This window comes from Cygnus atratus, chromosome 17, assembly GCF_013377495.2.
Source record: "Cygnus atratus isolate AKBS03 ecotype Queensland, Australia chromosome 17, CAtr_DNAZoo_HiC_assembly, whole genome shotgun sequence".
Classification (NCBI taxonomy): Eukaryota; Metazoa; Chordata; class Aves; order Anseriformes; family Anatidae; genus Cygnus; species Cygnus atratus.
Genome location: NC_066378.1, coordinates 6,144,128 through 6,422,912, shown reverse-complemented (window position 1 = coordinate 6,422,912; position 278,785 = coordinate 6,144,128). Strand labels below are relative to the sequence as shown.

Genomic DNA, 278,785 nt, shown 5'->3' with positions numbered 1-278,785 from the left:
TCTGGGTGCCCCTACTGGAGCAGCGGTTGGACCAGATAGACCCAAAGGTCCCTGCCACCCTCAGCCCTTCTGTGCCACTAGCTACCTTTTTTTTATTTTTTTTATATATTTTTATTTATACAGCCCATCGGCGAGCAGAGCCGCCTGCCGGCGCCAGGAACGCCCCGCAGCCCCGGCAGCTCCCCGCTAGGGAGCAGTGGCGGCGCGGGCAGGCGGCGCCCGGCGGGGCCCGCGGGCGGGACGGCGGCGGTGGCTGCGCCAGGCCGGGGCCGCGCGGGTCCAGGCCCCGGGCCCGCACCTCAGCCGCGCCGCGTCCCCGCTCCCCGTGCCCGGCTCTCCTCAGGCCTGCCCGCTGCTCATTCAGGCTCCCGTCTGGAAGCGCGGAAGGCCGTGTATGCTGCTCTGCGGCCGCGTGGATGGGGGCAAAATTAAATATATTTATATTAAATAAAGCCAGGAGACTCTTCTGTGGTTTTCTCAGAGAAGAGCAAGTTTTGTTTCTAGGTTTAAAGCAGCAGTTAGATTTTGTTTTATGCTGACTTGATAAGCATCTTTAACCAAGGATGCTACAATGCTGGGAAAGCATCTGTACGCTGGTGCTGCTGGTTGTAGAGCCCCAAGTTTTTCACACCTGGGTTATTTCAGGGTACAGTTATTTAAGCAGCTAAAGCAGGGATGTTCGACAGATCTGTATTTGTAAGAGCAAGATAGGAAAACCTACAGAAATACAAATGATTGTGCAGGGAGTGTGATCATTCCTATTCCGCTTCCTTGGGTTCATTCTTGACCCTTGAGTAACTTTTTCCTGTTTGTTTCCAAACACACTTGAAAAGATAGCCATGAAATTAATAAGTATTGACAGGAGGGTCAGGCAGGCAGAAACACATCTGGAAGGATGCCACAGACTTTAGAAATGATGAAAATGCAAGTCGAATTATTAAAATAGTTTTTCTTGCCTTCTGAAACTAAGCAAGAACTATGAGGCCACAAAAATGTGCCTGAAATCATGACTACAGATCTGGGCTCCAGATACTTCAGTGCTGGGAAGCAGGAGATAGAGTCGATCGCATACAGAGAAATAACAGCACTCAGTATTTTGTGCTGGAGTTCAAGTCATGCTTGTGCTCCTTATAAGGCACTAAAAATAAATATATTTGAATAACAGAAGGGACAGAAGAATGTGAATGCTGACTGAAATAGGATATTATTAGTTGCTGGTGTTGGGGACACACATGACATACCATACAATCTTGGCTTTAATTTTCCCCTTAGGTAGCAGCCCTTTAATCAAAGAGAAATCGAAAAGTTACAGATAACCAAAGCTCTCTATCAGAAAATATCCAGGCTTCAGCCCCATATATATCCAATATACATCTGCCAATCCGTGCAGTACTGGTTAGGGACAAAGGCTCACCTACTAAAATGGTAGGGAAAAAACACCAGAGTAAAGAGACTGTGGAGCTAAAAGTGCCCATTTATCATTTGCAGCACTTCTTCTCACTTTAAGGCTTTCTTAAAATTGATGAAGGGTTTGCAGAAGGGATCAGTGTGAATGGGAATTGATCCACAGGGACAGAACAAGAGAATCCAAACACATATTGTGTTCAGGTTTGGTCTTGTACCAGCCACTGTATAACCCAGCCCAGTTTTGGCATGGACAACAATTCACAGTCCAGGTAGGCTAACACGGCTCCTCTCCAAATGCAGTCTGCAATAACAGAACAAAACAGCATGGAAAAAAAAAAAAAAGCAACATGATGCTGACCATCTGAAACCTGTGCCCCACACGCATGTAATTGTACTGCAGGCCTGAGGGTATGGCTGGAGGAGAACAGACCCCAGCTGCTTTCACGGGGTTACTTGCAAATTAACAGCAACCCACCCGTGGCCACACAAGGCCCCAGTCTCCAAGCAAGTAGCTGAGATCTGGGTAGTGCAGCCCATGTGGGAGCCTATCTGAACAGAAAGATCTGCATAAGTTGCAATCTCACCGCTTTGGTATAGACATGCCCTAAGATCACCAACCATCAGCAGACTCAGCATGCTTCAGCATCCCTGGAAAGCTTGTCCTCCCAGGGAGGTAATGCTGTCTTCACACCATGTCAGGGAAATCACTGCCACAGGGACGCTGATGTGCAAGTTTTCTGAGAGCTGAGCTAGCTCCCCAACTCCTGCACATTTTTTCCAGCTGTGGTTGAACTTCACCTGAGAGACCTGGCTTTGCTCTTGCCCTGCACTGTGTCCTGCTTCTCATTTTCCACTCTGAGGACTTGCTACTGCTGCCCACCCTCCCATAAACTGTCTCAAGTGGTGCTGGCACCAAGACCAAGCTCATAAATGCCCAGATGAGCTAGATCACGTGGAGGCACTCATGGAGTCTCTGCTCCACATCCCCCACCTATACATACACTATTCTCCCAACTATAATATGGCAACACAGAGACGTGCAAGCTGGCCTGTCAGAAACCCAACAATGTTCTGGCAGAACAGGCTGACATACACCCTGACCATGCCTACACTGGGTATTGGTTATAATTGACTATGTTTGCAGTTTTTAAATTCTTGTTCAAATCATACATAGATAATAAAAGAACGTGGGGGAAAAAATGCTAAAATTGATACCTGGATGTGAGGAAATATGTGTATTATTCAGAACCATACAGGCATGTTTAGACAGTCTTGTGAAGTTTACTGTATACCTAATTACTCATGTCTGCTTTCCAAGTGTCTGAGCTGTGTAAATTAGGGGTGAGGTAAATTCTTTGCTGTCACTTTGCAGAAATCTCAGCTGGTTGTTGAATCAGTTTTTACCGGGTTTGGAAATTGGGATTTCTGCTCTGAGTTGGGTTTAACCCTCACTGCCAAGAGCTCTGCCAGCTGATCCCCTATGGAACCAGCCAAAAGCTCATCTTTGCCTGAATTTCACATCTCACTCAAACCAGGATGGGGCCGAATTCAGGACCTTGAACGCTTAATTGCATTTTTATGTTCTATCCTTTCTTATAGCTTCTCTCTGTTCCACATCTCTGAAGTTAAAATGACCTAAAGAACCATGGCTGGGCTGCTCTTTGCTCAGGGACAACCTCCTATCTCCCCTCAAGTCTAGGACCTTGATGAGATTGAAGCAGCTGTGGAAAGCAGAAGAATGAACCTTGGAAAAAAATGAAGACACCTTATAACCAGAAAGTTCTCAGAACTTAGTTCAGAATTACTGTGTTCTTAAAATTACACTTCGATGAGCCTCTTCCTTGCTCTGCCTGTGTCCATCACCTACCCTAATAACAAATTTTTGCCTTTGAGTTGTGGGGTTGCTATTTCACTGGTTGTGGCCCTGGCCTTTGAGCCATGAGTCAATTTTGTTATATATTTGGAGCTAACACCCACGCTTGTGCCGAAGTCCACATTTGCCTTGCATCTCTGCTGTTTGGAAGTTGCTTTGGCTCTGGACCCACACCACAGCTCCCTCGCCGCAAGCTCCATAGACCGTCCTGCCAGCGCCGGGCATACACAGAGACCGGGGAAAGGAGCCCCATGTCTCAGCTGACTCGCTTGCTCTGGGCATTATAAGACCCTTTCCCTCTCTCCTCCAGGAGACCAGCACTTCCCTCACTCTTTACAATTACAGGTGAAAGAACAAACAAAAAGATGCAATAAGGCAGAAACGTGCTAGAGAAGAAGTCTGACAGCATTAGTTACCAACTCGCCAGCTCTGTGGCTCCGAACAGCCCAGCGGAGCCTACATTGGTACAAACTGGCTTCAAAGTCCTACCAGATGCAGCCTAGAGAGCAGCGTACACCCTTCCTGATGGGTTAGCCGTGATACACACTGAGAGCCCTGAGAACGAGACCCCAGATTTTGCTTTTGTCTGTTAAAGCTTGAGCTCATGCCTGTACAGCTTCCCCACCTGCCCTGGGCTTTCTGTAGGCCTTTGCCTGGTCCCAGTGCAGCTTCACCGTTCTCGTGTCTTTTCTCCCCACTTCACATCTGCTGCACGGTGGAGAAACTAAATGTGGAGAGCTCTCCCACTGAAACCTTTCAGGATTTGATTAACAGAACTGCTGCGCGGTGGCTCTCACTTGCAGCAGAGTTAGCATCGTTGTGAAACAGGTCCCATTAAGACCATTACTACAACAATGAAAATCTTTTACTTGGGTTTTATTCTCCAGCTGCAACTACCTAACCCCACCTGGATAGTAAGAGCCATACAACCTCCATTCAGAGTACCTTCAATGAGTTTGTTAGCCCAGAAATAACATCAATCAGCAATTGTTTTTGAGGTAGGGAAGTAACTTGACAGATTCTTTCAAAGGAGAATTAGGTTCCTAATTATCTGTGACCTTGCGTGTTTCAGAATCATTACCGCCATTACAGGACATCACTTGTCTTTACTTTGACTGTTCCTGCTTCCTTTGCATTCCTCGACATTTTCCTATTGATTTTCAAAGAAACTGATGGGGTCATGCTGTGGCCCTCAGCGGAGGAGATGAATCCTCAGTACCTCCAGCAGCTCATAATCAGAGCGTGGAATGAAAAGCCATATATTGCAGGATTGGTTAAACTCTGAGCCCTGTGCTGCTGGCTGGGAGATTGAGACAGAAGCAACATCCACGCTGCGTCAGGGTGGGCTTGCCAGTTAGGGCAATAGCCTGAAAAATGGGCTTGGACCCTGCTGGGATAATTCAGCCTTCCTGGGACCCTCCTGACTGTGCTGCAGATAAACCAATGTCCTGGAAAGCGACAGTCGGGCACAGAGCCTGTATTTGCTGGATTTCCCAATTTCTCATTGCAGGCACTTGGCGGGAGTATAACTGCAGCTCTTACAAGGAAACCCGAACAAAGCAGAGAGCTTTACATGGTGACGGGGTGGTGCGACTGTTTCTGTCTGAGTATTTTGAAATTGCATTCCTCTTTGCAATTTGATAGCTCTGGAGGTATTTTAATGCACAGCCTGCTGCCATCATTGTATCACCTGAAGTTGATGGGAGAGAGGCTGGATGAGCCAGTGGCAACATGGTATTTTAGACATATATTAACTATGAGCTGGAGCTGAAATCAAAGAACAGCCAGCTGTCGAGAACGTTTCCATGGGAGGTGCCTGAGGTCATTTTTCCATCGTTTTCAAAATAACTCTTAACATCTCTGCAGAATTGCCTGGAAGACACTGCCGAGGACACTCACTCTCCATTTTGAGCCTCCATGGGTGGAGTGATGGAAAGGGTTAACCGGGCAAGAGGATCGTGAATCCTGGAGACATTTTCAGATACCTGGGGTACCTTCGGCTCCACAGTGTTGACCTCTGACTCTCGAAGTTTATCAGCACGTTCACTAATCAGGGGTGTTTAATGGAACAGCCACACGGATTCCTGGCATTCTTGAAACGTTATGACCCTGTCAGTTGTATGAAGACTAAAAGTCTCTCGCTTTTGAACTCGCTAGAGTTTGCACTGTCTTAGAAGCCTTTGATAAATACTTGCTGGATTTCTTACCTAGCTGCTGTAATCTGCCCAAGGTCATCATTCCAGGAAAAAAAAAAAAAAAAAAGGTTTTATTCTGTGGGCATTCATCACTTAAATGGATCAAATCAATGTTTTCTCAAATTGTGGAGTGGAAAAAAGCATTGTGTGCCTTGTTTATGAAAGCCAACAGATAAAAGATTTATTTTCATGTTGCATGTGGGTTTTTTTGTGTTCAATACCAGTCTCTAAAGACCAGTAAAAAACAAATGTCAAATACGTTTTTCCACAAAAAAGAAGAAAAGAAAAGAAAAAACTAACATTACTTAATTATCTCACACAAGTACCCAAAGGTTTTATCAACAGAGTCCACGTGGGTGTTCTTCCTTCACAGTTCACACTGGAGAGCTTCAGTACAAAGGTCTGGATTCAGTTACAATCAGGGATCCAAGCCTGGCTGGAGGAATGTATGATCCAAACCTTGCTCAGAATTTAAACGGACCTGAATTCAAATGGGTCAAAGTGCCCACAAGTGAGGTGCCCAAGTCGCTTTCAAAAATTAAACCAGTACTTGGCAGTATTTTAGGACACTTTTTAAAATTTACTTCAAGTCCAACATACAAATATAGGACATCAACCTTCAGGTAAAAGAGCTTCAATTTTGAGCAAGAAATATTTTTGTCAAATTTCTTGTGAATAAGCTCCACAGAGAGCAAGCCTTGCTGGCACAGATCGCATGGGGAACCAGGCTTAACTCATCAGTGTAAGAAAGCCTTGTAATCAGGGTACGGGCACAGCAGGCAAAGAAAAGAGGCTGGAAACATTGGGAGTTAACAGGTGACTTGATATAGATGGCTGTCTCTGCTACAAAGCTTTTAAAAGCAAACAGCTCACATAATTTATGAATGGTTTCATAGGAAGGCTCACATTTATCCTAAAAGGCCATGCCTCAGCATAGCAGACCTCCCAAGAGACTTTTCGGGTGACTCTTCCTTTATAAACTTCATTTTATTACTCCTAGTTCTATTCTTCTGCCATTTCTCCTAAAACAGCCTCGATATTTTTAAACCCTTCACCTACTGGCAGATTATCATTAGATTACATTGTTTGGCTGAGCTCTGTACCTCTATTTCAGGACAACAGCAAGAGCTGACCCTTCACGGGGCAGGGGAAAAGTGTCCAAAAAGAACTGAGGAGGTCAAATACTGCACACGGGGGAAGCTGAGATGCTGCTGCTAAGCTGAGCGCTGAGCAAAACCATGTCTTTTGTGGGTGAATCTAATGCTCACCTATCGCTTCACAGACATCATCCTCCACCTCTCAGCTTTTACCCAATGCTGTGAGGAGCCAAGGAATGGGGACACAGCGAACAAGGCACTTCCCCAGAGCTCGACACCACCGGCACCCAGGTGGTGCAGCAGATACCTTGTGTCCCGCTGAGCCTCACAGAGGGGGGCTCAAAGCCCAGGAGGAATTCCGTAGTGATCCTTGGAACATCTTGCTCTCCTCATTACCTCTCCTGACCTAGCAAATGGTGGGATCTTTGTATCTAGGTCATATCTTAATCTTTTTTTCCCTTTACTACAGAATCACTCCCTCCTGTTTCCTCTCAGCTCTTTTTAGGGTTTGCCTTTCAACTGCTGGTCAAAAACTTGTCTGTCATTCTTTCCTCCTGCCCTCTTCAGCCCCAGGTAGAATCATCTGTACTGAACACGATGGCATTTCTCTTCATTTTCGCCCACTTTTCTTCCCCCCTCCCTTCTGCTCTACCCCCACATCTGACTGATGTAATACAACACGATATTTAAAACCACAGAAACTATTGCAGAAGTGCCCACGCAAACCAGATTCCTTTTTGTTCCCCGCTTACCTACTGGCAGAGCAGAAGTCAGCTGAGGACCCACTGGTGTAAAAGTGGGATAAAACCCCCTGTACCAGTGAGACTTACTTATCTGACCCCAGCCTCACGTTCCTCTGGTCCATGAGGCCACGCAGCAGATACAACCACTCTATCTGCAATCCAGCAACCACCTCACCCAGCATACAAAGCCATGGAGGGGGATCAGGCAGGTCACCCAGTGCCCTTCACTTACAGCCCAAGGGACACAGTGCCTTTCCCTCCATACCGTTCTGATGTTGGGCATACCTCTGCTGCCAGACCATTTATCCTGCTCAGAACTGCATCACCCTGAACACATTTACAGCTGCCCTTTCAAGGTGACTTAGTCCTGAGTTTACCGCACCTCTGTGCTCCAGGTCCTTGAAACACACGCTGCCACCTTCAGACTCAACATGCCCAAAGACATAGCGTCTCTCTTGGAATCAATTCAAGGGCAAAACAAACCATCAAAAACCCAACCAAACCTCAAGGCCCGTAGTCACAAACACATCCTGTGAAGTGAAATCCCAAGCCTTGGTGTATGCTCTAAAAGCTGCAAACACCATCAAAATGCAACAGAAGTTGCAGAAAGGAAGGCCTATGCAGAGGCTGCCCTGCAGGCAGCCCGGTTGTATGTCAAATCCCAGGGCTGGCTAGCAGATGCATTTCATGCGATGTCCTTCTCTAAGAGACCTTCACACTCTGTCCTCGAATACCTTGGTTTTTACCTTGCAGTGACTCCAAAGATACCCATGAGACAAATACTTTCCGCACAGTCACCAGCTCTAGCTCCTCTGTGTGAGGATGTTCTTCCTCTCCAACGGGGAGCTGAGTGTGCAGAACCAAGCAGGTAACTCTGGTCTAAGATCCAGCGTAACTGCTCTGCCGCAGCCTACGAGTCTAGTCCTTATTAACATTCTTGTCTACATCTTCTGCGTCTCCAAACCAGATCAGCTTCATTAGCATCATACAGAAGGAATCACATAATTCATTTTGGTCTAGAGTTTGCACTTATGGTTGTTGCCTGAAACAACACCAAAAGCCAGCCCACGGCTGCACTGGCCCCATATGCACAGCCCTTTGCAAACTGCCTTGCAGCCCTGAGTTTCCCTGGAGCAAGTGACAGTCAGATGAGGAAACATTGCTAACACAACCCTGGCACGCACTGCACAAGGCTTTGAGTAGAACAAAATATCATCACTGATTTAACAAGTACCAAAATAAAACTCAAAAATTACCACAGTATAGGGAACTGCAGAGCAATGGCACCACAAGAGAAAAGCAGAAGAGTACCACGAAGGCCTCGAAAGGCAGCAGCAACCATGCTGAGCACAGTGCTCATCCCAACCCCACCCTCCTTGCAGAGGCAAGAAAGCAAGCCAGGGCCGAGTCTGCAGCTCCTCACCCATCCTAGGTGCTAACAGAGATGTTGATTTAACCAACTAGCTACAAGTAAAGCTTTTGAAAGGAATATCAAATAAACCATGGAAGCCCCATGTATAAGAGCAGGCAGCATGGCAGTACAGCTCCGCACAGGCCAGCTGTGACCTGTGCTAACCCAGCCAGGATCTGGCACTTGAGAAATACCAGTGGGACGAGTTTTGGAGGCGACTGCTGATTTGTACAAGAACCGCTGCTATGATTGCCCTCTTCTACCTACTCCTGTCAGGCTGGAAGGGGCTGGACCAGCAGTCCCAGCTGCTTTGCTTCTCCTTTTCTTCTCCCATCAAGCCTGTGGACTCTGATCTGCAGCAGGGCCAGGCTGTGGGCACTCGCCCACTTCCAGCCAGCAGCGTTGTGCTGAGAGGCAGCTCTCCTGGTTTGCCCTCACTTCTCATCTCCGCAGCCTCCTCCTGCCTTTTAGAGATTATTGCTGTCTGAGAGCTGAGCATCTTCTGTGTTAAGAGCAGCTGAGTTAGTTTAAAGCAGCAGAGCATTGCCAAGCTGACCTGGCTCACCTAATTCAGGCTGTGCCATGAAGGGAACCTCAACTCCTGCAAAGGGAAGGACGGCCAGGAGCTCAGTCCCGGGGAAAGCTGGAAGAGAAACTGGAGGGGGGGTGCAGCTACAGGTACAACAGCTAACAGCCCTGGCTGTCAGACGCCAACTCTTCAATCAGCAGAGACAAGTAGGTACCACATTTTGGCCATGTACTTGTTTATTTGCTGTTGCAGCTACTTTGGCCACGCACAGGGATGTGTCCATGGCTGGAGGGTCAGCTTGGACATCAGCCCATCTCTCAAGGAACCCATCTCTCAAGAACAGAGCAGGAAACTGAAACAGGACAGCAGCTCCTGGCTGACACCTATCCCCACCCCATCCCTCTCAGCTCTTCCACTAAGAGTGAGTCCTGCTCCCTGGTAGAGGCTGCGCATTGCATGCTCAGTAATGCTGGGGATGTACTGGGTTTTATTCCTCTACATCTGTTCTTTCCTCCCCTATTCTTCCTTTTAGGGTAAGGGGTAAGAAAGCAAACTCTAGAAAGCGTTTGAAACCCGCCAGCCCCTTGGAGGCTGGAACATTTTCCACTCACAAGAATGTTAATGGTTTAAGGCTATATGGCAAATTGCTCATTTAAAGCGAAGCTCGTGAAACGTTAATGTGTCCGTATCCCTGCTAGGGCTACAGGATACTTTGGCTGCTGGTGAAAGTTTAATCATCCAAGCTAAAGTGAACAATTTAGCTGAACAGTTGGTTTCATGCTTCACTTACTGAGCTGCTCCGAGCCGCGAGGCTCCCCGTTAGCTGTGCTGGACACTGCTTGCTCTCCACGCGTGCCACTTGTGCCTGCTGCTCAGATTCCTGTGTGCGCTGTTAAATCGGCACTGCGAGGGACGAAGGTGGACAAGCCGACAGCTGGGAACTTCAGTCACTGCCCCAGCAGCTGGCACTCACGGGAAGCGCCACGATCTCTGCGGGTTGCCAGCAGAGGTGGCTCCGCTGAGGGCTGCTCGCTGGGGCTGGCTGGAGGCTCCCGCGCGGCTCCGTCACTCGCACAGCTCTCCCATTTTTGCTCCTTGGATGAGAAGTTATTTTTGGCTCTGTTTTGCTATATTAAATATTAGCTCTAGGCTTTCCCCTATGTGCTGCGTAATCCTGTTCTGTATGGGTTTTTATATATTGTTCTTTTGACATTATCACTATTGCGTATTAATAAATTAAACTTTCAATTCACGCTACTCTTATGGGCCAACGTATATTGCTAGGGGGTGAAAAGAAGGGATTATACTGGCTTAAGGTGTTCTGCTCTTATATCACGTTACAGCAGATACGTAAGAAGGATCAGGGAGTTTTCTTGGCTCCGAATCATTATATTAATAGCAGAATTGCAGGGTCATAATTTTTATTACACTCTTTTAATAAGCTATTGATGTAGACACTTTTTACACCTATGGGGAATATATAATTATGCTGGAATTGTAACACTGGATGTTCTTAGTGGAATATCACAAGGTATTAGGAGGAGAACAAGCCTTCACATTACATTAAATGAAGTTTTAGCAAGCCTAGGGGGAAGCAAAGGTTTGAGATAGAAGAAGGAATAAAAATGTCTGAATGTCACTGTGTCTGGGCTTTGCAAGTTAGCATAGCATAGGTTGCAATTAGCATAGCAATCAGGGAGCTGGTGCCATAGGCTGACCTCCTTAACAGGAGCACATGCAGGTAGGTGCCTGATGTGATGCTGCATATAGTCAACAAGATCCAGTAAGAAGAATGCACAGGAGAACAGCCCCCTGGTAGCATGTAGCTTATGTACGGGCTTCGAGGCGTATGTTGCATCTCTGCCTTATGAAATGCAGGGCTGAGTTGTGCAAAGGTGAGGTGCGGAGTAAGGCAATGTCAGATGCAAGTGCCCCATCAGCCTGCTCCAAAACAAGGGAAAGGCTAGAGGCGACTGATTTTCTTTGAGATGGAGTTTGAGTTAAAAGAGATTAAGCACTACAAAAATCCCTAAGAAAAAGCAGAATTATAGGATTGAAAGCTGGAGTCAGAGAGGCAGAAAGCTCGCTCCGAGGCGGGCAGCTGCTCTGTGTTAACTCCGGCACACGTCCAGCCATGCTGCAAGCGCAGCCCTGGCTGAGCCACCTCCACTTCTGCACTAAAAAACCATCAGCTGAAGCCATGTGCTTCCCCCAGAAAAACCCATGCCGTGTCAGGCTCTTGCAGGGCATCTGCTATAGCAGGCACCTCATTCTGAACACATCTGGCAGCTCTTACAGCCAGCCTTACTGCCAGTTTGTTTCTTGCTCCGGCAGCCAACACCGCAAGCCCTGCATCTGCACTGTCAAACACATTGTCTGTGGCTTAAAAACTGTCCCCAGATCAGATGTTCCTGTAGCCTCAGAATCATATGATGTCTGAGATATTTACAGTGTCATAAGGGGCTTTTAGGTGGACAAATTCAACTCACATTTCCTATGCCTATTATTACAATTATTTTGTATCCTGCAGCACTCCAGATGTGACAGGCTCTTTACAAACATTACAGGAAGTCGGTTCCTCACTCTGAAAATCTCACCGAGAAGAACAAAAACCTGTTGCCTTAACTGTTTTGTTGTTGTTTAGCACTTGGCACCAGCCGCCAGCTGACATGCACCCATGTTCTGCAGAGACCTTTGCATTTGAGTCCCAAATGGTGACTCCTGGGTTATGATTCCTGCTTGAAGCCCTGTCAAACGTATCTTAATTTGTTAACGGTTTTGCTCCATTAGGCTGACTTTGCTAAAAGGCTATAAAAAGTAATAGTCCATTTGTGAGTTTACTGCTATTAGCTACAAGTGTTAATTCATGCGCAAAAAACTGTACAGCTATATACGTCCAGCCAGTAATGAAGTAGAGGAGATTACATAGTGGGTGAGGAAATTATTCCCATTGTAGATTTGGTGCATATTCATCTGTAAACACCCACCGCTCCTACTTCAAGGAAAAAAAAAAGTAATAACTTCTTGGTTTTAATCACACACTGTCAGTTCTAATTGCTTCACAAACAACATCACATGGGTGGGTAATTGGCTCCTCAGCTTCTCCATCGTAACGGTGTGACTACTCAGGAGAGGGAAACATCCTCATCCAGTCCAAAAGCTAAAATACACCGGTAAGAAGTGCATGGAAAACGAGCCTTCTAATTTCTGTGCGAGTCATGACATACCTGTGCAAGGCAACACCTGCATGCTAATGCTTAATTAGCAAGTGAGAACAGGGGTTCCCCCCAGTGAGCCACTTGAAGTGCAGACACAAAACTATTCCATTCAGAACAGTGCAGGCTTGAGCCCATCACCTACTTGCACAGCAGTGTGAAGGAAGATAAGCTCTTTGCCACCTTTCCCTGTCCTGTTTGCCAGTGCTTATCCTTTCCCCAGCACATGCAGAGAGGAAAGCGAAGCCTGGCCCTGTACTTCTCTGCAGGTTCCCTTCTCCTCCTGGGGCACCAGCCTGGCCCCGGTGCTGCTGCCAGTGCTGGGCAGAGCCGGGACCAAAGCGAGCAAAGTGCTTTTGGAGAAAACTTGCAGGAGCATCAGGTCTTTCAACTAAACCCCCAGCAGGTTGGCATCACCAAGCAGTTCTCCTCTCAAGTGCTCCCTAACTGAGCACTAAATATTGAGGATAATTTTTATTTTTACTAGCTGAAACAAAATTCTGCAAAACTAAAATCCAGCAGATACCAACAGAAAACAGTATTCCCTAGTCTTGGAGATAAAAGAATTGTAGTCTTCCAAGACAGTTCCTAATTGTGTTGTTTTTCAGGAGGCCACAGAATGAGGAAGGGCTGATAGCTCAGCATCCCCTTGCCACAGCTAACTAATTGCTCAAACACATTGCAAAACAGCACCAAGGAAAGGCCCCAGCCCAGCAAATGTACATGCAGCTTCACTTCTACCTAAGCCAAGTGACTTGGGACTCTTGAGAAGAATTTTCTGGCTTTCTACATCAGCTCTGTAGCACTAAGAAATTTTTGCCTGTCTTTAGCAAAATAAACATGGTTGTGAAGATAAGATGAATAGGAAAACAAAAGAACTTATCATAGCTAAACCGAGCCTCAAGTGAGACCACATGGAATGAGACAACAGGGAAGCTGAGAAAAGAAAAATATTAGAAAAATGCGGGTTGTATTTAATGAAACAAGATCGTGAAAGTCAGTGCAAAGCCATAGTGGAGAAAGGGGAACTACTCAGAGAAATTAAATGTTTTCTCAAGAGCTGCATGTGCGGCACATCCACATATGAATAAAAGGCTCCAGTAGAAACTGTGCACAGAGACTTGGGATCAATGCTGATCAACGTTGCAGACTTGCTCAGAGTAGGAAGCTACAGGAACAAATACAGTTTGATAATTTCAAGCCATTAACCAAGTGATATTTCTCTCCCTAAAGCTTCCCATGGAGCAGCTGGTTTCCCTGGCAGATGCGAGAGAGGAGCAGGGAAGGACCATTGCCCTCTGCAAGTCCATGTAAAGCTCCTTGGCATTTTCATCAGGGCCAGGGAGACCAAATTCACTCGCTTATCTTTATTCCAGGCCAGGTAGGCACATTCTGCCTGCTCAAGGCGATACTGCAATGTCTGTGCTGCCTGCGGTGTCTGAACGCTCAAGGAACAATGCTACAGAGCGTTAGGTCGCTCCTGCTCTCTGCCAGGCAGATGGGTGAATTCAGGGTGGGTGATATAATCGACTGAAAACGTGAAAATGTTTGCAAAGCAGTGCCAGTTCCTCTGGGATACTAAGTACAAAAACCTGCCAGAATTTGTTATGCTGTGTTAAAAAATTATAAAGTTTCTAATTGATTTATACTGATTAAATGGCATGTCACTGTAGAAAGGTCTCTGGAAGAAGATAAAACAGGTTGTGACTGAGGGCCAAAAAAACAAAAAAAATATTATGTATGCAAGAATCTCGTGCTATATTGTGCAGAGCAGAGAAAGCTCAGGAGAACTTAACATTACTTTGACTGCCCCATATGTAGAAGCAGGAGACACTAAATCTGACTGTAGCATTTACCTGGAGAAACGTTTCTAAGCCCCAAGGAAGTTCTTCTCACTGCACCCTATGAGAATGGTGAAAACAGGACATGTTTTGTGATTCATCAGCAGCACGTAGCCACCCATTGCCTGCCCACAACAGCCTGTGTTATGGTCATATGCACACAAACGCTATGGCACCTTCCACCATATCAGGTCTGCCCTGGTTAAAACTGGTCTGGGAATATTCCAGAATATATGCTTAGTTCCTGAGGGGGAAATAAAAGAAAACAACAACTAAAAAAAAACAAACACGCCACCGTTTGCTTGGTCCAAACTTCTTGCTCACTCTTGTTTGAATGAGTTTTAAGAGGGTAACTTTTAATGATGTTTTCATTGAGTTCCGCCTTGTTTGCATTACGTCACACAAAAATGCACTACAGAAAGGTTCTTCATAATGCCATTATGCTATTAGCGACAGTGGGAGAAATTGCTATATTTGAGTATCAACAGAAATAGCTTCATTGCCTTTCAGAAGAAATGGAAGAGGAAAGAGAAAAAGGGACAATCAGCTGATATGTCAAACATCCATATACAAATGATGATTCAGAGAGGGGTTATAATAGTACCAAGGCTAATGAGACACTACAGATAAAATAAGAGACACAAAATTGAGTTCACTTTACAATCTGAGTGTATTATAGAGCTAATCAAGAGGAAGGAGGAAAACAAATCATTTCTTGGAGAAGTGGAGATGGGGGAAAAAATAGTCAGATGACTCAGTGCTTCTGGGTCATTGCGGTTTCAGCTGTCCATCAACCTGCCTGGAGAAGTTTGAAGAGCACTTTTAGGAATGTTTTTAGAAACACTTTCTTGACTGATAAGGCAAAATGAGGACAAGGAAGTGGGATATGTTTCTAGATCTGACATTTACAGGTAGGGAAGAAGCAGAGCAGAAGAGGGAATCTTGACAATAGCTAATTAGAGAAATAGTTATGCTTGCTACAGGGAAGCATGCATTCATTATATCACCTGATATTGCTCCATTGATCAAACTTTCACAAAAGTGTTTTACATATACTAGTCTTTTAATAACAAGTCTTTTGGTTTTAAGTTTTAGATTTGCATCTCTTTCATTGCTTTCCCTGTACAGGAGGGAACATGATGCTTTTACACGCTACCTGCTAGCCAAACCTATGAACAAGACAAACATCCAGCAGTCAGTAGTTTGACAGATCTGAGAATCACACAGCCAGGATTCACATCTGGACACTGGAAATGAAAGGGAGACGGACTCAAGGTGCAAACTCACTACCTCTGGGAACAGAGCTCAGTACAGTGAAAACCTGACATTTCTCATTGCCTGTCTGGGTCCTGAGCTTCCCTGAAAACTTGCCCTTGATTGGGAGCACTGAGATAGAAATGTTTCATGCTATGCTTTCCAAATTTCACAGAAGCAAAGAGACCATTTTGCAACTTCTCTAATGAAGTATCTGATGCATTCTGTTTACACTGGGTATCAGTGCTGCTGGGAGACTTGGGGTTTAGGTTCTTCAGACAAAACTTCTTGAAAGCTTATGTAACTGGATCCAGTTCATCTTTGATCCAGTTTAAGAGAAATTCACTAGTCTATGCCCATTACCAGCCTTTTGTAGACGATGCACTATATTAGCCCGTATGTCTTGTCATAATATATTCTAAGTGATATGTGATGACGGCAAATCTGTTATCCATTAAAAAGGTGCTGAAGACCAGCTTGTCGGAAGACTTTTTTTCCAGTTTTGCTCCTCATTAGTTTTTGAAGCCTGGAAGTTATAGAACAAAGTTCATGTTAAAGGCTACTACTAATATTATCATGCTGCTTTAATGCTGAAGTAATCAAATATGTGAAAACTATATTCCCAATTCCTAGCACCACATTTTTATTCTAAACATTAGAAGAGCACACACATCCTGGAGAGAAAAATGTTTGCAGCTGACTGATATTTATCTGAAAAGTGTGATTTCCTCAAAAGCAGCTTGATGCAGCTTCCTGCCTGCATGTCTCGCACCGCTGGGGCTCTCATTCAATACTTGCATGCTCTGCAAGTGGACACTAAGGGGTGTAAATTCATTAACCTCTACTGAGTTTCTTCATACTCACATGCTGTTATAAAGTGAAGTCAGAATAAGACTCCAGGCTTCATTTAGCAGTATAATTATTTTTTCATGACCATGGAAAGGTAGTTTGTTTGTTTGTTTCCCCCCCTCAATAACAACGGAGAGGTAGAATTAGTTTTATTCTCTAAACAAATCCTAGTGGCTATGACTATTTTTCAAGGAGGAATTGATTTAGCTTTAGGCATCAGGCACTTCCCTCTCATTGAACTGAACCTAATGCTTTCCACCACAACCTTCGCACACAAGCTTAGGAACTAAATTTTAGTTTTCCTCTTATATCAGCCAGCAAAACATCTCAGACATATCCACTCCATCCTTACTCAAGGAATTCAAGATAGATGAGAAAAGATTTTGCACATCCATCATTTGGAAGCAAATGCCTCTATGCCAAAATTTTCCAATCATCCTCACATGTTGCTTCAATGCCTTAATACACTTCAAAAGTCTATTATAGACTTTTGTAGGAACTATTTGGAGAGGTTTCAATACCATATATCAGAATTTGTGATGACTTGGAGCTATTTTATAAATCAGACTAAGTTTGGCAAAGACATGAGCATATCTCGGTGTGATCTTGTTCTGACTGATGCGACAAGAGAAACTTCACATCGGAGCACAACGTGGAAACAGGCACTTGTGGAATTCAGGGGTCCCCAACAAAACCACAGTTCTGGGCTGTGCAGGGGGCAGAATGGAGAACACTGCATATCTGGTAGAGAACACAATGAATCTTGAAGGGCCCCAAGTGGTCTCTTCCAAGTACTTGGACAATCAATAAGTTTTTTTCAAATAAGACATGCAGATTTTGTTTGATGCAAGTAACATTTCCTCAAAAAAAAAATAATTCTAGAAAGTATGTTATTAAGCACTCAATCAGCATTATCAGACTTCTCACCACCAGAGATACTCAGGTGCACAACAAAGAACCGGAGCCTGTAGCTGTAACAGCAAGAGTGAGGTCTATCACAGTAACAGAAGTGGTTCTCAGAGCATTATCTGCTCTTGTGAAAACAGCAAGCCTTGGAAGGGACCCTCAGAAAGCTTCCCTGGCCACATACATCTCTTCTTCACTCCTCAAAAACTGCTCTTCTAAGACGACATCTCTTTGTAAGGACAACCCTGCATCAGCACATGGCAGCTTTCCAGCATTAACATTCTTTCCCTAAAGGTAAAAACAATGATCTTTATCAAGAGGTTGGGCTTTCCTGACCCCTTAAATGATCACTTGAAAATCCCTCCAGGTATTTTTAAAGGTTTATAAGGAGGTCTCTTTCAAAGAAAGAAGCACAACAGCAGAAGCTCTCTCCGTGGCAGAGAATTCCAGAAAGATTTTGCACTTCTGTTCCTCAGTAGTCACCTTCAGCCTTACTCTTGTCTACAAAGTGTTGGAGCCCTTCGTTAATATCTCTGAGTATGAGGAAGTTCCAGCATAATTGTAAAGGGTGGGAGCTGACAGCAGGCACCACCTACAGATAGGACTGTTTATGCTGACGCAGGATAAATGGATGGAGATCTCCATTAACTGTAACCACTGGGGTAAACCTGGAAGTGCTTTCTTGCACAGAGAGATAGCACTGCCAGCAAGGAGTGCAATGGGAGCTGCACTATAGCTGCAAGGGGTTCTTCGCAAGGAGGGTTCCTACTATTAATATTGTCACTATCATACCAGATAATACAGTAAAAAGCAGCAGCTTGCAGAAAGGCTTAGGCTAGAGTAAACTGAGGAGTACTCTTGTGATTACAGTGTGGGGTAAAGTCCACGGGGTGTTCTCATATCTCTGCAGGCTAAACATTCATTGCACACCGGGACAGCCCTGCTGTGTGTATTGCAGTAACACCTAACACAGGAACCCGGAGCAGGGCTGCCTGCTAGGTGCTGTGCACAGCAGTGAGTGTCAGGCCTGCGCCACAGCACGGGGACAAGATAAAGGCTGGGAAGTGTGAAAGCCCTGCTGCCCATCACTGCATGCTGATGGGCAGGGAAGGCAGTTGTCCTGCTCAGCCATACCTACAGATAGGGTCCCAGCCAAAGGTACTCCGGTCTGAAGCCAACAGCTGTCCTGGTCACCCCAACTGTCCCAGAGGTTCCCCTGGCTGGGAGCAAACACACAGAGATGAACAGAGAGCAAGCCTGGGAGAGCAAACATCCCTGGTTCTGGCTCCTGACCACATGCTGATAGAGCCGTACAGGACAAGCGGTATGTCACTGGAGCACCCCGATCTGCCATGGGAGGCAGATGAGAGCAAAGCTGCTTGGGGCCAGTCCCACCCACTCCCAGCAGGGCTCTCCGTGGCAGACACATATTGCTCGCATCCAAAAAGAGCTCCAGCACAAAGCTTTGAGTCTCTGGCAGAGGTGCAGCTCTTCTTTCCATGCACCAAGTATTTCCTGATCTACTTTCAGTTCCCTCCTGCACAGCATCACTGTGCAACATGCAAGTCAGGGGTGGAGAACACCCCCCTTCCTGAAACCTTTGGAAATGGCTATTTTACCACAACAGGGAGAGAAAGAAAGGACACTGAAACATGGCCCAGCCTGGGCCTCGGAGCCATCTCAGGTTTGGGAGGGAAGGAAAGCACAAATAGCTCAGAGACCCCCCAGTCTGGCTTTCTGCAGGACCTCTACATATCAAATTGAAATGGGCCTCTTTTTGCCCCTGGCTGTTCCTATAGTTTAAATGCTTTAACCTTTAAAGGTAGCATTCAGGAACCATGGTACTTAAGTGTTAAAACTAACTTGGAGTGTATTTTTGCAAAGAGGAAGGAGTTTTTCGGGGGCTTTTACCTCCCAGACGTGCATTTCATTTCAGCACAGGTCATGTGCAGTGCTGGCTCTGCCTGTAACCTGCCCACGGTCCTCCATCTCCCCAATTTCCTCAGCCTTGTCCTGAGAGGATCAACAGATTAGGTACAGAGGATTTAAGGCTTCTTTAACAGTGGTGCTGAGCCCCCGCTGCTCCAGGCAGTAGGAAGGGTGCTGCCAGCATTGCTCTTCGCCCTGGTCTTCGAAGATGTTTTGAGACACTGGACAAGAAAGGAAGAAAAACTCTTCCCTATCAAAAACCATCAAAAAATCTCCAATTTTCATAACGCCAAGTTCCCTACCATAGCCCCTGCTTATCCCCAGAACAGGCTCTGCACAGTCTGTCTTCCTCTTGAACTTCTTTCTTGTTCTGCCATTTAAGCTCCCCGAATGTCAAAGTCCCACTTCTCTACTCACGTAGCTGCTCATCCAACCCTCTGCTCCTCATTCCTGATCTCTGTCCTCTCATTCTACCTCCACTGTTACTTCCTACTACTTTTGTTTGCTGTCATGTCTACAGATCTTGGAAAAGGCTTTTGCTTGACATAATCAGCTTTGTGCCTCCTCCTCCCTGTTGTTTTCTAAGCTTTGCTATTCTTCCATGTTAAGTGCCTTCTCCTCCATCCTCTGCATGCAGCTACAACCATCTCCCTCCCAAAGCACTCTTCTGGTCGGGGTACCAGCAGCCCCCTTACAACCAGGCCAAAAGGGGGACCTTTTTCTTCTTGCACCTGAAGATCACATCTTCCTTGGGCCAGTGGGTCAGTGTTCCTTCTTTCCAGACTTCCTCAACTACTAATTCCCCCTTTCCCTGTCTGAAGCTCAGGCTTCAAGTAATTTTTATTTTTCTGTCCTGCAGGCATGCTGGCCCTCCATAGAGTTCTGTCCATCTGCTATGCTCTACAATACATTTTTCTCTGTATATTTTAACTACCAACAACTACCTCTGCAGGTGAGTCCCAGCTCATCTGGCAGTGAGAACAGAGCTTGTTTTCCAGGACAATTCACCCCTCACAGTTTGTTTGCTGAGATCACCCACAATAGCATTGAAAGGATAAATTTTTTGTGAGGATACCTCTACATTAAGAACAAGAAGCAATCAGTTCTTTTCATGCTCTGATTGCCATTAAAGTAGTTAGGTTTGGGGTTTGCAAGTAATTACCTGCATTCCTTGTATAACATGAATATAGCAAAATTTCAGCTGCAATCTCCCTAGGACTGAGTAGCCACCAGACAAAAGGCAGCTGCATCTCGGCCTGCCTTGCATTTGAAAGCAGGGCAGAAAGGTGAACATTTCTATATGCCATTACAAAACCAAGCTTCCAACCTAGCGCAGCAGCCAACAGCTTTTCAGTGTGTCCATGGCTGTCTATCACAGAGCAGGTACTGGAGCATGTATACGGGGCAACCAAACCCACTCACAAGAGACCCAATTTCTGTAAAGCCTCCAAGAGCAAATACATTTCAGGTTTCTGGCCAATTCTTCTCTAAAACTGGAGAAGAGCAGGTGATATCTCCACCTAACAAGGTAAAACAAGTCAAATCTACTGCCACCAACACTTCACCTCCTAACTTCTGCCATACCCACATAATTTTCCCATTTTATTAGTCACCTCTCTAGGCAGAGGCAAGACAAAGCAGCAGATTACCTTGATTAGAAGCCAAAGCAAGAATTAGGTTTTGGGTTTAATGGCACATGGACACAGCCTGCAGTCAGGTCCCAGAAAAAAGACGACATTAAGAGAGGGGGAGAGCAGAACCTGCAGTTCTACCTCGTCCTCCAAAATGCAGGAGGTAAGACATAAGCAAACCACTTCAGGGTCGGGGGGATCACAAAATATCCTTATAAAAGAGCAGCCAAGCTGAGTTCCAGCCCCCAGTACTCACCAGATGCCTCAAAACAATCTTCAAGCAACTGTGCTCTAAAGAAATAGCAGAGGCTGAAGGAACTCAGCACTGTTGAATGACTCCAGTGCTTGGGACAACAGCAAGTCCCCGCCTGTGGCATCCCAAGAAGGTACAGCATGAGGGACACATGGAATGAAGAAATAGCTAGCCAGAAAGCAAAGCCCCCTTAAAGCGTGTTTACTGCCTGTGGATCTGCACTAGGTTGCTACTAACAAGCTTAAATGGGTTTCCAAGTCAAAGGTGGTTATTCTCTTGAATGCATTTTTTCCTTGTTTTTCCTTTTATTTTCTTTAAGTAGCTTTTTACTAAATAATCTTCATCTTTCCTAAATTGTCATTTCCCTCTTTCTTTCTTATTGGTTAAATCTGGGCTGAGGTTTGATTGCTGTAGGACAGAGGTATGTTAGGAAATTTGATGCAAAGGACAAGAAAACAAAAATCAGAGGTATTTGGTCTGAAAAGAGGCTTTGTCCAAGGCATAATTCTTGTGTGTTTAAGGACAGAGTAATAGATTTGGAAGGATAAGTCATATATCTTAGGATTTTCTTCCCTGCCCCCTTTGATTGATTAATTCCAGTCTCTTCAGATCTTTGCCTGTTCCCACAAACCTGGAATCTCAGGATTGTTTGATTAAGTCATGGTTACCATGACAATAAAAGTGCCTCTGGCCAGTTTGACCTTTGACTGGATTCAATTCACTGAGAGAAATGGACAGAGACTATAGAAAAAGCTTCGGCTTCACGTCCACTCCTGCATAAAGCGGGCTCCGCGCGCTTTCAGGGAGTGAGCTGGTTGCCCTTTTCAAAAATATAAAGCAGAAAGGCTCTGGAAAGCTTTTCTGAGGTTTTGGTAACCAACCTCATGGTTAATATCACTTCAGATATAAAACGCACACAATCACAAGGTGGGAGACTTATTGGAAAATGTGGCATTTATCACAAGAAAAACAAAAGCTGGGATCATGTTTCACGTGTCTGACACCCAACTTAAAACCACGCCGTATACACATGCACCAGATATTTTGTAGGTACTTACGAACACCTACCCCTGTAAACACGTAGGCACACAGAAAAGCAGATTTCAGACTTAAAGACTCGTTTCTTCCCCTTTCCCTCCAGCCCCACCCCCATCCTGCAGGCATTGTGCTGCTGTTGCTCATATAGATAATTATTCCTTTTCAAATACTTTCATTGTAAATCCATTTCAGCAAAAATAAGGGGGGGGGGGGTGAGGTGGTGGGGAGAGATTTCAAAATTAAACCTGTTATGCGATTTGTAAATGGGCCTGACAGAATGACAGCCGAGTGGCCGTTGCAAGGCAATTCATGCATGCAAGATTGCCAGATCCCTGGTGGGAGAGTACGCCGTGCCCAGGCGGGGGCTCCCCTTGCACCATGCTCCTGGCTGCTTGGCGCACTGCAGCCCCCTCTCTTTTATTGCTTTTTCTCCATGAAGAAGAGAAATCTTTTCTTTTGCCTAGGTCAGAGCAATGATAAAAGGCAGCTAACAAGGAGGCTTGTTTCTGAAGCCACTGGCTCCTCAAAATGCCATGGATCAACGTGGTGGCAGACAGAGTCAATGGTGGAAGCCATTTGGGAAGAGCGGGCTTGGCTGCTCATGGACGTCGCGCACACCTCCGGTGAAGCGAGGGACGGCCCTTCCTCAGTACGCTCGCCCAAGGTGAACGTTAGCCAATGAAATGGCACAGAGCCAAATAAAGGGAAGAAAAATAAACCCAGGCACTGTAAAAACAGAGTGAAAGAGGATGTCTGGGCTGAGGCAATAGCTGCGTTGACCTTACTTGGGTAATAGACACCGCTAGCTTAAAAGACAGACCGGAGTGGGCAAGCGGGAACTTAGAAATTCATTTTCCCAGTATAAGTCCAGTTTTGGACCTTGATTTGCTGCTTATTTACTGTCAGGAAGCTCTTCCTCTTCTCACCTAGTTACCTTGAATGCTGAAGCCATAGCAAACTGAAGGGGATTATTTGAGCCCTCACACAGGCTTTTTGAACACAGAATCCTCCCGCTTTCTGTGCCAGCTGTCAGGACCATAGTCCGTCAAGGGGCACATTTTCAACAAGTTCAATAGAGAGCTACCATTTAGAGCATTTTGGTTCAGAGAGCAAGTATTGGAAGAGATATTTGTTTGGGAAGGGATAGGGAATAGAGGACTTTGGCTATTTTTATTTATTTTTAAGATGAATGATAACAAGGAAAACGTCAAGAGAAGCGTACAGGAAAACAATCATTTCCAGAAGAAATTCTGTCCCCAGTGGAAAAGCATTTTTGCTTCCAAGAGAAATCAAAGAAAATTTTCAAAAGCACCTACCCGACTTTCAAGGAAAATAAATTCCTAGAGAGTCTCTGACTTTGGCAAAAACATATCTGAATCCTTCTACTTCCACAGTTCCTAAGTGAAACTGTTTGAATCAGATGACGATTTCGCCTCTGAAGAAATAGCAGGCATCTACCTCACTGGCTCATTCACCATCCTTTGCAGCACGACAGGAAAACATTATTAATGTTGCATTTGCCTGTTCCATCTCGGCCTTTCCCTCCCCTCATTCTTTTGATGCTGAGTGCTTCCAGTTGTGCCAGTCTGTAAACTCTCAGCAGTATTTTGTATTTTCCTTCAGTCTCTCTCTCCTTCTCTGTAAGATTTCACCAGCCTATTAGTGTTAGAATGTGAGTGTTTATTAAATCCAGATATCTATTTATCTATTGGTCTATCTTTATGCAATTCATATACATGCATGTCTGCTGAAGCACGGTCCTGGGTATAATGTTCCATTAGAGTGAAATGTTTACATAAAGGAAACTGAGGAGTTTAGCTATTATAAACCTGGACACTGTCAGTTTACTTACAAGAATGTCATATACAGTCCATGGCCAGCCTTAAATTGAGACTCTATCACATCTCTCCTTTCATATCTGTCCCTTTTTGTCTTCACATGTGGCTTATCACAGACATAGCATGGATTACTTCAGATGCAACAAGAATCTCAATATTAGCGAGTAGTATGATTACTAGCAAAACAGTGTCTGTGCATGGTGACTATCAGGCAGTTTCTTTTTGTCCAAGAGGATGTCTATCCCTATAACTTCAGGAAAATCACACAGACTGGTAAATGTGTCTCTTCCTCAGGAATAAATCTATGTGCAGCCACTAGTTTATTTCTTTACTGAATCAAAACCCACATGTCAAGCACCTGGTGCCCAAGGTAATCGGTGATTTGAGAAGGGAAGCAAGGGTCACGGGATGAGCCAGGGATAGCCGCCACCAGGAGAGCAGCTTGGAAATACCTGCCACTTGGTACAGGCAGATATTCTGCTCTGGGAAAACATGCCTTATTTTTAGATCCAGTCAATAACAGGATGTTAGGTGATCACCGAAGACAGCTACTGCTGCATTTAAAACCCTGCCAGCTAGCTGTACTCATCTCCAGAGTAACCCTTAGCATAATCACAAACAACTGGTGTGATTTTAAACAAAAGTGGCTGCCCGTGGCTCACAGTGCCATTAGCTGAGCAGAGCCCTGTCCCTTTCCCCCGCCAGCCACGTTGCCGGAGCCTGCTGGTCACACAGCAGCTCTCGCTGCCGCTGCCTGTCCGCTGCCTCCTGCCTCACCCTGAAAGGCAGCTGAGCTCTAATGACCTCCCATGCACTTACATCTAACAGATACGTTTCTGAAAACAGAATCAGACCTCACACATCTACGACCACTTTAAAAGGCTTCCCACCGCACCGCACCTTCTGCTCTCTGTTCTCTGCACTTGAGCGGAAGAATTGCACAAGTCTCCCCCTCCCTCCCACCCTTTCCACCTAAGCTCTTCCCGACAGCAAGAAAAACGTAGACCAGCAAAAGGAAAGCCAAAGAAACAACCCTGGGGCCTGCCTGCTCAGGGAACAATTTCCATATCTGGCTTTCACTGCTGCTGGAGGGCTGGGTGCAGCCGTGCTGCAACTTCTCTCCCTCTGTGCCCTCTGCTTTCCACGGCTCCACGTGGGGAAGGATTTCATTCGCCGAGTCAAACCAGTCAGTGGGAGAACCCTTCCATCAACACATCCCCAGAACTGTCCCTCCTTTCCCTCTGATGCCCACCCAGTCAGGAAAAAGGGGAAAAAGAGATAACAAAAGCAGTCTTGGTTCTCCTCTTCTCCCCTCACAGCTGTGATTCCCAGCTGCCAGGTTTACAGAGCACCTCTTGCTGATGGCCATGGGCTGAGGCACACGAGGACAACCTCATGGGGCACATCCAAGCCACGTGCCACAGCCAGGGTGCGAGCAGGGGCTGAAGACAAACAGGCATCGCTGACACAGTGCCAGGACTCATTCACCAGACGGATACTCAGAGCTGCGCAGCAGCATAATGGGCGACTTCTCCACACCAAAGCACATAACACTGTGGTATGGGGTCACAGTACCACACCATAGCTGGCACAACCTCATAACAGCTCTGCGACAGAACCGAGATGACGTGATGTGCCACTACACACACAAACCAGTAGCGGGGCCCAAAGGTCCTTCAACAAGTCAATAATACAGTGAAACTATGAGGTTTTAGGCACTGGTTCACAAAAGACACAGGCAGACAAAAAAGATGGCTTTGATACTAACTCAACCCACCAATTTTTCACTGAAAGCAGATCAGTAGGGCAGCCTTGTTCCGAGGTTTCGTACTGGAGCAGGTCTCACCTGCCTGTGCCATTCCCTCGGGCTGTGCCAGTCGTTGCACCACAAAGCCGGCACAGATCCTGTCAGGTGCTCTGGGCAGTTCAGCAGGACCACAACCACACGGCCATGGTTTGGATTACCAAACTTTTGGATCACTGGGCTACCAGGGGTTTGGCAGGCACAATCCCATATCAGAGAATAGCACAATTCTGTTCAGTGGCTTAAATCTAAAGGACCAAGTCTCTTCTCCTGTACAACCCAAAAAAATTTCCTGCCAACTGCAAGGGACTTCCAGCCATGTCTTTTTTAAAGATTAGTACCAGAGAGGATAGTTTGTGTGCAAGGTTTGTGATACCTGTATATCAAAGGCTCTCTAAAATACAAATTAGCGCTAGCAATGGGCTGTCAGATTTTTACTTTAAGAGATAATAGCTCTTGTCATACAAATGTATGTATAATTTCTAATCCCACCTACATTTTAAATTAGCATAAGAGAATCTTGACATAAACTGTTTTCTGAAGAAATAAAGCAAATACCAATAACAATTTAAAATAAATTAAAATTTGGGAGAGGAAAAAATCCCCCCAAAATCTTGACAGCTTCAACTCTCAGACTGAGACGCCATCTGGCCCACCTTCCTTTACTAGTTCTAGTTGTGATTTCTTTAACTAAATAGTTGTAATAAGCTATTTTGCAGAAGTAGACCAAGAAGGTGGCTGCAACCCCTTTAGCAAAGCACAACACACACACACACACACCTTCCTCCACGTCCCCCTCTGCTGTGCTACATTCACCTCCTTTTGGGCACCCACCTCTGGGGCTCTCTGTTCAGTGCATCTTGAGCCCAAAGTGCTTCTAGGGCAATGGTTTAACCTCCCCAGACGAAGACCCACTGCTCTTTTGAGTTTTTATCTCTCCCACTAATTATCCCCCTCCACTTTAACAGTCACGTTGCCTGCCCTTTGCTATGGTTGTCATCTCTTCCCTCATGCCTCTTCGGTGACTGGAAGACAGAAGGAAAAGCAGTGACTCGTACCAAGTAAACGGGGTTTGAACTTCCTTCGGGTCTGCATTTCTTCTGAAATGGAGCTGGGGAAGCTCTGCCAGCCCAACACAAACCCTCCTCAACCAGCGCTCCCCCTCACTGCCACCCTGGCCTTACCCCCATTTCGGGGGAGTGAGGATGTTCACTGTTGAGAACCAGCTGAGGTGAGGAGCTGGCTGTTCTTCTGAGGCCAAGGATGCGAGATGGCGAATTTAATTATCCTCTCTTAACTGCTTCTTCACTAAATCTACGCTGCCTGCTAATCTCCTGCATCCCTATAGAAAAGTCACGACTGAAGACTCAAGTTGTCAAAACATCACATGTCTTTTCCACCAACGCTGGTGGAAGCATGGCTGTGCTCAGCTGGAGCGGAGTTGAGCGAGCTTTTAGAGGGTCCCTGTTTCCAATTTAGCACAGCTCCCAGGAGGTATTACATTTCCTGGTGCAGAGCAGAAAACGCTTTGAGATCCTCAAGCACAAAGCCCTGTTGTTTTATTCATTTGTACTGCTGAGCAAATTCTCTTTTCAAGGCTTCCAGTGGGGAAACGTCCTCCAGTTTCTTCATAGCGAAGTCCAGATTAAAGCTACCTTCACCCTTCTAATGTCTAGAAAGCACAATTCCTTCAAAGACCAGCTTTATTTCCTGTATTCCTGGAAGATCTTTTTAATTGCAAGAACTACGCCGTTCCTAATTACAAAAGCATTTAAGCTCATCCTCTATTCTGTTGTGTTGTTGGCAAAGCCCCTGGAAGAGCTCTCCAACCTGAAACTTCCAAGGAATCTATTCGGAAACCCATTGCAGCTTCCAGATAATGCCCTGCCAGCGTTATTAAAAGAGCAATGCACGAGCAGGCTCATACTCGCATTGCAGTCATTCTTGGCACTCCCGCGGGCTCCTCCATCCAAGAATCCTGCGCAGCTCATTCCAACAGCTGCCGCTTCCTACCGGCCCCATGACTAACGCGCGCGAGCACCTTCCACAATCACCTGAAGCTCACGCGTTTTACGGCACTTCATGAATTACACTTTACAAAGACCCTCTGGTGTCATCCCTGCTTCTCCCACGAGAGAAACTGACGCATGGAGCTGATCAGAAGCAGCTGCAGAGGTCCTCGCACCAGCGGCCGAGGGCAGGCTGGCTGTCTCGGGAATTCGGGACAGGCTCTCTGATGTTTAACATGGTGAACACTGCTGTCCCCAAGCACTCATGCTGTGCTACCGGCAGCCAACCAGATCCCAGCATTTTTTCTTGAATTTTCCCCAGATTACAACCAGGGCAAGTTTGCTGCTGCTTCAAAACAATGTTTCTCTGATTACAACCTAGGCTGACAATTATAGTGATTTAAAACCAAACTAATTGTGAAGTACTTTGATCATGCTTAGCACAACTTGTGGTTTGTAGGCTGAAAATAGTTAAAAGGAACCCTTGGGTTCACAATTTCCTTGCATATAAATTTTATTTTGATACATAAGGTATGATTTTAATATTAAAATTAACCTTGTGCCTGTGTTTTCCCCTGATCCCATTTCTTCTTTGAATATTATTGCTGGTATAATTTTCTCTCCCTTACCTTAATATTTACCACACAATTTGTTTTAGCTTAAACTTAGCTTTCCTTATTTATTGGCTTTTATTAAGATGAGTTTCCTGAAGTATATCTTGATTTTGGTCTCAGTTGCTTCTTTTCTTTTGTTAAAAGAAAAAGGGTTGGCAATGCAAATCGCTTTCCTGCGGGGGCAGAGAGAGGGGCACCCGAGCAGCAGACCTGGGGTACCACAAGGATCTCTGCTGATATTACAGAAGCCCTAGCAGCAATCTGCACTGCGTTCATTCAGCCCATGCACAGTTTTTGTTAACATAGTATGGGCAATAAATCCTTCCGTTTCCCCATCCTTCCTTCTCCTTGTTGAGAGTACAGGACCTTTGCTTTTGCAGCGCTGACAAGCCGCATCGGTTGGCTGCAGCTGAAGCTTCTGGCCAATGCAGACCCCTATTTCGAACCACATTTATTTGTGGCACAGCTACCCAGGTAGCACAGATACGTGCCCTGTGTTTGGAGGACCCTCACGGCTCCCCTCCTTCCATCCCACTGCTTCTGCCCTTTCCTGCAGCAAGCCTCCACCCGGGGCTGCCCCGGACTTTTCCTGCCTCCGGCCCAGCGCGTGCTCGTTTTCGGCGTGATTTCAGGTACAAGGGGCTGCTTCAAAGGGAGGTGCACATGTTGGTCCCATCCCCGAACTGGCGCCTCTCTGCCTGGGAAACCTGAGAGTTTCTGTCCCTGCTTATGAACCGTGACATCTGCGCATTCCTCGGGCACTGACCCCCGGGGGCCACAGGTCACCCCCAGGTCAAGCAGTTTCCTCTTTCACCACCAATAGAGACCTTGACTAGAGGTAAATTATGTTGCAGTTTAAGGAAATAATTTGAAACACTCTTGTAATTATAATAAATTTTGCTGTTTACATTTTAATCTTCAACCCTTTCACCCTCTGGTTCTCTTGTTTAAGGAAAAAAAAAAGTGGGGAATTATATATTTAGCAGAAAAACTCCTGCCATGGTGGACAGTTGGGTAAATAACTTGAGTCCCAGTAACGCAACAGCTCCAAGGTCTTTGTCTGCCTTCAGCATGAGCATGCACTTTTGTAAGAGCAAGATCTACTTAATCTTCAGATAAGTACACTTGTGCAGTGCGGCTGGAAACATAATCCAGTGTCAGGAATGCCACGTGATAACCAGTCCTCGCGGCGAGGAACTGTAAAGTTACTTGAAGCAAAATCTTGAGCACCTTACTCAGGCAAAATTCCAGTCGGCTCCAATGAAATCTTGCAGTAAACCAGACTTTGACTCATGGCTATAGAAAGAGCAGCTGTTTTACTGAGCATACGTTGTCATCTGATCATTTTCGCTTGCTGCTCACGAGTGCTGATAGGGTTGGAAAAGTCTTTCATTCGAAGGAAAGCATTCAAATAACCAAAATAAAATCCTGCTAGCTTTCAGCTGGGTACCATCACTCCATTTGATATTTTACTACAAGACCCTGCACACGTACAACCATTCCCCACTCACCCAATACACACCATCATCCAAAAACTGAATTTGGGGCAAAGAAGCAGCAGAATGACTACAGTAGAAAGGTAACATCAAGTGTTGCAAGAATGAACGCTCAAGGAAAGTGAAGAAAACAACAAAGCTACTTGCTACCAAACCCGAATTCTCAGGACTAAAGAATAGCACTTTTTTTACAGGAAAGGTCAAGCTTGGTGCCCATCACCACTTTGAATGAACAAGAACTAGAGCCCCCCACCTGCGGGTGTCAGGGTTTTGCCATCCCACATCACCCTGCTTGAGTGCTATGCAGTGTCAGCACAACACTGTGAGGCCAGGGGAGCAAACAGAGCAAGTGCAACTGGTATCAGCACACTCCGATCTTTGTTCTGGTGCAGACTAGTTGTGTGTCCTAGGGCAGGCAGCGTAACTCCACTCTGCTTTAGCAACGGCACTTGCAAAGCAGGTACAACAATCACCTTCATAAAATGCCGTCAGATTTACAACTGCAAGCTGCTACTCATAGCAATATTGGATCTATGTTAGGTATTATTACAGAACGTCACGCACTTCAAGAGCTTTGGATAGCAATAGCTTACACAGAGAGAAACATTGCCTTCAAAACCAAAACAAAAAACCCCAACAACAACAAAAACCCGCACAGACTAGCACAGGCTAAAGGTACTCACTCACCAGCAGCCACAGAGCAACCTCCTGCAAAGCACAGTCACTCTCAGAATTACCCCTATAAGGCTGAAGTAGCTGGACCTGTCAAACTTAAAGCCTAGCCCTGCATGCAGCGGTGCTCTCTGGGAAGGGAGTCCCTGTAACAGCGGGCTTGGTGCAGCTGGGTAAGCGCTAAGTGGTTTGCTTGCTGTAATGAATAGCTCACTGACACCAGGTGGTCCTAAAGCGTGGGCAAGATAAGCCCCAACACTGATTACTGGAAAGAGAAAGGGGAATATAAGGAATCACTGACCAGTCCGTTTTCTGGATCTTCCTGTTCTTGTTTCTGGGCTGCCTTGTAGGGGCAGTCTGTCCAGGGAACTGCTGCCTGCCTCTGGGTGCTGCCTGTGCATGGGGGAGACAAGGGGCAACCTCGGCTCCTTTCTTCCCCAATTGCAGCCCTATTTGGGGCAGCACAGCTCCAGCTACCCACTGCTGACCTCTTCCCACCCTTCACTGTGTCAGTTATGTACCTGACAGAAGCACAGGATGTCCTCAGCTGAAATAATGCTGTTCTGCTCTAGAGGGAGGGTGGTAGCAGGGAGTAAGAGTGGACAACTTCCTCTGCGGGACCAAGGGGAGGGAGGTGTCTCTTCTCTGCTTGAGAGCACAGGGAACAGCGAGACACTGGGCAGAAATGCGGCAAGAGTCTGTAGCTGGAAACCACTGCATTCCTGTTGGCAGAGCATGATCTAAGCCTCTTTATCCTTTTTTCCTTCCTGGGGATCCTTTCCCTAGCCAGCTGGAATAGTGTACCAGTATCTTGGTCTCCTGTCATGGAACGTGAAACTAATCCTGTTGTCGCAAGCTCTGATGACAGCGTCCTGCACCTTTGAATATGTACTGTCCCTTGAGACATGCGCGCACAGCCTCCAGCGGAGCCAATGAAAGCCGCACGCCTGTGTCCAGAAGCAGTTTCAGTCCTCACACTGATCCACTTCAATGATTTCAGCAGAAGATGCTGTTGGCTGGTTAGGGACTGGAAGCTCTCCAGACCTCAGTTCTGGGCTGCAGTGGAAAGTCTGTTTCTTTAGCACTCTGGTGCACTTGTCGTCCTGCACCGACACAGCCTAATAGTGTAATTCTACCTGCATTCAAAGCCAGCAGCACAGTCCCACTGCTTTCAGATGGAAACTGTTCCAAGCCCTTAATCTTCAATTAAGTGGCCAAATTAGAAATGAATAAGCGCCTTCCACGTTCAAAGGGTTGAAAACAGTGATACTCTATGTCTTCCTAAAACACAACAAACGAACCATTTCCAAACAGTGTAACAAAGCAGGACTGCACAGAAAAGCACGGAACTGGGTAGTAAAACAGACACTGCTTTACACTGAGCGTCCCCCCAAACCTGGTCAGCTCCCACATGGGACCTTTTCCACACTCTGCACGGACCACGGGAAATGATCTCAGCTTCTGCAGTGCTTGCTTTTCACCCATCTGCTGCTGAGGGATTTCTTAAAAGCAATCTCTCTCTCAGTGCAGAAGTCCTACCAGGAATAGCTGGGCTAACAGAGCTTTCCCCATCTCTAGTTTCTGAATGCATTAAATTAGATCGGCATCTTGTTTTGGGACAAACCTAGGTAGATTGCTCTTTTGATCTACTAGGGCCATGCCTGTGTTCCTCTGACAACAGGATATCACAGAAATCTCGCAGGAGTTTCCATGGATCCTCCCAAGGAGCAGCAGGTATCTATCATTCCTATCAGCACTACTCAGAGCCATGGCAGCAGTGCTGATGGAGCCACAGTACACAGGTGTACAGAAGTGAAGACGAGACAGTGCTAGATCCTACATCACAATGAAACGTCTTATTGTCTGACTTCTCTGAGGTTTCAGGAAACAATGGAAAGCAAGAGAAGGCAAGTGAGAATCTGTCAGTAAATAGGCTGGTCCACATTTTTGTCCAGCCCTAGTTTCTATGAGAACTCCTCAGTTGCTTTCCCCAGAGTCAGTGTCTCAGTGGGACAAACCAGTCAAATCCTAGAGACGGGTTTCTCTGGGAATTCAACCACAGGACTGCTGCCCAGCCTTCGCTAAGGCTAAAACTAAAATCCAAGAAGTGTGAACTAAGGACACATCAGGTTATGAAAGCAATCAAGAGATACTGTGATCATTAGCAATCTCAGTGGCCTGTGCTAAGAATATTTATTCAAGCAGATCTGTATTCTGAGTCCTCTAATATATTTTCCTATTGACCCATAGACAGTTTACAATGTTCATGCTCAAAACTTCAGCTCCCTCTCCCATTTTCTCTCCAGAGTGGAGAGCTGCATGCCCTCCCCCTCCCTCCCCCCCCAGTCTAACCTGACACATGGGTTTGGAGGAGTAGAGATCAAGATATTTGCTTTGCCCCACAATCTGTAAGTACGGGAGGGATCAGGGTAAGACCTCCCGTGATTTCATCCTCTGAGAAGCAAGCAGATGCCCTAGTGACAAACCCACAGGAATCCAGAATTACTCAGAGCATTTTCTCCTCTTGTATCCAAACATGGATTATGATGCACGATCAAGTTGTAGTCATCTTGCAAGAGGGATGTTCTACCACTGGGGAGTTTTGATTCTCTTCTTACAATTTATTACTCTCTCTCTGACTTTCATTTTCATTTAGTTATTAAAGTTCTGACAGAGAGGTTTTTGCCCCACAGGGTTAGAGACTTGATCCAATTTATTGTAGCTACTTTTTCTTTCTTGGAATAGCAAAGTTAGCTGTTAAAATATTTTGGTAGATATTCAGCAAACCCCAAACTCAGCTGGTGCTTAGGTAATCCCGTGGACCACAGGAGAGCATCGTGGGGAAGCAAATGGAGAGGGTAGCTGATTCATTTTCCACACCTGCACATTTCTAAGTATCTGGTACTCAGATGAAAAATGAAACACGCTGCCTGCTGTCCATATGCTGGGCAGTCCCTGGTCACCTGTAAAGCAAAAACTGCTTGTGTTGGGATAAACACCTTGTCTGAGCCTTAAAGCAGTGCCAGGGGAGGGGACGGTTGGTCCCAGTGGACAAATGAAAGAAAAGCAGAGTGCAGGGTGTGCACCCTGCCACAGAGGAGAAGAGCTGGGATACCTCATTCTCCAGTCCAACTCCAAATGGACAGTGCTGTATTGCTGAGGGTTCTTGCAACAATAAAAAGGGCTCTAACACCTGTGGTGTGTGTGCAGTATAAACCTTGCCACTCTCTCCTGCTCTTTGGGCTCTGACATTTCTCTCACTTAGTCTTCCCTCAAGCTGCACAGTTCAGGAACACACTTCTGCTTCTGTTCAGGCAGTGCAGATTACTCACATCTCTGCTGCCTGACTTAACCCTTTTTACCTCCTCTATCTCCACTGAACGCAGAGCTTTTGTTTGTTGCGTATATCAGTGCTGTCAGGAACCAGCGTCTCCTGATGCACTTGACACCTTAAGAAGGAGGGAACCACAGATTTGCACTGGAACTGAAGAAACCACAGTAGTGAAAAAAAAAAAAAAAGGGATTTTGGTTGTGTCTCCCCTACAAGGGTTCCCTTACAGTGAGCACCTGGCACCAGAAGCCCCTGCCTCAGCTGCTGCTGGGAGGCACAGTGGCAGCAGTAACAGCAGAAATCTCACCAGGACAGATTTTTATGTGAGCGACCTGCTCCCAGTGAAATCACTTTGAACAACAAGACAGCTTTCTTCAGTCTGAAGAAATTGGTACGCTCACCCCAGCCACTATTTATTTTATAAGTGTCCTGCGTGTAATGAAAGGAACAATCTTTCTTACCATCTGCCTTACTGAGAAGCACATTTTGTGTGTCGACCAGTTTCTGAGAGCTAATGGCAAAGTGCACATTACTAGCCCAGCAGTGAAAGCATTTGTAAACATCATCATCATCAAAGAGGCCTAGAGCTGCAAAGGCTGTTTTTTGCCTTGTGAGTTTATGTCTGTAAATGACTAATTGGTAAAGTTTTATCTGCAGAAGGTGGTTGGTGGTGGAAGATATTTACAAGAAAGAAAAGCAGGAAATAATTCATCTTGAGAAGCTGAATCTAATCTGAGATGCTCGCAAATTAAAATGGGCTTTAAAAATGGGTTTATTTTCTTTGAAAACATGTCAAAAAATACAATTCTAGTTTCTATGAATGAGGAATGGAAATGGGCAGTCAGAGGGTGCAAAAAACTGGAAAACAGGTGAGCAGGAGACTGCGTCATGGGCTGCTGGAGCCGGGATCACTGTGGAGGAGTTTCGGGATGGAGGAGCTGAGCACTTGCACCCACTTGCTGCACTTGCCATTAATTTACTGAAAACAAACAAGATACCGGATTTTGAATGACACAATGGCTCAACTGTGGAAAATAACCACTTGTGTTTTACTGCTTTATTTTATGCAACCCTCCAAAAATTCTTCTTCTTTGAAATAAAACCAAAAAGGAAAAAAAAAAAAAAAACTGGTATTGTAGGCTAGAGAGCAGGATTTTCCTCTAGGCCATGAAGTTGTTAAAATCATTTCAAATGAGGTTGGTGTTTAGTCTTCGCTGCAGGAAACATTGCTCTACCTGTCTGAAATAGCTCTTATCAGGAAAATAACGCTCGCTACCTCTGCCGAAAAATCAAGGGGTGACTCTTTAAAACAGTTATATGACCTTTAAAAAGTACACAAAATAAAGGAACAACAAGGATGTTGGGATCCCCATTAGTTAAATGGCCTCCTAGGCTTTCATTGGGTCATGGATGTATTTAACTAATAGAAAACATCGCCCAGTCTGATTCCTGTCTTAGAAGGAAAATAGGGATAATTTAGTATCAGGAGTGATTAATGTCATTTACTTACCCATTTTGTTATAGCTGTTACTGAATTTAAAATGCTACTCACAAATTAAATATTTTACAACCATTTTGCTCCTAATTGGTTGCAGATCACAGATTTCCTTTAAACATAACGGCTGTTTAGGTGGTGGGGTTTGCAATGCACATTGTTTTTTTACAATCACGTTTGACATTTTGAGAATTTGTTTAATTTTGATTATTTTCAGTTAAATGAGATGAGAGCATTCTAAGCAGACTATTCTCTGGAACAGTCTGTTGTTTCAAAGTGTGGTTTAAGTGCACAACACCCTTTACCATATTAATTTGCACTCTTTGCCATATACATTTTGGTCTTTAAGACTCTGAATTAATGTAGCTTAAAGAGATGCTATCTTGATTGTTACTTGAGTCAGGATAGTTTAACAAACTCGTACTAAAAATACCCCATCACATAGTGAATCTAAAGGTTTTAGAGATTTCTTTTGATGTTATCTTTTAATGTACCACTGAATTCAAATCCAAAGGAGCAGTAATGAAGCACAGAGTGTGCATCCTCTACATGAGCAGTGGAGGAAAGCTGGTTACTTTTTACAGGAGGCTGACAAATAGCAAGTTTTGGTGTGCCAGGGACTTCTGAAAGTTGTGCTGAAACCAAGATAAGGTCTGCCAAGAGCCAGCGAAGAGCAGTAAATAAACTTTACACTGCATCCAAGTCAACTCCTGTTAGACAAAGCTTACATGCATACCTGGAAGAAACCCTAATAGTCTGTTTTAAATATTATCAAGGTATTCTTACTGTGGGTTGGTTTCTTTGTGTGTGTGTGTGGTTTGTTTAATCACAGTCAGAGTACACCTCTCCTCTCTTAAATTTTTACACTGGAAAGAGAAAAACTGTCTGAGCTGAAACGTAACGATGCTTGAAGTTTCCACTGTCAGGTCTTAGGAGAGCAATTTTTCTCTTAAATTCTTAAATTTTTAAAGGATTTTGATGGTGTTTACAGCACCAAAGTAGCTTCATTCTAAGTTGAGGTCCAAAAAACTGCTCTCTCTGGTTTCTGCCACAAAGCATAAGTCTTCCTCTTCACTTGTAATATTAAATCAAGTACTTGGAAGAACTGGTGAACTGCTGCTGCCCTCACTTGCCCTTTTCTCTAGTTCTCTGTCACTACTGTCCAGGCAAAACCCAAGCCTTCCTTGATGGCACTGTAATTCCCCCCAAATGTTCTCTACCCAGAGGAGCTGCCCAAGGACAGAACCCCTGCCTTGCCTCCCCACTGCAGCTCTGCCATGTCACAGCATTTGCCCACTTTGAAATGCATGCGACATGCTGCAGCAACCACGCACGGGCTGTATTTGCCCCTTCCTTTCCCAATTCAAACATTTGCTCCCTGATCATCCAAATATTGATTTAAACACTCTTTGATGTCATTTGGGGAAATGCATTTGAACGTTTTAAATGTGGACTCAGTCCACTACAAGGAATACTCGGAGGATTGAGACAAACAGGGACCTTTTGCATTCCGTTAGCTAATGTCATATTCCCTCCAGCATTTGCTAAAATCATTTAGTCAGAAAGATAACATTGTGGATAAGGAATATTTTTAAATGTTTTGAAAAGCTCCTGTTATCTGTTTGATCTTAACAGATGACTTCTGCAATCTAAATTCCACCTTCACAGATAGAGAAAGCTACTATTCTGTAAGAGAGTGTTTATAGTAAACCCTATCTGAATTTGTCCTGGGTTTGGTCACAGGCTCCTAACAGGTTTGAGCTCTCACTGAAGAATTAGTTCTCCTTGTGGGTTGTTATTTTCCAGGTACAGATCTCAATTAGTGTGAAAAAGCTCTAGTTCTCACAGAACTGCTCCCAGCTACAGGCTGCTGCATTTAAGCAGGACTTCCCAGTTTCTAGGTGTATAAACACCCAAATTTCATTGCTATTTTTTCCCCATTGACATGAAAGGTATACATAAACATGTTCAAGAGCTAGCAGTGTTGACTGAAATATTTCTAAAGGCTCTTTTACACCTTAAGCACCCACCACTTTCCTGTGGTTAAATGCACAATGTGTGTGAGATATTAACCAAAGAAACTCTGTAATTGCAAAGATTATTTTTCAAGGCTTGTTAATTCATTTATTTTCATTTTCCACTTGTGCCAACAAAGCCTTGCTTAACTAGTTCAGCATCTTTCATTACAACTGATGAGGAATGCGGGGTTATGATTTAAGGTAGGTGCTCTGCTCAATTAACCAGAGGGATCTGAATTCTGAATGTGAACTAACAAGTGATATTTTAAATATAACTGAAGCACTGATCCCTGATGGACTTGAATAATTGGTATACAGCTTGCAAGAAAATAATTTAACAAAATGCTAATATTAATTGTTTGGGATTTGTGAGAAGAGCAAACCACACAAGTTTGAAGGTAATGGGAAATTAATCTTGAAACAAAGTTTTAATAAAGGTTATTTCAAATGAAGCCTTGCTGGTGCTGCTGAACAATACAAAGGTTAGATTTAACTTTGGAAGCATCCACCAAGGCTGCAGGTTTAAAACAGAGTTATATTGGTTAACAGCTAAAAGCACTGGAAATGAGTTTTCAATTCATTTCTAGGACGTAATTCAGCAGCCATGCCAAGCAAAACTGCAAACACTTCTTTCTGCAGTTTTCTGTTTCATTCTGAAGGACAGTTTATGAGCTAGTCAAACTGAGAGCACAGAGCCACAGGTCACCCCCCACGCCCCCCAAATTTAGGCTGAAGATTCACAAGTTTTGTGAACTAAAGCATTGGTTTGATAATCAAACCATAACTTCATCACTCCATCTGTGCAGGTCAGTTACTTTTGCACACACAAAGTGCATCTGCACAAGTGTTTGCTGGTGGGATTTTGTAGTTAAAAAAGGAAAGGCTGCTCCCAGCATTAATCAGAGAAACAAATACCTCTGCTCACACCGCACAGAGACAGGCTGCGGTTGCACCTCAACAAACACACAACTATCCTCGTGTTTGGCACATATTTTACAGATAACCTAAGGCAGAGAAAACCTCTATACTGATTTATTTTCATATTAAATTCTTAACTCAGAAGTGAGATGTGACCCTCAGATAAATCTCCCACAATACCCTGCTGATTCCTCCCGTTTGGTCAGGGCTAACAGATTCGGATTAATTGGCAACTCTGCTGGGGGGGGTAAGGAGGGAGGTTTGTTCTTCAGTTACTTTTCTTGAATGTCAAGCAGATTAGTGCACTAAAATGCCTGGGAGATAAATATGCTGCAGATTTCAAACAAATGAAATTCCAAAATTGTTTGTTGAGATTAATTCAGTGAATGAAGGAAATCACTCTCCTTTTTTCATGCTCTCTGAACTGTGGGTTATACAGTTGATTTTGTTTTGTTCGTAAAAACAAAAAACATTTAAACTATTTAAAAAACAGCCACTAGATTTGGAAAGAAGGAAAAAACTTAACCTCAGGTTTGGCTTCTAATTAAATTTAGTGGATTTTTTTTTTTTTAATAACCAAAATGTTCTTCTTGACACTAAAAGAAAGAGTGAGATCCTGAAATACTTTCAAGTGTGTGTTTTGTTGCTGCAGTGCACTCCTAAAAAAATGCTTCCAGTCTTTCACAGCACAGCTCCCTGGCTAGCTGGAAGCACATTTTAATTGTTCGATTCAGCAAAACGACCTTTTTACTTTTGTTACAAACAGAGGTTTAAGTACATATTCACAGAATTATGAAGATAAGCTCATCCTAAGTATTTTAGGAAGGGTTTTTTATTTGTAAATATTTTATTTTAAAATGTACATACAATGGTGAAAGGATGAGCTTCCTGAAATTAGCTAACCCTGAAAAAGCTTCTTTCTATTTAAAACTATATTTGTTACTGAGAAACCCAGGGTTCTCTAAAAGTAATATGCCCGGGAAAGCTTCCTAAGGCATATTCTGAACAAGATAGAAATAACTGTTGCATATTTGTCTGAATTAATACAAAATGTTTGGGACAATTTTGTCTAAATAAAAATCATTAAATAAAAATGGGAAGCATTTGAACTGTGATTTGAATACAACTTTACACTAAACAATCTATCAAAAAAAATATTTACTTTTAGTTATATAGGAAAAAATAAAATACTTTTTGTTTTTTCCTCGTATAGCTCCATTTAAATTATCTTTCTCAAAGTCGTGCACTTTTGAACCAGTAAACTCATTCCTCAGTTAGTGTTACACTGATAAACTAATTTCAAACAAATGTAGCCCGGTGCCAACACACAATTTCAACAAGTAGAATTACACCAACAAATATCAAACAAACTATTTGACTGTTTGAGCCTGTGTGAAATCTGAGAAAGGCAGATTTCTCAAACAATTGTTACAGGAACTTGGGGTTGTTTGCTGCTTTGGAGCTTTTTTCTGTTAGATGCAGCCACATTACGTTGTACTGATGAAACACTTTCAGGCTGCTTTTTGCTTTTAGATTTTACATTGAAATGAAGCTTCCAGACACAGCTATGAATTTTCTTTTAAATGATGATTAAGAACTACTTGCTTTCTAAGGAGAGAACGTAGCTATTCACTTTTAGACCCATGCCAAACCTCTGCAGTATTTCTTTGAGCTAACCTTTATCCCCTTTCTGGACTTGCCTTGGTCTCTGCTAGAGAGCAAGTCAGCTGTAATTACTTACAGGTGAGTTATTCCATACTAATGAAATAGCTCTATGAAAACGATGTTATTGAATTGAAACGTAGATGGCAGAAACACATTGATTTATTTTGCATGGATTTTTAAACGCTTAACAATCCCCCCCTCTCCCCTCGGTGCTAAAGAAATTAAGACCCAGCAGCGAAGGGGAAGTTCCCTCCTAAGCGAGCCCCGCACCACTTTTGCACGGGCTGGGGGCAGAACGAAAAACCGGCTCGCTTTAAATGCTTCCTGGCAAAACCTCTCCTTGCTGACTTCCAAAAGCCCGGTGCTGGACACAGCGAGGCACAGCACCCTCGCCTAGCTCGTGGCACTCTCCGCCAAATGAATTTGTTTACCCCGTTGTGCTTTTTTTTTTTTTTTTTAAAGCGTGGGTAACTCCACCCATAACTCTGCAACTTCCCACTCTCCCCGTCCTTTTTAACCTGTTAGGCACTGTTCCTGACCTCCAGCCATCCTCCCCGCCGCTCCGGCCAGCAGGCGCTTTGCAGCCCAGCCCCGGCCGCTGCAATGGAGCAGGAGCAGCCCGGAGCCCGCAGCCCCTCGCAAAGAGCCCCCAGCAGCTGCCAAAACAGCACCGGGGGGGCCCTGCCCTGCGCCCGGCTGCGGGGTGGGAGCTGCTCGGGGCTCCTCTCCCCCCATCCCTCCGGAGTTATTGTTATGATTATTATTAGCGTTATTATTATTTTTTCCCTCTTTTTTTTATATTTTTTTGGCGGGGGAGGGACAGGGGGGTTGTTTTGTCTTTACAGCAGCCATGCAGAGCCCCGGCTATTGATTTTCGGGCAGATGAAAGGGATTTTTACAGGCCTTCCCTGTGGAAGGGAGCAGCAGTAAAAGGTGATACCACCCACTCCGAAGGAATGCTGTGCATGCAATTAGGAGCGAGCTCCCAGCCGGGGGGTTCCAATTCAAAGCAAGGCGAAGGCTCCCCGCCCCCCCCCAGCCCCCAAATCCCTTCAAACTACCGAAGCCATCAATACGGATCGATGCCGCCCGCGCCCCTTAACCCCTTCCTGCCCGCTCCCCGCCGCCGCCGGCCATGGGGTCGGGGGGTCGCGGAGGGCGGGGGAAGCGGCCACCGCCGGCTCCCTCCGCTCCCCGGGCACACCGGGGGCACGGTGGCCATCCCGGGGGGGTGTCCCCACTGCCGGGGGGGGCTCCCCGGGAGCGGCAGCGCCCGGCCGGGGCAGCAGCGAAGCGGTTAATCAATAGCGGGGCTGCGGGCAGGGGAGGGGCGGGCTGGAGGGGGGATAAAAAATGCAGAAAGGAAGGAAATGGAGGGAGTGAGAATTAGAGTCGCTATAAAACCTCCCCGGCCTGCCTTACAAAAGCGGGAGGGGGGCGGGGGGGAGCCCGGCCGGGCCCCGAGCCCCCCGCCCCAGCAGCGGCCGTGCGGGGCTGCGGCTGCCGGCCCGACCCGCACAAATCGCGGCGGGGCACAAAGCGGCGGAATTCACCCGGCTTGGGGCAGAGGCTGCGTCTCCCCTCTCTCTCTCCTTTTTTTTTTTTCTTTCTTCCCTCCCTCCCATCCAATCCCTCATTCATAACTTGCATTTAGCGACTGTTTTTCTCATTCATGTTCCCTTCCCTCTCGGACACTGTCAAAGCGAGCACAAGAGCCTGCTTTGTAGGGGTTTGATCAGCAGAGATTTGAGATCTTGGGGCTGGCTGCGTTTGGGTTACATTCATTCACTTTTGAAGCTATCGATTGGATATGTTTATGGAAACACGAAAGGTATTTCTGGCCATCCGCTAGCTAGGAAATGATTGAGATTATTTATTTTTATCGAAAGGAACGAGGAGGTTTCTCTGGCTCTCTTATTTTCAATCCTGCAGACAGGAAAATGCCATTAAGAAAATATTGCATTTGTATCACGTTAAAACGATTGTTCAACCTAAATAAAGACGTGTTTGGGGGGGTGGGCGCGGGTGCATTTTAAACTTTTAAAAATCGTTTCTGACAGCTTCTCAATTACTAAAACGTTTCCGAGGGTGGCTTTTTGTCGTGAATAGTTCTTTTGTTTATATTTTTCATTTAAAAATCCTTTAAGCAGCTGCATTTGTTGAAAAACTCTAAGAATGAAAAAAGGAAAGAACAATTTGAATTTCACTGGTGTGTAGCCTCATATATGTGAATAGAGATATACACTCACAGAGCAATTTTAAACTGTTTTATTCTCCTGTGCCTGAATCAAAGCCCATTCAAATAAAACTTTTCTGTAAACTACTTGGCTAAAAATACGAGCATGGTGAAATCTCACCTATTTTACTGGCAACTTTAAGAATCATTCAAATCGGTGCTTAAAGAAAGGGTCCACTTCATACTGAAGTCTGTGTGTTAAAAAAGAAAAGTTGAGGTAGCTGTGCAAAATGAGGTTTAGGATTTTAGACGAGCCCAGAGGTGACTGATTCCCAGACTACATGCAGGGGCTTTCTGAGGTTGAGACAAACCAAAAGTCCAATCTGTTCAAGTTTAAACATTACTAGTCAATGCTGCCCCGTGAACATTTTACGAATCTATTTGTTCCTGTCTCCTATGGAGTTTTATCAATTCGTTTTGAATCCAGCCTTACAGTTTTATCCACAGGAGCAAATGTTTGCAGGTAGTGAGCTGGGAAGGAAAGAGAAAACACAAAAATCAAATCTATTCTTCCTAAATGTATCAATCTTCCACAAAGATGGACTTTAAAGTTAATTTATAACAGCCTCTGTAAATATCATTGGAAACTTCTATGAAATTTTCCTTGCCCTCCTCTTTTCCCTTTGTTCCTGCCTGTCACCCACATTCACAAAGCATATGTATGTTCAAGACCTAATTAGGAAGGTTTTATATGGGTTTGTACATGTGTTTTCACACAGACGCTAACGGTGGAGCGTGTTACTGTGCCGCTCGGGTGGGACTATGGGAACCTTGCAGACGGGAAGAGTGTTATTAAAGAAATCGTAATTAATAGCATTAAGAAGCTGATTAAAATAAAAAACGCGTTATTGCAGCAGGGGTCTCATTAAGAAATAGTCATGCCTGTCTGCCACAGATTTAAGAACTTTCAGCCACAAGGCCTTGAACCGAGGCAGCCCCAGTTGAAGGAACGCAGCGCAGACTCCTCCCCCGGTGACATCAGATTGAGTTACACTGCAAAACCACCCCAGGACCAGGGGAAAAAAATTCTGCTTTTCTCCCTCCCCTCCCTGATGTTTAAAAATGATAAAAACGCCATTCTTCTCCAGCACTGGACGTTTGCAAGGAGCCCTTCTTTAAAGCAACCTAACATCACAACAAATGTCTTTCATCCGCCTTCCTTTCCAAAGGGAGGGAAGAGCACAACTGCCCGTTTGCAGCAAAGCACCACCAGAAAAATACAAGGAATTCCCCAATGTCCCCCAGCCCTGAAACACAAAAACCCAGCCGGTCGGCCCGGCGTTGCAGCAGAGTAATGCTCCTTTCGTAGCGCAGGAGGAGCCCAGTGGGAAGAGCTGCGCGAAGAGGCGGTGGATCCGGGGCTGGCGAGCAGAGCTGCTGATGGGGAACTTCCATTAACTTTATTTACAGTTGGGCCAAAATTGAACTGACAAAGCCGTTCGGAGCTTGCTGTAAAGTTACACATTTTTCATGTAAACATCCAAGGCAGTTGCCTTTCTCTAGGATGTGTCATTTCCTGTGTGGCTGCAATAATATATTAAGTAAAGGGATTGCAATAGATTTGCATATTTGTGCACGTATAGACGCTGGGCGTAGGAAAGCTAGCAGGATGTTGTATATATACAACAGCAGAAATCGGCAGAAAGCATTTTGTTCAAAAGTTTGACCACTCTGCAGTGAGAAATATGCTTCAGATACTGTTGGCATTCAGGACAAGGCTGGCAATGAAAGATTTGTGGATGAGACAGTGTGGGACAGGAAAGCCTCTATGTTTAAAGACTGGGGGAGGAGGATGTCATACTCAGGACACAGGTCACCAAAACGAGCTACAAAACCAACTTACTTCTTACTGGCTCCCTTGCTCGTTATTTACTGTGCCTCATTCAGTGCTAAACATTTAGCAAGACAGTTGTGAAGAGACACTGGCGACCGATCGCAAGCTGAAGGAATTAACTGCAGGGATATAGGGGCTCACCTTTGCTCCAGGAAGGACATCTTTCTGGTTTTGCTGTAAGATATCTACTTTTTTTTCTTTTTTTTTTTTTTTTTTTTTTTTTTTTTCCCAGCAGTAAAGTGTCAAACCCACAAAGGAAGCGATATAATTAGTGCTGGTACCTACTACAGACCCGGATCTCTGAAGAGACCAGCGCAGCTTTTCAAACGTCTACCATTTTGAAATCAGAAAAACATTTTCTAACAGACAGAAGAATCCCTCTTGAATCCCCCCTGGCCCTTTTGAATTCACGCCCTGCCTTACATCAAACGCTTTTTTGCTGATTAACTGCACAATCAGGTCCCTGCAGATCAGGGGAAGAATGGAGAAGAGAAAAGCAACCTCTTTTCCAGAGAACAATACCATTATTTCAGCTCCATTGGACAGGAATGTGTGATTTCACAGCCCACTGCCCTTCTCTCCCATCTCCAAAAACACTGCCAGAGATCCACTGTCCCAAGTCCCCACCCATTCGGCCCCAGACCCAGCGGTTACAACTCGGGTTCAGTGTCTGTGCGTGGGGGCTACACTCACACGAACATACTTATATGGAGAAAATATCCAAATGGGAACCGACTCCCAAGCCCAGGAATAGATACAAAGGAAGTTTAGTTTATTTTTGAAAATAGCTAATATCCTTTTTCTTGTATAACGTAAAATTCTAGTTCACGTGTACACGAGATAGATTTTGGGGTTGGGCTGTGTTTGAAGGTAGTTAACAAATGGAATGAAAGGAGATTTTGAAACAAAAATCATTCATCACTTTAGGGAGAAATGTTTTTCAAATACTGATTACTTAAAAAAATGCTAGCAAATACAATAGAAAAAAAATCATAACTTTTTTATGTACAGAAGCGTATCGCTTTCTTAAAACTTGTTCAGTTCATTTGCTGTTAGGTTGGTCTCGTTTGAGTGTTAAAATACTTTCATTTTAAAAAGCATCTGTTGAAAACAATTGTTGAATAGCTGATTCCACAGGAGGAGCTATTTATTTCAGAGGTGAAAGCAACTGCACAAACGTGAGTTTGTTGGTTAACAACGTGGCAGAAATCTTTTCGAACAAGAACCACCAGCACATGCCCGTGTTACAGAGACCGTGCCTCATTGCTCTCCCGGTCCCCGTTTATCCATTTTTTCAACAAATCCCGCGTTGTGCGGCTCGCAGGGTGGGAGCCATACCACGCAGCCTCCCTCCCTACCCCCAGACTCGGCGATAACGCGATGTGAGGTCAGCAGCGATGCCCGGGGGGAGCAGCCCCTGGTGTCACGCCGTGCCCCCCGCTGGCCCCCGGCTCTCGGTGCCTGCCCAGCGGAGCCCAGCCCTGCCCGGCCCGTACCGAGCGCGGCTCCGGCACCGAGCGGACCCGGGGGAGCCGGGCCCGGGGCTCGCACACGCGGGGTGCCCCGGCTCGAGCAGCGCTGCCTCTTCTGCTTTGCCCAGCTCGGCGATTTGTTTTGCCAAGGCAGGGCTTGCTTTTCTACTCGGGTCGAGCTTAGAGAAGGCAATATGCACGGAATAGCTGCAATCTCTCGGGCAGAGCAGAGAAACACCGACCACACCTCTCAGATAAGGGACCGCTGGGGCTCGGGTTTGTTCCCCCAACACCAGCAGCACCGAACAAAAGAGAGAAAGAGGGAGAAAATAATATTTGCTCAGGTCCCCCCTCTGCTCGCCTTTGATTTATCTGTTTACAACCGGGACCCCCTCAGTTGAAACAAAAAAATCAATGAAAATGTAGTTGGAGAAAAGGCGGGCAAACTACTGAAAAAAAAAATTTGTGAATGGAAGAATGTGTTTGTGCATTCATTGTTAAAATAAAGAGCAGCCCGTGACGTCGGCCGCGGCGGGCCAATGGGCGGCGGGCTAATATTTTTAAATATCCTCCCCGGCGGCCAATGGGCGAGGCGGTGGCAGAGACTAGCGCAGGGTTTGGCCAATGGCGGGGCGGTATGCTAATGAGGACTTGGTCAGGCAGGAGCTGAATGTCAACTAGTCAAAGATGGAGGCCGGAGCGGGGAGGCCATGAGGTTCGTACCGGAGGGCTTTGCCCCGAGCGCCGGCGCTCGGGGAGCGGCGCCCGAGCCCGTCCGGCGCGGGGCCGGGGGCCTGGGGGGGATCGGGGGAGGACCCGGGGGGTCCTGGGGGGCAGCGCGGGGCCGGTCCCGTCCCGTCCCGTCCCCGCTTTTGCGCCTCTTTTGGGAAGTTTCGCCTCCCCGCCCCGCGGAGCCCGGCTCGCCGCAGCCGGGGGGCTCCGGGGCTCCGCCGTAGCCTCCCCGGGGGTCGCAGCCTGGGGGGACGGGGAGGAAACGGCGGGAGAGGGAGGGCCCTGGAGGGGAGCGGGGGGCCGGCGGGGAGCGGCCCCGCTGTTGCCGTGCCCGTGGGGGCCCCGCGGGGCTCGGGGCAGCGGCGGGGGCGGCCCCCCCGGGCGGGGAGCGGGGCGAGGCGGGGGCACCGCGGTATCCCGGAGCCCCGCTCTCCCGGAGCGCTTTCCCCGTGGGGCGGGCGAGCCCGTCCTGCCCTCCTTCTCTGCCTCCATCCGTCCTTGCCTCCATCCATCCCTGCCTCCTTCCCTCCGGAACGGCTCCGGCGGCGAAGTTGCTGCCGGTGCCCCGGCGGGGGCCGCGGAAGGCGGCGGCGGGGCCGGGGAGCGGCGGGGGCGGCCGGGGGCCCGGTGCGGAGGGGAGAGGCGGGGATGCGCGGGAGGCGGCTGCGGGCGGGCTCGGCTGAAAACGCTCTGGCTAGGGCCGAGCCGGCTGCGCCTCTTCTTTCCCTTTTCCTCCCCCTCCCCTCGGTCCCTTCACCTATGCAAAAAGCTTCGGAGAAACCGAGCGCGGTCCCGCGCCTCGCGCTCCGTTCGCCGCAGCCGAGCCGGCCCCGCGGCGAGCTTTGTGCGGCTCGGCACGGCACGGCTCGGTTAGCGCTGCCCCCGGCTCCCGGCAGAGCCACGCTGCTCTCCCTGCACACAAGGCGTAGCTCTCTTTTCTCTAAGAGGTCCCGATCTCCCCCCCACTGCTCTTTTTGTGTCTCTTAAAACCCCCAAAGAGCGAGGCACTAAGTCACATGCTATCTCCAGCAGTATTTATATTGGCTTAATATTTAAATCTCGTAAAAGTAATGCTTTGCTTAAATAGTCCAGAGTTTTTGCAATAAACCAGGGTGCGCAGCCCAAAGTGTTTCTTTGGCATTCTTGCACTTTGCCCCAATTCCACTCCGTTTCCCTCCAGTGTGTGGTCTTCGAGTTGTGTAAGGAAGGCTCGTACCCTCGAACACAAACTGGGGCTCGGGAATTTAAAAAAAAAAAAAAAAAAAAACTTCCCGAAGTTTAAAGCACATTCTTTCTTCTGGCTCTCTCTCTCTTTCTCTCTCTCTCTTTTCTTCCCCCACCCCCTTCTCTCTTTCTTTCCTCTTTTAAACATCTCCAAACTAGCCTAGGTTTCTGGGTTAGGGAGAAATTCTTGTCCAAAAAAAAGGAGAAAAAAATAAAATTAAATCAGCAAATAACAACGATACAGTTTAAGATTCTAATTGGTTGGGACACTTCCAAATCAACTGGCTTTTTGTTAATACTACTCTATAAATTTGACAACCAGAATTCATTTAGTGCATTTTCTCACTCAGCCCAAACTCCCCCAGACTCGAATCAGTTTAATTCATTGTAGGATTTGGTACGATTTTTACTCGTCTGTACAGTTTATGGAAAATTGTTTTCAAGTTTGGATTTCTTTGCCTAGAATTTCTTTGCATTGTTTGAAGCTTGAAATCAAAGTATTTTGTAATTTCTCCAGTGATTCTTATTTAACAAGTAGTTATGTTTTCCAGCTTTAAGTTTGAAATTGTTTAAAGAAACAAATGGTAAACAGTTTGAAACCTAAAAACTAACAAGTTGACTTTTAAATGTTACTTATTGCTAAAATTATTTGGAATGCCTGATTTGTAATGATTAACTGATGTTTTCTCCTTACTACCCCTATACTCTTTCTGAAAAAAAGAAAGAAAAGAATTCAATAGTGATGTTTTCACGATGCAAACAGATGACTTTTAAAGGTCTCTCCCCTCCTGGCTGGCAGTTGTTTTGAAAGCTTGTTTAGATGCTTGCAAAAAATAGCAAAACTTCCTCAGCACTTAAAAATAAATAGAAGCAATTTAAACTACTAGCAGGCATGTATATAATAAATACCAAATATTTTAGCAGATGATTCAGATGAAAGCAACAGAAAGAATATGAACTTCTCCTGCATTGTGTCTTTGGGATAATGTTTAATCTAATTCATTACACACCTACTTTTGTAACGTGCTGGGTCCTGAAATGCAAGGAGGACAATCCAATTCTGGTCTTTGCTTTCACATGCTCTAATGCAGTACATTTATCGTGGAAAAAAAAAGTCCCTAAAACAACCTTTTCTAAATTCTTGCTGAAGTTAATTTTAAGATGCAGTTGTGAAATATTAAAATCTGACTTTAAAGAATAACATTGAATCAATGCGGTTGTCGAAGAAACTCCTTTTTTTTGAATGTAACAAATCTGTTTTAGAGTAAATCATGCACAGAAGGCCATCACTTGGAGAAGTTTCTAACTGATTTATCACTTATATTGGAAAGTCTCTGAAGTATGCTGTTGTCCAGAGCCCTTTTTCTGTTGTACTACTGGCAATTATGATGAGCAGTGCAATATTAAAAGGGCATTGGCTGGCAGAAACATGACCCCCTTTAGCAGCCCACCCTCTTCAGAGTGGGCAAACAACCCTAAAATAGATGCCTCCTCCAGTGTATTTATGCACGTGTGTGAAATAAGGTTTTATACATGTGGGAGTGGTTTTAAATAAGGAGAGAGATCTTGGGTTATAGATTTTATTTGTCCTTATATATGAAAGGGCTGGAATAGTTTAAACACATACCATTTAAAACAAGCTCTAAACATTTCTGGGAGCTTTCAAGGCATCATGTTACCTGCTTTGTTTACCAATATCCTGTGAGTAATTCATTATTAAATTTCTACACACTTCCATGCAATATCTACAATGAAATTTTATAGTGATTTCTTCATAGTTTTTCCCCCTTAGAAACTCTTCCCTGTATGTTTAAGGTGGTCTCTACCGATGTCTGTAGGGATTTAATGCTGTTGATTTGATTCTATGAATCTGTTGTGTTTATGCTGTGATTTTTGAGTGGTGACACAGAGATACGCTTGAGATTGAAGCACAGACACTATGTATTTTTGTATACAAGTCCCATCATTTCTGTAACGTTTTCCTCCACAGCAAATCAAAGCACTGTGTAGTTATACCAGTCTATCTGTACACACACACACACACATCAGGCTTTTTGGTCTGTACTGGTCAACCACTAGAAAACACACAGCACAATTAAGAAAACTTCTGAAGGCACAGGAAGGGGCTGCCACTTTCTGTGATTTATTTAAATCGTGTAGTTCAGATTCATTGACTGACCAATTTAGTTTTTATGGAAACACATAAGTTTGGGAATGCTGAATTAAGCCCCTTGTTCTTTTTTATTCTCCATTACTATAGCAAAATATTTGATTGTATAAAACCTTCATAACGTACCGTGCCTAGATATACTGGGCATGTAGCAAAAGCCTGAATGGTTTGTTTAACAAGCCATACTAACAGTGCTCTTTCTCTCTCTCTCTCTCTCTCTTTCTTTCTCTCTCCCTCTCATTTTTTAACTAACTTTTTGTTGTTTTTTTTTTTTTTTTACCTTGTCTAATTACGATTGCAAATAAACTTTGTCATGCAGAGTTTTATTGGGGCTAAACATAAAAACGTTATTGTGGTTAACGCTGTAATGTAACAGTCCCTTACAAAAGGATGCAGGGCAGCTGTGCAGAACGTGACAGTGGCTGCTGGTATCGCTGGCTCTGACAATGTTGCACTACTGTCTGCACAAATAAAGCAGTGCAATAATATTGTCAAAGCATTTGGTTCCAGTCCTAATACATCCTTATGATCAGTTACTGTTGCACACCCATCCCCTGACATTATGGGATTCTGTAGTTATTTAATGCATTTTAGCAGGCAACCATCCCCCTACTCTGATTTCTCCTCTCCGCCCTGCCACAAAGGCTCGAGCGAGTGTTAAAATGTCAAGATCGTGTAGAAATTGCCTAAAAAATCCCTGGCCTCATGTTTGTTTGTTTATTTTGTGTTTAGTTTGAGTGGTCTGTATGGAAATTCCTTGGGTTTTGTTCCCCATTTTGACTGCTTCAGTGTACAAAATGGATTGCCCTTTCTGCCACTAGCGTGGGTTTGTGTGTCCAAGTTGTAAAATAAAACGCTGGCCTATTCACATTTTAAAGCCCTCTTGTCCTCCTTTAGAGCAATCACCACCTTTAAAAATATCCTGACCAAGTCTGAATATTTTCTTGCTTCTGCTTTAAAAATTAGTCTTAGGAACCTCAGGATGTTGTTATTGTGTATAGAATTCAGTGACTTTAATGTATACACGTGTATTCACAGGCAATTTAATTTTTGCTTTCTATTGATGTATTTTCCAAGTTCCATCGTATTTCACTTTTAGAGGAATTACTGTTAAGACTAAAGCAATATTGATACCTTCATTTTCATTAAACAAAAAAAAAAGAATAGAAGGCGCGTAAATAATAATCAATAGATTTTGAAAGACAATCTTTCTCTGCAGTTCTCAATAGCAAGCGTGGAGCGGGTCTGAGAGACGCAGGGATGATGCAGGCCTAGGAACCGTAATATTGCATTCAGAATTGATCTTTAAATAACAATCTGTTGGTGACTGTCACTCGTGGTGTGGTTGGAGGCAGATGTGGTATTTTCACTTGCAGCTGCTAAGAAAGGGGTTTAGAGGGCTGGGGGATGGGACCTTTCTCTCTCTCTCTTTTTTTTTTTTTTTCCTGAAGCCTTGAGCTGTTACCTTGGGAGCAAAGGGTGGGGGTGGGGAGAGCCGTCATATTGGAAATCAAATCTAGGTAAAGGAGCATTTTCAGATTGCATTGTGTACCCCAGGCCAGGGTATGCTACCGAGCGAGCCATGGGGAGGCAGAAAATGGAGGACCACATCCTGGGGCGGGGGGGGATCCCATTTTAGAGGGACAAGGGGAAGCTGAACCTCAATAACACCCTCCATTCCTCAATGAACAAGCAAGCAAACAAAAGGCACCTTTTCGGTCCCCGGTGGGGTGAGGAGCTGAAGCCTGCCTCCCTTTCACACCCCGAGGAGAAGGCTAAGCCTCCGAACCCGAAGCAGAGGCTCGGGGCCGGTGGCGGCTGCGGTGCAGTGCCCAAGCCTCAGAGGAGGTAACCCGAGCCTGCATGGCTCCCTCTCTCTGGAGCTTTTCTTTTCCTCCATCTCTGCGTGTTGCAGCCTGGTTGCCATTTTTGCGTGTGTTAAGGAACAGGGAGGCCTGGTTAGCCGAGGCGCCTTCCCCTCCTAATTTCTGTTTAATTAAAAAGTAGGAGAGAGCGAGATCTGCAAAGACCCTGCTGGTGGGGGGGGACATCATCCCCCCACCATCACCAGGAGCAGAAGAGTGACCAGAGGGGATGCACGAGGGGCCCTTCGCTGCCTTCCTCCGAGGAGGCCAGGAGGGAGGAGCGGTGCCCGGCCAGAGGCACCCTGCTGCGGGCAGCATGGAGCCCACCGGGCAGTGGGAGCAAGTGGCAGCAACGGCCTCGGTGGGGCTGAGGCCGGGCTGTAAGATGGCCTCTCCGAGGCACGAGCCCGCCTTGTTTGGCGGCGCAAAGATCCTGGGGGGAATGCATGCGGAGCTGTTTGTCGGTGGAAAGTTCTGTCCTTACAAATCAGATGGTAGCGCCACTTGGAAACCTCCCCTGGGCAGGGGGGATTCGAGGCGTGTGATGCAGGGGAAGGCCTGGGTGGTGACAAGGACTGTGTCCCACTCGCCAAGGGCCAGGGGCCACCATCCGAGGCCTGCTCGTGGCCATTGGAGCCACTGCGGGCCCTCCACCGAGCTCAGGCTGCCAAAGGCAGCCCTGGGGGCGCGGGGGGTGAGGACTGGGGTCCCCTGCAGATCTGGGCCTGGGATGGAGGTTACACATTCCAAGCCCTTCCTTCCCCACTCGCTCTCTTTTTTTTTTTTTTTTTTTTTTAACCCTGCCTGGCTGAGGAATGTAACAGCACAAAAAAAAAAAAAGCACTGGAGGAAAGCAAAAAAAAAAAAAAAAATGCGGGGGGATTCGGAAGCAAAGGCCCCTTCAGGAGTCTGTATTTGTGCAAGGGAAACCATTTGCATGTGTGTGGAGATGCCAGAGTTTGTCTCCAGTTGGGTCGGAGGGGGAGGGCGCGGGAGGAATGCGGGGAATCAGGTCGGGCTGCGGGGGGAAGGGCTCCGGCAGAGCCTCCATCCTGTTGTTGCATAAACTTGTTAAAAGAACCCCTCCTCTGTGGAGGCAGCACACATAGGGTATTAGTGTGGTGGAGGAGGCCAGACCTGCGCCCTGGCTACACAACCAATTGGAGCGGAAAGTGAAATCAGATGGTTTAAGTTTTCAGAGGGATTTTTTTTTTTTTTTTTCAGGGGGACTTTTTGAGTCATTGCATTTAGTGCTCGAGCCCTGTTAAGGTCGCTCCCGCTCTCGCTGCTGTTGGGTGGTGCGGAGACCGGGGGGAGGCCAGGAGGTGCCCGCTCCCCTCCTGCGGCACCCCGGGGCCCAGCCGCAGAGCCGGGGCCTTGGGGGGATCACAGCCCTGGGCGAAGCGGTGAGGGCAGCTCGGGCTGCCCCGGGCTGTGTGGGGCTCCCGATGGGGTGGCAGGCTCCGAGGTCAGCCCCACACACACGTCTCCACCAGTTGAGGCTACTGCCGAGATGCCCCGCTTGCCCTGCCGTACGCACAGGGCCAGGAGCAGGCCCGGCCCTCCCCAGGTGATAGGATTTAGCCCTATTTTGCTCCTGAGTTCAGTACCACAAGTCTTTTTTTTTTTTTTTTTTCCATCAGACAGCAGAGCACTGGTAAACACCACGCAGAAAAGCCGTATTGTGGGGTTACAAAGTCTAGGCTGTTTAAGGAGCTCTGTCATTCCTTTTAATGGAGCTCACTGACGCAGATCTGGCTTCTGCCAGCCGAGGAAATGTTGCTGCTGAGAAAAGGGTTATTGAAACCCACAAACTAAATATTATAAGCAAGAATCAAACGGCGGGACATTCTGGTGTGTTATCCCTCCTGATTGCAGGCGGAGGGAGGGGGGACGTATTGATAAGTGGCTGTGGGTGACAGAGGCCCCCAGCCTGGTGGGTGAAACGGGCTCGGGAAGGCAGTGTTTGCGGGGAGGGCTGCCAGCATGGCCTCTCCAGGCTCACACCTGGACAGGTTGACTCTTGCATGGAAGCAAGAATCCCCTTTTTCTCTGGACGGATTTGTAGTAACTTGCAAGATAGACTTAAGGAGCCAGGACTGGAATGCTAAGAATTTTCTCTTTAAAAAAAAAAAAAAAGGAGAGAGAATTAAAAAGGCAACACTTCCCAGTTTTAAAACAATGATAAAATTACTAAAGAGGTTGGAAAACTCTAAATCAACCCTCAGCCTACAGCTGTTTCCAAAGTGTTTGCTCTGACCTTTGGTAATAGTGTCAATTTTGCTGCAGAAAATATATTGTGGACTATATAATGTATTTAATTGCAAAGATGGCTTTTAAATGGTCTCCTTTCCCCAGGCTAGCGAAATGGCTGTGACCAGGGAAACGAGGCTGGACTGAAGCTTTGTTGTCCTGCCACGTTTTGTGAGGTTGCAACCAAGATGAACGTTTAAAAAACACTCTTGCCTGAAGTGGCACCTTTAACCACAAGGGAAAACAAACAAACAAACAGCAATGAAGGGAAGGGGAAGTGGCTCCCTAAACTAAACCAAGGAGGATGAGGTTTGATCTCACATGGAGCAGGAGGCCTCTGAGCTCCAGAGAGAGGCTGCTCACTACTTTATATTTACCCCCAAGCTTCATCATTGGGACACTTCAGTCTCACTGATGCTTTCTGCTAACATCAGAAAAGGGGGGCTTAAACATACAGCAATGACTCCACTACTGTTAGAGATTCCCCCCCCCAACACTGCCAAAAAAAAAAAAAAAAAAAGCTTTGATTATTGAGCAACATGTAAAGCATTATTTCCATACTAGTCTGGGTGACATTTCCATTTAGTTTCTATAACAGTGATTAAAGGCGAGAGAGGTTTCTAAACATATCTAGAGATGCTGAGCCTCCTGGAGTATAAATAGCATGCATTTCATAATCTCATGTTTAAACGTTTATTTTAAAATAACCCCCATATACATTCCAGAGAAGTCTCCCTGCTATAGGACGTGGATTGACCCTGGCTTTGCACATATTGTTTGCAAACTGGGGAAATACTATTGGGTATTTGAAGCCGCCTTTATTTTTCCTGTCTTGTTAAAAAAGAAAAAAAGGGGTGGGGGGGGAAGTGTGGGGAGTCCTGTGCCAGTGCACCACTTGGAGATAAGGAAATTCTTGAGACACATCTAGGCTCTTAGTGCAGATCCAGAAACATAAAGGCATAGTATTTTAATTGCCTTTGCTTGGACTTTAACTCGTGGCTGACGTCTCTAATTACATCTCTTACTCCTTCCTGCCAGTTGTAGCTTCTGCAACTACTGAAATTCTTAAGTTGTGTAGAAATTGTCAAGTCGTGCTTTCCCCCACCACTACTGATGCACTAGCAACATCACTCGATGTGTGAATTGTACATTTCAACTGTACACTCACCAGTGGGCTTGTCTTTGGGCCACTGGAGAAGTTAAATTGTGTGTGTTCAGCATAAGTCTTGTTTGAAATAACATCGAGGCTGAAGAGTGGAAAACACATGGTAAACATAAGCAAAATAGAGACTGGACGGGAGTAGATGGAAAGGTAAGGCAGAGCCCAGCTGCATCTTTTTTTGTTCTCAGTCCAACTGGATGTCTAGGTTGTAGGGATTGCTGAGAAGCAGAGTGGCAGGGTTAAACGTGAGGTTTTGCCAAGGTAACAAGAACACCAAAGTTTGATAAAAACTCATTCTGAGCTGCTTACAGCAATCTCTGTGAACATGGCCTTTTAATTAGTGTGAGCAAAGGTTAATACAAATAAATAATATGGAAGAAAGATTCCTGTTTGCTTCCAACAAGCATCACAAAGGATGGGGATAGGGAGGGGTTGGGGCAGACTGGAGATTTTGTTTATCAGTCCATTAGAAAAACAAACAATTAATGGAGCTTCCCCTGTTCTCTTTTCTTTGGCATGTCCTTGGTTTTCAGCTGCTTTGGGCAAGTCAGGCAACATCAAAGGGGATGCAGGGCTGCCTCACACCAGCATGCCAAACGCCAGGGATCTCTAATGGCAAAGACCAGATCAATGTGGTATGCATAAATTAGCCAGGAATCTATGAATTAGGGGATTGTCTCTCCATTACACTCCTATTTAATCCACTGGAAAGCAGGCTGAGGAAGGAGAAGCTTAAAGTGTCAAAATCATGAGCTGGTTTGGGATGGCCTGGGAATGAAGTTTCCTTCACCTTCCTCTGGACTCTCAAGTGTCCCTACATGACAAAAGCACTGGGGCAGGTTCACTGGGAGCCGAATTGCAGAGGAAGAGCCTTGCTGGCAAAGCAGCCCCGAAGCTAGAGGTGCCTCAGCCCCTCCCTGGGATTCCTTTCTGTGGCCGCTGGTGCGCTCAGCCCCAGCTGAAGATCGTGCCTTCCAGCCTAGGACAGAAAAAGTGCCAGGGAGGGGGCAGGAGGAGAAAAAGCTAAACAAAACTAGCTAGGGCACAGCATGCGTGCGTCTCCAAAGAGTGTCTAATCTGTGCGCGTTAACGTGAAGTCAGCGCTGGAGAGCCAGCCCTGGAGATCCTGTTTCGCTTTCTAATTTTTGGTGTACTTAATCCCGTGATTTCCAATGAAGGGAGGGATATTTTAAAACACTGGGCTCTCCAAGTAGGACAGCCCTGGAAAGGAAGTTCTCCGAGGGCTTGATGCCTATTACTAAGAGGTTCAAAATACAACTATCAATTAACCAAATAAATAGTGCTTCCCAGCCTCTAACAGCTCAGACAGCTAATTGACTGAGTTTATTAATAAAGGAGAAATTTACACGCAAGAAGAAGGTGAGAACTGAGGACAGAGGTACGGAAACCTGGGTAAAATCCACACTGGTGTTACGTACATCCTGGGAGGAAGGGACAGTGTCCCTGCACCGATTCTGCAGGGCCAGAGGTTTACTGCTCCTGCACCCCAGCCTCCCGGGAGCATAGGGTGCTGCAATCCACAGGGCAGTGCGCTGCTTTCTAACTTTTTACCCCTTCCCCATTTGCAGGCATGGAATGAAGCTCCCTCCAGTCACCTGCCGCAAGACACATTGTCCAGCTTCCTAACCTTAAGGATGAGACCCTATCAATATTGCCTCTGCTTTTGTGCTCAGGGTAGTAGTGCAATATTGCTTATAGGGTCTTTTCTTTTGGGGGTATTCTTCACGGAGAGAAGACAGCCACAGCAGGAAAAACTAATCCTATGTGCCCGTCGAGTTAAGGGGAAAGTTGTGAAATACCGAGCCTTGTTAGATAGGCAAGTAATGGTGCGGAGACGTTACTTGTGACAAATAATCGTGCTATTGTGGTGACTCAGGTTGTGAGTAATGGGCGTATTTTCGATGCTATCGCACAGGATTCAAAATGGCCTTGCGTTTAAAAAGCTCAAGCGGTGACTGAAACTGGAGAAACCCATCGTGTCTCCATTTTAAATAGCACGAGTCCCGAGAGGTTTGAAGGGTGCCTATTTTACATCACGATGTAAACACCCACCGAGGGATGGGAGGAGATACATAGCCACACTTGCTGTTTCCGCGCCTGATCCCAGCCCGAAAACCAGCGCTGTGCAAAGCAGGGCGCCGCACAAAGGGGCCGAGGCTCTGCTCCCGGTGACCTCCCCGCAGCAAAGCTCTCGCCTCTGCCCGGTGAGCACAGCCGGGCCCGCGGCTCGCAGCGGGGTCGGGTGGTGGAGTGGGGCTGGGCACAGCCCCTGGCCCTTGCCTAGAGCCGTTCCCGGAGGTACGTGGGAAAGGAGCAAGGGACGGGGACGTTAAATCTCTCCGCTTTGTGAGGGATCAGCTGGGGGCTGACAGCAGCCGGGATGGCCGAGTGGGTGGCCCTGCCTTCCATTTCAGGTGGTCCCCGCAGTCCCTTTCGGGACCTCTGGGGCCCAGGGAAAGGGGTGGTGGGAGGGGACTCTGGGGCCAGAGCGGGGCTCGGCGGAGCAGCCGCTGCCTCTGCAGCGCTTCACAAGCTTCTCCCCGGGCAGCGTGGGGCTGCTGCAGCGCAGCTGGGCTCAGGGTGCTGCCGGGGCTGCACTCACTGCTTGGGGCTTCACCCCCTCACACACCCACCCAGCATCGCTCCGGTGGCGGCGGCGGCAGCCAGCTCGGGCAGAAAGCCAGGAAATCCCCCCACACACACCCCTAAGCCCGGGCTCTCCCTCCGTGCCCCCAGCCCAGCAGCCGGGCCAGCGCTGGGACCACCGGGCGGGCTGCCCCTCTTTCCCTGTTGCACTACTGTCACGGTCGCAGCGAGCAGTGCAATAATGAAAGGGCGTCAGTGCGCCGGGGAGCAGCGAGAGCCGGGGCCGAGCCGGTGACAGCGAGCAGGGCTGGGCCCCCCACCCAAGAGCTGTCTTATGGGGGGCCGGGGGGAGCTGGAATCATGACCCGCGGCTGTGGGGAGCCGGGTGCAGGGGCAGGGTGAGGTGAGCAGCCCCGCACAAATAAAGTGACTTCCCATGTCCCTGTCGCTGCCTTTTCTTCCTCGGGGGGGTTTCTTGCAGGTCACCGGCCTCCCCAGCGGCGGCGCACAGAGGCAGAGCCCCCGCGACGGGTTTTTGCAGGGCCAGCCAGGCTTGTGCTTTGTGGGGAGAGGCTAAAGGCTCTAATTGGACCGGGGGTCTTCCTGCCCTGTGGAGCCCGAAAAGCAGGCGGGAGGCAAGCCCTTGTGCTGGGCTCGGCAGTGGGGCGGGAGGGGAAGGGGCTGCAGTAAGGGAGAACAGAACGGTGCTCTGCAGCTGGGAAGGCCAGGAAATAGCCCCGTGATTATTAGTGGCCATGGCGAAATGGATCCTTCTATAAAAGAGGGCCGGGGAGGGGTATTTCCTTTAGCAAAGGACCTTTCCACTCTGGCCTTTTGAACCCACGCTTCTCCCTGGCACTGTTTCTGCTTCATCATGACTTTTTGCAGAGGAAGGTGAGTGCAGAAAGCAGACCGGCTCTAGGCAAGGGTTGCAATCTAATCCTGATGAAAAGGCTTTTACAGTCTATGCTTCATTTCCTATTTCTTTTGGATTCTCTCTTCCGTCTCTCACGTGCACAAGCAGATATAAAAGCCGAATCCTTCCTTGCAGTCTCTCTCCGAGGGAAAAGTCAGCCCCCTCCCCAGCTTCACCTTCAGGCTGTGCACACACAAAATGGCTGCAGCAGCCTGTGGGTGGGCATGCAGAGCTCAGGAAGCCGCTTTTCTTTTTCCCACCCTGCCTGCCCAGAAAGCCCTTCTGCTTTTATTTTCTGTGGCATTTCGCTCTCGCATAGCTCTGTGCAAATCCAAGGGGGTCTCCTATGTGTAAGCTATGCATGGAATGGGAGCTGGGGAGGGAAACGGCCAGTTTGCATGAGAAGGGGACCTGTCGGGCCCCAGTGTTTATTTTTTTGCTGACCTTCTGGGGATATGGTCAGTGAGAGCTGTGACAGCTGCTGGAAGCGGCAGGGGCTTTGAAGATTGTGAAGGTTGTGACCTCGAGGCCCCTTTCCTCTCTCTGTCCCAGGAGCTGCTGAGTCAATCAGGGAAAAGGGGAGGTGAAATGGGGGCTGCTCTTTAGCCATTTTTCAATCGGTGAATGAAACAGGAAAGGACAAATGCAAGAAGAAAAAAGAGCGATTACTTCCACTTTGGTGCATTACTGAGAAGGGGGGATATCTCTTTGGCAAAAGATTATAACAATAATGGGAAACCACTGTGCTCCTGAGATCCAGCACCTTGAATAAAGGGGTTGACTGGGCAAAGAGCTGATGGCAGATCAATAACGCTAAATTAGGGGGAAAGCCTACAAACTCCTCTTGGTTCAAAGCGAGAGGAAATCCACCTCTCATTTCCACCTGATACCAGCTCTAGATGTAGCGGGGGAACCCGGGTACCACTATCCTCCACCACCTCCTTGACTTCACAGTACCACGTCTTCACCTTTGCTGAGCTCAGCTGAACGCTGTGGCTGTTGTAGAAGCCACTGAGGAGGGCTGCACTGCACATACCAAAATAAAGGGACAAAGCACATTGTGCTGCATCCCTGGTGTGTGCATGCTTTCAAATAGCATGGGCTTGCTTAGAAATCCACGCTCCCGGCAGCCCACGAGAGGGCTCTCAGCCCCCGAGTCCTCTCTAAGCCCAGAAAGTGGGGTTTAAGCCTTTTTCCCTTTCTGGATAACATGATCCTATGGATCTATCCTTTAAAATAGTAATCAGAACAGCAAACACAGCGCCTGGCTTCAGTTGACCAATACACAACAGAGGCAAAGAAGGCAAACAGCAGGCTTTTCAGTTAGTTTACACAGGGGGCACTTAAATACTGTATTGGTTACATAATACCATTTGGGGGTTGGGGTTTTACACATTCTTCTACTAAATGTATCTGTGAGATTTGTTTTAAAGTGATCAACATAAATCCAGCCACAGCTTTAAGGGGGAAAATTCCTGTGATTAGACTTAATACCACTAGGTAGCTCACGGTATATTTACTGAAAACCAACACACAATAGATTTTGTTCCCCCCCCCCCCCCCCCCCGGAACTGCCGGCCAGCCTTGCGCTTTGCTGCGGTGGAGGGTGTTACTCTCCCTCTAGAAGGGCTGCCATAGACAGCCACTTCCCTGCAGGAAGCACAGGCTGCTGGTTTTAGGGCCATATCCTGCTACTGTTCCACATCCAGCCCTCAGGATTCATCCCAGCACAGGCTGAAGACAGGATATGGTCTGGCAATCTTGACAAACTAAGTGCTAAGCAAGAGGGGGAGGCATATAAAAAAATAAATAAAAAAAATCCGAGAGCCTTCTTGGCTGCAATTGATTAGAAAAGCACAATTCACTGTTAACTCCTCCTGAGAATCCCATTCACATGGGATACCTGAAGGTATATTCCCTTCCTGATAAGCCTTCCAGTAAGCATCCTGTTCCCATCCACAGGGAGTAGCAGGTGGCCAAACTGCCCCACTGGAGGCTTGACAATGGCATTAGCTGAAGCCTGGCTCAGTCTGTACACAACTCCTGAGACTCCAGCTAAGCCCTTCCTGGGAACAGCGAGCGTCCCCGGGCAAGGCCCAGATCTAGCAGCCCCGTGTCCTTGCAAGGCACCCTCTGCTCAGAGGTGAACAGATGGGAAGAAGCATCTCAAAGCAGCACAGCTTTAAAACCATGCTCTTCTCTTCAGCGTGCTGTCACCAGCAGCTCCGCGGGCAGAGATCTCTGCCATAAGGAGCGAGCAGAATGGCGGGTGGGTGGCTAATTGAGAATGGAAGTTCCTTGGGGGCAACCCCAAACTGTCTTTGTGGTCGCGCAGAACTAGGTACGCTGCCTGCGCTCAGCACCAAACACCAGCTTGGTACAAATCCTGCTTACTCGCTCACCTGGGAGGTGGGTGCACCTGGTCTTGGAAACCTCCTCAGCCACCCAGGGACCAGGTGACAGCGATAAGCTGTTGTGCACAGCACAAACTCGAGCCTAACAGTCTGCAGGGGTGTAATAAGCCAGTTATCTTAAAAGTCACCCTGCTACTACTACACCGAATGGCAGACCTCTACCTCCATCAAAAAGTGATCTGCTGAGAATCTACACCTCTGCCAGGAGCTGCTACTTCTTTACCAGCAGTTTACCCAGTTAAAATCAATAGGGAGTGATGCTTGGTACAAACACACTGCACTAGAAGACAAACTCTGTTTTGTCCCTCCTCTGTGAATCCCCATCATATTTCAGGATAGGTTTGGGTTGACAACAATCTGGTTTTACACAACCCACCAGCAGTTCTGTTGCTTGATTTTCCCTTTACAGCAGTTACACCTTTAACACAACCTAAATTATTTAAAGAGGAAAAAAAAAAAAAAAGAAAGAAAAGGCAGACTCTGCCCTGAGAAAAGCAGAAAATGAAAGACTTCCAGACCTGAAGGAAATGGGGATCTCTCAACAGCCCTGGAGAAGCAGGGGAGGCCACCTCATCTGTAAGCTGTTAGAGACACTGAGCACCAGTAAAGAATTCCTCACTGCCAACCCCCTACACCCTGACACCAAGCAATTTATTTAGGGTATTTATAGCAGCGTTTGAGCAAGTCAGAGGGCAGTTTTGGCATTCCCCTTTTGAATCTCTGGTCAAATTCTCTGATCAAAATCGACCCTTTCTTCCCCTCTTCACACACAGACATCCACCCCACTAACCCTACAGAAAGGTGAACGCTTTAAAAGCAACAAACCGAACCACTACAAACAAGAAACCCCACCAAACCACTACAGACACACAAGCAGCAGGAGAGCTTTTAAATCGGGACATGAGGCAGGTAGGGGTGGAAATCGGGATAATCCCGATCCGGGGAGAAGCGGAGCCGCACCGCTTTCCATTCGTACCCTGTACGAGGGAGCACCGGAGCCCCGTGCAGGTGGGGCGCAGCCAACCCCTCCGGTGCCGCCTCGGGCGGCTGCGGTTCGCGGGGAGCCGCCGGCTCGGTGCGGGGCAAAGCATCCCCGCCGGCTGCCGCCGAGCGCAGCGGAGCCCCGCAAACTGATCGCGGGAGGACTGCGGTAAAGGGGCTGCTCTTGTGGCACCCGAAAGGAGCCCGCTGACAGCCGGTCCCGGCGCTGGGTTCCTGCGGCTCTGCCCTCGGGGAAGGCGGCCAAGGCCGGGGAAGGGGCGCTCGGCTCCACCGGCGGCTGGAGCCAACGATCCGGTCCCGGCGGGGATGGGGCGGTGCGGGGGGAGCTCCGGCCAAAGCCTCTCCTCGAACCGCTTTGGTTAACCCGGAGGCATGCAATAAAATGGGTGGGGGGAAGACAGACCGTTCGCCAAGCGGTGCTGGGAGTAGGCACTGCCACGCTTCCCGGTATTCCTGCCCAAAACATCCCCGAAACCCACGCACATCCCTCCCTGGCCCTACTCTCTTGAACACTACACCCAGCGGGGCGTATCTGTTTTACCACCGGAGAGAAGAAAATACGTTCTAGCGTCAACGTGCTTTTCTGGCAAGGACGACCTAGAGTGGGCAACTTTCCTATGGAGAAGGGCGCTAAAAAGCAGCCTAGAAAGAGCACAGTCGGTTTGCATCACTATTTTTGTTCCAAAACGCCCTTTAACGCAGTGCCCCGCTCAGCACCAGCCCTCCCAGCGCCGCCGGGCAGCATCCCATCCCGCAGCCCTCGGAAGGTCCGCGGCCGGGGGGGGGCCAGAGAAGGGCTGGGGATACCAAGCTCCCCAGCCCTTCTCTGGCCCCCCCGTCCGGCCCCCTCCAGGTCCCTGCTGAGCCCCACCGGGCTTAGAAAGCCTCTCTCCCCGGGGTACGGTAGGAACACTTGTTCTCCACCCCTAAAAGCCGCACGGGGAAACTTCACGCCTCGGGGGGTGGTCGGGTTTTTCTCCGCCCCCCACCGCAGCTCTCCAGGAGCAGGGTGTCCATTCCACAGCGACCACCGCTTCCAAAGTCACACTCCCCCTTCCCTTTTGGGAGTCATACTTTCCCAGCTGGAAATCCGTACCCTAAGGAGCAAACGTCTCCCCGCCGGCCAGCCCTAGCACACGCCCATTGCCCAGCAGCAGCCCTGCAGGGGCTGATGCCCGGTGAATGCAGCTCCCCGGGGGCCGACCCGAGGCACCTTCCCCCCCCCCCCCCCCCCGCCAAGGGGCTCCCAGCCCGGTTCGGGTTCACCGCTGGGACCTCTAAGCAAGGTCTCAGCTAACTGCAGCAAACAGCCTCCCGTCTCACAGGGAAACCCGCGGCCACGCAGGAGACAGGTAGATTTTAACATTTTACCCCAGAGACTGAAGTCGAAACTCGACTTAGAGGCCCTCTCCGCCCTACTTTTTTTTTTTTTTTTTTTTTTTTTTGTATGGGGAGCCAAACGCGGCACACCACAAACGGACGCGTTTTGCTGCGCAGCTTTACGCAAAATTGCCCCCAGCTCGCCAGGAATCACCTCCGCACCCACACCCAGGGAGGGCAGAGCTAATACATGCAGCAGTATGATTTCTGCAAGAGAGACAGCAGATGGTGCTCCCTCGGGTGCAGTTTCGGGAGGAGCCTCGCCTTCTGCCCTTCCCAGTTTCTGTTCAAGCCGCGCAGGTTTGACGCTGCAGCAGCCGTTTGGCGACAGTCACCCGGCAGCCCTGTATAAAACGCTGCTGGCACAAACCAAGAATCTGTCCTCTTTGAGCAGGAGGGGAAGATACAAGCGGAGTAGAGCGGCTGCTATACGAACGCCTCACCACTTATGACCCCGAACCCCGTGAGTCTTCCACATCTAAGCCAGTAACCGCGCCAGACCAGTTTGGAACAAGCTGGGAACTGCTGGAAGCTCGCTACCAGGCGCTCCCCCGCAGTGTCAGCAGCCGGACAGGGCTGGAAACCCTCTCTGAAGCCCTCCAGCAGCAGCGGAACCCTTCAGGTGCGACACGAGCGCTGGGGGAGCCTGGCAGCGCCCCCCCGGGGGGCTCAGGCCGGGTCTGTCGGGCGGGCAGCGGCGGGGCGGAGGAGGGGAGCCGGGCTTTGCCAGTTGGCAGGGGCCGGGAAGGGAGGGAAGCCGCCTGCCACCCCCCGAGGACGGCTGTAGCGGGGCTGGCTCCAAACGCTGCCGCCCGGGCTCGCAGAAGGCTCCCGATGAAGAGCGGCTTCGCGCTGGGTGCGAGGGAATAGCGGCGGGAGGCTGATGCTGGAAGAACGCTGCCAGGGAGAGGCGCAGAGGGAAGAAAAAAAAAAAAAAAACGAAAAAAAACCAACCCTATGTCCACCTGGCGAATGAGCCCCGGCTGCCCTGCCGGCGGGCCCCGCACAGGGCCGGGCTGGCTCCAGGGGAGAGCATCGCTGGTGCCGGGAGGCGGGGCGGGCTGGCAGGGGAGCGGTCCGGCTTCAGCTTTTGCTTTCGGAATCTCGGAAAAATGCCGCGGGATTGCTGCATGCACCCAGGGAGCTCTTTTCTCCCCCTTTTAACGATCCCTTCGTGCCTTTCATCCTCCCCTACACCGAAACGGAAACCGGCACCTACTTTTACCATACATCTAACTGCCCTGAACGTCTACCTTAAGCAAACAGACCTCAACCTTGGCCGCGCTCCACGGATCCCCCGGACAGCCAGAACCGCCCAGAGCATCCCCTGGCAGCCTGCGCTATCCGCACGCTTCCCTCCCACGCCAGCCGGGCACGGCTGAGGGCAGAGTCTCCCGCGGGCAGCGGGGACCACAGGTGCCCCCCCCGGGCCCGGCCGTGCGGGTTCCGAGCCCCCGCTGCCTTTGCCCGGAGCCGGCCGGCGCGGCGAGCCCGGCACCAGCGGGGCAGCAGCGCTCGCTAGCGGCCGCTCGCGTCCCGCAGCCTCTTGCGGCTCTCGCAAGGCTTTAGGGCTGTAAAAAGGGGTAAGGAGAAAGACCTAGGACCCGCCCGACCCCTTCTTCCCCCCTCAGGCACAACCGCCCTGCTCGCGTCCACGCCACCCGTTTTTGTGGAGGTAATTTAAAGTGCTGTTTCCCACGCAGGACGGAGCAGTCGCCTCGATTTAGGTGTAGAGAACAAACCCTAAGGTGTACAAAGGATCTTGTGTGTCTCCACGGGGCGCCTACAAACCCGGGAACTAGTGGAAGGCATCGGAGGAAAATAACAGCATGAAATACTGCTGTGTAAGCATCACTGGAACAGGGGGTTGTCATTTTTTTTTGTCCTTCTTTCGATTAAAAAAAGAAAAAAAGTTGGTTTAACTTAACAAATATACCCACTTAGTATTCCCAAACATAATGAAATAAAAATACTGGTTTATCTTTAGCCTTGACATTCAGAAATAGAATCAACACGCAGTAAGTCCCTTCTGGCACTTTAAACAGTTCTCATTCATACTGATGGAAAAGACAAAGTATGTGGCAAGTGTTTGTATGCTGAGCAGTTAGACAAACCTTTAAAAAAGCTTCAGGAAATAAGAGAGTAAGAGTGTTTGCACTAACACAATTCCCCCCCCACCCCCAAATTAACATGCCTGTGCAACTCTGTGCCATTCCACATCAAATTAGGTATGTTTTATATACACGTTTATGTGAAATAAGTGCAGCATTTGTCAGATTTTTCAGAGCAGAGAACTTAAAGCAGATTTCTTTCAGTAAATATTCCCACTGAGAACAATTATAACGATCCCTCTAATGCTTTTCCCCCAAAGCCTTTCTAGCTTGTTAAAGGAAGCGTAATATTGGCACACCTCCTCACATAGCTCTTGGAATAGTACAACCAGCAACAAATTGCAGAGCACCTACCAGTCGTTTGAAAGCACTACATTGCGCTAGCATCAGAAACCAAAACATGTAGTTTTTACTTAATCTTAGAGTGCACATAGAGCTTTGGAAAGAGGTACTATAAAATTTACATTGCCACAGTAGAAAATAAAAGAGGGAAAAAGGTAAAGAGAAAGAAGCAAAACAGTGTTCCAAACTTTCATATCTATATCTGAGTGTTTCATGTTTTACCCAAAGTCCCAACATCTTTAGGCATATAAGCCACATGGAAAACAAGCAAAACCAGAACCCAATACAGAAACTGAAGATTCTCTAAGTCTCTAGTCCTCAGCTGTGGAGGATGAACTGAAAAGTTGAATTGTAAGCAGGTCAGAGTAAATAAAAACACTTGAATGAGATTCTGAAGTCTCAGTAATGCAGTTCAAAGCACAAAATATGACATTAAACAGATACTAATGGAGGTCCTGTAAGTCTAGGAGCTACGTAAGAAGGAAAGCACATTAGCAGTAGTACGAGCCATCATTTTTTTTTACAGCTACAAACCTCTGCATTTCCTACATTAACTCATGACTTTTATAGTCTGTATTTAGCATGCTTCCAACGACAATAGTTATCTCAGTATTCCAACAGACTTTTCCAAACTAAGAGGTAATTCAGCTTGGGTTGTTTAAGAGTCCGACAGCACAGCTTCTGTAGTGAAAAAAAGCAAAACAAGCAAAACTACCTGGCGCACAGACCGAGATGAGCCACAGAGACCTACCCCTTCTCAGCTAAACCAGTATTCCACAAGTGCACCAACAAACACATATTTAACTCTTACTGACAGAGAACTCATTGCCAAATCTATTTTTTTCCTCCTGTAAATACAATGCCTGCAATCCTTAAATACCAACATTCAACTAAGATTCATAAGAAAACAAAGTAATCTTACCTTATTTGAAGAATAATCAGGTATTGGAGAACAACAGCTACAGAGGATTCTTGTTTTGTAGGATGCGAAGGATCTTCACTAGTATCAAAAACCCTAACTAAAAACTGGAGCTAGACTGTGCAGCACCACTGCGTAAGGCACCAGAGTAAAAGGCATACGTGCGTAGGTACAGTTAAAGTATAAATGAAATTGTGTTGGTGTGTTGCACCTCATCAACACAACGCTCTAACACTATACCACGTGACTGGCAATATAAAAGCAGCAAATCACTTTCCTGCTTCTTTAACTGATTGACTAATTCAGACCATAATTAGCAAACTGTTTACACATGGAAACAAAACCACCTGGATTTTCTGACTTTTCACACTCATTTAGTGAGCTTTCCTGTTTAAAGCTAATAGAAAATGTATGGTACTTTAAATTTTAATCAGTGTTTCCAGCAACACTGCACAACAAATGCTCAAGAATTATTTTTTTATAAAAATAAAACACAGGAACACAGAAATTCATGCCTTATTCAGTACAGATTCCTTGCCAGCACTCTATAGCATACCTCTATGAGGAAAATCCAGAACCAAACTATTTTTAAAATTAATTCTTTTTCCTCTTCTTCTGGATTCACACAAAAGAACCCCACATGGGTATAAGTCCCGCTATTTATTCATCTGGATTCTCATACTGATCTTGCAGTGACATGCAAGTACAACATAAATCAAATTCCTTCACATCAGTTTATAAAACTCTAGTAGTAAACGAACAGTAGCTTCCTGCACCAGTTCTTAGAGTAAGACAGTCTTACCATTTGATAATTAGCAGTATCACCATTGCCAGAAAACCCAAACTTCTTGGGAGAAAGGAAACAAATAAAAACTTTTGTCTTCTTATGCCAATATATACAACATTTTCAACTCTTTCATACATATACAGCAGAACTCATGAAAGACATTGGAGGCAATTTTCAGACGGACTGTGATATTTTTATGGAAGGCTGAATAGTTGACTTCAAACCGTTCAAAAGATACCACATTCCAAGGATTATATTCCCTTTCTAGACTTACTCCAACTCCTCAGAAATAACATTCTCCCCACTAACAAGTAGAAGGAAGTTTCCAAATATTTAATTATAATTGAAAAAAAAGATTACAAAATACAAAGTTTTGCAGTATTTGGGACTACAGAAATGTATTACTTTTTTTTCCATTTCCTTTGAATTTGAGAAAAAGTAACAAGCAAAACAAATGATAGTGAAAACTAACAGATGTATGAACTAGTTTCACCAAACAAGCTTGAAAATTCAGAAAGGATTTCTTAAATAAATCTCCGTGTCTAAACCTGGCAGACATCATTCCCCACAGAAGTGCCGCATTCCTAGAGTGAACTAATGCCCTTCGGTAACACAGGAAGTCAGTCACTTAGGCAAGGCAGGACTTAAGAGAGACCAAGGGTTAGCATCTCCGAACATTGGAGTAAACTGAAGCATTTTGGATCCTCTGTCAATTCAGAGCTCATCGTGTTTTGCAGGGTCCATACTGGGTTTGATGAAGACTCCTTCCATTGCTTTCCAATAGTTGTGATGATTGGCGGTGGGCATGCCATGAACTTCCCGTTGGCCTCTAATTGGATGGCCATATTGCTCCCCCGTTATTGAAAGGAACACCTCAGTTCCTACGTGCTTGAAGCGCACTGCATCCTCCCGCTCCCAGTGTGTCCCACTGCATTGCACAATCCATATATCGAGGTCATCACCTTCACCATCATCACCAAAGGCACTTACTTCCTGTTAGAGAGACAAACTTCCTGAAGTGAAAATGTAAGCAAACACCACCAACGTGCACACAGAAATATCAGCCACAAAGCCAGCAGAGTTTAAAGGCAGGGATGGAGAGGAAAGAAAAAGATGTTCAATTGCTTTGTCAACAGCGGTCAAATCCAGAAGCAGTAACTTTCTCACACCACAATCTGAAGATGCCAACAAACTCCAATGCATAATCTGAGCAAAGAGCCACCAAACCCCAACATATAATACAAATTAAAGAGGACTTGAGCACAGAGATCAGAACAATCCTTCTGACAAAAAAAAAAATCAAAAGAAACACTAACGCTGATACAAATTTTCTCTGCTAAAACAAGTTTGTAACTGTAAATATTTAGCATGACCACTTTCAGAGTTACCAATGCAACAGATTTTTTTCAGCATAATGTGTTTTTAATCACAACACTGCAACAATTTAGCCTAAGTAATTGTATTCCTTTTTTACTTAATGACACCACGATTACAATTGGGTTAATAACTATTTTGGTTTGCACTCTTCAGACAGACAGCTGAATGGCTCTTAAAAAAAAAAAATGAAGATAAAGCAAATGAATTCCTGCTAACACAAAAGTTAAAGATCAGATTTCAGTATGCACCCCAAAATATTTCAAGTGTTTGCAGAAACCCGGTAGGTCTTAGCTCTAAACATTTAGGACTCGGCACAGATTTTAATTCTTAAAAATCTGATGACTAGAAGTGAATAACAACTTGAAAGTAGAAGAGAAATAGTTTGTACCTAGCAAGCTAATCTTTTGGGGTCATGTTATTCAAGTTTATGTAGTCCAAACGGTGTTAAAGACAACCTATTAATTGGAAAAACAAACTTACTTGTTAAGAATATGAAATTAAAGTTTGTGTTCAGAACCACACCATATTTCAATACAATCATAAATCATAGTCCTGTCAATCTCTGGGAAGCCATGCAAACTCTCCTTTTGCTTAGAAACTGTGCAAGCATGTAGCAAATACAAAGAAAAAAAATACAGTTGCTGAGTATTTTTACATTAATGACAATGTTAAATTGTTAAATGAATTGTCTAAACTGGCAAATGACAAATGGTGGAAAGTTTTAATCTGTTCTTTAATTCTTCTGATATGCTATTTTTCCATCACTTCTTTTGTTTTGATAAATATGTAAACTAGATACTCTAAACAAAACTGTACTTCATTGTTTCAGCCGCCTTCAGACAAATCTATTTCAAAGTCTGGTCTTTCAACTTAGAATCTAACGACCTATCTTCTTGGCCTAAAGGAAAACTAAAATGACTGCTAATAACCTACAAATGTGGATTTTTTATTTTTTATACAGTGAAAACCACTGTTCTAGAAATTTATAAAATGGCAAATAAATGTGATTATGACAGTGGATTTATTTTTTTTTCTTGGCAAAGTAGACATAAATAAGTAGAGAGAAATAAAACAGGGACAGGGAGGAGATGATTAAGACTACTGGATTGGAACACCAAGGAACTTGGATACAGGACAGCCTAGCGTCCTAATACTAGATTAGCTGTCTGGCTCTACACAGTCTTCATAATGTTCAGGAAGGTGCCCAATCTCCTGTACTGTAAAAGTGTTAAACACTTTAGAAGAGTCTTCCCAGTATCAGTGGTGCAGAATAAAGAAACAAATACAGGTTTGTTAAAACTATTGTGGCAAACCAGTACTGGTAAATATTACACTTAGAATAATGGACTAAAGTTCTTGACTAAGATGCAGAGAAGCATCCACCTGGACTTGGTATAACCAGCGATACACTGTTTCTGGCAGTACACATGCCTGATTCTACATTTTCCTTGGGTTTGAAGAGAGGTATTGTCAAAATCAGCCATGCACTGTTTATACAAAAGCTTAAGATCTAGAACAACTTACCTGGTTATTGGAGAGTGGTGACGGGAAGTGATGAGTGTGTAAATTTTTTCCCGTGTTCACATGGGTAAGTCGTATTGCTTGCCCACATTTCACTGGTGTTCCACGTTGGCAACTGCCATCACTCTTCCCACGAATCCGCCAGTAACTGTTAGCATCATCTGAAGCTTCAACTCCTGTCACTGACTGTTGCCCACTTCCTGTTGGAATAGAATTAAATGGCAAGAGACTTAACCCATTTCTCCAGTTCAGAAAGTCCTGAAAGAACTAGAGAAATCTGCTTTAATGTTTTCATGCCCTCATATTTAAGAAACGCTTAATTCTCAGTCTGTTTACTGACTGGTGGGAATGCAGGTACCACGTAATGTTTCAGATTGACGCACTTAAACACGATACATGTTAGTACATGCAAATTGTCAGAGCTCACGGTGAAGTTCTGACTCATGACAGGTACTCCTCAAACCACCCTTTCTCAGAAATACTAAAAAGTTCTTCAAGACTCCAGACAAGGCACTCAGCAGCCTCAGCCTTGCCAGAACAGGTGCTCCCCCAGAAGGTGCTGCTGAGGACCTAGATGCAGATCAGGGTTCACCTCAAGGACCAGGCAGAGCACATCGCCACCCCAGGACCCATGAGGTTCTGCTGCAATGTCTTCCCACACCCAGGCCTCAGCTTCCCCCTCTCCCTGCCAGGCTGCCAGGCCTCCAGCCCGCCCCACAACCCCATCTCCGGGCTGCTGCTCCCTCTGCCCTAGCAACACGCACCTGAGAGACCTCCAGTTTCCCCTTCTCTCCCTGCTCCCCCTGCAACTTCCCCATCCCCTCAGGACCCTCCCAGCCATCTCATTTCCCCTCAGACCCCCTCCACCATTTCTTTTCCTCTCAGGATCCCCCCCATTTCCCTGACCCCAAATCCCCCCCTCCCCACCACTTCCCTATCCCCTCAGGACCCCCCCGCCATCTTCCTTCCCCTCAGGACCCTCCCTTCCCAACTCCCTTCCCCTCAGCCCCCCCCCCACATCTCCATTCCCCTCAGGACTTCCCCCCCCCGCTTCCCCTCAGCCCGCCACCCCCCCCCCCCCCAAAACCTCCCTTCCCCTCAGCCCCCCCCTCCATTTCGCAGTCCCTTCCCCTCAGCTCAGCGCCCCCCGTCGCTCACCGGAGCCGTACTTGACCTCGTGCGAGTGCAGCCGCACGCTGTGCCGGGTGTTGAGCAGCTTCAGCACCGAGCCGCAGGTAACAGCGCCCGGCGCCGGCTCCCTGCCGCGGCACGGCCCGCGCAGCAGCGCCAGGAGCAGCAGCGGGAGGAGGCGGCGGCCGCCCCGCATCGCGCCGCAGCCCGCCCGGCCCCGCTGCCCTCAGCGCAGCGCGCTTCCGCACCTCCCTCCCCCTCCGCAGCCGCCTCAGCCAATCGCCTCCCGCCAGCTCCGCGGCCGCCCAATCGCCGCCCGCCCTCCGCTCGGCTTCGGTCTCGCATTGGGCCGCGCCGCGGTGACCTCAAAGCCGGGAGTCCCCCCCAGCACGGAGAGCTCATTGGGCTGAGGGAGAGAGGTGGCCAATCAGAGCGAGCGGCGTGGCGCCTCCCAGGGGAGGACACGAAGGAGGACTGCGGCGCCGCGAGCGGGCTGCGGGGTACCCCGGCTGCCGGGCAGCGCTGAGGGGACCGGACCGGGGCGGGGCGGGCGCTGGGTGACGGCCCCGGGCCCTGTGAGGGTACCGAGCACTCGCTCAGCGCCAGAGCCTGGGAGAAACGAACCGCTGCCCGGGTCTAGTCACTGCTGGGCTAAATGCTGTACAAGGAGCTAACGGTGACTCGTTAGCGTGTGGTGATTTCCTAGGATTTCACCTGCCATGGTTGTCTCTCTGTGAAAGTCTTATAAAATAAAGAGGTTGTTAGGAGCTATTCTGTACTAAAGAAAGCTGCACAAGTTAACACGTGTCCCTCATTGCATAGGTTTGGAGGCTGCAGGTTGGCAAAGGACACACAGTCCGTTAGTTTTGCCTCAGGAATTGCTTGTTGTATCGACCCATGTATCTCATTGCAGACAGTCTGGTGTCAGTCTCAGGTAACGCTCCCAAGAATACAACAAATTTATAATTTATCAGGATTTTTACCTTAGCAGCACAGAAATACTTAGGAGGGCACCTGCCTTGGGACTTAACTCCTTGTAACAATCGGATTCTGTGTGAGCAACGGCACAGAACTGCAACATTGCACTTTCTATTACAGGATGATTTAGAAAGCATGCTCGTGTCCCTGGCTAGTGGAAACATCATACGATGCTCAGCTGACTCCTTATCACCTACACTGATCTATGAGGCTTTTTCCTACCCATTTGATACCGCTCCCTTGAATGGTTAGTTTTCTTCATGCTGGCTCTGGCCTGTTTTATGTATCTATATCTACATCTCAGAAGAATCTCTGACTTAAATGTCAGGCCTGCATTAAGCAAACATGACTCCTGAACCTAGTCACATAGGCATACATGTGCACATGAACACACACAGGCCCAGTGTGTTTTTCTGAGGACTAAAAGTTCATTGTCCCAGAAATATTTTTGTTTGCTCACAGAAACAAACAAAAACCCCACAGATTCGATAGTCAAATAATGTATTTCTTTGTCATTCTAAGAAACCTTGTTCTTATAACTAAGACAAAAGCTCACATTTGCTGCTGTTGTTATAAATGGGGCAAAAACAGATGTCCGTAGTTGCCATTTTAGCCGCGGAAAATCAATAATATGGGGCTTTAGCTGGCACCTGTCTATCTTTCTGGGAGGTCACTCAGTCTCAGTGCATTTAGTGCCATTTACATGGTGCTCCCTACAATGCTTTTCAGTTGTACTTTAGAAACATAATTGGGTTAGAACGGTTGCCAACAAAGAACCCCATCAATGCCAAACACCCATGGCAATTAACAACCACCTCACTGTGACAGAGCCCACTATTGTTTCTAGCAGACTGCTGTAAGCTGCAGGTAAATTTGCTATAGAAATTAAGTGATGGAGTAGGTTGGTAATGGAAACGACAGCTTTTTTTAAAATTTATTTATTTATTTTAATAAAATCTCATCATGATTCTTTTTTATGCACGCAAAATAATTCAACAACGCTGCAAAAAGGGAGAATGCAGTATGTAACAAGAATGCCTTCTGCCTTCAGTCACTTAACTCTGCAGTCATTTTGCACATTTGATATTCAAGGACTGAAAGCACCTACAATTTCCACTCAGGTGTACTTCAAAGTATAACCTGCCCCTCCCTGATAGGCAAGTTTTAGTGCCAGGGCCAAACGCTTTCACTGCACAGGAACAGGAGATCTGTGGCACATGAAAACTGGTTAACTCAAAGGAGCATGTTATAGAAAAGGACTTTCCGTCTTTTTATATTGACCTCTGTTAAACATGCTTTTGGTTTCTATTTATTTTGCATGACAAAAGTGTGACTGACAACTAAGGTAGCATAATAGGCATCTCCTGGGCTTGATCTACAACTGAAAAAGCACTGGTGTATCTTTGGATAGAGACAGCTCCCAATTTATGGAGAACCTTGCAATAGTATTGCCTGGATTCTCTTTTGCATACTGTCATTAATCTAAGACAAAATAAGGGCACAGTTCTGACCTTGTTAAGACCTGGTGCAAAAATAAATGTGTGAGCTTTTCCATTGACTTTTCTCTGCATCTAGTCCTTTCACTGATGTCAGTGAGGACAAATTGTACTGAATTCAAGGGAGTAACATCGGGGAATTAGGCCTGTAAACATTCCGTGGTTCTTTCTGTCTCCTTTCACCCCATGCTGATGAACTGAGAGTTATAACCTTACTTCAGATTGAATATTTGTACCCATTGGCACGCCTTACAACAGAGCTCTTCTAACCGTGACCTCTAAGTACGACCTAAATAGAAATAGTAAGAAGTAGTAATAACAACAAAATGCTGTCATCCAGGGAGAAATCAAAATGGCAAAAGATGTGGCTTGCTAAAAATTTACAGAATTACAGTTCATCATTTAGCCCATATTGTTTAAGGATTAGAGACCCAAAATCAGATGCCCAGAAATTTGCATTCAGTAGATAAAAACAGAATGGAAGAATAAGCAAAGTAACTAAGAAGAAGTTATTTGACAAAATATATAGATATTTAAATTGAAGCATTTTTCATCTGGGGGAGAAGAGACAATGTTTTTTGACTGCTGTCTTCTGTTTCTAGACTATGGAGAATTAAGGACTTCCTTAAAAGTTCTGCAGAGTCCTGGCAGTCTGTGTCTGGTAACAGTCAGCATCTTTCAACTACTCTCCAGAACAATGCTTGTCCTTCAAGATGGGCTCTCTCCTCATAACTCCCAGTGAATTATTTTCTGTGTCCATTCAATCAGCTGAGATTTTCCAGGATGCTTTCAGTGATGCTGAGAGATGAAAAGGATTGCTGTAAGTGATCTGACAGATTCAATTCCACGTGTAGTAATGTTACTGAGAAGCAGGAATGGGCTGACTTTACATTATCTCAAACTCAGTCAGAAATCACAGATGCTGTAGCTTAGGTCACACTCAAATATTAATTTTTACTCCACATTAGACACGCTGACGGAAAATCAGCAGCAGAGAGAAAATAACCCTCTGAAAAAAATGGGAAAGTGTCTCCCTACATCTAAACATAGCCTCGATGAATAAGAAAAACCTCCTGTAAGGGTCACAGAGGATTTGAGATTGGCACTTGAGCAATACCCGATAATTTAATTGAAGTGTAAAGTTAATAATAAGGTCATGGGGGCAAATCTCGCCTTTCACTTTGTGCCTCCTTGCTAGCACTGTGCACGTTGTGAGGAATTGACTTAAATCTGTACTTCTGTAAATTCAAACGATTTCAGAAGGGAAAGCGAAGGTGACTGATACACCACCACGTGTTATAACATAGGAAAATCTTTGTACTCTTAGCAGGCGTACCCTAGAATTTGGGGATTTCACCCCTTTTGATGCAAGAACCCCTAGGTATTTTTCCAGGGGAGATGTGGCTCTGCACTGCTCCTCCCGTTGTTTCTGAGCTGGGGGTGGCAGAGCAAGAACTAGAGCTGACGCGACCCTGCTTGGTCCTGCAGCAAGCTAAGGCTGAGCCCTCAGACCCCCACACCACCAGGACAGCCCCCTCAGTGAGAGGACTGCTCAGCAGCCGGCTCCCCAGCCTTCACCTGACCGCTCCCCTCAGTTACACCGCCACACAACGCCGACCCCTCGCCACAAAATGGCGCCCACGTGCCCGGGCCGCGCCTCCCAGCGCCCACTGCCAGGACTAGCCCGGGAACTGCGCAAGCGCAGCGGCCGCCCCGCCGCGGGGCACGCCGGGAGTTGTAGTGCGGGCGGGCGCCGCAGCGGGGCGGGGGGTCCTCACAGCAGCGGGTCTGCGCCTTCGCTGAGGGGACTGACTGCAGGGTGCGGTCCCTCAGCTCTGCCCTGGCCCCTCACGGCGCAGAAATGTCCTCAAAGACCGGGGAAACCTGCTTTTCTGTCCCACCCAGTTCGGTGAATTTTATGAAGTCTGGAGTCCAGCTCTCCTCAGCATTCCGACCCTTTTGCTCCTGTTCAGGTTTACTCAGCACAGGTATTGAGTTACAGCTAACGAACACATGCCCCTACAAACACTCCTGCGTGCCACCTACCTCACCCTTTCTGAGAGCCCACTCCATCTCTTTTCCCATCTGCATCTTTTTTTCCTCTGAAAACAGATCAAAGGGATGAGAAGGCTTTAATTTAAACATTGATACCCTGAGTTCCAAGATTTTGTAAATCTTCAAGACTGGGGAAGAGAAAAAAAAAAGTTAACATTCATTTAAAAAGTGGATGAGAAAAAAAAGTTAGTGTTCTTTCATTTTAAAAGTGGATTTTACTTCATCTCATTCAAACACCTTGTCTTTTACAATTCACACTTTCAACAAAATTTCTTGCTCAAGGAAAAGACAAATGAAGTCCTACTGTGCTACCATTGTAATCCCAAATGAACTAACTCACTGCAGCTGAGGGAACAAGAAAAGCAACATACATTTTCTATGTCAACAGACAGCTTATTGGAAGCATTTGCTTTTAGGAAATGCTTTTGTGAAATACAGGAAACCTCTAAATCTGCTACTGAATAACTGGAAGTTCAGGAAAGAAATGCAAACTGAAAACCAGTGAAGCCTCATGACTTGAGGATGGAGAAAGCTCTTGCTGGCTTCTCTGACTAAGATAAGGTTGGGCTATTTATCTATTTATTTATTTATTTATTGAGTAAGCTGGAAGATGCAGCTTGTGCTTTGTACATGCCTTGGCTTATGCAGTTCCACCAGAAACGCTGGCCAATATTCTCATTTGTGACTTTAATGAAGAGGAGAGAGTAGCCAGAGAAAGCCTGCCTTGCCTTTCAGCTCCAGGTTGATTTTGTAAGAGGCTTTCCTCCAGACTACACAGAGAGTAGTATGCAAAGGATATTTTGGCAGCCTGCAAGGGTGTGCATTCTGCAGAGAAAACATGGTGCTGGGGGCTGAGGGGGATGTGGCACTGTGGCAAGGTTTGCTTGCTGTGTTTGCTTCCAGTCACAGGAAGGAGAGCTGGATAAACAGGAATAAAATCAGAAAATAAAAGCCTCCAGGAATTGCATGCAATATTTAAGAAGGATGTTACTGTTAATAGCATTAAACACACACTAAGATTAAGAAGGCTGAGAAGCCAAGCTTTGTCTAAGATTCTTACGTAGCACCTCTCACCTGTGCAGAGGCAAGCAGCATTGACAGTACTAGAAAGAGGCAAACCAAAACCCAAGGGTTTGCATTGGCAAAGGCAGGATGTACTTGTTTTTCATTCATGACATTACTTCAGAGCCATGCTGACTTAATCTGTTATAGTAATAGCCTTCATCAGTAAATGAAGCCTTGAGGGAATGTGAGGTTCACGTCCCAGAAGAGGAAGCAAGCAGCAGTTGCACAAATATCCGCTCTGAAATGCCAAGGGCACTGGAAACCCTTATCGAGCATCAAAAACTTGTCTGTAACAGAAGCATACAATGTGAAATCATGGAAATACTCATAGGTATAGCCAGAATGAAGATTTAGCAAGTTCTCTAATGCATTCTAGCATGTTTTTGTTTGGTTTGGTTTTAATTTAATTCCATGTAATTTTTTGATGAGGAAAGGGTCACTAAGGGGGCAGAGGCTTTCTCCGGCTCTCACTGAGTTTTCCTCTAGTCAGTGTTCATTTACATGCTGGGGAAGAGTAAGCTTTCAGAACTATCATTCCATTTCCAGCGCTTTCTGAACCATCATTCTCTCCCTGCCCAAGCATCAGTTTGTTATTTTTTCTGTGACAGTAGGAGTGGCCAGGTATGTGGGGCTAACATTACAGACCGAGAAGGGGCGTGTTTCTGCTTTGGTGGAACTTAAAGTTCTCCTTCCACAGGCAAACCCACAGGTTGGCATCTCCCCCACAAAATTTATAAGGTACTCAGCGCTTTCGCTTTCACTCTGGCAGATCGAGACTAATTCCTGAAGGAGCCAGGGGGTGTAACGGAACCAATCGCTCAGGCCTCCCGCAGCCGCAGGCCTCAATTTTCTCTCAGGAGCCTGCAGCAGCGCGGCCGGGTCCCCCCGCGCGGGCAGGGCAGGGCAGGGCAGGGCAGGGCAGGGCAGCCTCGCCTCACCGGGCCCAGGCCGCGCTGCAGGCCGCGGCCGCCAGGGGCCGCCTGTGGGGCGGTGCTGCCGGCTGAGGGGACCCGGCCGGCTGAGGGGGGACCCGGCTCTACCGGCCAGCTCCCCGCTGGGGCTGCCCGGCCGTACCGGGGGTGTGTGAGGGGATGCGCGGCGGGGCGGCGCGGGCCGAGCTCCGCCGCCGGAGCCAGCGGCCCCCCGGGACGGCGGAGGCGACCGGGACCCGCACCTGGCGGCGGCCCTGGGCACGGGAGCGGGCAGGAGAGGAGGTACGCAGCGCCCTGCACCGCCAGGGGGGCGGCCGGGACCCCCTTCCCCCTGCAGGGCCCGAGCCCGGGGCCGCGCCTCGCCTCTTGCCCCCCGGGGCCGTCGGGGACCGGCGATGCAGCGCCCCGGGAGCTTTGCCCTCGTGCCCTGTTACTCCGGGCCCTGCAGGCCGGGGTGCGCCGGGAGGGAAAGGAATTTGCCCCCTGGCGCACCCTCGGTGCACTCAGGCAGCCAGGCGCACAGGTACGGCCGCACGCAGCTCCAGCCGCCGGGCAGGCGGAGGTGAAGCAGGAGGAGTTAGCCACGAGCTGAGTCACGACGGGGGCTGCCCCCGCCGGGCGTCTTTTCCTGCTTGCCTGTGATCTGCTGGCTGTACTGATTTTGCCTCCTTTCCGTTTTTGCTAGGGATGACCTCTAAGGATGTTTCAGGTGAAGCTCATAGTAACCGGAGATGACTTTGGCTATTGTCCTCGGAGAAACCAAGGCATTGTGGACTGTTTCCTGGCTGGAGCGGTATCTAACGTGTCCCTGCTAGTCAACGGAAGTGCTGCAGCAGATGCAGCCAAGCTGGCAAGGAGGTAAGCTAGTTTCTTTAGCTCCTTTGTGGACAGCCTCCTCAGGCTATCCAAGGAAAGCCGAGCCTGTGAACTGTAGTATATTGTAGCCCTAGTATAAACACTGTACCTTAACCTGGATTGGTATAAGAAAACTGGATTATAGGCATCTTTACTAAGACTCTTCATATCAAAACCACCAACCTACAAGTCATACCCAAAGTGGCTTTTCCTCTGGTGTTAGCTACTACACTGCCCGTTTTGTTATGGTGATAGAAGGCCAGTTACACAATTTGACTGGTATGGTTTAGGTTGTTGAATTTTCTTTTCCCACACTTCTAAAAGATGTACCATCAGAATGAAAGTCCACACTACCCTGCCAGACTAAACTGCTACCCCTAAAACTATTGAGGCATAAAAGCACAAATCTTTAAACCTAATCTGATTAATTTCAGCCAGGCTGAACACAGAGTTAGCCAGATTCTTTTTGGAATCCGGAAGCAGTATTGTTTTGCAAAGGCTAAACTATAAAACTGGGCAGTGGAAAACTCAACTTTGTCAATCAAAAAAAACTTTTTAAAAACACATCAACATTTCTATTTATTCTAGACTTGATAAATCCATTCGTAGAACAAACAAGCAAAAAACCTTAAAGCATAAAGAGAGATGATACCTCATACCTGTCTTGTACCTACCACTTTTGCTCCTTCATGAACTTTTCAGAGGTTTCTGGTACGGTTTGCACCGTAGCAAATCAAATGGCATGCATCATTCTCATGGACTAGCCCAGCAAATCCTTTAACAGGAAGCATTACTTCTATTTAGAAGGTAAAACCCAGCTAATACTATAGTTCCGGGGGGAAGGGCACTTTGAAGCTAGAGCACATTCTGAAAAAAGAGCAGGGCTGAAAAAAGTGAGGAAATAAACTGTAATGGGACTAGATAAACTGAGACCTTATGCTTTACATATATGGCTCCTGCAAGGGACAGTTTGATGGGAGTCATGCTGTCCTTGTTCTCCTGGAACACTTCTCCCTGATTTAATTGTACTTTTAGAGGTACTTAGAAATTGCCTGCAGCTTCCCTGGTGAAAATAAGTATTGTGTAGTGCAGGAAAGTCAGGGTGCGGTGTTAGTGGCAAATTGGTCTTCTGTTAAAAAGGCTAGAAATGACACAAACATTGAGAGGGAACCACCCCTGGGTTGGTAAGGGGAAAGGCAGCAGGGTAGGCACAACACTGCTGAGGTGTCTAAAATCCTGTTAGTAAAACAAATGAAATGTAAAATGAGGAGGTGAAGGCAGCACTTCTCTCAGACTTGCAGGCACCATGAAACCCTTTAAGCCCAAAAGCTGTGGCAATGTTGTCTGCTATTTTAGCTGTGGTCTTTAGCAGGCTTTTAAATATAGAATCCACCTGGCCTCATTTCCATAGCCAGAAAGTAGGCTGTACAGTTAGAGGTTTAAAAAGCATCTTTGAATCCAGGTCATGACACTTGTGCTGACAGCTGATAAGGGTATGAAAAGCCAGGTTGGAGGGTTGGTGACAGCAGAAGCTGCTCAACCTGCTGCTGCAATTTTCCTTTTTTAGGGGTGGTTTTGCATTGTATGTGTGAACAAAATGGATTAAAATCTATTTCTGAGAATATAATCTGGGTGACTTTGGGAACATCTGTTAGCACTGACGATCAGCAACCCACATTCTACAATTCCTCATTTGTGAGTAACTCACCGCAGCTGTATTCAGTCCTACCCACGCACTGGAGAAATATTCGCAGGTGTAGGACAAAGGATTTGTCTAATGCAAAACCTCAATTCAGGTGCTGCTAATATACGTGTACTAAATTGGCATCTGAACATGTAAACAAACTCATGTCACCCCTAAGATATATATGTTCCCATAATGCAAAGATTTGTGCAGTTTTGTAGACACGGATGTCTAATAGGTTGGACTTCCTAAAAATGTCATTGAATCCTCATCTTGTGGTGCTATGATGAAAGGCAAACAGGAGTGGGAAAGTATCGCTGTTGCTTTACTGCCTTGCCACTGTATTGCCTCTTCCCCCTGCTTGATGTTGTCTCCTATTCCACTGTGAATGACGACACTTTGCAGCATTTTATGTTTTATGGGATGAAAATCTGCCCTGTTTTTCCCCCCCATGTTTGCCTTCCCCTACAGACACCCTGCTAAGCAAGTACCATGCACATACACATATATACATACATGCTCACAGGAGAACTTTCAGCCTGCAACTACACAGTGGCGTAAACTGGGAGGCTGGATCTATCGCCAGTTGAAAAAAGGCTTGAAGCAAGCAGCTTCTGCTTTCTTGGGGTGCCTTCCAGTGTTGTGGGATTTGATCTTGTGCGCTCATGGTGCCAGACTGCTGGTGTTTCTGTGACTTGTGGAGATCGTCTGTGTGCTTCTTGGTTAACTGTGGCCTGGTTGCTTGTCTCTGAAGGTCTTGAGCTCTCCTCACCTGGTCTGCAGTTAATTGCATGCATGCAAAGCTAATTAGTAACAAAAAAGCTTTTCTTGGAGGCTAGTCTTTCTTAAGCACCTTATGCTGTCCTGCAGTGTTAGGACTCACCATCCTTCAGAAACACAGCTCTTCTGGAATTTCATTTTTCCCTTCATTTTCACAATAACTCTGTAGGCTTCTGGGTATACCATCTGTTGTCCTGTGCTTTCATTAGAAGAGTTGGCAGAAATGTAACTGTAGTCAGCAGCTGTTTGTACCAGCTCTAACACAAACTAATTGCAAAGCAGCAGAACCAAGCAGTAAATAATATACCTTCCATCACATTCAGGCTGTGGATTTGGGGATTTTCACATTCACTTTCACAACTGGGCCAAAAGAAAGGGCCCACTCACTTCAGGCAAAAGAGTAGTTTCAGCAGAGGCCTGATTCATCATCAGATGACAAACCTATTGACAGCAATTGCTAGAGCAGTGCGTAACCAGAGCAGCAGAAGGGAGAACAGATTTCTATTGTTGATTTATCTTTTTTCCAGTAACTCAAAAGTTTTCTCTTTATGAGGCATGAGGCAACGTGATATCCTGGTTATCCAAAAAGGTAATCGTAATTGTGTATTTATCAAGCCCCACCTTGAAGTCTGACGGTCTTCTTGGTGCTTCTAGAACCTTTCCCAGAGATCGGAAGAGTTTTGTGAACTGAACAGGTCTCTTCATTTTTCCTTAGAAACAAATATGGAGATGGCAGGAACACAGAGACCTATGAGTGTTTGCTGCCTTACTTTTCCCCCCTTTTTATCACTCAGCTCAGCTGTGACTGTTAGGCCCCTTTTCGCATTTTCTAGACGATTATATCCAAACACTTGATAAAGAGTGGCATATTTTAGAACACAACCTGAGTCTTCTTTTTTTTTTTTTTCCTTTCTGTTAAATGCTGAACATCAACTACACAAAAGCTGAAGCCCCTACAACATCTGGGTACATTTAACAGAAGAATCTAACAAAACCACATTTAATTGCTGTCTATGTTTTCACTTCCTTTCCCATCAACACTAATTGCAAAATGTGTGTAAATTGTGACTTAATTCTGACCCTCCCAGTTGGCATCTGACTAATCTAGAAGTCTCTCATGCTTTTTCATCATCCTTTTATCTGACTGTTAATCACACAGCCGACAGCCGAACTGTGTTTGGATTAGGGTTAGCATGCTGAGACCTTAAACTAGAGACCCAGATCAAATTAACTCCACTGGCAACAGCACTTTTTGCTGATGTAAGGTTATGGACATTAAACCTAACGCCGATACAAAGATGTAACTGAAAAGAAAGTCAGTTCTAAACACTGTTATAGTATTGGTTCTTAATACAACAGAGACTTTGGAGTGCTTCTCCCACCAAGAATAAATCCTTAGCAGTAATGGAGCAAGACGAGATACAGTTAGATAAAACACATTTTGCTATAGAGTGAAAGTGGGGGGAAAAAGTATGCAAATACCCACCTGAAGAAACTAAGATGTGCCCTTCTTTGCACAGAGCACAGCCTTGCTTTGACTGGATTCAGACACTTGGACATTTACTGAAGCAGGATGTCTGGATAAAGATATTTACATGGGGCTTTTAATTGCATCACACTTGGGCTGAAACCCGATGAGCCAGTAACAGATAAGGATCCAACCAGGATGTTGAAGGTGGGATCTATTTACCCAACAAGGAAAAGAGTAAGTGCCATGCTTATCCCAGAGTATGCAGCCTTGAGTGAAACAATTGTCAAGGTCTGGGCCTGGGGAAATCACACCATTTCCACAGCTATTGCAGCTGCTTGCAGAAACACAAGGACTGCACAGAGTCCACTCTGTGGCCAGGCAGGAGCCAGGGCACTGTAGTCATCCACCAAGCTCAGAAATGTGCAGCAATGCTGGCAGCATTATAAGGAGTGCCTCAGTACAGTGACACAGTCTCTGGGGACCCTTTACTGCTAAGGATATGAATGAGCAGGGATTGCAATTGCACAAAAGCCCATTGCCTCAGCAGAGCCATTTGTTCAGAGCACTCGTGTGGCAAAACAAGCAACTACTTGAAAAGGAAGCAGTTTAGCCGATTGTATTTCCTCTATTTGATAGCTGGGCTGGGTGTGTTGACTGAGAAATCTTTCCAGACTTAATTCCTTGTTGCCTCTTGGAGCATTTGTTGCAAGGGTATCTCCTTTCTTTCCCCCCCCTCTACAGGGGATGCTGAGCAGTGGATTGCAGAGGTGGACTTATTTTGACTGCCAAATTTTTCTCAGTGAAAACAGCTCACTAATGGACTAGCCTTAGTGACTGCAGAAGCTACTGGCTTGAAACTCCTCTCAGCGAGGTCACAGACCCCAGTCCAACACTCCTGTTGCTGTAGAAGCATGAACATGCATTTGTAAACATTGTCCTTTGGGTTCATCAGGGTGGAATTAAACCCTTGTGCTAAATTCACTTCACATCTGTGCATTCTCCAGGGCAGTGGGAGTGCAAACACCTAGAAATACACCCCTCCAAAAAGATTGTGGAAGGGTCATTGCTGCTTAAAACAACCACCAACACAAGTTAAGAGAGACCAAGCAGTTGCCTCAGCTTCGTTTTGCGTTGGCAGTAGTAGCTGTTAACTGCAGCTCTTTTATTGCAGAAACTGGTGCTTGAACCTTGGTGCCAATTGTTTTGAATTGGATCTTGGGTTGAGTAGTTACATTCGGCTGGTAATGAGCAGCAGTGCTCATCCTGTCCCATCTATAAGGGAAGTCTGAGGCAGACATTCAGGTATGAGGGCAAACCCCCAGCAGCTGAGCTCTGGTCCCAGTATGGCATCACAAGCCAAGCAGCTTGAGCTCTTGTCTCTGCTTCAGTATTTCAGTTACTGCCTTTGGAAAGATCTGGGCAACTATCAAGTACGTTTGTGTAGAGGAAACAATTACCTGCCCGCTGCTGAAAATGGGGCCCTTCCAGGGTGTTCTTCTAACTTTTCACCATGACTTTCTTCCAATGCCACATGCCTTGGAATTGCTCTTTGGTTGCAGAAGCTACATTTCACTGCTGAGAGGCACTTGAAAGAGTTGGTCCAGTGTTTGTAAGAGTAGAAGAAAGCCTGCGGAATAGGTCTTAAAGGCCAAGCCTCTGGTCAGGACAGAGCATTACTGGAGCCCACTTTCCTGAGGCACAGCCCAGCGGTTACCATGATGCTTGAAGTTTTGCTCATGTTTTCATCCTTTTACTTAGGGCTTCAGATACTTGTGCAGTGTCAGACAGGAACACTCAGCTGCAGGGCATTTGGTGCTGATTAGAAGCAGCACCTGGCTCATTGCATCCAGAGGATATGCACTTATTTAGCTACAGGAAAATGCTAGCTAGCAGCAGTGTGCCCACTGCGTTGTCCACCTTCTCACATCCTTAGAGCTCTCCTGGCGTGCTTGCTTCTATACATCTCCCACAGATGAATACTCCCAAAGAAGTTTCTCATGTGCAGCATTTTGAGTTTTGGTTTCAGTGCCTTTATCCCAGAGCTATTAAATGCTAACAGTTCCTCTTTAGACGCCTCAATGTGGACAGTCTGTCAGACCAGCCAGGACTAACTCCAGGAGAAAACTATTAAGATACTCAGCTGGTGTTAGCCAAAGCTCTGAAACACGCTCTAAAGTTACAGAGAGAGGCTCTCCTTACAGCGAGAACAAGGCCAGCTCTCTGCACTTCCACATTCTGCACGTTCCCCAGCTCTGGGGCTTGTTTCAGCTCAGGCAGAGGAGCGGCTCTAATGTTATGCAGTGCAGTGCTTGGCTCCTCGGTGTCCCACACCTGTCAGAGGGGCTTGCCTTTTCCTGGAGATAGCTTCACTCACAGCATTTGAGGCATTGCACAATTGGAGGTAGTTCATTTGATGCCCCTGGGAGACAGCCCTCGGAAGCCCAGCTGTTCATTTCTGGCCCTCCTGCAACACATGAGAAGGCAAGTGCTCAACAAGAGAAGTCCTCCATCTGCTGATTCACGGTAACACACGAATCCTTTTCTTGTCGATAGCAGTGGCTGTGATGCAAGTAGTGCTATCAGCTGACGTAGTCAGAGCTTCCCAGAGACACGGTAACGAATCTGCAGTGGGTTTCTAGAAGAACAAGCTCCCCCTCTGCCTTTGGGCTCATGCAAGGTACACATCAGGTGACAGGAGGGAAGGGATGCCCTCTGCCACAGCTCCTCTTCTGCACTGTAGCTGCCTCCTGCCCTGCCATCAGCTGCCTGTGAGCTTCTCAGCAGAATGCTTAAGGACCCCTGCTCCCAGTGACTGCATCTTCCAGTAATAACTTGGACACAACCACGCTAACTCCTCGCATGTGCTCAGGCCCCTGGTGTGAAAACCAGATGGTCAATTATACAATCAGGTCCTGCTGCAGAGAAATCACCAAATCAGAAGAGTCCGAGGACCTTTTCCTCCACAAGCTGTTTTGCTCCATTAAGCAGACATTCAAACTCCCTCATCACACAGTGGACTGCAGAGGCATGGACTCATTTTGTTTCACAAAGCTGTCCGTACAACTTAACACATCTGTGAGGAGGAGCAGTACCTAGCAACAGATTACACCATCCACCTGGAGCACAAGACATGGAGGAGCCAGGAAGAAAGAATTTCAGTCCTGCAAGGACCAAAACCTTAAAACCTGAAGGAGGTAAATGATTCTGACATGGTCTAATCCATCCACAATCCTTCTGCCCCCTGTAACTTGGTACTTCACTAACCAGCTTCAGGGCAGCAGACAGAAGGGGGAGATTTGGTTTTCCACCAGCCCTTTGCCTTGTCTTGGAGAAAGTTGATGGTAGTCCATCCATCCCAGGGGCACCTCTGTAGGTTTTCACATTTCCCTTATGCAACCAGAACACCATGGAGTGTTTCCATGAAAGTACTCCGAAGTTTAGCACCCTTCAGCCATCCTGCTTCCATTACCACTCCAGAGAAATCTGTTCCAAGAACAGGACAGGAAGCAAACACTGCATCCAGAGATCTGTCCACCCGCAGGCATTTGGAATTACTGCAGAGCTCCTCAGAGGACCCCAAGAACTCATGTCTAAACAGGAACCAATTTATGATAATACAGAACTTGGAGTTAGAGCTGGACAGGACAGTTTTCCTGTCCCATAACACTTCAACAGGCATTTCCACATTGAGATGAAAGAGATATCTGACTTGGAATAGCTCTGGGAGAAGGTCGATTATTTGTAAGGTGGGTGTTAAAATTCCTGCCTTGTTTGTCATTTAGGAAGGAGTTTGTGATGATCCACATCTCCTGTTGGAACTGTTCTGTTTTGCAGATACATATCCCTTGGGCCACAGACTTGATATAGTCTGCCACAGTCTGATGAGTCTTAAAACCCTGAACCAGAAAGGTCCCTCTTCCATGAATGCCTCTTTGCGTGTGGAGAAACTTATATCAACACTTACATCAACACAAGGGAAAATTAGCTCCTAGACTGGATAAGAAATTTTCTCATTAAAACTTCTTGTCCAAACTTGAGTATTCTCTGAAGTGTATCTGTTTCAGCTTCATCTGAAACCACCCTCTCTCTCTCTCAAGACAGCAGGGATAGAAGGGAAGTTGGTTGGCCAGAGAACTTGAGTTTTCCTAAATGGGTGTTGCTTTTGCTCTCCTCCTTGTAGTACAGGCACGACAACGGGGACAGACCATGTCCTGTCTTAGCAGCTCCATGCAGAAGTTCCAGGAAGGATTTAAACCACAGACTTGTTGCCTTGAAGTTAACTTGGCACCGCAGCTCAGGCTGGACAGCACAGAAGGGGCACAGCACTTCAGCTAGAGGGTATCTTGGGAGAAGTTTCAGAGCATCTTTTTGGCCACCCTGAGAGGATTTCGGGAGTGGCAGTGAGACTCGCACAAGGCTGAGCACTCCCAGGTCCTGTTCTCATTTTAGGGGAAGCCACAGCACACAGAAGGAAACACCAGCACTGTGCAAAGCCTTGTGGCTGACAGGAGCTGTGCAGATACACTAGTAGTCTTTGTTTTAATTTCCAGAATGCAACTCACTTGGACCCTTGTGAATCCTTAACAAGGCCCTACATTTACACCACTAACCTCCTATGTAACTCTTCCTTTGTGCTAGAGAGATGTTACTTTGTACAGCCTAGCTTGATCATCTGCAGGAGTAGACAGAAACCTAGCCACTGCTGTCAATTTCAGGTGCAGCCTCTTGGACCAGGTTACCCTTAAACTCAGGCAGTATTTACACTTGTAGCCTGTGCTGTTGCCATAACTGCTGCCTTTGGCATTGTTGATATATAGCTGGGTTCTGCTTAAAGGCAGCTTTAGAGGTCATCAAGTAAAACTCTAATGTCTCAGAAATGCAGCATCTTCAAAAGTGTGAGCTCAAGGGAATACCTGGGCTAATGAAATGCTTTAGAACAGAGTTGCAAGGTCCAGATTTCTGTCAGTCACTAATGAGTTCAGTACCATACAGTTATAGCTTTTAGTGTAGTTACAAAATTTAGTCTGAAGTGCCTTGTGGCTGCTCTCCACATGAACTAGGATGAGAACAGAATTGGGGGAGTCTCAGAAGCTGGACAGGATTGTTATCTAGTAATATTCTGCTCTGTTCTAGTGTGTTCTGCTTTCCTTTCTAGAAGAGCAGAGGTCCAAAGATGTACTCTAGTGAGCACAACACTGTTTAGATCTGAGTAGCTTTTTCACTGAAATCTCACTCTTTGGACCCAGTAAGGAAGGTAGAGGTGCAAAGCTTAACAGATATTTCAATCCTGTTACAGATACAACATCCCAATAGGACTGCATGCCAACCTCTCCGAGGGCTCCCCTGTATGTGAGGTGCTCAAGACAAACTCTTCTCTGCTCAATGAAGATGGATTTTTCCATGGGAAGATGGGATTCAGAACAGCCCTATCAAAAGGTCTTCTGAATATGTCAGAGGTAGGAGAAATCCACATACAACCATGCAACTTACTTTACTAATAAAACTTAACCTGCACTTATCCCAGAATGTAACAGTTGAAGGTCATTCGCAGGTCCCAGCTGGGAGTACGCTTACAGATGAATCTAGGCTGTATTTTGGCATCTGGAGCTGCCTTTCTGTGTCCTGCACCTAATTTTGCCAAAGCCTGTGCAACCTTTGAGAACCCATTCCTCCCTGCTTCAGTGACAGGCATGCAAGCTAATGTGCTGCTAACTACTTGTCCGACAGGGCAGAAGAGACATTGGAACAGATACTTACTAAGAACCTAGAAAATCAATAAAGGGAAAATGCCAGAGAAGTACTAAGTAGGCCTTGCATCACCTTGTCAGAGGCTTTTGTTCTCTAGGGGAGTGGCTGGTTTTGCCCCATGAACAAGGATAAATGTGTTCAGATGATCAAAAGTGCCTATGGGATTAAAGCAGCCTTCCATTTTAAAGGAAAAGGGGTATTCAAATATAGTTCTGTTTTTTTTTTAAATCCCTGCATCAGCACCATCCACTCACCCAGAGTGATAGAAACCTGTACCTCTCAGCATGTTGTCCCACGTACAGGCCAGCAATATCTCCAGGAGGCACCATGCACTCTTCTGACCTCAGCCTACTGACAGGTCTTTCTTTAACCCTTCTCTCCTGTACAGGTGAAGCAGGAGCTAAAGGCCCAGGTGGAGCTGTTCCATGAGCTGACAGGCCACCTACCTCCTCATATGGATGGGCACCAGCACGTTCATGTCCTCCCAGGTAAGAAGGCACTCCTCTTCTTCCCAGCACCAAGCAGGTGAGAGACAGTCAGCTGAGAGATGACTCCACTTGCCATGGCTTTCTGGGCAATAAGCCTTATAAGACCTTGAAGAGGCCCTACAATTGCAGTTTGAGCGTTCTCACCTGGGTCAAGTTAGTCACTGAGATTGAAGCTGGTAGCTCTTTCAAGTGCTTCAAGATCTCCATCCTGTCAGTTGCATTTCCACACCAATCTTTGCAGGTCTCAACATGCTTTCCATAGGTGGACAAGTATCTGTATCCGTTTTTCAACTAAGGTCAATGTGGTAGAGATGGAAAACAGCAAAAATCAGTATTTCCCCACATCAACACAGCTCTTGGTAATTTACTCTTTCAACAGATACACCTGTGCAGAGGCTTGGTGAAGAACCTCTTCCCAGCTGTGCGGATGCCTCAGGTGCAACTCTACAACTAGGCTCACTTAAGAGAAGTTGCTGGACTAAATGCTTAGTGCTGAGGGGAAGACAAGGCACCTGTAGCAGGTGTTGAGGGAGTAATGTTTCCAGATATTTCCAGTTTAGAAGGGGACTCCCATCAAGATGAACAAAACCATTTCAGCAGAAGAGAAACCAAATGGGATACATTTTTTTTTAAAATGCAGAAAGGAAAAGATGTCTCTGGGCTAACAGGTTGCAGGGAATATGTGTTGATTTTTTGATTCCTGACTAAAGTATCTCTGTTTTTACTTACAGAGGTCAGGAATGTGTTTGCAGAGGTGTTAGAAGAATATGGGATCAAATACACACGTGTCCCAATAGAGCCAGGCCTTCATAACTGTGACTGGATCACACCATCCCTGATGGACTTTTATCTGGGAGTAGAAGAAGATTCTCTTAACACAGTGGATGTGTTTACAAGTCACGGAATAAGGTAAGACAGGCTTTACTCATCCTTTTTGTGGTAAAGCTTTAAGATCTTGTCAGTTTCTGATAGGATCTTTTCAGGGATGGAACAAGATCTTTCTCTCTCCAATTTGGGGTTTCCAAGGGGCTTCAGCAGCAGTACAACAGCACTAGAGACACTAAGGGTAGCATGCAGTTTTGTTTGAACAGGGATAACTCACCTCTTACCTGAAAGGGATTGTTCTTTTCAGGGTTTGCTTCTCAGCCTTTCTAATCAAGTAGATCAGTCTGGCTTCTGGGACATTAGGAGGCTGAGGTGCTACTTCAACACTGAAGCTCTGAAAGTAAAATCATGGGGAAGGTTTCAAAAGATAACTTCTCATCTCCTTGGAATAGTGGAGAAAGGGTTTTAAGTAGCAGGAAATAGACTAATTAAAAACAAGTACCTGTAGTTATGGGGAGACAAGAAGGTCAGAGAGCATGCAGCGCCACAGAAAGCGATCACTGCTTTAAGCAGTCTTTTCAGTGTCCTGCATCTCAAGAGCTCAGTCCTTCCAACAGTAACATACTTCTTTTAAAAACTTAAACCAGTGTTTTACAGATGAAAAGTTATTTAGCTGAGATTCTTGCAGTCACCTGTCCTTTGTGACGCATTTAATTACTTTCTCAGTCTACTGAAAAAGTTATTTTCTTGGCTTTTACACAATTTGTTTAGGGTTTCAGTTGTTCTCAACACCAACAGCACACCAGCGTTTCACTGTGCTCTTTCCAGACAGAGCACGCAGACTCTCCTAAAACAGCTCATTTCTGAGGAGGAGAAGGGTACAGTAACTCAGAGTGGGAAATCAAGAGAGATTAACCTACCTTTTAGTGCAGCTTTGCACCAGGAATAACGCAGGGGAGCTTGGCAGAAATCCTGCATGCTCCAGTGCTCCCTATGCCCTCTGAGGGCCATATCACAGGACCTCCAAGAAGCCCCTGCTGCAGCACCCACCCTACTGGCCCTCAGGAGGGAACCCAGAGAAAGGGCTGCTATGGGAGCTGTGCCTTTATACCCACTGTGGCACCGCCCCAATAAGTGCAGCTGCCTCCTGCCTGGAAACACTGCAGTGGGCCAGGCTCCTCCTCTTCTCCAGGTACCAGGGAGAGTGAGGAGGAATGGACTGCTACAAAAGAAACATATAATGTGAAAAATCCCGGGAAAATGCGGAGAAGGTGGTCAGCAGAAGTCACAGGAAAACAAGCTGCAATTCAATTTCTGCATCTGTGCAAAGAGATACCGCACTGAGCCCTCTGAGTATGCTTTATGACACTGTAGAGGGCAAGACTGTGCTTACTGCGTAACAACACAGCTCTCTTTTGAGCAAGTTTGATCAGTTTACAGTTAAAAAAATGTTAACTATTTTTTTCCCCAAGTGCTGCAAACTCAGCTCAGATGAGGGCATTCAGCTGGGCTCATCCTTGACCACATGGGTAGAGCGTCTAGCTTGTTTCTTCCAAAAGCCTTCTCATTCTGCCCTCAGATACACTTGCACATCCTTCCTGGGCTTTTATGTACCAAACTAGAACTGCAGTTTGCAGCCAGACTTGAACAAAGAATTGTGCTGAAGCTATATATAAGCAGCTTTTAGCTGGTGTCCTCTTAGCTGTGTATGGTCTTTAGCAGTAGCAACATTTTGCCTGGTGCTTCGTCTTGTCCTTTGAGTTCTTGCGGCTCTTTGATACATATGAGGAGAATGATTTGTTAATCAAGTAGGTTTCCATTTTATTTCAGTCACTTTTTTCCCCCACATAGCTGAAGGTTACTATTATCTGGAGATAGTTATTATTCAGGTTTTAATTGGCCTATAAATAGTTATTTTAATCAAGTGGCATTTCTCAGTTTAGCTCCATTCTTCCCTTTTGTGCTAATGCTGTGCACCTGTAAGCACTCAGATGCCAAACAAGGCCAGTGCTGTGATGCAGTATGCGTTACCAGAGTAATAACAGAAATGCTGGTATTGGGGCTCTGCTGTGACTTTCTGCCAGGCTGCAGAACTGCTACGCTAAATAGTGTCTTGATTTTGATAAAGAAAGAAACTGTGATTCCTAGTCCACTGGACATGACACGCTCTTGTCTGACTGCCTTGTTAGCGTTAATATCTGTGTTCCAACCTCTGGCTGCAGGTGGCCAGACATTTACATAGGCTTGAGTACCATGGGCAAGAACATGTCTGTGAGCACCATCTGGAGTGCCATCGACGCTGCCATTGTGGAGTTCACATCCAAGGCACCCACGCCCGTACACCCGACGCCACGGAGCAGGACCGTAACGATTGAACTGATGGTGCATCCAGGGTACCCGAGCATCCCACCCATCGGTGGCTGTGGTGAAGGACCAGACGATTTCTCACAGTCCTGGGAGCGCCTGCACGAACTCCAGACATTAATTAAGCCAGAGCTGCAGAGCCATTACAAAACCAGGAACATTCAGCTTTGTTCATTCAAAGATCTTTAAGGAAGCAAGCATACGCACAGTCCTATGTTTGTACTTTGAGGATGCGCAGAAGCCAGCCCACTGTTGTTTGTGCTACCTCCCTGACAGGAGCTGGGGATGGCCTGGGAATGGCATTAGGCCTTTCATGGAAGGTGCAACACCCTGTGAGCAGTGACAGGCAGTACCCCAAAGCCCAGTTTTTAGGTCACAGCATCTGCTTTGAACATTACAGCTCTTCTCAGTGTAGCCCAATCGCACACCATTCCGTGGCACCAGCGTGGCAGCACAGGTCAGGTCAACCTACCAGAGGTCAATTCTGGCCAACATGATGGTAAACGGCACGAAGACAGTTCGCTGTGAGACCAACGAGCTTGCTAGCACCCTGACAGGCACGATCGTTTCTGTTTCAGCAACATTTTTCATTTCTGGACTTACTTGCCAAATCAAAACCCAAACCCACATACTGGGTAGCAAAGGCTTTGGAACAACCCATCATTGTAGGCTGGCTACAGGGGGACTAGAAACCTGCAACATTTCATTTTCTTAACGCACAGTCTTGCTGCATGGACCCTCACCTGCTGCTCGTGCCTGCCCATTGGTGCCAAGGGCACGTTACTTTGGAGCACTTCCCCGGTCAGAGCAGCCAGATCGTGGTTTTAGCCTGATGGTGAGTGCAGCCATGCTCCATGACATTCCTCAGTGAGCACTACTAAGGCGCTTTCTATTTTTGTTGCCTCAGCATTGAGCCATCACAGGAGAGTAACTATCAGTGACAGCCCTTTCATAGTTTTTTTTTTTTGGATGACTTTGCAGGAACAGCAACTGTTGACCCAGCTGCTATTTCAGGAGCTGCTGCATGTAGGAGCTCACCAGCACCCGTTACTGTGCTGCCCACTGCCTGACATGAAAAATGCATGGGATGGCTGTCCACCAGCTAGCAGCAAGTTTTCAAGGGGACAAAGTCCTTGTACCTTTGCTCATTTTTATTCTAATCATGAAAGCATTTGAAATCCAACAAGCCCTAGTAATCCTATGTTTAACTGCATTTTTAACTGTGGCCCTGTCACTTGCTCGTAACTTTCATGTGGGGAAAAAATATTGTTTACACTAATTTTCTGCACAAAAGCACTCTACTTAGCATTACTTTTAACTGTTTTTAAAATATTAAAAATTTCAATATGACCATCATTCTTTTAAATGAAGAATAAACTCAGGCCTTTTTCTATTGTAATGCTTCAAGAGACTTTCGTTTTTTACTTTTAGCTAAAAAACACTCATGTATCCACTCTGTGATCACATGCAGAATGCCAAAAGAACATCCTTTTATATCATTAATGGGAACAAGTTCACCTTTCATTTTGGACATCTGAGGGAGTTTTTGTTCTGTACAAATACAAAAAAACATCACCAAGGACATTTTATAAATATTTTTTCAGGCTATTTTCGATATTACTATCACAGAGTTAATTTGACAAATTTTTTTTTTTTTAAACATCTGCCACACTGTGCAAGTGCTGTACAAAACAGTTTCAGGTTACAGTAGTAGCTATCACGTGGAATGACAACTTCTGAAGCTTGTCCCATTGGTGTTTGATGGTAAAGTTTATGTTGCGTTGACAACAGAAGCCAAAAAAAAAGAGATGGTAAACCTGTAGAAGGTGACTAAGAGCCAGACCCGGTTAGACGTGTGAGTGCCATCTAGTGACTGATGGTATCTTACTCGTATACAGGAATATGCCTGACACCAACACAGTTTAGCTAATAGTTCTCAGCTTTTAATATAATGGGACCATATTTCGATGTATAATTTTTAACCTTATTTTTAACTTTTAGATTGCACCATATCCTAATTGATCAATTTGCTCTGATCACAATCAATAGGTTACAACATGTTGACTTGTGTGCATTTTCTGCTAGCTCAACATGGAAATTAACATGATGACAGCAGTCTTAACATGAGTTGGTTTGTACAGTTAAGAAAAACATTCTATAAATACCATATTTTTAAGTGAACAGCATCGAAACAAGTTTTCTTTTAAATTCAAATGAGTGTTAAATGGGAAAATGAATAAAAAACTACTAAAGGACTTCTAAATAAGAAACCTTTCAATTGCATAAAATACACAGGGTGAAGTTTTCTCAACAGTTCTATGAAAGCTTTAATTTAAAACAACATTGAGTTCAAATTAAAAATGCATTCAGACCACTACGTATGAATGATGCAGGATCAAAATACTTAAGAAGTCTGAAAACAAAACCATGCCACACCACCTTTGAGAGCAATTTTTATTAGGGTAGCAGTATGGAATTGCAGAAAGCCTATACCAGTGCTCCTGGGTGTAGTTTCACCAGTATGTTGTTTTTATTTTGGATTTTAAACTGCACGTTTAGAATTCAGCATGGCTTAGGGAACCAAAGAGCACAAGAGCTTGATTTCCTGAGTTAACAAAGGATTTGACTTCTCCCCTACCCCCCCCCCAACTTCAACCATACAGTACAGTATTTGATGTCTCATCTTTCTTTCCGAGGGCCACCTACAGACAAAAGCCATTATTTATGTTACACACCTCATAGTTTAGAAATTCAGCTATGAAGAACACACAATGAGAACTGATAGCAGCACCTGTCTTCTACATGATCTTTACAGATGAATTCGAGTAGCCAGTGTATAGCACTGCTATAGGCCTGTATGAATCAGCTGCAGCTCCTTGAATTACACAGCCCTTCCAGTTCCCTTTCAATGGCATCCAAGTCACACTGATTCAAAGAAATGCAGTCTTTAACCTGAGAGGCTTACAACCAGAAAGTATATTGTTTAGTAGTAACGATGGCAGTAAACTAGTGCCACAGTTGTTTTAAATAATCAAAAAAATATGCAAATTTAAAGAATGGAAAGTTTCCATGCCAGCAGACATGATCAAAAGGTACAGTGACTCATCTGATGCAGAAGTTACACACACTTCAGTTTGACAGATAATTTGGCATTATTTTATTATGAATCTGAGTGAGCGTGAATGAAACAAAATCAGTACCAACTTTCTGCAAATGAAGACACAAAGATGTGAAAATTTGGTAATAGACAGTGCTCTCACAAGCCTGAAAACACTTACGTAAATAAGGTGAATGTGGTTTAACTTTATTTACCTGCCAAAGAATCTGTCTAAGAACACTTAAACATAAAATTTCTTAGCTCCCTAACTTATAAAAAATTTACTTTCGACAGAGGTGAGGTACTGGGCTGTCATTGTTTACACTAAGTCTGAAATAAAAGCTGGATGAGAAGAGTGAATGAAGAAATAGCAAATATACAATACATTAAAAACCAAAAAAGGAGACCTACCGCTTGACACACTAGTTCTGAAAGGTTGAGGCAGAGGCTGTATTAAAACTGAATTTAGGAGTAAAAACAACCATCTGTGTGTGAGGGATTTTCTAGTTCAACTTCGTGCACATCGTGATATGTACTCCCAGATACCTATGGATTTCTGGAAATGTGTTTGCTCATTAACATACCCAAATTCCACAGGTGGGGAAGAGAAGGCAGTTTGACTGTATGGCAGTTTGACCATGGAGCTATGATCACACTTTAGATTTAGGACAGGCAGGCAGAAGAAAAGCAATAGAGAGTAGAGGATGATCAGTTTTGAGCAGAAAGGGCATCCTTCAGCATGGGTGTGCCCTGGAGCAAAGGGAAAAGAGCTCTGCCTGATTAAGTTAGTGATAGAACAATACTTGAAGTACTCATTAAACCATCTAACATGTATTTTTAAAACACAGGAACAGCAGTAGTGAAGTGTACTCTATTACAGTTTATTGCTTAATCCTATTCTCATACTATTTTAAGTAAGAACTGTACAGCAACTGGGCAGGGAAGTGACATGAGTGCCATCCCCTAAAGCACAGATGTTCCATATGCATTCTGATGAGAAAACATACTCAGATAACTAGCAGTGCTGACAGATTTAGTATTTGAATTCAATTTTTTTTTCTAAAATACTGACTTTTTACTCAAGAACAGTTTATTACTTTGGTACCTCTTGGTCCTCAGTTTCTGAAACTGGTAGCAATGTTCTGTGCATGTTTTCCTAGCTACTATGCATAGGCATAAAGAAGTGAAAGGAGTTTGTAATCACATTCCACTACTTGTTTGCTATGGATTTTTTTTCCAAAGTTTTCCAAAAGCAGGACATAAGCCATATTTTAATTCAATCACGCACACAAAAACTTGGGTTTCCCCGTTTAATAAACATTTTGTGGTAACACCAGCCAGATTTACATAAGACCTGGACATTATTTCTGATTGTATTTGTGGGGTTTGTTTTTTTGTTTATTATGTTACAAACTGAAGTTAAAGGGAACTTGCAGCAAGTCCCAAAAAGCACAGTGCAATGTTCAAAGAGAAAAGTAAACAAAACTGCCAAACACTCAATCATTTTCTGCCAGAACTGGGATATTTTTTCTAAGACATCAGTTTGGGGAAGGAGAGAAAATTCAATGAAGAATTAAATGAACTCAGGATAGTGGGAACTGCAAGGAAAAAAAGAAATGACAGCCACAACCTTTTCAATTTAAGGGCAGAATATAAGTCTAAGATATTTTTGATAAATTCTGACAAGAAAAAGAAAACAGCATACTTTAAAGTATATTGAAGCAGTGATTTTTAAACAAAGAAAGCAGAACTAGAACATCTTAAATTTTTAATCCTTTCTTTACAGGTTACCTAGCCCACTTTTGATTAAGAAAACTGTAGAAAGTTAGTAACAGCCACAAGTTAACACCGAAAGGTGGCACTTGTCAATTTTCCATAGAGTCCTGCTTTACGGGGTGTCTCAAATGCACTGCTCCGATCTTCTATCATACGTTGCTGACATCAACTGTGTCAGATTTTAGTCCACTGGTCGCTTTTCACCATATTTCTTTGTAAACTCTTCAGCGTTCTTACAGAATTTTTTACGGTCCTTAGAGTATTCTTCAGCTAGGTCAGCCCGAAGGGGATGCTCGGGCTGTGGATCATTCACCAGTGCTATGAGGGACTGGATTACTGTCAAAAGAAGTATAAATATTGTCAGATACTAAGACGGTTCATTTTTAATATGAAAATGTAAGCAAGATTCCCCAATAAGAAAATAACTGCATTTACATATACCCCTACAAGTCTAGAGTCTTTTCAAGAGCAGAGCAAGGTACTGCATGAACGAGCTATAGCAGTATGCCAAGATTGAGTTTGATGACAGTGAGTATCAGAAAATCATATCTGTAAGCAAAATCAACTACTTCAGTATAGATCAAAATGCATTACAAATTATTTCCCATGTAATTAGCATCCTATCCATGAAATACTTTTCATACAGCTAAGAAGGAAACTAAGTTTCACAGAAAAACTCATCTAAAATGGACTGGATGAAGAGAACTCTTAAACTTCCATTGTGAAGCATTTTTTCCTGACACCTGTCACAATGAATTACACCATTCAATTGTAATTGGGCCTGCTTCGGGAAACCATTTTTTCAGCTTTATATCTTTCTACGACTCTTACTTCCCCTACAAACAGCAGGCAAGTCTTGTCATTATTCTAAACTGCCAAATATATCTCCTAGTAGAGATATACTGTGGAAAACAAATGGTTAAGAACCATAAGATGCTTTTTACCTTACTGTTCACAGCCATTTCATCAGCATTCACCATCACTGTCAAAGGAAGTCATTCTTACAATAACTGAATCATACTTCACATTTACAAAATGAAACTCATAACTGACATTTATTGCTACATTTTCCTCATATATGTTCTCATGACCATTTAAAGCTAAATTGGTTACAACAACCCTGAGATCTGATATCCATCCACTGAGAGGTAGGTGCATAACAGGGCAGGACACAGAAAATGCATTTCTCTGTATGACAATAACAACATTCCACTTGAAGTAAGTTTGGGCTATCCAGAGCAACACCGAGCAGTACCAGGATATTTTAAAGCAAGTGTACCACACCTGTTAACTGCATGCATTACACACCACAGCCAGCCTCCTCCTTCTGAACTCACGTCAAATACTGAGAGCCACAACATCCAGTGGCAGGGAGCTCCACAACAGAACTACACATTGTGTGCAGAGTCAGGGGCTATCTATTGTTTGTTCTGAAACTGCTACCTACCAGTTTAACTGCATTCTCCCTAGTCTGGCAATATAAGTTTACAGTACCGATCACTCTGGTAGATGCTAGAGCAGCTTCTTTCAGAGCACAAGTCTCCTCACTCTTGTACTCTTTTCTACCCTTACCTGACACAAAGGAGGGACACACCTCTCAAACTCCCAAGAAGTAAGGTTGTCAATATATTGCCAAGCAGGAACATTTCTTACCATAAATCAGAGTTTAAACTGTAACAAACTATCTAAGGAATGCAGAATTGGTACTAGCTTACTTCACAGCAACTTGCCTGTCCTGTACTTCTGAAAACTCATATTACTACTATTTACTTACGAGACTAGGATCAATACTGTATGTAACCCTTTTCACTCAGTAAAACATGCTAAAACACTGTAATAATCCAGTAACACTTTACAGAAAGTTAACACACAAACCAGAAAAAAATAGCATTTTTCCTAATTCCCTAAATTCCTAAAACCAGTAATTGCCTCAACAGTCACAGCATTTTAAAACCGTAAAGTCACAGTAGTCTCTTAGTATTAAGCAAAATTAATAAAGAAGTTCAACTGTAATGTAAACATCATATGAAAGATGAGTTAATGGTCTATGATAAACCTCATTTCTCTATTCTCTGACACTTGACTGATCAAAACCAATTATTTTGACACCATACTAATAACATTGCCTTATTTCCTGAAAAAGGAACTGAAGTTTATTTTTCAGTGCAGAAGAGTCCTACAGAAAAAGGAATAGACGCTTAAAAGCAGGGCTGTAATGATACTGTTGCAGGCTCATACAAAGATGAATTAACAACATCAGACATTGACACTAAAATGACTTCTCTAAAATGACTTCTTTAAGAGGAAAAAAAAGCACAAAAGACCATAAAATAGCAGAATGAGAAATTTGAAATATTTTGGTACCCAAGATTTGTTCCAAATTCTAATTTTAAGGTACTTTATTGCTTTTCTCAGAAAAAGAGGATTTTACTACTTCTTCAGGAAACACTATTTCCCACATGCAAATTATTTCCTCAATTGTTCCAACGGATGCCAACTCGGACGTACAGCCAGGTGGAGGTGGTTCCTTTTCTTCAACTTATTAGCCTTCCCTAGTTAAGACAACTACTAAGTTGTTCACAGAAACCTTCTACACATTACTTCAATTTCATTTCTCCAAAGGATCTTTGTCCTACGTAGTCTAGGAAAAATCCAGAATAAATTGCAAGATCTTCACTATCTATTTAACAAGTTTTTTGCTTCTGTCCCCACTTCCCCCCAGCACTCAACTGCTCATTCTTTTCCAAAAGATATATATATATATATATATATATATATGTATATATGTATTATTTTGTCAGTGGGGTGAGATGGTGCAAACTAAGTAGTTTTATTAGCATAGAAAAATATACAGAAATCTTAACTAGAGCATTGTTTACTATCAGGAACAAGGTTCACATGAAAATAATCCTAAAGAGTCTGGAAGATGGAAATACTTTTTCCTGCAGACCAAGACAGATCAGTGCCATTGAAGTTCTTGCACTGGATTAAACTGCTATTGATTTGCATTCAACTTGTTAAAACATGCAGTTATTGCAAGAATGCTTGCCCCCACCCCCCCTTTTTTTTTTTTTTTTTTTTTTAAGTGTACAGTAGTAATCACTTAATATCAAATTTATCGTTCCCTGCCAGAAAAAATGAAATTCTCACCCCAACAGGAACAACAACAACAGACAAAGCCTATTCATATCATACTCTCAGTCTGGCCAAGAACCTGATGAAACGTCTTCCTTAAAATAGTTAAATTCTTATCCAAAGACACTCTACACTAAGCCTCACAGCAGTGATCTTTTAAGAGCTAAGAGTTAATTTGTGTTATAATTCTGTTTTCGCTTAACCAAACAAGGCAAACAACACACTTAGATTATAAAGTCACTGTTTAAAACTAAATACAAAGTATTACCCTCACCATTCTCTCCATATCGCCAACAGAAATGCTTTTTTTTTTTTTTTAATATACTATGAGCTACCACCTTAATAAACTCTTCAGTCATTAAGAGTTTTGCGGTTTCCTGGAGGTGGAAATGCCACAAGTCAGTGTCATTACCTTATGTTCTAATAACAAAATGAGATTCCAAAAGAGTTGCACACTGTGCTCACAACATGTGATTCATGATGCAAAGCTTATGGAAACAGATACATCAGGAAAGCAGTGACCGCCTGACAAGGTGAAATGCTACTAGCTTCAAACACACAATGCAAAGACTCTTGATGTACATTTTTTTCCCCATAGACTCCTACCTTGGTCAGTTTTGGTTGCTGGCTTCCAGTTTTCAGCACTAATTACTGGCAGACAAACCTGACCCTTTTCATCGATGTTAGGGTGATAGATCTTTGTTTTAAATGTAATCTTAGGAGGTTTGAATGGATATTCTGCTGGAAAGTTGATTTCGATTCTGAAGGCTCCTTTGTCATAGGGAGGATTGTCCTGCAACAAGATAACAAAATATCAAGAATGTAGCATATCCTAACAAAATTTAAGAAAAAGCAAGCTCCAGGCTTCAATCTATCAAATGACCTCTTTTTAAAGCACTTTTTTTCCCCCAAACACACTGACGTGTCCATGTGTCAGGAAACATCAGAACCAATTTGGTAAGAAAGAGGCAATACGATCTCTATCTTCGTATTCACCCTGGAAAAGGAGAATTATCACTGTTCAGAAGCAGGCTGACATTTCTACTAGCAGGAAAGCACCCAATACCATTTATTCCACGATCAGAGATCTATCTAATAAGAACTTTTATTCCTACACCTTTGTATTTCAAAAAACATTGTAAACCCTTTCTGAGATACAAACAGGAAACCTGGCAAGGAAATTGGTTTCTCTAAACCTAGTTATTTTGTGTGTCTCACAACATGGTGGTTCGAACAGCAAAGCAGTTTGATCTGTCAGATTTCCCTATACATTCTGAGAACCTTTTTGTGCTGACTACATAAAAATCTGCTGAGCATTCATTTGTACTAAAGATAGATATTCACTGCGTCTGCTGATGAGAACATTCTGAATTTGTATGCAGTTTTAGCACCCACTGTTATCAGATCATTTTTGAAGGAGTACGATGAAAGAACTGTGAAGTAGGCAAAGTAGATCTTCCTGCTTTAACAGAAAAAATGCCTAGAATCTCATTTAGAAAACCTGTTAGACTGTTGATATTGTTTGAAATACTAACTGCAGAAGGCAGAAGAAAAATAAGCTATTGCTACGTTTCAAGCTGATGAAAATGCCTTTCTGCAATGAAAACAGAAACTGTCATGAAGCTTTTCCAGATACTTGAAGAAAAACAGTTGAAGATTGAATATTTCCAGTTTGTGTTAAGTATAATCACACACATCCTTCACGACCCATCAGATCATTTCCTTCAATCAAACCCACCCACGAGTTAAAAAAAAGCTTTACCAAAATTTGGGGGTAAGGAGCATTTTATTAAAGTATTACTCAACAGATGTTTAATTTTAGTTTCACCCACAAGGGGAAATCTGGTTGTGCCTTTCTAAGAAATAAAGCACAACTTTTTGAGTCAAGGTTAGAGGTAAGTAAAGTGTCTTAAAATCACTTTTTATCCAAGCAATCATAAAAGCCTGGTAAGTTTAACAAGTAACTTTCTGGTCATAGTGACAACTTCAGCATTTAATGCCCTCTCCCCACACCGCTCACTTGTTCTTACCTCCATCACACGCTAGAATTTGTGAGGACGTTCAATGAACTGATACGGGAACTGACCTGGCTTAAAAATATCCCTTTTCTGCTTGACTCTCTTTCAGTCAGAACAGTTCTTCACCATAACTCACCAATAAATTTAACTAAAAATGGATGTAAAAGGGCTGCTCATCTTTTCAATTGACAAAACACAGACCATTCCAGCAATTCATTTCCAATAGTTTGTTACATTTATTCTGATACTGAGAAGGGAGAGAACCAGGATTATAAATACTGAAACACAGATGGCAAGAAGTTGACTTACATTCACCTGGAGTATTTTGCTCTGCAAAAGTTTATCAAAACTGCTTGCTATGGACAAGATTAAATGAAATTCATGGTACACCAACAGTACCTCTTACTTCAGCCAAGGAGCCTGAAGTCTTGTACTGGTGTTTGAAACGAACAGTGTATCTTCTCAACATAGGGTACATAAGGTGCCCTATTCTAGGATTTAGAACAGGAAAAGACGTTGATGAGCTGTCTCAGTTGAACACTGGAAAACTAACAGTCGTTCCAAAGAGCAAAATATGATATATACAGTAAAGGTTTTTAGAGCAGCATTTTTCACAGTAATTCTGCATGAACATGCCAAAATACTAACCTTCATATCTTTTAACACTTTCATTAAGAAGCTGACCAAAATAACGCCTAGTTACAGAGTTTAATAATCAGTAACCAGTTAGTCCTACTAAAGTATGAACAGTATGTCATTAAACCCTTACCAAGAAAAAATGGAAACAGCAAGTAAAACTTCAAAAGCAACAACTCAGGAAAACAAACCAAAAAAACCCCAACCCAACCTATACTTGCAACCAGTTTGTATTTGACATTTTTAAGCCACCAACCTCAAGAGTGCAAAAGCTAGAAAATTATGCTTCAGAGAATGCATCATTTTTAGTGTTTCCTCCAAATAGTCATCTATACTACTCTTTCAACACATAAATATTAATTACTATAATAAACGTAGATTTCGTGACAAAATTCCCTCTTAACTACACCAGCAATGAATTTATGGCTATTTCCCTTGCAACAGGGCACAATATAAAGCAAAAGGTAGGCATGAAGTGTGGTTCCTCGCAATGATGCTTTAAGACTTGTGATGTGAATCTTTGCAAATAAAACACTAAGTTCATGCTCATACTCTGGTGAGCAGAAACTATTAAAAATAGAAGTAGTACACCATGTACTGCAAATTTTAACAGGAATAAACTTTCTGGTGTTTTGCTTTATTAGCCACATTTACCAACTTCAAAGTATTATCAGAACACTATCCTGTTATACATGAACCACAAATATCGGAGTGGCTTACAAAGCACACTGTTTCTCAGCTATGCCAAATTCTAGTGTCAAATCCTGCTTGCTTTATTTGCGAGAATAACCTCGACCACTAGAACTACTTGCAGAAACGCATGTAAAGAGTAAACTAAATCTGTTCTACAGTACCTCAAAAGTTCAAAGGCCTCGCAATTATCTCAGCAGAGACTGCATGATCCAAGTTTGGGAATGCCCTTCAGCTAACACAGCACAGGCACTGCCAGACTAAAGTTTCAAAGTGTTTTAAAAAGACAGATTTACGCTGGTCAGGAGACCTTTTAGGTTGTACTCAAGGAAAAGCAGAACTGATGCTCTACTAGCATGGCTTCTATTGCTGCAGACATTTGAGTAGCTCATGTAACTAAGTAAGCGTGAGCCATGGCAGTGGAAAATAAAGGAGGTGAAAATCCACATGACTTCAATTTAAAGAGAATTCTCTTCTGAGAATCCAAACGTTTTCCTTGCATCAAACTTTTTCCAATACTAAATTTTGTTCTAGAAATACAGTCAGTTACAAACAAAACAATCCAACCAACCAAAAAAAAAAAAACCTAAAAACCAAAACACACCAAAAGCTATTGAGGAGTAAACAAAGTATTCACAACTCAGATTTTATCCCATGATGTAGATTTTGTACTTTCAGATTAACGTAATAAACTACAAAATTAACCTGCCTGCCCTTTCCAATACCTTTCCCAACTAACCCAGTGCCATCACCGAGCCACAGCCCTTGCCAGTTGCAGCCATCTGTTGGACCAGACCTATAACTCCGCAGCATCCAGCCAGGTATCGATCAGAGAAGTCTAGAATCTCTTTCAATTACGTATGGATTTTTCTTCACAGGAGTTATGAGAAACACCTACTAATGTAATCAGACATGGATAGAACAAAACCACACAAAACATTCAAGTAAAATGAGACAGGAAGGTTACAGTATTTGCCTAAGATTATAGGAGAAGTCTAAAGAGAACCAAGAATTAAATCTAGGGCCACATTAAATGCCCAGAAAACCACAACTCGAAAGCCAGTTTTTACAGTAGTAAGAAAAAGTCCTGTGAGGGTGCAAAAGTTGTCTAACGGTCACTAACAGCAGCGCTAAGCTGTGCATTTGTGATACAAATGATCATTGCTTTATTTTAAAGCTCATTAGAATAAGGAATCATCTATACTCACAGGAACAATAAGCCCTTGCCAGGTCAATAAATTAGCTTCATCAACCTGGATATTACGGAAGTTTTTCATTCCACATTTGCGGATTTCTTCAAGCTCCTGGAAAACAAGCAGAGTGTAAATGAAAGTTAACAGTAACGTTAGACAAGATGCTCATATTGACATTTCAGAATGCTTGCAGGTCAACGTGGGTTCTTTAATACTACAGAATATTGAGATTTCAGTGGTGGCAACCCACATAAACCAGAAAATTTTGCCCCTGTGAGAAGTAAAATTTTCTGAGACAGGGTGTTTAAAAAGTTGTTTTTTGGTATGTCACAAAGATACAAAAATGCTTTGTTAATAACATCATTATACATACAATGAAGTAGCAGTATAAGAAAAAGTGTATTTTAAAATGTTTTTACATCTCAAATTCAAATCAATGCCTTTGGTAACAGGCTTTGATAATAGTGAAGAATAGAAATCAAGCACAACTGAGGACTTGTCTGAATGAGAACTAGTGATTTGGAAGAATTACTTCAAAACAGCTTTAAACACTGAAAGTCACTGAACAGACCCATTATTTCAACCGAAAACTAACAGATTCCTGCTAGATGACGTAAAATTGATGTAAATCCAGAAAAGTATCCAACCCAAGGTAGTCTTATTTATATCAGTAACTCAAGAAGATGCTTCTTCATCTTTGGTTCATACCTCCGAGTTAGCAGTATTTAGTAAGGTGCCTCTCTTTATAACTACATCACTCTTGAACAAAGCATCTTTCTGCACCCATCAATCATCTGTCAAATTATTTTTGGTCAGTTAGTGATCTAACTATCACCAAAACAAATATTTTGGCTATTTTTTATATTTAAAGTCACATATAAGCCCTACTTTAGCAACTGTTTTCCAGAGTATTTTATCTTAAAGCTCTAAGACCAAAAAAGAAACACCTCAAGGCTCCACTTTTTTTTTTTTTTTAAACCCACAGTAGTTATAGCCCTTTGCTATTGAAGAGTTTGACCTTTAAAGTGAATTTAACTGATTTAAGATGAATTCAAGTCATCCCCAGTGAAACGTAAAATCTTCCTGGTGATTTCAAGACTGAAGCACATGTCTGTATGGCCACACATGTTCAGAAAAATGTTGCTTATGTGCACTCTGCCAGCACACAGTTCTTTGCTGAGTGTAACCACATTCGCGAAACCAGGCTATATATTCTGATAGGAACTCCAACTACAATCAAAGGCACTATATGCTGAAAAAAAGATCAGTTTTCATGGTAAAAGGACTTTTTTTTTGATAAAATGTTTGTATTTCATCATAGAACAACCTTTTCTGCACCTGACTGGAATAGATTTAATACTTGCCGTGATCTCTTGCATAAACATAGCAACACGATAAAACACAAACACAAAAGGGGAACAAGATTTCCAAATGCACAAAGAAAATAAAAAAATCACGACAGCTACAGACTAGAAGATGAACATTTACACTTCCACCCACTGCATCTCTGAAAGCAAGAGCATACTCACAACACAACAGTTTAACCTTGGTGTCTCCGATATTGAATCGATGCCCAACACAACCTTCATGACACTAAAACCAGCTGCTTAGTCTAGATCTCTGGATTAATCCCCAAATTCCACTGCTGTTAGATTTGCGCAATATCACAGATGTTTTTTTGTTGTCATTTTGCTTTCTTTAAAGGATAAGAGGATTATCCTATTTCCTTAATGCAGGAAAACATACAGAAAAAAACACACAAAAATAATCCCATGAAGAACATTTAGAGGGATTCAGAGCAAGCCAAAGTACCCAGATGAAAATAACCTTCATTATCACAGGTATGAGAGATCATTTTTGACCACTGAAACTGCAAATCTGCACACTGCTTTATAGCTAGCTTTGAATGCTTACTGCACAAAGCATCAGCTCGGGAAGAACCTGACCAACACTGCTCATCCTGGCTAGTTTAGGAAAGGAACTAACAACGCTGCTCTAAGCCACTTGCTGTCTACACATACAGAACTGTGAAGTCCTAGCAAACAACCACTCCACAGGGTGTAAGAGGGATAAATCCCCACCAGATGTAATGCACCAAACACCAGGAATAAAACAAGCTAGATTAACCGTAAGGCATTCAAGCATGAATAAACACGCAACACAAGTAGTTTGCCTCTAAAACAAGGAAAGAAAAATGGGTTTAGATATTTTCTAGTCAATTTGTTTAAAACATTACATGTATACAGAAACTTAGAGAAATCCCCAAAATGTCCCAGTGAGAGTGCAGCTTCCACGTGGAAGTTATCATCACAGGTTCAGAAAAGTTGCATGAAAGGAAGAAAAAATTCAGACAAATATGCAAAAAATATTCCCTGTTTTCCCTCAAGTCCACCACACGGGAGAGGGAATTAAATAGCCTGGAAGACAGTAGGGCAAAGAGCAAGCAGAAACCGTGTTCAGGGCACCTTCCTCTTTTAAAATGACTTGCTAAGCCTATGCAGGAATTCACTTTCATAATCAAAGAAGTGGTAAATTACAGCAGTGCATTGGGACTATATTCTGTGCTTCTGCTGCTGCCTTGGGTCTTGAGGTAGTAACTAGTAACTGAAAAAGGAAGCAGAGGAGTATAAACTAAGCAATTCCTCTCCTCACACAGATATGAATGCATGAATTATTTGCTTAAGACAGGCTCCAATTTATCCTAGAAGTGTATTTACAGTGTAATACTATATTTGCAATTCATATTTTTAGTTTTTTTTGTGTGTGTAATTCATTGGGAGTGATAAGAGATTCAGCACTCAGGATTAAAAGGGCGAAGGGGGTGTTTGTTTTTTTTTCTGGCAACTGACAAAACCCCTAATAAAGATCTAAATTACAGAGGCAGACACAACTAAAGCATATGTGTACAGTTAAAAGAGTCAATGAGCTACTAAATACCATCAAACAGCACAGATTAAAAGTTCATACTTTATTTAGCATGAGCAAGTCCAGAGAGACAAAAATTACTTGATGATGTTAAAGGATATAGTTCAAATATTTATTTTAAAATAACCCTCAGGAGTCTAGGCAGACAGTGAATGGATTAATTCCTATTCCCGTCCTCCACCCCTTAATTTTGTCAAGTAACATAAATAAAGGCACACAGAAGGAGTGTAACTAGAGGTTAGAACACTGCAGTAAGAATTTAAGTCATCTTTCATTACTCTGTTATCAACCTTGCACGTGGCCTGCCTGCACTGGTTTGCCCGTTTATAAAACAGAAATGTCTTCTTATTTCAGGGGGCTCCCTTGAGACGTGATGTTTGTAGTTTGGATATGTTCAGAGAAAGTGTTATACACAGTGCGTGAGAAGGAGAAAACGTTGTTTCAGAGGTAATAGCTGGTCTGAAGGTAGTCCTACAAGTACGTGCTACTTTTCTCATATATAATCTATCAATAAATTGTTAAAATTTTAATTTTGGCTTTGAACAGCACAAATGATTACATGCTATTGAAAATCAACTGTTTGAAATGAAGAAGAAAATTAGAGTGGCATCAGCTTAAAATGTACTCAACTCTTAAAAAGAAGGTTCAAATATTAAATATATACCTAAAGCCATATATTCTCTTTCTAATAATTTTTAAAATTCCCGGTTCCTCTAAATTCCATCCAGGACTAGAAAAAAATGGTTCTGAACACAGTCCTGCAACTGCTTTGCCCGTGCATCTCTGAAGTTTGGGGTCTTGTCTAAAAAGAAACAAACCTAGTATGAAAATGCAGTGAAGACTTAACAACTGTAAGAGTTTAATCCAAGATATGGGAGTAGGCATAAGGGCTTATATTGACTTCAAGTTCTGCATCAAGCCCAAAATGCTATTAAATTCACAAAGAAAAACGAGTTTACTGAAACAACTCCAAACCTCATTTGTCTTGTGTTTACAATTTCTGTTTACCTGGTCATAAATAGAATCTCTAAGAGAAGTGTGACAAAGTTAAACAAGGCTCCAAAACATTGATAAGACGCTGGCCAATTTTACTCTCTGAATCTTGTATACTGCTGAGAAACGTCCAAAAAAAAAAAAACAAAACACATTAAAATCAAGTAGAATGGAAAACAAAACAGATTCTAGCTCTTCTAGGAGCTATTATTAAGTTTCCACTGTGACGTTACAGCCTGTATACACACGTGCCTTTTATTTATTAATTCTACTTTTTGGCAGAATATTTTCCATCTGATCTTTATTCAGAAATGTTTTCTTAAGATTTTGATTATAAATCCTTTTGCCACTTTTCAGTTTCAAAAAAGGAAAATAAATCAGTATTCTCACTTTTCCATAGGGACAATCATAGCTGCCCAAAGCCAGACTTCCCTTGTTACTGAGAACCAGTGACTGGATCCATTTAGAATTGTTTTTCAATAGCAAAGTTGGTTAAAACACCTTTATTTGGAATGGTTATACTGTTTACAAGACCACAGCATACTGCAAATTGCAGGCCATCTACAGCAGGTACATGGGTGTGGCTTTGTTTTTCTGTTTTATCATGAAGTTCAACAGTTGCATAAATGTTTGACTATGCAATCATGGCAGCAGAGTGAGAACAACAAGAAGAAAATAACTGTTACTTATTCTTGAAATCTATTTTCAGTTCTTAACGCTAAAAATACTTTTAATGTCTAAAAGCCAGGAACAAAAGCATGGATCCTACAGCAACCTTAGCTTGATCATATTGCAGAGGAACACAGAAAGAAGTAGCTCCAACCCTGGGACCAGAGAGCCTTCTCAAATGTTGCTGAAAAATGCCCGTTGAAGGCCCATCTCGGTACCACACACTACTCAAACCCCAAGTACTATGACTATCCAGCCCTGAAATAGCCTTCCCTTTGCAACTACCCACTACCTCTCCACATATCATTTAGCTCCAGATCTCCAATGGAAAGCGGCTTGTTTTACATCAGTGGGTGGCAACTGTGAAAAGCACTCGAGTGAAATCTCTGGCATGTCTCCTGGAGATCTGTGTTCCCCATCAGAAGTGTTTGGAGACAATTTGATTTTTACGAGAAAGGGTCTTGAAGCAAAGCAGCTCCCTTGAAGGAGAAAGCTATGCTGCTTTCCTAAATCTAATTACTCTGTATTTGCCTGTTTTTTTCCCCCCCTCGAGAGATGATCCAAAACAACAAACCCTTGTTGAAGACTGCCTTATTCCCACCTCTCACATTTCATGAGGAGCTGAGATCTGACAACTGTGGCTCTTTGAAGAGGTGTAATGGTGGCTCATAGATCAAAACTTCACTTCAAATGTTGCTGGAACGTGATTCATTAGCTATGAATATTTCACATTTTTACTAACCTAGGTGTGCTCCTGGAAAGACTTGAAAAAACAGTAGAGAAAACTTGAGTTAGAATAGTCAACGGTATAAAGTCAATGGCATAAAGCTACAATAGGCCATAAATAAGGTCTCTGGCCTATGAAATGTAACTTGCGCACACAGAGCCTGAGATAACAAGACAATCTTATGCACGTTATAACTTGACTTTTTTAGGACTTGATTTTTTTTTTTAGTACTTCTTTCACAAGGAGGTTTGCAAATTGAGGATTCCACAGTTGGAAGAAGATACTCACTTCTACCTGCAAAGTGGCAACAATACTCCCATTGCCAGTTTTCTGTGGGCAGGTAGCATGTTATTATGAACTTACTACATCCAGTCTCTTTGTGCCACTGTGATTAATATGAATAACTATGCTGCATGACACGCATCCAGAAAAAATTACAGTACTTCAAAACGTTGGCAAGACCTTACGGAAATGGGAATTACTTTATTTTATGTGACCTATAAAAGGTTCAAAGTTTATTCTCAGGTATCAAAGACAAACTTGATATTTAGCCCAAAAAAAGACAATTAATGCTTATCCTGAATTATTTTAGGAAATGGAGTGACACGCTGAAAAACTATTTCCTTTAGTTATCATCTCTCATCATTCTATGGCCCTGAGACATAAACACCACAGACTCTTCAATATTGCAAAACTGTAACAGTGAAGGACTTTAGAGAGTCATTTGCTGATCTATGAATTTCCACTTTAGAACTTAAATAAAGGTATCACATTGGTACAGATGAGATTGGACCTGCAAAACATCATGCTGCAGAAAACCGCATTACATCATCTGTACAAGAGCTCTGGTTTGCTCCTACTGAGATGAATGAAGACTCAGAGCATGTTGGACCCTACAAAAGGCACAAAGGTAGCTGCTTATTTAATAGCATTTACAAGTTACACAATAAAGCATCTCACAGCTGTTGAACTTGCATAGAAAAGCACACAACACACACAGTCCATAAATATAAGGCAATAAAAATGAAAGTAAAAACGTAAGAGGGAAGTTACCAATGTCTCCTTCCTTCCTACACCACTCCCTCTGAAAAGGCATTGCTACACTGTTTTTCTAGAAAAGAACGTCACATTATCAAAAATCATTTTTACGGTATGCTTTCAGTGGAAAACTGAATTATTAACTGACAGTTAAGAAGCATAGTGAAACTAAACGGGGGACTGAAAAGCAAGAGGTGCTGTAAATATTAAGGACAATTTATTTCACCTCCTGGATTTTTATGTTCTATGTTATTTAAAAAAAAAAGACTTTTTCCTCTCTAACTAGAGAGTAGTGCTGCTTTTTTGAACAATTAACAAATTTTTCAGAACTAGCATAAAAGCTGCTTTGCAAAAAGATAGTAAACAACCGTTCAGTTTATCTGAAACAAAGAACCTCATCTGAGTACAAAGGAACAGACACATTGATGATTCTAATTCTGTGACAAAAATAACAGCTATCAAAAATGAAATAAATGAATGTCATCTCACCAGGATCCTTAAGGACAATTAAAGGCTTACTCTTATCGATTTAATACATATGAATGACTCTGCACATAATGTATTTACTATTTAATTTGTAATGTCTACATAGCACAATTAAAATACCAAAACTACCCCTATGGAAGCAATACTGAGCTATTGTTTTCTTCAAAAGTGACTGTGCTACAATGGTTAATTATGTATATGCGCAGGTAAGGAAATACAACGTCAAATATCTACATATCCCAGCCAAATCCCAGCCCTACTGGGGGTCTGCATCCTTGAAGTAACTTGTAAATCCTGTATTAAACAGGTAAGTTTAAAAGAATCACCCATATATCTATTAAATCCTAGTGCACGGTTATGTTGCACCCCACAGTGAGGTGGTTTTTATTCAGGTTATGACATTGCCTGACAGTTAGAGGGTCCTTCCCCTATGTTTTCATAGGACCAGCCTGTAGAGTTCATTGATTTATGTTACAGGCATGCAAATACTGTACGGTACTGCCACAGCATTTTACAGGTGACTAGATTTTATGCCACTAAGTACGCGTGTCCTAGGCAAATTCCACTGCAAACAGCTTGTGACATGAATTAGCACTTATACACAACACATAAAAGAAACTTGCACCTTTTGGGGACAATTATTATCTTTTTGTTTTTAAGAAGTACCTTAGTCTTCAAACAAAATGATAAAAATAAATCAACACAAGATTCTCAGCCCAAACATCACTTTAAAATAACATACATTCCCTTTGTCGAAGCCGAGTTGGAAATACCACCCGTACTTTGGCGCAAGCTGACGGCTGAAGACGAAAACATCACCGCGCCCGGCGCGTGTGAGGAAACTGCTGAACCCGGGTCCAGACTTCATTGCGATAAGCCCCGGCCTCACCCGGATGCCGCGGCGCTCGGAGCCCTCCCAACAAATCCCCCAACCACGAAACCCCCCGAACAAACCCCTCCCGCCCCCGGGGGACGGAGCCCCGCTCAATGCCCAGGGCAGGGGCGAGCCCCCCGCCCGCGGGCAGGGCGGCCGGGTCGCTTCGCCTCGCTTCCCTTCCCTTCTTCTCCCTTCCTTCCCCTTCCCTCCCGGCGCTGCCCCCGGCGGCGGGCCGACCCCTCACAGCGCCCCGGGGCTCGGCCGCTCCCCGCGGCGTCCCGACAGCGGCGCTTCCTCCCCCCCCGGCCCTTCCTCTTTGCTTAGTCACCGCGGGAGCCCCCCGCGGGAGGGGACCCGGGCGGCCCCCGTCCAGCGCCCCCGCCCAGCCCCGGGCGCCCAACGGGGCCCGCGGCGGCGCCTCGGAGCCCGGCGCGGCGGCGGGGAGCGGGGGGGAGCCGGGGCGGCCCCTGACGGCCGCGGCCTAGGTGCCGGCTGCTCCCCGCCCGGCCGCCCCGGCCCGGCCGGCGGCGAGGGGCAGGGCGAGGGTCCCGCTGGGCCGGGAGGGGGCTCCCCTGCCGCCGGAGGGGCGCTGAGGGAGAGGGGGCGGCGGCGGGCGGGCGCCCCCCGGCCCGCGGCGGCGCGGCGCTGCTGTTACCTTCATCAGCCTCCTGCTGGCCGCCATCTTGGCTCTGCTGCTGCCGCCCCACAATGCATGGCGGCGGCGGGCAGGGCGCTGCGGGCCTGCGCTTCCTGGGGCGGCGGGGCGGGGCGGGGCGGGGCGGGGCGGCCCCCCAGCATGTCCCGCCCTGCCCTTCTCCTCCTCGCCTTGCCCTTCCCCTCCGCGGCACGGCTCGGTGCCTCCTCTCCTCAGAGGAGAGGGAGCTGTCAGCCCGCCCAGGCGGCCGCTGGAGGAGCAGGGGGATGCTCGCCCCGCTGCCCGGCCTCCAGAGTTCCCCCCCGCAGGGCTTGGGGTTCAGGCACGGGGCAGAAGTGGCAGCAGCAGGCCGCAAGGTGAAGCCCCCACTGCTGTCAGATTTTTGTGTCTGTGCACCTGAATTGCCCCCAAAGGTGTTCACCCCCACCTCAGTGCTCTGATCTGAGCTGCCCCTGGCTAGGACCTTGCTTCCCCTTCACCACGTCAGATAGTGGCCTCAGCTGATCTAACACTTGTTCTACAACAAAGTTACTTTTATCACCGGAAAATTCTCCAAGTTTTAAAGTAAGCTTTACAAACTCAGACAAGTTAAAAATATAGTTATTAGAGGAGGCTTCAAGAACTCAAAAATGCAACAGAAGTTGGTGGTAATGAACAAGGAGTCTAATATATGTTCTGAGAAGTTGTTCCCTGAACAACTATTCCATAACAAATATTTTGCATTTATATAGTCTTGTTGCTCCAAAACTCAGTTAATATTTGTTAGTGAAATAAGCTATAAAGGAATTAAGTTAGTACTCACCATTTCATATGGGTATTGTAAAATAGTTTGTAAACATCTTTGAAGATCATAATATAAAATGAGATCATAACTCTAATAGATATGATACATTCAAAGATTACCACATCCATTTTACTCAAGGAAAATGGAGTCAGAGGAAGCTAAATGAAAGGAGCAGACCATCCGGCTGAAATAGTGGAGATGTAAAGCAAGCATGTGTGCTGGCCAAATGGAGAAATTCCACGTGTGTCAGGCTGGTACACACAATGTGAAAACAGAAATGCAGAGACTCGAAGGAGTAGCAATGTGCTGCTGAAGTGGGATGCTGGTGCTAAAGATTAAAGAATTCTGATCTCTGATAAAAGGACTACCTCAGATTATACGCTACTGAAGTTCAGAAATACCCAAGTCTGATACCATGGTAACTTGGAAGAACAGTTCTTACAAATTATTTTACAGATGTCTAAAGATACAAAAAAAATGCTGCTTTTGGTAATATCTTTATGTGCCTAAACTCTATTCATTTCTTTATCTTATCTTTATTCAACTGTATAGTTTTCTAAGAGCAGCATATGTCTCAAGTATTCTCTAAACATTTTTTGTCCAAAAGAATTACTCAGGCCCTTGCCTATGCTTGCACAGAGGCACGTAGCCTCCATGCACAAAAGATAATACTAAAAGCACCACAGGGAAATCTGAGTTTACTATCTATAATTTTAATCCACGATTTTTACAGTTTGTAAGAGTGTCAGAAGTATCTGGGATAATTACTATGATAATCCGCATTTCCTTTGACAAGAAAAAATACCACCCACACTATAACTAACAATAGCCCAGCCAGTTCTTAAGAAATCATTGCTGAGCGTAGCTGTCCTCACAAACTGCCTTTTGATGTTGAAATCCTTTATTACAGCAAGGTGTTTGAGAAGTTTAGGCAGAATTGTGCACATTCACATACCTGCCACCAGCATCCTGGGTCCTTTCAGTGTCCAGTTTTGGACTGGATACAGAGCAGATGCTGTGATGCCAACGCTGTTGAATGATGTCTTGTTCATTAGCAAGGGCCAAGCAACCACAGTCATATTGCTAGATCTCTCATGCATGTCAATTACTGGCAGTCATGAAATGCTGTTGTTCAATACTGAAGTAACAGGAATTTCCTTTCAGACAGAATTTCATCAATTTACACCTCTTACTTCCCTGCTGGTGACAAGAACAGGTCATTACTTATACTGAATTTTGCAGATAGTTTGCATTTTGGAACTTTTTTTGTTGTTTCCAGGTTGTATCTATTATTTTATTTGACAAGAGTACACAAAAGTCAGGTTTTAGCGCTTGTCTTGTGATGTCTTCAGGGGACTGGCAGATGTTACATCTATGCCTGCCCATTCTTAAGATCATATTCTATGATCTATTTCTATTTAAATAAGGGACGTAACTGTTCAACTTCAAAAAGAAAAAAAAAGGAAAAGAAAAACAGAAATTGTGTAACCAGTTTGAACAAGTGAACCACAACATAGCCCAACGCTTGAAAACTTTACAAAAGAGAAAATTTCTGTGAATATTTTACATTAGGAAATGACTGTCTGAAAGAAAAAACAAACAAAACATTGCTCCCTTTGCTCTTCCCCTTTAGTTTTCACAATTTTGTTGCTGCATTAAATCTGGGTGCACAGCTTGAATATATGAGAAATATGCTGATTTGCAGAATAGAGACAGAATTCAGATTTGAAAGTTAATTAATTAATTCAGAACACAATAAAGGGATCTACCTGTGGTCTGCAGGGTTGAAGTTCACCTTCAGAAGCAACTAAGATAGAAACAAAATAATTCACATCTTAAATCATTATATGGCTCTAAATTGGAACTGTTAAAATGGATTAAGAAGTGAAGACATACTTTTTTTTTTTTGAGAATCCTCTACCCTATATTCCTGTACAGTTGCCAACAAATTTAAGTTTTTACACAGGTTTTCTTGTCCCATCAGCCTCTTAGATCTCCAATGATAAGCATTTTAGAGCAATCAATTATATATTATGATAGCACAAATGTCAGATAACTATCATGCATCTAGTAAAGAATTATAAACTCATTTTCCTCCTCCTGTGTTTGGTATTTTATGTACATTATTAAATTGATTCTGCCCTATATGGAACCCTTTCCTCTTAAAGGTAAGATTCCTTGACTATTTACAGAAAAAGATGAAAACATTAAATGCCCTTTGCTCCAAGGTAAAAGAAAAAAAGAGCTCTGTTGATTTCCTATGTACTAAGAGTAAACTTAGACTCTGGATCAAGTTAACAGTGCACTGCATATACCAAATACCACTTTGTGACCAATTTCTTTCATTTGTAACTCTGAATTACTTCTACTTCCATCCATGATCACATAACACCTAACTGACTTGGTAGTAATTTGCTTATTTAAATGAGTCACGTATATTGCTACGTTTTTAAGCTGCCTTCTAATGAAGCGTAGCAGCAGGAAACAAAGGGAGAGCCTGCTTCCAGGCCCTAGTCAGCACTGCAAAAATGAGCACAAAGCAGAGAAAAGCACTGCAAGTTGCTGCTCTTGCAGCAGGCAAGGAGCTCAGCTCTAACCTCACTCACACCTAGTGTCTCAGCTCAGTTCCTCAGTGCTGTGAGACAGTTTGAGAAAGGTTTCCCTTATAACTGCATAACTGTGCTGACAAGGTGGTGGTAGAAAGACATTTCAAAACAGCTTTAATAAAATCATTGCCAAATTACACCATGTTTCAATAGCAACTGTTTAAGTGTGCTGCTGGAAACTGATACACAGATGGCAAGGGAAACGTATGAACTACCAAAGCAGCTACACCATGAACTGCAAATATCCAAGTACTTGAAAGACTGCTAGCAATGCAAACCTTCTGTTCAAGTTGCATTAGCATCTATAACCTTGAACCAGAGATGGGGTCCCACAGGTCTAGAAACTCTTCAGTATCACAGTGAAAAAGACAAATCTCTCACTGAAAAAACTGAGAAGTGAGCAGTGCATCCCTCTCCGAATAACTCAGGAGATAGGATGGCTGGTAAACGTGTGCACCATTGCTTGGAAGATTATTTAAAATGCACATTATGGCAGATATCTTGAGGTCTCTTCTGAATTCCAAAGCTGGGCAGGTCCCAGTTCCTGAGGAGTTGCTCTCCTGTCCCAGTTTGGGGTGGGGGATGAGAGCGGGGCTGTCCCAGTGTAAGGGTTTTAGATGGCCCAGCAGCATTACAGTTTGGGTAACAGACACAGGGCCAACAGCTTTAGGGATAAATTGTTTCTCTCTAAATAACAGTACAGTAACAAACAGTAATCAGTCATACAATTATCCAAGTTGTTTCATTAGTACAGTTAGCTGCATTGGAACAACAGCAGATCCAGTAATTCTCTAGTATTAGAGCTACTACAGGCTAAACTTCATATCCAGGTGCACAAAGACTGACAGGAAGCAAGGCTTCTTCAGGCAAGTGACTCAGTCTAGCCATCAGGCTTTGGGAATTCCCCGTTCCCGGATCAGACTGACCTCTCTTGTTGGTGAGTCATGGCAGCACGACCTGGACTTGTCAGCCAACCATCACATCTCACCTCTGCTCCTCCTCTGTGCCCTTTTTGTCTCTGGTGCGCACGGGGCCTGGAAATAACCACTGCTGTGGGTTGACCCTGGCCAGCAAAAAGGGAACATGATGAAGCTCAGCTGAAAGAACTGGAGAATCAGCATCAGAATCAAACAGAATGATATCAGTCACTATTTCAGGAACTTGAACAACTGAAAAAGAGGGAAAACACAACTGTATAATTTAAGAGCTGCCACATTGCATGTTCTTCCAAGGCACAGACCTATGCGGAGGATTCCGGTGATCTTTACAGCATTAAAGATAACTCTGACACTTCTGAGAAGAGCCCTGGCATCCCATGTAAGTACATCAGAATCAGATTCTGTACAAAACAGCCCTAGGTTTTTCCTTCTTTCAAAGAAGTTCACTAAATGATACAGAGAACTAGTAACAGAAGTGTTCCTTAATAGTAGGAGTCACCAAGACAACCACCAGCAAAACTTAACCAAAAACTTCGCTGAACACAGCTGTGATCCTTCTGATGATCCTAAAAAGCAGCCTGAAGCAGAGCTTCCTCTAATGGCTAGAGAATAAGGTTTATTACTTTTGAAGCATGGATGAAGCTGATTTCTTTGAGGGACAGCTGACAGGTGGCAGAAGAGGACTGGCTCCCTCTAATTTGATAGTTTCAGATGATCTGATGACAATTTTGCCTCCACAGCCAACTGATTTCTTGCAGAACACAGATCATGAAGTGAGTTTTTGCAGCAAAGTGTTAGCATTAGAGGAAAAAGGGATAGTCTTGACAAAGGAATCTGTGTCAGTGTTGGCTGATAGACTAGGAGACAGAGAATCCTCTTAATCATGCAGCAGTACCTTATCCAAGAAATCTCATCCTAATCAAACAATTTGCAAGAAGTATTATTATTGGCTGGGAGCCTCCACTTGTGCTAGCTGCGTGGGAGGAGGTGCAGAACTGTAACATTTATGTAGATACCAAATGTGGTTTATATAGCCAGAATGTGAGATTTAGCTCAGAGACTCAAACAGCGATTGAAGGCTTGGATTTAAAGAAATAAGACCTACTGAATTTCAGCTCAAAGCATAAAATGGAAAGGAAATTCAGATAAGAGGCAGCATACTATTCCGGTAGGGAAAGACTTCCAGATAGCTCCAAAAGATTTGAAGTTTAGAAGCATCATTCCTACTTCAGGGGTCACTCGGATGCCAAGCAGCAGCAATTATTTGCATGCTGTGTACCTTAATGAAAGGCACTGCGATGCAGCGAAGTTCTACTGCTCTACTTTCCAAAGCTTGCAAAGCAACAGGCAGCATGAAGCAAAAGTGAGAGTATGGCCTAAGGACATGAAGTAGTACATCAACCAGAAGAAGCAGGAGGAAGAATCAGCAGCACTGAGACTTGTTACTCCATCTGCACAACTACTGCATGCTCCACTTGGTGTTCAGGTGGTAGCCTGGCTTGTCAGCTGTACCAGCATCAGTTAATTCTGAAGGCTCTTCCAATGAAGATTGCTGTTCATATTGATGGATAAAATGGCAGAAGTTGCATCTCCAGCACGGGGAGTGCCCTGGAGGATCTGCCCCATTTACAGTTGTTCCACATACCTCAGAGTTCTCATAACAACTTTGTCTCCGGAGGAAGGATCTGTTGTTTCTACACAGAACATCCTACACTGAACATCAGGAACAGGAGACTGCAAATTGAATCATCGTAACTACCACAGTCATAGTTACAGTCTTTCAATTCTTTTTGGAAGAAGAGGATCTAGCTTTGGGTGTTCAGGGGGCTAAATAGCATAGAGACAGGAGTTAACAGTAATCCTAGCCTGCAGGAATCTCTCTTTTCCTTCATAACACGCTTACATCAGAACAACGTGTGCAGTTGAGAGCATAAGTCAAGTCCTGACATCTTTGTTTTCCAGCCCATTCTCAGGGGAGATGGGTAACAACAATTCTCTAAGTATATCTGTGGTGCTTTTTGACTGTGATCCCATATCTGTGTCACCTAATCTTGAGGCAGCTGAAGATAAGGTGCCATACAAGAGAACTCATTAAATACATATGGAAAGTAAACTTCCATATAAAGCTCACAGTATTTGAATCTGTGAATGATGATGGATTTTTCCTGCACGTGCAAGGACAGAAGCCGAGTTAGATGGCATATTGGGTATAAATGGCAAGGTTTTGGAAGTGGGGAGCTGCTTGGGTACCCTCTGTGCGAGGTGGTCAGGGACTGCCCTGTGTCAGTCATGGTTCCAGCCAGCTCTGCGGCACACCACAGCTGAACCAGCTGGATGAGCTTGTGGTACCTCTGTGAAAACATGTTCAAGAGAAGGCAGAAAATGCTTAGGAGAAGGGAACAAGGGAATGACGAAACAACAAGGTCGGAGCAGTCCATAGTGGAGCAGGCACATCCCTGAAGGGACTGCAACCTGTGGAGCTCCACAATAAGCTCCAGGATGTCCTCAGCAAGCTCTGCTGGGACACCAATGGTAGCCAGGCCACCCACAGTCACCAGTCCAAAACAGCTGCAGCCGGAGTGTCCTCAAACACATCCTGGCATGGTTGGAGGGCGAGCTGCCTGTCTACCATGAGGGCCGGGGGAAGGTGAGCAAGCAGCAGAGGGAGGCCTGTCTGCTGGCCACAGCCAGCCCACCACAGGTGAACAGAGGGGCCTTGACCCTTCTGACTTCCTAAAAGCCTTCTCACAGTAGTAAGACAGTAATTTTAAAAATATAATTGTAACAAAGAGGGACACAGCTTAAAAGAAAAGCAAAAACAAGTGTTTGGATAGAGATTAAAAATGTGATCATTACAAAAAACTAGTATGATTGGTATCCATGAAAAGACTTCAGCCAATCTGTACATTTAACACTACATGTGGCAGAAGAGACCACAACGAAAATCAATTTCACTTCAACTCTTAACCATTAAGGTAATATTGCTTTTCTTTTCTTGTTTCTTTTTTAAATAAAAGAGAGGAAGATGTTAGTCCTAAAAAAAAAAAGGAAAAAGGAGTTTTCATCTCTTATTAACCATATGCATACCATCTAAATTGTTGTTGCCTCCACACCAGGTAGAAGTTGTAGCAACAGACATGAACTACTACTTCTCAGGTCTTCTGCAAGATTACACTCGCAGTTGCGTGTTTCCTCTCCCTCTGATTCTAAGCAGTTCCACAACCAGCAGTAAGCAGAATATTGCAGCAGGAGACAAGCCACAGAGACACATAAGTTAGTACAGAGCCCTTTCATAGCAGAATCCATGTGATTTAGACTCATGACATTTTCATACAAATCCTGTTCATCTGAGATCTTCATATGAAGAAAGACACTGCTTTCTTCAACCAGAAGAAAATCCCACACAGTTGTTCTCACTAAACTTTTTATCTGGAGTGAACTTAAGAAATGTGTATTTATTTTATTTTTTTAAATAATGTATATAGTGTCTCTATTTTTGTATGTAGAAGCCAAAAAAATGAACATATCTTGTTCCAATTGAACTGAATAGTTTTTTTCAGCAACTTCCAAAGTGTACAATTAATGCACAAATTCTTGTCCATCTCTAGATAGAAACACAGACTCTGTACCAGAAATATGTCTTAATTGACACCTCACAGAGGAGTGACTGGCAGAGACAGTCTAAGACATGAATGAAATACCCATGCACACCATAAATGCTCCCATACTCAAAAAAAGTTATCCTTAGCTCAGATTTCAAAATGCAGGATTCTGTTCAGTTAGCACTGAAGTATCCAGTTTTACAATGACTCCATCTATATGGACGAGTCCACCAAGTTACATCCAGAATCAGGGTTACCTTTTGTGCACTTAATATAAAATGTTCCCTCCCCCGCCCCATAACTGATTAAAGCATTTTTTTCCTGTAGATAATTGTTTGCTTGAAACATTACACTATTTTACTTGTTAAGGCTTAAAAATGCACTAGAAATAAGGCAAGTATTTATATATGAAAAAAGTATGACTGGATCTGGCTATATATGTTGTAAAGGGTGACTCAGCTAAATTACATTTAGGATATTTAAAATATGTAAGTATTAACGTATTTAAAGAAAATTCTTTATATTTAAGATAATTTATTTAGACCAGTGGAAGGTTTACTTTTTTTTTTTTTTAAATAGTATGTTTGTCTCTTCCCATATTTCACTTTTTAAGATACAAATTTGTTTAGATTTTGGATGTTGGAGATGGCTTGTTCTTAAGTAAGCCTTTATAACAATAAAGCACTCTTTTCAGCATTTGCTCTTGTCCTTCACTGAATGGTGTTTTCAAAATTATAACTTTAATAAAGTTATTTAGCCCTTCTGTTGTATTTCATTCCATGACTAACTGATAAATTAATCTCTTTGACAGGCTGGGGATCCTGTGACTGGAGGGAGAAGAAAAAACCCACAGTATTCCTTTCCAACATTCAGTCATTTCCTAGACTTCTATAACTGAAAAACAAATGGTAATGAAACACTTGCTTCTAAAGCAGAATTAGCCATGCAGAAAGCAATTTAAAATGACCGACTTCAGAAATAGCGATTAAAGCCATGAGATGGCAGCAGAGCCCAAGAAACAAGTACCTATGGACAGCATTACAGTGGGGATGTCTCCATTATCACTTGTCCTAAATGACTTTCCTGAATGGGTCTGCTGTTACTTACAATAAGAAGTCGAGAGAACGCTAATCAAAACACCTTCATTCGTGTGTTACATTACTTTTTGTATTTCTCACAGCTGCAATAATTTGATCAGTGACCAGATCTTTATTTTAAGTAAGTGACTTCTCCCCCCTTCCCCAAATTTATGCACATCCTTATATCTGCCTCCGCTTCGGAAAAGCCTGTTTAAAAAACAAGGGTGAGTTTTTAACCAAATCTGAATTTCTAACGTTCGTTGCTCTGGCACAAATGAGGTTAGGAATACTCCATTACAGAAATGTAATTGTACTTAAAAGCATATATTTTTTAAAGATATGCAATATTACAAAGTAAGGTCTAAATTTGAACATAATGGAAGGGAGCAGATTGCAAGACTCAAGGCACTTAAAGGAAAAGTTAAGAAGCTCTTTTACATCAAATAAACTGCAGAGATTGTTTCCAACCCTTAAAATACTTTAATACTTCCTCCCATACCCTGTCACTCTAAAGTATGTTTCATAGCGACTGAAAAAAGTTTAAATACCACTGCCCTATATGGGGAAAAAAAAGGGCAGATAGATAATCTTTTATCACAGTAACTGTTAGTAAAGATAGTATGAACTCAAGCAACATAGAAAGGGCTGAGGGAGCTATCAGAAGTCTGTCTCTCTAGTTATATAGCTACAAGTTTGGGAAACAACAGAAAAATTAATAATCCAGTGGTCTAGAACAAGCATGGGTCCCAAAGATTGGGCCTGATGAAGTCAGGGGTGCAGGACAAGATCAGGGACAGTTTGGGGATGGATTCTGTCTCATTTGCAGGGAAGCCACGGGAGTAGCAGGTGGCAGTGTATTTAACGGCACCTGCTGGGAAGGAGGGAGGACATTGTACAGTTGCTGAAAGCCTGGATCAGCCATACCCTTATGGATCACCAGCCACAGGTCAGGTTAGCTCTCAGCTTGCAACAGCCAGCAGGAAAATGAGTCGGGCACTACTGCTGAGTAGTAGCTATGAACTGGGCTGCCTGCCATCGTAGGGGGCACAGCCTGGGTCCTTAGATGGAGCTCACACCGAGCGGTGCTGAGCCAGGCTGAAACAGAGAGCAATGCAGCAATAGGTATAGCACTGGGTTTTCCTGGGGCGTCATGAATGCCACTAGGTACAGCTGTCCTAGATATCACCACCTGCACGTGACTTGCAAATTCACTGAAATATTAGACAGCTGAAGGACAAAGGTGGTGTGTATCATTTGGCAATGGACTTTGAAGGTGCTGAAAGGATGACTGGCAGGTCTTATGCCCTAGGAGGTGTTGTTTTAATTAAAATAGCTGAAATTTCCATGAGATGCACAAAGCCAGACTAGTCAAAAGGACTGAAGATACTATAAAAACAACTGCACATTCACAGGGAGATGGCATTAGATGACTGATTATTATTTTAATGTCCAATTTCTATGTTTAAGTAGGCCCATGCACACCTAATTTAATATTAAATATATATATTCATTCACATCCAGGGTTTAATTTGAAGAACTATTGAGGAGTAACATTTAAGCGAACCACCCTCCAGAAGCTGAACTTAGATTTTAATAAATCAGCATTGAAAGAAGGTGTCATCTCTCAGCAACCACGTTTTCCAACAACAGAAAATCAGAGGTAATGGTCCAGACTCCTAAGTTGAGGCTTTGCCTATACCTGTGCCCTCAAAACTAGATTCCTTTACTGCCCAGGCTGTGAGCTTCTGAGTACAGGGTCAGGCATGGGTGAAATTCAGCCCTTCAGGCACACAGGTATGCAACATGACTGGTGGATGAGTGGCGCTGGCAGACACGCACAGAAGCCCACAGGGTGGTTCACATGTCAATCCTGTAAAATGCAGCCAAAAACATAATGCATCACTCCAGAAGTATTTCCTCTAAGAAATACTTTTTTAGAGCAAAGCTGACACAGGCTGGGCACAAACACTTGCCCTTCACAAGAAATGCTTACAACATTCATATATTCTCAGCTCAGTTACTTCTGCACACATTTGATGGAACAGATCCTGTAGAACAATGCCACGAGGCCAAGTCTAGTTTTATTAGATTTCAGTATTTCAAAAAAAACAACAACACCCTAATATTATTTTAAGCAATGAAGAGCAGGAGTGGCATCCACTTTAAGGGGATATATTTTGCTACGACTTTTACCCCTGACCTTTTCCTGCACAACACGTTTCATCCTCATAGCCCGAACACAACTGGTGCTAGCGACTCAAGCTGTCACATCCATGTAAAAGAAGGAAGCAGAGTTGGCATTATGCAACTTGCTGCTTATTCACAGAGTGAATGTGACTGAAGACAAATCCATAAAGTATGTGGCAGCCTCAAGGACCGCATCCTTCAAAACACACTAGTTGATTGGCTCCCCTCCCTATGACCAAAAGCATGCTCTTAGTGCTAAATAATCAGCACAGTATGGTTTATAACAACTTATCTATGAAATATGGGGACCAAAAAGTTGTCTTTTTTTTTTTTTTTTTAAGAAAACTAACGTTATTCATCCCATAAGAAAATTCTTAATGGTTTGAAAAATCAAATGATAAAGTAGGAAGACTGAGTTTTAAATTAAACTTATCATACATTACTTATCATCTCTAAAAAGGCAGGCAGATGACAAGAAGTATGGCAAATGCAAAAATACATATTTTCAGCAGCATTTCTTTACATGTTGTATTGCAAAATAGCCCTCCAAATTCTAACAGAAATCACCATGACTTACCTTACCCTAGTAAAGAAAAACAGAGTCTAGAGAAAACACTGCTTCCATAGCTTATAGCTTTTAGAAATTACCTGCCAAGTGTGTAATTTTAAAGTGATTGTCTTCCATTAGAGCTACAATAAACAGCATGGTGGAAAATTCAATCTGATTAGCTTTTCTAATGAGCTGCAGGAGGTTGCAGAGGCCAGAGGAGAAGAATCTTAAACATTTCATCACTGATTACAAACCTGCCTCTGAATTAATCAGATAATGAAGTGCATGGATTTAAGGAACCTAATGCTGATCAACAAATTATCAGTGATCCTTGTAGATTTTTGGCAGGCTAAACTCCATTTTTTCCCTGATTTCCTAAATCACTAAGGTTACAAAAAGCATGTACTCTGTATGTAGCTTTTTCTGCAGTGACCAGCAGATGTAAACTTTGTAATTTACAAAGCTATTTAATTTACTTACAACCTGTTCAATTTCCTTTTGGTCTCCAGGAGGGCTGTTGGTATCACAGGTGAAATTTAATTGAGATAGCAGCACTTATAAAGATAAGATAAATCCCAAGCACTTTTAAGTACTGTTTCACTGGAAAAAGGGAGCTCTTACTCTGTAAAAGAGAGCAGAAAGGGTTTTAGGTATTGCTACTACACATTGTGCAAATCCAGATTTCTAAACAGAGACTAGCCCTGCCAGTAGAACTACTCACCACAGCGAGAATTCAAACTATGCTTATGCTGACCTGCTGTTGTCTGCTCCGCATTCTTCTCCAGCCATTTCTTTCCCCTCCATGTTGCTGGAGTTTAATCGTGCACTTCCATTTTGCAACAGAAAAACTGGCTGTAGTACCCCAAAGCAGTTGTATCTAGTGAGGCAAAAGAACACAACAAATCAGTGCCACTGGTACTCAATATTTAAATTTCAGCAACCCCAGTGCTCCCTGTAAGCACGTGTAACACCTCATGGTACGTACTTCTGGTGAGAAGGGGACCTTGAGCTAGGTCTGAGGCACAGGGAGAAACGGATTCACTTGCTGTTTCTTCTGAGTTGTGGAATACTCTGCTCTTGGGATTTCTTTTCGTTTTCTGCTTAGTCACCAACTTAATACTCACTGAAAGATCAAAGCCATTACCGTTAAAATCTAATATACTGCTCTTGGCTACTGCCAAAATCAGGGTATGGACTAGATAGACCTTTGCTCTGATCCACTATGGCAGGTCTTATGTTCTTATTATGACTTAAAATTTACTTTCCCCAAAGGGATGTGCTTGTAGAAGTCCATCTGTCAAGTGATTCATGAGAAGTGGACATAAAAGAGAACTGAATATGACTAACTGAATGCATTAAAAAATTTAAACGAGTATTCCTGGCAAATGAATACTTGAAAGAGCTTACATAAAAACACTGAGCAAGAACTTGAATTTGTCACTGCTTTAGCATCTGTTTTGCATTTTAAATAGTTGCACCTTTAATGAAACATGTTTTTAACATTATGTATTGCCCTTTTCTTATATAAACATATGTGGCTTTTCTTTTCTGTCTCCGTTGTTTTGGATTAAAGAAGAAGAGGCAATTACAGGAATATCAAAGAAAGAGACAGAAGCAATCGCTTGGATCAAATTATTATCTCATTGGAATCCAGGGGCCTGTTACTTTGCGAGTTCAGTCAGACCAGGATTAATCCTCGTTGCTCGGAACAGTGGCAAATTTGTTTTAATTTCTGCGCATCACTCATCTGTGCCCAATATAACCTATCCTGCAAGGTTAGATTTTTTGGTGTTTGTCTGAATAGCTTTTAACATAGCTAGCTCTGGAAATCAGAGATAACCTGGATAAAAATGCCAAAACTCTTTTGTAAAGTAGGTTTTATAAGAAATTTCATTTCTTATTTCAGACTTCAAATGTTCAGAGTTACTGTGAAAGTAGAGGTGATTGATCCATTACTTTTTGAAAGTACATTTTTATTATAACACTTGTTATTGAGGAGTAGGAATAAGCTCAGTTTTATGGGAATAACCATTTTATACATTATTCCTCACATCAGCGTCTATGCTTTCAAGTAGTGTTGTAAATAGGTGTTGCAAGTGTTGTCAATAAGGTGTCTCTATGACTCCGATAGGGCATAATCCAAACAGGTCAGCCAAGCCAATAGAAATGGGACTGCATCTAGAGATGGAATGGCATAACACTGACACTCATATTAAACAATCTCATTTTTCTTCCAACAGCAGACAAGGCATTGCTCAGTGTGGTTTTGAGGGTGACACGTTGTCTCTAAAATGTCTTTTTCTAAGCACAATTTTGAACATCAACTGTCTCATTGCTTTGGAGTTTTCATGACAAGCTTCATTTATAATGTTAGAAAACAGGATGCTGGAGCACCAGCAAGCTTTTAAAAACATCTAAACCAACAGGAATTCTGTCAGGTGCCATCTTAAGTGAAATGGAAAGATGGCAACATCTAAAAATAAAGATGAAAACTATCTTTAAGCTATGATCAGTGGTGATTCTTGAGACATAAGAAAGGGTTTTCCATATCCCACCTACCTGTACAAGCAGACAACAAAACAGAGTTGGGGAAACAGGGGAATAAAAATAACAATTATCTCATACCTGGCAAATGACTAGTTTAGTTTAAAAATTTTCCCCCTCTGGGATTCCACATCCTCCCTGGATAACCTGTTCCATTGCTTCGCTGTTCATATATTCAGAAAGGAAGCCCTACTATTTGACCTAATGTACCTGCTGAAAATTAGCCAAGTATCTTTTGTTTTGTGTTAGTAACCTAAACAGTGACTGATTGACACTTTAAGATATCAAATTAAAACACCATTTACATTTTTGGAGAATTGGGGTTTCCCTCATCACTTTTCTAAACTCAGAAAATACATTTCTTTCAACCTTGCCTCCTGGGTCATGTTTTTTAAACCTCTGATCACTTTAGCTCTCCCTCTCTCTCTCCTCTCTCCCCAGTTTTGCTCTTTTCAAACTGCAGAGTCCAGAACTAGAAACAGCAACCGGGCTGAACTCTCACAAGCACTAAACCAGGCAGAGCAAGCACCCTTTATTTCCATATGTGCCTTTTTGTAGACACATTCAGTCTGTGATAGATGACAACCCTTCATGCCATCCAGCTACCTATGCACTACACTCCTGTTCATTTATCTCACAGAGAACTAAAGCATTGCCACAAGTAACCAAGAGGAAAAATCATTCTAGATTTTAAACTTAAATGTCTGAGAGCTAGCACATCACCATGTGTCCTGACCTTGAGCAAGCTCAGCATTATGCCAGCTGTACACTACAGTAAGTGTAAGAAAGCCGTCCAGAGAAGTCTGTTTACTAGAGCAGTATGATGGGTCAAAGAAAGTTCTTGGCAGGCTACATAAGCTCACGGGTCAGATATTATGCAGTCCTGTTTTATGTCTTGTCTTTTATGTAGGAAATTCTTGGAAAGTTCTTCAATAACAAAATTTCTGCTGCTCTTCTACATGTTGTTCCAATCTCTGAAGACCTACAGACTGAAAATCTAAGGTGCATGCTTTTGTTTACAGATGCTTGAAAATTCCCGCATTTGCTATTGAAAATTAGTGCCAGTAATTCCCATTTATTTAACAAAATATAACATTTCCACATGGCTCCCAAATTCCTGTACCTCAAGGTCCTTCATGGCACACAGTAAAAATTGGATGGAAAGTCTGTAAATTATGGACACATACAGAGTGTACCTGTAAGGGTACCTTTAAATGATAGAAGATAGGCAGAACCCTAGTGGGGTTCAATGTAGATTCTCTATATGATTCTTTATATGAAGCTGAGAATGAAGGTAAGTCTTTAAATTAATTTTTCTTTTAAACTTTCTCCATTTTTGTAAAGCCCTGTAAAAAGCAACATTCTAAGTAGTAGTTGCTGGTAGGAGAAAACCAAAGTTTTAAACTGTACAGGAGCAGGAATAACTTTCAGGTCAGCAGTGTATTTTAATGAAATATTTTTTAATGTCCATATACTTTTAAAGTTGTGCAAACTTTTTTTTTTTTTTGGGGGGGTGGAGGGAGAAGAAAATGATTTTTGCATTTTCAAATACATGGCAGCAGCTATATGAGGTTAGAGCAATGCAATGTAAGGCCAGCTCCAGCAGTCCTTACTCAGTTCCTGCTCGTTGAAGCAAGATCCACTGATCCTGAACGAATGTAAACCGGACAATGACTTCAGGCCATGGCGTACAGACAGGGCTTCATCCAGAGGCTTCAAACACCAACACATCTGTTAAGGCTATCACAGAATGAATCTTTGGTATGAATTTCCTTCATTAAGAGTCTAAGAGTGCCCCTAATAAAATTAGTGGAAATTTGCCTTCTGTCTTCAGAGAAAGCATTTTGGGGCATTCAGCTGAAATTCACAAGCAAAAGTTATTGCCATACAAGTGGGTTAGAACTTTGGTGAAGCTTTAAATATGCAATGAGAAGAAACTGGGATGCTCTTTGGACAACGTAAGAGCAGTTTTTCATAACAATAAATGCATGGAGATGGCCAAATTCACTGCTGTCATCAACTGCTCTGACCGTCTTGATTTAAATGAATTTCTCTCCCTTTACTCCAAACTGACTACATCTCCTGGCCAAACACTTTTGAAAGCTTCCAGACTATCTAGTGACACAGCTAGACTCGCTAGATTAACTGCACGTACAAATTTGAGTGACCCAACTGCCACATGTTCACTAATCACTCGTGCCTGCTGGCAGCCCGGACCTGTGGCTGCTTTTTCAGTCCTGCAGAACAGTGAAGGCTGCAAGTCAAATCCGCTTTAGCTGAGTGAAGTGACTCGTATGCTATTTTTTGAATATATAGCTCTATAAATCTCAGTATGGCCTTTTGAACTGTATATTACTATAGAACTGTGGGAAACCCCTTTTGGGAGAGAAGTGGCACAGTTGATATTTATCACTACAAAGTCTATTGCAACACACTGTCTCTTTCCTTTGAAATAAAAGCTTTTGAATTACAGATGATCAAATATATTCACACCCCAAGCGAAACCAGAATATTTCTGGCTTTTTGCCAGTATCGGCTAGGGCGTGAAATATTTGACATTTTGCATTATTTTTTTGCAGTAATAAAAGCACTTTCTCAGCTGAAATCTCCTCTGCCATCTAGCAAGTGCCACTGGGCTGCAGCTAGTTTAGATGCATGAGAGTGAATCTGTCGGTCCCACAACTGCAGAGAACAGCAGTCCCAGGCACTGTGCTACATGACTGCTTATAGATGCCACCACGGTACAATCATTGACCACATCTAGAATTTGACAGATTAGCAACAAGCAATACATTGGGATGTCAATTAATAAAGGTAATTACATTAATCTCTGCATGTGACCAGTGAAACAAGGCCGCTGTGCTGTCTATGTGGAATGTGGCTGAGCTGGCGCTGAGAGAGGCATCTTACCTCAGCATTTCCAAAATCTCTAGCTCTGTAACCTGAATGTTGCATTAACTTATCTTCCCCTTTCATGTATTGACATTTCTTTCCTTTGGGGAAGGAGGCACAAGATTTTAACAAACTGAGAAAGAGGATGTTAACCTTTTAGAGGGATCAGTCGCAGAGTGAGTTCTGAGTTCACGTCTAACGCTCAGTGATTTCAGTGTTGCTGCTAATGTGTGTTTTTGTTTCAGTTCAATGGTGCTAAAGAGGAATAAGTATTCCTCTCGACAGAAAGGAGGTGTCCCCTTATTAAAACCTGCTTGCACCGTCAGGGGAAGAGAGGCTGGCAAATCAGTGAGGCCTCGCGGCGCAGAGGCTGACAGATTTCAGCCTGCTCAGCTGCCCAGCTCCTGCTGAGCCGCAGCGAGGGAGCGGCTCGCACCGCCTCTGCAGGACCTAGAGGAGAAAGCAGAGCTGTCAGTACTGCCTCCAATGTCTCAACCCAATTGTCTTCACTGTAATTAAACAGAAATAGAGAAGAACAAAAATTGCTTTTTCCTGCTACAGCAGTCACTTCTAACAGTCGATTTGTCTCCGAGCAGAGATCTCTTACTTGGGGCTTCATGTGACAGACAGGATCCTGCCACCTCTGAGTCTTCATTTCCAACAGGGAATGTGTCCAGGTACGAGACTTAAGACTCTCACTTGGGGCTCATTTGAGGGCTGCCACCTTGGGCCTGATATAGAAAGGTATCAAGGCCCCTCATGATGCAGACAGGAATCCAAGACCCTTAAATCATTTAAGCCTCTAAAGCCATGATCTGGAGTTTTGTGCTTAAACTGCTTAGAAGTTTATTAATCCCTTCTGGACAGCTATCCTCTTCCATTGGTACTTAAATGCCATTGTGAATCAGGAATGGTTTAATTCCTCAAATTCCCTCTTTCTTGAAAGGAGAAAATAACTTTTTTTTTTTTTTTACCAGTTGCCATCTCCAGCCATCGATGTTTGGCATGGCCTCAGGATGCTATGGGAGCTCTCCAGTGTGTCTGAGCGCCCGTGTGCATGTGACGCACAAGCGGGAACAAAAGGCCTGGTGAAGCCTGTACGCACCCCACACTGCCTCAAATGCTAAAAGCCACTTTTAGGAGACAATTTACAGAAAAATAAAAAAGTTTACAAACTGCTTTACGAGACAGTTAAATGGTTCTTGAGGGGGGGGTCTTTATAATTGAATTATGAGAACAAAAGGAATCTGAAGAGCAGGCAGAGGCCTTAAGGCCCAACATGCTTGACCTCATTTGGTTTAATTGCACTGCTGGCTCTCTCACTACAACCTTCACTTGGAGAACAGTCTCTGGAAATCATTTAAACTCTTTGCTTCAGTTGCCTTTGTTAGTGATTTAGTCAATAATTTTATTACCTCTTCAGTAAGATAGCTCTGAGTGCCCCAGTCTTTAATTAAAAGCCTCTTAGGTTTGACTCTTAGCAATATGACCGTATCTATCCGAGATCTTTATCAGAACCTCCTATAAATTTTATAACTTCCTCCGAGTCATCCTGGAGATGCTGTTTTCCATTGTGAATAAACCCGGCTCCCCCTGCACTGCCCATGTGTCCAGAGCGTGGTGCGGAGCTGAGGGCGAGCTGAGCCCTGCGGGTCCCCTCTGGCAGCAGAGCAGCGCCAGCGGGAGGGTGGCCAGGGCTGCGCACGTCACTCGGCACGGAGATCGAAGAAGTGTCTGCAACCAGGGCCAAGTGGGGCCAGCAGAGGTACTGCAGCACTGCTGAATTGGGATTTGGTCCTTCCCCTGCCACCTCTCTCCTTTCCTGCTGGTGGTTATGACAGTATCGATTCCACAGTCCCCGAGATTCTTCCCTCTCTTTGTACATCATGATTGTTAAATTTTGAGCAAGCCCTTCCTGGAAGCCTTAGCCTTCATACTGACTTTTTGTTTCTATCCACCCTCCACTAACTTCTTTATTTTTAATACTGAGGTTATTTTTTAAAATGAGCTCCCGTTTTTCAGGGTGGTTTCTGTTCATACGGTGATCCTCCTGAATCACAAACTCGGTGCAACATTTCCAACTCCAAGTGATCTGAAGTGAATGCTTGCAAAACCGGAAGCAGTCATTACCCCTCTGAACATGACCACAGTGGTGTTCAGTTCACTGGGAGCAGAGCAAGGGGCAGTAATGATTACTGAACCACTAAAACTCCTGGTAACCTGATTCTGTCAAGGCTTGGTCCTGCTGTGGCAGGGCTGTGGAGGGTGGCCTCCCTGGGAGCACGTTTTGGAAACATGTGGGTCTGATCCTGGCCAGTGTCATGCTCTGAATCCTTGCGCAAAGTGGGTCGACTGTGCTCCTTAGCAGATCTGTTCAGCCCCAACTGTAAGAATGGAGAGAGTTAGACAGAGACAGCAGCAGTGGGTCCATCCCAGCCATCTCAGGTAAAGCTGCCACGGAGAATATGCCAGGAGGTGGCACTTTTTCCCCCCATCCAGAGGATGCTTCCAGCCTCCTTCCAGTGCAGGACTGATCTTGGCAGACCCGCAGAAGGGCTCACGCACGCTGCAGCTCTCAACAGCTCACTCCTTTGGCTTCTTGCTGCTTGCTCAGCAGTTCCCTATGCAGGTTCTCTAGGGCTGGGGGAAGGCTTCCTGAACCTCCAACCCCCCAGAGAATTTGAGAACAATCTGCTTTCTAACAACCCAAGTTCAGCCAGCTCTCCCATAAAGAAGTGCCTGAGCATTGGTGCCAGTTGTAGTGCTATCCTCTAGCTCCAGGCTCAGTCGCAACCTTTCTGCCTCAGTTTCCCTTTCTGCAAAATTAGGGTAATTGTGCTGGACACCTCACAGGGGAGCAGAGGGGGCTCGAAGAGATTAATGAGCTCTTTGTAAAGTGCTTTGAATATGGATACAGCTACGGATAGTAAGTGCTAACTATCAATTATTAAGTGGGAGTCGGGTTTCAGGAGCTTTATAACAGGGAAAGGTTAAGCAAGTGTAATAGCAGAAGACATGTAATGAAGCTCAGCACTGCCCTGTAGCACCGGCTATGAAAAGCTAATATCCACAGGAAAAATTCCAGCTCTGCAGCCTATGCAGAGTATTTTGCTCTGCTGCTATAATGATGACACTTAGAATTAGACCGACATAACCTAGAGAGCTCTGGGGACTCATCATCTCTGAGATTTCACTTAATTATTGGCAAACTCTGTCATTTAGTATCCCGAGCAGGCTGCGCTATGTATAACCAACACATCTAATTTGATTTCATCTTGAATTGCTCCTATGAGTGGTCTTGAATGGAACCGCATCTGGTATCTTGGCAACGTCTCTTCTTCTCTTGGAGAGAGCTGTCCTTGAATCTATAAAATGGATCTCTTACGGTGGGGGGTGCACGTGTGTGTGCGTGTGTGCGTGTGTTGGGGGGGGATAAACCCTTTGAGAGCACACAAAGGGCGGCTTTGCTTACATGCACATTTGATGTATTCAGGTTTTTAATATTTTTTTTCCAGATAAATTATATCCATGAATTTGTGTGTGAATCTTTTTCGAACTAGGGTCGTGGATTTAAGAAGCACTCAGGTTACTTCATCCTTAATTGTGGCTTTCAAGAAGGAATTGGTTGTTGGTTAAATGCACAAAACACTATTACTTTCCCCTATTTGCAATACACAATTATTGGGGAGGGTGGGGGGGTCAAGTGTACATTTCAATGAGGAAGAAATAGCCAGCATAAAATTCTAGTCAGAAACGGATTTTTCTGTGCGCTGAGGCTCAGGATTTTGCCATGTGGGACACGAGGACCACTCGAGGATTCTCACTGCCTCAGGATTTCTCTGTCCAGTCTGCTCTTCCCCCTGGCAGCTGGCTTGTGGAGAAGAAAACTCACCCCAACTTCCACGTGCAGCAGAAAAATGGGAAACAATTCACAACTCATTACCTTCTTCAGCGTTTCAGATCTTGGGGAAAGCTCAGGTAAATAGCCTTTGGGTAAATGGCAATGGTAATGGGTAAGTGGTATTGAGAAAGTGAAGATGTGCCTTCCACTGCTCTTGTTCTACATGGGGGAAATGTGCAAATAGAGCATACACATTTATGTGTGACTTTATTTCAGTAACTTCTCTCAGTTTCTATTATTCCTTGATAAAATGCCATTTTTTATGAATCACTGGAACTTCACCTGCCACTTAAAACTTGTCCTCCTCTCTGCCATACTATACTTAAATCACTGGAGTTATTCCAGACACTGCAGTATCCTACTCATCAATAAGAATCAATTCTGCAAAGCTGAAGTCACAAGACTATTTTCCATTTGTTTCCAGATATGGAGGATTTTATCACATTTGTAATCTAAACAGCCACGGGGAATCCTCTCCCTTTGTGTCATAAATTGAACATATTTAGGATCATATGTTGGAAGTAGCATGGCACTTTCAGCTCTGAAAAACAGAGTACATCAGGGAAGCTCAGGTTCTTGTTATTTCAGGTATGAAATAACTCAGGTTTATTTTTATGCTCTACAACTCAGAAACTATCTGACACTTTTTTTTCAGTCTTCTCTTGGTCTTTTCCAGGCTATCAAATTAAAGTTTTAGTTGGACTAAAATATAGATTGGAATCATGAACATTATCAACTATTTGGTAACTTGATGAAGTACTTGCCTACATGATAAACTGATATTCTTTGAACTTTTTTTTTTTTTTTAGCAGAAGGATCTTTTTCTATTACAAAGAAAGCTGTAGTTATTTCTTGCATTAAAGACAGAATTTTATCAGAATCTAGGATGGCACAAACTGCCTATGTGCAACAGATACTAACTATTTACCCCTCTATCCTTCTTTGTCAATTCTCTTAAGCAGAGTAAGAATGCATTAACACACGCATTTGTGAATACACTGTGTTTGAGTGGTCAGTGTGCATTCATCAGCTCTAATAAAATGCTCAGTGCTTCCTGGATGTACAGGATATGAATCAGTTAATGTGAAGAAGATGACCACATAGCACCATCATTACAGAACTGTATTAGCATTCTGCTGCCTGTGGAGCAGCTGTGGCAATGTGTTACTACTCTGCACATTTCAACAGACTCAGCCAAAAAGAAGTAGACGAATACAATCCTCTGCTCAGGCACATAGAAGCTGATCGTGAAAAGGTGTGATCTTTGTTTGGCATTTTCTTCTGGAATTATATCCCTTACTTACAGGGCTTCTTTCTGACTGTTCTTCCTAACAGCAACATGCTTTGAAGCACAAAGCAATTGCTATTGTTATTTGCATTGCAGGTTTGATTGGATAGAGGAACTTTGTATGACATTCCAAATAAACGGAGAAAATAAAAAAATAAATACTAGAATAAAAAATAAATAAAAGAAAATAAAAATGATAGTGACATCATGATGTTCTGGGTGATTAATAAGGGAAGCAATGTTTGGAATCAGGGTGGAGTTGGTAATATTGCTGGTCGATCTGTAAGTAAGCCCTGCTGCAGCACAGTTCCTGCAGCCTGAGAGCTGTGTGGGGGACACTTCCTCTGGTGCATTGATCCCACTACATTTCAACAAAGTTGAATTAACTGGTAAAGAAAATGTTTATAAGCATCTATGAAAACCAGTGATGTCAAGTGGACTTGCACGTATTTTGACGATGTGGCTTTAAATTTTCTTTGATAACATTTGCTCAACATTGGCCTTTCTTCAATTTAAAGAATAAAATCAAATTTTTGGTTGTTTTTGTATTTAAACCATTCTGCTGGCACTCTGCAATGGTATAGGTTGGAAAAAAAAAAAAAAAGCCAGGGCAGTCTTTTGATTAAAAAAATTGATGACTGCCAGACTAGACAATTTCTCAAGGTCTCTGCCAGACTTATGTTTCTCTCATTTGTCATCAGGTCTGGAAAAGTCTCTGCTCTCACTCGTATCCATGTAGCTGCACCTCTTCCTTTTAGCCAAAGCAGTGGTGGTTCACAGAAGTAGCTTGCCAAGAGTCAAAAAAGGAATTAGTGATCACGTCTGCACAGAAATCAGACTTCTGGTTTTCCACTGCATAACCAGAGAGCTTGGCCTCCGATGGATCTGCTCAGCTGTCAGATCTGTCCCCCAGGGAGATACAGTCTCTGCAGACCTCAGCACCTGAGCCTTCCAGTCAAACATTGAATTTGCAAACAATGTTTTTTAGGAATTCCTTTAAAATTCCTTCACCCTCCTTCCAGTCTCTTTCTCACTGCTGTCTGTTCACACAGCCACGCATCCCTTGCACACTTTCCAGCCTGGAAAAGCTGCTAGGAAAGCTGCTCTGCTCTCCAGGCCAGCGTTCCCATCCCTTCCTTCCAAACAGCTTCTGGAGGCACAGCAGAAGTGAGCACATGTGCAGAGATGGGGTGAAGAACCGGAGACAGGTTGTGCTTGTGGGAAGAGCAAACAGCCTGAAGAAGGGGACCCAGATTGTGCTGGCTTCACCATAAAGCAGAGCATAAATGGGAGTCTGTGAAAGCTCTCAGAGAATTTAACACAGAATGACCACAAAAGGCCAGGAATGTTTCAGACACCCTCCTGTCTGCCATCAGCAGGTGTTAAATGCCAGGACATGTGAGACACTTATGGCCATGAGACTATAGAGTTCCCTTCGCTATTTAAATCAAACCTGCAATGACCCCTCAGGATCTGCATTCCACAGAAAACGAGGCTTTTGCAGTCATGTTGTCTGCCTGTTCCTTGTCCCAGTAATGTTTGGAGTGGATGACAAGTTTCAAGGAGAACTGTTTCAAAGATATTAAGTGCCTACGTTTCATGAAAGTGAGTGTCTGGACAGAATTTGAAAGTTTTTGCCATAAAAAGTTCCTGTGCCTCATAACGAAGATCTGGAAGAAGATGTGTGGTTGTCCATCCTGCTCTGAGTTTCATTCAAATTCATCTACATTTTCCTCTGTGAGTAGTTTTTGAGTCTGAATCTGTTCTTGAAAACCTCCAGCAAGGGGATACCTCAGCATCCCCTGGCAAACCCAGAGCTGCCGCCCAAGGCTTTGCCTTCCTCCACACGCTGCTGCCTCATCAGCTTGCTATGAAAGACAGTTTTAGAGAAAGTGAAATGAAGAAGCTTAAAAGGACATAGAAAAAGGAAAATACTCCTGAGAAACAACACTAGATATCAGCTCTGTATCCTGAGACAACTGCTACAGACCACAGCAGCTGCCTATAGAGGCAGTCCCTTCCAAAATTTAACAGAATACTTGGAGAAACCATTCCCAATAGTCCCATAAGCACAGGCCAAAACACAGCAGTGCCAGATGTTGCCAATTTGTTGCAGACAACGTTTTGTATCACAAGTCTCACTTAGGAGCAGGGGATGGAAAATGCAGCCCTACTACTTATCTCTGGTAGCCTCCGCTCCTTGTGTCACTTCATTTTTGGTACAAGACTACTCTACATACCATATGCTCTTGTGAGAGGCAGGGACCTGGAGCTAAATGTATATAAATACCACCAAGACACATCCCTTAGCCTTGAAACCGAGTGAGGAGGTATTACTCCATTTTGAAGTGCAGCGAGATAAGAGCACACAGCCAAATGCCAGCTCCATTAACAGCTCCGCAGAAAGCACACGAGTGCACGCAGCACAAAGGCACTCAGCCTGCTGTGCAGCCACCTCCCGCGCACTCGCAGCGCACAAGACCCCAGCCCTGCAGAAGCTCAGTATGTTGCTGACCCATACATTTGCCTCGAGTCCCAGGCCAGCCTGAGCTCAGTTTGGGAACCCAGCAGAGGGCAGTCCTAACCAAGAGCCAGGAGGAGATGTCCTGGGTGGCTGCGGCAAACCTGCATTGGGATCCTGTTCTTGCTGTTTTTCATGCAAAGACCAGCCAGCTTGCTTTCTATTCATGCAGGGGCATTCAGCAAGGGAGGAAATCCTGACAGAAAATGAGCTTTCTGGGAAAAAAAGCAGAGACATTCATTGGCACATTGCTCCTCTGATGTGTGTTTGGTTTGCCAGGGGAAAAAGTGACAGCTTTCCGCGTCCTCCAGCTCATGGCCGTGGCTCCAGCTGCAGTATTTCTGCCAGGTTTGCTGGCAGTGCCTGAGAGCTGGGGATTATATTTCAGTATTTATTAGAAATAAAGCCAGAATATAGGGAAGGGTAAAAAATCTTGTTGTAATGGGGAGAGGGCAAATGAGGAATCTGCAGTTTTTGCTTTCCTTCACACCTCTGTGCGATCTCAGCGTTGCTGGTCCATCTTCCCTTCTCTCTGCCACCCTGCCAGCCCAGCTCCCATTGCCCTTTCACCCCTGCCATAGTGCAAAGGAGGGTTACAAATCCATCACTGCTCACGGAAATCATTCAGCAGGGCTGCTCAGTCACCCTCTGGTTGGGTTGCTCTATCTCTCAGCAATAGCTCATGCATTTTGATTGCAAGCTCCATGGGCCATAGCTGCCCATAAATAATTAGGAAATACTGAGGGATTTAGTTCTGGCTTTCCCATTTTCAAAGCTGTCCTTTTCTCTGCTTTCAGTATCATATTTTATTTACTCTACGCTGAATATTCTGTCCCTGGACCTTCCACGTTTCCAGGAAAGTTACTTCAGGGTTTTGCCAAACATGCTGGGGTCAGACAGACAGGACAGAGAGGCAGTTGGGCATTTACACCTTCCCAGCACCTACCATGGCTCTGGAGTGTGCCAGCTCACAATAAATCTTCTTGCTGTTGCCAGGGAGCTAACTGCTTCTCTGCATGCAAAATTGCAACAAAGATATAAAGAAGACTTAGTCAAACATTTTGGGAAATAGGCCACCGTTTAGAAGGTAATTGCAAAGAATCAGGGAGGGTAGGAGCTGGCAGATGGGTGTGGGACAGTGGGTGAGAGCAAGTGCTGACTTCTGAACCCCTTCTGAACAACGCCACAGCCCAGTCCTGTGCAGGTTGTGCTGCAGGATGGTGAACGCAGGCACAATCTCTGTTCTGCCCTGATGATTTAACACCTGCAAGAAGAGATGAAAAACTCCTCTTGCCCTCACTCACAGGAGGGAAGTGACAAGTATGAAACAAACCCCCGACTTTGGGAAATAAAGGCACTAAATTCAGCTCTACATGGGCTCCTTTGCTTCAGGTTTCAGCCAAACCCACCTCTTTCTATCAATAGGCTCAGTTCCCATGTAAGTGACAGAAACGTCTGTTGGACCAGGAGCTCAGGTCACGGCTCAGCCTCAAACACAAAAGCTTGTCCATCTATTGCTGGGTGTTTAAGTTCTCAGGTTTTGAATTCTTGTGGGTGACTCAAGGAAATAAATCTGATTTAGTGGCATTTAAAAAAATTATTGCTTGTAAGAGACACAGACGGATTGCAAACAAAGGGCTGGTTCCTGCTCCTGGTGCAGGCATGGAGCTGAGGCACCAGAGTTCACTCCTGACTGCTGCAGGACAAAGAACGAAGTAAGAGCCAGCTGGAAGGCCAAAAGCGAGCACCGACTTGCTACCAGACCCTTGTGATTACCTCTGAGGGGAGAAACGCAGCTTGTAAAAAAAATTATAAGAGGATAACTGCACCTTCTCCTTCATGAAAATGAGCGAATTCCAGAGTGTTTCTTCCTCTGCCTGCTATGCGATTTGCTTCAGCTTCATTTCACGTGCTGTCTCACACAATAGCCTCCGGGGATTCTCAGGAAAAAAAAATTTAGCTGCCTCACCTTCTATGCCCAACTCCTGCCTTCCTGCAAGAAAATTATTTGCTGCTTTCCTAACAAACCAGCTTCGGTTGTCACTGTAGTTAAGGTTATGTCAACACTTCTATTATAAACTCCTCTTGTCAGGAATTTACAAGTCGGCTGTAAAAATTCCCTTTGCACTTAATTCTGGCGTAGATGAAAAAGCCCCAGGAGCACATTAAAAAAAAAATCAACATTTATGTATTAGATTTTAACACTTTCCAAGAAATGAAAATTTCCATGTTAGTGCAGACACCATATCATCAGACAAAGATGTACACCAATGGCTCCAGTCAGCATGTGAATCCTCTGCTGAAATAAGTCACCTTGGAACGCGCTGCATGCCAGGGTTGCAAATGCAGAAACATTGCTTTGAGAGGTACCGCTGGAACAAGAAGACAAGTCCCCCCCAAAAAAGTCACCTAATTATACCGCGGTAACTGAAATGCAATCCATTCCGTTTATTGAGGGATATATACTGTCTCTTGTACTGAGGAGCCAAGTTTAATGTATGAAGGTTTCACAGGAGTTGAGGAAGGATTATTTTCATCTGTCTAAAATATTTATCTCACCTTCATCCTCATCTGAGTTCCTCATAATCACCAGCACATTTAGCTTTTCTGGTGCATTACTGCCGTTTATTTTCATTTCAGAGATCAAACAGCGATATGGAGCGAGGTTAAATGATGTGCCCAAGGTCACAGAGGACAAGCCTCTGAATTGGGAAAGGAACTCACACCCGTGACTGGGATCCACCCTGGTAGATTCTCCATCCTCTCGTGGCTTGCAAAGAAGTAAGAGCAATTCATCGTCCTTAATACAGCTTTGAGCCTGCAGTTTCTTCCGTCCTCCCTGGCTACTGCTTGGTGGGATTTAATAGCAGCTAGCTTCTCCCTCTCCCTCCGCTTCCACCCTTGATTTTTAGGGTTTAAAGAAAAGCCTTGAAAAGATCTGGATTTGGCTATGGGGATGTCTAGAGCTCATGCATGGGCTCTGCAAATCCTTTGTCTATTGGAAGTTTTGTTGTTCACAGGTTGAAAGGGAGACAGGCCAGGATTTGCTGTGTTCAGAGGTATGTACTTTCGCATTTTATCCAGTCCCATGTAGAAACGGAGGATTACATGGCACTAAACTAAACTCTGTATGTCTTGAGGAAAAAAAAGGGGAAGGCCAGGAGAAGGAATAATAAGATAAATGTGTTGCCAGCGCAGTCTTTAGTCAATTTTCAAATGTTAGAGGAAATCAACAACCAAAAGGGGTTATAAACGATCCAGTCAGAACTAGTACACCTTCAGCACGACCACATTTTAAAAGTATGATTCCAGCTCTGTAAACTATTTTACATATTTAATTTATGCAAATACCCACACCCATGAATATGACTTATCTTTGCAAAGTTATGCTCACGTTTGCAGCATTGCAAGCCACAGTTTAAACAAAGGCTCAGATCTCTATCTTTTACCTTCTTTTAACAGCATTGATACATGCACAAGGATCACTGCTTAATACAGTGACAACTAAGGAGGACAAGAAGTAACCCTGTGACAATTTAAGTCCAGTTTTGAGCTTGTGATGGTGTAAGTCTGGAGGGAAAATCACTGAATTTTGTGTAACAGAATCAGTCCCAAGAAGCGCAAAAGGCATTTACAAAGCAAGATTTTCTGTAATATGGTCCATTGGCTTTTGATAATAAAAAACACATTGTAAATGGCCAAGAAATTAATATTTAAAAGGCAGCTGTAACCCATGTGTACTAACTATTTTTTCAAAGACATTTCCTCTGGATTTTTGTTACCTTCTTTAATACATGTTTCCAGCCAGCAGAGATGTTATGCTCTGTGGGTGAAATATAATATGCATTTTTAAAATATTTATAAATATGTATACACCCTATGTACTCACATGGCACTGTATGAGCTGTGTTCTTGTCTGCCTTGAAATGAAGGCAGTCTTTAAAAAATAATTACAAGTATAGTAAGGTGCACGTTCAACACAATGCATGGGGATTTAGCCAAATAAATTTCATTAGCACTAATGAGAGGTGTGCAGCTAAAGCCCTGCATATCAAGACATAATGCATAAAGAAAAGCCTGTCTAATGATGTAGTTACTTATTAAACCAGAACAGCTCTGAAGGGTATGCATGTTTATCTATTTTTATTTATTCATTTTCAAAAGAAATGAAATGCACACACACACATACACACACACAAGTGCATCAATATTCTATGCAACAGAGTGTTTCTAAATTTTGATATATTATTATATTGAAAAATCATTTAAGTGATTCTTCAGCCATTATTATTTTCTGCAACAGTCATGATTAAAATGTCCCTTGAGGACATAAACCAGAAACATGCAAATAATTTGACTATGTGCTATGGCACTTTTGTGCTAGAATAAACAGGTGTGATAATAAAGGCGTTGGCGGCATATTTTAGTTGAGTTGAGACTGTGACACATACTACTCAAAGCTGGGAAATTCTCAGTTCACCTACCTTGTTTTCTCAGCTATCACTTTCGTCTTTATAAAACTTCTTTCCTTTTCTCAACAGCAGGGCATGCAGAGGGCACACAGTCTGTGTTAAGGGAAAGCCTCGTATTTAGTGCATGTATGTAGGTCAGTAACTGGGTATTTTTCATCAGAGTTTTGTTAATTTCTGGACATGACAGGATGCATTTTTATTTTGGTTGTACTATCTGAAGTAATTGTTTATTTTCTTCTCTAGATGGCAGGTAGGTTCCTTTGCTGAATAGATACAACGTGCATTTGCTGCCAAGTTCAGGGTCCGAAGATGCTGCTCTGATGTATCATTTCAACACTTCGATGCCATCTACTAGATCATTGTGTTATGGGGCCAAGTTAGGGCCAGCAGGGTAAAGGCAATTTATAACCCACATAGTGACATCAGTCTAACCTAGCAACCTCCCTAGCAACACTGCCAAAGCATCACAATGTGGCCCCTATAGCTCAGATGATATGAAGATAGTAGCATTGTTAGGGTGGGAGGTTGCCGCTTTGGCCTAGCAACAAATAACAGCCTGACCTTGGGATCTATTGAAAGCTGAGAAGCCAAGCAGAACAGAGGGAGAACCACCAAATGAAAACCCACGGGTTCCTGCCTGTTTCTTTTATGTAACCTAAACAAATTCTTCAGAGAAAAATATGGCTATGCTTCCAGACATGGTGCATGCATATATATTCAACATTGCTTTTCCACATGGCTGCTTACGAGCTGTACAGCTTTTATGCTGTGGTTTGGAAATCATAAGATCTGGGTACAGGCAAATGACAAGTATAGAAATCACTACAGCCAGTTCAAAGTGGTGGCAAATGGGTTGCATGTTGCTGTTAAAGTGCACTGATGTGTGAGGGCTCAATGCACGAAGGTATGGCACATGGTAATCCATGGGCTACAAGCACACCAGGGTTTAGGCTCACTCAAGAAACCTAGCTGGAGCCAGTTATATGCAGTGTTTTGTCAGTGAAAATAATGAAATGGATATAAATCACATCCCCCCCCTTCTCTTTCTTCTTGTTACTCATTCAAATGAGCCCCCATACATGTCATTGTGCCAGTTCACCACAAGCAGCTGCTGAAGCAAGGTAACATTTCTCTCCCTTATCCACATCAAGTGCAGGGCATCCTCTAAATACACTCTGGAGCTATAAGGAGTTGCACCTGACCTGCTTGATGTTTCCATTTCCTAACCATAATCCTATACTTCTGGTGTTTGTAATTGAATACCACTTACAGCATCTTGACAGTTACAGCGATTCAGAGGCAACTGAGAGAAACAAATGGAAAGTGTAGAAAAAGTAAGTGATGCGTTTGTTTCTGTGCAGGTGGCACTGAATCAGTATATGGTGATGGAGGTTATCTCGTGCTGAGCCTCCAGCCACTGTTTGGTCTTGCTTAAAAAAATCTGTAATAATATTAGCCCAACAGTTCCTGTGAATCATAAATTATGTCATTTCAAAGCTATCCTGTACAGTGACTGCTTCTAAGACCAACCAGTGGGGATAATTCACCTCCCCCTCCTGGTTTGCTGGCTTTAAGCTACCAGCTGGCCAGTGCAGAGAAGCTCAAATTGCAAGCTGCCTTCACCCTGTTTAGTATTCAAGATAAACAGATGACTTGGGTTTTCAGCAAGAAAATATTGCAGTGGAACTATTTTATTTTCAAAAATGTAATTTCTTTTGTTAAATTAAACATTTGCACACATGCATGCGTCTGTGTGCATGCGTGTGTGCATTAGACACGCACATATTTATATATAATTATATATATTTAAAAGGGGATTTTTTTAGTTTTTTAATGCCTTCTTTTTTGTGATTTGTTTCCCCATTGTATAACACTTGGTATCACTTTCAGTTTATAACTTCTCTTGAGAGAGTAGCCACAAGCCACAAATAGTCAATTGTATACTAGCAGCAGACTTTAACAAAGGGACTGATAGAGCTGAACTGGAAATGGTATGTCTATACTGCAGTCACTGCTACAGTAACCTCAACCATCATTTTGGTAACACGAAATTGGGCAATTTATCTTACAAAAACGTAGTGTAAGTTTCATAATAAAACATAGCATCTATTAAATCCTTTTTTATTTTCTGTTGAGACCATGACAAATGCTGACATTGTACAAAATGCATGGAAGTTTGTTCCTTACGCACGTTTCTTAAATTGAAAGGTCCATGTGCATTGAAAAATAGTGGGCACTAGAAGAAACCTCTCATGTTTTAGTGCCACTTCATCCATTCCATACTTCTTCAGACTGAAACTGCCCAGCTGGATTTTTCAAATACTTTGAATTTCCCCTAACAGCCCTTGTTGCAGATGTGTGTATCCAAACGGTAGAGCAGAAAGGGTGCAGTGGTAAACAAAGCAGTATGCCTACCTCCCCACGGTGCAGTGCTGCTGGGATTCCCACAGACACAGAGCAAAATGAAATTTCAGCTCCCTGAAGGGCTTCTCAGCCCGTCTGCTCTGCCTCCTCCCGCTGCCGTCCCTGCAGCATGGTCTCCTCAGAGGGCAACTTCCAGGCTGTGAGAGAATGGGAGAGGAGAATGGGAACATGGATGAATTCTTACAGACCGACCATATGACTTTCTCCATGTGTTTCCCACTAAGCTTCTTGGTAAACAGTGGTAATCTCTCCCTAGCCCTAATGCTGGCCACAGCTTTCCCCATGGGTCTAGTGGCAGCTCCCCAGCAGTAAATGAGCCTTCCCCCCGCCCTTTTCCATCCCATTTCCTTCCCATCTTTGAACCACACTTCCTGAGGCAGGGCAGGGTCGCGTGTGGAAGTTTCTCCTCCATGCAGGGCTGCCAGAGAGTGAACGGTCACTCCTGGTTGTGTGTCTTTTCCTTGGTACAGTGTTTTGCCACTTTGAGGAACACCGTGTGAAGTACACTTGCACAAATAATGGAAGAGCAGCTCATTTCCTCCTCCTCCTGCGCCACACCAGCACCTGCTTTAAACCCCCTGACGTGGCACCCTGACCTCTCACCAGTCCCAGCCACAGCATTCAAAAGCTCCTGCTCCGAGCCTCCTCTGCCCTGCCATGGCGAATTCAGCCAGAGCAAGAGCCCGGTGTAACGAGGAACAAGGAGGAGATTCGACAGGACCCAACGCCAGGAAAACAGCTTGATCCCTGCTTAAAAAATTCATTGTGATTTGTCTTTTTTCCGGTTCTGAGACTGAGTAATTGAGGCAAGTCCAGAGTCAGTCCCAGGTACTTAGAGGATGAGACAAAAGACTCTTCATGAATGTTTCACGAACAGGCAATGCTTTCAGATGACAGAGGTTAGGACTGCCTTGCATGGCTTTGTGGATGTGTGTACACTTAACATTCTTAATAGCCATGTTATTTAAAAATAAAATCAATCATTAAAAATAAATACACCTTACTAAATACTTAAAATTCCTGTCCTTTCCCCTACAGCTCATGCATAACCAGCGTTGAAGCTGGGCCATCGCAACTGAGAGAAGTGAATGATTCTTCAGACAAGATACGAACACGCTCTGCTAAAACCATACAGATCTGAGCATTAATGCGCATGTGGGGCTGGGGGGAGATGACAGCAAACTTGGGTTTGGATCCGGGCTTCATTCCACCTGCAAAAGGGAGGATGATGGATGCAGAATCTGGGATCCAGCTTACATAGAGTTATCTGTGTTTGATGCAAATTTAGGGTCCTCTTTGGTGTAAATCATGGTAAACCTCATACACAAGCACTTGAGAAAGCGCAGGCTCACTCAAACCCATTCATTCTTGCACAGGAGGGAAAAAGAAGTGGCCCTGCATTTGTGAGAGAAATGTAGCTATATATAAGGATCTCCAGTGCCTGTGGTTAATGCCAAGGTCAGCTCCAGCTGACACCCGTGCCTGAGGCTGTGGGGGAAGGGGCTGCTGTACTCCGCAGCGGAGCCACAAGATGTCAGGAGACTGCTGCTGTGCTGCTGCTGTGCTGTGCTGTGCTGAGCTGAGCTGCTGCTGCTGCTATGCTGAGCTGCTGCTGTGTTGAGCTGCTTTGCTGCTGCTGCTGTACTGAGCTGCTGTGTTGAGCTGCTGCTACGCTGAGCTGCTGCTCTGGTGCTGTGCTGAGCTGCTGCTGCTGCTCTGCTGCACTGCTGCTGCGCTGGCACTAGGGTCTGGGAGCAGCCTGCAAGCTCCTGCTGTCATGTTTTTGGTCGAGCTTTCTTCTCTGCTGGGCTATCCAGCCTCCTTCCTGCGCCCCTTCATTTCTTGATGAAAAGGTGTGACCAAGAAAATGAAGAACCCTCTACCTTTTGATAGCTTTTCCCAAGTCCCTATTCTACAGCTTGCTAACTCCCTCGCTGTATATCTATATGCATATATCTATATGCATATATCTATATGCATATATCATATATCTATATATGCATATATCTATATGGAGCTTCCTCTGTTCTATCTGACTTTATCTGGTTGAGTGTGTTCATGTTCTCCACAGGGTTACTGGCAGTTACAGCATGCTGTGAGGTCACTGATTCACCTCCTTGTTTTCAGAACCCGCCCTACAGCCCCCCGACATAAAACTGAAAGCTGGTCGTATGTGAGAAAACAGCAGTTTGCAAGTACGCTCGCAATAAAAGGGTAAACAAGATCTTACATGGGACTGTGCCTGGGCTTGCATCCGAACACACTGTGCTCTACCTTTAATAGAGAAGGATGCTTATAAAATGCATTTCATACTCGCTGCATGTACTCCTCCAGTGAACACCCTGATAACCAGACACTAACCTGGGTGCTATGAGCAAATCCTGCAGGAAACTGATGGAGGAATAAATCCTTTTCCTACACTTAAAGCACACCCCCGTGCTAGTTCCTGCATGTCAGACAGCCAGACCACAGCTGCGCACACTTCTAAAGCAGCAATGCTTGTTCCACATGGTTTAGTTCAAGCAGGTGGTATTTAGGGTGTATATGGCTGCTGAGAAATTGCACCTACATGCAATTCCTTAGAACATTCCTTCAGATCCAGCCTGGTGCAGAGCCAGTATCTATTTGATGGACTGACTGAGTGCTGTCCAAAGGGGAGCAAGTGATCCCCATTTTGTTGCTCCTGTCAGACCAAAACCAAAATGGTGGCCTAAGGAGAGGTGAAGCATCCCTCTCCCCCTCACAGGCACACTGCCACTTACCTGCCTATACTTGCAGAACTGAAATTCTTTTATGGAGAAGCAATTTTTTTTTTCCAAGTGCAAAAGTGTTGTAAGTAGAAGGTATGTGTTGCCAAGATCTGCACAGTGTACAAACTGAACTGGGAATTTCAGGGGCCAGAGCTTTATGTGGTTGTTATTCTCATCCCCTTGCTTTGGCTGTAAGCCATTGCTCGTCTGAATTGGGAACTGTCCATGAGCCCTTGCTGCCTGCAAGTGTAACAGAAACACAAGCCACTTACCTGCAGGGAAGAGTCAGTCCCTTCTTCCACACTAGAAACCTTATCTCCCTGTATGGTAAGTGCTGTAAAAGCTCAATTCCTTTAGACGATCTCCACTGTTAAGATACTTTCTAGTACACCTTACATCTGATTACCCAAATGGCCACACCAATGTACCTCCAGTGACTTCAAGGAGACCTGCTAGCCTACGTTATATGGTAGCACTGCTGGTGCCAGGAAAGGATGAATCAGTGTCACTGAGGTACCCCATTCTGTTCATGATCTCAACTGTATCTGAGTCCCTCAGCTTCTGGATACTAGACAGACACAGTGAAGTCTCTCTTTTGACACTAAGCAGCATCTCATAAGACCTAAGAAAATCAGAAGATGCTAGAGAAAAATGAAGAGTATTAATTTTGTTAGGGTGATAGCTCATTTGCCAGAGCAACTTGAAGAAATACAACACAAAGACCAGCTCGACTAGCTCTGGATTGAAGAAGAGTCATTGCCAGGGATGTCGAGGTGACACGCAGAAATGGATGTTAGATAACTCGAATGCAAAGCACAGGTACTGGCCTACAAGATATTTTCATGCACTGAACACTGCAACATTCAGCTTGGTAGCAACTGGAAATTTTCATTTCACAGATTTTGACTTGCTATGTGAAATGACATGAAAACCACCAAGTTTATGTTCACATAAAAAGAAAGAAAAAAAAAAACACCAAAAAACAAGCACAGATGGCACCATGTCTTTCTGGCAGCGTCAGCAGGTTGAATAAGGATTAAGCAGGTAAGAAGGGTGAAATGCAGGCCCCATGTCTGCCACTCATACAGCTCTGCTGCTAGAACTGATTTCAGCAGCATTGCTATCCTCTCCGTCTTGTCCTGTCTCCTACATGCTCATGCTCTCTGTCAGCCCTGAAGCTCATTAGTGGAGCAGCACGGGATGCTCGCTTTGTCACTCTGCATTTGGTGCCTTGTAACTAGAAAATTTGTTTTCAGCCCTGTTAAGCAAGCGACTCACTAGCAAGTCAACTAGGAACATGAGTTATTTGGGAAATAGAAAAGTTACAAGCTCTTCCTCCGCTTTCAGCCACACTGAATGCATTTGGTGCAAGGATGAGAGAAGGCAGGGAGTTAATGAGTGATGGGTGCTGAAGTTAAGTGGAGAAGGAGGATGTTTACAGGTCTGATCCTACTACCCTGCAGGTCAAGTTTTATGTTCAACTTACTGCTGTAACTGTGAATTCTGAACTGAGCACTGCTGTATGAGAATCTACAAGTTCTGCAGGACAAGGCTGTAAAATTCACAGTATTTACCAAATTCTGGATTTGTTATCGTAACTGAATAACTGTATTTTATGAAGAAGTAGAGCATGCAGACTTATTCTTACTGCTGCAAATTACAGGAACATCAGAGAAGCAAGAATTACAGCCCTCTGCCTCTTTTAGGGATGGTGCACACTTGCTTCACGTAGAGCTCGACTGTTCTGTCATAGGCATTTCTTCTGTGTGATTGCAATGTAGACCAAACTCAGTTAACAAAAATTGTATGGCATTAGTTTTGTCACTGTGATACCAGACTGGTGACGAAAATACTGATGTATTTGGCATTTGGAGTTGGCATGCATCGGGAAATTATGGCACTTTCATTTTATCTTAACAGCTTATTTCCCAGAACTGTAGGGAGAAAGCTGATACCAAAACTGCTAGCTACTGCACTCTTGTACTTTAAAAACAATTCTTAAAGAAAGCAAAGATAATGCTAACGAGAGCTGGTAGGTAAAATTCTGGAGCATAATCTAATGGGATTTTTTTTGTTGCTGTTATAAATTAAGTTTTTGATTCTGTATATCCTGACTCCCTATTCATTAAGTCTACAGTTTATATTCTGTGCTACATTTTAGTTTCTTCCAAGAGAAACTGCTTGGAGTTTTGTAAACTTACAGTTTGTCACTGAGTCAAGTAAGAAAGGTTAAATCTTAATAACCCTGACAATTAACTAACTTCCTCTATTTCAAGTAAGACCTTCCTTCCACTAAGCTGAGCCGTCACCTTACCAAGCACATCCCAGGCGTTGCAGTACCTTGTTATCAAGACTGTCTTTTCCATGCAAATGTCTTACAAACTGACTTCCAGCTTGAAGCAAAATTTCTTGTGACTACATGGTGGTGTTATCCTGTCTGAACTGAAAACTGCAGGCTGACTACTTGCAGGGTTGTGAGCAGGGAAAAAATTGTATTAGTTTCAGTCGAGTTTACTTCTATGTCCAGAGTAAGACAAGCAAAAGATGCAGCAGATTAGGGCAGCTGAATGAAACTTCCCTATAAATATTTGCAATTATTTTCAAGAAAAGTATTCTTATTACCCAGCAATATCTTGCTTCATATATGATACCAAACATTTGAATAAGCGAACTTTCGCACTGGTTAGAATGAGTTAGCACTTTTTTACTTTCTGGGAAAGTTTTTTTTTTGCAAAACCACCAGACTCAGGCTGAGCATTAGCATGACGGATCTTTTTAGAAATAAATATTAAAAGAACCTGTGTTCCACGAGCCCAGCCCTTTCGCATGGAAACAAGGACAGCAATGTATTAGGACCGCTGCATGGTGTAGTGTGGTTTTGTGCCTCGTGTTGGTGGAAAAAACAAGTCAACAGCAGCCCAATTTGTAAACCAATTACTGCTTCTGGAACTGATGGTCTCACGCTGCTAACTGGGGGTCTAACAGGATCAGGTGTTTGACTGCAGCAATGACCAGACAAGGACAAATTAAGTGCTATCCTGAACTGCAAAGGAACTATTACATTTCTTGCTCTATGTTAGCAACACTGAAGTTTTCATTTAGACTTCAAAGGCTTACACACAGGCCAGAGTAGCATGTTGCTCTGCGGTGAGTTTACATCAAAAAGCAACAATGCTGGATTGAAAAGAAAACAAAAAGCCACTGAATTTGCTCTTGCATCGAAAAGACCACAAACTCTGTGAGCATTTGGCAGCAGTCATGTGACAGCCTTCCCCTGCCTCTGTATGGTGGATTATCGGCAAAACTATTCGGACACACACACATGACCTCACAAAAATGTGCAGTAGCGAAAATACACTTTTTCTCAAGCCAGAAAGGGAACAATTTTTTTTCGTAACAGAGACGTTGCTCTTGTGCTAGTGATTGGATTAGGTAATGACTAATTAGATGAGGTCATCACTTTCTATGTCACATATATACAGTATTTATGGAGAATTTGCTCATTCTAATTAACAAAGTAGGAATAGTTTCTCGACAAACTTCATTTTCCTGAAACTAAGAGCCTTGAATTTGTTCCACTTTTGATCTTTCTTCGGTGGCTATGTTTGCTTTACATTAAAATAACTTCTAACATTCCCATTAAGGATAATCCCTCCAGCAGCCACAGTATGACATTTCTATATTAATCTTTTAAGCATTTTAGAAAAGCAAGGTTTCATGTTTTAATAATCACAGTGTTTTTCTCCAAGGAGTTGTAAAAATTTATGGGGCCTTTCTATCCTATTTGACTTCTACATCTTTAGAGTTTGGTGCTAATGGCCCATTCAGCCTGCTTACTCTTTGACTCCTTTTTTATTTCTTTTTCATCTTCTTACAAAAGAAAAATTGCTTCCGTGCCTTACGCTGTTGCAGATGCTATTCAAGTGGTAAGTAATTTCAACCAACTAGCTGAAGAAAACCCACAGTTTACCCTCATCTCGGAATCACTTGGGGGTCTCCACTGTAGACACATGCATATAAACCCTTTAATTCTTAATTAAGAACAAAATATAGCCATTTGTTTAGAGCAGCAAAAGCAGAAACAGCAATATACATAAATACATTTTAACAGGTTACCGACCCATTAAAAAGTTATTTTTCTGCTTTAAGATTTTATCCTATTCTTGCTTTTTTTAGCAGAAAAATAAAAGAGACAGGTGAAGTATTTATGCTTATTATAATTTTAACATGGCCATAAAAGTGGCTATGCAGTGCCCCTGGAAGCATTCTTGTCCCAAACCAGTCACACTTTGTTCTACACAGAGCCAGGAAAGCCACTGAGACTAATAAAAATCCAGCCACGCAATCACAGTAACAAAACCAGCAAATTCCTTGCTGTGTCACCTACACCTCCCTTACTGCTCACCGTTACATGTTCTGAGAACCAACAAGTCTCAGCCCATTTGGACAAAGCAATTTTCAAAGTGGAGAGAAAACAATATGCCCTCTTTAGGTTATGTTTTCCTTTGTTGATCTCTGTTGCTGAAATCCCTGCAGAAGAGATGCAGCATCTCAATTAGGCAAGTCTCACAGCACTTGTGGTTATGAAGAACAAAGCCAATACACTCTGTTCCAATGCAGGTGGAAGGCATTTAGCAGGATCAATTTCTTGTGAGATGCTTTGCTCAAGAAACAGGTTGATGTGCTTCACACAAATGGCATTACCATCAAAAGAGTCCCAAACAGGGTCTTAGCCTTTACTGAAGCCACCACGAGTCAGGTCTCACCTGACTGCCCCGTAGAGAACCAAGGGGATCAGGAAGCTTTGCAGCACTTTATATAGCAACAGTTACCCATTTCATGGTGCAGTCCCACTCTGGCCATGCAAAGATACTGGGACAGAGAGGATAAAGAACAAAGCAGTCAGAAGCACTTTGGAGTGAGTTTGCTAATGAAGGAGACAGAAGTTTCACGGGCTGGGAACACTCACCAGGAAAGCTGCAGTAACTACAGAGGAGTGGGAAAATGTAGTTTCAGTTGCATATTCAGGACTGTAATCAAAGAGATAAGTGCCAAGAAAATCTGCAGCATCCAGAAACTGTCAGGGTTGTCTTGCCACAGCTTCCTCAGTGATCTTATCCTAAGACAAGTGTTTCATAACAGATTGAATGATAGCTCGAATGCACGTATAAGAATATACAAGGAAGATGCAAGCCTTTTTTGCACCAGAAAGCTCCGTGCCATCCTCAGAAAAAAGATCCTGTCAATCAGCCCTGCCAGAGTCAGCAGTGCCCCAGCGCCCCGCAGCCCAGCAGGCAGATGGGGCTTCCTGCACCACAGCCTCTGTGATTTACTGCGTGCACACAAAGCGAGTAGCAGGAGTGCCTCTGTATGATCCGCAGAGGCGTGGGTTGCTCAGCTAAGCAGGGGAGTGGGATGCAGAAATGCCTGTGCTCCAACCAGTTTCTGACACGGCCTCCTGTGGCCCAAGGCATGTCATGCTGCTTCTCAGCCTCTGGGCAAGTTCCCAATTCCTAAAGCAAACCCCGAGCACTTTCAGACGTGCTGTTAGAGGCGCCAGGAGAAGGGGGGGAGCTGGCAGAAGTGCCCAGCTGTTCTGCTCCAGCTCCCCTTCCTTCTGCGTGCCCCTCATCCAGCCCCGGGGGGGAGCACCGCCGAGTCACTTGGTATGCAGCAAGGTGTGAGGATTTCCTTCAGGAGCCATCCTTTGTCTCCTGCCTCTGGGAGAGCAAGTGCAGCGGATCTGCTCTGCTGGATGGAAAGGGCAGCAGCGTTGCTCATCTGTTTCACAACCACACACTTTTTCTGGTCCTTTGCTACTGCAGAATTTTCTTTTGGCTTGTGTTTGCACAAGCACTTGGAACAAAGATTTGCCACTTCATTTCTCTAATTGTACAGCTAAGACTGTAAAATTTCCTGCTCCGTATCCTTCTCTAGTGTTTGTAAAGCCGCTGAAAAATGTAATGTCCTAAATGCTGCATTTTTACTGACAATCTAAAGGTATATTTCAGCAAATAGTGTTGATGATAGATACTGTTTTGCTCTCCACATAAAAGTCAATCTTCAGCAGACTTTTGGGATAAGTAGGCTATTACCAGGCAACATGTTGCACGGTTTGCAAACTTTACATCAAGGAATGGAGGCAGCAGTACAATTCAGAACATCAGATTTATCACCAGAAGTTAAGCAAAAGATGAAAATCTTTTGCTGTTATTCAGCCCAGAGTTCTGCTGGGCATCTCCTTGGCGTGTTATTGCTGCATGGGTGGTACTCGGTGGCCACTGCAATGTCTTTGGTTTTCCCAGTCCGTGATATTTATAGTTCCCTGTCCCTGCACCATCCTGTCACCCATCACTAGTTAGGGCAGGCTAAAAGCTGCTGTAAATGACAGTCTGGCCCAGAGGCAATAAAATAGCACCTGCAACTCCCATTTTTATCTGGGTTTCTTGTATGTTGCTTTATTCATGCATTCTCCTTAAGCTAAAATGGTGTGAGAACATTGCGGAGACAATGTGCCTTCACAGAAACAAAAGGAAAAAACAGTACAAGGAGTAAAAAGAGAAAGGAGAAGCACAGAATTTGCCTTCCAATATATAATACCTAAACTGGTATTATAGCTAGAAATCCACAAGAAACCTCACTCAGCCATTGGTGCTGATACAGATAAGAATGAAACTAAATTTCCCCAAACATTCATAACCACTTTTCTGTATACTCCTGAAAAAAAAAAAAAAAAAGGAAAACCCACCACCAATCTCTTGTTCTTTGTCGTCTGAACTGCAGTCACCTTGCATTACACGGCATGAAATGACTAGCCAGGCTCCCCATTGTCATCGGAGTTAATCACAGAAGATGAATATGAACTGACCAACAGTGTTTATAACCTTGTTTAACAATGTCAGGCACTGGGCTGGATTCTTCCCTTCCTTTCACCCATATCATTCCAGTGGCTCCAGTGTAGTTATTCCTGATTTACACCAGCACCAGTGAAGTCAGACTCTAACAGAAAGGCATTTTCAAGAAAGAAAAATCCAACAACATGTTTGAAGTAATAAAAAGAATGAGAAATACCAAAGCACAGTGAATTTCTTATTTTTTTGTTTCCACTCGGGTGCACAGAAAAGCCACTTTCCATGAAAACAACATAGCATGTACTAGAGTAAGACAGGCTGGCCTCTGAAGCAGATCCCCTGCCAGCATAAAGCAAAATATATTTCACCCATATCTTTTCACTAGCATTCATAAACAAAATCATAGCAAATACTGTCCATACTGGTACCAAACCAGAAAACATTTCTCTGGTGGTAGAGGAACTTTTATCTTCGATCACCAGTGCCCTGCTGGCACTGGAGCATATTTATTTTTTTAGCATTCAGTGACCTTTGGAACCAGTAACTACAGAGGGCTGCCAAGCTGCCCATGGGCTCTTCCATGCCAGTCTTTATCTGTTTGAGAAGAGGTAAATAGGGCAGGTAGCAGCACCCTGCAGGGACCATGCCCCAAGTGCACGTGTGTGTGTGTACCATGTGCGTGTGCCTGGGGGGGACACACACTGATTCTGGGGCCACTGATACTCAGTTTATATACACCCATGTGTGTGCATGTAATCAACAGGACTGCACCAATCTATAATGGACAGGCAGAAGTAACACTTTGTCTCTCATATGTAATTGCTACTGTATAGTATAAAAAGAGGTATTTGCGTGTCCATTGGCTTTAAGGAACAGTCTTCACCTGGGTACAACATATCCTGGGTACAACATATCTGGTCTCCACTTTACATGGAAATGAGCCTTTTTGCTGTCTTTGTCTCTTGTCATTATCTTCTCCACCACATTAATTACAAACACTGCTGTGAACTGACCAAACGTGGAGTTCTTCCTGGCTTTACATTTTACACCAGGGCAGTGCTAGCTTTGGGGAATTTGCATTGCCCAACTGCTCCAAAGCAATTCCATTTTTTCCTGCTAAGCTCCCAGCTGGAGAGGCACGTGTTGTCCTGAGCTTGCTACTCCCATGTAAAGTCCCAGCAGTGACAGTTCACCTAGATGTGACTCTGAAAAAATGCCAAGTTGGGGAGGGAGGAAAAGGTGACTTTTGGTTAGACCTCCCCCAACTAAATCAAGCTAAAACTGCCTATGCTCTTTGCTTAAGTGCCACTGCTTGAGAAACAATCTCACTACGTGTGGCAAACATGTAACCTCAGAGGCATTCAGCTAAAACCAGTCCTTCTGATGTCCCCTGGTCACCAACTGACAACAAAGCTCCACTTCCACAGCAATCTGGCAACCTGTAGAGTTTGCCCTCTATTACATTTTGCTTCTATAAGCACTGCTATTATTGGAACTGCTTACTTGACCATATTGTGTGCTTTACCTCCATCTGACAATAAGTCATTCTTCCAGCCTGCAGCATTAATTACTTATGCATACTGTACACACTGCCATTCAAAGCACACATACAAAGAAAGCAAAAAGATTTTTTGTACAGACAAGTTTGCTGTTATGTTGTGGGCTTTTTTTTTTATTTTTCTGATTTGTATCAAATGTGAGGACAAGAACAGATTTTTATGCTACCTGTAGCTTGAAAATCAATACCACGAATACTTAGAAATACCATTTAACAAACACTGACTGGCTCTGTGGGTTATTACAAACCACACAAGATATAGCTTAGTATCTCTTTGCTACCCAAAAGAAAGACCATCAAAACATCACTTAAATAGGTAATTATGAATGTGTGTGTACATGTGTATGTACACACTCACATGTATACTTATACGTAAACTCAAAAAAAATAAAGTGGGACCACAACTGGTCAAAATATACACACGCTTTTGATGATAAACACTTTCTATCTATTCCTACTCCTATTTCCATGCTAGCTTTAGAAAGCTAGCATCTCTTATTATTACTCTGGGCATCCTGATAAATGAATACCTGTCTTAATCCCTGTGATGAGATCCTACACAACAGCAGACACAAAGGTCCAGCAGCACCTTGTATAATGGCAGCGATGCCTTTCTATTGCTGCTGGAAGAGTTTCATCTGGGACCATCACATTTATCACTTCTGTTACTGCCTCACGTACCAACGGTTCACAGTCATCCACTGACAAACTAATGCATTCAGCTCCTTCCTTTTTTTTTCCTTTCTTTTTTTTTTTTCTGTAGTCAGTTTTCTTCCTTGAAGAGAATTTATTTTCTTCGTCCTTCTGTATAGGATTCTTTACAGCTAATAGAGAGACCGTCACGTCCACAAAACAGTTACTCTTATCCTAAATTAGGAACCCAGAAGACGTGTGATAGACCACCATCCCTGAGGTATTTCCCTCTCTTCCTTGAGTGCAGAAGAAGCCCTGATGACCATCTTGGAGAAGATTCCTAATTTTTGATGGCTAAAGGTGAAGCACACCCCAAATGTATGTTTGTTTTTTGCATGGAGTTGTATCCAATTTCCTTTGCTCTTTGCTTTCAACATCTTCCAGCTCACTGTCCATGACATTATGATCCTTTTAATGTCAGTGCCTCTTGATTTCATAGCATCAGATTTTTTTTTAGCACACTCCAGCTTAAATGACAATAGATCATTATAGTAAATATTAAACAAGTTCTGTCTTGAATCACCAGTAATCTCTCTATCCCAATAGTAATCTATTGGCACCTCTTCCTCAGACAATTCCTTATGCCTTTTACTGTTCTTGTACTAATCCCCATCTTCACCATCTTAATTAATAACTTCCCATGTGGCGTCATATCAAATACTTGACTAAAATCCATATAGATTAGATCTACTACATTTCCTCTTGCTTAGAAGATCAGTTATCTCAGCAAAGAAATAGCTCAGGATACTCCAGCAAAATCAGCTTTGTGGTTGCATTTTATCCTATTTATCATCTCTTTCGCTCTCCTGTTGTTGGGTTATTTTGTGTGTGTGGTTTGTTTTTTTTTTAGCTAATTGTATTTTCCTTCAAAACTTTTCTGAAAGTTTGAAATGGTCTCAAAGTCAAGCTAACGAGCTCAGTGGCTACTTAGTTAATTTTTTATTACTTTTTAAAATAAAAGCATTATATATACGTACTATTTTTAAAACATGCAAGAATCACCTTCATCTCAAAAATATATTTTAAAACTTTGCTATCAATCTGTTGTTTCTCTGGAATTCTGGGATGGAAATGACCTGGTCTCCCTCACTTGAATAGGTGGAGCTCTTTTATATTTCCTTTCACATTTATTGTGATAATTTCTATTTTCATCCCCTCATTCCAATTAATCATGGTGGTTTTGCTCCCTTCTTGAAATCCATTCTTTCTCCTAAAAGCTATGGCAAAGCTTTCATTTAGATTATGTGTGCAAAAGTTATCTTTGCTCTTTTCCTTGTCCGCACACTTCATAGTAGCACCTGTTCTTTTTTTTTTGTTGTTCCCTGTTTATTTACATGGCTAAATAAATGTTTCCTTTTTCTTTTAATTTCCTTTAGACATCTACTTCAGTATTATTTTCAACAAATCTCCCTTTATTCTTAAGACATATAAGTTGCGTTTTTGTTCATCAGATGTTTTCCTTATTTTTTAACGCTCTCCCATAGTCTAGTGAAATTATGCCATTGCACAGACTGCCTTAACTAACAGGGTAGACACAGTTAAATACGGATGTTTTGTAGATAGGTACAAAGTGAGCATTTAGCAATGAAATTCATGGGCCAACAGAAATCAAAGATCTTGTTATAATGGAAGCAATGTTTTTATCTGATTAGAGTAGCAAAAAACCTTGCATCAGCCCCACGTATGCCAGAATGCCTAGCAAAAAGCTTCAGCTTGTAGCAATAAAAATATTGTATGTTCCTTCTCTTCCAAGGAAATTAAAACTTTCTATCACTAAGAATACAACAGAAGCAGAAGGGTACAAAATGGTACTTTGTACAAGCACTAGATGACTAGCCTTATTTTTCAAGATGTTCCCTTCAGGGTTTTGTTGTTTTTGTTTTCTTTTTTTAAAACAGCTTTCTAACCCCATGACTTTGAAAAGAACCCTTAAAATGCAAACCAATGCAGAGCTGAGCGAATCTGTGATTAGTTGCAGCATAAAACTAGTTCAGAACTGGGGATCTTTGTAGTTAATTTTGATACTAAGATTTCAGATTACATTTAGAGATTTTGATTTGCCTTGATTATCTGTAAGTTTCCTAAAAGACTGTAGTTTGCTTTTCAGCTGCCTTAGAATAAACCTGTGGAAAAATTCATCATAGAATTTGTGTACTATTAAGTTTTGAATTAGTAACAACAGAAACAGACATGAGAAATTAAGGTATCACTATAGAAAGGTCAAAATTAAATGTTCTTTGTGTCCATCCACCGACTGCAGCCAAAAGACCAAAGAAAGCAGTGGGGGAACCAACTCACCCAGCGAACTATATAGGGGCTTCACTGAGGATAGTATATTCACACATAGAAGCATCTGCAGCTAAGGAATGAAAGATTTTCACAACACATCTCAGCATAAAATTCTAGTCTCCTCCATGGACACTTTGAAGTCTGCTGGAAAAGACTTTCCAGACCTGTATGTCAGACTGCAGAGAGATATTTCTATTGAGGAGACAGGAAAATACCTTCATTTCATGAGCTATCACCATCTGTTCTGTTACCATTCAAGCAGAAGTCAAAAACTTCTCCCAGGTCACTGAAATGCCTCCAAGGATGCCTAGTTTTGGCTCCTATCTGACATTCCGGTCCCCAGCATCTTTAGGCACTGTCACAACTACCCCGCTGCAGAGGCAGTAACTGCAAACCACTGCTCAGAAGCATTTCTATTACTGGAGCTAAATCCTTTTTTATTCTTGAGGAGCAGGCTGGCTAGCCCTCGCCTTTGCTTTGCTTTGAGACATACCGCTGGGTTGCCATTCTCTGCCCCGTGTGTTTTCCCGAGTTCCCTGAATCACCGTTTTCTTCCTTTTCGCTTCAACTTTTCCGCTCAGCGTTAGCCACCGGTTTACTACTGTAAACAACTGTTTTGCCTGCTAGATGGCACTGGACATCCACTAGCGTCGGGACTGAAGGCAGGTGGCACTGAAGAGCTGTAAGGGCACACGGCCACACTTTGGTCATTACTCTATTTACTTTCTGCAGTGGCATTTTCTTTGCTCAGATTTCTTCATTCCCCATCCACAGCACTGACTTGCCACTGTATCAATTCTACCCACGTCCTCTTCCTGTTTTATGAGGAGTATAAACTTGCTATTAGCACAGCTACAAAGGACGGGAGGTGCTCCTGAATCCATCAGTTGGTCAAAAACGATTAAAAACAAACCGAAGCCCTGAAATTCTTCTGGGTTTCTGCCACCACCTTGATTTGAATCCAAGTATTTTGCCAGCAAGAACTTGGGGGTGCGTAATATTAATTACACTTCTATGCCTGACAGCAGCATTACAAAGCTATTTGTGAATAGATAGTGAGGGCTAATACACAAGGATGGCATGACGTTTCCGTGTTCTTTGAATTCTGTTCTGAATTCATTTTATGCTGTTAGGACAAAAATCTTTTCTTTGTAGCTACCATAGACACATAGAATTCAATATATTCATCAAGGCACTGGACTGGGAAGTTGAAGCTGTTATTTGTAGCTGCAGAGCATCCAGCACAATCCACTAGTGAGTCCTGACTGTGCCCTTTTAAAATAATGTTTAAAAAAATACAGTAAAGACAATTTTGGAAACAAAAGTTAAGCACATGCATCTGGCTGGAACCAAAGTACTTTCAAACAAAGATACTTTCTTCAAAGTATCCATGAGCTCAAAACATCCTTCCTGACATGTTCGTTGTGCCACCACATCTACAAACAGAAGGCCACCGTTGCCTTTTAGTCTGGTCTTTCACCTGTGAATGCCGTTCTCCGTGCCGCAGTAGGCATTTGCTTTTCACATACATGGGCACAGGTTTCACCCGGTGCTAGGCATGCCCACAGTGGGTGTGATTTCCTGGAACTTGAGGGTGTACCCTCTGTTTGGATGGCAAGTTCCCTGGCTGAGGTTGCTTGGAGACACTGTAGGTATCATGGTATCTCCCTTGCATGCCTGTAGATGTTTCCCAGGTAGGTGTGGTCATACTTCTACTTGGCTCATCAGATTCTCCGCAGATGTCCACGGTTCTAGTGACAGCGCCAGGTCTAGCTTTCTCATTAATTCTTTTTCAACCTTATAATTATCATGTATATATGAAGCTGAACGCAGTGTTGCATCCTACCATATCATTTCCAGGTGCCAGACACCTAATTTCTCTCTTTTTTTTTTTTGTCTTCACTGAGACATTTCCTCCATTTACTTAGGGATGCTCGTGAATTGATTGTCCCCAAACCTTGAAAGGATTCAAACAAAAGTAAAGCTTTTTGCACACCAGCTCCGGCAAATCCTGTGGTGGGATTTTAGGATGTTTCTCCTCTTCTTCTCAACCTTCTTCACTCTGCTCACTCTCAGAGGTTATCATCTGCATAGCAAAGCTGGCACACAGACTGAAATGCTTATGCCTCAAGCCATTCCTGCGCAAAGCCTGGCACCTTTGTTCAGATGTCTGATGAAAGTGGGTTTGAACTAAGATGTGGGTCTGTGAACTGGCAGGGACACACAGACTGTTCTGCTGACTGTGTTTCTGGGGCGGTAAGCTTCTGGGGAAGGAAGGAAGGCTGAGGGCAGGCAGTGGCATTGTTGAGGTCTTGAAATGACACACAGATTCACAAAAGCGAGTCTTTCTAGACCCAACTGTCTAAACCAGCCTGAAATAACTCCAGGATGCATTTTGTTTCCTTGTTTAGGTAACATGGCACAAGGACTTCTGTTTATTTGCCTACCAATTCCTCTTGCACAGCATGAAGCAAATGGCTACCTACACCTCCCTGGCTATTTGCAAGGCCGCTTAGCTTTAAAATACAGCTAGGAGCAGCACCACCAATCTTAAATTAACTTTCCCGGTGGGGGAAGAGTCTTGAATTGATCCTTATCTACTTCACTGGGTCTTGTGCTGACAGTCAGGTTTGCTGTTCTCACTGCGGTTAAAGTGTTCTGCTCTTTATGGGGTGTACTGTGAACAAACCACCAGTCCAGACCTTTCTGATACGGCTGTTGTGATCTGTCTTATCTTTATTTGCTCCTCGAGCCACTTTGGTAGGGCTGAAGAAACCATCTCCTGCAAAAACACTTTGAACTCTGGATGAGCAACTAAAAAATATCTTTATTATAGGGGAAGGAGAGCTTAGGCTGCAGCTGGGATACAGCTGAGGTGTACGCAAGCTGCAGAGATCTGCACAGGAAGTGGCCGAGAGCCGCTGGTGTTGGAGCTGTTAGGGAATTCTTAGAGCTGTGCTAAATGGTAGGCTCAGCTTCACTAATGAATCACCTTGCTCAGGCTGCAGGGAGTTTTGGTTATGGGTGGCAGGCATGGCACACAAGAAAAAAGAATGTCATTTCACACTTGCAGCTAGTACAGTGATTCTTACATGGGATGGAGGAAGAACTCTTGTGCATAATTACTATAAAAATGTTTATATGCATTGCTCCTGTATTACAGATTAACTAGCTACTGTCTTTATAACACTGAAGGGGAGAAGAGGAACAAAGGTACAATTCAGATTTCTGCACAGTTGTACTTTGTGGCAATGGTCAGTAAGATTAAAATGATATCAGTTCACTTAACATTTTACAAAACAGCATTTTGAGCTGCCAAGCTGTGCACATGCTTGGTGTAAGCATCTGAATAGCCTGTGCTTGCTCACTGTGATTACTGATGTGCTTAAAGTTAAGCGTGCATGAAAGTCTTTGCAGGACCAGGGATGCAAAATACAAATAACTTTTTCCCTCAATATACTTCTAATAGGTAAACTAACCGAAAACCCAAAACTTCAGATTTCTACTGATTCTATAGGTGCAAAGGCCATGTCTTCATCTGTGTCACGGATGGTACGAAACGCACTGTCAGTCCTTAACAAATAGACAGGAGTGATAAAAAGCTAATATGCAAATTGCGTTACACATGAGCATGCTTTCTTAATTTGTGCATAAAGCTCATTTAGGATTCTGATACATGTGCAAGTTATAATCTATATAATTTCCCTTAACACACACTCGAGACCTCATCGGTGATGGGGGAAATAATCTTAATAAATGCCTTTTTTCGCTGCTCAAAATCTGGGTGGGAGCCGCAGTATTTGTGCTGCCGGGAGCCAGTGGTCGGGCTCGGGGCTGGGTGTCGGGGTGTGGGTGGCAGGGAAGGGGGGCGGCTCGGGGTGGGGGAAGCCCTGGTCCCTCAGTGGGAATTACCCAGCTCCTGTCCCTCTCCCAGCCCTGCCGCTGCAACATTTATTGCAAAAGCAGGAAATTGCTTATTACTAAACTAGCTGGCAAGGGAGCGGGAGCCGATGCTGTTCCACACTGGCACAGCACTTGCTTAGCTGCTGCTTTCCCTGCCTCTCCTTGTTCCGCTCTTTCTTCTTCTTCTTCCCCCTCTTTCTCTCTCCTCTCTCTCTCTCTCCTCTTCTTTTTTTCATTTTGGCTTCTATTCAAATGTGGGTCAGGGGTGAGCGGCTCCCAACGTCACAAGCTTGCAAGATGGCGCTGGGAGGAAGGCTGTGAGATGAGGAACAGGCTGGTATAAACCGAGAGGACAGGAGAGGGAGAGGAGGAGGAGAGGGGCAGGGGAAGCCAAGCTGCTGCTCCAGATGCAATAAGAAGGTAACGCGGAGCGGGGCGCGGGCGCGGCCGGGAGCGCGGGGCCGCGCGTCCCGTTGGGGCCGGGGGCTGCCGGGCTCCGTGGTGCAGCCCAGCCCCGCTCCCCCGCTCTTTATCCGCCACCCTCTTTCTGTGCCCGGCTGCACCGGGGCCACCCGGCAGAGCCGCCGGGGGGTGGCCCCTCGGTCCCTTTGCCCTGCGCTAGCTGGGCGGCAGTGCCCCGAAAGCAAAAAGAGGATTTTCTGTGCTCTGTGCCGTGCCCCCCCGCCCCCCCCGGCTCCCCCCGGCTCTCCCAACGCGCTGCCCCCGGAGCTTTGGGGTCGGGGCATGCAGACGGTGCGGTGGCCGCGGCGCCTGGCTGGGGATAGCCGCTGTTGGCTATTTGGTTGGAGCGGCTGGAAACTTTCCCCCTCCTCCCGTGCCATTTGTGTGTGTGTGTGTGTGTGTGTGCGTGTGTGTGTGTGTGCATGGGGGTGCGCTGCCCCTTCCCCGGCGGCGGGGGGCTCGGGGCGGGGGGGCCGCAGCTGCCGCCTGCCCGCCGGGGGTGCCCGGCAGCCCCGGAGCTGCCTTTTCCCCATCCCCACTCGTGCCTTGCAAGTGAGCTGTAATTTTTGTGTCTTTATTCTATTTTTTTTAATCCCCTCGAAAGGAGGGAACGGAGCCTCGGGGTGCGGGGGGGGGGGGCGTGTTTGTGCTGGGGATCCGGCCGTATTGTGGAGGAGAGGGCAGGGAAGGGGCTCCCGGGACTCGCATCGCCTTCTTCCCCCTCCCCTGTCCCTCGGCGAGGCTGCAAGGCGACGGAGCCAGGCCGGCATCCCCCAGCCAAACCCCCTGCCCCTGCCCCACCGGGCACCCCCTGGCCCTGCCGGCACCGCGGTGAACTTTTGCCCCGGCTCCCCCCTTTCCCCGCCGGCCCCCTCGGCCGGTCGGGATGGCGGAGGAAAGGAGCCTCCGGCCCCGCTCTCGCTGCCCGTCGCTGCGGGTCTCTGGCTTTTGTTACGGCACCGGCTGGGATGCAATGGACGGAGCGCAGGAGCGCGCACCCTGCCCGCCCGGCTTTGTGCCCCGGAGGAAACGCACGCCCCCCGCCCCGCCAGCCAGGGCGCAGAGCTGTTCCAAAAAAATAAATTAAAAAAAAATAAAAAAATAAATAAAAATGGTACGTCCGGGCTGGCAGCGCTGTGGCCGGGGCTCGCTCCGCGGTGACGCCGGAGCCGCGCTGCCCGGTCCCGTGTGAACGCGGCGCGGAGCGGGGCGCAGCCCGGCCAGGCTCCGCATCCCCGGGCGTGCCGGTGGCGGGGCGAGCCGGGCTTTTTGTTGGTGGTGATGTTGTTGTTGGTCTGCTGGCGTTTAAGAAAAAAGCGAAGCCTTGGGCGGGGAGACGGGGGGGGGAGAGGGGCGGGCGAGACCGGGGGGTGCGCGGCCCCCTGCGCGGTGCGCGGCCCGGCTGCGAGCCTCGCGGTGCCCGCAGCGCCCTGCTCGCTCCCGGCCCCTTTTGTATGGGGCGAGAGCCGGCGGCGAGAAGTCAATAATTGACCCGGGCTTGGCCGCGGCCCAGGTGGCAGTGGGCACAGCGGCGAGCGGGCGGCTCTCGGCGCGCCCCCCGCGCCCCCCGTTATCGCGGCCGCCAGCTGCGCTCCGCCCGGCCCCGCTGCGCGATCGGGCGCGGGGCTTTGGGTGCCCTGCAAACTTTTCCGCCGCCAAACCCGCAGCTTTTGGAGAACTCGGCTCGCCCCCGGCGGGCCGCCAGGCTTGTAACTTCACGCTCGGTATCCGCGAGTCGGGAGGGTGTATATAGCTCGGCAGCAAATTAATGAATTGTCTGAGGAAGCGAGGGGTTTAGCGGTGGGTGCTGCGACCGCCCTGGATGGTGCTTAGCTGTTAGAGTGGGTCTGAGGGAGCAGCCAGAAGGCAGAGGGAAGAGCATCACAATTGCTTTCTGCTAATAAACTGTCCTTTGACCGAAACTGGTTTAAATTTATTGCGGAATGCTGTTTATATTTGAATGGCTTCCATGTTTTTCCACAAATTAAAGGGGAAAACAATATGCAATAGTCACTTTCGTTGGAAAATGTCAGAACTGCAAGCAGATGTTTGCTATGCTTGATAAATACAGTGTATAAACAACTAGTATTTCAGGATGACTTATTACTATTTTTTATGACTCAGAACTATTGTATATGCTACAGCAGCTCTGTAGAGAAAGCTGTAAATGGCTCCTTAGGATTTCACAGCAAATCTACATGGAGAAAATGACATATGGAAAGAAAATTGACTTATTTCCACAACTGCAAGTGGCCTCCTTTTTGCGCCTTTTCATTAGCAATCTAATCCTAAAAGCATTAGGAGCAATTATTTGCAGTGGTGCCTGACATTCTAGGTCTAATTATTTAAATCAGTTTAACTTTTGATGGTTGACCCATCAGGTCAAATCTGTGTGCCCTTTGTTATATTTATTAAAAAAAAAAAAAGGAGGGGAGGGGGGTCTTCAAACTTGCCACCTGCCACTGACATATCATTTTAGCTCCGGAGGAGATCAGCATTAAGAATAAGCAACCTCTTACATTTGTTACTTTCCATTCTAACATGGGTAAGGAAACCCTACATGAGCGCCGTGCTCTTTTGCATCTAAAATGCATTGCTTAATCACGGCAGACTTGTGTGGCTGGAGGGGTGCAAGCAGGAGGAATGGGAGAATCTGAGGATACAGCAGGTTTTTCTTATGTCACGCTTCCTAATCTATGTGAAATGCAGATGAGGCACAGATACATAAAAGGGATGATTTTTCAGTGTTTGGGGAAAATGCTTCTGCCAAGGAGCTGGGTGAGCTCTAAATCTTTAATGCATAAAGACATACCTCATGTTAGTATTCACATACGTTGCTGGGCAGAATGACTTATGGATGTATAGATAGTAATAAGTATGGCAAGATGCTTCAAGCACTTGGTATCACGTGGTGCGTCCTAGTGTCAGTGCTGAATTGTTTGGCAGAAGCCAATGTGTGACAAGGGGTGGGGGAGAGAGAAAGAGAGAAAGAGGAGGTTGGAGGCCTTATTCTGGAAGGGTACATGACTGGAACAGAACCTAATGTTAGTCAGTTTGGCTGTGTCATGGATTTAAACTCCCTAAAACGGCTAATGTAGCCCCAAATTGGTGGTCGCAGTACAAAATTTGAAGTTGTAAACAGTAGATCATGCAACGAGAGTTCTTATTTTCTAGCACCTTTACAGCTCACAGTAACTAAGAACTGTCAAACATAAACTGCATGTTGTGCATTCCTTTGACCTTGTATAGAAAATAGTGCACGGCTACATGGCTATTTTTTGAGCTCTTGCTACCTTCTTTGATGACAGATGTAGGGAAACAGGATAGTGTTTGAAAACTGAAGTACATTTGCCTTTGTATCAAAACTCCTGTATGTGCTAACTGCAGCGTTTAACCCTCATATCCAGTCTGATTAATGCACCATAGCTTGAAAGACAGAAGGTATTGGCATTAGGAGGTTGTCATGTTTCTTCCACAGAAAACCAATCTTCCAGCCCCCTAACCAAATCATCCTGATCAAGTGTAATAACAGAGCTACCATCCCTGACAGTATCAGTGGAAGAATATTGCCACAAAGTGGCATTTCAGTGTAGCAGCAAATGTGGTCTTGGAATAAAATAGAAGACATTTGTGACATAGCCACTGTATTGGCTATACGGTGATGGGCAAAGCTCAGTGGGAAGGAGAACCATTCCAGCATCAGTGGACATGCCTACCCTGCTGGGCTTGGAGAAAAATTAACAGGGCTCAGCTGTGGAATTATAACAGAATCCTGACCCAACCGTAATATCTTTTAAAAATAAAGATGATTTCTCCTCTGGTTTGGTGTGGATTGAACCACTAAGGCTGCTTAAATTGGTTTTAATCTTGCTGTAGTATCAGGGACAAGGACAATGTATTGTAATAGTGATTTCAGTTTGCTGCGCTGCAGCTCACTGGCAAAGCAACTGTATTGGTTTGTTTAGTTTTTTTTTTTTTAATCAGCTGTTACAGTGTGCTTACTCCTCTCAAAACCAGCAGAAACACTGTAAAAAACGTTCCTGAGAGTTGTATTTTCTCGTTCAGTTAGCATCTCCAGCTTCCAACAGAATGCCAATTTTATGCTGGGTTTCTTTCCTTGAAGTGTGTGAGTATTACAAGCTAGCTGTCCAAACACGTAAGTTACTCATACTTCTTGTTTGTAATTCCTGGAAAGAAAATTCACCCTCCAGTGCTGGCTCCCGCAAAACAAGGAAGAAATGAAATGGTGAGGTCAATCCCGAATTTTAAGCTGATATAAAAGGGATTGTTACAGTAGCTGTATGAAGGCAGCTACAACACCGCAATAGCTGTACCTGCTGTAAGTGACAGGTGGGAGAAGTTTTGTTCTTTTTCATCTGTGTCTGGATGACGGCCCAGTGCTGGCCACAAACTGCAATCCAGGATTAATCCTCACATAGTGTTTTCTTTCTATATATCAGATTTCTCATTTTGTTAATAAGCACAGCCTAGCATGCACTTCAAGTCAGCTGTTCTGGAGTGGAAGCAACAGGGTTGTGCATTATTGAAATGATGGCTCTCAGGCTTTCCTAGAGACCGTTTTGTCTGACCAGGGCAGGGCGGAGGGTGATCCTTGTAATCACAAATCCTAAACAGGGATTCTAGTTACTGATTTTATTTAATGGAAAGGGGTGGGGAATGTAGTTTATCCAGGATTACGTATGTACTCTATCACATTTTCTTATACGCACACTGCAGGATTTGGAGAGGTTAAGAGTGATCTTTTACACTGAAAACCTCAAGTGGACGTTCAGAAATGGACATATTGTGGGAAATGGTTGTTAGCAATAGGCTTTCTTCAGTGTGGGCTTATTGCTAATGTAGAGAGGACAAAACTGCTTGGTTCTTCTCCAGAACATACACTGCAACATGCACAGACAGCTAAGCTGGGAGATGAAGGGTCCCAGTCTTCAGCAGACAATTAGAAGAGTTTATAGAAGTGTAGGGAGCTTCCTGCTCAAAACAGTCATCAGGGGCTGCTTTCCTAATAAAAATGGCTCTGAAAATAGGATATACTTGCTTCTTTTGTAAAACTTTCTGAGAGATCTATGCGGGAACTAGGAACAATTCCCTCCTGTCCTTGCAGTTTTAGATACTGGATGGAAAAACTTGCCAGTGGTGTTCTCACTCACGTCCTGGATGGGAGGTAGAAAGCATTTCGCTTCAGTATGCTGGCCTGAGGCATTAGCTGTCCTTCAGTCTCTTGGGTAAAGGAAGAGGGGGTAGCTTTCAATAATATATGTTTGCCCTGTCCGCTCCCTTCCCCCACTGAACCAAACAATATGCAAGATGAAATTGTCTTCAGATCACTCTTTTGCCATGGGTTTTAAATGAGACACAACAAACTAACTGGGGAAGAAGCCTCAGATGGCAAACAACCTTGCTACGTTCTTGACACTGGGCTAAACCCATTTATACATGGACTAGTTTAAGATGACAGAGGTGTACAGCAGATTTCTTCTGATAAATGTGTGAACATTCCCTATTGTATAAGAATGGATTCAGTGTGTGGATTCAGTTTTCTGGGAGTCACATAAAGACGCTGCCATGTAGGACTGCACTTACAGTGTTTCCATCTGCTGTCAAGATGCCAGCAGTCCGTTTGACAGTTTGGAGGTCTTCTCTTGTCCGATAAAGAACAGAATAGAGTGATTTGCATTGCCAATTTTAGCTGTGAATTGACACCAGCCAACAAGAAACCTTATTTTAAAGCTTGCTTGCTTTTCTATACAGTAGATACTCTCCAGTGGAAAGACTGGATCTCACTGGTTTGTATCTATTAAAACATGTGGACATGCAACTAAACATACCATTAAAGTAAATTTGGCATTGTTTTCTGTTAAGCAGGAAGACAGGGCTTAATACATTCAAGTTATGATTTAACATGCAAATCAGAAGTGAAATTAATTTACTGTGTTATTGTTTCTGATAAATATATCAAGCAACTTCTATAGCATTGATTTTAATTAATGCTATAACTGAGTATTTTGAAGTGCTGAATTCAAAATAATATTTGGAAAATGCTTTCTTATCAAAATACTTTCTGACGACCTCCTAAGATTCCTTCCTATGTGATTTACTCCGTGATTCTTATTCAGCTCCATTTTAAATGCAAAGCAAATTAAATGTTCTTTGAGCAAAAGGGAATTCATTATTTTCTAGCTATGCGGCTTTTTTACGAGTTTAGAACTAGCAGATACTAGTCTCTAACACCTAGTTTTAATTCGGAAGGAAGCAAGCTTTCCTGCCCTTCTGCCCTTCCCCAAATCTCAATTGCTTTCTCCAGTCTGAAAGAACTAGTTATTGAACTAAAACTAAAACTGGAAGAAAACATCCCCTCTGTCCCTTTACAAGCGGGTACTGATGCAAAAGGTTAGTTAAGTGCCCAGAATTGGATGAAACAATAAATAGTATAATAGTGGCTTTCTCTTTTTAGGATTTGACTTTCCTCAGAACTTCACTAGCAAACACATACAATTGAAGACCATCATTTTTTTAAACAAGAGCTATTTAAAAGTATGTTTGAAATTATGCCACTGTATAGTGAGACTTGAACTCGGGCTGTTTTTATATAATGTTCTTTCCTCTACCTCTGGAAGGGTGAGTTGCTTTGTTGTTTTTCTTAGTTTCTGTTCACCCTTATAAAGTATATAAAGTATTCAGAATGGTCCTCATGTGGAACTTTTTGCATCAAACTTCTTGAGTCCTTGAAAAAGGCTCTTTGTTCATTTTCTAGGCAGTTCAAATGCTCTTTGATAATGTGATATTAATGACATGATCATGCTCAGTCTTCAAAGAAAAACGTGGATGTCCTCCTAGGCAGGAAAATATCTACCAAAGTTGTATATGGCAGGGAATCCACTAAAAAATACAAATGTGCATGTACATCTATGAAGCGTACACAGCCAGGACTGAAGTACCAAAACACTAAATAAAAGGAATTTGGGGGTGATAATGATAGCTGTCTTGTACTTCTTCAGATATCATCAGACCGGTATTTGGCTGAGAGTGTTATAAAAGCAAAGGAACTTGAGACTTGAGAAATATTTTACCCTGAAAACTTGGTTTTAGGTACTTACTGTTATGAATTGGTGCAGTGCTTGAATGTATGCACACATTTAATTCTTCTGGGTGAGCTGTGGTCTAGGGAACTCTGGGTTCAGTTTGTATCACTGATTTAAATTTTCCATGCTATGGTCATAAAGGAAGTTAAGCAACTTAAGTTTTCTGCATGTTTAAAGTATGGAGAATACAATGTTCTTGGTTTGTCTTGTGTATTTATCTTATAAATACTCATCATATTTAAACGTTTGCACAATGGGACCCTGACCTTAGCAGGGGCTGTAAATGCTGTCATCGTACACATAATTCTAATCAAGCTTCAAAATGGTAAAGTTGCCAAAGGACTAACACTACAGTAGTCTGCAAAACTCATAGTGGGCAAGAAAGAATAGAAAAGATTGCTCTCCTGTCTTTCAGATACGCTACATTTCTCTTTCTTACTGTACTTTCTCAAACAATGTTTCAAAAATTGTTATGCCAGGTATAGCATTCCCCTGCAGTGAAAACTGTTTAATTTTTTTTTGTTTTGTTTTTTGTTTTTTTGGGAGGTCTGTTTTGCACTGCCAGTCTCTTCCTGGAAATAAATAAGTTGCTCTAAATAATCCCTTTCAGGATGTGCTGAGCAGCAGCTTTTATTTTTTTGTCTTTCCTCCTTGGGTTGCAGGGTGCAGTGCCAGCATACAGCATGACGCAATAGTCTTGGAAATTCTTGGAAAAGCACTTCCGCTTGCTCTAGGTAAAAATTGTATTGGCAGCAAAACTGACTCTGCTGTTTACAAGTTGGCAGCATTCTTAAGTGAACTCCAAAAAGAGCACTTTAATGTATGTGGTTCTGCATACCCATCCAAGATGCAGAGGTGTTTGAGACTGTTGGCCTGTTATTATGGGTGGTGCTTCTGGAAAGGGAATGTCTTGAGTATTTCCCCAAGTGTGGACTTCTTTTTAGTAGCTGTAGACAGCTGGCTTGTCTCAGTTTTGCTGGGTCTTCCAGTTTCTGGTTATTCATTTTAAGTGATGGGTGTAATTGCCATAGTGATATTACTTAGCTCCTAAGTGAGGGAAAAAGTCACCTGAGTGAGGGGAGAGGACTGTTAGCCATTATCTTCATTCTGACAATGAGTATTACTATGTTTAAAACAAAGACGTGAGTATGAGAACCTGTTTGGTACTGATTTGTCATTTGATTCTGGAAAAATCATTTCATGTCTGTATGTCTCCATTGCTACTTGTGTAAGGGCATGATATTTTGAAGATGGGATGAATTTCCATTAACATTTAATTATCGGTAAATAACAGTAGTAGCCGCTATTGTCTAATATTTCACCCTGCTAATGGTACATGAGGATATCATGCTGAATCCTGTGCTAATAATTCAGTGACTTGTAAGAGGAAGCAAATGCACAGAACACCAGCACACTTAATTGTGCTGCAGTAGTGGAAACCACGCTGTTATTTAAAAGCTGTGTGAAGGTATTACTAACAACAGAGGACAGTCATGAAAGACTTTTTTTTAAGGGTCTTGCTGGAAGAGTGATCATTGGAGTATGGAATTAAAGTATTTACCTAACTAGCAAAGACATCCTTTCCACCCTAGGATCTCAAAATGCTTTCCTAATTGGTAAACTATGCTTTACAGTTCTACCTCTGGTATCTTCATATAACGATGCTATGCCCAATATTTTTGAGATGTTTTTTATGACTTTCTGAAAGCTGCACAAGGGTTCTCCCTTAGCAGAACAGAAGGCACGGCCATAGCCAGACAAACCAGCTTCCACTCCCAGTAGATGCAGCAAATGGCTGATTAAGCACCCCAGTTTCTCTCATTTGTAATAAATAAACAAAATCTCCCTTTCCCTTCCAAATTTTGAGGTTCACATGAAATGGGACCAGGGCTATGTGACACCAGCTGTACCATTGCAAGAGATTTATCAGCAGTTTTAAACCTAAAACCCAGAGTATCTAATACCATATGCCAGAGGCTTGGGATGTTCCCCAGCCCTGAACTGGTTGGACTAGAAAGGGGGAAAGGAGTCCAGGTGAGTCCAAGCAAATTTCCATGTGCGTCTACTCTGATATTATTCAGAATATTTGCCTATTTGTGCTTGCTTCCTCCATGGTTACACATGGACCCGTGCTACCTCTGTGTTTGCAGCAGCTTGGGTTGCATCCCCACCAAAAAGCAACCAACCAACAAACAGAAACAACAGAAAAACCCAACCAACCAAAACCCGAAGAAACAACAACAAAAGAACACAACCCACAAACAAACAAACAAACCAAACTCCTCAAACAGCCACCCTGAGTGTAGCTGGAGCACAAGGCAAACGTAGCCCTTTTGGAGGTGGAGGGGAGGCTGCTTCCCTACAATGGCTTTGACCATCAGAAGCGGTGCGTGGGAGGGTATCTGACAGCACTGGGGCTGTGCATTGACTGGCTGGGGTCACGTTTTTGTAAGTGAGAAGGTAGCAGCTGTCCTTTGTGGCATGCAGGATGCAGCATTTCAGGGGAAGTTGGGGATTTTTTTCCATACGAACCGCTCCGTGCTGTGCCACGCTGCTGTCCCACCCCCTCCCCCTTGTCTGCTTTCGGGGGGAAGGGGCTGGGTGCCCAGCAGGAATGCCAGCGCTGGCATGGGGAGGGAAGTCAGCCTCCGGTCGTGTGTAAGCTTAGCAGAGGCAAACCGGTCACGTTTGTTGCTTTAATTTTGGATTTGGTTCCCAGTTCTTTTAAATCTTCAAGGACGAAAGGATGGCAGCATCTGAAGTGGAGTCAGTATAATGCCAGGGTGCAGGATTTCTATAATTCAGCGCTCGCCTGGTTACTTTTTAGGAAAATGCTTGAAATTAAAGAAGTGGAGAGGTAATATGAACACGGTGGTTTTGCAATAAAACAAAATAATGAACAGTGCAAACTGGTTGTTGGTCAGATCACAGTCTTCAGGGGAAACTGTCTCTAATAGATGTCATTGTAAGGGTAATGCTGCACTTGGCACCAAAAATTAGATTTAATGCCATAAATGGAGATAAAGCACGTTGCAGCTGACAATATACTTCCAGACCATGTCCCTGGCTAAGAAGCTTGCAATGCAAGGCACAAATAGGTGCAGTATAGATAACTGCCTGGGGGGGGGCAGATTCTGCAAATGCTTACTCAGGCACTTCGCTTGAACCCAGTGTGACTGCTGGGGTAAGAGCTTGCACAATTCTGCCCGAGGAGTGGGGCTGGAGCCTTATAGCTGTTGGGTAAAGCAGAACTGCTCGGGGGGGTTATTTATTTTTCAAGTGCCTGGTGAGGCTGGTGTTAAGTAAAAGCCTGCTTCCGACCCTGACTTGTATGCCTGCTTATTTGCTGATATTCTTAATCACCTGTAATCTAGAATTGCAAAACTCCCGTGGATACGCTAGTGATGCCTTTGGTAAAGGTTCTCTAGCAAAAAAAAAAAATCAACTGGATTTAAAAATCACATGCTTCTTTCAAAACACTTAGCTATATCGTTCAGTCCTGCCAGCCTGGTGGGCTGAGGACATTTCAGAAAAGGTCAGAGGGCCACATTGAGTACTATGGGTCCAATTACCTAGGCTGATTTGTTGCCTGAACACTTTAAAGGGAGTGGAGCACCTGCAAATCCCCTTCTGGGGATTCCCTTAAAATGTGGGGAAGCCTCCAACAGGTGTGTGGAGCTGGCATGGCCTTGGCCCTAGGTGGGGAGAGGTGTGGCTGGGACACGTCTGAACCTGCGCCTGGGCTGCAGCAGGGAGGCAGAGGCTGCAGTGGTAGCTGCTCCCAGCTCCTCTCACTTCCCCGTGTGTAGGGAAGGGATGCTAACCTCCACAAGGCACTTCTGGAAGCTGTTTCCCCTTTCCTGCAGCCCATTGTGGGGAAGTGGGCAGTGGGACAGCATTTGACATCAGGCAAGGCAATTGCAGCTGCTTGTTCCCCCTCAGAGCGGCAGAGGGTTGGCTGCAGAGGCAGATGCTAATTGTATCAGGAAAGAAGTGGGAAGCAATAGAGCTGATTCAGATCCCTGGTTTAAAAATCCTTAGCGTGGCTGTGTGAATGCCTGATTAATGTATTTTCTTCTCAGATTCATTTGCTTTGAGATCACAGTTCAGAGGCTTGAGAGAAATTGGCCAAAACATTACAGGTCTAGCGGGATGTATGGCACATGCTCATTGCCTAGGTGCTCCTCATGTAAAAGGCTTTGAGAAAGCTAAGTCCCAGACAGACTCCAGTACTTCTGTGCCAGAGAAGGCTTTTGGCTGGGATGTCTGCTTGGGTAGGGGTTTGAATCTTTCCTGTTGGTAGGAAGCAGTTTGTTGGCTGGCACTAAAAAGTTATTCCTTCTGATGGGTCATTGGATCTTCTTTGTAAAGCTTATTTAAAAAACTTACTGTTTAGGGGATATACAAAGCATTTCTTTTGGTTTCATTTAAAAAAAAAAAGCATAAGCACTTATTTTGAGTAGGAAATAAAAGAATTATTACTCATATGAAGTCAGTCTCTGCAGTGAATGAACAGGAAAAAAGCCAAATTGAGAGAGTATATCAGTTCTACTGAGGGCAACGGGCTTTTAAATTCTGTTCATCCCCAGAAATCTTAGAGAGGAATAAGTTTTCTCCATCCTGCTTCTTGTCAGAGGATTTGGCAGAAAGAAATCTACCTCCTTCTCAATCTAGTTTTTAGAATGCATTTGCTCTTTAAAAACAAGTCAGCATGGTAATCCTGTTTCATGTTAACTGCTATGAAATATGGTGTTAACTTTTTAGCCCTATAGCGGCAGGAAATGGGATTTAAGATTTTTTTCCTTGAGTATGGAAGAGCTTAGGAGCAGGATTTCAATAATAAAATTCCTTACAATCCTCCCTCTGAGTCTATTCCCCTAGACTAATCTTCTTTCAATTCGTATCATTTGTCTATTATGCAATTTGGTGTATGACTAACCATGATAGTCTTTAAATGCAAGCTGATGCTTTAGATCCCAGTGCTGGCTTTGACTTAAGAGTCCATAGAGCCAGCTTATTTTGATTTGTACTTTGGTTTTCTAACTTGCTGGATTCTTTACTTCCTCCAGAATTCTCAGCTGTGCACATACTTGCTTTGTCCAACCATTTCTACATATTTGCCCTATCACTGTAATCAGTTCATTCTCTGGCATGTGCCCATTCCTATCTGTTTTCTCTGTCTCTTTCCACACAGACTTTGCACCATGTTCTGGGATGTCCTTCATAAACACAACAGTCATTCCTTCACTTTAAACTACTCCAGAACTTCAGAGAGTCACCAAAATAGTCTCAGACTGCATCCACGCAACTGCTGGTGTGGCATCTGTTTGTGCGTGAAGACTCTCTTTAGAAGGAGATCTGTGTTCCAAAACTCCCTGTGAACACTAGTCCTACGAGAATATTTGAAAACCGCTGGGCAGAAATATTTTTTTTCCTGACTTGCATCAAACTGAGATCCCAGTGAATAAGAAAGCATCATGCTCTTAGGGAGATGAAAGTGAGGAATATCTATTATGACTTGCACGAAAATCTTCTTCTGGCTGTTCTGTTGAAGAAGATGCCTTTCTGCTTCCCTTAGTATACCTTCCAATGTTTGATTAATTCTTCTGGAAGAGTCATATGATAAAGTTCTAAGGAATATTCCAGAAGAGAGGAACTTTGATGTTTCGCTGCTTTGTCTTGCTAGATACCAGCGGTTACATTGAAGCCTCTGGTTGTACAATTCCCACTTGTTTTTAGGCTCAAACCTCCAGCATGTGTCAGTCTTGCTTTCCAGGTCTACATGCCCTTACATCTGAGGGGAACTTGTGACTGATGGAGGGTTTGATACCAAGTGCTCTCAAATCCTATTGAAATGAGTAGGTTGAGAGTGCTCATTGCGAAGATCAGGCCCAACAGCTGAGATGCAATTTGCAGATCAGATCAGTCATTCCTGCACTTGGGTCACAGAGCTTTGGAGAGAAGCAATGTGGTCTCATTCCCTGTCAGGGACAGCTTTGAGCCTTCTCATTACATTGATTATTACTTATTAAACACAAACATAACATATGCACTCTTTCTCTCATTTAAATATATTGGTATAATAGCAGACATGAGTGTGCCTGTGTGGACTAACTGAACACATTTATGCTTGGTGCTCAGTTACAGCAGCAAAAAGTAGGTTTTGGTACTTAGTGCTGAATATCAGGGGCCAACTCATCAAGTTTTCCAGTTGCAAATATGCTATGTCTGAATTTCTTAAATAGTGTGTGTCTATAACAGGCACAGAGACATGACAGCACATGTGGAGCACATGAAGGGGAAGACACAAGACATGAATTTTTCTGCAGGTTTTAACAAAGCCAGAATTTTCTGTGCCCTCTGCTCTGCCACTCAGAATGGAAGCCCCTGGGGATTTGTTTCTAGAGTCATCTGCGAGCTGCCAGCACAAAATGAAAGCCCCAAGGGTTTCTCCAGTCACTGAAGGGGCACCCGGTGCCTGTAAATGTGAAAATGCAACTAAGCTGCACTTTGAAAGCGAGAGGACAGCGGTGTGGCACAGTCTCTGGGGAGTCACTGAACAGTTGAGACTGACGCAATGTGGAACTCATGAACTTGTGCTTAAAGAAGTAATTTGTTTAGCCAGTATGTGACTTCCTACACTCTACATGTTGGTGGCTGTTGGGCCCCACATCCCAAATGGGGCTGTCCCTCTGCCACCTTCCCCATGTCTGTGCATAAGGCAGCTTCCCCTCAGGAGGGGCAGGACACCTGATGTGACACAAAGCCTGCTGAAAAGTCCCTGATGCGACACAAAGTCCTCCTCCATTGCAGACCTGGGCCCGTGGGATGCCTGGCTCTAATGGAGCAATGTGGGCTTTCCTCTGCTGTCTTTTTAGAGGGACTGCCACCTGTGTGTGTGTGGAGACAAAGGTCTGCATGGCCTCTGTGGGGAATTTCACCAGGAGTCTGCTCACACTTTTGGCTCCATCAGACAGATATACAGGCCTTGGATGTGAGTGATGTTGCTGCCCTCCCCAGCCGCCTCAGCATGCAGCTCACCTTGCGTGAGTGGGGCAGAGAGCGCTGCAGGAGGGCGCTGGGGGGACCATGGGCAGTGCAGGGGGTCTGGCTCCAGCCCTGGGCTGTTGGGATCCCCGGCAGCAGGGCTGCTGCGTGGCTGCAGTCACGGACAGTTGCACCTGATGTGTGGGAGCTACCTGGCACCTTGTGGATGTAGCTGCCCATTGATTTTTGTGGAATTGATTCATAGAGCTATTTAATGGAATTGATTCTTTTTACAACTTTTTCCCCTCTTAAAGACCAACTGTTTTTCTTGAGTGATGGCTACAAGTTTGTGTTTATGTATTAATATACTCACGCACCCACGGCCCTGACTGTATTCCTTCTACTCACACTGCAAAGCAAAGTTTCAATCTCAAATGCCATCTTAAATTTTAATACTATATTTGATGTATGACCTGGAATAAATTAAACGTGCTAGAACTTGTGAGATGAAATCCTAGTGGTGGGTATAACCACAAAGCAGTGTTCTATTAAGCCAAGGACTGTTGAGAATGTCTGTTGTGGTTGTGTCTGGGTTACGCGTGGCTCCCTTTGGTTTAGTGTAGGTGGATATTTTTATTCTGCCTGGCTTATGAACAAGGGGATGAAAATTCAAAATTTACCTATGAGAAGTGTAGGACTATGCCGAGTTTTCCTTTACAAGCCCATAGGTAGGAACCACATTTTTATCCTAAAACCAATATTTTTATTGTACTTAATCTCTTTCATTGATTGTTGCTAACTGGCTTCCATTAAGAAAATCTGGTATTATGTGCCTGGAGGAATACTATGAGAAAGACTAAATATTATCATTCTTTGTCACTGTTTTGTACCTCGTAGGTCAGTTCTGCCAGTAAGTTTAACTTGCCACAAATTTCTTTTATGTTTTTAGGATTCATTCTTTTTTCCTCCTTCCTTTTTCCTTCCTTTTTCTCTCTTCCTTCTTTCAAGAAGCACCAAAATAAATTTGGGCAAGGTCCTAGCTCTTTGTGAGAATCCTGAACGGATACTGCACCACCCAAACTTCCAGATCAGAGAGACTTAAAAATGTTGCTGAGGGGTTAGGATCCTGCTAACAACTGCCTGTCAGGATACACTGAAATACATAATCTCTGAAATAGCCAGCACCCAAGTCGTACAAGATATTAATAATCCAGAAGTATCTCCTTGAATGGCAATGCCAAACCAACAGGACATCAACAATCACAGTTGTTCCGTGTGATCCCTGTACGAAATTTAGCTAAGCAATTTGGCAGCTGTACGTACTACTAACTGCAGCCCTAAGCATAGTACATTTTGGTAATCTAGTTATCACCAGAGAAGTGACAGAGATAGTACAAGCCAACACCCTATTTGAATAGAAAAGCTCTCAGCTTCATGACTGCATATCAAAACTTCCACCCTTGCCCAGCTATCATTTGTAGCCATCTAAAAACTGTTGAGAATCCAGCAGGGCCCCCTACTGTGCATTTAACTTATACTGGGAGTTTAACAGGATGGCCAAGAATAATATCATTAGCATGCTGAATGTGCAACTGCTGTAGAAGTGGGTTGTACATGTGAACAAAGCTTAGTAGGAAAACTGTAGATGGTACGTGCATGATGCAGAGCAGATAATAGCAGTTCATCCGGTTGTCTTATATCTACAACTCTAAATCCCACATGCCATTAGTTTTGGAAAAGGACTCCAAAAGTAAGCAAATTGCCTTGACCCAGATTTTAAACTGGTAAAGGGACTTGAATTCACATGCAAGATGATATGGGCCTTTTTGCAAAACATGGTATTTAAATGTGGCTTGCTTAGAGAGGCTTCCAACAACAATCAACCTTAACCATGTGTCCCAGAAGACAGCTAAGACTTCATTCAACATCTTAGTGATCCTAAATGGCAGTCTTTGAGAGGGAAAACTATATCATTACTTTGTAAATTAAACCTGCAGCAGTTGAATTATACTGTAGTTTTACAGAGGTGTTTTATATACCACAGCCACATTGTAAACTAGATTTTGTTTGCTTGGAATTATACTAGTGATTTGTAGTCTGTCTCTGACAGATGTGTATGTGTTTCTCTCTAACCATCATATGCCCTAAGCAATTATGCGGAGTTAACAAAACCTACAGAGAAGGCAACTGCTCTTATCTGTCTTGCCCCATGCCAAGTCTTTGCCTTCCAGTCTCTGCTGGGAAATAGTAGAAATTCCAGGCATTCTTTGGAAGGGAGAGGGTTAAGTTTAAAGAGAAGGGTATCTTGTCTTTCACCACTACTGGGGTGGAAAGTTTTTAACTGTGCCTGCTTCCTAAAGGTGCTTCGTTATGGATGTGATGATACAGGTTTGACATGTCCTTGTAGGATAGCTTGGACATTAAGGATCTATACTGCCGAGGTTTTTCCTTGTCATATGGACAGATTCCGGCATCATGACTCTCAGGGTATCAGAAGAAGCATTTACGTGAGTATATGAGATTTCAGAGTTGGTGGTACATATACTCCTCTATAGCAAAGACTATAGATAAAAGCATTGTTTATTTTAGGGAATGCAAAGCCCTAAAGCTTTCACTAGGTGCAGTACAAGCACAGTCTCTTCCCTGAAGATGCCACAGTCTAAATGGACAAGATAAGCAAAAGGTGAGAAAGGAAGCAAAGCCATGAAGAAATGAAGCCAAGGTAGTGTGACAGATACAGAGGACTAGGAGAGGGAGAGAACCTTGAGTTCCAGTTTACCTTGCTACTAGAATAGACTACTGTTATCATAGCACTCTTTTTTTTTTTTTTCATCCTTATTCTTCCAACTAAATTAACTTGCCTTGCCTCAACAACTGACACAATCCCTGCAGAGTCTTCTGGTATATTTTAGCTGTTCCAGAGAACTGGACCAGCAAGCACACTAACAAGTTACTGCACACTGATGGATCACTGCTTACACTCAGTATGTGAGTCTTTAACTCATGGCAGAGGAAGGTAACCAGACAAGACAGCTTTGTGCCCAGGACAAAGGCAGCCACACAAATAGAAGTTGCTTTTGGGTTTGCACAGCTACATGTCAGTCTTGCTAGTTCTGGCGATGCTTACCTTCTGTTTTGTTTCCTGGTGCTTCCCACAAGCAGGTGTTAGACAAGACAGTGCTAACGCCACATGAATCTGCCCTAGGTGTGTTCTGGGCATGCACGTGCATCTTACCTGAGCTGTGACTGAGCTGTAGCCAGCTCTCTGATTAAGTCATAATGGTGTAAGTTGTTCTTGACTATTTAACTTAACAAAGTGCAACATCATTCCCCAAGACCCAGTCCAACCTCTGGGCACCTACCCTCAGAACACAGAGTGGAGACAGTTTTTATGTGTCTTCCTTGAGACAAAGTACCAGGAAGGTAAAACAAATGCAACTTCTTACCACTCCATACTGCACAGAGTGGTTTTATCAGAAAAGTCCTGTGGTTGTCTGCTCTAATCTTGCTAGTTTAAATTTCCTTGCCAGACTCCTGTCTTACCAAGCATTTGAGGGATTGCATTTCTGCAGTGCTTGGACTTGGAAAGCTGTGAGACGGAAACAAATATTCCTGCTCCAAAACATGGTAAACTGGACCAAACAATTACTTAGTCTTTGTGAGTTGCCTTGGTAAACTTAAAGACTTCCTTGTATTAAATGATGCAATAGCGAATTCTTCTCAAAAAATAAAAATAAAATGCCTGTAATCAGATAATGGTTGCTCTGGTGCTAGTGGTAACATGGCATTGAATATCTCTTGGTTTGGCTTCCACAGTTCAGGGGTGAGGGGAACTGGAATGGTGTTTACTGAGCCAATAAACTTCTCACTAAACATAATTCATGGGCTCTAGCTGGCTAATAACCAGGACCTCAATGCACTAACAGTTGGCCTCATACATTTTAAAACAAAGCTTTATTTGAAGTGAAAACTTTAAGAAAAATAAACTTTAGGATTTAGTGGCCTCTAATATTATCCGCCTCCATAGGCCATGGGAGATCTCATAACCAAGGAGTGCATTTTTAAGTATTTCTATTGCAGTCTCTTTGACCAATGCTTGCTCCAAAGATTGCCTCAGCATCATTTTTTGTTTGTTTGTTTTGAAACTTACAGGAATCCATACAGTTCTTTTAAAACAACATTATGCAGGGATATTTTCTCCCTATTTATGTTTAAAAGGAATTTCTGCTGGCCATTTGAGTGCTCCAGGCAATCAATGTTTCTTCAGTTAAAAGAATAAGGTGAAGAGCTGAAACAAGGCTCTCTTAAGGTGGCATTTTTGAAATTATTTCCATGACCTTTCTTGTAGTATTAGATTTCCTCCAGAGAGGAGAGATCTTCATCTGAACAGGTTTATTTAAACACTTGCTAGGTTATGAAGCGGGATTTTCATTCCTCGCCTCATGAATGAAAACCTGTGCTTCTGCAGGTTGATTCAAGGAGTGCTTCTACTTGGAGCACTGCAGAACTTAAGATTTGGATTGGTTTCCAATCCCCATCCTTTGCATTTGTGGAGAAGAGTACTGCGTTCCATATTTGTTTAGTTTCTAATGAATGTGATTTAAATTCTTAAATAATCCCTAGCAGTTCTCGGAGAAGCGTGGGTGAGTGGTGGTTCTGCCCTCTGGTGCACGTCTAACTTGTACTGGGAGCCATGTAGTTCATTTTTAAGGACTGGGAATTAGTTAATTTAGATTTCTGCTAATGGTTTTACCTTGTCTGGTAGACATTGCCACTTTGTGCTTCAGCTTCTTCCTTGGATGGATGGAGAAACAACGCCTGCCTGCCTCCTGTCAGATGCTTTGAAGTCTGTAGATGAAAGATATCATATGAATGCAAAGTACTTGCCAGTTAATGTCAGTAAGTCATTTTGCTTGTACCTTGATGGAAAAACCTTTATTGTAGGCTTACAATGAATAGATTTGCATATGCACCAGCAGTTCTTTCCCTTTTACTTAAGTCTTTTGGAGAATTATATAGACTACCTCTCAGAAAGATAAAGGGAGGTTAAATAACAAGCAATAAAAGATTATTAGAGGAAATATCTTGTCATGTGATACCTTAAAGATAATACTTGTTAATGTTTTGAAAAAGAAAGAAAATAACAACTATGCACCTAGTCCACCAAGAGTTCCTGCTAAATACTATCTCCTCTTTCACGGATTATTTTCTGATGCAGAGCCAAACCTAGTTCCATCAATGCAGAGAGAAGTTCTATTATTGTACACTGATTTGATAAGATAATATAATTAGTGTCTTGGTCCATTGATGCAGACCTCTACTGTCCAAAAACAACATTAGGTTATTAAATCAATTCTCCTATTTGTTACAGTAATAAGCTAAAATAGCATTATTTAGATACCACTTGTCTAAACTTAGATAAGTCATTCAACTGTATCTGTGTTTGCTTATCCACATTCTTCTGCTGCTTTTAAAAACCAACACAAATTCAATAGGTAGGTGTAGGCTTTGGATTTCCTGGTTTTTATTATTTGGTGTAGCAAGGTCTTTGCTGTCGTCTGTTTGTATCTTGTCTGTTTAGCTCTGCCTCCCCGTGAGCAGATCGGCAGTAAGGAAACGAGGGCTCCAGTGGATAAATGCATCATCAGCTGCTTTCAAGAGTACCCATGAAGCAGGCTACAAGTGAGATAGTGCCTGGGCAGCCAATCTGAACAGGTACCTACCAGCAATTTCTGCTAACACACAGACTGGGAGACCTGGGTTTGAAGGTTAAACTGGCAGAGAGCCAAAATCAACAGATTGAAGAATATTCGGGTAGAAAGGCAGGGCTAAGTTTCCCCAGACTACAGCTGGCTTGAGGGACTTGGAAGCCCTCTGGCTCCTAGACATTCTAGGAAGAATGGGCCTTGCAAAATGCCCATTTCAAGTATAAATGCTATCCCAAAACCCCTAGTTCATAAGCTGCTACAAGTATTTATAATTCTACAGGAGATGTGCTGTCTTATTCAGAGGTTGCAGAGAATAGGTTTTGTAGGTAAATTTTGATGGGCTCTTTTTAGCTGTAGAGACACGGATTATACAGGACAGTCTGATCTAGCCTGATGTTGAGGGACTATTATGTCTAGTGAGATCTGTTTTGCTTTTTTTTTTTAAATATTGCATTCTATATTAACTTGGGCTGCAGACCACAATTTTGCTGTGGCCCCCTGTTCTGTAACACATTTATTTGCATGGGAACATCCTGCTTCTTGTATGTGTGAGGACTTCCAGGGTGAGAGCCGAACCCTGATCAGCTTTGATCCCAGTTCTGCAGTGGAACACAGAATTCTTTGAAAATGTAAAGAGCCAAGCTCTGCTGCTGTGTGCTCCCAGCGTGCTGCTGGCAGGAGAGTGCAGGGCCAGATGGAGAAGGAAGGCTATTTAACGGGCTGTGTGTTATTGGAACTTGCCATCTAACATTCCTCGCTTTCCCCAGTGTGTTCTCCCCCTTCCAGGGTGGAATGCAGTAATTGCCATACCAGAAAGAAGCCATGATCTGTCTGTCTAGTCTGGCATCCTCTCTCCAAGAGAGGCAAACACCAGATGCTTGAGGGAAAGGTACAAGAACTCCTAAAACAAACAACTAAGCAATAACTTGCCTATAGAGGAAGTTAGTGGTTGGCTTATGCCCGAAGGCGAGAGAGTTCCTAGCCTTTCCATGAGTGTTCTGTGTAGCTGGGTATTCTCCTTCACGTACAACACACTTGCAGTTAATCCTTTCTTGCTGACTCCCTGCCTGTTTGGACTGGGGACCAAGGCACACCGCAGGTCAGCTGCACTGCTGTGCACTGTGCTCCAGTGGTTCTCAGTCTTCAACTTTCTGTGGGACAGGGAAAGTGAGATGTGATGTTGTTCCTCGGTGCATCAATGACATCATTGCCTACAGAGCAGTGCTCACTCTGGGCAGCTGCCATTCACACCTCCTTTTTCTTTTCTTTCTTTTGCCAGCTTTGTTTGCTGACCTGTTTTCAATCATCTGCCATCAGTAGCCCTGCGTCTTGTGCTAAAGGCATGAACTGTGTTTGCCAGTGTGCTTTTTCGTAGGGCTCAGTTTTGCGTATCTCTGTCCTCTGTCTCAGTCCTTTTGACCTCTGTACAGCAGTCTTTGCACACTGTACGTGGCCTTATGCTGTGTCTCATCTCTTCCTGCATGCTAGGCCTGGTTAATGTAGTAGATGTCCCTGGCCTTTCAGTAGATTTTCCTGGAGAGGGTCCTGAGAGAGCATGTTCCAGGTGGTATTACCAAATGATGGGATTTACCCTGTCCACTAAAGTGGGATCGGATCTCTCTCCTACTCCTCCCTTCTAAACACAGGAGCAGGAGGGTGGCTCCACTGGTGCAGAATCAAGGCCACCAGTAAAGGACCACTGAGCCTCTACTGCAAGGCAAGGTAAGAACTAGCATCTAGTTCCCTCCCTCCTGGTGTTCTCCAGTGGCTAAATCTTTCATCACAAGCTGCAAATACAGACAGCATGTCCTGCTGCACAGGAACATTGCTGGTAACTGGTGTGAAATAGCCTCCAGCAACTGAAAGCAAGAGGGAGAGAGGCCTGCCTAGAAATGAGAAAGACCTCAAGCAATATCTTCATTCTCTGGTGCTGATGTGGAAGTCAGTATTATGCAGGACCTGTGTTCACCTCAGGGATGAGGAAGGGGAGAGTGCTTTTTTAATTATGTATTGCTAATTCTTTCCCAACCAGCCAGCCTGGGATTTCCTTGCATTCTGAGGTGATGCTTTCATCTGTCTCCTGTTAAACAATCTTTACTTGCTTGAGAAGTTGGTTTCCCCTCCTGTAGAAGGCTGCATCAGAGCCAGAGTGTTGCTTACTTAACGTTTATAATAAAAATTCTTTATCCTTTTTTTTTTTCCTTCTCCCACTCAAAAAGAGGAGCGTGTATTTCTGTGGAGGAAGATCTTTGGGGTTCGGCCTATTTAGTACCCACATTACCAGGTGCTCTCGCCTCAAGCAGTTGGTCAGTCTCCCTGTTGCTAGCTGGACTTCTGTAGTTCTTTTATATAAATATAAGAGACATTATTATATAGATGTGACTAGCAGGGAAAGAATCGTTTATCCTGGTTCTGATTTCCCCTGAGATGTCGCAGCAGTTTTAAGTAAACTGCAGTAGAAAAGTTAAGTCTCTTTTCCTAAGTGGCAGCTAGAAATTTACCATTGCTTGCCACTTCTCATCTGTGAAATAATCTTTGCTGAACACTTATGATGAAAAAATGTTGTGGCCATGCAGCTGAATTGTGGTGTTGTATGGCCATGCACAAAACTAGCTATAAAAGGTTTGGATTGCTTAGGTAAGCTGGAAACATACCAGTTGCTTACAAACAGCACAACAATGTTGCCCTAAAGCTTGAGAACTATCTGGTAGATAGGTAGATTTAGGTCATGGAAATGGTGGAAGTCAAATCTAGATGTAGGTCCATAAGCAGCCTGTTGTACAGATGTGGCTGGGGTCTGGTGTCTGTCATTTCACTGCATGAAGTAATACCATGAGTGTTTCTCATGCGCTGCTGTCTTTTCCCAGTTTTTATGATATCAATGTCCTTTTTCCTCACTTTTGCCTGCTAATGCTTTTATTCTTAACAACACATGTGCTCTGGTACATTGAAACACCAGGCAAATGTAGAGCCAGAATTCTGTTTCGTTGTTGTTTTTTGTTTATTTTTAATGCAGCTTGAGATTTGTAGATATTAATAATTAGTAAAGTCAAATTTATAATTTTAGTTGGCTTGTTTTTAAGTGTGGGTGAGAATTAACTTCAGCATGGAAGTGGGGGGACTTCCTATGCCACATTCAACTCCAGCATAACATGTAACTTCATCCTTTGTTCAGCTCATTAATCCTGCATGGGCACTCAGAATTAAAATGCTCTTAATTCAGTAAAATGAGATAAACCAAATTAAAGTTCCTTTTCAAACTGAATGAGTGTGCCTGCACAGAGATGTGGTTTAGCTCATTCACTTTAAATTTACAACTTTAGTTAATCTGAATTAAGTTTCCCAAGTCCTGTGTGTAAGACCTCTTTATTTAGAAAGAGCTGCTCTTGTGGAAAGAGGGATGGACTCAGCCCTGTCCTGAGGCATTCGGGCGTGCAGCTAGCTTTTTCAGGGAGAGTGTCTGGGCATTAGCAAATTGTCTACCACATCCTTCTCCTCCCAGAACGCCTCTGTGCCACCTCCTAATACTAAAGTTTCTGAGCCATTACTCTGAATACTTGCTCTGTTCTTATTTGCTGTGCAGCTGGAGAAACAATATTTCAGCAACTTACATTATTTAAGAACAGGGAAAGTCAAACTCATTGTAAAACCAGCCACGAACATACCCTTTGATTTGAAAGTCCTGGCTAGTGGACGCTTACTGCCCACTCCAGATACAGAGAGCAAGAAGCAAAATGTGGCATCTCTCTACAATAGTAAAGGTTTGCATTTAGATGTGAAAGCCAAACAATTAGCACAGCTATTTTTTTGGGGGTTGGACTTGAGCTCGGGGATTTGCTTCTGGGCATACATGCTTTTCTGCTTGGAAGTGATCTTGTGGCCGTGTTACACTTTTCTTATGAAAGGACAAACTGGTCACATGGGTCAAGTATGTCCATTTAGGACAAACACTGCTTAATGAAATTTGCTGCTTGCCAGATGCAAGGAGTGTTGGACCATGTGAACTCTGCCTGCAAGTTTCACTCAGTTCTGTTTATTGCACTGTTTTCCAACTCTTGCCCTAATGGGAAGTTGTTCATAGAATCCTTGCATTGTTTCATGGGTTGCTGTTTTTGCCAAAAAATCAACTGGGGAGGATCAGTTGGCTTCCTCTAAATTTTTTTCAGTTGGAATTTCCAGTACATTGATCATGGATGTTATGAATAATGGGGAGGAGATAAAAGAGCAAAAATTATTTTCTTTCACTCCAAATTTGAGCTGGAGTACAGAGGTAGGCAAACACAAGGGAGGTGGTTTTCTATGGATCAGTTGAAGAATTCACGTTCCTTCTAACTGGCAAAGTCATACCTGAAATGCTGAAGTCTCCAGAAGCCCCGAAAGCGTCATGCACTGTGCGTGTGTACTATAAATAAACTTTTAAAAACCTAATTTAAAAACACCTCTGGCAAAGCACATGCTTAACTGAAACTCAGTTGGTGGAGGTTGACTCAGGGGTGTAGGAAGGAGATGGGGAAAGAGCAAGTGGGAGGAAATAAATGGAACCTGCTGTCAGAAAAAAGCCACTTGTTTGTAATTTTTAGGCTGTCCAAGCTCTTGGCATCTCAGCTTTGGGAGATCCCTAGTGACTTTCTGGATATTTGCCCTTGGCAGGCATATGTATGTGTGAACTGAGAATTTGAGTATTAACAAAGCTGAATGAGCAGGTTTATTCAACCTACTAGAAAAGGATCAGATGTCTTGGAATTATGGTTGATTCTCTGGTTCTAGGAATCCAAATGCCTCTTGCTGACAGTTTCCAATCAATTAGACAAAATAATTTCAACAAACCCTCTTAATGAATTTTCATACATTCATCCTGCAATTTAGATATCTGCATCCCTTTATTTTAAATGGACAATACTTTTGATCTGCACAGAACCAGAGGCTGTTTGGGAAGATGGAGCTCTCTTAGGGTAAATTTCCGTGATAGTATCTGTGTAGGTATGTAATCCGCATTGCTGCTGACTCAAGGCAGGGCTGGCTTACTTGCTTGCTTGTTTTTAAAAGATGTATGAAAACATGATGCATCTTTGAGGAGGGAAAATAGGTCTTTTACACCTGAGCCTTTTCATGTCAGCCACTCAGGGGTTAAACCCATTGCCCAGTTCTGAGGAAGCCCATTCCAAGGAAGGCATTGACTGGAATAAGGTTTTGCTGCAGACACAAGCTGATGTGCTTGCAGCAAAGATTGCAGGCTTATCAGTAAAGATAAACACGCAAAGGCTTCTAAAACTGTGTGTCCCTGCCACTTGTTTGGGATCCTTTTTCAGAGACAAAGAGAAAATACAAGATCTTCTCCCAGATAGATGCTACTGCGAAGCGGGCAGCCAGCAGGCTGTAGAAACAGAGACCATGTATTACTGCGTGGTTTGGAACAGGTACAGGAGATATTAGTTTACCTGATTCAAAATAGTACTTGAGACTTTGCAGTATCATGTGGGGTTGGCTCTTCCCACTCAATCATCAGCCTTTTGCAGAGTGTCCAAATGCTGGACAATGCTGGGTTTTGTTGTCCTCACTTAGTTACTTCCCATGGCTAATTTCTGCATGCGGCTTTCTGCTGCTGAGCAATCTCCAGACTTTACTACCCATTTGTTTGCCATTTCCCACAAATACTTTGAATGTTCTTTTATTTTAATCCGGGTGCTGAGAGGGGGGGAATGGAGATAGTTTCTTTAACAGAATGGAATAAAAATGCACAGGATCTGCTATAGAATTTCTGGGCACAGAACAGATCTTGAGTTGCCTGCAAAGGCAGCCCCGATGATAATATTAGGCGTTATTATGGAGTAGCCTTATATATATTTATTTCTCCCTTTTCCTACTTGTATCACCAACACTGCAAAACAGCAGATGCAGAAATCAAGCAACTTGCCTCTTCAGGTCAAATTCAAAAAGTCTGCATTTTAAAATACAGAAATTATTCCAGATGGGTGAGGACTGGCACTTTGTTTCTCTCCAGGAAAGTCTGTGCCATTCTGAAATCTCAGCCTGGGTTCCTCTGTTTTGCCACAGAGTCTGATTGACACCTACATGTGTGTGGCCCTTTTATACAGGGGAGGACTTAAGTTTGAAAATCCGGACATTTTTGGACTGTGACAACAGTTGGTATGGTGTTTCAATTCATATTTTAGTTTTAAAAAATTAGATTGATTATTTAAAAAGAGATTGTAGCCACATTGCAAAAATCAGAGAGGTGAACAGTTTGTAAGTTTTATAATTTAAAAGCTTCTCTCAATAGAGTGATTCTTTGAATTTGAAAAGAGGGATTTGTACTATTTTAAAAAATTCTCTTCAACTTGCAATGTGATAGATAAAGCTAGTTCTGAGAATGTGAAAATGTGGGCTCCATGTGCTAAAGCTATTTGAAAAGAGGTGTGAGTGAAGGGGCCGAGGTTGGTGTGAACGTCAGACTTCCTGCCTTCTGCACTTTCTGTGTCGCAGCTGTAGCACGTTCATAGTGTGGCACTTTTTTTAAAAAGGGACTCTGAACTTACCCTGCCTTTCAGGAAAAGACTAGCTGCAGCCAGAAATTCTGGTCCATTGCAGGATGACAAGAGGAAGAGCTTTGTTACTAGCTTGTGTTTGATCTTAGCTGCTTTTTTTTTTCTGCTCTCAGTAGCATGCTAATGATACCTGTGGGAGGTGAAAAACGGGTGAATTCCTGCTAGGGTGCGGACAAGTTCGCAGTTTAGTTCTTGTCCTCTTCTTCCCCTTTGGTAAAAATTTTGGGGGCTGTCCCAGATACATAAAAAGGAACTTTTTCATAGAATAGTTTTCTGTCTTACATCTGCTGAGGACTCTGAATCAGAAAGACAGTAAGCAGTTGACTCAGTTTGTTTTGTCTCCTCTCCCCCTTTCTTATGTTTAAAATGATGAGTATTTATGGGAAATGACTGGCTTGAAAGCCTAGGACAAGTCTGAGCTGCCCATAAGCCATTCCTTTGCTACAGTTCAGGTTTGCTGTGTTTATTTTAAACTTTAAAGCTGAAATGCCAAGTGCATCCTGAATTCTCATTCTGCTTCAAATGCCAGTTGCCAGTTTTACATTTCTTATATGTGATTCTAGATGTATTACTCCACTCTTGGTATCAGAGAACCCAGCGAGGGTGGGTAAGCTGCACCCCGGTCAGAAGAACAGGGTAATGGTGAAACAGAAGGGTGCCAAATGTGGAGACAAATATGCTCCAGTTTCTGCTGCTGCCCAGGAGAGGGTCTGTAAGTCTGTGATAAGGAATGGAAAGAGACCAAAAGGGATGGGTGGGCCCCCAGAGAAGGTGATCTGGATGCCAAAGTATCTTGCTCCAGCTTTGCACAGAGCAGTGTGCAACTGCTTCAGAGGGAGGGCTAGCTGTGGTTTGTGGTTTAGGGAGTCGACACAAATAGTCTCTGGACCCTTTTTACGGGCCTGCAAAGCAGTGTTCTGCCTGGTGAAACGGAGCTTACCCTCCTTGGTGTAATCCTTTCTTGCTTAGCAGGTTCAAGGCTGTGTTCAGAGCAAGAAGTCATGGCTGTCTGTCAGAAAGGCTCCCAGCTTAAGAAGTGGGGTTTAGCATCCTATGTAGTTTATGCTATGCTAGAGTTAGATTATGCTGGACATGTCTGTAATTAAACACTTGGATTTGGGTTTCTGTTTTTAAACTACTGTTGTAAACCAGCAGTAAGTACCATGGCAGACAACCCATGAAGATGTTTCTGTGCCCAAGAACCATATGGTAGGCTAGGCTGTTTTTTTCTTCTCTCAGTAAGTGAACTGTGTAACTTTTTTTGTGGACAGAAAATACAGAACAGTGTGTTGACCTTCATTGCTGATCAAACTTCAGTTGCACCCAGATATAACTGATAGCAGGCCTTACCTGGATTTACTTTCTCTCAATGCACGTAGCTGGTCACAGGGAGGGGAAGTGAAATACTTCAGTATAATAATACATACAGCATAAATGCCTGGATGGAATAAAGAGAAACAAAGCATATCAGAGGGGAAAAAGCACTACAGATCTTTCAAATTCAATGACAGAAAATTTCAATAGTTCAAATATTTCATTTTGTACGCAAGGCTGATGCTGTACCCCGTAAAACTCATCCAGACAGGGGGAGATTGCTGCTACCTGATACTAAAATACCAGCATGCCCATTGCCCAGTACTATGCCCCTCATACCTGGCAAAGCATTGGTTATGCTAATCTCTCAGTCTGCTTCCCTTCCAATTGAGTGTTTTTCTATAGGGATGACCAGAGGGAATCTTAGTGATACTACAAAGAAGCCTGTTTGCTTAAGAGGGCATATGTATATCTTTTAACAGTTCGGTTGTGTACCTCCTTTGTGGGAGGATCCCTGATCTTATACAGAGAGGGACAAGTGCTAATTAACTTAATTCTGGGAACAGGAGGTGGTATGACCTTTTCCAAAGTGATTCTTTTGGGCTAGAGTTTATGGAGAGGTATTTGCTAGATCAGTGCCTGAATTTCCTATAGAAACACTGTTTGTTCCCTGGTGTGGCTGAGGGAAGAAATTAACCTCCTGTCCTGCTGGTTTGGGTTCACAGTTCCTTGCCTAAAGATTGTTGGCAAGATTTATCCATCTTATCTTTTAGCACTGAACACAGCAAGTAGATCCAAGTTTTTAAACTTACTTTGGCCTCCACTCACCATATGTTGTGAACATCCAGTCTTTTACTGGTACCCCAGGAGGAAATGCATTTCTGGAGCTTTTTTCTTTTTTTCTTTGTAACTATCAAGATGTTGTCTGTCCTGCACGTCTTAAAATTTTCTCCCCCTTTCACCAAAGAAGTGTTAAGGATCCTTAATGCCATCTCTTTGCTGCACCCCCTCTGAGCCGCTCAGGGACACAATTACAAATGCCTTGAGGGTGCCAATGCTGTTTGATTTTCATTCTTGCTACCAGCACTAAGCGATCAGTTCCAGTGGCCTCAGCACAGACAAAACCAGAGGCAGCTACAGCATTGCCTTAGCACTGACTGAAAAAAGCAGAAGTTACGAGACGTGGCTGAGATCAGCTGGACCGAGGGCCTTTGGTCTGAGTGCTGAGGAACTGAAACGCATCCCCCACAAAGCAGGCAAGACCCTCTGGCTCGCCACGTCCCTGGCTCACAAAGCACCTAGGAAGCCCTGGCTGCTGAGCAGTAGGCAGAAAGCTGGCCACGGGGTCTTACTACATTGAGAGAGGTAAGGAGGCAGCCGATGAGACTGAATTTTCCTCACAGAAAGAAAGATCTTTGGTTCCTGCCCCCTGTTGTCTTCTAATGTTTCAAAAAAAAAACAACAAAAAAGCAACTCTTCCTCATTCCCCACCACCACCCCCACAACCAAAAAAACACCCACAGGTTTGCTGGACCCTAAGAGAAACAAACGTAAGTACCTCTTTGGAAAACACTCCTGAGGCCTGCGGCCATCCGGCATTCCTGAGGAGGCTGTGAGCCTCCCGAGCCTCCCAGCGCCCGCCGGGCAGGGCAGCGCGTCCCGGGGGCTCCGGGGCTGCCCCCGTCACTGCGCCAGCAAACCCACTTAGCGCCGTGATTAAAGGCTCCGACCTCTCCTAAGTCTTTGGGCCACTCATGCTCGGGAGATGACAGCTTAGTTTTCTGCCACAGTCGTTCGAAGGTCTGTCCCATGCCTGAAGTGTGAGGGACTCGTCCATATCCTACTAACACCGCGAAGCAGATGCTGTGTCCTCATCTCACGTCTTGCCATGGCATGGCCACTACAGCACGAAGTCATTTGGTAACGCAACTGGGTAGGGGGGATTTACTTTGATCAGAATGAGGTGATCTATTTCCCAGTTGGTTTGACCCTATTTACAGAGATCTATTGGTAGGTGTATGTAGAATAAAGATCTACATGAGTGGAAATGTGCCCTGCTAATATTAAAAGGTACACGGTGGAATTTTGCCTAAGGATAAGATGTAATTTTAATTGAAAGCTGCTGTAACTTGATAGGGAATATCCACAACAGTCTTGAGGATCTACTTTAAAAAATAGTTAAACACAGAGCCAACTCCCATCACTCTGTCTCAGAGCTATGTGCCCTCTTTGATCCATCCATGGTGCTTACGATTCCTCAGAGACACGCACACTGCCAGTAGTCAGAGCTCATTAATATTTATATGATTCCTCCCATCTTAAGATGTGCGCTTTGCGATTATTAATTAAAACAATTTCACCAAACCCTAGAATTTAGCTCCATTTTTATAGCTTACAGAACTGAGACCCAGAAAGTTTGTGTGTCCTTGCATGAAGACAGAATGAGATCAGGAATGAGGAAGCTCTCAAGCACGGACTCCTATTAGGCTGCATTTATTTATCTTTCCTTCTCCAATAATTGAGAAGGCAGCACAGGTCTCCTCTGGCACTAAGACGCGCTATGTGTCTGTATAACCTGGGCAGTGCTGAGAGGGTGAGTGAAGGGAATCTACTCTTTTATTTTGGTTCTTCACACAGCATTTGGTTGCTTTTTAAAAACCTCTTTAAGAACACAACCTGGGAATGACTTGCCAGCCTTGCAGAAAAGTGAATGCGTTAAACCTTTCCCCAGCACGCTGTGTTTTAGTTCCAGGGTAGGAGCAGACAGAAGGGATGGTGGGTTATAATCCAAGCCAGACGTGGGCTCTCTCCTCGCCGTCCTTCCTGGTGCATATGGAATGAAGGAGCTGGGCTGAGCGTGAGACTGATAACGGAAGGGAGGGAGGGCTTGCCACGCGATTAGACCAGTTCACTGTAAACACCTAGGTTGCACAAGTAGCTCAAACTTTGATCTTTTTTGTTGTGGAAAAGAAATCTGAGACCGTGAAACCTGCCTTCAGTCACAAACAAGGAGGTGGACATTACTCAGACCCAACTTTGGAAATGTAAATACAAGTAAATGTGATCAAAATGGGAAAAGCACTATTTTTTTCCCTATCCTTGTCTCCCTGGCATAGTCTACTTTCAGCAGGGGCTCCTACTCTGACTTGTCTAGCTCTGTTTGTGAATGCAGGCCCCAGTCCCACACCTGAAACGCCCAAATCCAAATGCTCCCAAATACTGTCTGGGATAAGGTTTAAGCCACAGGTGCAATTAAGCTTTTAAGTGGTAAGCCTATTTGGTTAGGGGCACACCTAGAGCCTACAACAAGCTGAGAGAAAAACGATCAGTCTTTCAAACTGACAGGCGGTTCCCGAAATACTGCTGGAAGGGTTAAGAAGAAGCTACAACATTCGTAATTCTCCTGGTATTTATTGTAACGAGTCTCTGAACAAGTTCTCTGTGGATGCATCTGGCTGCCCTAGTGAGGTGGGACTTGCTTTTAATTACAAATCTGGTAGTGGATTGTCAAAATGATGGTGTTGCTAAGGCCCTGGGCACACTTTTCTTCACCCTCTCTTCTTTCCCCCCCACCCCCTCCTTCCCAAATCTGCCTGAGCAAACACTGGAGCAAAAGGAGAAGTTTCACAAGAGTGTAGGCTGTTAGCCTGTGGCCTCTTTTGCTATTGGCATTTGGAGTTCTGATTAGATTTTTAGAGGAAAAATGTCATAGCAGGTTGAACAGTAAGATACTGACGAATATTTTAGACACACATATTCAGAGACATTCAATGAGCATATGAAAAATTCTGGGTGTTAACACTCGGGCTGATCCTCACCGTTCTGATTTCTTTGCACCATGTCATAGCGCTGCCCTTACGACCACTAAGACAACATCAGAGACCTTTGCTTTGCATAGCCTTGAGTTCTTGGGCAAGGATTGAAGCGTGGAACATCAGGACGTGTTAGCGAACACGTCCTAATTAGCCTCTGCCTTGGCTACCACAAGCTTAAAGGCTGTGAGCCTTGCCTCCATGATGCCTCTCGAGCATGTTCTATAATATAGCATTTTATCCGAGTCTAGACAAAGTCTTAAGGGTTACATTGTCTAGTCAACTAATCACTCCTTTTAGTGGGAAAACTGCTTTCCTTCAGGATTGTTTCTGTGCCTGCTTTTTCCCCATTGCTGTCTCTTTTCTCCTCCTTCCCTCTGCATACCTTCCCTGCAGCAACTCCAGTTCCATCTGCTGTAATGTAAGCGTTAACTGTTTAATTGCTGATTAGGGAAATCTCATCACGTGGCCTTTGGAACGACACTGGAGTGGGAAGAGAGGGGTTGGGGACAGAGGAAGGAGACGTGTGAGTTCCCACTTCTCTCTCACAGGCTGACCTGCGAGGGCATTAGTCATTTTTGACACACGAGGGTGTTTAACGTCTCCTCGATCTGATGGGTAGAACTGGTGAATGGGATTTGGATGTAACTGAGTCCTCGTCATCTTTTGCTGCTGAACTTGCTATTTGACCTTGAGAGAGTTAGGCCTGGCCTTTCATCCCTTAAGTGGATAAAGGGCAAGTACTGCAGCTTCGTTCTTGGATTCTTGAATGCAGAAGACATACTCATGCAAAGGACTAGTGCTTTTCCTGTATAATAAAATGCTGTGTTTTCTCCATTTTTTTTTCATGGTTTTGCATCAAGTTGCAGAGAGTGAGATGATAAGCTGGAGGAGATCTGCAGTTCTCAAAACAGTGAAAGCCCTTTTAGCTCTATGTTCCCAAGCAACCATATGGGGGGCTTTTACCCAACTAACTTACTTCATTGTGCGATGTGCATTCAGCTGGTGTGCCCCTTCTCTCCCTCTGGCACCAGCTATTCTAAGCATTCTCATGTTATCAGCATTTTGGCGCCTCTTGCACTTGCAGCACCTAGTTGCCACAGCAGCTGTGGCGTGCAGAATAATACTTGAGAAAATTTGGCAGACTCCTGGGGGACTGTGGGCGACAGAGGAGAGGTGTGCAGGTGGACTCTGCTACCCACGTAGTCAGTCTCTGCTCTGAAAACTTTTTGTGACTAGATGTAACAGCCAGTTTCTCATGTGGTTTTGCAGGACTGTAGGAATTGCTTGGAGATATGAATTGGACCTTTTCATTTCTGTCATGAAAGGACTGAAATATTTTGATAATTGGCAAACTAATGAATTTGCCATTATAGCAGACAAGAAAGTGGTATTTTTAGCAATTAGCAAAGAAAAGCATTTTAGTCAAACTGAAACTATCTTCTCATTTGTATGGGGATTTTATTGCTAGCAGATGTTTAATTTCCGTAAGCAATTAATATTTTGGAAAGCTGAAAAATTATTTATACACATGTAGAAAAAAACTTGTATTTCACTTCAGTCAGAGAGTAAGCACTCACACAGTGCAAGCTCAAACACCCCACAAAGACCAGAACTGGCATTCTTCATACTTTCAAGGAGCAGATGGGTCTACATATAGGAGAGCACAAAGGAGAGAGTAAGTGTATATATGGCAGGGAATGGAAATTAAGGAAAATATACCTTTGAGGAGAGGGACAATAAAATGCCAATATACTTATCATGCTGTCTGCCTTCATCACAAAAAAATCCCCTCGTCTTTTTCCCCATTCCCACCCCAAAAGAAGTCCAAATCCATTTAGAAAACACCCTTACAGATCACATGGCAGCTGGCAGAGGCTGCCTGCCCTTCTGCTGAAGACAGCTTAAACTCCTGAAACAAAGCAAACTGGGCTGAAATTCTAGGCATTAAAAACCCAAAGCAGCTGCCTCCCTGACATCCTGGGTCGGACTCTCATTTCAGTTTCGCTTCTGCTAGATCTTAGGTAATATCATTGCTACGGTGTAACTGAAATCAGGGTCTGCTCATCCTGACATTGGTCACCCGTTGGTAATCCATTTGTTATCTCTGCTGCATTTGTGGGAGCACACCCACCAGCTTCCTGTAGGCTGCAGTAATTTATTTGGCCTATTTTACGTCTGATGGTCACTTGAAACTGTACCTCTTGCCTGTCAGCAGCTGTAGTTGTTTTGCTAAGTGACTATCTAAAGTGAGACTTCCTTGTGCAAATGTATATTTTAGACACTGTCACCAGAAATCCAGTGGTCCTCTTCTGTCCCGACCCCTCCCGTCCCCTTCAGCTGTTTAAATTTCAGGACACATGGCTTACACGAACGTATGCTTGGGGTTTGCAAAACGGCTTGGATGACAGGAGAAATCGGATCACACAATGCACGTTCAGAGCCCAGCCACCAATTGGTACAGCAGGAGCCTGCAACTCCCTAACGCTCGTTATTGTCTCAGCGTAACATCTAGCAGTGTGCCTTTCTCACGTCCCCCCCTTAAAAATGGTAACGCAACTGAAAGGAGCAGGCAGAGGAATGTCACCACCTCCCTCTGAGTGGCTGGGCTGTCAGCCTGCGCTCTCTGTGGTACCCCCAAGGGCTGTGGGTATCGGGGTGGGGAAGGGCCTGCACACCTCATTGTGCCTTCTTGCTTACGCTGGAGAATCTCCAGCTTATCCTGCCAGTGCAGTGACTGCATGTGGAGGAGGGGGAGAGGTTGTGTTGCAACCTCTGAGAAAATTAGTTGTCTCTATTTTATCTTTTGCAGCTGCAGCACTTTTTTTTCCCCTCATCACCCGCCCGCCCCCCATGCGAGTGGTATGTCTGAACCATATCCTTCAAAACCAGTTTTCTAAGCAGATTAGATGGGTAGCAGAGACAGCTATGCAATCAGGCAAAAATGTGCACTCAAGCCTCCACTTTTTGCAGTGGCCGGAGCAGTAAGTGTCTACCACCTGGATTTTTTTCCTTATTCTCTCCCTTTCCTGTTATTCCAGTGCTGCACTATGTTACTGTTGCAGGCTAAAGCAAAATGCTCATTCGGGATCTTAATTATATCACAAATAGGGAGAGGAAGGAAGCTGGGTTCCATGCCGATGTTCATTAACGTGCAATTAAAGCACACTCCCTGGCTGGCATGCTGCACCATGCAAAGTGACATTTGCTCCCTGTGACTGCGTTGAGGGGTAAGCTGGGGATTACCTCGGGTCTTCCAACACCAGCTCGCCCCTGACTGGTCTGGAAAACCAGCGTCTAAGTTTACTGCCCCTCTGAATTCATTCTGCTCTCGTGGACTGCAGCTGCAAGTGAATTTGGTTTCTTGCTGCCCCGTATCTTTCAGTGCTCCCTGTCGGCCTCGTTGCATGCTAGGAATCTGACAATAATGGTCTTCACCTGCTTGGAGATATCATGAGAACTCTTAAGCATTGGTATTGGTTTCACGTCTGGTCTCTTACAGGACAACGAGCTGAATTTAGGGCTAAGCTCTTCAGACAAGTTTGGAAACCTTGCAGCTTGTTCGGTGTGGGTGGAAAATGGGGATAGGTTAGTGGGCTGAGTGGCAGACCTGAGGAAAAGAGTTGAGTAAGCTTTGGCTTTCTTCCATGAGAGGAAACAGAGCAAAGTGTCCCAGGAGCCATTTTTTGCTTCTCTGGAGGACAGGAAGGAACCCAGAGCAAAGTGATCCAGAAATGGTTTTCACTGCGAGTCTGGAGGAACACAGTGCTTAAGAGAAGGAGGGAGAGAACACAAAATATTAAACCAGAGAAGTTTGGGATTCAAGTTTGGGGGAAGAAGAGGGAAGAGAAAATAAACCCTTTATTTCCCCTATAAGGCACAGGAAAGACAGAAAAGAAAAACTAACTTGAAGACTTTAGTATGCTTTATGAGGTAAGAAAGAAAAGACCAGAAGCCCAGACAAATGAAGTTGTATTTGAAATATTGATAGAAAAATGAGCTTTAACGTGTTGGCACAATGCACTTGTTTATCTTCTGCTGATTCCCCAAAAGTGAAGAATTAATTTGAGAAGACGTAGAAATTACACACAGAAGGAAGATCCAATCTTACTGGCAGAAAGGGGGTGAAAAAGTGGGTGGAAAGCTGGTTGGATGTGTCAGCCACAAAAGCAGTGAGATACGATCATAAAGAATTCAGGTTTTAAAACACAAGGAAATCATACAGAGATACCTTTCTCACTGACTCAAAAGCAGCGTCTTTGGGTGCACAGCACTGCCAAATGCACCCTTGTTACAGGGGCAATTTTCAGTAAGTTCCCACCAAAGCCATGCGCCATCTGTTTGTATTGCTCAGAGAAAAGGTTCGTCTCCTTATTCCCTTTCTATTAGATGTGACAGATTAATGTCTTTGAGGGCAGATCACTGTTAGGCTAAATCTTTCTCTGGTTATGATTCCTTATAACTATAAAACAGTCACAAGGTTATAGGGTTTAAAAAGAGAGGTTTATTACAGTTTCCAACACTAAAACTACAGGCTAAGTGTCTCTCTCTCTCTTTTTTTTTTTTAAAGTAAATCAAAACCATGCATCCACATGCACTCTCTCTACCTCCTCTCAGATACACAGAACTAGGGGTAAAAACACACTTTGCAAGACAACCATTACAGATTCTGCAGGAAAAGTGCTAAATTAACTTTCTGTGAACGTGCACTAAACCTCCTTGAATCTTCTTGCCTTGTTTTAAGAACAGTTTGGTGAGCACGAGCTGGTGGCACCCCTTAGGTTTGCGGCAGATATCAAAGCCTTCAGCAGCTCCACCAGCACTCGCCTCTTCCTAACCAATGCAAAAGCCACGGCCATGCCTTGGCTGGAAGCGAGATTCAGACATCTGTTGCAAAACCTCAACCTCCATCCTTGTCAGACCCTCTCTAAACCAGACATTATACTTGGTCAATTAACTCAATCCTACAGTCCTTGGGTCACACCAGGAGCTGTGTAGGAGGCGGAGGGGTGCTGGTGTTGCTGCGATTTAAGTTCTCTGCTGGGGAAATTTCTGTAAGAGTGAGCTTCGTTCATGGGATTGCTTTTAAGACAGCGCGTTCGAGTGCCCGAACGAAGGTGCTGCTGTGGTTGGTCTGAGCCTGATCTGAGTTTTCCTTTGGAGTGGCTTTTTCAGGGAAAAATAGTTTCTTTGAATTAGAAACTGTTTTTTTTCCTCTTAGAAAAGCCCAATTCTAGACTTCTGTTCACCTGTAAAACTAATAAGCTTGCTCTTTACCAGAAATATTACATTGACGGGTCTATGCTATGTGACAGGTCTATGCTATGCACAGGTGCTCAGAGAGCAGCACTCTGATGTACCTGTCCTCCTCTGGACTCTAAGGGCCCTGGATTTCCCGTACAGCTCTCCCTGAGACCACACTGTGCCATGGGGCACCTCTGTGCTATGGGATTTGCCTTCCAGCCAGGGAGACAGACCCAGAAGCCACTGTGAGAATAAAAGCAGTTCAACATTGTACTGACTCAAAGCAAAATTTCTTGGGTCAGGTCACCAAAACAAAATGAACCAACCTTGGTTTCAGAAATGTCAAAATATTCCATTTCAAATAAGACAAAATGCACTGATGTTCATGAATAGGTTTCTCTTCTTTTTTTTTTCTTTTTTTTTTTACTTGTGAATTTCCATCTACGAAGAGTCTCTAATTTCAGTTTTTCTCCCTAATTTGGGATGAGAGCAAATGTTGAAATACTGGAATTTCTTCCTTCCTGGGGAGGAGGCAGCTGATGAATATGAGCAGCCAGTTTGAGGGTTAGGACCGCTGACTGTGAAGACTTGCACATTGGAGCGGTGAAGGTGATGGTGGGGCAGATACAGAGAGGTGATGGAGGGGAGCGGGCAGGCAGAAGGCAGGCAGTAAGAGACAGGAATGAGAAGCAGCAATGAGGGCAATAACAGAAGAGAAAGGAGAGAGCGGAAATTTCTATGCAGGTCCCTGGGCCCTAGGAGCTGCTGCATTTTTGTACTGTTGTGCTGCTGGCCATGCCTAGCACAGCATCTTCTGTTTTGCTGGGTGACCAGCAGAAATGAAAGCTGGTGCTGCACCAAGGGCTCCATCAGAGAGAGCTTGAGGCTTATCTGAGAGAGGGCAGAGTGGGGTGAGGTGGAGACCTGAGGTTCACCCCAGCGCACAACCAGGCTGTGCTGTGCAGTTTCACTTCTGCTCACTGCGCGGTTGAGCTCTACCACGTTAATCGAACAGGGGTGAAAGCAGGGCTAGAAGTTGAACATTTCTCACGGCACGGAAGCCCTCGCAAGCTAGAGAATCTCTGTGCCACTAATTTTTTTATTTTATTTTTCCAAATAGGAAGAACAGGAATATTCCTCTGTGGTGTGACTGGGAAGAAGCACTAGTTACTGTTCCTAACACACTGCACAGTGTTTACAGTGTTTAGTATGCTAATGCTTTTATTATTTAACAAGTTTCTTAACTTTTTTTTTTTTAAAGTATACCAAATTGATACACTCCATCCATCAGCAATGCCCTCCAGGAATGAGTAGTTAATTAGAGAGCAGGACTTGTGAAAAGAGAAACCTGGGTTATGCACAGAACAGGTTTCTCCAGTATTTATTGCCTACATTACTGGCCAAGCTTCCTTGTAAGTAATAGTCAAATAATCGGCCTGGGTCCTTTTGTGAATGGCTTGAGTCTGTGTGGTCTTCCTTTGTTAGAACAGCTCATGGGTTCTGAAAGCTCCTGCACCCCCTGTTCTGAACAGCAGAGCCTGGTGGCACCAGCTGCTTCTGCCTGGAACAAACATTTGCATGTGACATTAAAAAAAAAAAAAGAGCCACTTTAAAAAATGTATTTGCTTTTCCTTATCCCCTCATTTTTCAGCCCTCCTTAGAACTCTGGAAATATTTAAAAGATGAATATATTTAGCTTTTGCTACAAGCATCTTTTAAACAAGTAAAGCTTGAAGAGGAAAGAGAAATCTTTCCTTCAGAAATAAAGCAGCAGCCAGTGTTTGGAAATATTTTAACAATAGACCATATGGGAGTCCCAAACTATTAAGCTTTATTATTCAGAAGGCGGAAAATGTGGTTTGATATTCAATTGATATACAGCATAAATGAGAGCCACAAACTCGGCTCCCTTGAGCTGGGATTCAGATGTTCTCTTGAATATAATAACTAACGCTTTGGCCTAGTTCCACAGAATGCATCCAGCCTGCTGATCACAAGCCAAGAAACTGTAAGCTTTTTTTTTTCCTTCCCCTCTCTTCTCCAAAGTACTTTCCTCTCCTGCCAGTGTGAGCTTTTGGCCTGAATATAAATCTCCTGATATTAGATGTGTATAGAAAATGGGGAGGATGCTAGTAGCGCACAGCAGTGGAGCTGTGTGTGTGTGCATGTGTGTTTGTTTTTCCTCTGCTTTAATGATAATAAGGTTTTCCCTCTGTGATATACTGTCAGGGGATTATGTCGGTCATCCTAGGTGGGAGCTTCTTTGTTCCTGTTTCACTGTTTGTTTCTTATTGCCGTGGGAGCAGGTGAACATCTTTTGGGGTTACTGTGAAGTAGTGCCAGAGACCATGAGAGTGTGGAATTTGTTGGATAGAGAGACTGGAAGTGGTTTCAGTTTCTTTCTTTTTTTTTTTTTTTTCCTGATCTGACTTGCATATATTTATAATTGCCCTTTCCCATTAGTATCACGTCTCTCTTAAATTTCTGTCCTATAGGGAAAAGAGACCATAGAAGTTGCTTATAAAATAATACATATGTGGACTAAGATTGCCTGTGTGCAAAAGGAGACTGAAAGTTACACAGATACTGCGACCAAGTAATTGCAGGCTGGGTCACCTGCTATTTTTTGACATAGGATCCCTGATTCACTCAGTGTACGGGATGGACCAGCTCTGTCAGTGTGGATGTGGGAGGTGTGGGATGAACAAGGAATTGCAGGGATATAAAAAAATGGTCTTGTGGATCTGGCAGTTGAACGCTGCCCTGAAATACTGAGTGCTCTGCCTGTCTTTGTCAGAGAGTTCCTTGAGATGCCAGTGTTGTCCTTGCAAATGGCTCAACTCTGGCCACTGATACCTTCTGCCTGGGCACGGGCCTCTGGCATAGGAAATTGTGCAGAGGGTCAAAGTGGGAAGTGCTGTTTATCCCTGGAGTTGGTGCGTAAAGTGACAACAGCATGATAGTGGACCCAAGAGCAGGGACTTCTCCTTGGGCAATGAGGCAGGAAAGCTTCCTCCTGAGGCCACAGTTCCCAGGAGAGGTGCAACTGTGCAGGGGCCCCGCTTACAGAACAATACCTAGCACCACCTGAAGAACTGGCTGTGGTGCTTGACAGCTGGGCAAACCAAATCATACCCTAACAGCCTAGATGCAGCCTTAACAGAGTATGTTCTGTTTCTGTCCCTTCCCTGTACATGTAATGGTTTTGAATATGTTTCAAGTGGTAGATGTTCTCAGAATTTCGTGCTGTAGGACTTCATGAGTATCTCTGAGCGACACTCCACCCAATTTTGTAGCTGTTGTCCTTGCTATGTTGGGTCCTCTCTTTTCCAGCCTCTCAGAATCTGTTATCAAGCAAAGAGTTCTCTATGGATCTGCGATTTCCCCTGAGTTGGCTGGAAGGCTCCAGCATTAAGCTATTTGGCACTTTTCTCTATAAATGTGATGAGCCCAAGGAAAAGTCTTTCACTTTACGTTTAAGTCCAGGAATGCCTGTAATACAGAACACTAGAGAGAATATAAATTATGCAGTCTGAATGTGAAGTTCAGTTTTGGCTTCTGTCTTTCTTCCATTTCTCTTCTCAGTTGTTCGTGATAGCTGAAATTTTCCATGTTTTTGTCTCAACCCACACACAAATTTTTTCCTTTGGGGAAAACTGGAGCAAAATCAATTTTAGTGCAATTCTTCAAGCCTCTTTGACTTGCACCTACATCTGTTTGGTGTGGGGGAGTGGAATTTTATCATAAAACGTTTGATTTATTTAATGTATTCAATAAGCATCCAAGATGTGCCAGGTACTTTCTCAGCCTTTTTTGGATGAGAAATCTTGCAAGCTAAGAACTTAATAAACAAAGAAGCTAACCAGAACTCAAAATTTCCCTGCTGTTAAAGTGTCCATATATCTAAGGAATAAACCAAGTTTGAACAAAGCAGACCCAAAGACTTCTAAGTTAGAAAATGTCACATGCAGTACTGATGAGACCTAACATTATAGGAACAACTATTTTTTAAACCTATTTCTTGATCCTGTAAGCTGCCCAAGTTACAACAAAGTCAGCTGAGATGGGTCCACACAGCAGCTCTACTCTCATTGCAACTAGGAGTCTGTTTTTATTGACAAGCCCATCACAATGACTGTATGATAATGTACTACCTAAGGGCACATTTACACAGGGTCACTGATTCAGACCAAGGTAAGTTACAAATCTGAGCAGAAGAGCTGTTCCCAGTTAACTTCATCCTAATGAAGAGGTGATTGGGAATAAGGAATAGCTGTTCTGGAATAATCCCTTTTTAAGACAAACCCTTACTCTTTCTATAATTGTATTCTAGGAAGCTATTCTGTACTGAATCAGCATGGGATAGAGTGCCTAGAAGACGTTCAGACCAAGCACAGCTAGCGGTGAGTGGGGCAATATGCGCTGGGATGCCCTATTGCAACTATTACGAGTGAGCAGAAGAATAGCAAAATGGGTTGCCTGTGCATCTTTCTAGACGGCAACTGAGTATTGTAACAAAATCACTGTGCAAAGGCCTCTCACTTAGCAGGGATAAATATTAGCTACCTGTCACTGTCTCAGCATTAACCCCACGTTATGGACAGAAAACATGTTTCAGCTCGTAACTGATCACAACTGCATTAAACTTTGGGGTGTGGAAAGGACTTGTATGCTTTTTTCCTTGTGTATATTTACAGTTTTATGTGGGGAGCAATCAATTTATCAAACCTGTCTGATTATTCAATAGTGGGGAAAGACAGTTGTTCAGAAGAAAACTATTGTTTCTAAGAGGGACAGAAAATAATATTAGATTTAAAAAATGCAGTTTTTTTAAGGAGAACCTATACCAACAAACTAATTGAAAAAAAAAAAAAAAAAAAACAAGAAAAAAAACACAATAACTTATAATGCCAAAGAAAATTTTCTTTTAACACAAAATTTTGTGCTTGACCTTGCTAAGGAGGATGAGCTGGAATAGAGATGGTGCTCTTGTACTTTAATGCATTGTAGTTGTGATATAGTTGCTGTTAATTCATAATTCTCTTTTGGACTTCTGGAATTTGTCCCTTCCCATAAAATGGAAGGTGGCAGGCTGGAGTGGAGAAGCTCCAACTGCAGCCCTTTGGATGGTAATCCACCCTGACTTTCTTAAGCCTCCTACTTAAACCATTATCTTAATGAATCACCACTGCTGCTATCTTCAGTGCTGCACAGGAACATGCAAATTTTAAACAGCCTGGGGGGAAGACCTTTTTGTCTGTAAAGTGCTCTGATACTTGCATTTAGATGTTGCCATGATAGGTACCTTGGATACTACTTTCTGCCTAACTCCATGGATAGATCATGGGCTCTGTGTGTCACCAGTGCATGCTGCTAGGCGGCTCTCAGGGCTTGCCTCTGAGAGGAGATGGATGGGATTCTGCCACTGACTGTAAGAAGCAGCTTTAGCTCTGGCAGATGAAGCCAGATCGCTGTGCAGGTTTGTCATTTATTTAACTGCCCGTTGGCTATCCTTTTGTTTAGTTGCAAGATGATGAATAGTTAAGGGACTGGGGATGGGGGTCCTTCATCAGCTCTGCAGCTGCCATTGTAACTTTGAGGCAAGTTTCTCCACCTCTGTACTCAACTTTTTTTCCCAGCACAAATAAATATGCCATGCAAATGTTCATATACCAACTAAATTTTCTCCCAGATAGATGAAGGAGGGAAGGAAATTTGATACAGCAGGAAAATTACCAGCTTGCAAGAAAATCTTAAGAACATTTCTTTGAAGAAAAACTGAGCATAGCAAAGCCACTGCAAAATATCTCCAAGACTTTCATCGTTGTGTTGTCCAAATGTTTTACTTGAAGAGTCAGCTTGGCTAGGCATTGAGCTTTCCCTCTGCCAGCTCCTCTAGATGACCACTTGAGAAATGCTTACTTGTAGACAATGGGTATGGAAAGGGAGCAAAATGTACAGCTGCTTCAGATGGCAAATCCTTATGGCTATTTTCAATATACATTGAAAGACTTGATTTGTTTATCCATGAAACTAAGAACAGGGGAAGCCATTTTTTGCAAATGTCCTGGATGGTAAGAAGCATTCATCTCAAATTGCAAACTAAATTCACCCATGGTCCTCTTTTTGTGGCTTAGAAGAGCCCATTCCCTTCCAGCAGTAATAGTTCTGCTTCTGGAACAATGACACCAGGTGAACAGAGATTCTAGAGTCTTTACTGGAAGAGGACCCTATTAACAGAACTCACATGCATTTTCTGCAATAACATGATGAATTGTCAAGTCCTGCTGGGAGAGTCACACCCACAAGAGGCCAGAACATCTATCTCCAGGAGGGCATCCTCATTCTTCTCAGCCAAATCTTCTCCAAAACCAGTTGAGCTGGAACTAGATGTTTTTCAGCTATGAAGAAATGTGTTTTCTTGGCTCATGCTAAAGCTAAATAACATGTCCTTAATCAGTTACCAAAGAATGGGGATGTGAGCAAACTGCACATAGTGACTTTTGCAGATGAAAGCCTGGACAGAAGTCCAAGATGAGGCAGGAGATGTTTCCTTACCTGTTTGTGCACACCTTCCTAGATAGCAGCAAGTAACTAGTCCTGTGACTCAAACTTCGGAAAATCCCTACAAAGAGTAGAAAGTTCAGAAAAAATACCAGAAGTGATGTGTGTGTCTGCGTGTGTATAAACACATGTATGTCTTTCAAAAGAGAGAGAACTGAGGTGACTAACATTTGAGCCCGAGTGCGAAACTTAAATGCAACTTTATCTCATTCCAGCCTTGGAAAGCAATGGTGATGGGTGTGGGCTGGTCTCTGGCTGACTTTCTGAATTGCGTCTGTCAGAGATCCAGCAAGGGATTTGCTGGAATTTCTCATCCCATTGAGTAAAAGTGATGCTCTGTCCCACATTAGTTTCCTTCAGAAGCAGAAGGAAAGGGACTCTTTTCCCCAGTACTTAACACGCCCAATGTTATTTTTGCAGGCACTGTATGCAAAACATTCAGAAAATGAGATACCCAGAAGGAAAGTTTAGATCTCAATTTATTCAACTGGCTGACAATACTCACCTAGCTTCCGCATGCTATCTGACGCTTCTGGGCACTAGCAGAATTCTGTCCATGTGCAAAGGTTGTCATTTCAACCATTTACTCATTCAGATTGAGAGGTTTCTAACTATGGAAGTAAAGTGTATTTCTGCTATTATTTTGTTAAAGTGTCTTGAGCTATCTTTGTTAACTGCATGTTCACAGCAGTCTGTGTTTGCTCAAATTACCTGCTCAGTTTTCTGATCAGCTATGCTGAGATACAGTGTTCCTGCTCGTAACTTTGTTTTGTGTTACCTTTCTCATGGTCCATTACAATGCTTCCCAGAAATTCTGAAGCTGGGGTCATACGAACTGTTCTGATGTTTCTCCCAGCATTCACAAATTTGGCAGGATTTGAGCTGCTACTAAGAAGCATGGAGAAATCGCAGCTGAGCACGGTAACTGACAGAGCTGTCGTGAACAAGTGATGCATGTGGCATTACACGAGATTTTGATCTGCAAGCATATCTATCATTAATTTTAAGGGCTTTAGGAACCATGTAGAAGAGAGGGGAGATAAGCCAAGCAATTAAATGGAGCAGCTATATTTGGTGAAGCATGCCTCTTGGGATTAGCGGCGACTCATGAGGCAGTGTAGTGAGCTGTGTGCATTATGGTGCCAAGTCCAACTGATCCTTGCAGGACACTAATTGATATCGGAACACCTGGGAAACTTCTTAAAACTGGAGCATTTGCTGGGATGAGCTTATGGAAGTTTCCTGGGTTGGTCAGTATAGATTTTAGTGTACCCATGCTTCTTCCTGCCTGCCGGGGAGAACCACGTACTTTCTGCTTCTCTGGCTTGTGGGACTTCCTCCTGGGTGTGCAGGTGAAAGAAGAAACTGTGAGCTTTGAGGATCTGCAAACTGACATGCTTGTGGGAAAAGGGGAGAGCGGCAGGGATTTGAAAGCTGTGAGTTTCATAAGAGACGAGTCATACTGGAAGAAATGGCTCTTTCTTGGGAGCAAGGAAACGAACAGAGGAGTGGGAGATGGAAGAGAAGGGACCGCAGGTACCGCTCTGACCAGCGTGAGGGTGTTTGTGGCTTGTGCTGCTGCTGTGCTTTGACTCAGAGCACACTGCTCTGCTCCAGCTCTAAGCCCGGGGTAGCTGCAGTACCGAGCACTCTGCAGGCCAGGAAATGGGGGAGGGAGGGAGTGTCATTTTGGTGTTTTAGTAGATATTTGACAGTACGGGAGGAACTTACATTGTGAGCTAAGTATACATCGATGAAACAACCTGCAAATTTGCACCAAAGGTGAGCTTAAATTAGGAAGAAAAAAAAATAAGTTTTAGCATTTTTTGTTACTATTTGTTTTTAAGCAAGGTAAAGAAGGCAAGGTTTGTTGGAAGGTCTTATATAAAGCCAACTAACATAGCAGCAAAATCAGTTAAGGACTTGGGCTCAGAAGCTTTTTCTGGGTCTAAATGGGGAAAAAAATAACACGTAGATCATGTTTCATATTTTAGCCTGTGGTGACAGAATGAGCTGTCCTTTTGTGCTGTCCTTTCCCGGGGTCCTGGGACCACCTGATGACCACCTAAGTCCCCAGGAGAGCGCCAAGCAACCACCCTGTGTGCAGCCTTGGTCTCCTGCTGGGATGAATCCAGCAGTTCACAGGTAGGCAGAATGCCAGCATGTGTGGAGGGGCGGTGGTGGCAATTGTAAAAATCCACCTCTGCATAGTAATTTAATTCTTTAAGACAAAGAAGGCATAACGCGAGCTGAGGGAAGTTAGTAAGCACCTCAGCTGTGGTCTCTCTGCAGATGATGACAAGGTTCTTCCCTCATGGTTCTGGAATGCCATTCTCCTCTCTCTTCATGCTGGAACAGTATTTTACAAATTACTTCTGCCTACTTTAAGCCCCACGTATTAAAAAAAGAAACAAAACTAACCTTAACCACAAAAAAATCCTTATTTTTACTAGCTTGAATTGGGTAAAAAGTTTACAGATCTGTGGTGGCACTTGTTTGGAGATGAAAATGTTCACTCACCATCCCAGCAGGCTGTTTTAGAGCGCTCTCTGAAGCGAGTCCCCAAAATCTTCTTACAGAGAGGCCATGGGCCAGCTGGGAGGAAACACTGCACTCCCTGAGTGATCAACAAACTCTCTGGATGTTTACCCAAGCTGGTAAACCAAACAGAAACCATCAGTATGCTGCTGTGTAAATTCGTGGTGTGTCAGTGCCCTAAACACTATGCAGTTCTGACTGCCACCTCTCCAAGGCAGTGGTGGACCAGGGACAGTCCGGAGATCATCAAAGACTGGTCTCAAGTCAGTCAACAGGATTTCTCTTCTCACCATAGAAAGGAGATGACTTATTACAGAAATTGCAGCTGTTCTGTGCTGTCATGAACGGGGAGGGGAAGGGGAGGAGGGAGGGATTCTTCACAGTTCTTGTGTTGTCTTAATTAAACTGAATCAAATCAGGCAAAGACGACACACACTGTCAAGTAGCAGTTACCACGTGAAACACATTGCCAAAGGGTGTTATGGATAGTAAAAGTCTAAACAGATGCAAAAATCGATGAAGGGCAGATACGTTCTTATTAAAAGTGATGGCCTGGATGCAACCTCGGGATCAGAAAATCTTTAACAATTGCAGAGGGTATAAGAAGGGAAAAGACTGCCTGTACTCTACCCTATTTCACTGCCTCTTTTTTTTCCCACTGTTCTGGCTACTCCTGAAGAACAGATAGAAAGCTAGACCTTTGCTCTATTGTAATATGGCTATTTTTATAGTTCAAAAGTAGAAGGGAAACTAGCTACAGTGCAGTGCAGGGAACTGGTTTTGTCTTGCAGCCTACAAGTACTGCATAGCACACTGAAATAAAGAGAATTAGGAGCCAAATGCCTCCTTAATACCTTAAAAATCTGTTATGAAATGCTTCTGTAGCCTGCTTACTTCATTAAAACTCTGACTTAGCAAAAAGCTGACCGTCTTAATGAAGCAGTGAGTCACTACTATGTTTCTAGTTATTTTTCCCACCTCTGTGTTTCCTGCTAGGCAGTCAGCTTGCCTGATAATGCACCTAACGAGCTGGCTTAGGCATTTGAGCTCAAGTAGTAGTGACACCTTGGGCTGGAAGCTGAGGATGCTTTGGGAGCACAGCAGGGAGAGCAGCAGCAGCAAGCTGAGCAGGAGATACTAAAATCTCTTGCATACATATAAAAGCAGGAGAGTCTAATACAGAGCAGGGCGTCTAGTTGTGACTGCAGTGGCAACAGTCAGTTGGTATTTGGGAGGTGAAAAAATCAGTTTTACATTTTGCTAGACGACCATACTGTAATACAGCAGTGCCTCCTGGCAGGGAAACCAATGTAATGTAAAGCAATTCAGCGTGGTAGAGCAGTTGGAGCGCTGTCAGAAGCTGAGTAGCTTGGAATGCTTCCACGTGAACCTGGGAGCAAGCGAGCTCACTGCAGCATGGCATTCCCCGGCTGAGGAGGAGTACGGACTGCAGCACGGGCGTCAGCAGCACATCTTACACACAGCACAGGCCAGCTCTGTGGAGGAGGGCACTAGGAGGCTTTTCAAGGCAAAATAGTGAGAGTTTCTCTCTCCTCTTGGACTTTGTCTCTTCTTGGACGTTTGGTGGTTTCTTTTCCATGTTATGGAGCCCTTCTGAGTTTGCATGCCAGGCACCCCTGGGGCAAATGAGTTTGTACCTGTCAGCTGTCATTGCCTGCCACACCCGAGTACTCAAGGGCACAGGGTTGCCAAAGGTTTAGCAAAAAGCGAGGACTCCACAATACAGGCTGCAGGAAAGCTGCTGTGTCTGACCTGACTGGACAAACAAGGAAGTAATGACTTTTTTAAAAAAAAACAGTTTATATTTCCAGAGGGCTTTGGAACATGGCATTGGCTTTTATTCCAATTTTTAGTTGTTGGATAAACTTAGCAAACTTACTTGTGGTTTTTAAGCCTCCCCCTTTTCCCTGTCCCCAGCATTCTCTTTCCCTTCAAATCCTCTGCCCGACTCCATGTATTGCTACTATAAACCGCTCTGGACGATGGGTCTGGCTTCTTACTTGGAGCCTCTGGATGCTATTAACAAGTAATTGCTGGGGAAGCTTGTTTAAACATCAAAACAGAACATTATTTTTTAAATTGCCCTTTGAGGTGGCAGAAATGCTACTGAAAGATTACTTTCCTTTAATACTGGATAAGGGACTTTATTAACTAAGGGAAGTGGCATTCTCACTAGGGTATGTCGAAGAAGGGACATGCAGCTGTACTCCCTCTGCTTGCCCCTAGCTCCATACCAGCAAACCAAACGATGTTTAGACAGAGGAGCAAGGAAGTTTTATGATTCTACCTCTTCAACACGTCAGGATTTTTTCAAAACTCTGTAAAAACTCAACAATTCATTCTCCATGCTTGCTCCTTAGCCACCACTGAAATCCAGCAGTACTGGTCAATTACCCTTGGAGATTCTCTCGGTTGCCAAGCTCCACATAGGAGGACTGTCCAGCAAGACATAGACCAGGGCACTCTGTCTAATACATGCTTCTTCTGCTGTAATCACACCAGCCGGATTACTGCTAACCTGTGGTCATGGATGAGCTCCACCATTCAGAAACGGGGCTCGCTACATGCATGCTGCATCTCTCAGGGTTAGGAGTGCTGTCAGATCGGCTGAAGCACAAGAAGTCTCGTTCAAGCTGTGACTGAGGTGTGCTCCGTTCATGGCACTGAGTCAGTGGGAGCCTACCAGTAGCCCCTGGCTGATCAGGTGAAGCCTGCATTTCTTTCACATACTGAAAGCTGTTAGCAAAGACTTCCTCATGAGATCAGTGTCTTCTGACTTCAGGAACAAGTGGTTCACTTTGCTTTGACATTTATGCAGTTGCAGGGACACAGTAAATGTATTGACTTTTTAATCTGGTTTTGCCAAGGCATTTCTTTTCATTTCAGTCTACTTAATGCAGTAAAGGATTTCATTCAAAGCTGAGAAACCAATGAAAGCTTAAGAAAACTGGGATGCTTGTTTTCCTTTTCTAAGTTGGTGAATAAGGACTAGGTATAATGGGAGGCAAATATCAGCTAGCTCTACATTTTGAAGGACAAGGAAATAAGAATTCAGTTTTACATCATCAGCTACAGCTCCCTTCTCCTTAATAAATCAGTTTGTTTTAAATGTTAAACATGTTATGACTTAAATGTTTAGTATGCCTGATAAGGAAATGAGGTCAGAAAATTCTCAATGGTTGGTTATTTTTTGAGTTTTCAGGCCATATAATTCAAATGAAAAAAAATAAAATGTCTAATAAATGTCATTGGCTGTTTATTAAAATAATAAAAAAGAGGAAAAATGTCAGTTGGATAAATACCTGTAAAATAAAATTAATGTTTCAACTGGAGATAGTGCATCCCTCCAGTTAGCAAAAAAATAATACCAAATTGAGAGAAGGTTACATTTAGATGTAAATCAAAATGGCTTAGCAGTTACCAGCCACTGATCATCCTTTACAGAAATAACGTGACTGTAAATGTAAAACAAGATTAGAATTGGTAGCTTTAAATGACTTTGTTTTCAATCTACCCTTCCCTCACCATTGGACACTATTTGAAAAAAGGAATAAGTAAAAGCACCTTAACTGCTGGCCTGGCATTGCCACGGCTTTTCCTGTATCTGCTGTGATGTGACAGATAAAGGAACTCTCTCTATGTGTTCATGGAGTAAGTCAATAACCTTACACTCTGGTCCCCTTCTTCTCCCCTTCCTCTTTCTCTCATCTCCACTACCACCCCCAAATATCAAAATGGGCAACTGGATTTTAAATTTGTCATGTGTACATACTTCTCAAGGTGTGTGAGCTGCCTCTGGAGATAAGTGCATCTGGCCTCCTGTTTTCCTGTCTTCTCTATGTTTGATACAAACTTCAAGAGAGCCCTACAGAGGTTTTTCTTATTTTACTACTGGTCACATGTTTGGTACAGTAACTTCTGAAAATTAAAATTAATTATGACCTTAGAGGCAGACAGTCCAATGGTGAAATAGCTTGTAATTTATTTGAACTCTGAAATTCTGCTGGTTAAAACTGTGTAAAACTTTCCAATAATTTGTTTATATATTTCAAGAAAAAACACCTTAATTATTAGTCTGGTTCCTCAATAAAAAAGGATAGCTATCTGGTTAATCATTGCTATGCACTAGATCACTAATTGTCTTCTTAATGAGTGGGATTTTTGCCATTCTCCCCTGTAAAACTTCTTCAATTATATAATGCCAGCATTTGGTTTAAAGGGATGCTGTCTAGGATTTTCTGCCCCAAGACAGGCATGTCATGAAATAGCTGTAGGTTGGTGAAGAACCTCTCTTGGATTAAACGCTTGCAAGTACTGACAAGAGTGGGAGTTGAGCATTTGGATGGAGGCCTGTACAGAGGCTCATGGACAGCTCTGTTCGCAGCTACTCCTACCTGAAGTGAGCTATTTTGTTGCTCTCTCACCAAGAAATTCAAACTTCCTGAGCCTTTACAGAAACTGAGTGCTGCTGCCTCCCCATGGGAACACAGCATTACCTGGCTGTATGTAGAGCTTGCTGATAAGAAAGCCTGGTTTTCTCAAAGTCTGAATTTTTATCTGTAGAAAAATGATGTGAATGATTGCACTCCTGTTCAAAACGTGGGGAATTTCTTTAATGGTTTCTTAATTATTTGCTTCTGCATTAGATGCATCATTAAAAATGAATGTTTCTCAATACATCTTGTATACTGCACAGATATAAAATACAGCTGGGCCTCCATTTGTCTGCTGGGGACACAGACCTGCCCTTGTGATTTGGTTTCAAGTTGCTTGAGAAAGACATGGCAGCGTATATTCTAAGATCTCATGACAGATGTGAAGAGTTAAGTGCTCTTACCAGGCTGGCTGCTAACTGGGCAGGAAGTCAGTAACACTGCGATCGCCAAAGTAGAAATAAAAATGTAAAGATGTTAAATCTTGGCTATGGGAAACTGCTCAACATTTAAACTCCTCTTGTCTGAGAACATGGGGTGGCATTTGTAACAGATGCTTGTCTGGTAATCAAAGCCCCGGTGTAATAAATAGTTGGTTTAAGAGTAAGAGTTCACCTGGCGGTTAATGCTGCTTTTTATGGCTATGGACTTGAGACCTCCTGAAAATGAGAAATGGCAGTAGTAAGAACTGTACATGTTTCTAGGGGTAGATGGATTTGGGGGTTTGGGGTTCTGCTTATTTGTCTAAGAATGAAGTATCATGGCATGGCCTTATTCTGGGATTCATTTGACCAGGGATGGCCAGTGGGCTGAAGAGATGACTGGGACGTAGAGTATGTGAGAATTTCTCTTTGCTTCCAACCTGTGCTGGACTGATGAGTTGGGTACACTGAACCCTCTGTGTCACCCAGCCCTCGAGGCATTCTGGTGGCCTGAAAAAGTTCTACCTACGCCACTTCTGAGGAACGTTTAGTTTGGCACTGCCTCCACCGCTGCCAGCTGCTCGCACGGCCTGGGGCCATTTATCGTAGGGATGAGCAGACAAACCTGATGTGTGCTCAAACCTGGAAATCTGAATTAATTAACCAGTGGAATAATTTATGGATGCGGTAGATTCCTCATAAATTAGACTTTTCATTAAGATCGGTGCGTGCACTCTCACTCGTGCACTCTCTCGTATAAGCTGCTGCCTGAATATAAGAATCCCCTGCTGGAAAACGAAGGAAGAATAAGGCAGGAGGGTCCTACAAGGCTCTGCAGTCCTCTGCCTCCAAGCCCATGACTGCTGGTCAGCAGCTTCTTGCCTCCATCAGTGCTCAGTCTCCTTGTCAAGTACTGCATGATGCCCTTCATGAGATGGGTGGCATGGGAGCAGTTCTTCATGCTGAATACTTCTGTGTTGCGACACAGAGCTATAGCAAAACCAAGTAGCTCTTCTCTTTTTGTTATCTGTGCCAAGCATAAAGACGTGATACAGAAACTGCCGTTAATGCATTTGCTGCCCCCAGAATTTTCTTGTTGGCTTTTGCAGCCACCTACGCCAGCAAGGCCTAGTGACGAATTAGGCTGAAATTGCCAAGGGGTGTCTCTTCCTGCACTGACTTGAAGAGATGTGTGAGGTTCACTCTCCTTTGTCCTTCCTTCATCCTGTGCTAGCCATATTTGTCTTGTGCCCTGTCAGCATTTTCTGCTTAGGAATGGCTGAGTGGACTTTGCTTTGTTAGCCATGCATCTTTTTTTAGTTAAAGGAGATCTCCAGAGTGTCTGTTTGGCATAAATCAGTTGAGAATTTGCTGGTAGTAAGTGCAGAGAAGGGAAAAAAGAGAATTCTTGGAGCCCTGTGCTCACCGTCACTTGGCAGTGCCTCGTCATTGCTCTTGGAGGAGTCTCTTGCTCATTCCTGAATTGATCCAGCCCCTTGAGCACAAATGCTGTGAAGCTGCAGGCCCAGGGTCGCTGTCTGTCTCCAGAAAGTCACATGGCGATGGCCCTGTGTGGTATGGAGAGCGGCTCCCCCCGTGCGAGGAGTTACAGGATACCGCTGGGGGTAGCTCCAGCTGGTATGCACTGGTACTAATATAATCCCCCAGGACTGTGTCCATGAGACACAAGTGTGACATGTGAGGTATTTAAGGAGACACACCTGTTCTAGGCACAGGCCCGGGCACTGCATGCTTTGGAAATGGGAGGTTTTGGTGGAGCAGGAAAGACTCCTATTTCATCCACAGGAGGGCTTTCCTTTCTTCTTTATTCCCAGCCTCACGTTATTTTATAATTTCCTAATATCACGCAATCTTGTGGCCTCCTAGCACTGGACTGTTTCAAAGGCCAGGCTAGGGTTTTGCATTTGAACTTTTTTTACCTTTGTGTGATTCCAGAGTGATTAGTACGCGAGAACAGCTTCTGGACTGAGTGATGGTTTGGGTGTAACTGCTCCCAAGAAAGGGCAGAGAATTCAGAGAATGTCATCTATGTGTGGGGCTGGGTTTTTGAGTCCTTTAGATGATTCAGATTTTATGTTGTGTTTACCTGTATTTTTATTATAAGACCACTGTCCTGCAATTCAGAGCAGTAAAACACATAAGTGATATCAATTTACCAAACTTTGTACAAAATATGTCATCCCTTTGCTTCGAAACCTTTGAGTGTTTTTCTCTCTCTTCTCCCCTACTGCCCCCCATCCCCAAAACTGTGAATGGCTACTTTCCACGGAGAAGAAAAAGCCAGCAAATGCAAAATAAATCTCATGGTTGTGTACTATAAAGAAATTAAATGGCTTAGATTTTTATCTCTCTTTTTAAAGTTAATTTGACATTTATTTGGCAGAAGTTTTTCGTCACTGAAAAGGGGATGTATTAAGGTGGAGAAAAAAAAGTTGCAGAGTTTGCCATATGACTTGATTCTATCTGTTGTTTTGGGGTTTTTTGGTCTTTCAAGTAGAATGGAATTTTTCTATCAAACTTCTTTTCATGTGCTTTTTTTTTTTGGATGTCAGTATGGAATCTCCTAGTTTGCCTTGGTTCCACACTGTGTGACACTTCTCTTTATGGATTCCTGCTCTTGGTGGTGTTATAACTGCTTGTTGGTGTGGGACAGCTTCTAGGATTGGGGCCAAGATTTCTCCTGTACCTGATTGTTGTGTGAAAATAGTAGCGACTGAATGGTCTTTTCCTCTCATCCTTTTTAATAGAATTTGCCAGTGAATATCTAATATTTAGTTGTTTTTAGAACTAATAATGGCTGGCAGAAATACAAGAGAGATGGTGAGAGGTACGTTTTATTTCAGGACTTGGTTAGTTTGGGCTGTTAGGTATTGAGGTGGGAGGTGGTTATTATCCCCTTCTATAAAAGCTCTGAATTCTGAGCAAGGTGGTGGAATAACCAGACCCTGAGGGGACAACAAATTCTCCTTTTCATATATGAAATGTTGTTGGCAAGGGAGAAGACCCTGGGACTGGAGATTCCTCAGCTCCAGCCTCACCTGGCCCATGGGGCAGTCCCAGAGTGAGCAGGTCACTGACCCTTATGGCACAGGGACATCTGGAATCTTGTTAATCCTCTTCTGAAAGGTGGCTGCAGTGTGGCTAGAGCCTCCCTGGCTGCACGGGTGAGCAGAACTGCTGACCAAAACCCACGGTTCTCTTCAGTCCCTGTATGCTGGCATTCCCAGTTCGGCCAGCCCCAAAGCCTCAAGTCCGTTTTCTTCCTTGTGGGCAGATACTGGTTTCAGTCTTGTGCAGACACATTTTTGTATGGATTAATGTGAAAATACCTTTGATCGTGACACTGAGAAGCAGAATATCTCGTTGTAAGGGAAGCATTATCCTCGGCTGGGTGTGGTGCCCCCCAGACTTGGCCGAGCTCTGTATCTCTGCACATCACTACATTTTGCTGCACGGACACAGCCTAGGGTAGACATGGCCTCACTATCCTTGCTAGCTGGTAATGGTGGGCTCTCTCCCACCCCTGTCCCCACTGGATTCCCACAGAGTTAATCAACTTCCAACCAAAAATTGGAGAGACTTATTCTGTTTTCTCTCTTTTTTTTTGTTTTGTTTTTGGTTCCTTAACTGCGCCCCACTGCAAAATGTCCTTGCTCAGTTGTTTCCAAATGCTAGCATCTCTAGGGAAGGGGTTATAAATTGCTAATTTAAAGCCTGCAACAGGATAATTAACTAACCAGTTTGATGTAAATGGCTTAATGGGGCTTTACTAGCCCCTTTGAACTTAAAGTAGCACTAAAAAGTAAACTGTAAATACCTTCAAGGAAAGTACTGGCATGCTTGAATGTGGGGCTGCTTCGTTTTAAGGAGCAAGCCTGTTCAACTTGCCAGGAATCTGGTGTCCTGTGTGACAGCAGACATGTCAAGGGGGTGAGGGGACCAACCAGGCACCACTTTGGGAAGGCTCTGCAACTGCTCTAGTTCTTCAGGAAGTGCATAAACTCTGATATATCAGGCTTTCAAACCTGCTCTGCCTGCTTTGGAAAATGTAAATCACAACCTCAGTTTAAATGCAACTGTAATGAATTTCATCAGGATTGAAGAAAAAAAAAAACCCTGAGGGGGAGGCAGCTACTAGAGTCCACCCTAATTTTCCTGGAGTTGTATTTGCATTAAGGTCTTTTGGCAAGTCCAGGCAGAAATGCGTACTACATTTTGTTTCAGAAGACCTTGTTACCCACTAAATCTGCTGAGACAACGTACTGCAGCCCTGCAGCAGCTTTCAGTTTCTGATGCATCTTGGGGACTTTTGGGAGAACCTCTAAATGTTCATCCTTGCTGGGCTGCAACAAAATTCCAAGGGGGGAAGCCAGCAAATATTAAGCATCTAGAAATAAAGATTATTATAAAGGAGAAGCATCTCTCATTGCTAGGCATTGATCTTGCTTCTGACTGGAGTGTCAGAGAGGAGAACTTCAGGCCCAAAGGCAGGCAGGAGTATTCGCCTCTGTTCTTCTCTTTGATGGGAGAGAAGCTCCTCCTGGTCCAGAGTGCTGCTCTGATCCATTTTTTCATTGCACATGCACCATGCAGTGCCAGCAAAAATTGTCACCACCTTCCTTGTCTTCATTGTTCCTCTGTCTCCCCACCATATTCCACCCCTTGCCAGCAGCCTTCCTGGACAGGGGAGGATGTTTTGGAGTTTGAAGCACGATCCTCAATTAGTTTTGTGACCTCTGACATACGGGATTTGGCTTTACAGCCAGTTTTGCTGATGAGTGTTCCTGGTCTGTGCTTTCCTGCCTGCTCAGCTGCGCTACAGTGGAAGACCGTGGGGTATATGGCTGAGCCAGAGCAGGCTCGATGCAGGACAAGGGCAAGACCTAACCTTTTCAGTGGCATCCTTGATTTGGATGGGCTAAAACAGTGCCTCATCATTTATAGTTAGGGATTTATTTTTTTTTTTCCTGAGCTGCAAAATGAGGAAATAATGTATCTGTCTTTGCCACTGGCAATGTTAATGCTAGCTTTAAAAAAACAAAGATGAAAGTAGGGTGGGCAATGATACAGGAGTGCTACATCTTATCCTAAAAGGTTTGCCTGACACAGGATTCAGCTCTGTGCTCTGATTCTGCAGGGGTCAATGGGCCTGTTACATGCAAAGACCAAAATGCTCTGCTGTCCTTTGGAGGAAGAGGTGTGACATGGCACGTCTTTGCCCCTACACGCTGCCTGAAGCCGTGGCACTACCTGCGTGCTGCGTGTGGGTGGGAGCAGTGCGGGATTAATGCGGGGTTGGTTGTGTTAGCAGGGATCTGACAGCAGAGCGTGCCCAGCTGCCTGTGCTAGGCTGTAGCTGTTAATCCTTCGCTTTTATGAGCACTAACCTAGATCACATATTTAAAAAAAAATAAATTAAAAATGCATGTGCTACTGGAGAGAGAGACTTGCAAGCAGGAGAGCCCTGTACACACGCAGTGCTGACGGCTGGAGACTCCCTAAAGAAACGCCAGAACACCTTAGCATGCCAGCACCGATATCTTGGCATCTGACTGGGAAATGCAAATCCTCAATCTTAATCCATCATTCCCACACGCTGACTTGTATCCAAGGGGAGCTTCTGTGAAGCTTGTTATTCCCATATAACTTCAGCTATTTCTTTACTTCCCAGCACCACCCCACCATGTGTCCAACTGAGCGTGGTGTCTTCCAGGCCTTTTATGGCAGATCTTTTGGATTTGTTTCTCTCATGGGAAGGCAAAAGGGCATTTAGTGAGCATGTGTGGCCGGAGGAGCAAACCCTGTGTTTGGAGGGGGGGGTGTTATCATGAAGCTTTTCTAATTTTTACCTCCCTGACAAACTGTTCTTTAGATTTTTAGATTCCTTGGTCAGTCCTTTAAATAATATGATCAATTAAAAAATAAATGAACAAAAAAGCTTTTTCAGATGAGGAAAATAAAAATTCAGTTAAAGAAAAAGTGGATTGTAATAATCACCCTGTCTTTCAGATGAGAGACAGTCTGAGTTGGGGATTCTTTCTGAAGTTCTGGTGTGCTTACACAGCTTCTGATAACCATATTTTTGTCTCTTATGATGGAAGTTTTATACAAATAGTAAAAGAATACATATAGGGAGAAAAAAAGCTAGGAAGCCTAAGAATTTTTACTGCACCTTTGCTACATTCATCCCATCGCAAGACCCAAACTCATCAGCTATTTTGGGGCATCTCAGTAAATTTCAGCACATTTTTTAGGCCTGTCTGGAGCTCTGCGTATATTCCAGTGACCTGGTCTCTTTTGAAGGGGAAGAAGTAGTATTTTCAAGATGGCAAAGCAGAAATTATTTTCTCAGCAGTTTCACTATTTGTTATGAACAATTGTCTTTAAAAATAAAACAAAACCAAACACAATCAACTCCCTTCCAATACACCTTTTGTTTCAAAACTCACCAAAGCCGACACCCCTATTTGATATGTTGGTTCAAGAGTAACAGGGAAAATGTGAGCAGTAAACCCTGGCCCAGCACTTTCAGTGACTGCTACTAGAGAGAGAACAAATCATGTGTAACAGTGCTTTCTTGACCTTTCCTCTCTTTTTAGAAACACGAAAAATTTCATCAGCACTTTCTGGCTACTACAAATAATAGAAAGTTGTGTGAAAATTAGAACATAATGAAGACAAATTTTAGAGTGGTGTCTGCTGCAGGGTCTTGGGTGTGTTCGCTGAATTGCCTCCTACTTAGAGAGGCGTTGGAAAATCCAAGTCCTTTCCCAACATGTCAAAACCAACTTTTTCAAAGGATGCAGTAGTAGTGCCAAAGCACCTTGCCTGTTTGAAAGCAAATTCATAGCATTGGAACCCTCTCTGCTTGGGCCAGCATTCTCACATGCAGCTGGGCTGTATTAAATCAATTTGATGAATTACCGTGGAACTTTTTTCTTCAGGCAAGTCCCTGCTATTTTTCCCCTGCACAAGATGAAAAGGGTTTTTATATTACATACCTTGTTTTAAGACTTTGATTGGAGTGGGTCTGTGTATGCAATGACTGGTCCTGGAAGGATCTGGGGATCTGGGATTATTATCAGGCTTCTTACGTTGAGGTACCTGAGAGAGAAAGAGCATAAAAGCCATGTTAGCATCACAGTGGCCTGCCTACAAACGAACATAGTCTCTTTTAGACAACAGATGTATTTCATGATGGAGGATCCTTATGGTAAGAAGGATGCCACCCATGCCACAAATTCAAGTTCTTTACAGGAGATGAATTTTGGAGTGCTTTCCCTGCTGCTAGAAAAGGTGTCTGCCAAGAAAAGGCTTGGAGAAGGGATCAGATTAACCCCAGATGGATTGACCTGGTGAGTCAGGGAAAGTTGGATGGCATCAGAACACCCCTATGTCTTACAAGGAAGATGAAGCATACCTCTTCTCAAATTCATGAGCTTAAGGACACGTGTTTTGGAGCACCTGCACTGTGGCATAACAGTGCTACAATTTATTTAGCCCTCCTCCAGGACAGAACTGCATGTGGCTGAATAATGTGCAGCCAAGGGCTGAAAGCAGCTAGATACTAGATACAGGTGTTTGGGAATGCACAATGCCAAAAGAGAGGTTTTAGTCCAAATATATCTTCATTAAACATACTTTCTGCATCACCTGGAAGTCTCTTGATGCTGTTATATTAGCAAGCTCTGCTGGAAGTAGTAAGGATATAAGAATTTTATGTTTTCCTCCCAGTCCAAGGTGTAGCATTGGTGTTTGTTGTGGGTGTTAGCAGTAGTTTGTACATATATTACTCCTTTGGCCAGATTCTGATCATATTTATGGAGCTGTAAAACTGCTGAGTTGTTTCATCTGTGTAACGGAGGTTTCAGTCCCTCTGGCTGTTTTGGTTTTTCTGTTTTGGTTCTGTTTTTTTTTTTTTTTTTTTCTTTAACCACTTTTCTTGCTGAGAGGGTAGAGCTCTGTGGGAAGTGATCCAGCAAACTTTTAAAATAGCCTTTTAGCGTGTGTTTTTTTTTTTTTACTCTTGCTCAAGGTTTTAAATATGTGAATTCTCCCTGTGAATTCTCATCTGAGTGCCTATGAAACCTGCCAGTCAAGCCTGAATCTTGCAGGAGGTGCGGCCACGTTTGTGTTCTCAGAGCTCTCTGGCACAGACACCTGGTACACCTGTGTCTCCTGCTAGTTTCAGTACTGTCACAACTTCACCCCTCGTGCCTGTTTCTCTTGTACCTCCTGTTTTCCCAAGGTTATCTGCTATAAATAGAATCTGCTCCAGCTTTTCACTCCCCCACACCCATCTTGAGGAGAATAATTACCAAATGAGATGGTTTTAATAGTGCTGAAAGAAGGAGGGTGATCCATTCTGCTGTGCTCTTTGAGGCTTGTTTCTGACAGGAAATAAATGCACAAATGGCTTAGCAATTTCCTTAGGTGACAACTGCAAAGTGAGTAGCTTTCAAAATACTTAAGCATGAGTATTTAAACATTTGATAAACCATGGGTTATCTGAAGAATAAAATTATTTTAACTGTTTTGGAGCCGACAGAATTCCATGCCAAGGTCTCAGTCTGAGTATAAAATGTAGTTGTTTCCTTAATTGTTGCTAGGCTGGTGGAGATAACTGTGGTATCTATTGTTCACCTGTCCAGAAACCAAAGCCGTGCTCAGCCCAGGCTAGCAGAGATGCTTTGGGTGATGCAGCTTGCTTTCAGCAAGTGATGCAGCAGCCAGAGGGTGCAAACATGTAAAGCGTTCGTAAACCATAAACCTTCTTAAAATGAAAAGAAAAAAAACCACAAAGACTGCATGTAAGGGTTTACGGTGATGATGCCAACTTTACTGTGCTTTAAACTATGCTCACAGCAGCCCAGACTGTATCATAGTAAATCAAGAGAAACGAAAGAGAAGCTGTCTATAGGCTATATGAAGCAACTGGTGAGCAATCGCTCAGATGCTGGGGTGCTCTGCACAGAACAAGTGCCTACAGATACAAATGCTGTGCGAAGGAACCATTAGTGACACGCAGATACATGCTGGCAAATTAGGCTGTAGGACGATAAGACTTTCCTGCAGCTTTTAAAATCATCCTTGTCGTGATCACCTCACCATAAAATATTAATTTCTCCAGTGCAAATAAAAGCATAACACATCGCCCAAATAATCTCTTAAAACCAAAACAGACCGGTAAGAGTAAACCAAGTCGAACGACCAGCCTCATCCTACAGTCCTACCACCCAGAGCTCAGAATGAAATGAGACTGGCGGTACTTGTTCAGGTTTTACAGCCACCTCTTTGCTCTACTCTGACAATTATTTATTACCACTAACATTGTACTTTGTAAACTTATACAGTGCTTTATGAAGTAAGACATGTTTCCTATTTTAAAGATGTTATAATCTTGTGTGCTGATAAGGGGTGCAGGTTATCCCTTGGATGTTCATAAACAGCATTAGCACTAAGAGTTTTATTAGTGCTGGGTCCTTGCAAGCCCGTGGCTCTTTCTTTTTCTTAACAACACTTTCCCAGTCAAGTGCTGGAATAAGGATTTTGACACCTTTATCTTCCAGGCTGGAACAGTGTGGGCATGCTTTTGTTTTGTTTGTAGTGAAAGAGCAAAACCCAAGCAGAGCTCCAGTGGAGTGACTGTTGCTCTGTATGGGTTTAATGCACTGCCTTTTGATGCCTCTCTGAGACGAATCTCGAGTTTGGATGATGGCAGCAGAGAGCCAGCTTGTGAGATCTGAGCGTGTGTGTGTGTTCGCGCGCGTGTTTTAAATAAACAAACAATGGAACAGCAACTTCAACAAATTGTGAGTGGTGCTAATTTGTTGTAGCGCTGTCTTGCCTTCTGGCAGTGTTGATTTAGGAGAAGCTGAGCAGACTGGAAGGGATGCGGGAGATGCTGGTTCTTTTGCTGCGGGGTGTGCATATGGTTCAGCATAAAGCGCTTCGGGGGTCCCGTTCTGAAGATGCATAGGCTACAAATTCGCCTTTCAAACAAAATCTTGGGCAACACTACCTTCTCCTCTGCCTTGCCCCTCCCCTTTCACTTTTTTTAAATGGAGACATGTTTCGAGTCTTGATTCATGACAAGAGTCTATAATTTGTGTGTTTTGAGAACTGCCAGAAAATCCTTGACCTTGACAAGAATAGTGTGTAGGGAAGGAAAGGAGTAAGATACTTTGCTTTGGATTGTAGCAAAGTTTTCAACATCCCATGACCTTGCTGGGCAGCTTTTTATAACCCTCCTGGGGTTGTAATCACTGAAGCTGAGAAGCCTTCTGACAGAGAAGGCTGGCCAAATGTGCCTGAGATATCTGCAGCCCTGGACCACAGTTGTGCAGTGCTGCAGGGTAAGGATGGCAGGATGCTAGCGTCGCTGGGAAGAGATGGATTTGGAAGCATATGTGGAGTGACCTCCCTGTAGCCAGTGAGCCAAATGTAGAGAAAGTTTGAAGTCTCAAGTGAAGAAAAGAGAGGAATAAAACAGTTGAAATGAGAATTTGGGGTACCAGTAGTGTTTGAAGACAGTCAGAGAAGGAAACGTGAATTTTTAAAATGAGTAAAATCACACAAACCATTCCTGCAATGCCGTAAGCTCTGTTTTCCCCTTAGGATATCTTCATCTTGGACAGATTTGGCTGCAATGCAAATAGTTGGCAAGACCTTGAGTCTGTGTAAGGCTGCCTGCTTTTACAAGTGATAGTGGCTTTCTGGCATCTTCTTGTTTGCCAGGCTCAGAGTTGCAGAAACACTGCGGTGGTTACAATGAACCCAATACCTCAGTGTTCAGGATGATCAGTTAAGCATATGATTTGGAGGGGTGTTGGACGGGCAGTACAGCACAGGGTCTGGATTCCACCAGGATTAATTCTTAAACAGTGCTTTGCTTGAAAGACTTCACAGGAGTGGAGCATACAGGAAGAATTTGAGGCCAGGTTAGTGCTTGGAGGCAAAGATTTCTCTGGAAGTACAGGCCTGAGCACACGGTCAGTTCTTGGCAAAAAAAAAGAAAAAAAATGGTGGATCCAATGCAAAAGGTGCCATATTTGAGGCATTGCTTATTTGTGTTAAGGAGAACTGCTGCTGCAACCACAGGTATGGATGAGATAAGGCAATGAAATTTGATCTTGTAGAAAAAAATGGGATGGCAAAGTTTGTTTCTCTACTCACTGGCACCTGGCATATGGTGAGAGAGATGACATTTTGGTCCAAGACTGTGACTGCCCACGTCCTCCCTGCACCCCTCAGCATGGAGCTTAGTGGAAATGTAAACTACTGCACCACGTTCACAGCATTAGCAGTATTCTGTATGCAGATGCTCCTGCGCAGACTGCTGCTCTCTGCAGAAAAGTTTGCTGAGTCCACACAAGAAATAAAAATAAGCAGGCCAATTGAGAGGATCTTTATCAAACCCTCTCCCATTTCTTCTAGTACTCTGAGGCCTTGTTTGCTCTAACAAACCCTGTAACTAAGGGGTCTGAGTCACAACAGCTCGTGGATTTAACACTCCCAGCTGTCTGCTTCGTCCCTGTCCTGGAGATCCCTCCCCAGTCGCAGGGACAGCTGAAAGCCATACATTTGCTCCAGAACTGCTGCATTTCACAACCCAGCTATCAGCTTGTACCTGCGCTGACTCAGAGCCCTAAAGCTGTGCTGCAACTGGGAGGCTGCTGTAAGACAGTGTCAGCTGGAAAAGGGTCACAGCGTTCCTTCCCCACCACGCTGCGTGCTCTTGCCCCCAGAGCAATGTCCGGCACAAAGCTGCCACCCCATGCACCCCCTGCCAACTCTAGCCCACCACAGCGAGGAACAGGCCCCATGCTTTTAGGACCAGAAGCATCTTCTCACTCCATGTAATTCACAGGGTTGTTGATTCTGCCTAACACTCTCTAGAATTAGCTGGGAGGTAGCAACAGTGCTTTAGTCATGTCCTAAATTCTTGCATTGTAAAGGGAGAATTCTGTATATCAAGGCTCAAAGGTAGCTGGGAAACAGGAATTTTGCATACCAAAGGGCCCCTACCTGGTGGGTGGGTAGGAGTTCCCTTCCTCCTCTGAGGACTGAGCTACTCCACTGGCTGTGTGGGTATTTTAGTGCAACAAGGAGTCCTTAGATTAGTGTGGGGCATCAAAGGTGCCTGTACCACTTGCAATGCAGTACCAAGCTGGAGCTGAGCCTGCTCAGTTGGTGCAGGGCTGCAGGAGGGCCCGACATCTATTGCTGCTCCCTGGCTTCTGAGCCTTTATTTGTGCCACTGCTGTGCTGAGATCAACCGTGCTCTGCAGACATGCAAGGGTTTGTAGTGCCTGGCTCTGCCTGACAAGATCTCCGATGTCCATGCCTCTGCTTTTCTCCCATTTGAAGGATTTGGGCAGTCTTCATGTCAACGGTTAAAACAGATGTACAGTATACAAAAGCTCTGTTTAGGAATTGGCAGGAAGCTTTATTTCTGACTGCAGCGTGATGTTCTAGCAGTAGGAAACACCTTTGTGTTAAGCAGTTCTCTGCTAATCTCTGCCCTAGAGGGGAAACACAACTATGGAGAAGAGCTTCTTGCTTCACAGTAGCAAGAAGTAAATTGCTGTAATCTGGGTGTAAATCTGCTCTTGAGCTACTGTCTCGAAACCAGTCCAAAAAATAGCTCAATGCAGCATTCAGCCTTTCTTAAGCTGAGTATTGCTGAGGATTTTGCAGAGTCCTGATGCTGGTGGATGAAGTGCGTTGCTTTTAGGCAGTCTAGAGGGTGTGATCTGTTGGAGAGGGGAGCTCCAGCTCCCCGGGGCTCAGGCCCTTTATGTCTAAAGCTGCAGGCCATTTAAATGTGCGTTGGCCTGTTTGTGCTGGCAGTGGCCTGTTGTCCGTAGTTCAGCAAATGCTCTTGGATCAGTGTAGCCCAGGTCAGTAAGCAAACACTTGCTTACATTTCATTTCTTCATTGTACTGACAAGATTTAAAAATCTACAGTCCATAGCAGTCAAAACAGGACAATCTGAATACAAAAGCCCTGTTAGCTCATTGTGGAAGGGATTTAGTTACAGAACTGTGGGCTAAGAACTCAGGTGGGAATAATGGGAACATGCTGTCCTGGGCCTGAGCCCAGCAGATGTCGAGGAAGAATGAAGATCTCCTTACGTTTGGTGTCCTTTTCGTGAAGACACTTCCTAGCTGCCAGGCCACTGTCCTCCCTTCCATTCACTGTCATCCAGATAGATTCCTTATTGTAAGCATTTTTCATTCAGCCTTTTATCTTTTAAGGTTGAAATGATAATCGATATTCTTCTAACCTTTTACCTGTAAGATTTCTATCTCCAACAGCGCAGCTGGAGACATGCAGCCATCAAGAGCTGTGCAAAAGCTTCACTTTGCCAGGAGGGTCTAAAAACCTATTTTAAATCCCTGAACAGCCACAGGCTTATTTCTGGTGGGTTGTTTCTTTTTCCCACTGGGGGAGCAGCATCAGTTGTAGAGAGAGACCTGTACTTAGCCATCTGCCCTGCGAGTATCCTCCTTGATAACTGCCAGAGCTGATTACAGGAACTCCTGGAGGAGGATATGCACTGCAGAGGATATCCAAGTTTGACAAGCTGAGTGTGTCTGTGGGACGTGCCTTTTCTTGGCATGCAAAGGATGTTGTTGTTTTTACCTTTGGGCAGAGAAGGGTGGAATTACACCTTAAGTTGTGTGACTCTCATATGAGCTGCAGTTCACCATGAATCAGCTTCATCTCCAGTCTCCAAGAATGGAGACTTAAATTATGAGTGAAGCATTATTATAAACAGGAGTGGGTACACAATATTCCCTTTTCCCTCCTCCCTCCTTGCTCCCCAGATGTAACAAAAGTCAAAGGACTTGGCCTGGCTCAATTACAACTGCAGGCTACCAGGGGCTTGGGAAGAGGGTCAGGGAAAAGGACCCACTGCAGAGGATCAGCATTTATGTGTTTCTTTCATTGCCTGTATGCGGGGAACAAGACGATGAAGCTCTGGCACCGTGTTCTTCTTGTTGTAGAAGCATATCTAAATGATGATATTTAGTTGCCTGAGTTCGTGGGCAGAAGGAAGCTGGTGCAGACACCATGGGATCTGCTGTTCCTGGATCTGTGTCACCTGGTCCCCCCGCAGCTCAGTGCCGTTGGAGTCGTGAATGGAGATGGCCAGAGCAAGTCACCAAGAAACTTGCAGAGGCCTTCTGCTGTGTTCACTGCAGTTCAGCAGCTCTGGGGAGATGGGTGGAGGGGAGGTTGTTCTAGCACTTACATTTTTAAGGCAGGCGGCCATTTTAAAATGTACGTTTCAATTTTGATTGCAGTTTTTTAATTGCATTTAACAGCGCCTGGTTCTCCATTCTGCATCCGTGCAGCCACGTTCTATTGATGGCCTGTTGTGATTTCAATGGAACATCATGGGATGTACCTGGCACGTCGGGCAGCACTGGATGGAGGTGCCTTTAGCCCAATGTACCTGGCATGGTAAGCGGCAACCAAGTGGTTAATCTGCATTCTACTGCTCGTAGTCTCAGCTTGTATAGCAAGGTGTTCCTGCTTTGCTGCAGCCTTGCAATGACTGGAAATCACTTTGCTCTCCTGATGTTAGTGCTTTCATGCACATAGGGCCCCTACCCCTTTCACCCATGGCGATTCCCCTTCCCTGTACAGTTTACCATGCAGTAGGGAAGGGACTAGCCATGTCAGGCTCTGCTTGCTCTTCTAGGACAGGAAAGAGAAGGGACTGGGGACATCATCTGACTCTTTATCTTCTCTCCTTTTTGGGCCAGGAGCTGGGAGCAGTTGAGCATGTATTGCCCACGTACCAAATGTCCAAACGTTGCCGCACAAGGGTACCAAACAGGTGCTTGTGTCCATAAGCAAAACTACTCCATTTCTGTGGGAGTCCTGCAAGAGCTGCTTCAGGGAGCCAGGAGGGCAGTTCTGCCTGGCACTAATTGGAATGTAACAAACTAGATAAGGGCCCCTTTAAGTTTGCTGATGTGGTATCCTCTGTGAAATAATCCTCCATTCTCCTCCTTTCCATGTCCACAATTGCAACAACAGCTGTGCATCCTGCTCTGCCTTGCATGTCGCTTTCTCTCCCTTGCCCAGCTCTGCAGACCTCTTTCCGAGTAACTTGACATGTTGTTCTTACCTATTTTGAAGTGTGAGATATTTCTGTGTGAAAACAAGGGTGCTGCATCCTGTTTTCTGCTTGAGATCACCCCAAAGAGCTTTTGCTGCTCCACTGCCAATGATGAAAAAGTGCATGTTCTTGCCTCTGCTTCCACATTCTGCTGTCTGCCTGCTCGCAGGGGATGGGGATAGGGAACCATGTGAGCTAACACAGTTCATTCATTCCTCTGTCTGCCTCTGCTGCTCTGGAATGTGAATACGTTTACAAGGCATGGGCTAATGACCTGCCAACTGCAGCTCCTAGGGGGAAGGTTAGCAGCCATGAAAGACCACCTCACTGATACCTCAGGAGAGTAATGGAAATAAGCTCTGTTGGGATGTGGGGAGAGGAAGACCAGATGAGCCAGTGAGCAACAGGAAAGCTCTTCCCACTGGGGTCTTCCACGCAGTGTTCTAAAAGAGTTAGTTCCTCTGAAACTGAAGGGTGAAAAAGTGATCTGTTTCAGATTCACCCAGATCCAGTAGTACATGGACACAGTATTTTTAATGTTAGAAGGAAATTGGTGGGAAGAGCAACATAGTAAACGAGTGATTTTGTTTTGTCTTGTTCTTCCCCATGCTCACTACTGCAGTGTCTGCTCAGTGCAGCAGAACTGCTTGGAAAGGCAGAGATATAAGTAAGCAGGCCACTATCTTGTCCTAAGTATATTATAACATGCACAGTAGGCTAGCGCTTTAATGGCATCTAATTTGATACATCACATCTAATCTGTTTGTTGGTTTTTATCTGCAGTACGGTTAGTGCACTGCTCAGGTGCTCGGTGTCTAGCCTTCTCATCCATCCACAAATCCTCTACGTGAAATGAGTGATTCCTTAGATCTGGTTTTGATTGATTCTTTGCTTCACTGGTGTTGCTTCTTAAAAGGTAAACAATATTCATATGCTGCAATCTATAACACAGAGGTGAAATCAAATAGCATCTCTTGCCAGAGGTTGCTAAGATAACACATTTAGCATTCATTCCGGAATTACTTTTATGAAGAGATGTAGCAATATTAAAGAGAATCAAATCTGTAATGAATATGTAGATTTTATGCTACTTAACGGGGTGAAGGCATTCCTCTTCTCCTGTATTTGGCAATCTAATTTTAGTGATTTCCAGAGTCCTTATGGAAATTGAGCGCAAATTACGTTTTTTCCTGCTTTGTAGTGAGAGCAGCAAAGCTCCTGGAGCAGCTGGTATGTTCTGCACCATCTTCATACCCACTGGATCACCGTGTGCTCCAGACTGGGCACAGCAACTCACAGCTACCAAGCTCCCTGGGCACAATTGCTTGTGAAAATGCTATCAGCTCTTAGCTTGTGTAGCTTTGTTTGATGTGTGGCATCTGCTTGCAGCATTACTGTATTCTGTGATTTGTGCCCTGTATTTCCCACACCTTTGCATGTGCTGTGTCTCAGTGTCATGGATATGGTGGAGGTAGTGGAGAGCCTCAGCCTTGCTTCCTTCCTCACTTGCACAAGAATATCTAGGCAGGTTCACTGCTCTGAAAACTGTGTGCCTTGAATGACTAGGAAGCAACCTAAATCTGAAAAAACATCTCGAATGCTAATTGAACAAAGCCTTCTGTGATTGTTTTAAATGCAAAGGAATGAAATTTTGCACACCAACTTCAATGCTAATAGACTGTGGCCCCCAGTAAGATATTTACATATTCTTTAGGTTTGTTTGTTTTTGTTTTTGTTTTTGTTTTTTTATCCTGAAATGCATCCGAGCCTCTTCTTAGCCAGGGCTCCTCTGAATGGGGAGTTTATTTTTCGTATTTACATGCAGAAAAAAGAAAAGGAAGGGTTCTTAAAATTATACTGAAATACATGAAATATAAACCGCTGCAATTTTTCAGGGAATTCTGGGGCTTTTGTTGTTGTTATTGGTGGTGGTAGCCACATGTTCAGGGTTTGTTAAGAGCCATTCTCTGCAAACTAATGGATAGCAAGGCTTTGTAAGGCTGCACCTGCCATTTGTTTGGGAATGTCTGCTAACTTTTATGCTGGACTTAACCTTGTAGTTATCTTTGGTCCCATGCTTTCAGCTAGAAGTGAGATCTTAGGAATGCCATAGATTAAGGAATAATGCCTGCTTCTCTCTTTGCTAACAAGATTTCCAAGACCCCCCTCTTTTCCTACCCCAAAAATGCATCATTGCTAAGAAGTGTTTATAACTGGTCAGCTCTGGAAGACATCTTGGAATGGATTTCTTTGTGTTCAGGACTACACAAGATACAGAAGCCAGGGTGATGTTATAAAGCTTTTGCCAACAAAGGTACGCCAGTAAAAGGTTGTGTTCTCTGACCCACATTGCTGTCCTGGTAAAAGCACTCAGTGGGCAATTCCTGGGAAACTTTTAAACATGGGGCTCTAAACTAGGCTGAAGGTTTTCCTGCCTTGTTCTATTACATTCATTTTGTTGGGGTTGATAAATCCATGTTAGACTTCAGCTAACAAATTCAAAGGTGATAGGCAGTGTTGTAGTACTTATAGCGGACCACTGCTTTTAGAACCTCCTAAAGGTAAAAACCGACCCCATACTTATGTCCTACTTTGAGTACTTTTGTAAAATTTGACAGGTGAGATAAATAGAAGTAATTTAAACAACTTGTACTATGCTAATTTTTCTGCTGCAGAATGTCCTGAGACTTAATAATAACATTATCTTCCTCATAAAGGTCAGTAAAAAGCAAAACTATAATTCTGCATTGGCTTCCAGGGCTTTCCCTGCAGGCTCATTACCTGGCTTCAAGATCATTTAAAGCAGAAAGAAAAACCAGAAGTAAAAATCCAAACCCATTTCCTGTCAGTAGCAGCAGCAATCCTTGACTTTTTGCAAAGGCTTAGACAAGCACATATACAGAGATTTCTAGGCCACTGCTTCAAGTGCCACATGAATGGGAAATTAGCTCACTTTTAGACTTTTAGTTCAGTAACATACTTTTTTTTTTTTTTTTTAGTCTGTTTAGGAAAAAAATACTGGGTATGCTGTTTCCTTTCCCTTCCTGCATTTCTTTTTCATGGAACACTTAAAAATTATATTGAGGGATTTTGTATGCTATATGCATGGAGAAGCACCATTCTATCTGCAGTGAAATAGTGTAGTAATAGGCTGTCTCTTGAGCATGGTGCATATATAGAGAGAGAGATGCTGCGTTATGTTGCAAGCCATGTTTTTGTCCTTCCCTATCGATATATCTTGGTGACCCAGAAGTAAGTGCTTTTACTGGCCTGGTTAGATAAAAGTGGGTATTTGGTGCCTCTCTTGTTGCTTCCTCCTTTTAATCAGCAATTCTGGAAGCAAGCCACTAAAGCCAGACACATCGCCTGCGTGCTGCAACTCTGATGTAGCTAATTACAGCAAAACTTGTTTTTAAAGTGCTCAGCACTGCTGAGTGCTGGTAATCCCTGTCTCTGTCGTGTTTTTGTGATGCTGCAGAATGAGTTTCTATGGCAGAAACACTACAGAGAGAGAAGAACTAACTGGCTAATACCATGGCAAACCTGCATTTCTTTCTTTGGCTGCAACCCTTTTTAAAGCCGGCCACCTCAGGGAACAGTATTAATGTGCCAAAGGCACAGTGGCGAATGTCCCATCTACTGTGGTTCTCATCCACTGCTGGAACGGATGGGAACAGAACAGAAAAGCAGAGCAGTCATTTTAGCTGTGGGTCAAGGTGAAAAGCCCCTGAGATCCGTGCGGGTGCTGAACTAAGTGCCGGTGCACTGAACAGGGGCCACGAAATTGTACCAAATGCCTAACCAAATTTCAGGCTAGCCAAGTGAAGAAATGTGTCCTCTGGAAGAAGGGAGGCACATCCTTGGCAGATCTTTTGGTAACCACAAAAGTACCATGCTAGCGAGTCAGCAGTATGGGAGGAAAAAACGCATTAGTTTACTTTTCTGTAGCTTTTTTCATAAAGAAAAATCTTTTTGTTGTACAGAAATGGATGATGTAAATTTACCACCTTTCTGCCAAATGAAATATTTCTATTTATCACCAGTCAGTAAGAATCACATTTGAAGAAGGCTTATTTTTACTAATGAGAGTATCACTCATATTTCTTTTTCTCGAGTACACATACTTGACCCTGAGAGAAGATAATTCAGTCTAATGCTTCATCATTTGAAGTCTGATGGGACAGAATGTGGTAATGGGGCTCACAAGCAATAAAAACATTAACTCAAGATGATTTTAAGGCAAAACTTAAGCTCTTCATTTCTATGGATGTATGACCAGCAGAAATCTGTTTCAATAACATGAAGTGGGAAAGGAATGAAGAAGAGGAAGGCTAAAGGTAGCTGGTTTGTGTCTGGTATTTAATTCCTATGTTTGAAACTCAGCAATTGCTTTAAAACAACTTTAAACTAACAGATAAAAGTCTATTACAAATAGTAGCTGGCACTTTCAAACAAAAATCTCAACAACAAAGTAAAAAAGAAAAAGATCTTGTATTTCTGACCGCAGCCCCAACTTTAAATTCTAGTTTTTATATGCTTTACTATCTACCAAATTTGCAGTTGCAGTTAGTTAATTCTGATCCTTCTCAAAGTAGATGTTTCCTAAGTGTCATACTAGTGGGAAAGTCAATATAAATATCTAAACTAAAACACGTCATAAATACTGTTTGTGAAATACATGAACTACACAGAGGGAACCACAATCTTTCTCTCTTCTCAGTATTTCAGGGTAGAGAGACTGTGACTTGAGACACGTTATTTGACTTTATCAGTTTAAACAAAATTCCTCCAAAACTAAGGGAGGGGAATTGACTTAAGAAAACAGTTTCAGGTTGCTGAAGACTTTTGGTGGCATTTAGCTAGCTCAACACCCTGAATTTCAGCCAGTTCAGGGTTGATTCTAGCCCTTAAGGTTAGTGGATTGGGATGTGGACGTTGCCAGGGGGCTGGTTTTTAAAGCAGCCTTTCATACTCTTAAGGAGATTTCCCATTCGCACTTCAGTGTGATTAATTCCATCTCCTACAGATTTAGTTGCTACATGTCATTTTCTCAACGCCAGAGCCACCGGGTTTTGTAAGACTTCAACATGTAAAAGCCAGGAAACAAACTACATGGTAAAGCAGGGAAGCTGCAGCTTATGCTAATTATTTTGCATGCTCAGATATGCAAATGGCAGAGAGGTAGATCCTTTTTTTTTCTTCCCTTTTTCTATCTCCCCATTCACCCTTCAGATTTGCACCAGGGAAGGGAAACAGCTTTCCTCTCTACCTAACTATTGTTTTCTCGCTGGTATCTTTTGAATACTAATTCCAGCCAATGATGATTTCTTTTGTAAAAAGATACTCGCAAATCTGATTTTTGAGACTTGAAATCTTCGCATGAGAACCACTTCTCTCTGTACTCCAAGCAGAATCACAGCTTGCAAGGCTGGATCGTTCCCAGGCCTCCTTAGTCAGTGTCAAGCCGAACACAGCCTGCACCGTGTTAAGCCAGTTTATTAAATGTCGACTTGTTCAAGTGGAAACAGCAGGTTCACACTTCTCGTCCTCCTGTTTTGCAGGTGGTAAAGTGAAGGTGAAAGGAAGAGAAGGTGGAGATGGAACTGCCAAATCATGCCAAACAACTGCTACTGCAGCTGAACCAGCAACGAGCCAAAGGTTTCCTCTGTGATGTGATCATTGTGGTAGAAAATGCCCTGTTTCGTGCCCATAAGAACATCCTGGCAGCCAGCAGCATGTATTTCAAATCCCTTGTCCTGCATGACAACCTGATTAACTTAGACACGGACATGGTGAACCCCACCGTGTTCCGTCAGATCTTGGACTTTATTTATACTGGTAAGCTCTTAACGACTGACCAGCCCGGTGAACAGAACTTTAATGCTCTCCTCACCGCAGCAAGCTACCTCCAACTGCACGACCTGGCAGCTCTCTGCAGAAAGAAGCTGAAGCGGAACAGCAAGTCCTTTGCTGGCAAGGCCGGTGGCCTTGGGGTCGGGAGATCTGCCAGGAGTCAGAGACTTTCCACCGCTTCGGTCATCCAAGCTCGCTATTCAGGGTCAAATGAGGGGATGAAGGGCTCGCACTCAAAGGAGCTGTCAAAGGGAAAGCTCTCCGATGACGAGGTCTTCATCAGCAGCTCCAACCAAGAGAACTGTCACTCCTTAAGCAGGGGAGCCAGTAAGAACGGCGGTGGGGGCGGCAGTGCAAACGGGAGCACCGGTGACCAGGAGCTAGGCCTCGATCTGTCCAAAAAAAGCCCGTCGCTCCCTGTTGCAGCCTCCCATGATGACACGCAGCACAGCGAAAGCCAGCATGGCTCTCCCCAATCTGCCTCAGCCCCCGCAGCCAACAGTGCCTCATCGTTCGACGAGTCCGGAGTCGGAGCCCCTCACAGCATGGCGGACAGCAGTGACCCCATGGAGATGGATCTGAGCGAGGAGTGCCACCACTCGCTGACGGAGAGCAGCCAGCGCAAGGGCCTCCGGCACTCATCCCGCAAGAAGGAGTGGATCAAGAAAGACAGCGCCTTTGACCGAAAGGAGGGGAGCAAAGACAGGGACGAGGGCGAAGGGCTGCCCAACGGTATCCTTCTGGGGCCCTTGTCCAAATCTGTGGAGCGGAGCTTGGCCGGAGCCTATGGCGCAGACCTGCCCTACGCATGTAAGGAGGAGGTGGAAAACGGGAAGGAGAACAGCGATGACAGCGGCCAGAGCGAGAGCGAGAGCGGCGGGCACACCAGTGCCAACTACGTCTACCGGCAGGAGGGGTTTGAGCCAGTGGCCTACGGCGACAACCTGTACGTCTGCATCCCCTGTGGCAAAGGCTTCCCCAGCTCCGAGCAGCTGAACGCCCACGTGGAAACGCACACCGAGGAAGACCTTTACATCAAGGAGGAAGGCACGTACGGCAGCAAGGATGAAGCTGAGGATTTGTCCAACCCCAACCCGTCCTACGCCGCGGAGTCCCGGCCCTTCAAGTGTTCGGTGTGTGAGAAGAGCTACAAGGATCCAGCTACGCTGCGGCAGCATGAGAAGACTCACTGGCTGACACGGCCCTTCCCTTGCAACATCTGCGGCAAGATGTTCACGCAGCGGGGCACCATGACACGGCACATGCGCAGCCACTTGGGGCTCAAGCCCTTTGCTTGCGAGGAATGCGGGATGCGCTTTACCCGGCAGTACCGACTGACAGAGCATATGCGTGTCCACTCAGGAGAAAAACCTTACGAATGTCAACTGTGTGGTGGGAAATTCACCCAGCAGCGCAATCTGATCAGCCACCTGCGAATGCATACCTCTCCCACATAAGCCAAAGACTCCAGAATGAGCTTCGAGCCCATCCGCAGTGATTTACCTTTCTGTAGACTTGCTGCTTAAAAAAAAAGAAAAAAGAAAAAAGAAAAAAAAAAAACAAAAAAGGGGGCAGCTCCCCACACTCTGTTCAGTCATGGGAGGCCTAAACAAATGTAGCTTTAACATTTAAAAAAAAAAAAAAGTTCCTTTTTTCCCTTTTTTTAAAAAAAGAAAGGTCCACAGCCAAGCTGATGCATTTAGTCCAACTCTCCCTCCAAATCTTGGTGATCTGGCAAGAAATGCCACTTCTTTTTGAGCATGTTGACTTCTTTGCCATATTGATTACCTGCAGTGGGAAGGAGGACTGTGGGGAACTTTTGACCTCCGCTGGCTGCCTCCTCCCTGCCTTGTTCCTTTGTGTTGCTGTTACCCTACTCACGTCCTCTTTTAACATCCAACTCAGTAGGGGCATTTCTTGCCATTAAAGAAAAAAAGTACATCTTTTCAGCGGCCTGAGCAGCTGTGAATAACACAGCATTGCCCTCACAGGCACGGCAGCTGTGTCTGTGGACCATCTCACAGGGTCGGCAGCCCCTTCGGATACGGTGGGAAAGCCACAGCAGTGGTGGGACCCACCAGCCGTCCCCATGGGCTGCCCGTGGTGGGGAGAGCAGCCTACTGAGGCATGCACTGCCAGGGTGCTTCACTTCAAGAAATGGTGATGCTTCCCTCGCCGTCCCTCCCTCTTTTCGTTTTGATCTTTATCCCCGGCACGCATAACCACATGCCACCTTTTCCCACAAAACACACAAACCTCTTCTGCCTTACCCATGACTGAACAGGGACCGGATGCCCTGGGAATTTCCTTCAGTGAGCAGGGGGTCGTCTTTACTTTTCTAGTAGTTTCGTATGAATATTCTTTGCTTAGAGGTACTTGTTTTATTAAAGGAAAAACCATTGTAACGTTTATGTGAATGTTTGAACTGGAAGGTCTGAGGTTAATTCTAGGGTGGGTGGGTGGGGAGGGGGTTTGATGTAGGCTGGACTTGCTACAAGTTCCTTAGGTACTTTTTTATTATTTTTTATTTTATTTTTTGTGTGTGTGTATGTTTTTAGCTTTCCTCCCTCACTAAAGAGCGAGTCTGTGTGGACAGACTTGTTACCTTTGCTACCTCTTGAATTCATGAGAACAATAAGATGGTTAGTGAAAGATTAGGCATTTTTTTCTCTTATTGTAAGTAATTAAATGTATAAAAGTAGAAGCTAAATTAAAGTTAAGGGATTTTTACCACCCTGTCCTTCCATCGAAAGTCAGCTAGAGAAATGTTAACGCAAAGCTTGGCCAAAGACAAAGCAAAAAATACGCAGCGCCAGAAGCTGTGCTGGCTGCTTGGATTGGCTTGCTGGCAGTCTCTTGGCTGGTTGTAGTAACTTTTAGATAAAAGAAGAAAACTTCTCTGAGCTTTCTGGGCCCTTTCCAGCTTTGTTTATTGACTCTGGATACTTTGGGGAGAGGAAAATGTCCCCCTCATCTTCCACTCCCCCAGCACATCTGGGTCAGTCTGCAAACACCTGGCAGGACAGAGGGTGAGGGCATAGCAGCCTATAATTTACTAGAATCCAGAGTGCAATAAGGTGGGGGAGAGGAGGAAAAAGCAAACCAAAGTGTTTCATATCCTCCCTTTTAGACAATTTAACACACGCACACAAAAAGAAAGAAAAATGAAAAGAAAAAGAAACAAAATGTTCTTGCAACATCTGCATAAGACATCACAGCCAACAGCTGCTATTGGTTTAGGAGAGAAGACAGAGAACGTAGCCCACCGATTCTTGGCCCCCTTGACTTTGTTGGCGTGACCTTGTGGAAAGCTATGGCTTATTTCAAGCCTCCCGTGACTGTGGTGGTAAAAATTCACAGCCAGTAGAATCATCCCTTCTGAATTGAGTAAGGTTTACACTTGTGTTTTTTTCATATTTTTTTTTCTGCTCAAACCAGTATAGTCTCTATGCGTAGGGTTTACCAAACCTCACATTTTGTCTTTTTTAAAAAACAAAAAACAAAACCAATTTTTTTAAGTTTTGACCAAAAAAGAAAAAAGAAAAAAAAAGGAAAAAGTTAGCATGTTTAACTAAAACAAAGAAATATAAGCTTCATTTTCTGTTTTTTTTTTGTTTGTTTTTGTTTTGTTTTGTTTTGTTTTTTAAGGTAGACTAGTCCAAAAGAAGTTTTTGGGTCAATTGAATGACTGAGGAAACTGGAATCCAGGCTCCAAGCAATAGAGAACCAAACTGCGCCTTGGCCTGGTGTCACGTTACAGGGAACACGCTCGCCCCTCTCCTGCCCGCTCCGCTGTGCTTCTGCTCGTGCCATTGTCTGCCTGCTCCGGCCCCGCTGCGAGCTGGGGACATGAGGGGAGCTTGGCCTTCTATTTTCTCATTGTGCTGAGATGCACTGTTTTCTTTTGTGGGGTTAGGTGGGTTTTTAGTGTCTTTAGCACTTCCACGTTTTGAATATATATTGAATTCTTCTCCCCTCGATTCCCTGCCAACCCCCTGAGAACGTCCTCGGAGTCGTCTCGGGCTTAGACAGGGAAAGCCTTGCCATCTTCCTTTTTCTCGGAGCAAGTCTCAGCAGGGCTCAGGGACAGCCGCGCGAGATTAGTTCCTAGGCACTTTGACCCTGCCTTTCCCTTCCCTCCAGCAGCCCGCAAGCTGAGCTGGATCCTAGGCTGCCTCCCGAGCACAGCTCCCCTTGCCTGGCTCCAGACCAGTGGAGCCCAGCTTGCCGGAACAATTTTTAGCTGTTTTGGTGAGCACTGCGCAGCTGGTGCTGAGCTCTGCCCCCTGCTGTGGCTTTCAGCTGCCACTGCCCCCCTTGACTTGTTGCCCTGTGGTGGCTCTGGCGCTGGGGACAGCGGACGGGTGCCTGAGCAGAGCCCCCCTGGGAACAGCCGGAGCTGCGGCTGCCTGGGCCCGAGCAGCCAAGGGGAAGCACAGCCAGACCCGCGGTGGGCCACAACCTGCTCCCCTCGGTTAACTCCATTTTTACAGCATGTGTATGGGTAATGCAGCCTCTCCTAACCCCTTCGCCCCCCTAGGCCCCCACTTCATTTGTTTTTTTTAAGCCTTGAGAATCATTGTGAAGATTCAGGACCCAATGCTATTTGAATTTTACTTTCTTTCTTTCTTTTTTTTTTTTCCGGAGCGTTTTTTAAAACTTTATCCCCCTCCCCCAGCACTTAAACAATACGACATAAAGTCTGTGTACAGCGAGAGTATTGTACAAAAGGAAATTTTGTTCTTTTTTTTTCAAGTAGCTGTGTAAAGTTGTGTTCCATAGATTGAATATAAACAACATTTTCCAAATTGTGACAGTAATAATGAATAACTAATAATACTCAAAACTTCAGGGACTGTTTAAGGCCTGCTTGGGGCCTGAACACTCAACTGCATTTGTACGACATAGTATTGTATCAAACATTTTTCTGTATTTTAATGAGAAAGCAAAACACTAGTTTCATATTTAAGATTTTAAGAGTTTTAGGGTGGGGGGGAGGGAGTTGCATTTTTTTTTAATTTTATTTTAAATTTTTTTTTGAAATACACAAAGAGCCTCAAGAGGAATAAAACAATTTAAAAACAACAAAAAAAAGAAAAAAAAAAGAAAAGAGGCCTGGCAGCTTAAGTATATGCTTTAGTCACTTAGTTCCAGAATGTTTTCGGAATAACAGGAAAAAAAAAAAGATAAAATAGCAAAAGTTGTATAAAAAATAAAGAAGCTCATACCCAAATTCACAAAACTATTTTTTAAACCAAAGCACATTTGAATGAGTATGGAACCTCACTTGGCTCAGAAAAGTACTAATATATTTATCTCATTGTTTACATAAACTTTTACAGTTTCAGACCTCAACAGATCTAGGGGCCAGTCAAAATTAATCTTTGCTTTTTCCATTGGTTTGTCTGAAGGCTATTGCAGCGTTCCCCAAATCGAGAGGGGAAACCTGCGACCCAGCCTGCATTCCAGCACTGCTCGGGGAGGGCGATCAGAAATATGGCACGGAGATTTAGGATTTTTGTCTTCAACCCTAGAGGGGCATCACAGAAGAGACCCAGGCAGTAGTGCGGAGGCACTCCTGGGAGTGTCTCCGTCTGGGCAAGCAGGAGGTGCTTTGGACTAGGGCCACAACGTGAAGCTGTGCCGCCGGCCACTGCAGCCGGGGCTGCCCAGGCCCTCAGTCTGCAGGTGCAACAGAGAGGCAAATATTGGTATTTGGCCTAAACCAGCTGAGCTCTTCCTCAGAGGAGTATGAGTGGGTAAACAGAGGGTAGAGAGATGCAAGAAGCTCTGGAGATCAGAGAAGGGTGTTGGCAGAAGATGGTGGGAGCTGCTGTACCCAGCACATCTCCTTAATGCTAGCCATGGGTGAGCTGGGCTAAACTGTTTTCCAGTCCTTACTGCAAAACGTCCAAAACCAAATTCCTGGAAAAAAAAAAAAAAAAAAGCCCAGCTCTGTGCATCTGGGGGAGTTAGCAGGAGCCACAGAGACCACAGAAGACACCAAAGAGCTATTGGCACGCAGCTTCTGTGAGGCTCTGTGGCTGCTGACGTGGCAGAGTACGCACAACTCTGAACCGCCCCGCCGCGCCGGGCAGGGGCTGCGCAGAGGCAGCCGACGTCCATGCGAGGATGAGGTGGTGACTTGGGTAGCTTTAAGGGTCTGGGGTGAGGGTGAGAACGCAGGCACGTAGCCTCCTGCTTCTGTCTAGAGCTGTGCTGGGGCCTGCGCTACACTGTTCGGACTGTGAGCCACCTTTTAGTTGAACAGCTGGATGGATTCACTCCAGACCTTACAGTCATGCGCAAAGAGACCGACCAAAACCTGCAAGGCTTTCTAGGTGAAACCTAAGCTTGATTTGCATGTTAGAACAGTCTAAAGATGACCAATGAAGATGGTTTGCTAAACTACCGCTGAAGCCAAAAAAAAAAAAGGATTTTTTTTTTTTAAATTCCCCATCATTAGTCTTGACCCTTTGTAGCTTTTACCTTCTACACCAAAGCCACCTCAAACATTTGAGGGGGGGGGCTGATGGAAAATGAAATATTAATTTTGCCTGGTCTTAATATCTAACAAAGATGGTGCAAACACTATTTGACAGTGTTGTTTTTGTATCAATATGTATGTGCAGTAATGAATGTATTTATTTCTCAGATTCTGTATGCACAGTTTTGCAATGTAATTCAGAAAGTTGCAAACACAAAGATGTGTCCGCAGGGTCTTCTCTACAGGATTTCAAAAAAATGAAAAAATATATTAAAAAAAAAAAGAATCTCAGAGACTCTCAGCATAGCCATAAACCATAACCTGTGAAGACAATACAAAGACTGGACTTTTGTAGCTTTGCATAGAAGAGGAATTTATGTTTTGCTGTATTTAAATGTTTCCAGTTACAGTGTCACTCTTTTAAGATTCCTGTTTTGTTTTTTTTTTTCCTCTCTCTCGTGTGTGTGGAAAGCATTGTTTTCAAGCAGTGCAGGTTCAAAGTCTGGGTTAGCAGTATTTTACCGTGTCGCTTCAGTTCCGAAAAGCAGGAATATGGGTCTTGACCAGGGAAACATCCAGCGCACTCAGTCAAACAAAATGAATTCTGGGGTAAATGCTGGCAAAGTTCAGAGAATGTAAAAGTTATCAGAGGAACAGGTGTGTGCTTCTGATGGCAACTTGTGACTGAGAGGAGTCTACGTCCTGAAGGTCAGGACAAAGCTCCTTTACCAAACCCCCTCTCTTACTCCTTTTACTGTTTACTGTAAAAGCAATAAGGATCTCAGAGGTGGGGAGGCGATGCCCAAGGTAGCTAGAGAAAGCTTCATGCCAAACTCAGCAGCATTTGTGCCATTTTGTGACGGGCCTCGCAAACGATACTGAAGCATCAGATTCCCTACCAAGCGAGGTGGTAAGAGTCCCTGGAAAAGCTGTACTTTACAAAGCCTCTCGTTCCAGTATTGCTAGAGTTAGCAGTTATGGACCTGCAATAACCTTAAAAATTATCATGAAGAAAGGGATGTTTGTTGATTACCAGGTATATGCCGAATCCAGAAGCCTTTCCAATCAGCTGTACTGGAGTTAAGGGAAAAGTAAATCAAAAACAAAGCAAAAAAATCCTCCCTACAGTTTAAATGGGTTTGAGGAGCTAAATGGTAAACATCGAGCTCTCTCTAGCCAGCAGAAATGCTCATCACTGAGATGGCATGTTTGATTAAACACTTATTTAAGCAGGAGTTTAAATTCTAAATGAGCTCTGACCTGTGATCCTGGAATATTTAATTGGTCTTCTAGCATTTTTTTCTTGTTGTTGTTGTTTTTGTTTAAACTTAATGATTTTCTCAACATCAACAAAGTCTCTTCATTTACTGTAACCCCCTTTTTTTCCACAGGCTTACTCTTTCACTCCAGAACTGGTCACATTCTTGAAAAACAAAATTTGGAGGTTGCTTTCAGTAGTTAGAAACTGCTTTTGCAGTATTTTAAGTCCCATGGGACCTTGTTGTCCTCTTTTTAGTGCAGGAGATAAGGAGGCAAGCAGTCAATTTTCAGCCCCTTTCCACTCCTTGTATTTGCATTTTTTTCAGGGTAGGGGAAGAAAGCAATTTTACCTTTGATGATTTCCCATGTCACTCACTAAATTTGCTACTTTCCTTGTAAAAGCAAAAGCTATGGGATCCTCTGTGAGGCAGTTCCAGCTCTGCTGTAGAGTTCCCAGCTGGAGCTCTTAGGAGGGCTTCTTCATTTCAGCCCTAGTTCATCTCTGTGCCACAATGTAACAGCTATTTATTCTGCTTTCCTTCTTTTAACTAACATGACTCAAAAATACTGAAACATAAGTTTAGAGAGAGAAATTAATTTGTTGTTCAGCAGTTCCACCTCACTGCTGTCTCTTCTCCTTGAAGCCCAGTGGCTTCAAAATATAGAGATAAATGGATCAGTGTTTTCTGAACAGAGAAGACCCCGTGGGATGCTGTAGGGAAGGTTTAAAACAATCCTTTGTGCTACAAAATTTGCTGGCAGTTATGGGACACACCTCATAGTGCTTGCTTTTCCTGAAGAGTGGGATGTTTTTTGAACTTTCTCGTTCACAAGTTATCAGTCGAAGCACCTGGACAACTGTTGCTCTAACTTCCACAAGAGCTGAGGATAACTGGCTGAGGATAACTTTTCTAATGAGGACAGGACCTTGTTTTGGCTGGCTGGATATTTTCCCCCACTTTATTTTAATACTTTAAATACAACTAAAAAGGGGATGTTCCATCTCTCTCTCTCTCTCTCTCTCTCTCTCTCTCTCTTTTTAATTTTAAGCCTTAATTGTCAGTCAGTCTAGGTGCCCTGGATGTTTCCTGGGGAGGGGGAGAAGAGGGCAGGGCCAGGTAAAGGCCGACATTCCTGCTGCAATGTTCTGTTCATTTCCTTCAAGAGCTTGAATTCAGGTCAGAGCCACACAGAGTTGTGGCTTCAACTCAAGTGTCATATAAAAAGATACAGAAATTATAATATGATCTCAGCATTCAGAAATTTGCAGTCTTAATGTACAGTGATGAGAAACTGTTATTTTATGATCTTTTCATTAAAAGCTTGATTGAAAAATTACATCTTTTGCTCTAGAGTTCACCTTGTTCCTACGGCTGACTGTGTCTATGTTTTCTCCTCCCTCATTTGTTCTTGCCCAGGGATTTGAACCAGTTGCTTCACAAAGAAGAACCACTGCCCCACACATACGCAGCCTAACTAGCCACACAGCTTCTCATTTTATGCACCTACTGCTCATAAACCAGAATGTGTTGCTTGTTAGAATATAAGAAGGGATGAATAACACAGGCCAGGCTGGCATACAGGAAACGTGCAGGCAAAGGACAGCGGTGGTATCCTAATTTTACCTTTCTTGTCATCACCCTGAGCAACCTGAGGCTGTTTTTGAACAGTCACTCTTGCTTTGCTCTGCTCATGTCCTAATGACAGTTTGAAAGCAATCTTTGTCAGAGGCAGAAGATGGTAGATGCACCTCCTGATCTGCAGATGCCTTCGGCCTGTTTGGGCTGCACGTCTAGCTCTGTAGGCCCATCTCCAAGGAGCAGAGAAGCATCTGAAGCAGAAAAATTTCCTAAAAGAAATAAGGTTCTCCATCCACATGTGGTGCACATAAACCAGGGAAATGCTTCCAGGGAAGATGACTATAAGTAATGACAAAAGCACTTGCTGCAGATTTTACCCTCTCAAATGCTAAAAACCAGACATTTTTCCTTGGACAGGTGAAGTGTGAACCTAGTGAAATTAATTACCATTTCTTTGGTCCATGTTTTAACAGCATTTTCTAGTTCCCAGGCCACCTTTCTGGATCTAAGTATGCTTTGATATAATATATATTTAATGAAGACAAATTAAGTATCTGCACCATAATGCAAGAACCAAGCCCAATATTATGCAACATTTCCCTTTGTCACACTGCACATCACAACAGTTGTGCTGTTTCTCCCAGAGCCTGTTGGAACATCTTAATATTCAGCAGAGTAATCCTGGTGTTGAATTCCTGTATTTTGTTCTTCCTCTTCTTCTTTTTAAGCACAATGCTGACTATATTTTAAAGTGACTGACTGAAGAAGCTTCAAGTTTAGTCAGTTTTCTGACAGGTTGCAAAGTCAGCAGCACTGGTAAGAATATCATTTTTATTTGTCCTTGGAGATGTGTTTTACCCGGCAAGGTTAAATAGAAGGACAAAAATGAACAGAAAAACAGATGAAGAGCTACAGAAAACCAGCGGCTATTTTTCAACAGCTCAGATGTGGTAACAAGCCTGTACTCTTCTCCCAGCTACCGGTGACTTTTTTTCCTTTTTTTTTTTTTTTTCTTTTTTCTTCCCCCTTTCCCCCCCCCCCCTAATTTCTTCTGGAAGTTTTTGCTTCCTGGCACCCATTTCTTTGTGGCATAAGTGGTTTCCAGCATAGTTAATAGATTGCATGTTCTATTTTACTTTCTTTGCCGCGGTCAGCTCCTTTTCATCTCATAAGATCCTGTGACAACTATACAAAACTCTTTGTATAATAACTCACAACTGAAATGCAGCTGCCTCTGTGGTGGAACACTGAAATATGTACAAGCGAAGTGCCCAGTGCAGGATGTAAAGGATACCAGATATGTCTGGAATGCCTGGGAATTTGTACTTTTCATCCCTCCGCTTTCATTGCTCCCATTTATTGGTTGGTAGGACTCCTTTTCTCCCAAACCCACACTTGCTTTCTCTCCACTGCCTTTCTCCTTCTTGAGGAGTACACAGACATTGGGTAAAACCTTCGAACGATAGGTTTGGTTTTTGCTTTTTTGCAGGGAATACAATTTCATCAGAATTGGAACTCTTCTATGGGAACAAAACTTACATTTTTTTTGTTAAATGAAATTTTCTTACAGCCACTGTTGAAATCCAATTTTGACCCTGCTGAGTAGATACAGATGCAGAATGTTTGTTTCATAAGAATTCTGATGACAGATATCATACTAAGAAGTTAAAAGGGAAGGACAGATTTTTTTTAATAAAAAATAAGTTCAGGTCAATATAAGCCAAAAGACTAACACCTCATTTTGCAAATTGTTTCTAAAATATGCCTTCATCCTGTTTTGTATTGAAAATAAACTCTGAAACGCTGTTTTTTTATCTGCAAGCAATGCCAAATTTTCAACAGCTCTTAGAATGCTGAAGCTATTACCACCTATTAATTCTGTGTATCTGCCTGGGTTTTGTTTGTTTGGATGTACTACAAAGTTGCCCAGGTTTAAACAAATTGATTTTGCGTGCACTTGTGAAAAGCCTGCTATGTACCAAGTGTACTGTGACCTGGCTTAAGTCTGCAATAGCTAAAATTATGCATTTGCCTTAGCAAAACTCATTGTTCTTTGTCTACAAAGAATTTGTTATAGGAACAAAACCCTAAGCATGTCATTTTTCTAATTTTCTTCTCTTCCGAGAGAGGAATTCTTTTCAAAATCTAGTACATATACTCTCTCAGACCATGACATGAGAGGAGTATCTAAGAAAAGGCTTTCTTCTGCTGGGGTAAGAGTCGTGGGCTGGGCCTCTTGCACAGTGGGAGTTGCCTCCAGCAGCACCCCTTAAGCTGCACCTTGGGAATCCAACTGAAAGGGCTCCCACTGGTACCAGCAGAGCTGGTAGGTCCCTCACTCCTTTCATCTGGTGTATATATAGTCTTCAGCTCCCCACGCAGGACCACCGGATACTTTATGGCAGGATGAAAACTGCCTAAAACTCCAATAATTCAATAGTTGCATCCATTTTGAAGTCTAGCCCCTAGCCTGCAAATGTAATGCTGTTTTCATCCTTCTTTGCAGGACAGTTTGTGTCCCGCCACGGCCTGCTTCTGGTCACAGTGCTGCTTCTTGGTGTTGGTTTCCTTAAGATTGTGTTCTTCCAGCATTTGAAGCCAACGCCCATCCCACCTCACACTTTGAGTTACCTGTATTCCAAAACTTGGCACAGAGAGCCAGAAATACTCCCAAGTTTGCAATTTAGGACAAAACCACTTCCCTCTGCACTCCTCTGGGCGCTGCTCTTGCCTCAGTTCTAGTTTCCTCCCTCCTCCAGGTCATCACAACACATCTTCATTCTTTCCCTTCATGGGCTCTGTAGCAGTTTTTTTTTTTTTTTCTCCTCTGCAGCTGTGCTGTGTCTTATTGATGAACACGATTGAAAACTGCTGCAGAGCAAGGTCTGAATCCATATGTTTCAGCTCGGTTGGTTGAGCCAGTTCTAAGAAAGCACGATCTCCCTGCAATTACAGCGCGTCCATGGCTCCAATACTATATAGCGAAAAACATTCATCATACTGTTTTCTCCTGTTCCAGGTGCTAAGAAGAGAGGCCAATGTAGCTGGTATGTATCAGCTGAGGAGGTGATTGATGGTCCTGCCCACATCCTTTGCTTTCTGCCTTCTTACCATTTTGCCCCTTCCCTTAGTTTCTTGCTCAGTTATAGTGAGGAGCACTGGGAGAAGAGGGATGTTGCAGGGCTCTCTCAGCAGGAGATTGTAGTGATTTTTTTTGGATAATTTGGCTCTGAAGCAAAAGCCTAACTCTCCATCTCTGTTCTTGTCCATCCCCTCCTTCTTGAACTCAATAATTAGATTTTAAAAAGAAAAAAACAGCCCCACACCCCTCTTCCCTGGCTTCAAATTCAGCTGCCACATTAAAGCTACAGGCTCATTTACTTTTGGTTAGAGAGTTTGAATTTAACACAAATCAAGAACTCGTCCAGAAGCCTGACCTGAAGCAACCAGCAGTTAAGGCTAGGGAAAACATGGCAAGGCCCTCCCTTGATTTCAGGGGGTGGTGATAGTTGCTAGCTCTGCGTTTTTTTTGGTCAGCCTCCCTGCAGAACGTGTGCGCGTTGTTTCATTGTTTGGTGTGCGCCCACTCACCAGGATGGGCACGGAGGATTCAGATGCAGGAACCTGGCCAGAGTATGTAACCACAGCCCTTGCTGTGGCCACCTAGTGAGCACTTTATGAGCACCAGGAATCAAGCTCCACACCAGTCAGGTCGCTCTTCTGTAGCCTTACAGCTCTGTTTGCCTTTACTGTAACTGGTTTGGCCACTCAAATGCCATCTGGGCTAGCTGGACAGATCTGACTGCAGCACAGTGGAGAGGGCAGCATCACCACATGGCACTTGTCACCTCTCACTCAAGTCTAAAACATGCAGAACTAAGATCTGAATTTCCAGCCTTCTTGTCATCAGAGGCTTCCACCACCCTACTGCCTGGCACCAGCCTCCTGCCAACTCCAGCTGGTCCCCTTGCCACAATAGCAGCCAAAGGCCAGCCAGGGTAGATTGCACAACCAGGCCTTGATCTGTATTTTCCACTGCTCAGCCAGCAAACCCCTCCTTTTTTCCAGCCCAGCTGTTTTCCATCTCTGCTCAGGAAGCATGCCCTGTTTTTGATTCCTGGGTCTTGCTTTATGAAGCAATCATGGGCAGGCTGTCTGGGTGGAACGGGTCACAAAGTGGCTGCGGGATAACTCTGGATTCTGAAGCCAACACAGAACAAAGGGGAGCTTTGCCAAGGCTCAGGTGAGCCTGGGGTCAGCACACAGACAGGCTACTGACGCAAGCACGAAGGCAGGGTTTTCTTTCTCTGGGCCACGGGGTTTGAACTCCCCCCTCCCTTTTCCTCTCTTGCCTGCCTGCCACAGCCTTTTCCCTGCTAGATCCACACTTCAGTAACAACAGACGGGTGCATGGGTGATGGTGTCACTTTTTTCTGCATCTTACTCGTGCAGAACTCCTGGACCAAAGTAGCTGTGTCTTCTTATGCCACCAGCCTTGTGTGACTCGGTTAACAAGCTGCCAGTCTGTCCCCCTCCAGGCATCCTGGTTGACTGTATCACGACACGCAGCTGCAGCTGGGTAACCTGTAGCCCTGCCATTGCAGGCACCTAGCCCACGGCACAAGCAGAGGATGGTGGGGTGGCAGACCATGGGTGGAGGCCCGGGATGAAGCACAGGCCCGGATGTGCTCCATTCAGGAACGCCAGCAACCAAAACCACCCTGGCATTGCTCATCTTGGCTCTCTCCCCAAAACACTAGAAATTAGCCAGCTCCCTGCTTGTATCAAGCTGGAAATTAACTGGCTTCCTTAAGGGTTAAGGCATTAATGTTAACACCATCTATATTAACTAAAAATAATATGTGTGCAAAAAGGTCTGAGCTACAGCTGTTACAGGAGTCATACCTTGACTTTTCCAAGTCCTTTACGTGTGAAGTGTGGTCCTTTGCTGTAAAGGCCTGTAAAGTGTCAGTTCTCGTGTGTCTTTAGGCTGGAATTGGTTGAAGGGGCAGTTACAAAGAACAGCCTTGGAGCACACAAGAATTTGCTCTAGAACAGGCTTTGAGATTACTAAGGGCAGAACAACCTTTTTCTCTGTCTTCCCAGACAGAGCTAACAGCAATTTCTAAGGCAAAGCTGTTGAGCACTGCAACCAGACTGCCTGGCTGCGCATCTAAGTAGAGGCAACAGACAGAAAAAGAGAAGGAAAGAAGTGTTCCACCTCCTTTTTTTTAACAGATTTACACTCGATCAGTTCCTGGTCACTCTAACTGGTTTAAGTGTCCACACAAGTGACTTACTGCTATACGAGGAAGGATTCAAAAATCAGCTAATTGAATCAGTGCTGTCATCACACAAGCCACAGCCTGCAGCAGCAGTCAACATTTGGGCAGCAACTAGGGAATCTGCTGCTACAGCTCCTGCCTTGCTTCTAGTGGGAGTCTTTGTTTCAGGGCTGGGGGCATGGGTGGGAACTGGAAGAAGGGAAGGGAAGGAAAGCAAGCAGGCTTGGATGTCTCTAGCAGCGCACTGCAGTCCTGCCCAACAGACAGATGCAGCCTGCTCTTCCAGTCTCAGGTTGCTTCTGAGCAGAGCGTGCCACTCACGCCAGGTTGTGCAATAGCAGTTTAGGATGTGTACAAATACTGGCAGTGGGAGAGATGTCAATTCTTGGTGTAAACTCTGACCTAGCCTGGCTTCAAGCCACTGATCGCAGTGGATAGGTCTATATGTGCCAGAGCTTGTCACAAGCTCCCTGTGCACTCTACCCTTCCTGACAAGGTCCGTCAGGCTCCTCCTGTGCTTTACTTCATATGTGTACACAGAACGCTGTTTATGAGCACTCTTGTCCTCTTTCTTTCCTTTGAAGGCAGCAAAGGTGAGGGGGATCTCCATTATTTCAGAGAGCATTTAGGTTAATCTCCTGAACTTCTAACAAGATGGATATTTTCCAAGCCTCTTGAACACTGTGAACACTTTCTACAGAGACATATTAATTTCCCTTGATTGAGTTCAAGTGCCTACCTACTCTCATTACACTTTTGCCCTGCACGGTATTGTTCTTCAAACTACTGCAGTACAGAAGGCCTCTGATCAAAAAGTCCTGATCAGTTCCTGATCCATAGCACAACTGCAATACAAGTAAAACAACAGTTTTCAGAAGGATCACCCTTCTGTCAGCATCAGCCCAATAGTGACTGATGCGTGGTCTATGGGGCACATCTTCCCAGCAACATGGCCCTTTCACACCCTAGGAACCAGTGAGACAACATTCTTGAGCAACAAAGGGAAGCATGACACAGTGGCACATAAAATGAACTTGTTAAACTTCTCCCCTGCCATCTTCTTTCTGCTGGGCTCTGATTTAGCCTTATCTCCAATGCCAGTACCTTGCTTTTACCTTCATCCATATTTTCTTAATTCAGTGTTACTGTTTCACTTTGTTTTGCTTGAGGCACAGTTAAAAAAGATTACAGAAAAGAAAGACCCGCTTTGTTTTGATGCCAAAGGTCAATTTTTTTTCATTTCTTTTTTTCCCTTTCTCTTTTCTTTTGATTTTTTTTAGTCTAAACAAGAGATGACATACCTTTTGAAAAGCAGTTTTCCTGTGGTTGCTTGTGCCCTGAAAATGCATGCACCTGGAAATTCAAGTGCTTGAGAGAAGATGTAGAAGATCAGTCCGTAAATGTTCTTGCTGCACTTGGGGAGCTAGAAGATGGACCGGATTCCATGCCTCAGTCTTCCCTAGAAATGACAACAGAGAAAGCGTCAACACTGAAATGTAAGAGCAGACTAAAAGGCCAGACTTCTTTTTCTTTAACAGAATATCTGAAAGAGTCTTCCTCCACCTCTCAGTAGAGTTGACTCTACTGAGACATTCAGAAAGGCGATGCTTGGACAACCTCATCTCAAATTATGCAATATACTAGCATAGGTAAGAGATCTTTTAATACTGCAGTGATGTTACCTGGCCAGCAGCACAAGGCAAAGTTTCTCCAAGTCTTCTTAACAAATAGACCTAGTCCTAAATGCTTCTTTATTGGCTTCTTCCACCTACCTCATTAAGCTTGGAGAAACGACAGAATTAAAGTGCATTTTTTAAATATGAAGCAAAGCCTGACCCTGTCTGCTGCTGGAGAGCACTAAGTTCTTCAGACAGCATAGGAGTGCTTGAAGAAAGGATCTGCAAACACATACAAAAAGATTTGCAAGCAATCTCTGAAGTCTGTTACAAAAGCCAGAAAAGTTTAAGCTGTGCTGCCCTACAAAGGAGGCCAGTTTTGGGCAGAACTCGGTAAAATCCCATCTAAACCAGGACTGTCTGTGTCACTTATGCTGATGGAATTGAACATGTATGAACCATGGAGTGAGAGAAAAAATTTCAGAAAGGGTCTTTTAAATCTACATGCCTTTGATCAGTCACTTAGTCTTCTGTACCTTGGTACCTGCTATAGCCAAAGCACTCCCCAAGGCAGTTGAGGGGCTGGCTGGTTTTGAAGTGTGCAAAGCAATAACGAGAGTTAGTAAAGCTATGTCAGGTTGCTCTACGCCTTATCCAATCAAGATCAGAAAATCTCCAAGGATGGAGCTTTCACAGCCTTGCTGGGTGACCTGTTATAGTGCTTAATCCACTCTTACTGCAAAAGCTTTTTCCTTATATCCAATTTGATGGGTAATTCAGTGGGCTGAGAGGTTTGTCTAAAATACCAGCCTTATGCTTTCATCCCTAATTTGACATGTGGGGGCTCCAGACCATGGGGAAAGTCCCACAGTGCCCCCAGTACAGAGGGAGCCTACAGTGTAATTATGTGTGGGCGCACAGGCTGCAAGGCCCAAGGGTCTGGAGATGAGGACAGACAAAAGAACTGCTAACTGGCTGGGCCTTGTCTTTGTTCCCAAGGCCTGTACAAACCATGCTGCCAACCATGTGTGGTGTGCATATTAGATAATAGCTGGAAATGTTTTTCCTCCAGAGGGATGTTCTGTGCTCATGGTCTCTGCTGCTATGCAGCTAGCCAGCTCTCCTTCCTCTTCCTTAACTTTGTGCGCCCGGGACTGAGCAGAAGTCAGCCCACGTAAGGGCTTCAAGGGGCTACAAGTGCGAGGCTGCTTCTGCAGGACATAATCCTGAGCAGCAAGCATGATACAGCACAGAGCAGGAGAGACATGAGAAGCTCTGTAATGCTGAAAGCAACATATTCTCCTCTTCTGCTCTAGGCCAGCTGGAACTCAGTGGCTTTATTTGCTTTTACAATTTAAGTTATAGGGAAATCCACATTCAGAAAGTAGCAGTTGGAAGAATTCAGCTAGTGCCACCATATCTGTATCTACTATGCTTTTAAGAGTAGGTAGGGCCTTACTTTCTTCTGATAAATGGGTGAAGGGAAAGGCCAGGGATTGGAGGTGTATTCAGATGCTGCAGTTTATTCTCCTGGCTTTAAAAGGCTTAGTTATAGTAGGGCTGAGAGCCAAATACAACTCTGTCTTGAGCTATTCCTTCTCCTCCCCCACTAAAGAATGATCTTTAAGGTCTATACCCTCATCTCCACCCAAAACGACTACCCTGATTTATTTTATGCTTTTTGTTGTTGTTTCCTTTTAAAAAACTTCTAAGCTAAGCCTTTGTTTGCCAAGCTTTCAGCCTGGAGCAAAATTTTACAGTCGAATTATAACCTTCTCTCCTTCCCCTTGAAAAGAGGCGTTTTTCTGGATATGCTGCTGTCCCACCCATACTCACCTAGCTGCGGGGAGGCAGGGGAGATGACAAGCTTTTTACAGATCGGCATCTCGGAGTTCAGTGTCACAGGCATGGGCACACATCTGGTTAAACCATTTCCCTTATATCTTGGCTCAAAATCCTTGGCCGAGACATCTCATGGCAGCAGCCGTGTCCAGGGAGCTGAGAGGGAGGGAATAAAGGAGACAAAGTGGTTAGGTTTCTCAGAAAGGGAATGGCTGTGGGCTGGAATATAACAAAATGCCAGGACTGGAGAGTCTGCTCTCTCAGCATGTTACAGGGTTTTTGACTCATGGCAGCACGATGCCAACCCACACTTGAAAAGCCCCCTCTAAAGCGCAAGGGTGCAAAAAGCAGGAGGCTGCTGAGGCCAGCGCCTTCCACAGAAGGAAGGAATGGGTGATGGTCTGAAAAGGCACTATAACCTGGAGCCTCAGACAGTTTTGGACACTTCTCAGGGGTTTCAGTTTCCCCACTTAGACCCCAGTAAAACGTGAAAATCCCTGCTCAGCTGCCAATGAATTCCCAACGCTGATTTGAAGCCAGGCAGGCTCTGGAGAAGACATTTCAAAGCACGCAGCGTCATCTCCCCAACTGCCTGCTTTACCAGTAGGATCCAGTCCCCTGTGCTTACTCACAGCATGCCTAAAAGTGTTATCTGTGGTCTAGGATGGGGTGTAGGAGCAAAAATAGGAGGGAAGTAAGGCATATTTGGTAGGGAATTCCCTGTGGATGTGTCAGACCAGGACGATAAGTCCTTCACTGGATTAGAGATGTTTCTTGTACATGAACTGGTGTCCAAATTTCTCTGGGTTAAGATCTTTTATTATTTTTATCAGCACTCTTTCCCCCTCCCACATGATCAGTCAACAAGAAAGGTTGCCTCTCCTCACTCCAGGCAGGCTGCCTGCCTGTCTACCACACTCCCTCTCCTGAAGCATTGCTCTCCATGTCAAGGAGCCACCCTAATGTGTAACCTGACATTTTCAAACACACTGATATTGGCAGCAAGTTACGTGATATGCTAGGCTTTAAACCACTCTGCACAGGTCTTCTAGAAAGGCTGCTGACTTTGAAGGAGAAGGACCAGCATTCAGCATACCAAAAAGGCCACTCCTGGTGCTGAGCACCTCTGCAAGGATGGGAGCTGGACCCAGGACTAACTCTGAGCTTGAAATGTGAACTCTGTGAACTTCAGGTGTGAGCAGCCATGAGAAGGTTCAGAGGTAAGAAAACCGCAGGGCAAAATGCATCTCTGTTGCTTTCCCCTGTGAGTTAGAATATAAGTGAGGGAAAGTGAGAGGAGCTCCTTCCTACGTGCAAGCTCTCACCTGCATGCTAACTCCCACTGGTGCAGGGAGTCACAGAAATGGGGGACAGAAAGGGACCTTCTGCTCAGTCCTTCTGCTTGCTCCAAGGCAGGACAGTTCAGTCTGCAGTCCGAGACTGAAATTTTTATACCCTGCTTTAAAAACTGCCTTTGTAGACCCCACAGCCACTGTTGCACTTTATTCCAGGGCTTCATTAGCCTTAGTGCTAGGAAGATTTTTCCTAACGTCTTGCTGTAGTTAAAAACCTTGACATTTTGTCCTATATGCCCTGGATATGGAGAACAAATTATACCCGTCCTCCTTGCATTACTTGTATTGTCCCTCCAGCCCTTTACTACTTCATGATGTTATCGCATTGCTCCTTCATTCTCCTTGTCTAAGAGCCTCGGGCTCTCTCCGTTCTGCTCATCTAGACCTCCTCAATCCTCTTCTCATACCTTCAGGCAAATGCCAAGCTTGCTACCTCAGCAGAGGATGGCACAGGCCCACACTTTGGGGGCAGGGACTGAAGTGCAGTTACATGACAGATTGCCTTAACTAATAATGCTAGCTTAAGAATTTCCCCTTTCCATTGTCTCTGCTGTGCTGCAGCTCATCCCTTTCCTCACTGAAATTATCAATTAGTTTGCAGACTATGTTCCAGCACAGCCTGGAAAAATATACCTTAAAAAAGAAGTGTGGAGAGTTGTTGTTAACCAGGATATTTTCAGGGACCTACTGAGAACTTTTGAAGCTAGTTTCACCTCCCAAGCAGCTTACCAAACTACCCTTTAACAAGTATTTTGCCAATGTAGTTACAGAATCACCAGTTTGGAGGCATCCCTGGAGATTGTTTGTCCAACCCCCCTGTTCAAGCCAGGCTCAACTACACCAGGCTGCCCAGGACCTCTCCAGTTGGGCTTTGAAGACCTCCAGGGATGAAGATTCTGCAACCTCTTTGGACAACCTCTCCCTGTGTTCAGTCACCCTTACAGTAGAAATCACTGAGAAGACTCTGGCCTCATCCTCTTTATTCCTACCCACCAAGTGTTTGCATGTATTGGCTAATCAGGTCCACATGGAAAAACCTGCTCTTTTCTTGCCTCCACACTTCCTTTTCCCACTAATACTTGCTTCAGTCGGTGAAGCAGATTCCAGTTTTAGGGAGCTGCCAGGGTGAAAGTTGTAGCTAACAACCACCCAGGGGAGCCCAAGTGTTTGGTTGCTCCTGTTCTGGTCAAACCTACATGACCAAGCCTGTGGTGCCAATGCTTACTGTAATTTGCAGTGACAGAGAAACAAGGATGCAGCACCACAGATGTCAAAGCCAGCATCAGAAGACAAGTATGAAGAAGTGCTCTACTGATCTTCTGTATTACAATCTTGACATTCATTAAAACAGGCAAAAATAAACCACCGTCATGTCCATAAGCCTGCAGGGTGCTAAATACATAAAAGACCATGTGTAAGGAATCTCATGATGTCTGCCTGAATCTGCAGACAGCCTGAGAAGCACAAACAGCCTCCACTTATCTCAACGTAAGATAACTCAGAACCACAGATCTGGAAGGGGTAGGAATGGGTAACACAGCAGCAGCCTGGTATCCTTCTCGAAATACAGCGTTTCTTACCCAGCCTTCACACCACCATCCCAGCTTTTCCAGGGAAGGAGTACATGGTAGCATGGAGACACAGATAAGGAAACGGCTCCTCCCTGCACTCTCAATGCCTCCGTGGTGTGCCAAGATCCCAAATTGCACTAATTTGACCTTGCCAGACTTGTCAAGGAAACAATTACCTGGGTCTCTGCTCTTGGGACTTTACATTCAAAGACTCCAACCCTTCCAAGACGTATGCATTTGCGTGGCTCCTAGCTGCGCATACCAACATCATACGAATGAGTTACAGGCAAAGAAGAAAGGCTGGGACATGCATATTCTTGGGAGGTTTGCTGGAGAGCAGAAGACAATCACACACCTTTTTTCTCTGTATCAGGTGGAAAATGTTACAAACCATGGAAACTTGCAGCCTTCCCCCTCATCTGGAGTCTGCTTTTTCCCCAGAATATTTATGTTTTCCTACATTTCCCCTCAGTAATGATCTAATCAAGCAGAATTCTTTTGGTATTAATCAGAAGAGCAGGGGGACACTTTTGTGGTTACTATTATCAATGGGGATGTCAGGAAGACTTTGACAGGATTACCCTTGGAATTTGCCATTTATTAACCAGGCCATTAGCTAACATGGCAGGGCTGGGGTGGGGCTCCTTTTGCTTTGCACAAGGGAGATGGCTTGTTTGAGGGTGGGGAGGCTGAGGGTGGTGGAGTTCTGTCTCCATCTGATTCAGAGATCTCAAACAGCTGCCCTGGCAACCCTGAGATATCTCTCCTCATCTGTACGTCTTTCTTTGCTTTCATCATCTCTTCCCATTATTGGGAAACCGTCACAAATCAAGCTACACACTGAGCTAGGAGAGCTTGCACCACCAAGCGTAGGCTTGTGGTCCTGACCCAGGGAAGATGGGAATGACACCCTGCTCTTACAGGGTGTTCTGATATGGGAGGCCAGAGATAAGTGCTCCAAGCCCTCAGGCCAGGGCTCCAGGAAAGAGAAGCTGGGTTTAGAGGCATTAGACTTGCAGCTGGGATACAAAGTATGCACACACAAAAATCTAGCCAAGTCAGGCAACAAAATGAAAAATTGGTTTTCTCTCCTTGAAATTTAGTGCTGCTGTTCACCCTGCACAGACAGAAGGTTAAACGTGGTAGGTAACGGATGAATCCAATCAAAGATAAAAAAGGAAACACAGGTAAAAATATAGCTGCAACCCCCCCCCCAACAAAAAAAAATAATCCCATATTCCAGTGGCACCAAGCATCATTTGCTGTGGTTCAGACTACTAGATGGCCCTGGCCCACTGGTCTGACCCTGCAGGGCAATTTTTGTGCTGTTTCAAACCCCCAAATCACAAAGGCATTGACTGAGAGCTTTTAGCAGCTCCCAAAGTTTGTGCACTGCAGTGCCTGTCACTGCATTCACATATCCCACAGCACATATTTGTCAGGAGTAACGCAGTGGAGTAATGGGACAAACTAGGTCCTTGTAGAGTGTTCAGACACTCTGGAAAAGAAGCATTGCTCTTCTAGGCCCGAACATTGAATATGGAAAGGCAAAAATGTTGGCATTCATTTCTAAATCCTGTCCTGGCTGGTCAACTAAAGAAAGAATTAATGCTAGAATCTAAAATGCTGCAGGAACAAAAGCACATCCAATCCATACAGCTTCCTCTGCTTCGATACACACAGAGAACATATTTATGCAATTCCATCCACTTCAAACATTGCACTTATGCATAGAAAGGCCTGCAAAGCAGGCCCTTGAAATCTATGTAGAATTTGTAAAATGGGGCTCCTAGATCATAAACCAAGGTCTTGCATCAGCCCTTTACCATTTATTCAGCAGGAATAGAATGAACTGAAAATTCAACAGCTAGTCCATAATTTCTCACGTTGCATATGGAAAAACCCATCAACTCATGTCTCAAAATCCAGGTGTGAAATTCCTTCTTCCCAATTTGTTCCAGCAATTGCTCTAACGAGGGAACATCCCAGAAAAGGTACTTCTTCACTAGGTACTTTCACAAGTCTGGCTTCCAAACCCAGATTCCCTATACTGTCTTCCCAACACCATCTTCTTCACCTTAAGCAGAGCACTTAGTGCTTGGTTAAGAGAGAAGACTATGGGTTCTCCTTGAGGCAGCTAGCTTCTTCAGAGAGGTCTAAAGATAAATGAAAAGATAAATGAAAAGCCAAAAAAATGTCAACATAAAATAGAGACTCAACCTAACAAAACTGCTGCTGATATTTGGGAGCACAAACCACATGCCTCTTGCCTGAACAATTTCCAAACCATAAATGGTGTTTAATGTGGAAAAAGTCATAAATGTACAAAAGTTACTTCTAAAACCAAAAACACAGAGTTTCTTACTTATGGCTTTGATGAATGAAGTGTTTTCTATTCTGGCGTCACGCTTGGCACTCTGAAGAACCTTTCCGCTAGGTGGAAATTAATGGCACTGCATGTCAGTGTGACCACTGGCTTTGCAGCAGATTGGAGAGTGCTCTTCCAGATCCTAACATGGGCTACTTCTGTTGGCTACTCAGCAAAATGGAGTACGTTCTCCTTCCATCAGAGGTATATCACAAGAAAGAGTTGTGAAACAATACTAAAAGGACTTAAAATGTTGCTGTCCGTTATGTTCTTCTGTGCTCTCCATTCTTAATTGTCTTTCAGCTATATGTTCTTTACTGTCTGTCCAACCCAGCAAGAGATAATGCATGAATAAATCACACAGATCACAAACAGCTCTCATAAACAAAGCAGATAAAGGTATTTCTAAAGGACACAGAAGTAAAAGAAAGGATGCTCTGCTGTCCTCTCTGTTGCTGTTGATCTGCAGACATTTCCAAGTATGTTCCAAAACTATAGTTAAAATTAAGTTTTTAAAGTAAACAGCTTATACCGGGTGCCAAGATTGCTTTAAGGCCAAACAGAAAACACTGCTTGTCTGGCACACGCGTCACTTTCCAAGCAGGAAATCCAACAAAGCATATAACACAACAGACATCATTTGATAGTCTCAACTAAGACGCCCACTTGGCACTGGCAGTAACCAGTCTTCCATCAACCGGATCCAAAACTGATGCTTGCCTAACTTGTTATCATGCAAAACATTAATGGGAGTATCTTCCTCTTTTGAAGTCCATTGGAACTGGAAATGTGGGCTGAAAATGCCTGGTACACAACCACGCAGAACATCAGAGAAACAGCCTTCCAAGATAGAAGCACAGAGAATAACACCGGAAAGCAGAGCTTCCCAGCCTTTTCTGTGCTGTGAGTCACATCTACGCACAGTGCTGGGAAAACCTTACGGGAGGTCCAGCCACTGGGAATACAGGGAAGCAAAGCTAATAAATATTTTATATATTTGTTTGAGTAGCTGGAAGAGGTCAGTGAGCCTGGAGCTGCCCTGTCAGTTCTCTGAAGGCAACTAGTGGCTAGTCAGCAGGCCACAGTTTTCTGCTATCTAAGCCCTTTTCTTTTTTTCTCACTGCCATTTACTTTTCACATTATGTAATCCCAAACTTTGTCTTTTCAAAGGATCTTTTCCTCTTCGTGCATCAGTGTGAGGCATGGGGTCACATCTTGACCTGGGGTGAAAGAGAGCTATATTAACACCTTCACTTACAAAAAGCAGTGACTTAAAGCTGAGAGGGGTAGTATAAAAGCTGCCACAAGACTGCATGTATTTCTGCTCATAAACATACTTACAAACCCCAACACCAGATACTCAAGACAAACAGCCTTACTATCAACACCTGAAAATTCATAGTTTTCCTAGGCGAACGGGGGCTGTTGAAAGAAACACATAGCTGAAAATAATACATCATCATCACCACGATTTGTTTAAGCATATTCCTCTGTGATGTCCTGAAGCCTTGCCCCTACTCAGAGAAAAAGCATGCTACCTACCACTGGATCTTTTCGAGCAGGTCCTCATAGCTGTTCTCATCATTTCTAATAGCCACTGACTCAGTTTTCCTTTCCTCCTCTTGCACCTCACTCAGTGAATTAAACTGGCTGTCAATGGCTCAAGGCCAAGTCTGGCCCTTTCTGACAACTCGCTTTAGTTTTGCTGTCCAAGCACTTCTTCCGGGACAGGTGCCCAATAAGTGCTTTAGAAACCAGTGTTTACTATTCCTGATCGGAAGAATTTCTGGAAAAATACTGTAACATCCATGACTTCTTTTTTTTAATCGCTGTTATTACAGACGTGCAGTTTTGGCATGCCAGCATTTTAAATTCACCTCTCTTAGGGCCCAGCCCTCTCTAGGTTGCCATTCTCTGCACTCGCACAATGGAGTGCACATTGCCATTGCCTTGGGTCTACTCCTGCCCAGATCCATGGCAGTGTTATTCCTGGGACAATCACGTTGGGAAACGGTTAGTAACATGCTCCTTAAAGCCAAGTGGTTAGAACTGAAGTATTTCAGAGGAAGTGTGTTCCTTAACATACCCACTGTAGCACAGCTGGTCTTTCCTTATGGCTGGAACTGGGAAGACACACATCCGTTGTGTCTCAGCAGACACCTAAATCCTGAACAGCCAACAGAGTTGACTGCGTACCCTAACAGCTCGTGAAGTTCTCTCTCTCTCACTCCTTTTCACTGTCAGTTTATTTCACTACTGACTTATAACAAGTTTTCTCCCCAACATAAACAACTTGTACATCCGATCAGTGACTGCTGCAGCTAGGGCAGGGTCCATACACACAGGGAGGTGTCAAACACCAGATGCAGCAGGAATTAGCGTGAGATCCACGTGAACGATGTGGCATTCTTCATCAGTGACAGTTTTGTTTTACTCTCTTGCTCATTATCAAATGCTGCTCCTGCTTCTCATCCTCTCACAATGGGTCTATGTCTTCGGACCTTTTGTACGCCCCCCAGGCATGGCTCCCATGCTTATACCTGGTGCTTGCTTGTCATCACCTTTCCTGTTTTTCCTATCATCTTCCCAAAAGGCTGAGACACTCTTTTCTTTGCTTTTTGTTAGCTATAATACTTGTCTTCCTCCCACTTACTCGAAACTCACCACCATAACAATCCAACATGCCACCACTGTCCGTGTCACAGCAACAACCTCTGAGCACTCATTCCTGGAGCTGCTATGGAAACACAAGTATTGCTGAAAGGGTTTTCTGGGCATCTCACGGCTCCTCACCTGCAGCCCAGGGGTTAGGGATGAAGGATTCAGTGGTCAGTTGTCCAAATGGATGAAGATCCTCACCACTGTAACGCTGCACACTCTTTCTCGCTTAAATTTACTGATCTTCGGGTTTAAGCCACTGAATGTAACACACCTATTTTGTCCTGGCTGGACAATTTCATTATCAAAGCTGCACTCTCTAAGCAAGTACTAACAGATTACTGTAACATATGAATTCTTTTCAGTAAACCAAACATATTGTTAAATGGGTGCTAAGATGGATTATGGGTTATCAAATGCAGAAGTCTCCAGCTCAAAACACTTAGACCAGGGACAACAAGCACTGATACTCCTTTGAGTCAATGGAAACACGGGGATTATTTCCACCAGCATTGGTGAGAGCACTGCCAGGTTATACAGCAATAAAGAAACACTCCTGAACCCCAAATTCCTGTAAAGAAGGAAATGATCCTTACACTGGGCTTGAAGCTTTCTGTGAAGAGGCACAAAACTTTGTCCTGTTGCCACACAGACTTTGTTTGGTGACTAAGTATTCCTGAGTATCTTGTTAACATGCCCAACAATCTTGAAAGCTGACCCTTTGCAATAAGAAGTGTGACAAAGAAACAAGCTCTTGACCGGGGGAAAAAAAAAAAGAGGCTGCGTGCCCCAAGCACTGTAACCCGAGTAAAGGTGCTTTCTGCAGGAACAAAGATGCTTGTACACCGGTGCCTGCTACAATTGCTGCTCCTTGAGTCAGTGGGGAAAATGCAAGACGGAAACACTGCTGGGAATTGGGCAGCACGGGAGTTTGAAGCAGAGAGGCTGGTCTGCGTAGCCTCTCAATTTCACAACAGTTCCTGAAAATTTCTGAGTTCCAGGAGAGCTGCCCGACTTCCTCTGAGCCGCTGCCTCCGAGCTGCATTCGCAACACTGGCGGCCTGTGTATTTCAGGAATGTGAAAAACTGGCACAGTGAGGTCTGTGATTCAGCCAAGATGATGTGTTGGGACATGACTGAAGTTAATTAAAAGGAGCTTAAGACAGACAGACAAAAAAAAGAGTTTGCAAGACTTCTTAAAGAGCCAATTAATTATTATTTGTGGCTGCACACGCCAGCTGGGCCACAACATGGAATCTCCCAAGCCCTTACCACTCACCTCAGAGCCTTTATACAAAGCCAAAGAAAACCCAAATGCAGGTCAGCTTTCGGGAGCTCTGGGCCAGTATCTTCGCACCGTAGCTGGGTAAAACTTTACTGAAATCAGCAGAATGGCATCATTTACACCCACAGATTAATGGTAGGTTTTAATGGTGAACACAGAAGCAAGAAATGAGCATCTCCACTGACATGTAAAAAAGCATGGGCTACTCCAGAGCAGGATCACCTAGTGACATTCATTGTCTTTGTGCGCGCAGACCGGAAAAAGGAAGGACGGTCTCTGCCTGGAGAGAGGGTGGGGGAAGAGGATAAATGTGAATAATTTCATCTTCTCTCTACTGCATGATAGTGATCGTTTTCAGAGCTGCATGAGGCACCCACATGAAAAGAGGCATAGTTTCACACAACACACTTCCAGACTAGTTTCCCATAAGGAACTCAGTGCATCCTTAGCAATTTCCTAAGACCCTAAATTCCTCTGATTTTCCAGAGACTCCACATCAGTAACTCTAAATTCTGAGTCCTGACTCTACGGCCCTGAATCCTTCATCACCTCCCCAAGACAGCAAAGCAATGGTGACACAGACCAGCGTGTAGCAACCTCCTCGCTTTCAGTTTTGCACATTGAGCACCGTCCCAGAGATAGCTGAGCAAAGGCAGGAGCGAGCCTCGCCACAGACCTGCCTGGCTGGGCACCTAGAGCCCCATGCCCTGCACAAAGGCAGAGCCACGCAGAGCGAGCAGGCTGCCTGACCAAAATTTGCACTTTTCATCCTCCCGAGGAACAGACCCTCCTACGCCCTGCCAGTAACCGCCGAGTATGTTTAAGAGGAGGCTGCAAATTTTAACAAAGGGGACTTTTCACTTTGGCTCGCTGTCATTTCAGTGGCTTATGGAGACTAGAGCTCGCAAGGCTGCAGCGTGCGTGTGACTGGCACAGCTGCTCCCCCCGGACAGAGCGAGGAGCCTCCTACCGCTGCAGGCCCCACACCTGCTCCCGCAGCCCTACCTGCACGTCTACCTTGGCAGCCCCTGTGGCATTTGCTGGGGTGGGAGTGGGAAGACCATGGTGTCATTTACACACAGGTTGAGCAAACCAGGTGCAATCAGTTTGGGTTTGGCTGAAGAATCCTCCACCCTGTGCAAGCTATTTAACCCCTGCAGTGCTGAAGCTTTCTGCATGCCCAGGGCAACGAGAGCGTGAGTCTGCAGAGAAGGAATCACTAGGTCAGTCGTCATTCCCAGATTCCCGAAGGCACCACAGGAGGGTCTGGTCATATTAAAGACCTGCTGCCTAAAGACAATAGCCAAAAGCTCCAACTACTGTACTCGGGAAATTATTTTAACCTAAGCAATGAAAACACACAGTAAATACTGTGAAACCAACTGTCACTCGGATGTGGTTCCATTCCCCTTGTGCTGCCTGGTCTGGGACATGTTCAAACAGTGCTTGAAAACCCTCTGAGGAGTTCAGCATGGGCACCAACGTGTTCCAAGTGCAAGGGGCAAGAAGACTGCAACTTGCACATTCCTCTCCGGAGGCTGCAGTAGTGCTTCTGGTGCTGTCCTGGTGTGATGCTGAGAGGGGAAGGCCAGTGTGGGGAGCCTTGGGGGCGGCTTCAAGACCCAGTGCTTGGTCATGCTCCATGCAGGTTGTGTGCAGAAAGTGACCTTAAGGAGCATCCCATTCACACAGCTTTGCAAATGAGCCACCTACTGCATGCAGGAACAGAGACACTGGAGCATCAGTAGATAAACTGTGGCACTTCTGAGCTGCACGTACCCCAAAAGCACTTCCCGTGTAGCTAATGACTTACAGTGAGGGGTGCTACGGGGCCTGCTGGGCAGCCCAAGCCCTCAGCACAGGGAGCAGGGCAGCAGTACCACTGGACCATCCTTGGACACGGCTGCATGTTCAGTCCAGCTCCATCCTGCATCAAGGCAAAACCACCAGGACCCACAGTCACCTCTGGCCTGCAAATCACTCCCTGGAACACCAACCTCTTGCCTTCCTACCCACCGAGCCCTCTGGCTGCTGGGGTATACATCCTGTGGCTCTCTAAACAGGGAGGTTTTGGTATGCAGTTTGTAGGGGCTGGACAATGATCCACCCCTGAGCTCGGTGTCCATAAAGTCCACTAAGGGCTGCTCACTCCCAGTCTGTCACGCTGCTCAAAATTAATACTACCATGACAAAAGCTTACGATGGAAACCCCTATGGGAAATTGCTGACTGCAGATCACTCAGGCTGAGAGGAACGTGTTTGCAGAAAGCCCTGAAAAGGTGGATTTTATTTGAGTTTCTATCTCCAGTTGTTCTTCTAACCCTTTCACAAAGGCTTGACGAAGCAGGGGAGGGACTTGGGGGGAACTCCTGATTGAAAGTAGCTTAACACCTTGCTGGATCCTCGCCAAACATGGTTTTACGTTAAGAACTCCAAACTAGCAGGGAAAACGCTTCTCTCAACCCCTGGGGGGTCAGTGAGAGACCCAAGCACAGACACAAGGCAGAGCTCAGATCTGACACAAAAAGACAGGGTTGCTCACCTCATTCAGGGACTGAAGCCCCGAGAAAGGGGCACAGCTTCCACCAGGGGACAAAGCCTGCAAACCCCACAACAAAGGCTACTTTTCAGCAGCACATAAAAGAAGGAGGGCCTGGCTCTGCCCCTCCAGCCAGACCCCACCCCTCGCAGTGTGGAGGCCTTCGCCGGAGCGCCAGCCAAATCTAATCAAGTCTGACAGACAAGACAAGGCGGACAGCCACTTGCCTTAGGCACCCCCACCCCCCCACCCACAGGCCTCCCCCTGATCCACAGGGGTGCTGCCTCGCTGGGAGGGCCCACGCCAGCCCCACGGCACCTCTGCCCGTGAGGCCACCTGCCCCGAGCCACCTCTGGGCCCTCACCCACTGAAGAGAGGCGTGCGCCCAGCCGCGGCCCCACCAGCCCCGGGGAGGACGCAGCATCCCCCTGCCTCCCGCCAGCTCGGCGTGGCCCTGGGACCTTCGCTGCCACCAGTGTGACAGCTCTGCTCGTGCAGGGCAAGCGGCGGCTCATGGCTGCAGTGAAGCTCTTGGGTGCAGGTCCCTCCTGGCCTGCAGCCACAGCTGAGGTTCCCTGCCCTTAGCGTGCCCAATGCCAGGCACCCACCAGTGGGTGGCACGTAGCTGGGGGATTCTTGGCCCCCTGAATCCTTAGGGTTTCATGCAAAGCCTGGTGTTGATTAAAGTAAACAGGAACTGGGCCAGATCCTCAACAATACAAGTTTCCCTTCAGACAGAAAGAAAATAAATGCAAAGCTTTAAAAGAGTTCGTTTAAGCATTGTTGGGACAAACAAGCCAGCGTAGATGGTGAAGAACAGCTTAAAGCAGTCAGACCTGTCCTATAATAGCAGGGAAGGCTGAATATTTCCTAAAATTGCCCCTCCTGCATTACCTACTCCACTTCTCAGGTCAGGGCTCAGTATGCTCCAGAGCAGGGAGGAGGTGGGGGGGAGAATCTACAAAGGAAAGCTGAATAAGCATTGCTTGAAAGGGAGGAGGCAGGAATTCACCAAAGAGAAGAGGAGGAGGAGGGGGAGACAGCACAGGCTGTTTTTAGTACTGGCACCACCTTAGTCTGCAGCGGCCAGGAAACTGGTTGGAAGCCCCATGACTTGAGCAAGACACCCAGACCTGGGAGCCAGAAGAGGAAGGGACTTGGCAGAAATTCCCCTGCAAAGCAAAGATTCATTTCTGCAGCAGAATATTCAGCTTGGCCTCTCCGCAAGAAAACCCTGCCAGATACCTGATCATGCCACGAGAATATTAGCACTCTGCTCCCCTGCTCTAATATAGCCATGACTCTTCCTCACCCACTTCTGTCTTCCATTTGGTCTTTTAGTCAGCTCCCTCAGTACTGGTCTTCCTGTGCTGCCCTGGGGCCATCGCAGTGAGAGCAGCCCGGCTCCCACCCCCTGGCTTCCAGCTGCCCACCGTCATTCCTCCCACACTTGCCCTTTGGGCACTGTTGTCACTTCCCTGTCTCACCCCCTCCTTCAAGAGGCCACAGCTCACAGCACATGGAAAAATACTGCCCTGGACTTGCTAGGGTTAAAGACAGAGAGGCCAAGCATCAAAGAGCCAACTCAGGGAAGCTTTGGCACCAGCAGGAAGCTGAGATAACCTGGCTGCTGTACTGCTAAACTGCTGCAGTTTATCTTTACCCTTCCTCTCTGGGACCAGCTGTGTACAGCACACGCCATGGTGCGGTGGTGCAAAGCCCCGGGCAGCTGGAATGTCTGCAGAGAAACGCAGCAGATACGGCACTAATATAGCACCACATTAATTCTCTTACTTGCAATACAGGAGGCGGCTCAATACCAGGCAGCTGGAGTGCCTGGCACCCACACCATCACGGTGGCGTTGAACTACACCTATCCATACTGCAGAAACCATTTGTGTCAAGGGCTGGTGGTGCCAGCATACACCATAAAGGCAGTCTGAGAGGTTTACACATGTGCCAGCTACAACTTTAAGAAGAGAATACCACTTCAATAGAGATAAAACACCTAAAAGCTTCACTATACAAAAGACAGACATGTTGTGATTTTCTGAATGTGTCTCTTTCGAATTCATAAAAAATGAAGCAGGACAATTTTAACCTTTTAAGACATTTCCCAGGGCAAAACAACACACTGAATAATTTCCCTTCACTATATCCCATGGAAATAAAAATATCCCTTTTAGAAAAAGCTGTAAGCAGCTGCTTAGTGCATGTGTATACTTCTCCCCAGCAGACAGAAAAGATAAATCTACACTGGAGTCGTAGTCCTGTTTTAACATGTCATCTAATAAGGCTGTCGATTCTAGTCCAGCTACAAATATCTGTTGGTAGAGGAATAAAATCCTAGCTGAAAGTTTAGAGCTAAAACATAACTACCCTGGAAACTTCTTGTTAATGAACAAATGACTGTGTAAAATGTACACTAGCATTTACAATTGTATTTTAATTATCCTCTCTGTTGAAAAGAAGCATAAACATACCCAAATCCACTTGGAAGAGCTCTATGGGGAATTCTAAAAAATGAGACAGAAGAAAGCAAAGTTCACTTTGGACCTGATGCTTGCCACACTGTTTGAAGTTACGCAGAAACAGCCCCTCCAGCAACTGTTCTGGTTCCAGACCTTCTGTCCAATAACTCCTGCTGCAGACCAGACCCTGCATTCTTCCCCTTTGAAAAGAAATGCTTGCACAGGGAAGGCCTTGTGCCCACACCATGAGCTGGGTAACACCAGCAGGCACTGAGGGATCTACATTAAATGGGTTTGATCGTGGCTAAAGGGAATGGCTGATAAGCAGGAAAGTAAGTTCAAATTTGTGTTGTTGGCTACTTTAAATGAGAACAGGTCCCTGTCTTTGGGTCTATGCCTAGTTTTTGCTAGCTAGCTGGGTTCTCATCCTGTCTTTCCACATGCTCATGCTGGCTACGAGTATAAGGCTCCTGAAAGGCACCAGATGTTTGGGGGATTGTTTGTTTGTTTGAACTCCCCTTGCAAAAACAACAATTAAAGAAGGGAAGAAGATTGGATGACTTTAGATTTACTTTCCAGCAGGGCATGACTAAAGCAGGGAGGTAGCTTAGTAAATGCGCTCAGGGAGGACTATAGGAAGGAACAGAAAAGTATGGAGAAACTCAACAAAAAAGGAGCAAGAAGGATAGATGTTTCCAGACACGAGTAGGGTGAAAAAAGGCCTTGTGGACACAACCTGGAAGGGAAGAGCCAGGAGTTTAATCCCTAGGCACAGTCTAAAAAGGACCCAGCAAACTGACAGCTGAAATAATAGGTGAGAAAAGTGAGAGCAGGAGACAGATCAGGAAGCTGGGCTCACTTTGTGATGAGCAGCCCAAACATTGTGCTGGAACCTGGTTTGGTTAGTCTCTGCTGTGTTACTGAGGATTCCTCTCTGTCCTTCTAGATGTTCATAGCATTCAGGAACCTTCTTCTACAGTGAACTTGTCGCACCTGCATGGAAGAGCACTGCAACCAAGGTGAGCCACAGAACAGCTATTGGAGGTAAAAAACAGAAAAGGTGTGAAGATGAATATGAGGAAAGTGTCAAAGGAATCCAAACTGATCCTGGGCTGTGGGACAGGGACAGTCCAAGGAGGAAAGGATACTGTAGACAAAAGGAAAGCCCTGAAAGGAGAAAACAGAAGTTCTTTGAACTGAAATTCTGCTTTACTTTAAAACACACACATTGCAACAGAGATGTGCACACGCACGCACACACACAAACAAGTCAAGTATCCACATGTACACAGTTGGTTCTGGATATTCCTTCTTTCTTTAATTGGTCCCAGGTGAGGCATCAACAATCACATCTGGAAATTTTTATACAAATGGCAGGAAAGCCAATGACTCGGGTCACAAATATTTCACGCTCTCTCTTTGCCAGAAACACAGGACAAATGTGGTTTAAATCTGCCTCCCTATAAATACACACACTCACACTTGCAAGATTCTCCGCTATGGCTAATACTTCTGTATGCAAAAGCAGAGCTGGTCAGCATGCCTCCCATCTCACTCAGCCTGGACGTGGTCAGAACGGAGAACCTGGATGCTGAGTGACAATCATGGCCCAGGTCAGCTTCTCATTAGGAGAAGGCTCACAAGATGGCAAAGACAACCAAACTGACTGTAGATACTAAGCACAGAATCAAATTACATGGATGAGCACTTTTAAAGGCTGCTGCAGCCTCAGCCTTCCAGACCCAGATTCTCCAAGAGACCACAGCAGAGGCACACCCAGCTTCTGCCTGATGTGCAAGCTCGGCGTAGCTTTCAGAAGCTCACCTTTCAAGGAAAATAGTCACCAGTCATCCTTCAGTGCCCTACCTTTCTTGCCTCAGCTGCTAACAGGCTTGCTGAAGAAAGGTGGTGGTGGCAGTAGCTATGCTGTCTATCCACTCATATTCAAGAAGAGATTGTTCTGGTTCTTGCCCGTGATACACCAGTTCATTTAACTATTTGACCTGGTGTGCACTGGTGCTGCAAAATGTTATACCAGTTCAACACATCTCGGTAGCATGGACATCACTCTGAGGCATCAACGTCAGGACTCAGATCAAGCCTTAACATTAGCACTGTTTCCTACCAGTAACAGTGTATTCAGCTCTATTTTGGGATGAAGCCTCAGATAATGCACAATATCCTCCACACTGTCAGCATATGAGCATTACAGCTGCAAAAGATGGACAGAGCTTCCTTGCTATCTGTGATATCAGTGTTCCCAGGGCTGAAGAGATGTTCTTCTCTTTTCTTTGGCATTAGCTGATTCTTAGAAGAACCACAACATCCTTGGTTCTTTGCTCTTCTGAGATGTCCTGCTAGCATAAATGCTGCTGTTGGTCCTTTGCAATAAATGCTGATTTAGAAGAAGTCTCCTGGGTGCAATGGAGCGTGCAAGGAAGGCAGAATTGGGCAGGAGCAGTTTACACACTTCTAATGAGGCAACTCTGATCCTATCTATGGTAACTTTGTGCCGCTCCAGGGATAAAGAGACTGCAGAAGTGACTTAACTATATGCCAGAAGGAATCTCCTACTACTCCAAGCAATCCATTTGGCAGTTTTTCATTCCTTTTGCCCTCGGCATAGTGGATATGACAGTAGCTATTTACAGAGCTCTGCCAGCCCCTGGGTAGGAAGATATAAGTGCCACTGCACTGTGCTACACACCTACAGCAGCCTAGAGCCTGCAACTATAAACTCCAGGATGATGAAGCTGCTTAACAGACAGAGCAAAATATTTTCCCTCACCGAGGAGACTGCCCACAGCTAAAGACACAGATTTACCTACCTCTGAATGTCCACTGTTATGCTTCATGCCATTAGATTCTGTAATGGACAAGAGTCAACAGCACCCAGTTACTGCATCTCTTGGTTTTTTTGTGCTTCAACCGTGGCATTTAGCTAGGGCACCTGGCCATGTTTTCCCTCATGTAAAGCTTTAAACCAAGCTGGCGAGTTCCACCTATGTTCAAGCAAGAGTTGGCCATGCAAGCAGAAGAGAAGAGCAAGATGCACATTCCCTTAAAGTCAGTGGAATTCTAAAGGAAAAGCATTTAAAATTGACAGAGGTCACTATTTTTCATGCAACGTTTAACACATACAATTTACCTCTAGTCTCACTGCTGCAAGGAACAGCTGAATAGCTCGTTATTTTTTATTTTTTTAGCAGACAGGCTAGAACATGTGATGCTGCTGGTACCTGTCCTAGTCACTCTAGTCCAGACCATGTACTGCCTTAACAAACTGTTACCTTGTTAGCCTCAGTTGTTTTGGAGTTTTCCTTGGGAATTCCTACAAGGCTCACTACTGGAAACAGAACACTGAACTGATCGAAGAATTCATCATGGATGGTTCATGTTGCTCTCTTCTGGAACTTCGGGAGTTTCCCTGAAGCCCGGACCAGGCTGGCCAGCATCACTGCAGGACAGAGGTAACGCAGATGACTAAAAGAAACTGAACCAAGTAGGAGCACAAATGTTTGGAATCCTCATTCAGAGTGCTGACAGACACCGCCGTGCTCTGATTTATTCTCTGTAGCCTTTTTAAGGGCACACATTAAAATGACCTCCCCACGTGTCTCCACCAGTGCTCATCTGGTATGCCACAGGTGTGAGGCTGTTGCTGCTCTTAACATCTTTTAAACGTTCCACCAGATGAAGAGATGAATTCCCTTTGTTCCTCAGAGATTCAGTTTCTTTCATTTCCTGCATAAGGATGCAGTCCGCACTTCCATTGGAGGGAACAGATGATGTAGGCCTAGAGGGTAAGGGTGTATTTGCATGGGATGGGTTATCAGGTGTTTTTGCACAATTAATCATATATGCCCAGTGGGCTGTACAAGGCTGGTAACAACAATACATTTCTGAGGCTGTGCTCTGTTTTGCAAGAGCTCAAGAGAAGGAACCATCCTTTCAAATCCCTTTGCTCTCAAGCCCATGGACACAGCCCCCTTAAAACCAAAGCTGAAAGAAAGGACCCTGATTCGACCTATTTGCATATGTGATTATGTAAATCAACCTACTGCATCTTATCCCATGGCAGCAGACCTGCCACACTATGCTGCAGAAGAGCCTCCAGGTCTGTGCCACAGTGGAGAAGAAGATTGGATTATAGAAAGGGACATATGTGTGAAAACAGGTCCTAGCTGCATATTCACAGCTCATCAGCAGGCACATGGGAAAAGTTGGCTTTAACCCTTCATGGTCAGAGGTCGGGGAGAGGAAAGCGGTGCAGCAACCACAGAGAATGCTTAGATGGAACACAGCAACCTTTGTTTGAACGTGCTTAAGGATAAACAGCAGAAGTATTCTGCAACCATGCAGGCAGGCAGCAGCCTGCTGCGTGCAAGAGCATTAATGATCTAAAGCCACCAGCTACAGCAGGAAGTCACCAGAAATCCAAATGGTGAAAGACATCCAGCCCGGGGATCATCACAGGATGAAATGCCTCACTTACACGCCACTGTCACTTTGCGACGTGGGTGCACTGTCTGCTTGTGCCTCACCAATGTGTACACTGGGCACTACACACCACTGCCCTGCAGCCCACTGCTGCCTAGGCTGTCATCTGCCTCCAGATGTGCAAAATACGCGCATCCAAATACGTGCAAAATATGAAGCATCCAAACCAATGCTAGCTGCACTGCCTAGGTGTCTGGGACATGTCACAGCCCAATACCTCCTTGCTCTTTTATTACAGATCTGCCCACCTAGTGCCCCACTACCTCCTGGAGTGGAGCACGGGCCCCTTGGGGTGCTACCAGAAGGCAGCTTGTACCAGTGGTAGGCTCGCATCAGTGCAGCAGCAGTGCTAGGGTTAACGCATCCCCTGTGCAGCGTATCTGAGCATCTGTAGGAAGTGGAACATTTTTAATGCTGTGAGGAAACTGCTGCATGGACGACAGAGGCAAAGAGACCGGGCCCCATCTCCACCAAGAGGAAATAGAAGCAGTGTTCAGGGATGCATGGAAAGTGCTGAGTAGTCACAAGACATATTTTGCAAGCTCTAAATAATCTCTTACTGGGCTAATAGGGCACCTCCCACAAAAGTATGAAAAATAACAGAAGAAAAAAAATTGCCACTTCTGGAGACCATGGGCCACGTGAACCAGCCATCTCCCAGGGAAGGATTTCAAACTGACAATAACTTCAGGGCTCCAAGAAACGTCCCAAAGCAAAAGTTAGAAAGTATCTGGATTTCTCTTTGTTTTGAGTTTTAAACTCAGGCTGGTTTTGGCCAAGAGTCCCTCAACTTTTAAAGCCAACCTGGCCCAACCTAAAGTTTCCAAAGCAGGGCAAATAAAGTGGATCTGGCTGAGTTTCCTTTGGAGGGAGGGATTTTGCACGTTTGACACAAACTCAAAGCAAAAAGCATTTTGGGGGAGTTGGTTTTGTTTCATTCATTTTGCCAGGGCTAGGCACACAAGGAGGGATTTTAGCAATACTATAGGTTGACCAAAGCCACTAACATCTCTTCAAACAATGCTGTTTTTACCTACCCTGGGTCAGTTACCCTCATCCACCCTTTGTACACATACAGAAAAGCATGCTGCCATGCAGAAGCTGGTACTGGCTAACTCTACCTCATCTTCCTACTGCACGCAGAACCCGGGTGAGAACAAACAATGCTGAGTCAAAACCAAACTTAGCACAGCAGCAGTGCTACGCGCAGCCCTAGCAGTCCCAGAGAGCCTCACTTCAAATATCCACGGTTTGAAATGTAAAAAATAAAATTTCTTCATTTACAGGATTCCACATCCTTCTAACCCAATCTTTCAGCTTTGATGCCCCTCAAAGGCAAGAACAAATGTACAAAACTAGGGCATCTGTGCTGTAACTGTGCTCTAATCCTGCAGTTTAGACGCCAGCTTCCTCTTCTGTGGTAGAAGGCCCTCTGCAGAGTCATTCTCTGAAACCATCAAGCAACCTTGAGTTTCTCTTCATTATTTCAGAGTTAAACCAGGGGTTAGCCACAGTTTCTTGCACCCCAGCTGCACTGCTCTAGCCACGGCACTGTATTGATTCTGTAGTTAGAAGGATGACACCATAAGAACAACATCCATATAGCTCCAGCGAAAAATATTCTGGCAACTTGCAAGACAATTACTAAGCTCCCACTCATTTGTGTTTGTTTCCTCACAGTGGAATCCAGGGTATGTGGTGGTGGAGTGCAAAGCTCCAGAGGCTTGCACATGACTGCCAAGCCATGGCCACTCCAGAGAAGAGCGATAAAGCAATGAGAAAGAAGGAATCCAGCTGTGGGAAGGAACATTCGTATGGACAAACCCATCCTGCTGAGCACTGCAAGGAGGAGCAGGGTGCTGAGTTCAATGCATCCTTAGGGACAGAGTCCGGAAGCAATGGGAAGGACTCTTGGATGCGCTCAACAACAGCAGTACGAGCTAGCTGTTGGCAAGGACCCTCACTGGCAGCATTCACATACTATGTTCTCTTTCCCCTTTCCTGAACACCCACAGCAGGCCTCTGCCGCTTGAAGGTATCAAGCCTATATATGCATGGACCTACCATGTTGCCTGTAAGTGAACCCCACTGTTTTTGTGCAGTCAGGAACTGAGAGACAGGTGGGAATGCTGCTGTACCCTACAGAGACAGCTGCACCAGCTGGAAAGGTAACTGCTGAATGCTGGAGGCCACTTTTTCCAGGGGTGAGACTGAGGCAGTCTAACAAGACCGAGAACTTCTTGCCCCTAATAGCTGGGCACTCCTCTACTCTCTGTTCTTCCACGTGTCCTTCCCCTGGAGTCCTGTGGCACCAGATAAACCAGCCCAAGGTCGAAGCACGTTTGAAAGGCAGCTGTTGTAACACCCATAGTGCCCTGGCCCGAGTGAGAGCATCGCTGACACGAGGCATCCGGCATCAGCCAGCCCAGAGGTTAGGCTCCAGCAGCGTCTTCCCATCCCCGGCTGGCTGTCTCCCATGTGGCGACGCATAGCACTATTCACCCGACTATTGGCCCAGCCCAAAACTGTTTTTATTAGAAAACACTAAGGCAAGCCTTTCCAAGCCTCAGAAGAATCATCTTGTAAAGATCTGGGCTTGAGATGCCAAATGATTGCTGCTTTGGCGGAGTCTGCACATTCATTTTTTATTGGTCACAAACGCTTTCCAGATGCTGGCATGCTGGCTGCAGATTGCAACTCTGGGGACTTGGCTCCCAGCCCTAGTCACTTTGTTAAACTCTTGACCTGCTGTGGGTTAAAAGAAGCGGGGAATGGGACTGAGTCACCATGAGGGCATTGCTAAGAGAGAGTGCGCACTGCACAGCAGAGACCCATTTCAGCAGCTTTCTGTGCTCAGCTGGCATGGAAAACATTTAAGGTGGTCCACAGCAATCCAGCTCCGCTGCCAAAGATGGTGAGAACTGCAGCACAACACCAGCCTGGGGCTTAGTAGCGGGGACGGAGAGGCTGTCCCACAGCTGGATTTTCCACACTACAGCCCATACACTTTCCATCTTTTTTCCTCTGCACAAGTGGATTTCCCATCCCTGCTCCAAGACTAAAGCGATCCTCTGAGCCGGAGCCATGTGCAACATCAGACTGAAAGCTGAAGCCAGGAAACCTTCCTTGGACTCAGGTTTCATGACAAGCCTGAAGCTTGTTCATCGAGGAGGTTTGCAAATCTTTGGGGAAAAAAAGACTTTCTGGATTCTGAGTTGTTACAGGATGTCCCAAATAAGGGAAAAAAAGAGAAGTGAACAAGCAGGAGGAAACACAATTTTGATAGAGCTGTTTGATACTTTTCCGATTGGAAAAAATTCCCTTTGAAAAACACAGCTCTTAAAAGGAATTGTTGTCACCCCCACACACACATCATAGGGGATTTTTTTTAAATTAACATTTTGCATTTTTTGATATATTTCTCAACAGAAATTCTTCTGCAGTTGATGCCTTTCTTTAATCTCAGTTTTCAAGAGGAAAAGGTTCTCTCAAAACTTCAGTTCAAAGAGAACTCTACGAATTGAAACAAAGTTTTTCATTCAGCCTTGAAACATCACATCCAGGCAAAAGAGGTGTTTCAGAGGAAATACTTCCATTCAGAACTTCTGGACAGAAACGAAAATGGGTCTTGTCTAGTTCTGCTGACCCGAGCTGTGGCTCACAGCTCTGCCCTCCCCATGTGTGGGCACCCAGCCGTGGGCTTCGAGGAGCAGGTTCTTCTGCCCAGGACATCACCTCAAAGCTCTGTAACAAAATGCTGCCTAAAGCACAGCCCTGACAAGCTCCTGGTGTCTCTGTGAGGAGCAGGCAATGAACAACACTGCACTGGATGCCAGGCAGGACAGCAGACAGACACTGGTGCAAGGCTGCAGACTCACAGCAATGAATCAGCAACTCCAGCCCTCCCAAAACAAGGTGTTGGTGGCAGCTGCTCTTGATGCCTGGGCAGTTGCCTGCTGCTGCTTCACCTGCAGGGAAACTGTGAGCAGAGGTCAGACTTCCTCCCATCTGCCCTTGTAGCTGGAGTTGGAGAGTTGCAAGACACAGACAGAAGATGCTGAGGGATGTCCAGGTGTCTCGCTGCTCTTTCACTTGTTAACCTCTAACCTTTCTTCATACCTGCATGGGAGCTTGGTGTTGTCCACAGGCAGTTTGTTACCCTAGGGCTGGTAGGGCCTCAGGGTCTTGACCAAAACAGGGAGAAGACAGCAGGCCAGTGCTCCTCAAGCCTCCAGTAGTCACTCAAGAGACAGAAGCCACAGGCAGAGGGTTCAGCAAGTAAGCTGCAATCTGTCTCTTTGTACTCGTTCTCCTCAGCAGAGGCCTGCTCACAGCTCTCCTGCCCACGTTTGCAGGCAATGCACGATCCGTTCAGCATACAGAAAGCACAGCGCTCCTGAGGGAGAACAGGGAGAAGGTTTTATCCCATGGAGCTGGTCCAGTGATGCTAATTAAATCATCACATTAGAGCTGAGGGCTTTCTTGAGTAAGTGTTGCCACTTGAGCTGAATCGCACCTCAGAACACGGCCAGGTGTGCTGCCTAGCCTCCAGAGAGCCCTGCCAAACTCATTTCAGTTGTGATGCTAAGGCCAATTCCAGCAGAGTCTCCAGAGATTAATAAAATAGTGGAGCAATCCAGAGTAAACCCAAAACCTTTTAGGTTCAGCCAAGTGGAAATCCAGCCTGACTCCCCACCCAAAAACAAACAACTGAGAAAAAGAGAGAAAGTTTTACATAATAATCTATCCAATGTTACAGCAGACAGGGTTTCTCCAAGGACATTATGTAATGTCTCGTAAGGGCTTTTAGCTGAATTATCAGGTGACTTTCACAATTACTAAAGCGAAAAACAGAAAAACAGGTGAGCAGTGGGTGTGAGAATACACATCTGCCTGTTGTGCATTAGCAGCAGGAGAAGTAATTCAGAATCAATGAGATGTCACTGGAGATAAGCTCATGCTACAGACCTCAGATGTGGAGCTGACGAGCTGCAAAAGCGATAGCTGTTCAGATCTCATGTTCTGGTCCAGGCCTGTCTTCTCTAGCGCTAAGGAGGGCCCTTGTAGAGGGGCAGGCTCCCCAGGGTGAGTTTTGCTGCCTCCTTGTATCTTTAGGCCTTTGCACCAGGAAGCCCTGTTGTGGGACTGATCGTCTGTGCCACAAAAGCACAAAGGAGAGCTCTCGGCTATTTCCTCTCTCATCCTCCAAGATGGGAATGATGAAAACACTCTCGATGAACTCACACTGCATATATGCTGAGGTTTACTTGCATGCTATTCTCTCCTCCACCCCTTCTGCTGAGGACTGTGGGGACCCAGGACGGAGGGAGGACATGCACAAACACTGACAGTACATCAGACACAACCCCTGTGACAGCTTACCAAGTTCTATCTTAAACTCATTTCCAAGCAAGAGGGGTGAAAAAAAAAAAAAACACAGCAAAAAGCATCACTTCTTCTTGGGAGTTTGTTCCAGAATCTCTCTCCTCTGATGGTTGGGAACCTTCTAATTACCAGCCTAAAGTTACCAGTGGCTAGATGACACCCATCTGTTCCTGTGCCAGTGTTGCCTTTAGTTGAAGCAGTTGCTCTCCCTCCTTGGCTTTTGCCTCCCGTTTTCTTCCTGTCCTGGTGTATTTATAGAATTTCTCTCAGCCTTGCACTTTGTCAGACTAAACTTTTTATGGAGGGGAGATTTATCTAATGGGTTTCACATTTGCTTTTGCTATAGATTGGTCGGTATTTGTCCAGTTTCGATGTTTGAGCGGGGAGCTTTGCTTTTGCATTAGCACTGTCCTTTTAGCGTGGCACTGAAGAGGTACCTAATACATTCATCAAATGAATGAATGCTCTATTACTATGCAGAGTGCTTTGCAACAGAATAAACACTCTCAGGAAGATAAATCTATGAAGTGCTATCAAAACAGTAGTGATTACTGAAGCAACAGGTAGATATTAGCACACAGAAGGCAACAGAAGAACAAGGTGGATAGTATTGAGAGCTGTTTGAAAGAGAAAAGAAAAGGCACTTGGCCGAATGAAGAAGAATTAACTTCCAGACATGCGGAGAGACCTAGTACTGCTCTTCAGCAAGCCCCTAGACAACAAACCAATGGTGGATGGCAGCAGAACAAACTTTTCCTACAGAAGAGGAAAAAGCAAATGTTGCCAACATTTTTATACTAAAATCTCTTTTCAGTAGACAGTTCTGGTAATATCAGAGTAATTCTGCACACGGAATCATAAAATTATACCACAGCAAACTTAAATCCTTAATATCCTCTCACTTGCACCATAATCAAATTGCTAGTATCATAACCATACTGTGGTAAAACCAGCCAGACCAGCAGAGGGGAATGCCTCTTGGGTGAGTACATGCAAGTCTCACATGATGGTGGGATGAGATAGGAAGGCTTTGTCCTGTCTGCCTTCAGGTTCCATAGTGCTTTTCAGTATAGCACAACAGCTTAGATGCACACTGTCCTCTCTCCTGTGAGTGCAACCCAGAACTACACGTGTGAACCCAAGCCAGTGTATGCAGCTGGCTTAAATACATCTCTGCGAACAGCATTCCCAGCAAAGATTGCCTTAGACTGTATTTTCTGGCTAAATTACTGCTCACATTTTGAAGTAGTTTCAACTGGAGACATTTTTAAGCCTACATTTTGTACATGAGTATAAATCAAACAATTCCTCTGACAGTTGGGGGAATTATTCCAGATTTCACCAGGGCAGCTGATACAAAAATCTCATATTTTGTGTCCCTCCCAAACTCGGCTGCGAAGTCCTGTTGGTTAACTAATTTTTGTGTTGCAACCCAGAGCAGCTGC

The 278,785-nt window shown here is 44.4% G+C and overlaps 4 protein-coding genes and 5 long non-coding RNA genes across 28 annotated transcripts; 5 read left to right on the top strand and 4 right to left on the bottom strand.

Moving 5' to 3' along the window:
- The first annotated feature begins 46,216 nt into the window (after window positions 1–46,216).
- Window positions 46,217–67,624, top strand: LOC118253022 (uncharacterized). The gene is made up of 3 exons (XR_004780308.2): window positions 46,217–46,288; window positions 63,693–63,920; window positions 65,002–67,624. It is a non-coding gene; the product is annotated as an uncharacterized LOC118253022 (long non-coding RNA).
- Window positions 67,625–67,769: 145 nt separating this feature from the next.
- SDF2L1 (stromal cell derived factor 2 like 1) lies at window positions 67,770–71,742 on the bottom strand. The gene is made up of 3 exons (XM_035556965.2): window positions 71,514–71,742; window positions 70,359–70,555; window positions 67,770–68,450 (listed from the first exon to the last, which is right to left on the bottom strand). The coding sequence occupies exons 1-3, from the start codon at window positions 71,680–71,682 to the stop codon at window positions 68,172–68,174; spliced, it is 645 nt and encodes a 214-aa protein (XP_035412858.1). The 5' UTR covers window positions 71,683–71,742; the 3' UTR covers window positions 67,770–68,171.
- A 6,430-nt stretch (window positions 71,743–78,172) lies between these two features.
- YDJC (YdjC chitooligosaccharide deacetylase homolog) lies at window positions 78,173–96,507 on the top strand. Of its 2 annotated transcripts, XM_035556964.2 has the most exons (6): window positions 78,173–78,294; window positions 78,698–78,870; window positions 88,099–88,258; window positions 88,939–89,038; window positions 89,770–89,947; window positions 92,086–96,507. In XM_035556964.2, the coding sequence occupies exons 2-6, from the start codon at window positions 78,713–78,715 to the stop codon at window positions 92,414–92,416; spliced, it is 927 nt and encodes a 308-aa protein (XP_035412857.1). In that variant the 5' UTR covers window positions 78,173–78,294; window positions 78,698–78,712; the 3' UTR covers window positions 92,417–96,507. The 2 variants fall into 2 exon arrangements, with proteins under 2 accessions (XP_035412857.1, XP_050570148.1); XM_050714191.1 differs by lacking the exon at window positions 78,173–78,294 and having other exon boundaries at window positions 78,626–78,870.
- Window positions 96,508–96,620: 113 nt separating this feature from the next.
- Window positions 96,621–113,256, bottom strand: UBE2L3 (ubiquitin conjugating enzyme E2 L3). The gene is made up of 4 exons (XM_035556968.2): window positions 113,143–113,256; window positions 104,788–104,883; window positions 100,842–101,028; window positions 96,621–97,436 (listed from the first exon to the last, which is right to left on the bottom strand). Exons 1-4 carry the CDS (start codon window positions 113,167–113,169, stop codon window positions 97,282–97,284), a joined length of 465 nt encoding a protein of 154 aa, XP_035412861.1. The 5' UTR covers window positions 113,170–113,256; the 3' UTR covers window positions 96,621–97,281.
- A 1,494-nt stretch (window positions 113,257–114,750) lies between these two features.
- Window positions 114,751–126,096, bottom strand: LOC118253023 (uncharacterized). Of its 3 annotated transcripts, none has more exons than XR_007708943.1 (6): window positions 125,874–126,096; window positions 125,610–125,765; window positions 125,369–125,510; window positions 117,459–117,595; window positions 115,696–115,733; window positions 114,751–115,126 (listed from the first exon to the last, which is right to left on the bottom strand). It is a non-coding gene; the product is annotated as an uncharacterized LOC118253023 (long non-coding RNA). The 3 variants fall into 3 exon arrangements; XR_004780310.2 differs by having other exon boundaries at window positions 125,372–125,510; XR_007708944.1 differs by having other exon boundaries at window positions 125,372–125,510; window positions 125,643–125,765.
- Window positions 126,097–135,175: 9,079 nt separating this feature from the next.
- On the top strand, window positions 135,176–145,844 carry LOC118252972 (uncharacterized). The gene is made up of 4 exons (XR_007708947.1): window positions 135,176–135,480; window positions 140,675–140,815; window positions 141,055–141,093; window positions 145,401–145,844. It is a non-coding gene; the product is annotated as an uncharacterized LOC118252972 (long non-coding RNA).
- Window positions 145,845–162,992: 17,148 nt separating this feature from the next.
- HIC2 (HIC ZBTB transcriptional repressor 2) lies at window positions 162,993–236,710 on the top strand. Of its 15 annotated transcripts, none has more exons than XM_035556616.2 (8): window positions 163,044–163,394; window positions 182,292–182,425; window positions 183,108–183,241; window positions 204,483–204,552; window positions 208,708–208,858; window positions 228,483–228,621; window positions 230,069–230,201; window positions 234,847–236,710. In XM_035556616.2, the coding sequence occupies exon 8, from the start codon at window positions 234,883–234,885 to the stop codon at window positions 236,593–236,595; it is 1,713 nt and encodes a 570-aa protein (XP_035412509.1). In that variant the 5' UTR covers window positions 163,044–163,394; window positions 182,292–182,425; window positions 183,108–183,241; window positions 204,483–204,552; window positions 208,708–208,858; window positions 228,483–228,621; window positions 230,069–230,201; window positions 234,847–234,882; the 3' UTR covers window positions 236,596–236,710. The 15 variants fall into 15 exon arrangements, with proteins under 15 accessions (XP_035412515.1, XP_035412509.1, XP_035412510.1 ...); XM_035556617.2 differs by lacking the exon at window positions 208,708–208,858 and adding an exon at window positions 184,881–184,956; XM_035556628.2 differs by lacking the exon at window positions 230,069–230,201 and adding an exon at window positions 184,881–184,956 and having other exon boundaries at window positions 163,045–163,394.
- Window positions 236,711–240,143: 3,433 nt separating this feature from the next.
- Window positions 240,144–253,740, bottom strand: LOC126913511 (uncharacterized). The gene is made up of 4 exons (XR_007708941.1): window positions 253,628–253,740; window positions 253,203–253,364; window positions 251,052–251,209; window positions 240,144–242,241 (listed from the first exon to the last, which is right to left on the bottom strand). It is a non-coding gene; the product is annotated as an uncharacterized LOC126913511 (long non-coding RNA).
- LOC118252876 (uncharacterized) lies at window positions 245,355–257,257 on the top strand. Of its 3 annotated transcripts, none has more exons than XR_004780283.2 (4): window positions 245,355–245,447; window positions 251,031–251,246; window positions 254,252–254,428; window positions 255,328–257,257. It is a non-coding gene; the product is annotated as an uncharacterized LOC118252876 (long non-coding RNA). The 3 variants fall into 3 exon arrangements; XR_004780285.2 differs by lacking the exon at window positions 245,355–245,447 and adding an exon at window positions 247,410–247,512; XR_004780284.2 differs by lacking the exons at window positions 245,355–245,447; window positions 251,031–251,246 and adding an exon at window positions 251,256–251,399.
- The last annotated feature ends 21,528 nt before the right edge of the window (window positions 257,258–278,785 follow it).

Excerpts from the sequence above, each read along its gene's own strand:
- HIC2 (XM_035556622.2), top strand. The coding sequence starts at position 234,883 with ATGGAACTGCCAAATCATGCCAAACAACTGCTACTGCAGCTGAACCAG.
- YDJC (XM_035556964.2), top strand. The coding sequence starts at position 78,713 with ATGTTTCAGGTGAAGCTCATAGTAACCGGAGATGACTTTGGCTATTGT. Across the intron at positions 78,871-88,098 it reads GCAGCCAAGCTGGCAAGGAG|ATACAACATCCCAATAGGAC; the intron begins GTAAGCTAGTTT and ends ATCCTGTTACAG. Across the intron at positions 89,948-92,085 it reads TTTACAAGTCACGGAATAAG|GTGGCCAGACATTTACATAG; the intron begins GTAAGACAGGCT and ends CTCTGGCTGCAG.
- SDF2L1 (XM_035556965.2), bottom strand. The coding sequence starts at position 71,682 with ATGCGGGGCGGCCGCCGCCTCCTCCCGCTGCTGCTCCTGGCGCTGCTG. Across the intron at positions 70,556-71,513 it reads CGAGGTCAAGTACGGCTCCG|GAAGTGGGCAACAGTCAGTG; the intron begins GTGAGCGACGGG and ends CTATTCCAACAG. Across the intron at positions 68,451-70,358 it reads CACCACTCTCCAATAACCAG|GAAGTAAGTGCCTTTGGTGA; the intron begins GTAAGTTGTTCT and ends TCTCTCTAACAG.
- UBE2L3 (XM_035556968.2), bottom strand. The coding sequence starts at position 113,169 with ATGGCGGCCAGCAGGAGGCTGATGAAG. Across the intron at positions 101,029-104,787 it reads GGCAAGGGCTTATTGTTCCT|GACAATCCTCCCTATGACAA; the intron begins GTGAGTATAGAT and ends ATCTTGTTGCAG. Across the intron at positions 97,437-100,841 it reads AGCAACCAAAACTGACCAAG|TAATCCAGTCCCTCATAGCA; the intron begins GTAGGAGTCTAT and ends TTCTTTTGACAG.